Source organism: Sphaerodactylus townsendi, linkage group LG04 (assembly GCF_021028975.2).
Source record: "Sphaerodactylus townsendi isolate TG3544 linkage group LG04, MPM_Stown_v2.3, whole genome shotgun sequence".
Taxonomy (NCBI): domain Eukaryota; kingdom Metazoa; phylum Chordata; class Lepidosauria; order Squamata; family Sphaerodactylidae; genus Sphaerodactylus; species Sphaerodactylus townsendi.
Window position 1 is genome coordinate 137,114,943 of NC_059428.1, and position 288,358 is coordinate 137,403,300.

Sequence of the window (288,358 nt, forward strand, 5' to 3'; positions counted from 1 at the left end):
CACACCAACGGGGCAGGTGAGAGGGGAAACCCGCAGCATGGCCCAGCCGACCGCAGGCAGTTGGTGCGCCCGCCCTACTGCCTGCAGGGCAGGCAAGGATGGGGCCAGCGGCTCGGCTCGTGGAGCCGCAGTGCAAGGGCAGAAGAGCCGCATGCGGCTCTCGAGCCGCAGGTTCCCTACCCCTGGGCTAGTCCTTATGTTCTTATGTTCTTACCAGAATCAGACCCTAGTAGTTGAAAATCCAAATGTTTATTTCATACATTTTGACCTTCTCCTTTTCCGTGATTTTCTCTGGACACCGTTCAATGCTATTGAAAAAGAACGTGAGAAGGTCACTAAATACCATGATTTGAAAATAAAGCTTCAGCAACTATGGCCCAAATCAGCTGAGGTCGTCCCAGTGGTAATTGGCACCCTGGGTGCCATTCCAAAAACACTAGGGTGGCCCTTGAAACATCTTCAAATTAACAAAATCAACCTTTGTCATATTCAGAAAGCAGCCCTGCTGGAATCCGCGCAAATATTACGCTGATACATTGCAACTTCCTAGGCCTCTGGGTGAGGCTTGAATTGTAATGAAAGGTCAACAACCAGCTAAAGAATTGGCAGCTGTTAAATCTACCATAATAATAATTCCCCTCGTGGACACCCCCTTGTCATAGGGAAGGGCTTGCATGCTTCAATGATGTTGAGAACTTTGCTGGAAGTATACTACCAGAAGGGTGTCCCAAGCCAAACAGGTTTCAATTGAGAAACCCGACTAAGAGTGATGAAACAAATGAAAAATAATTCCATACTACATTGGTCATTAACAAGGGCTGTGTCACATGCTGAGGTCCCAGGGCATGCGCTGACAAGTGAGCTACAAGTGAACCAACCATAAAAAAGGAGCGCCGGCCTGGTGGAACACTCTCCCTCCAGCTGTCCGGGCCCTGCAGGACCTTGGGGATTTCCGCAGGGCCTGTAAGACTGAGTTGTTCCACCAGGACTTTGGAGAGACCAGCCGCTGAGGGTGCCCCTGCCCCCTCCTCTTTACCCCCATGGGCCCTAATACCATCAGGACCCATTATTTTTCATTAGGAGGGTTTTGTAAGGGTGCGGGCGATGCTCTAAGATACGACTGTTGTCGGGGATAGGGCGGTATACTAAATTTAATAAATATTATTATTATCATCATCATCATCATCATCATCATCAATAATAATAATAATAATAATAATAATATTAATAATAATAATAATAATATTAATATTAATATTAATATTAATAATAATAATAATAATAATAATAATAATAATAATAATAATAATAATAATAATAATAATAATAATAATAATAATAATGCCATCATAACCTGTTACTACAACTCAGAGCCAGAAAAAAGAGGATACTTGAAGTGAATGTACGAACTGTGGAAACAACAATACCCGGGTTAGAATATCACTGAGCAAAAACTGGCGGCTCAAAGATGATTCATCAAATAAAAGAAAGTGCTTACAGAGACAGAATGAGAAGAAATCCAGAAAATAGCGAAAAGAAATCAACTGTAACCCCAGAAGAAAGAACAGTACATACTCCAGAAACATCAGGATATATAATAGTAGAACTGCCAGATGAAAATGCCGGTCGACGAGAGGAAATAGCAGTGCAACCACCAAAGAAAGTCCCCATGGAAACTGATGAACTAAATGAAAGACAAAAAGAACTAAGGGAAAAGATAAACAAATATGCACAGTCAAATGAAGAACGACAACAGCTGCCAGCATTGAAAATGGAGCCCAAAAAAGACCTGGCACCCATAATGAGGGATGTAAACAAGGCACTGATGACAATAGAAGTCCATCAAACAAACCAATCAGCTCTTGTACTGTATGGCTATAGTGATCACACAAGAACTGGGCATTGAAATACCTAAACATAAGATAAATCAAACATCAAAACCAAAGTGGAAAATCTGACTGGAACAGAAGATCAAAAAACTAAGATCAGATGCCAGTAACCTGAAAAATATGAAGGAACAAAGATTAAAGAATGGAAAGATCATGAAAGAACTAATTAGAAAGTACTGGCTAGACCTTAGAATAATTGAACAAGTGATGGAGATCACCAAACAAATAACAGTCACAGCAAGAAAAACTGAAAGCTATGAAGCAAGAAACATCCAGTACAGAAAAAAACCGGCACTTTTGATCAGACCAAAGGCGTTTCTATCAAAGCCGCAACACAAATATCAATGTTGAAAGCAAAAAAAACAGAGAAAAATGCAACAGTTTTGGAAAGATCTATGGGAAAACAAGACAGATTACAACAAGAAGGCACAGTGGATATAAGATTTTGAGAAAGGTGTTGGCAAAACAAACAAACACAGGAACTGGAAATAACAACTGATATGATAAACGTCAAATTGAGAAAGTGAAAAACTGGACGGCACCAGGACATGATCAACTGCACAGCTCAAATATCTAACCAGTTTGCAGCTGACAATGGCCAAGCAGTTCAGTGAAACAAGGCAATATGGTGAAATCGATGAATGGCTAATAACTGGGAAGACATACTTGATTCAGAAAGATCCGGCCAAAGGGACAACACCTGGACCCTTCAGACCAATAACACATTTGCCTACAATGTTCAAACTATTGTCGAAGGCTTTCACGGCCGGAATCACTGGGGTGCTGTGTGGTTTCCGGGCTGTATGGCCGTGTTCTAGCAGCATTCTCTCCTGACGTTTCGCCTGCATCTGTGGCTGGCAGCTTCAGAGGATCTGATCCTTCAGAGGATTCAGATCCTCTGAAGATGCCAGCCACAGAACCCACACAGCACCCCACCGATGTTCAAACTGCTCACTGGCATAATAGCGGATAATATCATGCACTACTTGGAAGTGAATAACATTTTAATGTATTGTCAAATGTATTGTCACTACTGCCACTAGATCCTCTGAAGATGCCAGCCGCAGATGGAGGTGAAACGTCAGGAGAAAATACTACTGGAACATGGCCATACAACCTGAAAAACCCACAACATCCTAAAAAATTTTTAAAGTTGTACTTCAAAAAGTTTCTCGAGTGCCATGTATTTCTGATTTTTTAAATAGAAAATAAGGGATCTTTCGTGATTCTTTACAAATTGTAAGTCTCAACAGTGCTAGTGAGGGTTAGTATGTGAGATCCATTAAAAAAAATATTGAAACAGGAGGAGGTCTGCCATAACATCATGTCGGGAAAATCCATTTGTGGCTACTGGCCATAGTTACTAAAAGGAATGTCCACATTCAGAGACAGTAAGCCTCTGAAAACCAATGCTATGAGACAATACCAGGGAAAGATTCTTCTTATGTTCTGAAAACAGTGCTGGGGAAACTAAGGAGTGGCAAAAAATGGCAATAAACCAGCGCTCAAACTCCTAAAACAAATGATTTCTGAATTGCACTTGTGAACAGACGGATGTGTTTGATGACTGAACATGCCTATCCTGCTTCAAGTTTACAGTAAAACCAAAAATGGAGACGACCACATCCTAGAAGGGAGAGGGAGTCGAAGAAATCAACGTGCAGATGTTGCACCTTTGCCATCTGTCACAGACTCTTGCAGGCCTTGTGGGGGATCAGTGAAGCATTTCCTCAGTCTGGCACCTGTCCCTTTCCCTCTGCACTTTGTTCATTGTGTGCAAACTGTACCATTTGGGAGATAGTGATACTCAAATAAAAGTTTGTTGGTCAAAGATCCTTCCCCTTTCAGTAGATTTGTTTCAGTATCTGTTTTGTGTGTAACACTTGATGCCTAGAGTGGGAGAGACTTATAAACAAGTTGTCTGTAAGCTTACACTATCATATAAATTGACAGAAGAGAGGCAAGGATCAGGCATCTGGTACCACCCACAGACACACTCAAGCCAAGTGCTGGACTAGATGGTCTCTGGTCTGATCCAGCAGGCTCTTTCTTATTGATAGCGGAGCCAGAAGCAAATTTATCCCGCTTCTGGATTTTATTTTAAGTAAAGATTGCACTATGTTTCATTTCTGTGTTAGTTAGGTAGAAGCCAACTGTATTAGATAGGAAATAGGATTTATAATTTTCTCTGTATCTGTGACTGCGTGGAACCTCCTTGGCTCAAGGCGGGAGTCCACCTCAGCCCCACCTGAGCTCGTCCTTTCACGTGTAAAGGCCCCTGATGGACGCACACAAAGGAAGCTCGGGGGGGGGGGGACGCCTCGCCCTGCCAAATCCCGTCAGCAGGCAGATAAGGGGCCATCGTCATCAAGCTCCGTTTCCTGACCCCGAACACCTGGAGGACCCTTTGTGATTCTCCCGCCAGGGCATACGTCATCGCCTTGCCCTACTCTGGCGCGAAACCCAAGAAGGAGATGCCTATTGAACTCTGATTGGTTCCTGCATGTTGCAAATGCATGATTGGTTGTTTTGAATTTTGTTAATGAATGGTGGTGGGCTGTCTTGAGTTCTCCCGGGCTCCCGAGGGGAGGAAATGTATTTAAGATGTTGTAAGGCTGCTAGGCAGTGCAGAGTCCTTGTGGAACGGAGGTGCTGACACTTAGGTCAGCATCTCAATAAACCTTCCTTTTATTATACTCGTCGTGTCGGGTCTTGCTTGGGTTCCTGGGCGCTGCCGAGAGCTGGGTACCTTGGAGCCTGTAAAAGTTACCTGAGCAGCACGGTAACATTATGTTCTTATGTTCTTATTCAATGAAGAAATTTAGCATATGCTCTAAACTTAGATGTCACCAATTAAACGTCACAAAAAAGCAGAAAGATTTAGATTGGCATTGAACGCAGAGGGTTGTAAAGTCTGTGAGCAATGGATGAAGAACACCTCCCTCTTTTGTAATTCCAGCTGGATGTAATTCTGGGTCTCTTTACTTTCCACAGATGCCAGAGTGAAGAAGCAGAGAGATTCAGGCTGATGCTGCTGTTGTCTAAAATGTTCTACCAATGGAGCCTCCATGACTCTGTTGTGGATCCGGAACACATGCTCCAGGATCCTAATCTCCAGCTGTTTCCATGTTTGTCCAATATATTTTAAACCACATTGGCAGAATATATAATATACAGTGTTTTTGGTATTACGGCTGGTGAATTGTGTGATCTTTTAAAAAATAATTTATCTCTGGAAAAGGAATCACTTTACATACAGGCACTAATGAGTAAGCTGCACATCTTCCACATTAGAAATGTCCTGAAATGCTTTAAGGCACAGGTGTCATATTCGTGGCCCTCCAGATGTTATGGACTACAGCCAAGGAGCCAAGGAGGCCCGCCTTGAGCCAAGGAGGCCCTCCATAACATCTGGAGGGCCGCGAGTTTGACACCTATGCTTTAAGGTGATCTGAACTGAAGGCTTTCTGATATCTGCCTTAATCAAGATGTTTCCCAAAGTTTTTTGTCTTCTATATCCCAGCAGGGGTGGTAAATGTTGGATAAATGGCCCAAAACTTAGTAATTGTGTTCCTTATTTTCTCACTCATGCTTGAGTATTCTATGGATGTCACTATTCTGTTAGTTCCCTGTTTATTTTGGTTGACCAGAAGATCTTTTCTCCTCACTTTGTTTGCCCTATTTCTGGTTTTCTTAATAACTGACCACGGAGATCCCCTGTTTAAGAGTTTAACTTTTGTGTTTTTGCTGCTTTTTGGTGGCAGAAAATTTAAACATCTTGTGTAGTGAGTTAAGGTCCTACAATTTTACTATGTTTAGTAAATAATTTTTTAAAAGGATTTTTCCTGCTGTTCCAAAGTGAAGTAATGGTCTTGAGTGTCAGACCATTGACCTGATGGCTGACCCATTATCTTGATGGGTTTTGCCGGCTGCTGGACAATAAGCAGGTAATGACCCTTAATGGGTGTTGCAACATAAGATGGTCACAAGAAGGATGAGTCAGAGGAACTATTAACAAATATAGACAAAAGAGAACTGGTCTTGCTCAGGTGTGCTGTTGTTCATATTCAAATGCTGTTTCCTGCCAGGCATGAGGTTGGGGGGCGGGAGGAGGACATTAGGCAGTCCTGTCCAGTCCCAATGTGGAGTTTCTGAATTCAAACAGACTTCTACTTTCAGGGCACTGTTCTGCCAGGTCTGATAGGGCAGCATTCCAGGAGAAAGACTATTATCTCCCACCCTGCACTACCACAGGTCAGGTTGGCTACAAGTGGATCTTAAATCAAGCTATCCCCAAATTGGGCCAGGAAGGGATTTGCAAGTGAAGGAGCTACGAGAGACCCCATGACCAAACCTCTGATTTGTAAAAAATGTTTATTGTCGAATCTAAAAAAGCTATGATCTAAAATTAAATCCAGGAGTTCCAGTAAAAATGTGTTAGAGGATTATGAAAAGTTCTAGAGTAAAAAAAATAAAATTCAGCTGAACTTCTAGCCTCTTCGTGTGGAATGTTAGAGTGGGGCCATGTCTAAAGTAACCAGAAAAGCCTCAGTGGGATGTGGAGACCTTTCACCTTATTAATAAAATTAATAGTGTCTTTAATATGAGTTGAAATTTCCTTCACAAGGGTTGCAAAAAATAATCTAGGCAATAGGTGTTAGGAACGGGGCTGCAGTTGGAAGAGTTGGGAAGAGCTGAATGGGGATTGGTCGGAACTGTTGTTGTTATGTTGCTAGGCTACCACGTTGGAGCCTATAACAGTTAAAGCAGAAGAGCCCGATCACTGATTGGCAGTGATCGTGACAGTTAGCATATAAAGGCTGAGGGGCGGAGCTCTCAGTTCTGGCACCTTGTACCTTGGGTGCACCAACTCAATAAAGCTGTTGAGAACGAAGCAGCGTGGTTGAGTGGAATTGATCCTAACAATAGGTTTCATAGGGGAGGGTTTCTGACACCATCTATTAGCTGTTTTAATGTGTTAAAGGTTTTAATGATGCTTTTTATTGTTGTTTTAACTCTGTAATTTTGTTGTTGTTGCCACCCTGAGCCCTGTTGGGGAGGGTGAGGAATAAATAAATGAATGAATAAATGAATGAATGAATGAATAAATGAATAAATAAATGAATAAATGAATGAATGAATAAATAAATAAATAAATGAATGAATGAATGAATGAATGAATGAATGAATGAATGAATGAATGAATGAATAAATGATGGAGCCAATACTGAAAACTAAAGGCTGCCCTGGAAATGGACTCTCTGATTTATGAATTTTGGGTAAACAATAGAAAACTAGCACTTTCATTTCATCCTTGTCCCCTTAAAATAACATATGGAGTCTTTCTAAAGATCAAGAGTAAAAGTACATTCAATAGAGATTATAAAAAAGCAGCAAGAATAGTAAAAGTAAGTAGGAAAGAAGCCTATGGTGTTAGCACCCTTATGGTAATGACTTATAATGTATATATTCCCACCAATAGTAGAGCCATCAAAGACTTATTGAAGCCAGATTAATACCAGATCCTGGCTGCTTGTTAGTGGGTTTTCAGATTAGGTTAGAGCAGCTTGCTAGTGATGTGAGATGTATCTATTCACATGTATGGTGTAGGGACATGAGTTGTATCATAGCGCCATTTTAGACCTTTGCATTACCATCTAGTAAACTGTTAGATTATTCAGTCTTTGGTTTGCAAGCCAATTTTTGTGCAAATTGTGTATTGTTGATACTTCGGTTGCACAACCCCCTTTTCTCGCTTGTGTACAATATGTTCTAAATAGTTAATCAGGCACGAGAAGGAGTTGAAACCCAGACATAAAAATAAAGGGAGGATTAGAAGGGGTAGAGAGGAATGAGGGAATATCACAAAAGGAACAGAGAAAAGGAGAAAAGTACAGGCTCATTCTGCACATGTAGAATAATGCACTTTCAAACTGCTTTCAGTGCTCTTTGAAGCTGTGCGGAATAGCAAAATCCACTTGCAAACAGTTGTGAAAGTGGTTTGAAAATGCATTATTTTGCGTGTGCGGAAGGGGCCAACAAGGAAGAGAAATTAAGAAGGGAGTTTTATTTTTTTGGCAGCACAGTGACATGGGAGCTCTGGTGAGCAAATAAAAGTATGGGAGGAAAGGAATAGGGAAACAGACTACTGGAAAGAACAACCTTGTGAGGAGGCTCCAATGACTCTTGTGGCCATGAGCTGTGCTGGTTGATCTTTCCCTGCTCCAGGGTAAGCTTGGTTCATGTGCCAGCGTTTGTCTCAGGGGCATAACGAGGCAGCCCTGGGCAAACTTTAGCCCTGGGCAAAACCTGAGTTGGATGCCCCCCCCCCCCCCATGGGCGGCCACTCCACCACGACCAAATTTTTTTTGCACCAGGACATTGGTGCCTGCAGGGGGTGCATTTGTAGACATATCAGCACCAAAATTTCAGCATATTATCAGGAGACTGTCCTTATGCTACTCCCCAAGTTTGGTAAGATTTGGTTCAAGGAGTCCAAAGTTATGGACTCCCAAAGGGGGTGCCCCATCCCCCATTGTTTCCAATGGGAGCTAATAGGAGATGGGGGCTACAGTTTTGAGGGTCCATAACTTTGGCCCTCCTGAACCAAACTGCACCAAACTTGGGGGGTGCCATCATCTCCAGATGATACCCTGAAATTTTGGTGCCGATACATCCAAAAATGCACCCCCTGCGGGAACATCCTAGAAATTTGCCCAAGAATCTTTGTTCTGCATTGAGTTTTCTGCATTGCTGTTAATGGGGGTTGCAGGCTGTGGGGGGCACATTTCTGAAGGCACAGTCTTAAAACTTTCAGGGTCTCATCAGGAGACTGCCCTAATGATGCCCCCAAGTTTGGTGCAGTTTGGTTCAGGGGGACCAAAATTATGGACCCTCAAAACTGTAGCCCCCATCTCCTATTAGCTCCCATTGGAAACAATGGGGGATGGGGCACCCCCTTTGGGGGTCCATAACTTTGGACTCCCTGAACCAAACCTCACCATACTTGGGGGGTAGCATAAGGACAGTCTCCTGATGATACGCTGAAATTTTGGTGCCACTAGCCTAAAAACTGCACCCCCTGCAGGCCAAAAATGGAAAACCACTAAAAATACCCAAAAACGAACCCAGCATTTTGATGCCCCCCACAAGGTGATGCCCTGGGCAGCTGCCCACCTTGCCCAATGGGCATTACGCCAGTGGTTTGTCTATAAAGTGCTTGCCTATAAAGATAAGGATCTGATGTTGGGCTTGAGGTTTTCATTTTTGTAAACGTGATAAAAAGCGTCTGGATAATTTTGACAGCATTGTTTGGGTGGGAAGTCATATAGTTGTATTTAAGCATAAATTCTTATGTTTGCTATTTTGTCTGTATTCCTATCTGTTTTCTGATGTAGATCAGGGTGGCTGGATCATGGCTTCTTTTTCTTTTTTGTTTCCTTTGTATTAGTTTGCATAGTTGTTAGATGTAAAATTTTAATAAGAACTATTATTTAAAGAGTGCATTTATGTCACTTCTACTGCAGTTCTGTACTGCAGCCCTAGCTCTGCTTTCTGCTCACAGTGCCTTTCTGTAAAATTTACTACAAAAGACCAACACTTCCATATCTTGCTAAACCCATCAATCAAGCCAGCCCAGCAAGACCAGCAAGCTTCTACATGGCTCATGGCTTCTACACGGCCAGGCCCCAGCTGCCTGACAATTTGTTGTTTCCAGCAGCCTGTTTCTCTCTTCCTTTTCTTCCATCCAGCTCCATAGTTTTTTCTACTCAGTCAAGAACTCCCTGCTAGTATGTTGTACAAAATAAAACAACCTTTCCTTGTTTCAAAATTCCCCTTCATCCTTTCCACACTTATCTTCTCCTTCCTTTTGCCCTCTTCCTTTCATGAAGGAAGAATATTCATTCTTAATTTCAAATCCTTCTTATCCCTGGTTGGCTACTTTGAATATACTTAGCGATAATATAGCAGAAAACCTGTGTTAGTATTATGAATAGGAGCAGGGTTAATATTGATGGGCTATCAAACTAGTAAAAAGATGCTCCCACCCTTTACAGGTATGTCAATGGAGTGTCAGTCTGCCTCATCGGCTAGCCATTGGAACAAAAGTCAGAAATTCTCTGCCGCGTAAGATTTAATTATATTTTAAATAGTGTTCAGGCAATGGTTTGTTGGTGCATTGGTGGAACATCTGAGAGCCAGATGTGGTGTAGTGGTTAAGAGTGCTGGATTTTCCACTCTTCCACATGAAACCTGCTGGATGATTTTGGGCACAGTTGTCTCAGAACTCTCTCAGTTCCACCTACCTCACAAGGTGTCTGTTGTGGGGAGAGGGAGGTGAGGAGTCTGTAGGCCAACTTAAGTCTCCTTACTGGAGACAAAAGAAGGGTGTAAATCCAAAGTCGTCGTCGTCGTCGTCGTCGTCGTCGTCGTCTTCTTCTTCTTCTTCTTCTTCTTCTTCTTCTTCTTCTTCTTCTTCTTCTTCTTCTTCTTCTTCTTCTTCTTCTTCAATAAATGCTACTTTGCTAAGGTGACCAGATGGTCACCTTCAAGAATTCCAGCGGAGACACAGATGAAACCCCGTGGTAACGCTGCATCGCATTACACACGTGATACGCTGGCGAAGCTGGCTACACACTTTGCACACATTAATGGCGCGCATACTGCATACACACACGGAGCCACACACTTTCGCGCACACACACCCTCGGCGCAGCCACACACACTGGGGCTTTTTACCACACACGGAGCACACTGCCTTCTGGAGTGGCTGCTGTTTCCTTCCCTGTCACAGGGCGGAAACTGGCAGCACCCCAGAAGGCCGCGCCTCTGAGGCGGCGATGAGCATGTCGCGACGCAGGAGCGCACAGCCTTCTGGGGTGCTGCCGTTTCCCACCCTGTGACAGGGCGGGAAACAGCAGCGTCCCAGAAGGCAGTGTGCTCCTGCGGCCGCGCGGGAGGCTGCCGCACTGCGTTGCGCCCCAGAAGGCAGTGCAGCAGCCTTCCAAAAACCAGGACATTGGGGAAAACCTGCGGGACACTGGACAAGTTCTTTCAAAGCGTGAATGTCCCGCCAAAAGCGGGACGGATGGTCAGCTTATACTTTGCGAGCATAGACGTTAAGCTTCAGGTTCTATGACAAATGATAAAAATCTTTTGAGAAAGTATGCCAGCAAAATTAATCCCAATTATCTCAGTACTTCTCATCCTCACCACTATATAGTAAATATGCCTTTGCTTTTGAGCTAGGTGAAAATGTTAGGGAAATTTTAATACTGATTTACCCCCTAGATTTACTTACAGTGAGGCTGGCTGAGAAAAAGCCTTGAAATTGACCATTTTTGGACTAGGCCTTGAAGACCTTGCTTCACTCCTGCTGTGCCTGGCCAATTGGGCAGGGCCCAGGGAAGCCTAATCATGGTGGGGAAAGGGCATGCCTGGGAACAGGCATGAAAAGAACTGGTCAGCACAAATGCCCTATTACAGATTAGATTTGCATCTGGCAACATGTCTTTCATGAGTGTATGCCTTTAAAAGTAAGCAGTTTGCACATTCGGTGGAGATGCCAGCAGAAACTGCGTAGACCCACTCTCCTAATTTAATCCAATATTTTCAAAATATTCAGAACAGTTCCCACCATGCACTTTCAAACCAGGGTTTCCCTCTGCAAATCTTATCTGAATGACTTTCTGGTTCTAGTAGCAATTTTTATACCTCTTGTCTATTATAAATTATCATCTTCTACAGCTGAGTAAACACCTTAGAAGGGAACACTGCAGTTGCTGCATCAAATTTAATTATGTCTGAATGGGTCATTATGTATCTGACTTAGGAAACAAGATTTTCATATCACCCTGGACACAACAGCCATTTCAGCATGGAATATAGTGGTAAAGAGCAGGTGGACTCTAATCTGGAGAACAGGGTTTGATTCCCCACTCCTCCACATGAGGGCAGAGTCTTCTTTGGTGAAACATATTTGCTCCTCCACATAAAGCCTGCTGGGTGACCTTGGACTAATCACAGTTCTCTCAGAACTTTCTCAGCCCCACCTATCTTACCAGGTGTCTGTTGCGGGGAGAGGAAGGGAAAAGGAGCCCTTTGAGTCTCCTTACAGCCCTTTGAGTCTCCTTACAGGAGAGAAAGGGAGATAAAAATCCAAACTCAAAAATTCATCTGGGAACACCATTCAACTAATATCATCAAACAACGATTGTTGATCAAAATTTTAGTTTTTAAAAACATTTTCAACCTGTTTTTTGCTGATTGGGTCCATGATAATGTACACAAAAATATAAATAGACATACTTGCTATTCAGTTTCTTTCTGTAGGTGACTAACAGTGTAGTTGTGAGGAGTGCGCCATTCTCGGCCTGGCAGCTTGCACGTCCGCACCAAGGCTACAGATGGCCCAGCCACTATCATCGCCTGAGGCTAAGGAGGCCTCCCCCTGCTCTCATGTTACTAGTCAATAGAGCTTAAACGTTCACTCTTATCTGCCTTCCTCCGAAGCCTGTCCGTAAACAATGCCTTTGTTCCCACCATCCTTTATAATGCTGATATTGTGGGAATGCGAGGGTGAGGGGATTATGGGTTGAACCAAACTGTAACTTACAGGTATATAGAGGCAGACCATCAGGAGGCTTAGTAACATTTATATCTCAAGGAATTGCCTCAACTGAACTTGATGTGTGTAACTTACAGGTATACACCAGAAGCCAGAGAGCCAAACTTTAGTTTTGGCTATCTGAGCCTTGGGCTGACATGGTTCCAATAAAGCTCTTGAAACCTTTTTGAGTCTTATTTGATAACTGGAGTAACAGACCCTAAGAGTAGACCTGTGTACAGTTACTTCAGTCTGAGTTTAGGATACTTGGACAATCACTGGCTCAAGTTATTTCTTTCTTGTCAGTCACAGACAGAGAGCTGGGTTTTTTTTTGGCAGACTGTTAGTTGACTCCTACATGACTGCTGAATCACCAGAATCTTCCTAGTAGTGCAGTGCAATGCAATTGATTTTTTCATGCAAGCACATTCTCACCTCCCTCCCTCCCCAACTGTTACCCGATTGCTCTGCTCAGGAGGAAATGAGTTATATCAGTCACAAAAGAGTCATAAATAAATGCTGTTGTGAAGGAACAGCCCCACAAGCCCCATTCCTTTGTTGTTCTGTGATGCTAGAAAACCCCAGATTTGTGCCAAGTCTCCACTTGGCAATGCCACCCCATTTCCTTACTCCTGGGGAATGCCAAAACAATCTGCATAATACCCAAACTGAAAGTATCTCCTGCTGCATAGATTTGCAAATCCAGCACTCTAAACCTGTGTTTCCATTTAGAGAGCCCAGTGAATTGCCTTAGTCCTGCTTTGCTCCTCCAAGCTAACAAGGGGTTGAATGATCACACTTGCACAATTTCAACCAGCTGCATTCATTCTTTGCCACTTGTTAGATAGCAAGACTGAATAGGCCTTGTGAGAGTCAGTGTGGTGTCATGGTTTAGAGCAGGTGGATTCTAATCTGGAGAACTGGGTTTGATTCCCCACTCCTCCACCTGAGTGATGGAGGCTTATCTGGTGAACCGGATGTGTTTCTGCACTCCGACATCCCTGTTGGGTGACCTTGGGCTAGTCACAGTTCTCTGGAACTCTCTCAGCCCCACCTACCTCAGAAGGTGTCTGCTGTGGGGAGAGGAAGGGAAAGGAGCTTGTAAGCTCCTTACAGAAGAGAAAGGTGGGGGTATAAATTCAGAACTACTGTTCTTCTTCACAAAGATCAAATTTAGAGCATTCACTATATAAAAAGGTTCAACAAACAAAAATAAAAAGACTATATATGGCTTATTCAAGCATCAGGCTCAGCAAGGAATCAAAGAAAAGTTCAAAACACAGAACACAGCATACACTTGGCATTTATCCTAAAAATATTTAATTGGCTCATTAATTAGGATACGATTATTGAAACAGCAGCATTTAAAAGTCCATCTTTATCTAAGTTCTCAGAGCGAGGACTTCTTTCCATTGTCCCTTGCTGTGATAAGATAAAGTGCCTAGGTCAAGATTTACGCCTTCGTGGTTTGTGCCCGCCCAGGGTGAAGAGCAAGATGGAAGAGAGTTTTCTTCCCACGTCTTGGAATGTATGATCTCCTCTTGGGAGTCAGTCCCTCTGGCACAGTTGTTTGATGCTGAACTAAAAAATCCCTGAGCAACACAATCAAACAAAGTGCAGTTATTTAATTTTTCTTTAGTTTGACTGTCAAATATATTCAGCTTATATCTATGACAACTCCATTCTCACCCTATTGCTGTCCCTACCCAAGATTGCATTGTGAGGGCCAAGCCAGATGAGACAAAGCAGACCTGAATTCAAGCTCCTACTCAGTCATCATGATGTTTATTGGGTGATATTTGGATGGTCAATTGGGTTGTTTTGAGGGTGAAATGGTGGAGAGGATATAATCATCTGGGCTGATCTGATTTACTTAGAGGAAGGAAGAATGAAAGTGTGAGATCTTAAGATTTGGTCCTTAAACTGCAATTTTGGAGACTCATCAGCGCTTACCTCTAAGCCATCTCTGTGGAGTATTTTTGCTATTACCTACCAACTACTCTGATCCATATGCTATTGCTATCTTTCTGGTGGGGGCAGGGACAGATCTCCATGTTCCAAACCAAAATGCTATCTCTTTTTTTTAAAGGTTGACTTTTTTCATCAGGTGCAAAGATGCACAGTGCTGAGAAGCTAAATGTGAGACGGATGGCCGAGACCCCTCAGACTGCCCGTGCACATTTGGAGTCAATTTCCTTGACTTGTGCACAACAGATGGGAGCCTGTTCAACATTTCAGCTTCCACATTCCACACTGAACACCTGTTGAGTCTTCTGAGATCCTGAAGGTCACTTTGTCACCTTGATCTGAATGGGGAGGGGGAGGAAACACCCCAGCATGAAGTTTGCCAATCCAGTAGAATGGTAAATTGGGTTCTTATCTTTATATGAAGCCACAGTTTACTGATCTGAAATGATTAATTAAGTTAGAGAACTGATGTTTACTGAGCAAGAATTATTGTCATGACAGAGGCAACTGAACACACAAAAATTCTTGCTTCAAAGGAGCCCAGGTGGAAAATGACATCAAGACAAACTCATAGCTCTATTTCCGTGGTGGCAAACCTTTGGCACTCCAGATGTTATGGACTACAATTCCCATCAGTCCCTGTCAGCATGGCCAATTGGCTGGTGGGAATTGTAGTCCATAACATCCAAAGGTTCGCCACCACTGCTCTACCTGTAGGAAGTGCAAGAATACTGAAAAAATGAGATCTTTGTATTCACCTCAGGAGGTAATCACTGGACTAATAAGGAAGGCACAGACCCCACCATTTTAAGTGAAAGGACCTGTGTGGTTTATTAGAAGAGAGCAGAAAACAAGAAGAAGTGTATGAAGAAGTTAGCAAAGGAATAAAAATACATGGTTACATGGGAACTGGATGAACTGGATGTTTGGTTCTGATTTTACCTTCATAAACACCCTCCTGCCCATTCTAATTTGAAGCTCAGTTGCTAAATTATTCCAGGCTTACAATATCCACAGTTAACTATTAGAGGTCTCCGTAGGTCTGTGAACTTCAGGTCAGTTCCAGCAGATCTTCACCTGCTTGGCTAAACTTGTACAACCTCCTTTCTCAAGGTTTCTGTTTGTTTTTCTTGAACTGTCCCTGTGAGGACAGGTTTAGCTTACTTTTAGTAAGAGGTTTAAGGATGAGTGAGGGGAGATCCCAGCATGGACGGAGCTGTGAGGCAAGTAAGGCCATGCACAAAAGTATTTGAGGTGAGGGGAAGGTGAGGTTTTCCCCCAGGCTGGGGGATGGGGGTGGGGTGGGGACAAGAGTGGTTGACACAATTCAGAAAATATTGTATATATGCAATTCAGAAAACATATTGTTTTAATCCTGTACTCACTGGAAGGTTGGGGAGGGCATGATTATCATTTTAATCATCCTTCAGGAGGACTGTTATCATTCTGGGATGTCACATGAACACATGAAGCTGCCTTCTGCTGAATCGGCCCCTGGGACCATCGAGGGCAGTCTGGTCATCTCAGACTGGCCTTCTCAGTCTGGTCTTCTCCAGGGTCTCAGGTGGAAAAAGGTCCTCCTCCTCCTCTACCACCACCACCACCCTCCTCCTCTCATGGCCTTCAGAGAGGCCTGTTGACTGTACCCACCCTGCTTGCATCCACAAAACCATCCCATGAAAGAGAAGGACACCATGTTCTGGCAACCAACGTAGCTTTTATTATAGGGGAAGCAAAGGTAGGGGCTGGCTCCTGGACGGGAGGCTCACCAACCTTGTGGTCCTGCTGCCGTGCTATCCTGGTCCTCATCAGGGGTGGTGATGGTCCACCACGACCTATAGAAAACTGCAAGCCCGACAAGGGTTTCATGGGGGCTGGGGCAACCCTGGCCTCCACTCTGGGCTATTTGGCATGGGTCTGGGAGTTGCCTGGGAGTGCCAGCATAGTGTAGTGGTTAAGAGCAGGTTCACTCTAAATCTGGAGAACTGAATTCGATTCCCTGCTCTGCCACTTGAGCTGTGGAGCTTATCTGGTGAACCAGATTAGCTAGTGCACTCCAACACATGCCAGCTGGGTGACCTTGGGCTAGTCACAGTTCTTCAGAGTACTCTCAGCCCCATCTGCCTCACAGGGTGTTTGTTGTGGGGGGGAACGGAAAGGAGTTTGTAAGCCCCTTTGAATCTCGTTACAGGAGAGAAAGGGGGGGATATAAATCCAACTCTTCTTCTTGGCAGTGCTTTTGAGTTTCCCTCTCAGGGGACATTGGGGTTGGAGGGGGGCGTCACCTGTGCCTTGCCCCTCCCCTTTGTGGCAGGCCATGGTTCCATTCCAAGCCAGATTCCCCCTTGTGGATGGGGCTGGATGCCTCCAGTGAGTCCTCCTGACCTTCGCTCCATTGGCCCCTATGGGCTAGGTTTGATCCCCTGAGAGTGGGCATTCCCTGGCCAAAACCTTCTTTGGAATCCATTCATTGCCTTCCCCCGCCCTGGCCCTGCAGGAACCTTTGGGGCTTTTGAGAGAGGATAGTAGGAGATAGCACAAAATGGCTTCCATGGGAGGTGTAGCAAAGCACAAAATGGCTGCTACAGATCTAGGAGCCAACCACATAAACACACCCAAGGGGTCAGAACATAGTTGAGATGAAGACCCAGGAAGGATGAAGCACACAATAGAAGAAAGCTAATGGAGAATAAAATACACATAAGAAAGCCAAGTGGGGAGTAGCATGCCCAGGGAAGGGGGAATGCACACAAGAGGCATGGCATTGCCATATGTCCATATCTGTTCCCTGAGCTGGGTGGTGTAAGGTAGCCCAGTCTTGTCAGATTCCAGAAACTAAACAGGGTCAGTATTTGGATGGGAAGTACAGGGTTGTTCTGCAGAAGATTTTCCCTTGTTGCTACAGTCAGGAAAGTGGCTGTTGTTGCTATCTGAATGTGGCTCTGAGCAACTGCTTTTTAGAGACAAAAAAAGTGGCTGGGGAACTCCCAGCGGGATGTTTGATTCAGCCATAACTTACTTACCACTTGTATCCAGAAGGAGTCAATGCAAACTCTTGCGGAAAACTAAATATTCCAAGCAGTGGGGTATATTGAGATAAGGCACGGGTTTTTGGTGTTTAAAAAAATGCTGACATCCTTGTTCACTTGGCACATCCACAGGCTGACATGTACATAACCAGATCCTCCAGTGGCTGCCTGGATCCTATGAGCAAGGCCTGGCCATGCTAGAGAGTGTCTGTGCTGTGGAAAGTGCTCTGTCCCTCTTTCCAGACATGCTCTTTCAGATGTTAAAATACAGGTACTATTAGATGGATTTGTAAATGGTTGACTGACGGAACCCAAAAGGTCAGAGCTATAGCGAGGGGGAACTGCGCCACATCCCCGCCATGCCCCGCCACGCCATGCCCCGTCATGCCCCACACCAGCGCATACCTGGTGCTCCCCCATCCCCTTGGCGCTACACAACTGCAAAGGGTGCTCACCAATGACTTCTCTTCATCCTGGAGAGAAGTGACTAGTGGGGTGCCAAAGGGTCCTTTCCTGGGCCCAGTGCTATCCGACATTTTTATCAATAACTTGGATGTTGGAATAGAGTGTATGCTAATCAAATTTGCAAATGACTCCCAATTAGGAGGGGGAGCTAATACCCCAGAGGACAGAGTCAGAATTCAAGATTGGGCAGCTGGGCCAAAACTGACAAAATGAATTTCAACAGAGATAAATGTAAAATTCTACATTGAGGCAGAAAAAATGAAATGCACAAATATAAGGTGGGTGACACGTGGCTTGATAACAATGACCTCGGAGTTTGCAAGGTTGCCTGACATAGACATCAAAAATAGTCCAGAAGTAGTAATAGGTTGATTCCCCACTCGCCAGGAAATACGAGCCACAGGTTCTCCCCTAAGTTAAACCCTAGGACGGAGTGGTGGCGAACCTATTTTGGCACTCCAGATCGGCCGCCTATGGACTACGAATTCCCATCCAGTCCCTGCCAGCATGGCCGATTGACCATGCTGGCGGGGGCTGATGAATTGTGAGTCCATGCGATCGGGAATCAAGGATTCGCCACCATGTATACTAAGAACTCCTTCACATCTGCTGAGTTCAACCCGGGTCCATTCTAGCTCTGCCCCTTCTTACCGTTAAATTTCTGACTCCACCAGGGAGTTACAGTTTTTTCTGCCAACCTAGGTCGAATTCAGGTCGAAGCTGGTAAAGTGGGGAATCTTCCTCGCCGTGATTCTCCTGTTCAGCCAATCACAGATAAATGTTTTTTGAGCATGCGCAGAATGGGAGACTTACAGCGGGGAACAGCACACCGTTTTTTTAAAAAAAATTCCTTCTTGTATATGAAGCGATGGCCATACATATAAACGGCACACGTTTACACACTGCTGATAGCAATTAAGTTGCAAAATTTTTCCCGTGTAGCGACGTAACAGCCAATCAAGTACAATCCCTCCCTTCCTCCTTTCTGGTGGCATGTTAAAAACATTTGTCATTCTGAGGCATAGATGAGCAGAGCAAACAACAGCCAATCGGGAACGAAGAGAAGAGGCGCCGAGGTGATCCAGCCCTCTGAGCATGGCTCCAACAGCTGCTGTGGGGAGTGACTGTGGAATCGATCTAGGTCAGTACTTTCATGGACCCAGTCAAACCTAAGTCAATTCTGCAAGTGCGGAATCTACCATAGTCATTTTTAATGAAGTTCTATGCAAGGTGAGTAGCCATAATTCTCCACAGCCACATCTGAAGAGCTTGGAAAAGACAGGGTTAGATTTAACCAGCAGAAACATCTCCCTTCCCCTCAAGCAGAGTAACAGCATTGCATTGTTTATCATAGGCCCCTTGTGCACAGCAAATTTATAATGGGCTGCAGTCGGGATAGAGGAACTTGTTTTCCTCTTTTCATGTTCACGTGCATCTGTGAAGGCAGCGTTTGGAGCCCACAGAAACAATCCGGCTTGCTGTTGCGTCTTCGCGAGTAAAAAAATTACCACACATGCATAGCTAGGCAGGCATGCACAAATGAACCCCCCCCCCCACAGCCATGCCAGTGTCCCACAGTATGACACACTGCACCTGCGTAGCTACGCAGATGCAAGCCACAGATTTTTTTAAAAGGAAAGGGGAGGCAAATAAAGCGCCTCCTGCCCGGCCATTCACTCGTGAACCACTGAAACCCGTTTTTTTAAAAAAAGGATCTCTTGTTTAGCGATTTTCAAAAAACCTGGGTTGGGGGAAATAACACAGGACAGACTAATGCTGTGGGTAGGATTTGTGTGAAGTCTGTGCCAAAGGGGCCATAGTTAGCCCAGCTAGTTCACACAGGGAACCGTCTTTATCCCAAACTACAAAGCACTACCAGCCTGGAATGTGCGAGGGCCCCAGGAGGGAGAGGGAGGTAACAACTAGAGGGATGAGAACAAGAGGAGCCTGGGAACAGCCTGATGTCACCACACAGGCAGATCCCAGACTCTCGCTGGGAGGGCAGCAGGAGGCTTGTTGGGGGGATTTATATTTAGCAGCAGCTGCAGGACCATCGAGGACATGACAGAGTCTTAATAGATCACAAACTGAACATGAGTCAGCAATGTGATGCGGCAGCCAAGAAAGCCAATGTGATTCTGGGCTGCATCAATAGGAGTATAGTGTCAAGATTGAGGGATGTAATTGTACCTCTCTATTCTGCATTGGTCAAACCTCCCCTGGAATACTGTGTCCAGTTCTGGGTACCACAGTTCAAGAAGGATATTGACAAGCTGGAACAGGTTCAGAAGAGGGCAATCAAAATGGTAAAAGGTCTGGAATCCATGTCCCATGAGGAGAGACGTGGAGAGATGGGTGTGTTTAGTCAGGCAAAGAGAAGGTTAAGGAGTGACATCAGAGCCATGTTTAAATGTTTGAAGGGATGTCATGCTGAAGAGGGGGCAAACTTGTTTTCTGCTGCTTCAGAGACTGGGACCAGAAGTAATGGATTCAAGGTGCAGGTCCACCTAAACATTAGAAAGAACTTGCTGACAGTAAGAGCTGTTCAACAGCGGATTGTGGTGCCTCAGAGTGTGGTGGAGTCTCCTTCTTTGGAGGTTTTTCAACAGAGGTTGGACGGTCAACTGTCAGGAGTGCTTTGATTGTGTCTTCAGCAGGGGGCTGGACATGATGATCCTTGTGGTGTCTCCCAACTCCATGGCTCATTCCGCACATGCAGAATAACGCACTTTCAAACTGCTTTCAGTGCTCTTTGAAGCTGTGCGGAACAGCAAAATCCACTTGCCAACAGTTGTGAAAGTGGTTTGAGAACGCATTATTTTGCGTGTGCGGAAGGGCCTAAGATTCTAGGAAAGGCTCTTGAGTTTAGGATGTTACAGATCTCTGCAGTGTTTCTATTACCTGGGAAGTTTTCTGCCGCTCCCTGGGTCAACACATGACCAGAATGGCTGCCTCCTCCAGACCTCAGAGGAGAGCTCTGTCTCCCCTGAGAGTTCCAGTCACAAAAGAGGTTCCTCCTTGATCCAAGGAGTTTTGTTCAGTTCCTTTCTACACCCACTGACTGGATCAGCTTGGGTCAAAGAACCTTTTCCTGGAGCCTCCAGGAGTTTTCTTCGTAAAGTCCTTTTTGGCATTTTGGAACCTCCAAATCTCTGATCTCTGCTTGGACTGGCTGGGATCCCTCAAATTTTCTCTTGTTATTAGCAGTTCAAAAAAAGAAATTGCCAAGTTGAGGCTGTCAGACCATTGAGCTTTGCCCATTCCTCCTGCCCAGAGGGGAAAATGGTTAAACTGTTCCCTTCAAACCTCAACATTGAAAAGCTATTTCTTAACGGATGCCAGGCTGAGGTCTCTGCAAACAATCTTGAATTTGTCCACAGTTTCAGCAAAGATATTCTGAGCAGTTTTTTCGGAACAAACTATTCCATCTTTTGGCCACTAGGTGGCAACAAGCATTCTCAGATTGAGACACAATATGGTTCTATATCAGTGATGGCGAACCTTTTCGAGACCAAGTGCCCAAACTGCAACCCAAAACCCACTTATTTATTGCAAAGTGCCAACACGGCAATTTAACCTGAATACTGAGGTTTTAGTTTAGAAAAAATGGTTGGCTCCAAGGAGTGCGTTACTCAGGAGTAAGCTTGGTGGTAGTCGGTGACTTTGCTTTGAAGCAATCATGCAACTCTTCCAATGGGTGAATCACGACCCTAGGAGGATTTACTCAGAAGCAAGCTCCATTGCCAGTAACCGAGCTTACTCCCAGGTAAAGGACCGTGCTTTAGTTCTTCGCATGAAAATCAGTGGAGTTTAACAGCGCTTAACAGGGTTACCTACATTGCTTCCCTAAAACTAGGTCTTAGGTTTAATGCTAATAATCGAGCCCAGAGGCCCAGGCCAGCCTAGATGTGGGAGGGGGGGCACTTTGTTTGCACGTGCCCACAGAGAGGGCTCTGAGTGCCACCTCTGGCACCCGTGCCACAGGTTCGCCCCCACTGTTCTATATTATACCCACATCCTTTTCATAGGCTAGCTACACAGCTACAAATCTCACATTTGGCACTATGAAGTTCAGCTCCAACTCTCCCTCCCCCCCTCCAGCAATACCTTTTTCACTATGTATCTCCTCTTTCACTTCGCTGTGTCTTCTGTGAAGTTATTACTGGCCAACCTTTTGAAAGGTTCTGTCTTGCTCCACTGCAGACATTGTGGAGCTAGTGGTATAATTTGACATTGTGCAATTTGTTTGGACTAAGGAATGAGATTTTTAGTATTGCTGAAAAGTAGTTGTGTATCACTATGGGAAATGAATTCATGTGGCAATTAAAATAATTTGCCCCAACGGGAGCCATCTGAGGCACAGCAAAGTGTGGAAACAGTGTGCTGGCAGGGCTCTCTTAAGAAAGAGCTTGGCTTGCAGACTCCTGTCATGGAACGCTTAATGGGCAAAAGGAAATTCGTCAGATCTTGGATGCTAAGCAGGGTCAGACCTGGTTTGTATTTGGATTGGAGACCAATGTGCAAAAAGCCGGCTATGGCAAATCACCTGGGAACGTCCTTTGCCTTGAACACCCAATGGGGTTGCCATAAATCAGCTGTGACTTCATAGCACTTTCCACCAACTATTCAAGTATGTTGTTTTCCACAGAGCCAGTGTAAACTCTACACTGATTTCACAAGCATTTGTCAGACAGGAAACGGGTGTGTCGGCAGAAAACAGCACCCAGGGCAAGCACTGAAACTGCACCCCCCACACACAAAACATTGTACCCACACTGCCAAGCTTTCTGATAGGAAATTAATACCCGTGTTCCTGACAAATGGGTTGAATTGTTTGAACAATCTAGATGAAATAAAATCCTTCAACTTTGTCCCAATAATGCTTACAGACTAGCTGTAGTTAAAAGGATCCATTTCTAACTTGAATAGTCATGACTGACAATCAGCACGGTATGGTGGTTAGAATGCTGGATTAGGACACTTGGGAGACCTCGGTTCTCAACTCTGCCATGAAACTCACAGGGTGACTTTAATCCACTCACTGGATTGTATCCAAGGCGATTAGTTTAGAAACCAGGGCTTCCTCCACTCAGTGATCCCCTCCACATGTTGATGCTCTTACCTCCCTTTGCACGGTCTTTGTGGAATTTGAATGCATCAAAGGAATTAGAAGGAGCTGTATGTGTGTGTGTGTGTGTGTGTGTGTGAGAGAGAGAGAGAGAGAGAGAGAGAGAGAGAGAGAGAGAGAGAGAAAGAAAGAAAGAAAGAAAGAAAGAAAGAAAGAAAGAAAGAAAGAAAGAGAGAGAGAGAGAAAGAAAGAAAGAAAAGAAAAGAAAGAAAGAAAGAAAAGAAAAGAAAGAAGAGTCGGGCCTGGCTTGTGAAGGCAGTGTGCAGATTGCTTTCCCTGCTTTTGCAGGTGCCTAAGCTATCCTTTAACAGTCTGGCCTTAGAAGGTGTCCTTTTGCTGGAGATGAGCCTCAGATCTGCTGGGTTTCTCTTTGCTGCTTTGTTCTCATGTGTGTGTGGGGGGGAGGGGTAGTGTGAGACCTATTATCAATTGCTTGGCGCCTTTTTTAAGCCTCTTTGCTATGTCAGGTGGCACACACTTTGGGCATCCCACAACCCTACAGGGACTTGAAACGGGTCTTTGAAGAGACTGAATGTGACTCGCTGCCTCCCCATTGGAAAACGGACCATAAAACTTAACTGATTCCAGGGGCTAGGCTTCCTAAATGGTGGCTAGGCCCCGTGAGTCCCACAGAGGATGTGACTTTGTGGGAGTTTCTGGACAAAAACTTAACCCGCAAGTTCATCTGCTCTACCACCAGTATAATTGTTGTTTGTGAGAAAGAAAGGTGGCTCCCTGTGGCTTTGTACTGATTATCATGGACTTAACACTGTTTCCACCTGCAACAAAAATCCCCTTCCCCTCATAAAGGACTTGCTGGCCAGTTTGGGGAAGGGGTGGATTTTTACTAAATTGGACCTATGGGAGGCTTATTACCGTGTTTGTTTTGAAGCAGGATTCAAACACTTGACAGGTTTTAACACCCGTTATGGACAATTTGAATACTAGGTCATGCCATTTGGGCTCAGTGGGGCTCCTGAGGTCTTCATGAGCTTTATTAACGAGGTCCTCCAAGACTTACTATTCAAGGGAGTGGTGGTATATTTGGATGATGTACTCATTTACTCCCAGGATGAGACCTCCCATGTGCAGTTGGTTCAGAAAGTGCAAAAACAGCTGTTAGACAATTCCCTGTTTGTTAAGCTGTCCAAGTGTGCCTTCCATCAGACAAAACTGGACTTTCTGGGTTACCATATTTCTGAGGAAGGCTTGGCAATGGATCCTGCCAAGGTTCAGAATGTGCTAGCCTGGCAGCCCCCAGCCACCCAAAAGCAGCCCCAACCCTTTCTGGGGTTTGCAAATTTCTACTGTGATTTCATTTAAAATTTTGCAGAGCTGGCGCTTTGCAACGAACTTGCTTCGCATTAAAGATAAGGGACCAGCAGCTGCTCAGTCGGGGGCTCCACTTTGGTGGACTCCTGCCTGTCAAAATGCCTTTGAGGCATTAAAGCGTGCTTTTACCTCAGAGCCAGTCTTGAAACATGCAGATCCCGCTCAGCCATTTGTTGTGCATGTGGATGCCTCGGATAAAGCCCTAGGGCCATGGTGGCAAACTTATGGCACTCCAGATGTTCATGGACTACAATTCCCATCAGCCCTGCCAGCATGGCCAATTGGCAGGGGCTGATGGGAATTGTAGTCTATGAACATCTGGAGTGCCGTAAGTTTGCCACCACGGCCCTAGGAACTGCACTGCTCCAGAAGGGGCTTGATGGAAAATTGCACCCTTGTGCTTACCTCTCTAAGAAGTTCACTGGCATGGGCTGGAGGGGGCCTAACTTCCCTTTGAAGTTTGGACAGATCATAAAAACCTGGTCGTTCTCCATATGTCCGGGAAATTGAATGCAAAGCAGCTCTGCTGGGCGGATTTTTTCTCTAGGCTCAATTTTACAATTCACTTTTCCCCAGGTAAATTTAACCATCTAGCCAACGCTCTGTCCCACCTTCCAGTGCCAGGGGAGGAGGTGTCAGCTCCATCCCAAACCATACATTCCTCCTCCCAGCTGGGCCAGTTGTCACCATCCGGGCATAGGCCTGCCTTCAGACCACTTCGCCTTCGCAACGTCTAATTACCCCCCCCCCAAGAGTTTGCTCTCCTCCTTTTTTGAAAGTGGGTGAAGAGGCCGTGCCTTCGGAGGAGGGTTGTTCTCTGCTTCAATTACGTGATGGGCTGTGGTGGAGGGGAAGCCTCCTGTATGGTCCACCCACTTTGTGCCAAGCGGTTATCCAGCAGGGGCACGATTCCAAGTCGGCTGGCCATTTTGGCTTTGTCAAAACACTTCACCTTCTCCAATGCCAGTTTTGGTGGCCCACATTGTGTAAGGACATAAAAGGCTTATGTGAAGGGATGCCCTGTTTATGCCATGGTGAAAGGTGTCCCAGGCAAACAGCAGGGACTCCTGCAGTCAGTACCTGCATCTGCTGCTCCTTGGCAAGTGATTTCTATGGATTTTATTACGGCCCTACCAAGCAGCTAAGGCAAAACAGTGATTTGGATTGTGGTGGATTTATTCTCTAAACAAGTGCATTTTATACCCTGCTCCTCTCTGCCAACTGCTCCTAAGCTGGCCAGAATTTTCATAGAACATATATATAGACCCCATTCCGCCCCAGATAAGATAGGGGTAGCCAATTTGTCTCACAGTACTGGAGAGCCTTCCTGAAGTTACTGGAGGTGGAGCAAGCGTTATCTTCTGCTTATCACGCTGAATCTGACGGCCAGTCGGAATGCACCAACCAGTCATGGGAACAATACCTACAGTACTATATAAAACATTACCAGGATAATTGGGTGGAGCTATTGCCCTTTGTGGAATATGCCTACAACAGTGCCATTCATAATAGCACAGGGAAAAAACCCTTTGAAGCAGTCTTGGGCCAATCAGGAAAGCCTCTCCCCTTTCTGGGGCAGCCTGCTGTCGATCCTCCTGAACTGCAGAGTAGATTCAACAGATTGTGCATGGGTGGGATCCAATCCTTCATGCCCTCCAAAAAGCCAAAGACAGTCATAAAAAACAGGTCGACAAACACAGGCGTCCAGTTAAACTGGCTGTGGGGGATATGGTGTATCTCTCCACTAAAAACTTATGTGGAATGCAGGGATGTAAGAAACTGGGACAGAAATATGTAGGGTCCTTTCCAGGTGGTCCACCAGATCAATGAGGTTACTGTGCAGTTGGACCTGCCAAAGAACTTATGAAAAATGTTTTCCATTGCAGTCTGCTCAAGAAGGACTCTCCTCAGGGTTCCTGGCACCCGACTATCTCGACACCTTTCCCAACTCTGATTGATGCCGAACCACATTATGAAATTCGGGAAGTGCTGGGCTCTCGCATCTATCACAAACGCTTGCAATATTTGGTTGCCTGGACTCGTTTCCCCACTGGTCAGAATGAATGGGTTAATGCCGATCATGTTACCCCCAGGATTAATTAAAGCATTCCACAGGGCCTACCCCGACCGTCTGGGGGAGGATCTTAAAGAGGAGCCGGAAATGTCGAGCCTGTGAAAACTTGTGAGTGGGGAAGTAATATTGAGTTGTTTTTTTGCTTTTGCAGGTGCCTGGCTAATGGTCTGGCCTTGAGTGTCTACTGCTGGGATGGGCCTTAAGTCTGGGTAGAGATTTTTTTTTTTTTTTTTTCCTAAACGGGGAGGTAATTAATGAGACCTTATTACATCAATTTGCTTGAAGCCTTTTTGCCAGAATCTTCTTCTTCCTTGTTCTCTGAAGTCTGCCAATAAAATCCTAGAACAAATTGAGTGTTTACTGAGTCCTGATCCAGGGAATTGACAGAAAGACAGACAGACTTCCATGCGAGTCTGGAGAAAGTTTTCAGTGAATCCTTTCTTTTCAAACCAGGCCTTTCTCAATATTTGGCTCTGTAAAGCAGTTCTATTAGCAAGTGGCTCAACGTTCAACATGCTCCTTGCAGTTTGTCAAAGGAAGCAAGCATGAAGGATGGGGGTGGGGGACAACTCTGAACTGGATTACCACACCACAATCTTCTATCCACCCCCACGCAATAATCAGTCCTTTTTCGATTGCATGGGCCTAACACTAATTTAATCTTACATCTCCTGTCTATCAGAGAACCATCTTTATTATGTCAGTCCAGGCTCACCCTGACTTGGAATGCCCCAGCATTAATTTCATCAATGCAAGCCCGATCTCATCAGGAATTGGGTGCTCCCTGGTTTTTACCTAATCATCCCCCCTTTTATTTATTTATTAATTTATTATTATTATTAATTAGATTTAATATATCGCCCTATCCCCGAAGGGCTTTTTTCCATAGTATTATACTGCCTGGGAATGGAACTTTGCTTTTTTCCCCTGGCAAGTAGCCCCTCTTATTTCCTATAACTAGACCTTGTAAATGAGGGTCTCTCACCTTTGGATCTGGTGCTGCCTTTGGATTTAGCTCCATTCATTTTGCCTGAGCTTCTTCTTCTGGAAAATAGTGCTGAATTTCACTTCCTTGAACCTTCTTCTAGATTGGTAAATATTTCCCTCTTCACCCTCTCCTATTCCCAATCTATCCTTCATCTCTCTCTCTATGTATCCTGGGCTCCTTGAAACTCTGCATGTGGGTGTGTGTTGCTGAATCATGTCAGTATTTTTATTATTTTTGACTCAAATTATAAAACCTTCTCCCAAATTCCTGTTTGCATGGATTTCTCAGTGGTGGGATTCAAATAATTTAACAACTGATTGTTTACAAGCACCATTTTAACAACTGGTTCTGCTGAAGTGGTGCGAACCTGCTGAATCCCATCACTGGACACAGCGGCTGGGACACTGGTTTAAAAATAAAAGATCAAATTTACAACTATAGAGAATAGGGAACCAGTAGTCAGCAACCTGAAGGAGTGGGACTTCCATTTCCATGTAAACTTCGTATCTATGAGAAGCCTCCCTATGCATGGGGGCCATCACCCCCTCACAGGTGATTAGTGCATGGGCCAGTGGATATGAAGAAGTTGGAGAGACAGCTAGAGCATCATTAGCATAATACTCATGTAGAAACAGACAAAACATATTGTCAAGCACATTTGAGGGCCTATGGGCTAGTGCCATTGGGGGCAAGCATCCACAAAATTGTTTAAGGTGGTTTGAGGGCTAAGGTCATCTGGGTCTAATATTTCTGATGATTTTGCGGGATTTTTTGCTGATAGAGGCCAATTATGCACAATGTGTCTGCTGAGTGATGGGGCGAACGTCTGTACGGGTGTATTTTCTAGAGCCCCACTTTCACTTTCCATTCCCTCCGCAGCCAGCAAAACCACTTCTAGCACAACTTTAATTTTCCTTGCCATGAGCACGGGGCAGATTTGCCAGTGAGTACAGCTTTGCCCTGGACATCTTCCCTCTGCTCCCAGCCAGCCTACCTAGCTTCACCATGCTGTCTATGATTTCCCCGTCACACACCCCTTTCATGTTGCTGGCTCCTTCCTGCTCCTCCGAATGGGGTGTGGGGAGCGTTGTCGTCAGGGGTGGTGGCAGGCCCCCCAGGAAACATTGGCAAATAACCAAGAGCCCCCACTCAGAATACATCCGAGTGTGCCTCTGCCAAAGAACCATCCAAGTTTCCCCTGTCTAGAGGATAGAGAATTCCCCGTTTGGGAGTGAGGCGTTGCCAATGAGAACATGGCGGTGCCAGCAGCCCTCTGCTAGGCAAGAACATGGCGGCAGCAGTGGCAGCCTCTTGTAAGAACATTGGAACTAATGACTGCAGAGTGTATATGGGATTTTGTAATTTTAGGTCGTCCTGGATTATAGTATTTATGGGAAGTCGCCATCTAAATTTGATGCTTTTATCAGGTTAACTAATTTATGAGGTTTGGCTTAGTTGTAATGGTTATGATTTCATGTCTTAGGTTAATGCTGTTGTAGGTGTCAGGATGTTGTGACACTTGGTGTCATGCTATTATGTTACACAATGTATTATGTTGTTATGCTATTACAAATTGTTATGAAGTGTTATGTTGGTTATGTTATCAATTGTTAACCTGTGATAGGAATATTAAGTATTATTGTGTATTAAGCATTATTGAGCTGATGTTGGACCATGTTAGGGTTTATTGTAAACGATGTTGTTATTATGCCTAGTCCTACTGTTCTCATATATTGTTGTTCATTCATTATGGTTTATGCCTAGTTCTACTGTATTAATGTACTGTTGTACACCGCCCTGAATGAGGGCAGTATATAAATTAAATTTCAAATCAAATCAAAATTCAAAAAATCTAAATGCTTATATCAAGATGTCGATATCACAATATAATAAAAACAGAGAGGGCTTTTCCAAGGAATAGTACAACCCTAAATTTAGCAAAGGCTCATGGGTATGTTGTTGAAATGTCTTGAAAACACAGTCCAAGGCACTGAGCTTGGAAATCAGGAATGAGGCCCCATCTCCCTGCTTTTAGCAGACCCAGTTCTGCCCTGGACTACCTTTTCAAGTTATTGTTGAAATGCTCACCGTAACTTGAAATTATAATTCAAGGCAGGACTAGGCCTACTAAAAGTAATGAGGTAAGGCTATGTTCTGGATCTCCAGATTGGCCAGGGGGTGGGGCTGAGGGAGGGCCAACTCTGCACATTGCACACTGTGTAGGTGGGTGGGGCTGAGATGCTCTGCCCTGCCCTGTGGAGTGGGGAGGGGCAAAGCTCTCGGGGGCACCAGGAGGCTTGAAAATGTAATTCTACGCCTATGACAAAAGTTGCTTTGTTCTGTGCTTCCATGGGGAGGATGACTCTCTGGTCACATGGGGGGCTGATTTTGCACCCCCCCCACGTGACCAGATGGTGTGCGCCCAGGGACACTGGGTACCCCTTGTCCCCATAGATGGTACATCACTGGTAACAGGCCTAATGTGCCGCCTGGAAGAGGGCAGGGGGTGAAGCAGGAGGGCTTTTGTGGAGGTTTGGGAGAGTGGAAATGATTTGTCTGGGAGAGGCGGTGGGGGGGGGGTGACCTGCCAGCATGGAGGTCAGCGTGCTGCCATTGCCCCGGTGGCTGCCTTAGCCGGCTTATGTTCGGATGGAGGTGGGAGAAGCAGGCGGGCTTTTGCCGGCCCAGCATGGAGGGCATCCTGCTTCCATTGTGCTGGCGGTGGCTGCGGCTAGCTCACTTGTGGGTGGGGGGGAGGCGAGAGCGGGCTTGGCTGGTGAAATGAACCCACAACCCATGGGTGAGCGGACAATCCTGTTGGCATATTGGCTGAGAGTTGTTTGTCACGATAATTTACATGTTGCCAAAGGGTAAGATGTGATGAGGGTACTGAAAAGGGCAGGACGGTACCAGATGGGTGGTGTCTGCCATCAAGGTCTGTTACAGAGCGGCAAGAAAGGCCTCGACAGTGGGTGTGAAGGTCCAGTCCACAGGACGGGGTCCTCGGACATGCATTATTGGCATGTCCTACTCTCAGAGATCTGTACAGCTGCAACGTGAGGCAGCCGGAGAACACACTACGCCCTCAACAGACTGCCGGGGAAGAGCGACTTGGCATATGCTGATCCTGTGAGAGCTCCATTCCACCTCCAAGTATGTCAGCTTGCTAAAATCCCAAGGTGGGGATGCCTCAGAAGACCAAAGGTGAAGACAGAGTTGCCCTTACCTGTAGCTGCTGTTCACTGAGGTCCTCTGTGCAGAAACACAGACTCTTCCCCCTATCTCGTAGTGAGCTCTCTCAGTGTCAATCCTCTGGGAGCTTGTGGTGGCAAGTAGGAAGCGAGGTTGGAGGGGGAGCCCCCCCATCCAATCCATGGGATTTTGGGTGGGAAAAGACCTGTTTCCTGACTGGGTGGGAGGGGCATCCCCTCTGCAGCTACATAGTTAGAAACAGATCTGCGGACGAGCAGGCACAGTGGGTCTGCAGAGTGCGTCTGCAGAGAAGAGCTCGATGAACAACGGTGACAGGTACATGCAACTCCGTGTTCTGCATATTGTTGAAGGTTTTCATGGTAGAACTCAACTGGTTGTGGTGGGTTTTCAGGGCTGCGTGGCCGTGGTCTGGTGGATCTTGTTCCTAACGTTTTGCCTGCATCTGTGGCTGGCATCTTCAGAGGTGTATCACAGAGAGAAGTCTGTTACCCACTGTGTGAGAAGGGACTCAACTAAACATTAAACTAAATTAAATATTCCCTTCTCACACAGTGCGTAACAGACTTTTCTCTGTGATACACCTCTGAAGATGCCAGCCACAGATGCAGGCAAAAGAAGATCCACCAGACCACAGCCACACAGCCCACAATAATCGAAGAAGAGAAGAACTCCATTCTCCCGTGCGTGTTTGTGCTTCAGGTCCAGCACCAGGACCGCCTGAAGAGGCGTGCAGCGCTACACATCGCCCCCACCCCCAGGCTCCTGCTGCTGCTGCTGACGGCGGGCACCGGCCAAGCAAGCGCCCTTGGACCGGGGCGGGGCCACCGGCTGCTGCTGGGGTCGGTTGGACGGGGGGGGGGGGCAGGTGTTCCCAAAGGAGCGGGCGGGCAGCGCTCAGAGGGGGCGTCGCAGCAATGGCGGAGGGGGGGCGTCGAGCCGACTGGCGGCGAGTCTGGCGACCTCTCGACTGGCAGAGGGGGGCGCTCCGCCAGCGCCGCACAGTCTTCCTCGAAGCCAGTCTCCATTAACCGTCCCGACCCACCCCGGGCAGCGCCTGGAAACCAACGCCGGGGGCACAAAGCGGCCTCCCGATGGCGTCTCCAGCCGCTGCAGCCTGGGCTATGCGACGGGGTGCTCGACAGGTGAGCGGGGCGGGGCCTCTGGCTGCGATGCCCCGCCCCTGCCGAGTCCGGCCGCGCCAGAGACGGCAGAGCCCAGCCCAGCCCCCCATCTCCCCGCGCCCCCACCGCAGCTCCTCCCGGCTCCCGCCTTCCTCCTGGGCGAGGGGCGGGCCGAGAGGCACGCGGGGGGGAGGGGCGAGGCGGGGCTCTGGGCGCCAGCGAAGGGTTAAAGGGGCGGGGCAGGGGCAGGCGCGGATTGGCGCAAAGTTCGGGGCGGGGCGGGGCCTGCGCGGCCGCCTCGGGCGCTCCCCAGAAGTGGGCAGCCCGGCGGGGGGCGGGGAGGAGTCGCCCTTCGGCGCCCCAGGCAGCAGCCCCGCACCCAGCGCGCCGCCCGCCCGCCCGCCCCCCACGGCGCCCACGAGACCCTCCTCCCCCGCGGGCTGCCCAGCTTCCCCCCCCCTCCGGCGCCTCCGCCGGCCGCCCGCGCCGCTTCTCTTCTGCGTCCCGCCGGCGGAGAGATGGTGGCGGAGGAGCCCCGTCGGGAATGAAGGAGAAGCGGGACGCCCCCGTCGCGCCCGCCCGCCCGCGCACCAGCCGTCGCCACAGCATCCGCGCCAGGTACCGCCGGCCGCCTCGCCCGCCCGCCCGCTCCTCTGCCCGCTCGCCGCCGCCGCCGAGTGGGCTGGGCTGGATCGGGGCCGCCGGGCTCCAGGTGGGGCTTCGCCGCCCCCCCCCCCCGCTCGCCCGCAGCTCCCCCGAGTCGGGCAGTCGCCCTCAGCCCTGCGGCTCGCCCGGCGGGGACTTAGCCGCCGCTCGGCTCCGCAGCGTCCCGTGGGAAGAGGGACTCTTGGCTGGGGGAGGCGGCCGAGGCCAAGCAAGGAGGCGGCGCTGAAGGGTTCCCTCCCGGCGTGGTGGGTCGCCGGCTGGGGCGTGGGGGTAGCTGCGTGGCCCCCGGGCAGGGAGAGGCTGAGCCCCGGGCCGCCGGCAGGCAGGCAGGTCCTCGCCGCGGACGGCCACCAGAGCCGCTACCCAGGCCGCCCGCCCGCCGGTGCGATGCGATGCCGGCGAGGAGCGGCGCGCGGAAGTTGTGGGCACTGGGAAGCGCCTGGCGCCCCGCTCGCCCCCCACCCCCGACCCGTTGGGCCGTCAGTGCCTGGCAGGAGGATGAGGCTCCGCAGGCGAGTTCCCCTGGAATGGCGCCCCCCGCCCGCCCCCGGGAGCTGATGGTTGCGGTCCTGCTCCTGGTTAATGTGCCTTCCCTCGACTGCTTTGTGCTTTGACTCTCTCTCTCTCTCGCTTCTCTCCCCTCCCCCCCCTCGCGCCGCCTCCCGCAGCGCCGAAGGACCGGTGAGCTGCGCCCCCAGGAGAGACCTCCCCCCCTTTCAACATGGAAGTCCGGCTCGTGCTGCTCTTGGCGGGGATCGTGGCGCTGGTGGACTCAGCCAGAGGTGAGAAGAGCCGGCTTCCAGCCGCCTGCAAACTGTTTGCCTTCGATCTTGTTACTCTCCTTGGACGCCTGTTTCACGCACATGTTGCTGCCTTTGTGCGCCGTCCCAGGAACCATCCTCCGTGTGCACAAAACGGGTAGCTTGTTCCTTGCCACTGAAGCAACACTTTTTTGCTTGTGGTGCTTATTTCCTGCCCTGCAGGTGTGTGTTCTGGGGCTTTCCGTGGCGGTTGTTATTCCTTAGGTGTGAGAATGCACAGTTGCCTTCCAGATTTCAGTCTGGGACGAAAGAAAAACAGTTGCATTCCTGCTTGGATCTGGGGAGAGTCTCTCCCCCCTCCCTTCCCTGTAATCTCTCAGCCCAGCTCCCTCCCTGAATTCCCAAGAGCACCAACTAAACAAACAAATCCATTAACTTTCCTCCAGTGACAGGCAAATGACAGTTCTCAACAGTTAGCACATATATGAGGGGGGGGGGGGGGGGGGCTCCAGCACATGACCAGATTCCCCTGAGCAGGTTGCCTTACTAAAAAGGAGTGACTCCAGGGAAGCAATAACAAAGCTGTGTGGGGGGCTGGGGAGAGATGAGAGAAGTTCTCTTCCCTGTGATGTTCCTGGAGCAGCCCTTTCTCAGAGGGTGCTGCGTTAGCATCCAGAGCGTTTCTCACAGAGGCGTCTTGTTTGTGCTGGAAAAGGCCCTGTAAATATCAGCATTAGTGTACTCTTTGTCTTCTCTTTTTGCAAGTAATAAAGAATCCAGCCTACTTTTCAGTGAACTCTGAGATATTAATGATTCTGAATGAGACGTGTGGATCGCAGAAGTCCCCGTAACAGAATTGGATCTCAGGTTCTTTACGTTTGAGCAGAGCTGTGTTTGCTGCCACATACGTCAGGCCCAGTATAAGAGGGAACAGAGTCCCGGGCTTGCTGTGGAAACAATGGCCGCCTCGACTGTGCTCAGGCGTTAGCAAATATTTTATAGAGGCAGTAGCCGTGTAAAATGATCCTCCTACAGTGTTGGATGGAAGGCAAACAGCCATGTTTTTTAAGACTCCCAGCCTGAATGGAGACAATCTTCAGACGGATGCCATAGATTAGAGAGTGCTGAATGAATGGAGTCCATTGCGTATTAGGTCATGCAAATATATCCCAGTTTAATAGATGCTGTGGAACTCTGGGAAAGATCCAGAGTCTGAATAGAGAAGTGACTTCTTAAGAAAACCAGATTTCAAGGAGAGATATTCTTGTTTGTCTGCAATTGTTAGGACTAAGATCAAAGGAAAAGGTGGTTCTTTTGTACTTTGTAACTTCTGCATGGGAAAATAGGAATTCAAGAAGGGTGTTTCTAGAGTTTGCTTTGCAGTTGGCTTCATGAGTTGTGCAAAATAGTTATGTCCTGTGAAGAAGGAAAAATACCTGTTGTTTGGCTGCATATCTAGGATTTCAGCAGAGGGAAGATCATGTGGTGATATATGTGAATCTGAAAAGTACACGTGGTCCACTGATGTGTTTAGAGGCCAGGCCGTCTTCTGAATGATGGAAATATTGCCAGAGTCAAAGCTTCAAAATAAATAGACTTGTAAAATGTAACTTGCTAGAAATGCAACAGGGTAAAGTTTAAGTGCTGTTTTCTAAAATATGCCTATGTGTCCCCCCCCCCCCCCCCGGTAGATCAGTTCAAGTAGACTGTGGCAGTTGTTTCCAGTTTCAGACGGGTAATGAAGTCCCAAGATCCCACGTGAAGGGTTAGATGACTTAAGGCATAGCGGTCTATGGGCCAGACTGGGGCCCTGAAGCAGTATTAACTGTTTATTAGCGGTGCTGCCACGTTTTAGTGAAGGCCTTGTAAAATTCGCCCTTGCTCAATGCAGAAGGAAAAGAAGCACTTGAAAAATGCTCCCCCCAAAGTTCTACACAGAAAATTATATTGAACATGACTGTAATTTCCATGCAAATGTAATGTGACCTCCGCTCTTTTTGCTTTTTGTTTTTTTTTGATGGTATACCTGGAGTCCTGCTTTTGAGTAAAATCGGCAGCAAAAAGAGAGAGAGTGTGGATGTTACAGATTTCTTCCTCTGTGTGTCGTATCCTGACCGCTTCATGATTACAGATCTACATTTAGCCTACTTTAACAAATGACCAGCTGCCATGATAATATGCACCAGTTAAATTCCTGCTACCAGGAACAATTCCAGGAGACCAAGGACTGGATGGTGGCAGTGCTAGTTAGGCCAATCCAATCTATTCAGACCTCAGAAGCTATGCAGGATTGGCCCCGGTTAGCACTTGGATGGGAGACCCCCTAGGGCAGTGGTGGCGAACCTTTGACACTCCAGATGTTATGGACTACAATTCCCATCAGCCCCTTCCATCATGGTCAATTGGCCATGCTGGAAGGGGCTGATGGGAATTGTAGTCCATAACATCTGGAGTGCCAAAGGTTCGCCACCACTGCCCTAGGAAGCCGAAGGTCGCTAGGCAGAGGCAGGCGGTGGATGAAGCCACTTCTGAACATCTCTAGCCTTGAAAACCTATGTGGCCACCATAAATTGGCTGAGACTTGGCACTTTCCACAACCACCAGTTAGTCATAGAAAGGGTATTATGGGCTGTGGGAAGTGGAAAGGGTTAGAAGAAAATAGATACTTGGGAATCAAAATGTGTAGAGACACTTCAGTGAGATATACAGAGTACATGAGATTATAGGGATTTTGTTTTGCTTTATTGTAACCCGCCTGGAGGCCTCGGGATAAATATGTTCTTACTATTTATGTGCATAAAGTCGGGAAAGGAGTGACATCGAACCTGATTCTTTCAGCACACTTTCTGGCTTTGTAGACCAGCCAATGTTTTCTGAACTTGGGGTCATTTTACCTGGCAAATAGAGTTAATTGGTTCCATATGAAGCAGGCATGTATTTATACTGAATGAGAGAGGGGAAAAAATTAGGAATTCTATTTTTTAAAAAATTGAAACAGGATTAAAATGTTGTCAAAATATTATTTTATGACAAAAGCATATTTCTGACAGCTAATTCTGATCTGGGCCACAGAGTTTGGATCTGTAGTTCTGCAAAATGGAGGTGGGACGGAAAATGGATTCTCTATGAACTTGAAGGAAGTCTCATTTTTACCTGGCCCAGCCTGGTGGTCCCTGTGCAGCTTGGTCAGATTTTTCTTGGGGAGAAGCTGCCAGGGAGAGGGAAGGAGTAAAAGCTGAAGTCTGATTGGCTGGTGGGTGGGAAAGAAGAAAAAAGGAAGCAGGAGACAGAGTTGTGGGGGTTGCCAAGAAAGGAATGGACAACTGGTTTATTCAACTGGGACTCAGTCTCAGCCATAGATCTGGAATGATCAGTCCTTCTCATTGAAAAAGAGGAAGAGTTTGGATTTATAGCTCACTTTTCTCAACCATAAGGAGTCTCAAAGTGGCTAATGCTTACTAACTCAAGTGACTAAAAGGAACTCGTTTAGAGGAAGTAAACCAGTGCCAGGAGGCAGCCTTGTCGTCTGTTGATCTTACAGGGCAACTGGTTGGGTACTGTGTGAAACAGGGTGCCAGGTTAGATGGGGTGTGATTTTGTTGGGAGGTTCCTGTGTTCCAGATCTGTGAAGTTGGCATCCTGTTGGCTTTGATATTACAGCAAGAAGTTCCGAAGCTTCAGAGAAGAAATGCCCACTTTAGACTATAAACTGATATTTCTCCTGAAGTCGACGAGCTTTAGTTGTTGTTTTCACTTTCATTTATATCTCTTTGATCTACTACTTGGACCTTTTAATGTAACTAAAATCTCCCCCAAAGTAATTCTATGGTCATTAAGCTAATCTCAAATGGTTGTCAGTGACATTATTACCATCATGTAGCATAGAATGGATTTGCTCTTATAATTGATGACAACTTGGCTTGTGGTTGAAACAACAGCGTTTTTTTTCAGTAATATTTTCAGTAATATTGAAGTAGTCACCATTGGCTATCAGTATGTAGAGAATATACGAGATGCAGAAGTTGACTTTTAGGTTTTTCTTCAGTTGTATCTGCAACATAAAACCCCAGTTTCTTTGTAACAAAGAGGTATGGTTACCACCAGTCCCAAAATCCCCTGAAACCACTTCATTTGGGATGGGAATTATGGAGAGTTTGGCCCTGAGGGAGAAGTTCCACATGATGCTCCTGTTTATATTGAAATCTGACTTGTTCCTCAGTCCTGTTGCTGGCGTCTTTGAAAATTCAGTGTCAAACTTAAGCAAGAAGGGATTTCTCTAAATTTTCTGAGGGTTTCTTTTCTGTTTCTCTCTGTGTATTTTAAATCACTTGAAAACTAGATGAGTGTCATCTGTGCAGATGTAAGTGAGGTGACTGATAAGAGGTTAGACTTTTGAAGGCTTGCATTTTGTGCTTAAAAGCTAGATAACTCTATCTTCAAACTGATTTTTTTCTAAATTATTATTAATGTTAGGAACATGTAGTGCCGTTTGCTAATGAGCCCAGGAAGACTGCTGTGCATTTTAGAAATGGAGTCCCTAAGAACGGAGCTCTGTTCAGTTGCATCAGCTCTCCTTGGGTGCCGGGATGCTTTTCTGACTCAACTTTCTAAGCACAGTTTTACTGCACAACACAAGTTACCAGCATTTATTCATTTCAGACATTTGGTGTAACTTCAGATAACTTTGGTTGGCTGAAACATTCACTGGTCTATTACTCAGTTGCACAACAAACAGTAGTGGATGCTGGGTTGTTTTTTGTTTTTACATAGCTACATGAGGATGATTCCAGATGGATGGTCATATGTGTCTGTACCAGTGAAATACGACAGGAGGCCAGTGGCGCCATGACCATTTATTCCAGCATAAGAGTTCCTTAGTCAGAGCTCACTTCTTCATTAATGCTGGAGTATTCTCACACAAGGGATCTTCAACATAGTGTTTCTGAATTCAGATCTATTATGGAGTCTGAGCAGGGACCAGAGTTCCTCCCTCTCTGCAGGAGCGATTGTCTTGTATAATACTTTGTTGTATCTGCTTACCTTGTGTTATGATAGATGCCTGTCTAACAGGAGTTGGTAGTGGCCCACATTCACGCTGAATTAACTGATTGCTCCTTTGATTAGTTTTTGTTATGCACTTTCCTCTCTTGATAATGTTCTCTGCCTTCTGTTATGACTTAATGAATGATCTGATATGCATCTCATGATGAACTCTGACTCAGGAAAGGTCATGTTTGAATCAATTTTTTTGGTCTTCAGGGGGTGTCCCTGGACTCATGTTCTATTATAAATACCTAGGCTCATTCTGCACATGCAGAATAATGCACTTTCAAACTGCTTTCAGTGCTCTTTGAAGCTGTGCGGAATAGCAAAATCTACTTGCAAACAGTTGTGAAAGTGGTTTGAAAACACATTATTTTGCGTGTGCGGAAGGGGCCCTAGTCAGAGTCACACGAAGGCTTCTAGTAGACACTGAAATGATTCTGAAGTCCTTCATTCAGGCATCAGGGCAGCCCCCTTTTCCCCCCACAGAAGTGAAACACTTGGCTTATGTCTGTGGTGGCTTGTGAAGCCATTTTTATTTTATGATTTTACATTTTATGTTTTTATTACTATTGATTGTTTCCTGATTGCTTACTAGACCTATATGACAATCATTAAGTGCTGTACCTTATGATTCTTGACAAATGTATTTTCTTTTATGTACACTGAGAGCATATGCACCGGAGACAAATTCCTTGTGTGTCCAATCACACTTGGCCAATAAAGATTCTATTCTATTCTATTCTATTCTATTCTATTCTATTCTATTCTATTCTATTCTATTCTATTCTATTCTATTCAAGTTGTTTGTGTTCAGATTAATCCTATATTGCAGTACTTAAGAGCAGCACTTGTTCTGGGTTTCATCAAAAACAATAACTCTTTCTTTTTTAAAATTCCTTTTGGTTTCATTTTGCAATAGATAGTGTGCCCTGAAGTACACTTTCATTTAATCTATAGTGGATTTTCGATATAGATTTTCTATAATCTATAGTATTTCTTTGTTTATGTTAGGTGTCTGGCTTAAAGTAGAAGGTAGTCTTTTTTTCTTTTTAAGTAGAAGATGATTCTTCATGGAATGTTTAATATGGGATCCAAAGGGTGTTGCCTATATAGTGTAAATACTAATTTGTAGAGATTATTATGCTCATTTTATGTTCCCAGATGTTACAAGAAATGATAGGTCCCAAACACAGTCCCATTTGAGTGATATATATTCATTTTTGTATAGAGGTGGACAGAGGTGTAACTGCCCAAAACAGAGCCCAGGGCGGACTCTGAGTTTTCCGTGCCCCCCATGGGCCCCTTGCCACGTCCCCTTACCTCCTGGGTGCAGGGTGCCTCCTTCCCTCTTCCTGTGCCTGGCAACAGCCCAGCCAGACTCCCAGGTGGGGGAAAGCCCCTCCCTGCCTCCCTCCTTGGCCCAGGGACTGGCTGGGGAGCTGCTGTGGGCAGGGGTGCAGCCCAGCCAGACTCCGGGGCCGGGGAAGACCCCTCTCTGCCTCCCTCCCTCGGCACATTTTTTTAGCCAAGGCCTTTCTTGGCTTAAAAAAAAAGCACCAAGGCTGCAGGCTGGAGCGCCCCTCCCTCTCTGAGAGGGAGGGGTGCTCCAGCCTTGGCTTGGAGTGGGAAGCAGCGCAGCCGTGGCTGGAGTGCCCCAGCCACACCCCTGCTGCTTCCTGTTCCCCAGCTCAGTGGCGTAGTCATGGGGGGGGGGGCATTTTGCGCCACCACGTGACTAATCAGCATGCGTCTGCGGCACATGTCCCCACTTGTCCCCGTGGCAGCTATGCCACTGGAGGTGGAATCTGTAGTATGGTTAAAACTTCTGAAACCAGCTCCTCAGTTCTTCACACAGAATGTGCTACCAAAAATTGTACCACTGGAGTTTAGATGGAATCAGCCATGCTTGGATGTAATCAAAATAGATTATTCTATTACTTTATTGTAGAGTTTTATTGTAGAGATACTTTATGACCAATGGTACTATTATCCCAGATGAGAAGGGTGGGTAAAAATTTGATTTGCCTGAGAAACATTGATATTTATGCCTTATTTTTATCTATGGAATGTAGGGTGATGCAACTAGCCATTAAAATAATATGTTTAGCAACTTTATAACACGAAAAAACAGACATCTCTTTTCTTGGAGATTTAAGCTGTGTGAAAACTGTTCTTTTTCCTGTTATCCAATAAAGTTAAGATGAGTGTTTGCTAAGATCTCAGAATGATTCTGTTTGTAGACCTTTGCCAAGAATTCGCCTTCTAATTAGGGGAAAGAGTTATTCGTGGGACATTAATTTTGACAAGTGAAATTCTGCCTGTCTGTAAGGCAGTAATTCTCCCAGAGGTTGACATTTCTTTTTAATTGTTACTTTGACTTTGGTGTGAACTAGATAACCATATATATTACATCCTGGATCAGTGCAGACTGAACCCGTACAGACCTTGACACATTATCTTTCTCTTCCTTTTAGGATTGTTTTACACTATGCTTCTGTAATATTTGTGTACTTTTTCAAGCTTTCAGCGTAGTGCAGTGGTTAAGAGCGGTAGACTCTAATAGGGGGAATTGGGTTTGTTTCTTCACTCCTGCACACTATCAGTGGACTGTTATCTGGTGAACTGGATTTTTTCTCCACTCCCCCACATGAAGCCTGCTGGGTGACCTTGGATAGTTGCAGTTCTCTCAGAATTTTCTTCAGCCCACCTAACTTACAAGGTGTCTGTTGTGGGGAGAGGAAGGGAAAGAGTTTGTAAGTGGGGTATAAATCCAAACTCTTCTTTCTGTCAAAGTAGCTGAAGAGATTTCCACATTTAATTGTAGTCCAAAGCTGAAACTGTTGGGCTGCTTTGCAGAAGCATTTGGGAATTGCATCCACAGTCGTTATCAGTTTGAGAAGAGCTACTGGGACTAGTGGGCCACTGAAATAGGAAAGGGGTAAGGATTCTCAAAAAGTATTTCAGGAAATCCTCAGGCTTTCCCCCCAGGTATAAGCAAAGCAAAATGGGATAGTGCATCAGACAAGACAACCTGTGGCTTTCGGCTTGCCCCTCTACTGCAGAAGAGATTTTACAAGTCTAACATGAATCTAGTTCCTGGGGTAGGGAGGCAAGGACACCTTCCTAAGCTAACAAAGAGAGTGGAGGGGGGGACCTTTCCCTCTCCATGTATACATTGGACCAGTCTCTAAGCTTCCCAACAATTTTTTTGAGAGGATAAAATGTATGAACTCATGCACTCGTTGTGGGATGGGTATGGTACAGATGTGACTGACTCCAACCATTTTAATGTAGCATTCTGATCCTCAGTCCAGTCAATGAGAGCTTGTGGATCTCCTCGGGTGTCTGGATTCTTACCTAAATTATCTCGTACTGTAATGTTCCTCTTGTTAGACAAGAGACTCTGAATGGAGACAGGTAACTCTAACACACTCTCTGTCCATCTTCTGTAGGTTTAAATGTGTTAAACTGGTTTCAGCCTCGTCAAGTGGACCAAAATCTTGGCTTGCAATTGTTTGAACAGGATCCCTGTCATTCTTGTTTCCCCTGGTGTTGTGGTTCTGTGATATTTGGCAATGTTTTGCATACTATACACAACCAAAACTGTGTTTACCATTGTATGTACCATCAGCTGGGAAGTGTAGCCAGCCCTGACTCCCTGATGGGTATTCCTGTGTTTGCCAACATGAGGGCTGGTTTAAGCATCATGGTGGAAGAGACCAAACCCTCTGCTCTGCCCAGGTGGCTTCAGCCAGGCCATCCTGTTGGAGCCCTGTCCTCCATTTATGCTCTGGAGATGGCAGTACAACGCCTGCCTTACAGAGCATTGAGGATGACCAGGTAAGGTGAAACATATGAACCCTACCTTCAAAGTGCCATATGAATGCCAAGTTATTGTTTTTCATGTTGAAGTTTAACGTTCTTAGCTTTGTGTGTTAAAAATCTGAAGGGAACATCCCAGAATGCATGTGTCTGTGCGGGGCCTTGAGAAAATAATGTGTGGTTCCGCTGACAGAACCTTGGAATTCAGAGAGAAGCGTCTGTAATTGTCCGTTGACAGCTGAATATTGCAAATATCGTTTCTGCCTTTCCGCCGTGCGCCTGCAGAGGCTTCACATCACCCCTGTGGCGAAGTGGCCCCTAGCCCTGGCCTGACCCCCGAGGCTGAGGCACAGCCGGCCTGGAGGATGTCTCTCCCCCACTGGTCAGCCCGAGGCCTGGCTGAGGTTTCCCCTCTAGGCCTACATTTCCCAGGCAGCTTCTGAGCCTTGTGATTGGACTGGGTGGAATTGGTGGGAAGGGGATAACCAATCACTGCCAAGGAGGTGGGGCCAGGAGAGAAATAATATAAGCCCCTCCCCCCACATGCTGAATTGAGGAGCAGAGAGGTGGTGCAGCTGCCAGCATGGAGGGAGGGTGGGGTGGCCCCTGGAGCCGGGTCCTGCACTTCCGGGATGAGTCCTGCAGCTGCGTTGGGTGTCTGGTTTTTTTTTGGCCAGCTCCTTTTCGCATTTATTTCCCCCTGCTGGCTGAAAATATATCCCCTGCTAAAGGTGTTGCTTCCAGGTGTTTCTCTCTTGCCTGTTTGTTGGGTGATTATGCAGCTTGTTCAATAAAACAGTTTGCTTTAACCTGCCTGGGTCCTCATGCCCCAGGGGTGCCCATTTAGCTGGTGGAGGGGGTGCTGTTTGGAAGGGTGAAGGGAGGTGGGTGCTCTGGACCCTCCCTGCTTTGGCCCCCAGACAACTAGAGTGGTGGCAGCTAGAGAAGGCCTTGGCCTGCTCCAGGGCTGGAAGGGGCAGAAGGGAGAGGGTGTGTGGGTGGGTTGTTAGAGCGCTCCCAAAAGAGGAGGGACACCCACAACAGGCTACAAAAGCCTTTTTGTGTCAGCGTTTCTGAAGTGCATGTCTATGACATAGGGTTGGTTAAAAAATTCAGTTTCACGTTAAGGTAAGCCATCTCTTCTAACTCCCTCTGAAATCCAAGCCTCTCTCTGGATTATGTTCTTTCCAAATCTGATAAACACTGGCTGCATTGAATTTGGTCAGTTGATTATTGTGTTTATATAGAAACATGGCATCCAATAGTTTTATTTCTTCAAACACACATCCAATTTTCAAGAACTCCAGCCAGTGTCTGCAGGCTGTTTCTTCCATTAAGTGTTCAAACGTAGTTTTGAGCATGCATAAGAGGGGGAAAATATAAATGGGAACAGCGATCTCGTTGGAGAATTTTATCTGCCCTCTTTTCTTATAAGTTACTGAAGCAAAGCTTGATTCCTGGTTCATTTATTTCATGAAACTCTTACAATTTCATAGTGTAAATGGCTCTCGGCTTCTGTTGTGACTTAATGGTATCTTTGGAACTGTTGGTATTACACACAAATGTTATAAAGCTCAGAGAATGCTTTAGTAAACTTTTTCATTTGTTTAAATGTCCTACCCCTCTCCTTTTGGGGTGGCGTTCAACAATTTTAAACCAATTAAAACAGTTTATGACACATTAATAAGTACAACATCAAGTAGTGACACCATCTCAGTTTTAAGCCTATATACTGGGGCACTAATAAGTAACAACCTAGACAATTTCATTGTCAGGGCTGGTTGATGGGGGAGACCTCCAGATGTTAGCTGTAGCTGCCTCAGCCATAAGCCTGGTCTTACAGGCCCAAGATCCCCTCATTCCTTCTGCCACAGTGGCTTTCTGCCACAGTGGCTTTGTGACAGACAAAGGTTGGGGTTTTTTTTTACTGTTGAGTCATCTCACCTATTATTCTCTTCTCTTGAGGGAAAAACAGATTAGATACTGGAGGTCTTGTGAATGGAGCTTCCAGTGTATTTTTCTGTGTCAATCGGGTGTCTGAGACCTGATTCAAATGGCTGAAGGTGCAACATGAGGGAGTTGGTGGAGGCCCCCAAGCCCACTGGGGACTCTGTTCACACAAGTCCCAGCTGCTGATACATCTGAGCCCTGGCTGGCAGCAGGTAGTATTTCCATGACTTTACATCTTGAAGTTTAATTGGTGAGAATAGAGATAGGGCTGGGCCTTCTGAATGACCTCCACAACATGGAACTTATTCTCAAACTATATAAGGACCAGTTTGTACCTTAAATGTCTGAATTTTTTTTAAATTTTTAAATTAAAAAACAAACCGGATATAAGTAAGAAGCTAAAATGCCAATTACTGAATACAGAACTGCTGTTAGCTTCAAATTATGCAATTATTATTTCTTATTCTGGACAGAAGAACATTTAGTTTTTCAATGTGATGTGGCGGCCAAGAAAGCCAATGCGATTCTGGGTTGTATCAATAGGAGTATAGTGTCAAGATCGAGGGATGTAATTGTACCTCTCTATTCTGCGTTGGTTAGACCTCACCTGGAATATTGTGTACAGTTCTGGGCACCGCTGTTCAGGAGGGATATTGACCAGCTGGAGCGGGTCCAGAGGAGGGCAACCAAAATGGTAAAGGGTCTGGAGTCCATGCCCTATGAAGAGAGGCTTAGGGAGCTGGGGATGTTTAGTCTGGAGAAGTGTTGGTTAAGGAGTGATGTGATAACCATGTTTAAATATTTGAAGAGATGTCATGTCAAAGAGGGAACAAGCTTGTTTTCTGCTGCCTCAGAGACTAGGACACGGTGTAATGGATTCAAGGTGAAGGAAAAGAGATCCCACCTAAACATTAGGAAGAACTTCCTGACCGTCAGGGCTGTTCGACAGTGGAATTCACTGCCTTGGAGAGTGGTGGAGTCTCCTTTTTTGGAGGTTTTTAAACAAAGGCTGGATGAACATATGTCGGGAGTGCTTTGATTGTGTGATCCTGCATTGCAGGGGGTTGGACTTGATGGCCCTTGTGGTCTCTTCCAACTCTGTGATTCTATGAAAATCATATCACAACCAGTTTTTATGAAAAGTTCAAATATCTAAAAATAGACCTATTTTGTATACTATCAGCAAAGCCCCTTGATGAGGAGATGCAATGGGCCCCCTGCAATGGGCTTTACTGGGGCTGTGGGGGCCCCCTGGCTCCCAGTGCAATGCTTGCCATTTACCTGGTTCTGGGTCTGTGGCTTGGGGGTGGGAGAGATTGGAGAGGTGATGGGGAGGGTGGAGAGGAGCGGCTTGGGGTGGGGGGGAGGTCAGAAAGGTGAGGATTCTGGTGGGGGAGTTTGGAAGGTGTGGGTTAGGGTGGGAGTGGAATTTGAATGGTTGGGGGGGGAGGCAGGGAGGGTTTGCTGGCTGTGGAGCAGGTTGGTTTGGGAGGAGGTGGGCAGGGCTTGGGTAAATGAGCACGCAGGGTTTGGGTGTGTGTGTGTCCTGTATGGCAATTGGCTAAGGGTTCGTCGTCGGACTTCCCTTTTGCAGACTATTAAACTTTTAATTTCTACAACAGAGAGGCATCAAGTGCTAATTAGGCAATACAAAAATGAAAATAACTCACTAGCAGTTGGTGATAAGGCAGAGGTTATCTGAAGAGAAGAGAAGTGCATCAGCTTCGCTGCCAGTTAGTTCTTTCCACAAGCAATGATTTCAGCATTTATCTGTGAGCTTATGCGAACCAAATATAAACAACCCACTGCTGTAAGACTCACAAGGTCATTAGCTGTGAATGAAAGACTGAGGAAATCATTAAAGTTCTGAGTTCAGTAAATAACACACTCTCCAGGCCAGCATATAGCTCCAAACGTTCTTTCCCAGCAGCTGCCATTTTCCTCCTCCCAAACTCGTAGCCAATTATTTATGGTAAGGTTTGAATACCATGCATTTGTTAAGTCGGAATTTGTTATTGTATGGTTGGCCATTGTTAGTATTGGGATGGGGGACCACCAAGGAAGTCCAGGGTCACTATGCAGAGGCAGGCAATGGCAACCACCTCTGGACCGCCCGCCCCCCGCCTTGAAATCCTTATGGAGTTGCTCAGTCAGCTGTGACTTGACAGCAAAACCTCTCAACTTCCTTGGTGGTCTCCCAGCCAAGTACTCACCTGGGCCAACTCTGTTTAGCTTCCTAAATATGGTGAGATCAAGCCACCCTGGTCAGAGCAAGCACATTGTGCTGATATGCCACAGCGACCGACCCCTTGTTGTGGTGTGTGCTGAGTGTGTTTTCTATGGTTCCTTGCAACAGTCTAGTGAATAATCTTGCTGAGCTTCAGGCAAAGCACATCTCTTTCGGAAGGAAAGCAATAATCTCTGAGTTTTGTAGCATTCTGCACTGTTCCTTTATAATGCTGGGATGTTTGGTGCTACCACTGTAGTAACTGGGTAGGATTTAATACACTGCTTACTACTGACTGTAGTTCAGATGAATAGAAACTAGTATTAATGTACCTTTAAGAAAATGGGGGGTGGGACACTTGCACTTAGTTCTGTGAGCATTAAGAACAATTCAAATCTAATGCTTATTGATGGCTAAATTCATTTGAAGGACTATGTAGCCCCAGCCGCTGCAGACTCTGTAGCCTAGATATAGCTAGAGGAGCTTTTTCTGTTTTGAAAAGAATATAGGCTAACAGTGGAATTTGAGGCTTATTTTTCCTTTATCCCCCTAAAGCCATCGCATTCTTCTAGTGCAGTCAGTCATCCCAACCGTTCTTTGCCATGCCATTTATAAAGTAAAGCTTCTAGCCAGTTAATTCCCAGGGCCGTGAGTTGCCCTTTCTCCCATCCATGCTAATTGGGGTTCTGGGAGTTCAACATTGGAAACTCCCTGAGGAAATTTCTGATGGAAAATGGGCAACCCACTTGAAGTCTTCAGGTTGGCTCTAGTCACCCTTGCCCCTTGAATAGTCCGTGGAAGAAAGCTGCTAGGATGAAGGACAAGCCTTGTGGATCATGCAGTAAGATTTTTCTAGCTCTTAAGAACTCGCAAGCTGCTCATCGGCTTAAAATGTTGGCCCCGTGGTTCCTTGTCGCTTTCCCCGTGGTGCTTATTAGCAGGCTGCAAGGGCCACTTGTGGACAATGAAACCCACTCCCTTTTGCAGAGAGGCATTTGGCCACCTTGTTCAATTACTTCCCCCTTCCTCCCTGCCTTGTAATTGACTCCTGTTTACTTTTCCCTCTCCCCTTTCCAAGTTTATTACCACTGTTTGGCCAGAGGAAATGAATTAACATAATTTACTGTTTTAAAAACAAGACACACACCCTTCCTTGGCACTGTGCTGAGAAGCATGTTTGTGAAGTCTGGGTCCATTTAGAGAGAACAATGCCCTGATTATGGAATGCAGGCTTCTATTCATACAGTCTATCGCTGTTTTAAAAGTAGCTACTGCCCTTTTGCAAGGTACATGTAGCACGAGCTGTAAAAACCTCAACTGCTGTTGACGCTGAAGTGAAGACCTTGTTCTCTGTGGGGAGCTGAACTGGGAAAGGGGGAGGGGGCCGAGCAGAAGGGAAGGGACAAGCTGGAAAGCTACAGCCAGGTGAAGAAGGCCTCCAAAGCAGCTTCCAAATGGAAGCAGGAGTTGCTAGATTGGGGGAGGGCCGGGGAAAGGGAGTGAGCTCATGCGGCCAAGGGGCTGATATTGATGGCGCAGGAAGGAAGAAACGACAACAGCCCTGGCATTTGAGGTGTGGCTGCTCTGCTGCTCCATTGGCTGTTTCAGATAGCTGCACCAGCCAATCAGTGATTCACACATAATGAATACCGGTAATTTCAATTCTGTATCATGGGAAAGATCTCTTTGCCCCCCCCCCCCCCCCAATATTCTTGAGCCTTCTGACTCCTATAGAGCTGAACAATGTCCTTAAATGGATTATGGCAAAAGATGTTTCTTGGAACCCAGTCAGGTGTGAGGAGGGCTGATATGATTATTTGTGTACTTACATCTAAAGGTGTGGGTTAGAATCCTAGACTGTTAGTGTTGGGTGAAATTAAAAGCTTTTTGCATGTAAGAAAGGCCACAGCTCCTCAGTGGCTGCCATTTGTAAAATAGAGATGTAAATTTTCTGATTTGAAAAGTTTGGAGCACTGTTTGGATATTTGTTTGGACATTTGGAGGAGCCATGAAAAAAATCCCTGTGAAATGTTTTCTCTTTTAAGAATGAGTGTAATACTTTTTAAGGCAAGGTTTTCCATTCTCAAAATGTATGAAGTCTAGCAATGGGAACTCTTTGAGAACTCCTAAAGAACAGGAGAAGTCCCAGTGGACTGGAGGAGCGTAGTGTTATCCCCATATTCAAAAAGGGGGAAAAAGGAGGACCCTAATAATTACCGTCCAGTCAGCCTGACATCAATGCCAGGGAAGATTCTGGAGCAGATCATTAGACAGATAGTCTGCCAGCACTTAGAAGGGAATACTGTAATCACAAAAAGTGATTACATAGGTTTCTGAAAGAAACCATAGGTTTCTGAAAAACAAGTCATGCCAGACTAATCTTATCTCTTTTTTTGAAAGAGTGACTAACTTGGTAGATGAAGGGAATGCTGCAGATGTAGCATACCTTGATTTTAGTAAAGCTTTTGACAAGGTCCCCCATAATATTTTTGCAAGTAAGCTAGTGAAACGTGGACTAGACAATGCTACCATTAGATGGATTTCTAATTGGTTGTCTGATAAAACTCAAAGGATGCTCATCAATGGCTCATCTTCATCCTGGAAAGAAGTGACTAGTGAGGTGCCACAGGGTTCTGTCCTGGGTCCAGTGCTATTCAATATTTTTTTTATCAATTACTTGGATGATTGAATAGAGGGCATGTGTAACCAAATTTGCAGGTGACACCAAATTAGGAGGGGTAGCTAATACCCCAGAGGACAGAGTCAGAATTCAAAATGACCTGGATGGGGGGGGGGGGGGCGGGGGGGGGGGGGGGGGGGGGGGGGGGGGGGAGGGGGGGGGGGGGGGGGAGGGGGGGCGCGGGGGGGGGGGGGGGGGGGCGGGCGGGGGGGGGGGGGGGGGGGGGGGGGGGCGGGGGGGGGGGGGGGGGGCCGGGGGGGGGGGGGCGGGGGGGGGGGGGGGTGGGGGGGGGGGGGGTTGGGGGGGGGGGGGGGGGGGGGGGGGGGTGGGGGAAGGGGGGGGGGGGTGGGGGGGGGGGGGGGTGGGATGGGGGGGGGGTGGGGGGGGGGGGGGGTGGGGGGGGGGGGGGGTGGGGGGGGGGGGGGGTGGGGGGGGGGGGGGGTGGGGGGGGGGGGGGGTGGGGGGGGGGGGGGGTGGGGGGGGGGGGGGGTGGGGGGGGGGGGGGGTGGGGGGGGGGGGGGGTGGGGGGGGGGGGGGGTGGGGGGGGGGGGGGGTGGGGGGGGGGGGGGGTGGGGGGGGGGGGGGGTGGGGGGGGGGGGGGGTGGGGGGGGGGGGGGGTGGGGGGGGGGGGGGGTGGGGGGGGGGGGGGGTGGGGGGGGGGGGGGGTGGGGGGGGGGGGGGGTGGGGGGGGGGGGGGGTGGGGGGGGGGGGGGGTGGGGGGGGGGGGGGGTGGGGGGGGGGGGGGGTGGGGGGGGGGGGGGGTGGGGGGGGGGGGGGGTGGGGGGGGGGGGGGGTGGGGGGGGGGGGGGGTGGGGGGGGGGGGGGGTGGGGGGGGGGGGGGGTGGGGGGGGGGGGGGGTGGGGGGGGGGGGGGGTGGGGGGGGGGGGGGGTGGGGGGGGGGGGGGGTGGGGGGGGGGGGGGGTGGGGGGGGGGGGGGGTGGGGGGGGGGGGGGGTGGGGGGGGGGGGGGGTGGGGGGGGGGGGGGGTGGGGGGGGGGGGGGGTGGGGGGGGGGGGGGGTGGGGGGGGGGGGGGGTGGGGGGGGGGGGGGGTGGGGGGGGGGGGGGGTGGGGGGGGGGGGGGGTGGGGGGGGGGGGGGGTGGGGGGGGGGGGGGGTGGGGGGGGGGGGGGGTGGGGGGGGGGGGGGGTGGGGGGGGGGGGGGGTGGGGGGGGGGGGGGGTGGGGGGGGGGGGGGGTGGGGGGGGGGGGGGGTGGGGGGGGGGGGGGGTGGGGGGGGGGGGGGGTGGGGGGGGGGGGGGGTGGGGGGGGGGGGGGGTGGGGGGGGGGGGGGGTGGGGGGGGGGGGGGGTGGGGGGGGGGGGGGGTGGGGGGGGGGGGGGGTGGGGGGGGGGGGGGGTGGGGGGGGGGGGGGGTGGGGGGGGGGGGGGGTGGGGGGGGGGGGGGGTGGGGGGGGGGGGGGGTGGGGGGGGGGGGGGGTGGGGGGGGGGGGGGGTGGGGGGGGGGGGGGGTGGGGGGGGGGGGGGGTGGGGGGGGGGGGGGGTGGGGGGGGGGGGGGGTGGGGGGGGGGGGGGGTGGGGGGGGGGGGGGGTGGGGGGGGGGGGGGGTGGGGGGGGGGGGGGGTGGGGGGGGGGGGGGGTGGGGGGGGGGGGGGGTGGGGGGGGGGGGGGGTGGGGGGGGGGGGGGGTGGGGGGGGGGGGGGGTGGGGGGGGGGGGGGGTGGGGGGGGGGGGGGGTGGGGGGGGGGGGGGGTGGGGGGGGGGGGGGGTGGGGGGGGGGGGGGGTGGGGGGGGGGGGGGGTGGGGGGGGGGGGGGGTGGGGGGGGGGGGGGGTGGGGGGGGGGGGGGGTGGGGGGGGGGGGGGGTGGGGGGGGGGGGGGGTGGGGGGGGGGGGGGGTGGGGGGGGGGGGGGGTGGGGGGGGGGGGGGGTGGGGGGGGGGGGGGGTGGGGGGGGGGGGGGGTGGGGGGGGGGGGGGGTGGGGGGGGGGGGGGGTGGGGGGGGGGGGGGGTGGGGGGGGGGGGGGGTGGGGGGGGGGGGGGGTGGGGGGGGGGGGGGGTGGGGGGGGGGGGGGGTGGGGGGGGGGGGGGGTGGGGGGGGGGGGGGGTGGGGGGGGGGGGGGGTGGGGGGGGGGGGGGGTGGGGGGGGGGGGGGGTGGGGGGGGGGGGGGGTGGGGGGGGGGGGGGGTGGGGGGGGGGGGGGGTGGGGGGGGGGGGGGGTGGGGGGGGGGGGGGGTGGGGGGGGGGGGGGGTGGGGGGGGGGGGGGGTGGGGGGGGGGGGGGGTGGGGGGGGGGGGGGGTGGGGGGGGGGGGGGGTGGGGGGGGGGGGGGGTGGGGGGGGGGGGGGGTGGGGGGGGGGGGGGGTGGGGGGGGGGGGGGGTGGGGGGGGGGGGGGGTGGGGGGGGGGGGGGGTGGGGGGGGGGGGGGGTGGGGGGGGGGGGGGGTGGGGGGGGGGGGGGGTGGGGGGGGGGGGGGGTGGGGGGGGGGGGGGGTGGGGGGGGGGGGGGGTGGGGGGGGGGGGGGGTGGGGGGGGGGGGGGGTGGGGGGGGGGGGGGGTGGGGGGGGGGGGGGGTGGGGGGGGGGGGGGGTGGGGGGGGGGGGGGGTGGGGGGGGGGGGGGGTGGGGGGGGGGGGGGGTGGGGGGGGGGGGGGGTGGGGGGGGGGGGGGGTGGGGGGGGGGGGGGGTGGGGGGGGGGGGGGGTGGGGGGGGGGGGGGGTGGGGGGGGGGGGGGGTGGGGGGGGGGGGGGGTGGGGGGGGGGGGGGGTGGGGGGGGGGGGGGGTGGGGGGGGGGGGGGGTGGGGGGGGGGGGGGGTGGGGGGGGGGGGGGGTGGGGGGGGGGGGGGGTGGGGGGGGGGGGGGGTGGGGGGGGGGGGGGGTGGGGGGGGGGGGGGGTGGGGGGGGGGGGGGGTGGGGGGGGGGGGGGGTGGGGGGGGGGGGGGGTGGGGGGGGGGGGGGGTGGGGGGGGGGGGGGGTGGGGGGGGGGGGGGGTGGGGGGGGGGGGGGGTGGGGGGGGGGGGGGGTGGGGGGGGGGGGGGGTGGGGGGGGGGGGGGGTGGGGGGGGGGGGGGGTGGGGGGGGGGGGGGGTGGGGGGGGGGGGGGGTGGGGGGGGGGGGGGGTGGGGGGGGGGGGGGGTGGGGGGGGGGGGGGGTGGGGGGGGGGGGGGGTGGGGGGGGGGGGGGGTGGGGGGGGGGGGGGGTGGGGGGGGGGGGGGGTGGGGGGGGGGGGGGGTGGGGGGGGGGGGGGGTGGGGGGGGGGGGGGGTGGGGGGGGGGGGGGGTGGGGGGGGGGGGGGGTGGGGGGGGGGGGGGGTGGGGGGGGGGGGGGGTGGGGGGGGGGGGGGGTGGGGGGGGGGGGGGGTGGGGGGGGGGGGGGGTGGGGGGGGGGGGGGGTGGGGGGGGGGGGGGGTGGGGGGGGGGGGGGGTGGGGGGGGGGGGGGGTGGGGGGGGGGGGGGGTGGGGGGGGGGGGGGGTGGGGGGGGGGGGGGGTGGGGGGGGGGGGGGGTGGGGGGGGGGGGGGGTGGGGGGGGGGGGGGGTGGGGGGGGGGGGGGGTGGGGGGGGGGGGGGGTGGGGGGGGGGGGGGGTGGGGGGGGGGGGGGGTGGGGGGGGGGGGGGGTGGGGGGGGGGGGGGGTGGGGGGGGGGGGGGGTGGGGGGGGGGGGGGGTGGGGGGGGGGGGGGGTGGGGGGGGGGGGGGGTGGGGGGGGGGGGGGGTGGGGGGGGGGGGGGGTGGGGGGGGGGGGGGGTGGGGGGGGGGGGGGGTGGGGGGGGGGGGGGGTGGGGGGGGGGGGGGGTGGGGGGGGGGGGGGGTGGGGGGGGGGGGGGGTGGGGGGGGGGGGGGGTGGGGGGGGGGGGGGGTGGGGGGGGGGGGGGGTGGGGGGGGGGGGGGGTGGGGGGGGGGGGGGGTGGGGGGGGGGGGGGGTGGGGGGGGGGGGGGGTGGGGGGGGGGGGGGGTGGGGGGGGGGGGGGGTGGGGGGGGGGGGGGGTGGGGGGGGGGGGGGGTGGGGGGGGGGGGGGGTGGGGGGGGGGGGGGGTGGGGGGGGGGGGGGGTGGGGGGGGGGGGGGGTGGGGGGGGGGGGGGGTGGGGGGGGGGGGGGGTGGGGGGGGGGGGGGGTGGGGGGGGGGGGGGGTGGGGGGGGGGGGGGGTGGGGGGGGGGGGGGGTGGGGGGGGGGGGGGGTGGGGGGGGGGGGGGGTGGGGGGGGGGGGGGGTGGGGGGGGGGGGGGGTGGGGGGGGGGGGGGGTGGGGGGGGGGGGGGGTGGGGGGGGGGGGGGGTGGGGGGGGGGGGGGGTGGGGGGGGGGGGGGGTGGGGGGGGGGGGGGGTGGGGGGGGGGGGGGGTGGGGGGGGGGGGGGGTGGGGGGGGGGGGGGGTGGGGGGGGGGGGGGGTGGGGGGGGGGGGGGGTGGGGGGGGGGGGGGGTGGGGGGGGGGGGGGGTGGGGGGGGGGGGGGGTGGGGGGGGGGGGGGGTGGGGGGGGGGGGGGGTGGGGGGGGGGGGGGGTGGGGGGGGGGGGGGGTGGGGGGGGGGGGGGGTGGGGGGGGGGGGGGGTGGGGGGGGGGGGGGGTGGGGGGGGGGGGGGGTGGGGGGGGGGGGGGGTGGGGGGGGGGGGGGGTGGGGGGGGGGGGGGGTGGGGGGGGGGGGGGGTGGGGGGGGGGGGGGGTGGGGGGGGGGGGGGGTGGGGGGGGGGGGGGGTGGGGGGGGGGGGGGGTGGGGGGGGGGGGGGGTGGGGGGGGGGGGGGGTGGGGGGGGGGGGGGGTGGGGGGGGGGGGGGGTGGGGGGGGGGGGGGGTGGGGGGGGGGGGGGGTGGGGGGGGGGGGGGGTGGGGGGGGGGGGGGGTGGGGGGGGGGGGGGGTGGGGGGGGGGGGGGGTGGGGGGGGGGGGGGGTGGGGGGGGGGGGGGGTGGGGGGGGGGGGGGGTGGGGGGGGGGGGGGGTGGGGGGGGGGGGGGGTGGGGGGGGGGGGGGGTGGGGGGGGGGGGGGGTGGGGGGGGGGGGGGGTGGGGGGGGGGGGGGGTGGGGGGGGGGGGGGGTGGGGGGGGGGGGGGGTGGGGGGGGGGGGGGGTGGGGGGGGGGGGGGGTGGGGGGGGGGGGGGGTGGGGGGGGGGGGGGGTGGGGGGGGGGGGGGGTGGGGGGGGGGGGGGGTGGGGGGGGGGGGGGGTGGGGGGGGGGGGGGGTGGGGGGGGGGGGGGGTGGGGGGGGGGGGGGGTGGGGGGGGGGGGGGGTGGGGGGGGGGGGGGGTGGGGGGGGGGGGGGGTGGGGGGGGGGGGGGGTGGGGGGGGGGGGGGGTGGGGGGGGGGGGGGGTGGGGGGGGGGGGGGGTGGGGGGGGGGGGGGGTGGGGGGGGGGGGGGGTGGGGGGGGGGGGGGGTGGGGGGGGGGGGGGGTGGGGGGGGGGGGGGGTGGGGGGGGGGGGGGGTGGGGGGGGGGGGGGGTGGGGGGGGGGGGGGGTGGGGGGGGGGGGGGGTGGGGGGGGGGGGGGGTGGGGGGGGGGGGGGGTGGGGGGGGGGGGGGGTGGGGGGGGGGGGGGGTGGGGGGGGGGGGGGGTGGGGGGGGGGGGGGGTGGGGGGGGGGGGGGGTGGGGGGGGGGGGGGGTGGGGGGGGGGGGGGGTGGGGGGGGGGGGGGGTGGGGGGGGGGGGGGGTGGGGGGGGGGGGGGGTGGGGGGGGGGGGGGGTGGGGGGGGGGGGGGGTGGGGGGGGGGGGGGGTGGGGGGGGGGGGGGGTGGGGGGGGGGGGGGGTGGGGGGGGGGGGGGGTGGGGGGGGGGGGGGGTGGGGGGGGGGGGGGGTGGGGGGGGGGGGGGGTGGGGGGGGGGGGGGGTGGGGGGGGGGGGGGGTGGGGGGGGGGGGGGGTGGGGGGGGGGGGGGGTGGGGGGGGGGGGGGGTGGGGGGGGGGGGGGGTGGGGGGGGGGGGGGGTGGGGGGGGGGGGGGGTGGGGGGGGGGGGGGGTGGGGGGGGGGGGGGGTGGGGGGGGGGGGGGGTGGGGGGGGGGGGGGGTGGGGGGGGGGGGGGGTGGGGGGGGGGGGGGGTGGGGGGGGGGGGGGGTGGGGGGGGGGGGGGGTGGGGGGGGGGGGGGGTGGGGGGGGGGGGGGGTGGGGGGGGGGGGGGGTGGGGGGGGGGGGGGGTGGGGGGGGGGGGGGGTGGGGGGGGGGGGGGGTGGGGGGGGGGGGGGGTGGGGGGGGGGGGGGGTGGGGGGGGGGGGGGGTGGGGGGGGGGGGGGGTGGGGGGGGGGGGGGGTGGGGGGGGGGGGGGGTGGGGGGGGGGGGGGGTGGGGGGGGGGGGGGGTGGGGGGGGGGGGGGGTGGGGGGGGGGGGGGGTGGGGGGGGGGGGGGGTGGGGGGGGGGGGGGGTGGGGGGGGGGGGGGGTGGGGGGGGGGGGGGGTGGGGGGGGGGGGGGGTGGGGGGGGGGGGGGGTGGGGGGGGGGGGGGGTGGGGGGGGGGGGGGGTGGGGGGGGGGGGGGGTGGGGGGGGGGGGGGGTGGGGGGGGGGGGGGGTGGGGGGGGGGGGGGGTGGGGGGGGGGGGGGGTGGGGGGGGGGGGGGGTGGGGGGGGGGGGGGGTGGGGGGGGGGGGGGGTGGGGGGGGGGGGGGGTGGGGGGGGGGGGGGGTGGGGGGGGGGGGGGGTGGGGGGGGGGGGGGGTGGGGGGGGGGGGGGGTGGGGGGGGGGGGGGGTGGGGGGGGGGGGGGGTGGGGGGGGGGGGGGGTGGGGGGGGGGGGGGGTGGGGGGGGGGGGGGGTGGGGGGGGGGGGGGGTGGGGGGGGGGGGGGGTGGGGGGGGGGGGGGGTGGGGGGGGGGGGGGGTGGGGGGGGGGGGGGGTGGGGGGGGGGGGGGGTGGGGGGGGGGGGGGGTGGGGGGGGGGGGGGGTGGGGGGGGGGGGGGGTGGGGGGGGGGGGGGGTGGGGGGGGGGGGGGGTGGGGGGGGGGGGGGGTGGGGGGGGGGGGGGGTGGGGGGGGGGGGGGGTGGGGGGGGGGGGGGGTGGGGGGGGGGGGGGGTGGGGGGGGGGGGGGGTGGGGGGGGGGGGGGGTGGGGGGGGGGGGGGGTGGGGGGGGGGGGGGGTGGGGGGGGGGGGGGGTGGGGGGGGGGGGGGGTGGGGGGGGGGGGGGGTGGGGGGGGGGGGGGGTGGGGGGGGGGGGGGGTGGGGGGGGGGGGGGGTGGGGGGGGGGGGGGGTGGGGGGGGGGGGGGGTGGGGGGGGGGGGGGGTGGGGGGGGGGGGGGGTGGGGGGGGGGGGGGGTGGGGGGGGGGGGGGGTGGGGGGGGGGGGGGGTGGGGGGGGGGGGGGGTGGGGGGGGGGGGGGGTGGGGGGGGGGGGGGGTGGGGGGGGGGGGGGGTGGGGGGGGGGGGGGGTGGGGGGGGGGGGGGGTGGGGGGGGGGGGGGGTGGGGGGGGGGGGGGGTGGGGGGGGGGGGGGGTGGGGGGGGGGGGGGGTGGGGGGGGGGGGGGGTGGGGGGGGGGGGGGGTGGGGGGGGGGGGGGGTGGGGGGGGGGGGGGGTGGGGGGGGGGGGGGGTGGGGGGGGGGGGGGGTGGGGGGGGGGGGGGGTGGGGGGGGGGGGGGGTGGGGGGGGGGGGGGGTGGGGGGGGGGGGGGGTGGGGGGGGGGGGGGGTGGGGGGGGGGGGGGGTGGGGGGGGGGGGGGGTGGGGGGGGGGGGGGGTGGGGGGGGGGGGGGGTGGGGGGGGGGGGGGGTGGGGGGGGGGGGGGGTGGGGGGGGGGGGGGGTGGGGGGGGGGGGGGGTGGGGGGGGGGGGGGGTGGGGGGGGGGGGGGGTGGGGGGGGGGGGGGGTGGGGGGGGGGGGGGGTGGGGGGGGGGGGGGGTGGGGGGGGGGGGGGGTGGGGGGGGGGGGGGGTGGGGGGGGGGGGGGGTGGGGGGGGGGGGGGGTGGGGGGGGGGGGGGGTGGGGGGGGGGGGGGGTGGGGGGGGGGGGGGGTGGGGGGGGGGGGGGGTGGGGGGGGGGGGGGGTGGGGGGGGGGGGGGGTGGGGGGGGGGGGGGGTGGGGGGGGGGGGGGGTGGGGGGGGGGGGGGGTGGGGGGGGGGGGGGGTGGGGGGGGGGGGGGGTGGGGGGGGGGGGGGGTGGGGGGGGGGGGGGGTGGGGGGGGGGGGGGGTGGGGGGGGGGGGGGGTGGGGGGGGGGGGGGGTGGGGGGGGGGGGGGGTGGGGGGGGGGGGGGGTGGGGGGGGGGGGGGGTGGGGGGGGGGGGGGGTGGGGGGGGGGGGGGGTGGGGGGGGGGGGGGGTGGGGGGGGGGGGGGGTGGGGGGGGGGGGGGGTGGGGGGGGGGGGGGGTGGGGGGGGGGGGGGGTGGGGGGGGGGGGGGGTGGGGGGGGGGGGGGGTGGGGGGGGGGGGGGGTGGGGGGGGGGGGGGGTGGGGGGGGGGGGGGGTGGGGGGGGGGGGGGGTGGGGGGGGGGGGGGGTGGGGGGGGGGGGGGGTGGGGGGGGGGGGGGGTGGGGGGGGGGGGGGGTGGGGGGGGGGGGGGGTGGGGGGGGGGGGGGGTGGGGGGGGGGGGGGGTGGGGGGGGGGGGGGGTGGGGGGGGGGGGGGGTGGGGGGGGGGGGGGGTGGGGGGGGGGGGGGGTGGGGGGGGGGGGGGGTGGGGGGGGGGGGGGGTGGGGGGGGGGGGGGGTGGGGGGGGGGGGGGGTGGGGGGGGGGGGGGGTGGGGGGGGGGGGGGGTGGGGGGGGGGGGGGGTGGGGGGGGGGGGGGGTGGGGGGGGGGGGGGGTGGGGGGGGGGGGGGGTGGGGGGGGGGGGGGGTGGGGGGGGGGGGGGGTGGGGGGGGGGGGGGGTGGGGGGGGGGGGGGGTGGGGGGGGGGGGGGGTGGGGGGGGGGGGGGGTGGGGGGGGGGGGGGGTGGGGGGGGGGGGGGGTGGGGGGGGGGGGGGGTGGGGGGGGGGGGGGGTGGGGGGGGGGGGGGGTGGGGGGGGGGGGGGGTGGGGGGGGGGGGGGGTGGGGGGGGGGGGGGGTGGGGGGGGGGGGGGGTGGGGGGGGGGGGGGGTGGGGGGGGGGGGGGGTGGGGGGGGGGGGGGGTGGGGGGGGGGGGGGGTGGGGGGGGGGGGGGGTGGGGGGGGGGGGGGGTGGGGGGGGGGGGGGGTGGGGGGGGGGGGGGGTGGGGGGGGGGGGGGGTGGGGGGGGGGGGGGGTGGGGGGGGGGGGGGGTGGGGGGGGGGGGGGGTGGGGGGGGGGGGGGGTGGGGGGGGGGGGGGGTGGGGGGGGGGGGGGGTGGGGGGGGGGGGGGGTGGGGGGGGGGGGGGGTGGGGGGGGGGGGGGGTGGGGGGGGGGGGGGGTGGGGGGGGGGGGGGGTGGGGGGGGGGGGGGGTGGGGGGGGGGGGGGGTGGGGGGGGGGGGGGGTGGGGGGGGGGGGGGGTGGGGGGGGGGGGGGGTGGGGGGGGGGGGGGGTGGGGGGGGGGGGGGGTGGGGGGGGGGGGGGGTGGGGGGGGGGGGGGGTGGGGGGGGGGGGGGGTGGGGGGGGGGGGGGGTGGGGGGGGGGGGGGGTGGGGGGGGGGGGGGGTGGGGGGGGGGGGGGGTGGGGGGGGGGGGGGGTGGGGGGGGGGGGGGGTGGGGGGGGGGGGGGGTGGGGGGGGGGGGGGGTGGGGGGGGGGGGGGGTGGGGGGGGGGGGGGGTGGGGGGGGGGGGGGGTGGGGGGGGGGGGGGGTGGGGGGGGGGGGGGGTGGGGGGGGGGGGGGGTGGGGGGGGGGGGGGGTGGGGGGGGGGGGGGGTGGGGGGGGGGGGGGGTGGGGGGGGGGGGGGGTGGGGGGGGGGGGGGGTGGGGGGGGGGGGGGGTGGGGGGGGGGGGGGGTGGGGGGGGGGGGGGGTGGGGGGGGGGGGGGGTGGGGGGGGGGGGGGGTGGGGGGGGGGGGGGGTGGGGGGGGGGGGGGGTGGGGGGGGGGGGGGGTGGGGGGGGGGGGGGGTGGGGGGGGGGGGGGGTGGGGGGGGGGGGGGGTGGGGGGGGGGGGGGGTGGGGGGGGGGGGGGGTGGGGGGGGGGGGGGGTGGGGGGGGGGGGGGGTGGGGGGGGGGGGGGGTGGGGGGGGGGGGGGGTGGGGGGGGGGGGGGGTGGGGGGGGGGGGGGGTGGGGGGGGGGGGGGGTGGGGGGGGGGGGGGGTGGGGGGGGGGGGGGGTGGGGGGGGGGGGGGGTGGGGGGGGGGGGGGGTGGGGGGGGGGGGGGGTGGGGGGGGGGGGGGGTGGGGGGGGGGGGGGGTGGGGGGGGGGGGGGGTGGGGGGGGGGGGGGGTGGGGGGGGGGGGGGGTGGGGGGGGGGGGGGGTGGGGGGGGGGGGGGGTGGGGGGGGGGGGGGGTGGGGGGGGGGGGGGGTGGGGGGGGGGGGGGGTGGGGGGGGGGGGGGGTGGGGGGGGGGGGGGGTGGGGGGGGGGGGGGGTGGGGGGGGGGGGGGGTGGGGGGGGGGGGGGGTGGGGGGGGGGGGGGGTGGGGGGGGGGGGGGGTGGGGGGGGGGGGGGGTGGGGGGGGGGGGGGGTGGGGGGGGGGGGGGGTGGGGGGGGGGGGGGGTGGGGGGGGGGGGGGGTGGGGGGGGGGGGGGGTGGGGGGGGGGGGGGGTGGGGGGGGGGGGGGGTGGGGGGGGGGGGGGGTGGGGGGGGGGGGGGGTGGGGGGGGGGGGGGGTGGGGGGGGGGGGGGGTGGGGGGGGGGGGGGGTGGGGGGGGGGGGGGGTGGGGGGGGGGGGGGGTGGGGGGGGGGGGGGGTGGGGGGGGGGGGGGGTGGGGGGGGGGGGGGGTGGGGGGGGGGGGGGGTGGGGGGGGGGGGGGGTGGGGGGGGGGGGGGGTGGGGGGGGGGGGGGGTGGGGGGGGGGGGGGGTGGGGGGGGGGGGGGGTGGGGGGGGGGGGGGGTGGGGGGGGGGGGGGGTGGGGGGGGGGGGGGGTGGGGGGGGGGGGGGGTGGGGGGGGGGGGGGGTGGGGGGGGGGGGGGGTGGGGGGGGGGGGGGGTGGGGGGGGGGGGGGGTGGGGGGGGGGGGGGGTGGGGGGGGGGGGGGGTGGGGGGGGGGGGGGGTGGGGGGGGGGGGGGGTGGGGGGGGGGGGGGGTGGGGGGGGGGGGGGGTGGGGGGGGGGGGGGGTGGGGGGGGGGGGGGGTGGGGGGGGGGGGGGGTGGGGGGGGGGGGGGGTGGGGGGGGGGGGGGGTGGGGGGGGGGGGGGGTGGGGGGGGGGGGGGGTGGGGGGGGGGGGGGGTGGGGGGGGGGGGGGGTGGGGGGGGGGGGGGGTGGGGGGGGGGGGGGGTGGGGGGGGGGGGGGGTGGGGGGGGGGGGGGGTGGGGGGGGGGGGGGGTGGGGGGGGGGGGGGGTGGGGGGGGGGGGGGGTGGGGGGGGGGGGGGGTGGGGGGGGGGGGGGGTGGGGGGGGGGGGGGGTGGGGGGGGGGGGGGGTGGGGGGGGGGGGGGGTGGGGGGGGGGGGGGGTGGGGGGGGGGGGGGGTGGGGGGGGGGGGGGGTGGGGGGGGGGGGGGGTGGGGGGGGGGGGGGGTGGGGGGGGGGGGGGGTGGGGGGGGGGGGGGGTGGGGGGGGGGGGGGGTGGGGGGGGGGGGGGGTGGGGGGGGGGGGGGGTGGGGGGGGGGGGGGGTGGGGGGGGGGGGGGGTGGGGGGGGGGGGGGGTGGGGGGGGGGGGGGGTGGGGGGGGGGGGGGGTGGGGGGGGGGGGGGGTGGGGGGGGGGGGGGGTGGGGGGGGGGGGGGGTGGGGGGGGGGGGGGGTGGGGGGGGGGGGGGGTGGGGGGGGGGGGGGGTGGGGGGGGGGGGGGGTGGGGGGGGGGGGGGGTGGGGGGGGGGGGGGGTGGGGGGGGGGGGGGGTGGGGGGGGGGGGGGGTGGGGGGGGGGGGGGGTGGGGGGGGGGGGGGGTGGGGGGGGGGGGGGGTGGGGGGGGGGGGGGGTGGGGGGGGGGGGGGGTGGGGGGGGGGGGGGGTGGGGGGGGGGGGGGGTGGGGGGGGGGGGGGGTGGGGGGGGGGGGGGGTGGGGGGGGGGGGGGGTGGGGGGGGGGGGGGGTGGGGGGGGGGGGGGGTGGGGGGGGGGGGGGGTGGGGGGGGGGGGGGGTGGGGGGGGGGGGGGGTGGGGGGGGGGGGGGGTGGGGGGGGGGGGGGGTGGGGGGGGGGGGGGGTGGGGGGGGGGGGGGGTGGGGGGGGGGGGGGGTGGGGGGGGGGGGGGGTGGGGGGGGGGGGGGGTGGGGGGGGGGGGGGGTGGGGGGGGGGGGGGGTGGGGGGGGGGGGGGGTGGGGGGGGGGGGGGGTGGGGGGGGGGGGGGGTGGGGGGGGGGGGGGGTGGGGGGGGGGGGGGGTGGGGGGGGGGGGGGGTGGGGGGGGGGGGGGGTGGGGGGGGGGGGGGGTGGGGGGGGGGGGGGGTGGGGGGGGGGGGGGGTGGGGGGGGGGGGGGGTGGGGGGGGGGGGGGGTGGGGGGGGGGGGGGGTGGGGGGGGGGGGGGGTGGGGGGGGGGGGGGGTGGGGGGGGGGGGGGGTGGGGGGGGGGGGGGGTGGGGGGGGGGGGGGGTGGGGGGGGGGGGGGGTGGGGGGGGGGGGGGGTGGGGGGGGGGGGGGGTGGGGGGGGGGGGGGGTGGGGGGGGGGGGGGGTGGGGGGGGGGGGGGGTGGGGGGGGGGGGGGGTGGGGGGGGGGGGGGGTGGGGGGGGGGGGGGGTGGGGGGGGGGGGGGGTGGGGGGGGGGGGGGGTGGGGGGGGGGGGGGGTGGGGGGGGGGGGGGGTGGGGGGGGGGGGGGGTGGGGGGGGGGGGGGGTGGGGGGGGGGGGGGGTGGGGGGGGGGGGGGGTGGGGGGGGGGGGGGGTGGGGGGGGGGGGGGGTGGGGGGGGGGGGGGGTGGGGGGGGGGGGGGGTGGGGGGGGGGGGGGGTGGGGGGGGGGGGGGGTGGGGGGGGGGGGGGGTGGGGGGGGGGGGGGGTGGGGGGGGGGGGGGGTGGGGGGGGGGGGGGGTGGGGGGGGGGGGGGGTGGGGGGGGGGGGGGGTGGGGGGGGGGGGGGGTGGGGGGGGGGGGGGGTGGGGGGGGGGGGGGGTGGGGGGGGGGGGGGGTGGGGGGGGGGGGGGGTGGGGGGGGGGGGGGGTGGGGGGGGGGGGGGGTGGGGGGGGGGGGGGGTGGGGGGGGGGGGGGGTGGGGGGGGGGGGGGGTGGGGGGGGGGGGGGGTGGGGGGGGGGGGGGGTGGGGGGGGGGGGGGGTGGGGGGGGGGGGGGGTGGGGGGGGGGGGGGGTGGGGGGGGGGGGGGGTGGGGGGGGGGGGGGGTGGGGGGGGGGGGGGGTGGGGGGGGGGGGGGGTGGGGGGGGGGGGGGGTGGGGGGGGGGGGGGGTGGGGGGGGGGGGGGGTGGGGGGGGGGGGGGGTGGGGGGGGGGGGGGGTGGGGGGGGGGGGGGGTGGGGGGGGGGGGGGGTGGGGGGGGGGGGGGGTGGGGGGGGGGGGGGGTGGGGGGGGGGGGGGGTGGGGGGGGGGGGGGGTGGGGGGGGGGGGGGGTGGGGGGGGGGGGGGGTGGGGGGGGGGGGGGGTGGGGGGGGGGGGGGGTGGGGGGGGGGGGGGGTGGGGGGGGGGGGGGGTGGGGGGGGGGGGGGGTGGGGGGGGGGGGGGGTGGGGGGGGGGGGGGGTGGGGGGGGGGGGGGGTGGGGGGGGGGGGGGGTGGGGGGGGGGGGGGGTGGGGGGGGGGGGGGGTGGGGGGGGGGGGGGGTGGGGGGGGGGGGGGGTGGGGGGGGGGGGGGGTGGGGGGGGGGGGGGGTGGGGGGGGGGGGGGGTGGGGGGGGGGGGGGGTGGGGGGGGGGGGGGGTGGGGGGGGGGGGGGGTGGGGGGGGGGGGGGGTGGGGGGGGGGGGGGGTGGGGGGGGGGGGGGGTGGGGGGGGGGGGGGGTGGGGGGGGGGGGGGGTGGGGGGGGGGGGGGGTGGGGGGGGGGGGGGGTGGGGGGGGGGGGGGGTGGGGGGGGGGGGGGGTGGGGGGGGGGGGGGGTGGGGGGGGGGGGGGGTGGGGGGGGGGGGGGGTGGGGGGGGGGGGGGGTGGGGGGGGGGGGGGGTGGGGGGGGGGGGGGGTGGGGGGGGGGGGGGGTGGGGGGGGGGGGGGGTGGGGGGGGGGGGGGGTGGGGGGGGGGGGGGGTGGGGGGGGGGGGGGGTGGGGGGGGGGGGGGGTGGGGGGGGGGGGGGGTGGGGGGGGGGGGGGGTGGGGGGGGGGGGGGGTGGGGGGGGGGGGGGGTGGGGGGGGGGGGGGGTGGGGGGGGGGGGGGGTGGGGGGGGGGGGGGGTGGGGGGGGGGGGGGGTGGGGGGGGGGGGGGGTGGGGGGGGGGGGGGGTGGGGGGGGGGGGGGGTGGGGGGGGGGGGGGGTGGGGGGGGGGGGGGGTGGGGGGGGGGGGGGGTGGGGGGGGGGGGGGGTGGGGGGGGGGGGGGGTGGGGGGGGGGGGGGGTGGGGGGGGGGGGGGGTGGGGGGGGGGGGGGGTGGGGGGGGGGGGGGGTGGGGGGGGGGGGGGGTGGGGGGGGGGGGGGGTGGGGGGGGGGGGGGGTGGGGGGGGGGGGGGGTGGGGGGGGGGGGGGGTGGGGGGGGGGGGGGGTGGGGGGGGGGGGGGGTGGGGGGGGGGGGGGGTGGGGGGGGGGGGGGGTGGGGGGGGGGGGGGGTGGGGGGGGGGGGGGGTGGGGGGGGGGGGGGGTGGGGGGGGGGGGGGGTGGGGGGGGGGGGGGGTGGGGGGGGGGGGGGGTGGGGGGGGGGGGGGGTGGGGGGGGGGGGGGGTGGGGGGGGGGGGGGGTGGGGGGGGGGGGGGGTGGGGGGGGGGGGGGGTGGGGGGGGGGGGGGGTGGGGGGGGGGGGGGGTGGGGGGGGGGGGGGGTGGGGGGGGGGGGGGGTGGGGGGGGGGGGGGGTGGGGGGGGGGGGGGGTGGGGGGGGGGGGGGGTGGGGGGGGGGGGGGGTGGGGGGGGGGGGGGGTGGGGGGGGGGGGGGGTGGGGGGGGGGGGGGGTGGGGGGGGGGGGGGGTGGGGGGGGGGGGGGGTGGGGGGGGGGGGGGGTGGGGGGGGGGGGGGGTGGGGGGGGGGGGGGGTGGGGGGGGGGGGGGGTGGGGGGGGGGGGGGGTGGGGGGGGGGGGGGGTGGGGGGGGGGGGGGGTGGGGGGGGGGGGGGGTGGGGGGGGGGGGGGGTGGGGGGGGGGGGGGGTGGGGGGGGGGGGGGGTGGGGGGGGGGGGGGGTGGGGGGGGGGGGGGGTGGGGGGGGGGGGGGGTGGGGGGGGGGGGGGGTGGGGGGGGGGGGGGGTGGGGGGGGGGCTGATGGGAATTGTAGTTCCTGAACATCTGGAGAGCCGCAGGTTCCCTACCCCTGCTCTAGACTCTGATCCTTCTCCTCTGTCGAGCCCTATCAACTCACATGTAGGACAGGTGAAGTCTATCTTGTCCTCAGGGACGAAAACAAACATGGCACACACCCTGCAAGTGATTGGAAAGACATGAGTATTCATCATCCCTTTCACATGGGTTCCTTCACCCTACGTGTGTGGATCTAACCTGAAACTTATAGATCTGACTAAATGTCTACCTGAGACACCAAAGGTATGACATGCAACTCTATAAATGCTTTCTTAGCTCTTTATGGGGTCCCTGGGGCCAATCCCCAGACTAAGAGCCACTGAGCAAGAGCCCTTTACAGTTCAGAGGCTCATAGGCAGCCCCTACCACTCAACAGCCACAGCAAGAGGGCAAGGCCAGCAATCATCCCCTGGCAAAGAGGACCTCCTCAGTCAGCAACGAAATAGGCAAAAGAAGACACAGAACCAATCAGAAACCGCTCTTCAGCAGGCTCCCAGCACTCACTTACACTCACGCCCTGTCTTCTCACACCAGCAACTTCAGTGAATGTTCCCTGACCATTCGGGAAGAGCAAAACTAATACTCACCTCCCCACCACTTCTGTCCCTGCTCTTTCTCCCAGGCCAGCTGACTCAGGGGGAGCCTCTGACAAGGAGGAGCCTTCTAGTAACTAATATGCCACTAATATGTTACCGCTGTAGTGAAAAATTCTGAATTTGTCTGGTTTGCAGCATAACATTTGGCCTCAAATTTTTTGGGGTAGTGAGGTCATGTTTGGGTCCTAGTGGTAGTTGAAATGGAGCCACCATTTTTAGAGTTCCTGCCTTTCTTATTGACGATTTGCTTTCTTTTGTGCCGTGTTCTTATGCCACTTCCATGTAACTCGGGCTGCTATAAATCCATTTTGAGTTGGTAAATGCAATGCTTATCCGTAGGTCTCTAATGAGGTTGTGGTGTGCACCCCTTCCCTTTCTGTTTTTCTTCAGGCAAGTAAACCTCACTGGCCAGGCTAGCCAGATTTTCTTGCCTTTTTCCCTTAAGGGACTGAGCTGCTTCAGAAATGATAGCGTTTGGTGATGAGAAGCACCTGTTCACACCCCAGAAGACAAGGGATGCCCGTTGACTTTTCATGTCTCTTTTCTACTGGCACTATCAGAGTGGGGACCATGGGGGATGGGAGGCTGCTGGGTTCCTGGTGTGCTTCGCTGTTTCTGCTGTTGCGTCTCACAGGTGCCTTATCTTACTTGGCCTGCCTATGTAACCTTGGCAGCGAGTTACAGAGAATGTTTTGCTTTGGAATTTCACACGTATGGGGGGAATTACATTGGAGTATATTGTGTGCTGTTCTGAGGCTGACCCTCAGAACAGACTTTTGCCTTCTTTCTGCTTGTAGCAATAAAACCGTTTGAACTGTCAATTGTTTTGTTGTCTGTGCAAGAGGAGTTCTGACATTAAGTCTGTTCTCCAAAGTGTCCAACTTCATGCTCCCATCACCAGCTGGAGTTGCACATGGTTTATCAGCGATTTTAGCTTTTATCCAAGGACTAATTGGAGGCCCACTGCCCGTGGTGCCTAACGCCGTGATGGAGCAGAGACTCTCTGTATTCCTAGACGAGGAGAACGATACTTTGAAGTCTGATACAGCTTTGGTGGCTCCTCCGGTGGAGCAGACCGTACCCGCCGTACCACGTATGGATTCGGCGTGGGCCTGTCTACCCAGTCCTCCCCTTATCGTCGGATGAGTGGTCAGGGAAACCTTTACCCACTGGATTACAAATCAGTGCAGTGGACTATTCCAGGAGAGGAAGTTCCAGTTGATTGGTGGATTGCAAATTGGACCCCCGAGGGGGTGCCTTCCTGAAACGTCCTTGGGAATGGATGAACTGGGACGGAGGGCGGCAGGAGCCCTTTGTTGGCGGATTACAATCACACTGGTTGGGGCAAGTCGGAACTGAGAAGGATCGGGCCCAAAAAGAGCGACGCAGGGCTCAGCATTGGACCATCCCGGCTGCCAACACTGTGACTGAGGAGCGGGAAGAGGAACCCGATAAAGAGTTCAACTCGGATACCAGTACGGCAGAGGCTTGGACCCAAGAAAAGTTGGAACTGGAGCAAAGGTGTTTGGAAATGCGGCGTGAAATGGAACACCTCCAGACAAGAGTTCAAACGGCAGAAGTGCAACTGACCCAATTCATTAACAACCCGCCCGGAGGGGCCCCAAGGCTTGGAATTGGATCTGGTGGTGCGGTGCCAGTGGGCAACGTGCAGACCAGAGCTGGGAACCAAGGACAGCCAATACAGGTGATTCCACAAATCCAGATTATACCCATTCCTATTCTTGCTCCTGCTCCAGCAAGGCATCAGATGACAGCCTGTTTTAATGGTTCACCTGAGTTTCTACCCTATGTCCTTGTGCAAGTGGTCACCCACATGCAGATTTATGGACGGCAATACCAAAGTGAATTTCACACATATAGGGGGAATTACACTGGAGTATATTGTGTGCTGTTCTGAGGCTGACCCTCAGAACAGACTTTTGCTTTCTTTCTGCTTGTAACAATAACACTCTTTGAACTGTCAATTGTTTTGTTGTCTATGCAAGAGGAGTTCTGACAGGCACTCCCCTCACTAGGCACACTAAAATAAATATATTGAGGCAGAAGTAAATTTAAACAGTAACTGAGATTCATTTAATAGGCGGAGGAGGTAGTAAAGGGAGGAATATTATCTGGGATATGGATGGGTGAGGCAAATAAGGCATCAGGCAAAATAAATATATATACACTATAGACAAGAGAGCTTGGCATAGAGTTTTACAGTTTTTGGTTTCATTTCTTCAGCTCAACACTTAAGATTGCTTAGTTCAGTTTAGCTTAGAAGTTCGTTTCATAGATGGCTCACAGTTCATACAGTTCCTTTGCTTAGATGTTCTAGCTGTTCACACACAGCTGTTCACATACAGGGTCCTAACAGTGGCATGGTACTTTTTCACCGTACTCTTACACAGCCCTCACAGTTAGGTAAAACCCTCAAAAACAAAAAAATAAATTCTCTACTGAGGTAAACTTGAGGAAAATGCCTATACCCCGGATCCACTGGTACACTAGAACGCTCTACTCTTTAGAAACAGTTCTTATCCTGATGTATATAGCCTTCAGCTTGGCTCTGCAAGAAACCCTTCCCACCAGTGTATTTGGTCTGTGTATGATTGCTCTCACAAAGCACTCATGCTGCTAACCAGTAGAATCAGTCACTCTCTTTGACTGATCTACTCCCCTCAGTTTAATTTCCACTCAGTTGACAGTTCTTAACAGCAAGGCTGATTCCGACCAAAAGTCTCTCAGAACTTACCGAGGAGCTTAACCTCCTTTCTCTATGCATCATGCAGTTACTTGCCCAATCAGCATGCAGGATGTCACAGCCAATCAGGTGACTTTTCCTGTTCTAGGCCTTTCTATGCCTCACTTTGGAGGTAAACAATATTATATTTTGACAAAACTGCACTTTAAAAATGCACATTTCACTGCAGCCCATCACAGGTCTAGGAGTGAATTTTGCTATAGGGCAAGTAGCATGATGATTGATTACATTTTAAAAATTTATTTAAGTAATTTCCTCTGCCTGGTAATAACCCAAACGGCTTACAAACTACCATTTAAATAAACAGAATGTTAAAAAAGGAATATTCCCAATCTTGGCTGGGTCTGGCATGCCCAGGAGAAATACCTACTAGTAGAGAAGAAATAAACTCTCCCCAGATCTTATCCAGCTACGGTTAGCAAGATGTTCCCTGCTTTCCATGCTGTGATGTGCTGGGACCTGTAGGCTGGTTAGCAAGTATATGAGCTGCTTTTGTGATTTTCGTTTACTTTTTCTTAATTGGGCTGCCAGGCCCCTTTTTAGGGTGTTGAATACCAGTAGGTAGGCTGCAGACCACCTGACAGTGGTTAATTGCAGTAGATGTACAACTAAATGTTGGAGGTGTCAAACTGCAGTGGGATTCCTGGGAGGGTTCTGTGGGATTGTGAGTCTCTGCTTTTTTGTACGATATTTGCCTTTGCATTTTACAACAATATATGAGAAGGGAGAATAGGGCTAGCAGGAATAGTGGTATGTGTGTGAGAAGAATAGGGAAGGAACCGGCATACCAAAAAGGAGTTTCTAGGTTGAGAAAAGTTCTGAAACACCTGATAATTTTAGAAGTACTATAAAGTCTGAGAAACTCTCTGTTAAGAAAATAGCATAAAACCAGTGCTTTAGTTTCATTTCCTACATTAAATTTTATTTATTTGCTTATGTTTTCCTCCCCATTGGGTACCCAAAGTGGCTTACATCATTCCCTCCTCTATTTTATCCTCCAGACAACCCTCTGAGGTAGGTTAAAGCTAAGAGGGAGTTACTAGCTCAAGGTTTCCCAGCCAGCTTCCATGACAGACTGGAATTTGAACTCAGTCAGTCAGTCAGTCAGTCAGTCAGTCAGTCAGTCAGTCAGTCAGTCAGTCAGTCAGTCAGTCAGTCGGGGTCTCCCAGATCTGAGTCCATCTGCTACACTACACCACTCTCTCTCTCTCTCTTGAGGTCAGCACCTGAGAGACTTCTCACCATTTATTTTTCCAGGTGTTCCCTTAAAGCCACAAGCATGTGTTTCCTACAGTATGTTCGGGGGGCGGGGGCGTGTTTTATGTGTAAGTCCTAGTGATTATTTCACATTGTAACTATTGATAAAGGGTCAAAGAACTGGCCTGCTTCACAGCATGAAATATTATCTGCAAGCCATATAAATGCAAACCATATGAAGGAACCCTTTGCTTATTACATCTCTGGGAAATGCTCCTGCAGCCAAAGTGAAAATGGGATTTTGAATGTTTGACGGGGTTTTGTGTTTGAATGTTATAGTTGGGCACTCTTCTTTCCAATAACCCCTGTACAAGGAGAAATCTAGTACTTCTGCCCCCTTGAGGATCTAATTTGTGGCTTATGTAGGCGTCAAGGATCCATTCAAGTTGTATTTTTAAATGTCTATTTTTGCTAGAATTGTGTGCCAATAAAAATTGGCAGGATGTGTCATAGCAACTACAATAAAGAGTTTCCTCCTCTTAATCCAAGTGATTTATCTCCAAGTGAGGAACTTCACATTTTGAAGTAGGTTTGGACCACCAGTGAAGTGAATGGACAAAAAGAGAAGAGGATTTTTGCTAGTTAATCTTTTCTGTCCTGTTTTGACGGTTATACGACTGTAACAATTTGGTGGGTCGGCAATGCCAAGGGATACACAAAATATAGACACCTTGAATAACCCATGTGTAGCGAAATGTTAGGAATATGCTGGCTGGAGTGATTCTGTTTTCGCTACTTCGGGGCAGCCATGTGAATGATGAACAGCTAAGATGCTGCAGCAAGAGTTCACTTCTGGGACCTGATTGCACATCTTTTTAGGACAGTCAGTTCACAGGGGTTGTGAATGACCAAGTATTGTCATCCCCCCACCATTTTGATGGGCTCTGCAGGGTGGTAAAGTCTCCTTCTTTGGAGGTTTTTAAACAGAGGTTGCTTTGATTGTGTGTTCTGGCAGGAGGTTGGACTTCCTGGCCCTTGTGGTCTCTTCCAACTTTATGATTCTGCCTTGCCTGTACTTTCCTGGTTCCCTCTTGACTCTTTTTCAAAAATTGGTGTAACGTTTGGTGCTTTCTAGTCCTCTAGTTCCGTGATTGATTTTAGTGATGTTCAGGTTAGTAGATCAACACTTTCACATTTGGGTTCTTCTGCGGTATATGCTATTAAATTCCTTAATAGTCATACAACTTAATCTCTTGCAGCCTAAGTTTGACTCAGTTCTCCTTCAGTGGATCATCATCATCCAAGCTTGTTAATTCACGCCTTCAACTTTTCAGACTAGGCTATGCAATTTTTTTTGCTGCTCCCCTGTTTTGGCCTTGATTGAATTTGTTCTAATGGCTTGCACTCGAGTGACTAAAATCAGGGATTCAGTTTCCTTTTTCAGAGTTCCAGTTGCACAGACATTTCGATGGAGTTTGACCTAGAAAAGTGCACCACTGTGGCAATAAAGAGGGACAAGATCACTGAGAGTGATGGCACAGAAATGCCTGATAGCCAACTCATCAAATGCAACCAAGAGGCAGCTTATAAATACCTGGACATTTTGTAGCTGGATAACATCAAACATGGGCAAGTGAAGACTATTGTCAGCAGAGAGTACACCCAGAGGGTCAGAACATTTTTAAAATCCAAATTAAATGGCAGGAATATCATCAAGGCTATCAACACCTGGGCCATTCCCGTCATCAGGTACACTACAGAAATCATCAACTGGACACAGGCTGAGTTGGATGCATTGGATAGAAAAACTCAGAAGCATATGACAGTGCACCATGCCTTACACCCACGCAGTGATACTCATAGACTATACCTTCTCCGGAGATCTAGTGGCAGAGGCTTACCTCAAGTACAGCAAATAGTGGAAGCGGAGAAACATGTGCTGGCAGATTATGAGAATGAAAGTCAAGAACAGGCATTGATTGACATGAAGAACAGACATTTGTTGAAGACCCAGAAAACCAAACAAGAATACCAAAAAAAATGTGATTAATAAATGAGGACTGAAAGCTGGCACAACAAAGCACTGCATGGCCAATTTCTGGAGAAGATCAAGGACATGGTGCACAACGAAAGTACCTGGCTGTGGTTACTACTGGAACCCTGATTTTAGCTGCTCAAGAGCAAGCCATTAGAACAAATTCGGTCAAGGCCAGAATTGAAGTCAGTTTCAGATAAATAAAGGACGTTATTCAGTATATACAGGAACATCATGTACCACAGTTTCTCCAATAGAAGTCTTATCTCACTAACTTTTGGGGGGAGTTTTGAGAATGTTACTCATGTTGATGAGGATGATCTGGTTCACATCAGGTTCTATCCTTTCCAAAAGTATACATTTATTTAGCAGCCTAACCAGTCATTAGATCTGATGGCAAGTTTTCAAAGAAACTTGTACAGGAAGCAATGGACCGTTCTTACAAGGGTCCCCTTGAGTGTTTTGAGGCATTGCTGATCTGGAGTTGTTGTGGCCTTCCACAACTGTTAGCCTGATTAATCTTGTGCATGGAGAGGCTGACATAGGTGTGCTTTTGTTTTTATTTATTTAGACTTTTATATTTTGCCTTTTCCTATGGATTAAACACTCCCGATAAACTGTACAGATCACATTTAAGTGCATGAACTGACAGGTGCCATCAGCCACATATTGTAGGTTAGTGTAGAAACGGGTGTGCATGAACTTCTCTTCCCTTCCCCCCCTCCCCCCAGTATTGAGTAGTGAGAATCCAACTTTTCTCCTTTTTTCTTTCTGTTCTGCCTCCCACATGTAGCCCCAAGGATCAGCTAAATAGTAGTTTGCAAGAAATCAAATGTTAGATGTCATCTCTACTATTGGTCCCCCCACTCCATCCCTCGCAAGATTTTAAACTATTATTTGTAGCTTTCCTCAGGGTTTAGTTTCTTTTATTATCAGTAAAAGCTTGATGGAGAGTGGTGAGGGCAGCAGAGGTAATGATGCCTGTCTGGACTCAGGCTGCAGGTTTCTCTCCATCTTTCATTGTCAAAAACCTTCCATTATCTCCCATTGAGAACAGCTGATGTCAAGAAGCCCTTTGGGGATGTGCATGTCCTGTGATCTCGGAATCTTTTAACATGGAGGCAATATTTTTTTCTGCAAAAACACTTGGTCTTTTCCTTGAGTTATAAAACAGGTCTAGTTTTACTGCGGCTTCAGGCACAGAAACAGGTTGGGTGGTTTTTTTGTTGGATGGCAGTTTTAGGGGGGGGTGCGGAGTAGCCAGTAATAGTGATAAAATACAAAGCGGGGATTCAGTTCCTGTATTTTAATCAGTGTTGTGTGTAAGGTTACAGAAGATTTGCCCTCTAAAATTCTCTCTGCTATTTTGCATCAGTCTTTTCCTCCTCTCCTCTCCTCCTCTTCCCTTCCCTCCCTTGCATGCCACCCCTCCCTCCCTCCCCTTTCCTTGCATGCTACCCCTCCCTCCGCTAGGGTGGGTGGACCATGTCCAGATGCCAGGCCCCCTCCCCCTCCCTTCCTTTCCTTGCATGCCACCCCTCCTTGCCTCCTCTCTCCCTCCGCTAGGGTGGGTGGGCCATGTCTAGATACTGGGCTCCCTCCCCTCCCCTCCCCTCCCCTCCCTTGCATGCCACCCCATGCCATCTCATCGATTCTTCTGGCAACAATTGAGTTATTCAAAGAAATTGCCTGAATTGTTTCTTTGGTACTTGAATTCATGATCTCAGGTATTATTATCAACACTGAAGGCAGGAAAAGGGACTCACCAATGTTGTGAACATTTCTGATTTTAGCGAGCAGTTTACTAATTCTGTATGATGCAGCAAGACCCATTTCTAATTTCTGTGATGTTTGAGTAACATTATTAGCCTCTCAAATGATCTAAAAGTTGTTTTTTTTTAATCCAATGGTTTATCTTTCTTCTCTGGATGAGAGATATCCATTTTCCCCCGATTTGCTGAGTCTCATGCTTTCATTTGAAAATGTAGTCTTGCATTCAAACACATGGGCAAAGATGGGTTTTGCAGAGGTGCAATGAAACCATATGATAAATATTCCACCGAAGACTGCTGATACTTTTTTTTGCCAAGGAACTCATCGGTAAAATTTATTTATTTATTTTATTTATTGTTGTATTTATAAACCACCCTCCCCCGAGGGGCTCAGAATTATTTCTGAAAATAATAAAAATAATCATGAGGTACTTCTTACAAGGAAAATAATGATGGACAGAATGAACAATAGAGAAATCCTTGGCAAATTCTGATGAATTTTAAAAACCTTACCAAATATAAACACAATACGAAAGAAGTATAGGCCAAATCAGGACTGTAGAAGTTGCTTAACGAACCTTATAAGGTGGTGTATGAAGCTGGGAATAAGCTTGCACTAGGCTGGCCACTTAATGCAGTGAGTTAAGAGTGAGTTAAAAGTGAGCTAACTGTACTTGACCCAAGGTCAAGTATAGTCCCCGTTAAGAATGGCTGCTCTAATGCACAGATGGCATTGTCCAAAGTTGCGTCAAAAACATTCCTTCTGAATCAAAATTGCTTTACCAGAAATTGTAGGGCGAGATTCCTCAGGCTCATACTTCTCATCATAAAATCATTTCCATTTCATTCCTTTCTTCTCAGGCAATTGTGCTAAAATTCCCATGCCTTCTGCTAAAATATATGCTTCCTGTAAAATTTTGGGCCTTTGATCTCTATGTTGTTTTATTTTTTCAACAGTGCCAACAGTGAGAACTACCTCTGGTTCAAGAGAGATTCCTCTGGCTTGTAAGATCTTGTCTGTCCTATATACTTGAATTTTTTTAAATATCAGGTGGCTATCAAAAGGCATAAAAATAAGCTGAAGTGTCTTTTTGGTGATTCTACTTATGATTGCACACTTGCGGGGCCCGGCTACGCGTTGCTGTGGCAATTGTCCTTCTCATCACAGTCCGCAACCCACACAGATGTCCATGCAGGTCCAATGATCCGCAGCATAGCCTTTTGGAGTGGTCAAATGGAATCCCTCTTTCCCTTTTTAATTCACATTGTTATATGGTGGTGGGGTTTTTTTAGTATAAGGTAACCCTTCCCATTCCACAATGGAACTGTCCAGAGTGCGAATCCCGCTGTCCCTGAGGCTGGTTGACACGCACAGTCCTGGCTTGGGTAAGGCAGAACTGGGGCAAGGAGGCTATCCCAGTCAGGCAGCAGAGGCAGGGTGGTGAGGCGCTCAGATCGAGGCCAGCTCCCTGGGTTCTTAAAGGGCCACGTGCAAAAGAAGCTGAGCCAGTAGTGTTGTTTCACTTCCACTCGTATTACCTAACAGTATTACCTATTTACTGTTTTCAATGCTCATCTCTGGCCATCTGCGCGAACATTGTAAGGGCATACCAACCCCTCAGGCCACAGACATGCTGCACGAACATTCTAAGGGTGACAGTTAAACACAGCCAGCTTCATGGCCTGGTGCGCCAGGAAAAAGACGTTTTACCTGCCTCAGGTATGGACTTCCGATGATTTGAAAGTCCGATTACCTGCCCGCAACAGGGAGGGACGTCATGTGAAAATTTGGGGGCGATCCGTCCAGCCGTTTCGGCGTTAGAGCATGACTAACGAAGTCACTGTTTGCTTTTTATATATATAGATTATGTGTCAAATTTAGCTCTAGAGCAAGTTCCAGTGCTTCGGAAATGCCCTAGAAGATACTTTGCTACTGAACAGGCAGCATCCAGATGTGCACCCCAGCATATATTTGGCAGAAAGCTGGGTGAACACAGCCCCAAAATGTTAATGTTTCAGAACAGGCTGAAACAGCACAAATCCCCACAAGTCTGAGTGAATCAGAACTGCAAGCGACGTACACAGGATGTCCATTCTGGTATGTAGCACAGACCTGAACGTCTTTTGTTTTCCCTAATATGTCAGAGCCATTGTCAAATCCTTGATCTCTATAGTCATCCAAAGGAACAATGTGATGCTTCAAGCTGCCAGTTAGCATTTCAGCGATCTGTTCTTCTTTTTAAAGTTCAAATTTAGGAAATCTTTCTGTAACGTTTACTGCAGCTAATGCAGTAAACTCCCTTGATGGAAAATGAGTCTGTCCTTCCATTGTTCGGCCCTCCCATTTGCTTCAGTTTGACTTCAGTTAATAATCACAAATGACGTTGTTGCCGTAAAAGCTATAGAAATCACCAAAAACCAAGAAGGTGTGGTGGAGATGAGAAGATAGAATCCAAAAGCCTACCACTCCATGACTACCACAGAAATAGAAGCTCACAAGAAATATATTGTGCGAGAGTCCAGAAGACAAATTACATGTGCAAACATAAAAACATAATACAAGAGCAATTGCAAGGTAACATGTAAACATAAAGTCAAAGATAAAAGTGTCCAGTGTGCCCTGTGCAAGAAGAAAGAAGAACTGTGCTGGAGGTTTAGTTAAACCCTTGCGCAACGAAGCTTCAAAATCAGATAAATATAATAGTCCTCCAGAAGAGAAGTGATTGAATTCTTCTATATAAATATGAGACAGGACTGTCTGGGCCTTCCTCCGTTTCGCAGTGCTGGACTGCTTCTCCAGTGACATGTGTTTACTTATAGCCTGCCCATAGTGGGAATATTATTTTCTAGGTGAAATTATTTTAAAGGCTATGATATGATCCCAATTGTATCAGGGTCTATGCATTCGAAGCATCATCTTGTCAATTTATTGTTGAAGGCTTTCATGGCTGGAATCGCTGGGGTGTTGTGGGTTTTCCGGGTTGTATGGCCGTGTTCCAGTAGCATTTTCTCCTGATGTTTCGCCTGCATCTGTGGCTGGCATCTTCAGAGGATCATCTTGTCAATAGCTCTAGGCTGCTGGACTAGATGGATCCTCACTGGCCAGATCCAGCAGGACTCTCTTCTGTTCCAGTTTCCATGAAAGATCCTGGACACAGCTGTCAGTCAGTGTAGACAATGCTGGCCTTGATAGATTAGTGGTCTGATTCAGTAGAAGGCGGGTTCACATGTTCTGTACTTTTGCCGGTATTCCTGGTGCTGCTGTCGTTTGTTCGCCCAAGGAGAGAGACTGCAGAGTGTCCATTTCCCCTCGCCTGGTCTATTTCATGTGCTCTCGCTGTGGTTGGTGATATGGCTGTTTTATAACATGTTCTGAGCTTGAGTGATGGGACGGGCTAGCAATTTGATGAACCGTTTGATGAACATTTGCCCTTTGTGGGGGGGGGGGTGGTGGAGAGAAAAAAGGGGACAAACATATGCCTGCATTTCTTGACACGTGGAGTTTTTTCTTATAGCTTAGGTAGATGCCTTCCCAGATGTAGATCCCAGGTTCAGTTGCTGGTATCTTCCGTGGAAGGACATCAGGAAGTCGGGCTAAGAGCTGCTTCTACTCAGAGTAGGTGATGCTCAGACGGGTGAATGATCTGATTTGTCACGAGGGAGCTTTGTGTAAACAATATGAACCAACCATATTCCAAGGGCGCCCGGAGGTTACAGAATGTCCTTATCTTACATTATCACAAAAACTCTAATGAAGGTCACGCTGAGAGAGAGAGTGACCTACACTGTTAGGCATTTGGTTGTTCCCTGAGTATTTGTACCCTCCAAATAGAAGGACTTACCTTATTGGACAACTAAACATATGCAGACTGTTGAGTTAGGAACTTGTAGCCATAATTACTAAAGAGCACTCTTGGTCATCATAAGAACTGTATGTGGGTTAGTTAATTCTCAGCTGTTTGGTGTGTGTCGTTTGAACTTCTGCAGGTCTCACAGATTTTTCTGAGCTCTCTGGGGCACAGAACAAACTTCAAGCATCCTTCCCCCTACCCTGCCCAGACTTGGCACAATGTATGTACTTGTTCTCTTGACTTGTAGAAAAACAAAAATTTGTTCCTGCATAAACTTTTATGGACTGGAGTCCACTTTGTCAGAGGCACTGAGTGACTCCACACTTATCAATCAGTTTATGTAGGAGATAGGAAAAACAACAGGGTCAAGGGATTTTGGACTTCTGAGGGACAGCAAAGTTCAAAAGAGGGAAAATCAGATTCTGTAGGCTCAAGAGCTTGCACACACAGAAACACTTATGGGGATCCAAACTAATATATTAGGTCACTGAAACTTAAACACAGCTTCTGCTTTGCACAACTAAGGAAAGTGCCAAATGGTGAGGATTGTCAGGAACCCCTCAGAACCAGAGTGACTGAGAGGGAAGGGCAGGTGGGAGGACTGGAGGTGAGTATGGAGCAGTGGATATGAGAATGAGAGAAAAAGAGAATGAGAGAAAAAAAGATGAGGTGGGCTGAGGCAGAGACCAGGCCTCACGAGGAAAGGCTGAGGGACTTGGAAATATTCAGTCTGGAGAACAGGAGGTTGAGGGGGGACGTGATTGCTCTCTTTAAGTACTTGAAGGGCTGTCACTTAGAGAAGGAGAGGGAGCCGTTCCTTTTGGCAGCTTAAGGTAGGACTCGCAATAATGGGTATAAATTATGAGTGGAAAAATACTGGCTGGACAACAGGAAAAAATGTTTACAGTGAGAGTAGTTCAACTGAAGCTGAAGTGAAATTGGCCACCTAGGGAGGTGGTGAGCTCCGCCTCTAGAAATCTTCAAGGAGCGGCTGCATGAACACTTGACAGGGATGCTCTAGAGCAGGGGTGTCCAACTCTGGCGCCCCAGATGTTCACGGACTACAATTCCCATCAGCCTCTGACAGCATGAAGGGACTTCAGCATTTTAGGTTGTATGCCATTTATTTGTTTGTTTGTTTGTTTGTTTATTATACTTGTATATCGCCCTCCCCCGGAGGGCTCAGGACTATCCCTCCACTATTCAAGCATCATTACACTTGGAAACTCCCACTCTCCAGGACCGCGACACTTGGCAAAGTTGGAAGGGGCCATACAGATCATTTCCTGCTCCAGCCCCTCCTCAATTCAGGACCCACCTAGAGCAGGTGTGTCCAACTCTGGCGCCTATGTCATGGATCATAGGGAATAGATCCAGTCGTGGCTTAGCATGGTGCTGCGATTAAGAGTGGCAGATTCTAATCTGGCGAACCAGGTCTGTTTTCCCCGCTCCTGCTCAAGAAGCCTGCTGGGTGTCTAGTCTTGGGTTAGTCACAGTTCTCTCAAAACTCCCTCAGCCCAACCTATCTCCCAAGGTGTCATGGGGGGTGGGGGGTGGGGGTGGATAGGAAGGAAAGGTGATTGTAAGCTGCTTTGAGAATTCTTTCCGTAGAGAGAAAGGGTATAAAAACCAACTCTTCTTATTCTTCTACATGGCTTCCTGTTTGTTTTGGGCACAAATCACTGGTCTTGACCTTCAGAGCGCCTATGGTTTGGGACCAGTGTACCTAAGCAATCACCCAATCCCTTAGGAACCCACCAGACCGTTATTGTCATCTTTGGAGACCTTGCCTCGAGTGCCTCCACCTTCTGAGAGTAGGTTGGGCCACAACCCGGGAAAAGGGCCTTCTTGGTCATGGCTCCGAAGCTCTGGAACTCTCTTTTCAAATAGATTGGTTTTGGTACCCTTTTGTTGTTGTCTTCCATTTTTGTTTCACGTATTCCTTCCTTCCTAATGCTTTGTATGTTGTTTAATCGTTTCATATGTATTTGACTCTCTTAAAAACTTTTTTGAAAGTTGTTTTAAAGAAGTATGTTTGGGGGAGGAGTTTATTTTAATGGTTTTAATGGTGTATTTTAGCCTGCTGTGTTTTAAATTGTTAACCACCTTGGTGGGCCTTGAGAAAGCAGAAAGTGGGATATGCATTTGGTAAATTAAATAAGCAAACTAACAAATAAACAAGAGCAGTAACTTTAAGCAAGAAGGACCTATTGCCAGGCAGTGTTCACTCAGCCTGTCTGGCTTTACTAGAAAGCTGGACGTGTTAAACAGAGACTTGAGTTGAAATGTGAATGGGGCCTGTGTTGGAAAGATCAATCTTGGAGGCTGTAAAAATGTTAAATCAACACAAGGGTCACCTGACTAATGAGAAAAGAATCTAAGCATGTGGGATGTTGCTTCCATTACCACATTATAATGGAGCACAGCTGGGGAAACGTTTTTTCAGTGCAACTCTATTAGCTAGGATGGGATTAGAGGAATGAAATAGGTAGAAACAGCGTCTCTTTTCAAGCACTCTGTGGACTGGTTCAGACATGCATAATGTTTACTGAATATCCCTAATTCTTGTGCAGAAATAATGTGTCCTCCAAGCCAATCATGGACACTGGGTGTGTTAGGAAACAACCACTGTGATTATGGCAGCTGGAAAGAAATGCCACCATGCACCTAAGATGTGTGCAACAACAATTGATAGTTGAGAATTCATCCTTGTGAAATGTTGTGTGTGGAGATTTAGAATGTCTGACTAGGCATCCCAAAATAAAGCTTCTATATATAGTTCTATATATATATATAGAACTTCTTCCTGCTTGTTGCCAGACATTTTGCCAAATACTGATTATTAATAAATTAGTGGTTCTGTTGCTACAGTGTCCTGGCAACATTGTATGATGGTTTAATCACTACATGCAAGGCAGGAAAGACTCCTGAAGGGAAAGTTAATCCAGTTCCTGAACTGCATGAAGCTCATCAGAAATTGCTGATGATGTCAGAAGCCATGGCATCCTATAGACCGAGAGGTCTATAGACATAATGAATTCCCCCCAGGAGAAGGACTTTTGAGATGTATCTCAGGGTCTCCATGTGGAAATGGCGGCGCTTTATAAATTTGTTGACTAATTTGAGATCCAATATTGCTTGCCAGTCCCCATTGCGTTTTGGCATGGTAAAGAAAATGGAGTAAATTCCATGCACAATTTCATGATGGGGAACCAAGTCAGTTGCCTAAATGACCCTGAGATGTTCTATGGCCAGGAAGGTTCTATTCTGCTCCTCCTGATTGCAAGTCAGTGGGGAAGACAGGAACCTCTTGCTGTGGAGTGCCTCTTCGGTGTGGAGTGCCAAAACTTGATGGAATAGCCTCTGGAGACCACCTCTGTGGCCCAGATGTCTGTCTTGGAATGTCTCTACTGGTCCTGGAATAAGAGGAGTCTTCCCCCCCCCCCCCCGCCGGAGATGGCAAGCAGTCATGCTTTGCATGATTTGCTGTCCCCTTCAGGTCTATCTCCCTTGTGGGGGAACTTGCGGTGGAAGGGGTTCTTCTTGAATGAGGAACACTGAGATGACAAGTTGGTTCTCTTAGAGTCTTGCCTGGTTGTATGCAAGGCATATTGGGAATGAAAGGAATGACCATAGGAAGAATTCCCATCATTCCAATAACGAGTACGCAGCATGCCCTTGGTCTTGTCCTTGGTCTTGCCCAGGATGCTATCTGAGGACCAAAGAGTTTCCCCCACCCATGAATGGGTAGGAAGAGACCAACATCTTGGAGTGAAAATCCACTGGTCCAAAATCCACTCTGAGCCACAAAAGTCTTCTGGTCACTGCAGCCGAAGCAATGACTCTGGTGGAAAAGGAGATGGCATCTAGGGTGGCATCCGCTACAAACAAGGCTGCCTTCAAGATTCTGGAGGCCCCTTCATGGAGGTGTTTGCTGTCCTCAGGGAGTAGCTCAATGAGTTTCCTTGCCCAGACAATGATGGCCCTGTGGAGGAAGCCTTGATTGATATGGCCATGGCTTCATGGATCCTTTCCCATCCCCAGAGATTAATCTGCTGGACTGAAGTACTGCAATGGGTGCTTAAATGAGTGCGACCTGCATGAAGTGATGGATGTACGTAGGGGTGTGTGTGTGTGTGTGTGTGTACAACTTTTAAAGAAAAGGCACCTGTTTGTTAGTGGGCTTAGCCCACTCTGCCTTAACCTGACTCTCAAAGAACTTGGGGAATGGAAAGACCTTTTCCTTGGGGGTAGTTTGAGGAAAGAATTCCTGGTCTCCTATGTGGGTAGGCCTAATGTCTGCATCATTGACTACCTCCCCTTCCCCAGAGGAATCTGAGAGATTTTTCTGTGACCTGCATCTTCTCCTCAGCTTTCTCCTGGGAGAAGAATTTGCCCTCCTGCCTAGAATCCACCTCACTACCCTGTTTCCCCTAATATAAGACATCCCCGAAAAATAAGACATAGTAGAGGTTTTGCTGAAGTGCAAAATATAAGGCATCCCCCGAAAGTAAGACATAGCAAAGTTTTTGTTTGGAAGCATGCCCGACGAACAGAACACAGAAAAATAAGACATCCCCTGAAAATAAGACATAGCGCATCTTGGGGAGCAAAAATTAATATAAGACACTGTCTTATATTCGGAGAAACACGGTATCAGAGGAAGAGGAGATATTCCAAATGGGGCTGACCCTACCCCTCTTTTTTGCAGTCTTGGTTGGCCAAGGAGCAGAATCTTTACCCCTACACCTCCCTCCCCCCAGTTGGAGATGGCAAGGGTTGACAGTTAGAAGGGCCTGCCATAGGACCCAGGCCCCTTTCCTGGGTCCTCCCATCTCCTCCCATATGGTGACTCTAAAAGCCTCAAACAAAGGCATCAGGCTGGGGTCCGTTCCCAGTTCGTGGGGGAGACCGTGAGCCCCGAGAGTGCATGCAGGATTTTCCTCAGGAGACTGGATGCACTGCGGAGTCCCTGCTTCTGCTAGAGGAGGATCCGGAGTGGCAGCGGCTATTGTAGCTTGCCGCACCTTTTTGACCTTCGTTTTTGCAGTGTGAGATGCTGCCAATGGTCCCCTGCCTCCCAGGACAGCCCACTCTGAGGACATGCTGTCCTGGCCCATTGCTTGCCGCACTGCCACTGTAAGGGTGCATCATCCTCGTCCCCAAGAGGAATCTCTCGTCTGACTTGCTTTCACCCATTGTGAGGCAGAGCACCTCGAAACAATGTGCTCCTTGGCTGGGACCAAGATAGAGCTAGGGCTAGGGCCGCTTAAGCTGAGAAGTCGAAAGCAGGTACAGAAAGCTGGGTGAGGGAGGGGGAGACGGTTGCCTTCAGTGATCTCACCCCGGCTGGTTTCTCGTTTGTTTAGCAACCTCAGACTCAGGGCAAGGTCACTTTCATGGGGCGAGCGGGTCTATATGTTGATTCATGTTTGTATGGTTGTATATGAAGGATTCATTGTTGTGCTGATACATACTCTCATAATACTGTATGGTTTCCAAACCATTTGTAAATAATATAAGGCCAGAGAGTCCATGTTAAAACATTCACTTTATGTTTTGAGTTGCACAGCTTTCGCGCTGCTAGCCCTTTCTGTGTAATTACATTTAGTGTATACAGTCCTGGTACACTGACTGTATACCTGGTATCCCAATGGATTGCTGTTATGGTAGCTTTCAAGCTCCGGCTAGTCTGAACTATTTCTCCTTCTGAGCATGCGTAAAACTTGTCAGGTGCTGACCAAGTGTCAAAGTAGATGAGCAAAATCTACATGACAGTTATGTCCAGCTTTGAACATGTGCCGTGTACAAAATAGGGCCGTTGTAGCTATTTGTGCCATGGGCAAACTGAGATAAGACACCTGCACCTGATAGGTGAATGTTTTGTATAATAGTAGCAAAGAGAAATCAAAGCAGTGTACCTTGAAACACCTGTTGCCCGGCGAAGCGCTTTGTTAGTCGGTATTGCAATAATAAAGGAACGTCTGTGCTGTTGACTGTGTGTCTGGATGCTGTTCCTGCATTGCATACTCCTGGGTGATCTACTCGTGTGTAACACAACTGTTGGAAAAATTGTCTACACACCCTGCGGTCTTAACAAAACTATAAGAGGGGTTTAATGTATTGTCGAAGGCTTTCACGGCCGGAATCACTGGGGTGCTGTGTGGTTTCCAGGCTGTATGGCCGTGTTCTATAAGAGGGGGTTTTTTTTGTAATTGACCAGCAAGTTTTTAACTCTACATTTATTTGTTTATATATATTGCCGTCAAGTCACTGCTGACTTATGGTGACCTCAAAAGGTTTCCAAGGCAAGAGACTTATGAGGGTGGTTGCCATTGTCTGGCTCTGCATCATACCCTGCTATTCCTTGGAGGTCTCCCACCCAAATGCCAGCCAGTGCCACTGAGACCCAAGGTCCCCCACAAGGTCACTTCCATGGGGCAAGCAGGGATTTGACCCTGGGTTTCCCAGATCCTAGTCACCACGCTGACTCTCTTTTTCTATATAGGAAGATCCAGTTGGTATTAACAGTTAATTGATACTACTTTCCCTCGAACATTTTGAAATAGAATGTTCAGTGTATTTTTTTAATAAACGTATCCTTTTCTCAAAGCTGCAGACCTAGCATGTGAAATATTTACCTTGTTTTCACTGTCCCTTTTTGATGTGAGCTGGTAGTTAAAGGCCCATTTTCTGTATCATTTAATTTTTTAAAAAAAATTCTTCAAAAATTATCTATCTATATATAAATCTAACAGCGTGTTTGTCCCTGATGGTCTCCCTCAGAAGCTGCTGGATGGATCGCCCCCAAATTTTCACAGGACGTCCCTCCCTGTTGTTGGCAGGTACTCGGACTTTCAAACCACTGAAAGTCCATACCTGAGCCAGGTAGAATGTCTTTTTCCTGGCGCACCAGGCCATGAAGCTGCCTCTGTTTAACTGTCACCCTTAGAATGTTCGTGTAGCCTGTCTGTCTGTGGCCTGAGGGCTTAGAATGTTCGTGCAGATGGGCAGAGAGGAGCAGTGGAAAAACTAAATAGGTAATACTGTTAGGTAATACGAGTGGAAGTGAAACACATACACACTTTGCCGTGTGCGACGTCAGGTGGGGTCCCCCCCCTCACACACAGGTAGCTTTCACTCTCTGTGCCTCACCCACTGCTACCACACAATACACATCCAGCTCATCCTCACACACCTCACTCTGCCCTCCCTCACATCCAACCACCACTTACCCACTTCCTCACCCACAGCTCTCTTTTACTAAAAGTTTAGCTGGAGTTTGCCTTTTCTTCTAAGAAATCCAGCTGGGTGGGGGCGAACCAGCACTACCTGCTCCAATTCTTTTGCACATGGCCCTTAAAGAACCCAGGGAGCTGGCCTCGATCTGAGCGCCTCACCACCCTGCCTCTGCTGCCTGACTGGGATAGCCTCCTTGCCCCAGTCCTGCCTTACCCAAGCCAGGACTGTGCGTGTCAACCAGCCTCATGGACATCAGGATTCGCACTCTGGACAGTTCTGTTGTGGAATGGGAAGGGTTACCTTATACTAAAAAAACAAGACACCACCATATAACGATGTGCATTGAAAAGGGAAAGAGGGATTCCATTTGATCACCCCAAAAGGCTATGCTGGGGATCATTGGATCTGCATGGACATCTGTGTGGGTTGCGGACTGTGATGAGAAGGACAATTGCCACAGCAACGCGTGGCTGGGCCTGCTAGTATTTGAATAAAATTCTTCATGTAAACACCTCAGATTTACTTTGAATAGTTCTATTTGGAGTAATTTTGGATTTCTGTTCAGCGTAATTTTATTCCGGTTTTGCAGAGTGTGGGGGCCACTGATACCACACCCCCAAAGGATGTGATTCAGCCAGCTCTGGAGCTTCTGTCGCTGCACCATGGCCATTCGCAAAGCACATTTTGGCAGCCTTGAAGAATAGAAACTCAGGAAGCAGAACATTCTCAAGGAGCAGCACCTTTTGAGCTTTCTCTGCTCTCCAGCATCCACAGGTGGCTGCCAGGTTGAATCTGAGCCCCAACTGGAAGTGAAGGGAAGCAGAGCTACATTGTCCTGCTTTGCCCACTCGTGACGGCCACATGGACTTTCTGTTTCAAGGCAGCTGCAGTTTGACCCTGGCCAGCAGGCTGAGGGAGACAGGACTTTACCGCTCTGTTTTAATCACACTGCCTTTATGCCTCCAATAGCCACAGCTCAAGCCCCATCACATCCTGCAGCTTCCTGTGGTGGCGATCCTTTGGCACTCCAGATGTTATGGACTACAATTCCCATCAGCCCCTGCCAGCACGGCCAATTGGCCATGCTGGCAGGGGCTGATGGGAATTGTAGTCCATAACATCTGGAGTGCCAAAGGTTCGCCACCACGGGCTCTAGTGGCAGAGTATCTGAGGGGTGGCAAAAGACCATACCTAGTTTCTTTTGTGTCTTCAGATGCAGCGGTCTTTTGGTCTGTAGGAAGAAAGGAAAGTGGGGGTGCATTTGTTCACATGTGAAATGTGCACATGTGAGTGTGAGAGTGAGAGTGAGTGTGAGTGTGAGGTGGCTCTGCCCCACTCCCTTGCAGCAGTGGCGTAAGGAGGTTAAGAGCTCGTGTATCTAATCTGGAGGAACCGGGTTTGATTCCCAGCTCTGCCACTTGAGCTGTGGAGGCTTATCTGGGGAATTCAGATTAGCCTGTGCACTCCCACACACGCCAGCTGGGTGACCTTGGGCTAGTCACAGCTTCTTGGAGCTCTCTCAGCCCCACCTACCTCACAGGGTGTTTGTTGTGAGGGGGGAAGGGCAAGGAGATTGTAAGCCCCTTTGAGTCTCCTGCAGGAGAGAAAGGGGGGATATAAATCCAAATTCTTCTTCTTCTTCTTGCTATAAGATCCTGTTCAGTGCAGCTATATAAGCCGTCACTCAACTCTGGGAAAGAGCCAGTCAGATCATTTTATTTTAATGACTTATTATTTTGTTGTCACCAGCTTGGGTTTGCCCATTTTTGCTGTTGCCAGTCTTCTGTTTTTAAATTCCCCTTCATGCACATGCCTGGTGAGGGCTCACTGCTCCTCAGGGAGAGGCGAAGTTGGCACGTGGATATTGGAAGCAGACTAGAAAGTTTGCGAGCCTTCGCTTTCTACCTTATCTGTCCCACTGCACCCAAAACAGCTTTTCCTTTGGACCTGTGAACTGTCTGGTGCTTGAAGGTCCTTCATTCTTGGTTGGGATGGGTTCTGTAAATCAAGGGGGAAATGAAACTCACATTTACGTGAAACTCACATTTACACAAATCTGAACCTTATTTAATTAATTCATCTAGACCAGTGTTTCCCAACCTTTTCGAGGTCAGGGTACCCTTGACCTCACTCTTCATATCTCACGGTACCCCTGCCACCACCCTCCACCTTCCCCTCCCATTGCCCCTGCTTGCCACACCCCCCACCTTCCCCTCCCAGGGCAAAGGAAAGCACTGGGGGTGGTGGCGGCTGCTGACCTTGTGGCAGGCCCTGCCCCATGGGCCAGCTCCATGTCCTTGCTGGCGCCGGTGGGAGACACCACAAAAATGAGGGGGGGCGGTAGTGTTGCCGCGGTACTCTGGGACATGCTCACGACACCCCAGGGTACCACGGAACCCTGGTTGAGAATGGCTGATCTAGACCTCACGTTTCTCCCCAATGGGGACCCAAAGCAGTGGACATCATTTTCCTTGCCTCCATTTTATCCTCTCAACAACCCTGTGAGGTAAGTTAGTCCAAAAGTGTGTGACTGGCCCAAGGTCACCCAGTGAGCTTCCATAGAACCTGGGACTAGTCCAGTGGTGGTGAACTTTTGACACTCCAGATGTTATGGACTACAATTCCCATCAGCCCCTGCCAGCATGGCCAGTTGGGGCTGATGGGAATTGTAGTCCATAACATCTGGAGTGCCAAAGGTTCACCACCACTGGACTAGTCTGACACTCCTGACCGCCGTATTGTCTTCCCCTCAGACCATTAAAGCCAGTCATGTCTACTTGGGCTGGCAATGGTGCTCCAGGGTCTCGGACAGAAAAGGGTCTTTCCCATCACCTGCTACCAGATCCTTTAACAGGATGTGCCAGAGATTGAACCCGGGACCCTCTTCATTCTAAGTAGAGGCTCCCCGGTGGTAGTAGAGAATGCTTCATGAAAACAGGGGGTTTTTTTGTCTGAAGGCAGCCATATTGTGCAGAGAAAGTAATTCCAGATAACTTCTCAGTTGCTGGCTTAAATTTACCTCAGAATCTTTTCCTCTGAGCCCTTCAGGGGAGGGCGGTATACAAATCTAATAAATAAATAAATCTTTGATGATGGCTTTATTCAAGAAGTATTCCAGATGTGTCACTAAGATGGCTCAGAACAATAAGCACGAAGAATGCTTCTTCTGTCTTGGTGAGACTTGTGTCTCTGAGATGTGCCGGTCTCGCTGCCTTTTCACTCTGGGAGCCAGACATGAATGGGGTTTGAGGCTTAAGGCCGCTCTGTGGAAAAAGCCTTTCTACTGGAGGGGGAGGACATCTGGATGGGTGTTTCCCAGCTCGTTCTCAGGGAGACAGGATGTAGTTTTTTGTCACTTCCTGGGAACCGGCTGGGCGCCCATCTTGTTCCAGTTTAAATCCTGTCTCTGCAGGGAGAACTGTGTCTGTTTGCAGCTTAGGTGGATGTGTCCCTCTAATATGTCTTCAAGAGGACCTGTACATCTTCGGCCTCTTCAGATCCAGCAATTCCATTTGGGCTGCCTTCTTCTGATGCTGCTTTGGAGCCTCTGTTAAGAAGGCAGAAAGAAGGGTAAAAATTTGCTGCTATGAGAAAAGTTTGATATATGTGAAATGGTATCCCCTTTTATTTAGTTGTCTTTCGGCTACAGAAGTGTTGCTATGGAGATTTGTATATAAACAGTAGAAAAAAGTTACAGTGCAGTAGATTTTTTGGGATGCGAGAGGGATTGAGACAAAAGAGTCTGGTATAATTTGGACTTTCTGAAATACCTGGAAATTTTATGATTGTTGCCTACTAGAAAAAAATCGATAGAATTAACACCTGGGAAACCAATTACGGTGGCCGTCTATCCTTATTCCAGTCTAATACAGCATTCAGATCTTCAATTAATATTAATTCATCCTCTTAAAAGTCTATAATGGATTGAAAAAGTTTTTCAAAGAAGTTTTCTCTTGAATTGTTTGGGTCATATATTTTTATTAATGCACATACTTTATCATCGGGAAGATTAAGTTTTAATAACATAATAAAATGAACCTTCCATCTGGATACAGTAATCTGCTGGTGTTTGATATGTGTAACAACTCTTTTCTTGGTATGAGTTGAGGCTTTATAGGCTTTGCCGAATTTCTCATAATTTAGTATATGTGTATGTTGGGCTTTAATGTGAGTTTTTGGGATGCAAATAATGTGAGCATTTTGTTTCTGTAATCAGTTAAAAATTTTGTTATTTCAGAAGAAGTAGCTTGTTAACATTGATTGAAATCATCTTCATGCTTATTTTTTTGGAACAAGAACTGCTGTCCACTAAGTTTGTTCTCCTCTCTTTCCAAAAATTATTTGGATTTCTCCTCTGCTGTACGTTTAGATGATTTGTCTTTTAAATCTGTTTGATTTTTTTTAAGGATCAGCTGTAGAGTTTTTGAATGGGTTCTCTCCTGTGAGATGGATTACTAGTTGTCTGGCTTAGTTTATTATTTTGATAATTCTTTTCCTCATATGTAAGATAACTTCCAGCGCAAATGGTATTCTCCAGTAATATTTTATTTCTCCTTTTATTATAACTTGTCTTGAAAGATAGATCTGTCCCATCCTGTCTCCTCCTTCCAATTACTCTCGCTTCCCCTCCCTTTTCCCTTTTTCCTTCCCCCCATCCCCCAGTTATTTTCTTGCTTGTTGGCTTTATTGATAAGACACCACTTGGAATTTTAATATGAATGTTAGATTTTAAATGTTGACAGTGTAACTTTTTACTTGTATTGTGTCTTGGTTGTTAGCTGCCAGACTTGAGCCAGACTTTGGTTGGGAAAAGGTAGCCATTAATTAAATAAATAAACATTTGGAGCTGTGTAGCTCCTCCCCTCTCTAGCATCAGAAGAGACAACAACATGTCAATCAGGGCAGCAGAGTGTCAGGGAGATTGTATCTAGGTGTTTGAGATGCATTCCTAGCTCAATGTAATTGCTACAAAATATATGTAACCAGCCTGCTGTACGTTACCACTGCCATTCTGGGGCATTATTTCTTGGATCTTTACTTTATGGCTTCACACACTGAGTAGATAACTAGGCTTTCCCCTGACACTTTCGTCTCATGAGAACCGAGATTGTTTCCATTCTCTCGTGGAGGCAGGATGAGAGGTGGCTCTCTATATCTGCCAATGACCTTGGGGCACCTCAGCTACAAACTAACTCTCACATTTCTTGGGAAAATAGGAGGGGGGACTAGCATCAGAACAAAGGGAGTAGCAAAAGCCAGGTTTGCCAGAACTGGCTTTGTCAAGCTGGGTGCTTCGATTGATTTATTGCTTCAAGGTTCAAGACCTAACACAGAGACATCCAAGGACTGTGGAGAGCAGAGCCAGAGCTCCCCCAACTCCAGTAGGATGGGCTGGTTTGAATCCTTACAGTTGCTTTTTGGTGCTTGGCAGAAGTTTTTCATCTTGAACCACAGGTGGGATCCAGCAGGTTCTCACCAGTTCCTGAGAGTGGGTTACTAATTATTTGTGTATACCGAGAGGGGGTTACTAATTGGGTCTGCTTTTCCGTTAGAAATTCCATTAGGTCCAAAAATCATAAAGTCCTGTTGTTTCCTATGTGGCTGGTTAGCGAAGGTAGAAAACGGGATAATTCTCTCTATTGGGCTGTTTTAAAAACATGTTTTAGAAATATGGTAAAGTTCCTTGTTTAAGGAAAGTATCCTTCTTTTGATTTCTAGAAACAAAATTAAGTATTGGAAAATATTAAGTATTTGACAGGCAGTCAATTAGAGGAGAAGTAGTTGTTTCTGTTGGCAGTAGACGATAGGACTTGCTATAATGAGTTTAAATTATGGACAGAAAGATACCAGCTGGAAATTAGGAACTTTTTTTTTACATTAAGAGTTTTTTACAGTAACAGAGAAATTATTAATGCCCCGCCCCCGGAATGCCTGGCCACGCCCCCGTCGTGCCCCACCCAATCCCATTGGTGCTACGCCACTGTTTGAATCCCACCACCATGGGAACCTGTTACTAAAATTTTTGGATCCCACCACAGTCTTGAACCTTGGATTGGATCTGTGTTCTTGAAGTCATATGCACCTGCACTGTCCATATCTGATTCCAGAGAAGGATTTCCAGAAGACTCCTGGTTCTTATTGAGAAGTGATATCTTGCACCCTACTGGGGTGCTGTAGTCTGCTGCAGGCTGATGGCACTTCACACTTTCACATGCACAAACACAGACCTCGCACTGGGAACCACATACAAGCCCTTAGGGATATAACAAAGTGTCCACTGGTATTGTTTATCTCAGCCTACGCAGAATACAGCTGCCTGATTGCGACATTAAAAATAACCCCACCTGCTTCAAGTCACCTTATGATAATGAAAAGCAAAAATATACTTTTTCAAGTAATCTTTTGACCTTCATTAGTGCTATAGTTTTGTATCCTTCTTTGTCCCAGATAATAACACCTACTTCTTTATCATGCCATATAAACATTTATTTGTTTTATTGTGCCTGACCTTCAGTATTCTGTGACTAGGATAAAAGAAATATTCTCAGAATGGAGCTTGGGAGTTACGGGGCTACTGGCAAAACCTTTCTGTAACACTTTTTAAAATGATCTGTTGAGTGAAAAGTTCCAGAGAAATGAAATATGAATTTGAAAGATGGCTTTCTGAAGAACATCTGAATCCTCTTTCTGTCAATGGTCTCAGCCAATTTCGGGGAAGGGGGGTTGCTAGTGTGTTCAGAGTGTTAAACTTTATAACCTGTTGTATTATTGAACGCTAGATTTCCAACAACCTTTTATTTTAAAGCATGGAAAACAGTCTGCTCACCAACAGGTACAGATTTGTTTTAGCATTGAAGACAGCAGGAATTTGTGCAAAGACCCCTTTCTTGTTTTGTCCACTTTTAGCTGTCCTTCTTTTTAATGTGTGACTGTCCAGTTGTTGCATTCTTGCTGTGGTGAAGCTGCCTTTCCCCAGTGATCTGCGCTGAGTAGCCAGACTCATGCCCAGTATCTCCTTAGAGAGCAAAACTATGAGCTTCCGAGAGTCACAGCTCCACTCATCCAGTGCCGTATTTTCCTTTCCATCCAGTTCAGGAAATATTAGGTAGCCAGCAAGATACTGTGTTCAATTACAAATGGTCAAAATCCAGGTCAGTTTTCTGAAGAGGCATGATAGTGTCCATGATTAGATTAAGAATCCTACTTACCGTGTTTCCCCGAAAATAAGACAGTGTCTTATATTAATTTTTGCCCCCCAAGATGCGCTATGTCTTATTTTCAGGGGATGTCTTATTTTTCCGCTCCACAGCTGCATGCTCTGGTGTTCTGTTCGACGGGCATGCTTCCAAACAAAAACTTTGCTACGTCTTACTTTCAGGGGATGCTTTATATTTAGCACTTCAGCAAAACCTCTACCACGTCTTATTTTCAGGGGATGTCTTATTTTCGGGGAAACAGGGTAGTATTAAATTACCTCCTCCCTTCAGTTGCCACAAAGAATCTTCTTGAGTCTTTCCCAAGTTTGTATCTTTAATGCATAATTAAAAGGGAGTTTTAAAGTTGTTTGCATCAAATAATAGCCGTGCAGAGTTAGCCTTGTGAACACTTTTGGCCCCTCAGCTAACCAGTTAAGGGTCCTGGTACAAATGAAGTATGTGCAGTCCTTGAATGACACAAGGTTGAGACAATTCATAAAATTTCATAGTTTAGATCTGTGGGGGACTAAGCTGCTTGGATCAAGTTGTACAGGTTCACTTTTCTACAGTAACCACCAAGAAAGCCAGCTGTCATGATCCGCCCAGTTCTGGCCCAATCCTGCCATGTCTCCTGAGCGGGATGTGGGATCCTCCCTCCCTCCCTCCCTCCCTCCCTCTCTGGGACTGCTAACTATTCTTTGCCTCTCAGTTTGTTTTCCAGGCGAGGCTTAATCTGCTCAGTAGGCACCTGCTGGCCTTTGCACTTTGAAGCACTGGGAGGGTGGATTGTTTTGACCTAAGTCAGTGGTGGCGAACCTATGGCATGGGTGCCAGAGATGGCACTCAGAGCCCGCTCTGTGGGCATGCACAAACAGAGTGCCCCCCCACCCACATCTAGGCTGACCTGGGCCACTGGGCTCGATTATTAGCATTAAACCTAAGACCTAGTTTTGGGGAAGCAGTGTAGGCAACCCTGTTAAGCGTTGTTAAGCAACCTTTACCTGGGAGTAAGCTTGGTTGCTGGCAACCTTTACCTGGGAGTAAGCTTGGTTGCTGGCAATGGGGCTTGCTTCTGAGTAAACCCTCCTAGGGTCGTGATTCACCCATTGGAAGAGTTGCACGGTTGCTTCAAAGCAAAGCCACCGACTAGCACCAAGCTTACTCCCGAGTAATGCACGCCTCTGAGCCAACCGTTTTTTCTAAACTAAAACCTCAGTATTCAAATTAAATTGCTGTGTTGGCACTTTGCAATCAATAAGTGGGTTTTGGGTTGTGATTTGGGCACTCGGTCTCGAAAAGGTTAGCCGTCACTGACCTAAGTGAAGGCTGTGCTGTCTCCTTCCTCTGAGGCTGGAGGGGTGCCACCCCCCCCCCTCTTGGGAACTGGTACTGAGGGGGTGGTGTTATGTGACGTGGAGGGGCATGAAGTGGGATATAATGGAAGATGTTTTGGCACTCAGTTCTGGCAATAGAAGTCTAAATGCCTTTTCCTGATGCTGTTTTCAATAAAAGACATTGTCTGGATATGAATATTGAACAGTCCAGGGATCTGACACCAGCATCACAATAAAATTAAATCCTTTCTTTCCCCTTCTCCAGATACATATGTTTGCTACTCTGAATTTCCAGGCGGAACTAGGAAAAAAGCAAGTAATAAGTTCAGCCATAAAAACAAGTCATAAGATAGCCAGCATCACAATAACATTAAATTTACTCCCCCCCCCCCCCCCGCCTCCTCTCCATATATGTTTGTCATTCTGAATTTCCAGCTGGGACTTGGGGAAAAAAGAAGTCATAAGTCCAGTAATTTTGGCAATTGGTCTGATTTCTCTCTCTTAGATTGGTAGGGCTGCCAACAAATGAAATTGCCGCCCCCCCCCAAAAAAAGTACATGGTTGTAACCCCCAAGTGGATCTCTAAAGGGTAAAAGTAGACAGCTGACCTGTAGAACTTACTGTTCTGTCTTTAAAGTCACTTTTAGTTGTTTGAGAAAGTCTGCTCCACACACACACACATACAGAGGATTTTTCCCGTTTCCATACCCATTGTTTTAATTTACATGGGGTAATCTTTTGGGTTAATTTAATAGGTATCAGGGCTGGTCTCATCACTCAGTGGCCAGGCTGTTAAGGTTCAGCGGCTCATCTAATTCTTCTTCCTTTAATGTTTGGCCCCTTCCGCACACGCAAAATAATGCGTTTTCAAACCACTTTCACAACTGTTTGCAAGTGGATTTTGCTATTCCGCACAGCTTCAAAGAGCACTGAAAGCAGTTTGAAAGTGCATTATTCTGCATGTGCGGAATGAGCCTTTGGCCTGCATCTGGTCTCTTTGTCCCAAGCTGCTCCCCAATAGCAAGTTGTTGGTACAGACAGGATTGCAGTGTTGACTTCTGTTGTGTGATTGCACATAGTTTCAATTGTCCTGAACAGGGCCTGTGGATTTCATGAAGTGTTCAGCAGTGGTCCTCCTTTTAGACACAGTGTTGGAGTTCATGCTTGCTCGGCACTTTAGAGGATGAAAGGCGTGCAATAAAACTACCTAACAAATGACTAGATTGGTTTGAATACACTGCTCCGATGTGGGGGTGGGAGGAGGCAGACAGGTGATGAACTGAATCCTGCAGATTCTTGGCACAGTGTAGTAGGGATTGCTAACTTAAAAATGTTTGTTTATTTATTAAATCTAATGTGCCGCTCCTCATTTCTCTGCTTCCAGGCAGCCTGGTGAATCTGAAGACGCTTCAAGTTTTGCAGAGTTTATAAACCATTTTTCCATGCCCCTACTGAAGAACTATATATCCAAGGAAATTAATCTTGGATAATGCAAAATGAGCTGATGTTTATGGCCATCAGCAGCAAAAGTTCAGACAGAGAATGCTTAGTTCTTGTGCACAGATGCATCTGCTGCCAGAATTGTTCCCATGGCTGGGAAATGGGTCAGAGCTAGTGATGTTTTCTGTGTGCCATAATGAAGTAGAAAGTGGCTGCTTATTATTTTACAGATTTCTTTGTCACTATTATTCCCAGTTAACAGACCGGGCACTAAAAGCAGAGGGATTTTTTTCCCCTGAAGCCACAAAAGAACCTCCATTCACACACAGTTAGCAGGGCACTTTGCATTTAGTGAGGCTCTGACGATGCAGTAACCAGGAAACGAAAGACAGGCAGAGAATGAATAAAACAGTCTGTAGTGAAGGCTGAGTGGGTCTTACTGAACTGAACAGAAATGCGCAACCTTGATGTGAACTGAAGAAACTCAACCTGTCTTTCCTTGTTTTCTGGCCTTTGAAGGCAGGGCATTTGGTATTCTCAGCCGTTGCCATTTGAATCCAATAAAAACCCGGCAGCATCTTGATAAGAGCCCAGGTACACTTTACCAGACCTCCATCCCATCAGGTAACTGGAGCAGCTACTTTTGTAATGACCATTGTGGCAGCCCAAAAAGACTGTTTCTCTTGTTCGAGCACAGGATCCATATCTTGGCCGAGCATTAATGTCACTTGATAGGACTTGCATCCAGCTCCCTTCCGAGTGAATTAGGTTTTATAATAATAAGCAACAGAAATAAAGGTCTTTTTGTTCCACTGATAGGTCCATCCTGTGAAACTGATCAGGGCCCAGGCAACTGAAGGACTAATAATCTGTGGAATCTGTGTGTAAGAATCCTTTCATACTTGGTTTGGGGCTTTTTGAAATAGAGCAACCACAGCAGCCTGGAGGTTAAAATAAAATGGCTAACAAAAGAGGCACCAATTCTATCATTTCAACATCTCAAAAGCCACAACAAAAATGGGCACAGTCTTCTCTGGGTCATCCCCCCCCCCCCCCAACAGTTTGTAATAGAAATCATTAATACATTCATCCTTAGTAGCTGCAAATTTCATTTGGGTCCCTAAAGTAAAGGTAAAAAAGCCCAGTATCAGGTAGCATTCAGCAGCGGGGGGGGGGGGGGAACCGTGTGGCCCTGTCAATATTAACGAACCTGCCTTTGTAACCACCTTCGTTATTTCCATCAGACCTTAGCTAAAATCGGACTTTCCTCAGTAGTTCAGATATTGCCCGAACTATTAAAAGAAGTTTTCAGTGAAGTTATTGCTGATGATGCATTTATTTATTTTGAAATACTATCAAACTATTTTTGGAAGGAAGGGCAGACATAACTGTATCTGGGACGGATCTTTATAACTCGTCTGTGCCAAAACAGTTGCTGTAAAAGGTTCTTTATTATCTATTGTCAGAATAGTACATGTTTTCTACAACTTGGAATCTGAGCGCAAGATTAAATGCTAGCAATATTTTTGCTTGTCTGTTATAGTAATGCCTCCCCATATTTTTTTTTCTTAGGGGGACTTTTCTATTTTTTAAGAATAGAATTCTTATAGGGGTGTTGTGCAGTTTCCGGGCTGTATGGCTGTGTTCTAGTATTCTTTATATTTTATGAACAAACTGTTTTTGAAGGTTTTTTCACATTTGTAACTTTTCTAATGTATTGCTTTCTCTCAGCCTCTTCATGTTAGATTACTTGTGTTCTGATTTTTGCCTGTTTGGGCATAATTGACATTAATAATATTAGTATTTGCATATGTTTTCAAAACTGCCAAAACCTAATTTACACACTATGATAGCTCAGTTGTGAAAAGTAGGGTGGACCCAGGCGCTTTTGTAGCCTGCATGGAAAACCTAGATAAGACAACTCATCTATTGGCTTTTGGAGCGCAACTCAATGAAGAAAGTTATTCTTTTGCTCTCAATATGTATACTTGAGTATACCATGTCATATATAGCCAGTTATCCGGCAATGTGCTTCCTTTTATAAGTCCCCAGACTTGCTATTTGATACTTTTAGCTGTGGTAGAGAGGACTCATCTCTCTGCTCTTGTGGCAAAATGCTCTCTGGGTTAAGCAGGCAAAATGGATGCAAATGTGTTGACTAATATATTTTAAGAATTTTTAAAAAATAAAGTTTGCATTCAAGCTGATTTTTAAAAAGTTAAAAGGAGAGGTGTTTTTACAGCTGTAATGTACAAAACAGGATTTAAAAATTAAGTGCATTCCTTGAAGGACTAAAAGCCAAGTGTCAGAGAATGAGAGCTTGTGAATTCCTTTCATTCCTAGTAGGAATCTCTAGCAGAAAAGCAAGTGGTTCTTTGAGACTCAACATCCAGAAAATAAAATGGGAAGATAAAGGTGTGATCCATAAAGGGAGCTCATCATATTCTTTAGATGTGCTTTGATTATACCTGAACTGTTAGATGTGCCAACTGATTGGCGTGTGGGTAAAGCTGCCCTGCCTGTCATGTTCATCTTCCGCCACCTCTTGCTTCCTGGCCCTTCCTTCCCTTGGTCGCAGTGTGTGAGCCCCCTCTGGGACTTGCTCTGTGTGTGGCCTCTTCTGGGAATTCACCGGAGGTTACTTTCCTTTTCTAATTTGTAGGAAGTGGCTCATAACATCTGTTTGGGCCCCTAGGCTACCTCTGAAAGTCTTTAGCTGTTTCTAGGCTTGTGTTCTTCCCCCTTTCTTTCAAAGTGTGTGTGTGTGGGGGGGGGGAGTACAAACATGTATTAAAAACTGACAGGCATGAGTGATAGCTTGGGCGGGGCGGGGGGGGGAACTACTTTTCAGGTTATACATAAAGTACTAAAGATGCAGAGACCAAAACCTTTTATTGTAATTTAACAGAACTGAAATGTTTATGTGCACCTGAAAAGCCTGGTAGTTTTGTATACCTGGATTTTGGGAAGGATGTAAATTACTGATATTTGGGGATATGTGTGTCGCCCAGTAGCGCTTTGGAATTGAGGTTTGGGTTTTTTGGGGGGATTCCAGATTTGAATTCCTATGTTCCCAATCACATAAATGTCATCCAAATGATACCAAAATTGGTGGAGACCAGGTGCCCCCCCCCCTCCAGTGTTTGCTATGGGAGAAACTATTGGTGTGCGCGCTCGGGCGGGGGGGGGGGTGGTATTAGAAGAAGCCAGTAGCCAAACGCACAAGAGCAGCTCCTGGTCAGAAGCCTCCAAGGCAAACACAGCCCAAGAGAACCAGCCTAAAATCAGAGAATCAAAGCCAGCCTGACCTTGTGTTTTTGTTAAAAACCCAAATGTGTCATCGGCCTTTGTGGAGGGATGTGCGAATCATCATGATGATCATATTGCCTGGGACAGCTGCCTCCCTCCCTCTGATAGCAGAGTCAGAAGTGATTTTATTCCATTTCTGATCTTGCTTTTAAATAAAGATGGAACTATGTTTTATTTCTGTGTAAGTTAGGCAGGAACACACTGTATTAGGTAGAAGATAGGAATTATAGCATGGAACCTCCTTTGCTCAAGGCAGGAATCCACCCCTGCTCCACCTGGGCATGTCCCTTTCATTTGCTAAAACCATGGATGGACATTGACAAAAGGGACCAGCGGAAGAAGCGCCTCAATCTGCCTAATCCCACCAGCAGGCAGATAAGGGTGTCATTCGTCCTTAAGTTTCATTTCCTGACCCCAAGCACCCAAAGGACTCTTTTGTGTTTTTCCCACCTGTGCTTATGTCATCGCCTCGCCCGGCTTCGGCCACGAAATTCAAGAAGGGACAGCCCTCTGGACTCTAATTGTTTTCCATGTATCTGTAAATGAATGGTTGTAGGCTGTCCTGTATTCCCCCGGACTCTCGGGCGGGAGAAAGTGTATTTAAGTTGTTGTAAAGCTGCTAGGCAGTTGCAGTTGCCGTGGTGTGGAGGTGCTGACACGTAGGTCAGCATCTCAATAAACTCATTTTTATTTCTTAGTATTCTCGCTGTGTTGGGTCCTGTTTCTGTTCCCCTGCGCTGCCAAGAGCTGGTTGGTCTGGAGCTATTAAAAGTTACCAGGCATCGTGGTAACACCTCCTCCTTTGCTCCTGTTGTCAGGGAACCCGGAGATAGTCCTGGGAATCTTGGCATGGTGGTCCAGGATATTCACAGGTATTTCCAGGGCGATATTTGGGATTCTGGAATCCCAAATACTGTTTTGACTGTCCAGAACATATTTTAGGACCAGAAATATCCATGTGCATACTCCTAGTAGAATGTATCTGTTGCTTAAGAAACTTTGTGCGCAGTAAATTCATAGAATTGCTACTGGAAATTGAGATGAGTAACCTGTAAGTTTCAACAGTACTTTCTAGTCATTTTGGTCACAATTCTCTCATTCCTCTTACACAGAGGCATAGCTTCAAGGGGGCGGGGGGATGGGGGAGAAACGACGCACCAGGCGCATGCACCTGTGGGGGTGTGGTGAGGGCATTCCGGGGGTGTGGCGAGGGCATTCCGGGGGGCGGACGGGTGTGTGGCAGCATCCGTCCCTACTCTGACAGCATTGTTGGAAGAATGGAAGCTGTGCAAAATATTGTCTCTCTTTCAAATCACCAGAATTATAAAACTCTAGGTTTTAAAACTGACTCTTTTCAAGGAAAGTTTGGTCAGTTACTTACTGCTCAACTGGGAATGAGCCACATCTGGTACCTGTTTACTTTACCCCTCCCTCCTCTCCCTTGCATGCCACCCCTCCCCTCCCTCCCCTCCCCCTTCCTCCGCTAGGGTGGGTTGGCCATGTCCAAATGCCAGGCCCACTCCCCCTCCCTCCCCTCCCTTGCATGCTACCCCTCAATCCCTCCTCCCCTCCCTCCTCATCCCTTGCATGCCACCCCTCCATCCCTCCTCCACTCCCTCCTCATCCCTTGCATGCCACCCCTCCCTCCCCTCCCCTCCCCTCCCCTCCCCTTCCTCCGCTAGGATGGGTGGGCCATGTCCAGATGCCGGGCCCCCTCCCTCTCCCTCCCCTCCCTTGCATGCTACCCCTCAATCCCTCCCTCCCTCCTCGTCCCTTGCATTCCACCCCTCCCTCCCCTCCCCCTTCCTCCGCTAGGGTTGGTGGGCCATGTCCAGATGCCGGGCCTCCACCCTCCCCTCCCTTGCATGCCCCCCTTTATCCTCCCCCTTACATACCTCTAGTGCTGGCTGTGTGTGTGTGTGTGTGTGTGTGTGTGTGTGTGTGTGTGTGTGTGTGAGTGAGAGAGAGAGAGAGAGAGAGAGAGAGAGAGAGAGAGAGAGAGAGAGACTGTACAATCCAAAGGAGGGGGTGAAACTGTTGTGAAGGCGCATGGGGCAAATGTGCCAGCGGGGGGTGGAGAGCACACTGTCGGTGGGGTACCACACAGTTCTGCAGAGCCCAAACCAGGAAGCTGCCACTGTGCTATTGCTCTTCTCCCTCCTGCACCCCCGGCCACAGAACCTCATGCGGACAGAGGTGTATGGGGGGAATTGGCCCCCACCCCCGAGCCCCACCCCCAGGCCTTGCCCCCTGGCTCCCTGCCAGCAGTACTTTCTGCCCTCCCCTTTGGGGAGAGCAGAAGCAACTGCAAGACTCCATCCTCATCTCCTTTGCTTTGCAGAGCCTCGCCCCCAGGTCCCGCCCCCACAGGGGAGGGCAGAAGGGACCGCTGGCTGCTGGCTGGGAGACGGGAGGGGGGCAAGGCTTGGGGGGTGTCCTCGGGCTTCCTTGGCCCCACCCACATTGATGATGACATGGGCGGGACCGCGGGTGCCCAAAGATGACAAGGCAGCAGGACTTCCTGTTCATGTGGGGTGCCAAATTTGCACCCCCACGTGAACAGATTAGTGGCGCCTGGGGGCAGAGGGTACCCCCCCTTCCCTGGCAGATACACCACTGCTTGCGGATACTGGTGGAGGTTGTCCGGGACAGGTCCTGGGGGCAGGGCCAACTGTAGTCAGCTTCCAGGCTGGGAATGTCCCCGGTGCCAGGTAACAGCTTCTGTTACGAGAAAGTGTGATGCAGCCCATGGGGTTTTTTGAGCGATGGGGGATTTCTGTGTGGTTGTGTTTTTTCCTGCTTGCCACACCGCCCCAAACCCATTTGGAGACAGTGCGACTGTGCCACGGCAGTGTCATTCCTGGCCTCCACCCTCCCCACCCGTGGGTGGACTGCGCTGCTTGGCTCCACTGTCAGGCTATTCTGTCTGCCTGTCTCAGCTCCTTCAGTTTGGGGTGGGGGCACATGGATGGTGGGCCGCCTGCGGAGGACATGAGGCTCAGGCTGGGGATCCTGCTGTGGAGCCTGTGGGTGGGAGAATCATATAATCAACGCCAGTCTCCTTCTGCCTGTCCAGAATGCTTTGCTGTCTAAACTGTTTGCAGAAGTTGACCCACTATTTGTTTGTTTGGTTATTTGGTGTGCATGTATTTTTAGCCTGCCCTATTGCAATTACATGGGGATTGGGTGGGAAAGGGATTTGGGTGTGAACTTCTGTGCTCTTGGCTGTGTCTGGGCAAGGCCTGGTCTCCCCGGAGTCAGTTCACGGTTAGAGGAATTGCAAATGGGATCTGTCAGAAGTGGCTGTGAAGGAGCCACTATTAATCAGGCATCAGTTTAGAGGCAACTAAACTTTGTGTGAGAGAGAAGCCTCCAGAGGAGCTTCTCCAGCAGACGGATTGGTAGCTGCTCCCTTCTTTTACTTGCTGTTGCTTGGCTTCCACATCCCAGGCCAGTGGGCTCCCCTCATCATGGATGCCATTTGGTGTTTGGTGTGTTTGCAGTGTCACGATGGGAGCAGCTGCCCTGGCGAGGGCGTTCCCGTCTGCTGCACAAGTGCCGGCAGCCGCAGAGGTGTTCTGTCTGGGTCAGGAGCAGGCTTTGTTCTCGGGTGGCAGTGCATAGGGTAATAGTAGTGCGACATCCTGTGCTAGAAGGGAGGTCATTATTGTTGTCCTCTTTGTTGCCAAAGGTATGAGGGGTGGGCCCAGACCTTGATGGCCCAAGCTAGCCTGATCTCATCAGATCTTGGAGACTAAGCCGGGTTGGTCCTGGTTAGCATTTAGATGGGTTATTACTCAGTGGCAGGCAATTGCAAACTGCCTCAGAATGTCTCTTGCTGCGAAAACTCCATGGGGTTACCGTAAGTTGGCTGCGACTTGATGACACTTTCCTCCACCACCACTACTGTGAGAGATGGAGAATGATAGAAGCCCTCATGAATTTCTGGCTAAACTGAACTTTTGAACTGGGGATTTTCCAACTCCTACTACCGTGTTTCCCCGGAAATAAGATAGTGTCCTATATTAATTTTTGCTCCCCAAGATGCGCTATGTCTTATTTTCAGGGGATGTCTTATTTTTCTGTGTTCTGTTCGTCGGGCATGCTTCCAAACAAAAACTTTGCTACGTCTTACTTTCGGGGGATGCCTTATATTTCGCACTTCAGCAAAACCTCTACTACGTCTTATTTTTTGGAGATGTCTTATATTGGGGGAAACAGGGTAGTAGCTGCCCTGTTGGGCTATCTTTGTTGATGCTATTCCGCATGTTTGTTTCCTCACTTCTGTACCTGAAGCCTGCTGGGTGACCTTGGACTAGCCACAGTTCTCTGAGAACTCTCTCAGCCCCACCTACCATTTGCAGGAAGAGGAAGGGAAGGTCACTTTGAGACTCCTTAAAGGTAGAGAAAAGTTGGGTATAAAAACAGAACTCTTCTTGTATCGGAACTAGGAGACTTATTACAAAGCTATGCTTATAAATGAAACAGCAAAAAAGGGACAGAGCTAGACAAAATGGGGGCTCCCTATACGCAGCAATGTGAAGGCGGTGGTGGTGAGCAACGTGGAGAAAAATGCCGTGCTTTTTTGCTGGGAATTTCAGATATTTAAGGAGAGCAATCAGGTTCCCCCTCAATCTCCTCTTTCCCAGACTTAAACATTCCAGAGTCCCTTTCTTCATAGGACTTGGCCTCCTGGCCCCTGATCCTCCTCGTCCCTCTCCTCTGCACCTGCTCCATTCTGTACACATCCTTTTTGAAATGAGACCTCCAGAGCTGTACACAATATTCCAATGCAATATACAGTGGAACTATGACATCTTGCACCCTAAGATCGCATTAGCCTCTTTTTTGTCACTGCATTGCACTGGCTGCTCATATTTAAGTTATTGTCCACCAGTTCCTCAAGATCTTGTTCACACACACTGCTACTCATTAGTGTATCCCCATCCAGTATGTCTATTCCTCATTTTTGTTATCCATACGTAGAACACGACACTTACCCAAACTCTTCATCTCTTACCTGGATAACGCTTTTTCTGGACATGGGACATGGGATAATTCTTATTCTGGACATGGGACGCTATGAACAGATTTGGGTAGAGCCAGACCCAATTGTCCACGAGGTACAGAAAGTGGAAAGAGAGAACCTTTTTCTCCCTATCCTATAATATTGGAATTCAAGGGCACCCAGCAAAGTTGATGGTTATTAGATGCAGGACAGCCGAAGGGAAGAGCTTTCTTAACATTCAGAAGCAGCAAACCTCCAAATACCAGTGTGAGGAAGCAGCACTAGGCCTCTGTGCCCCGTTTGTTAGCCCTCCAGTGCGCCCAGTTCACCCCTACAAGATCCTGGTTGCTGAGCAAGATCGAGGCTGATCCGCTGGTCTGATCCAGGAGGGTTCTTTCTGGATCGAATGTTCTTCATTTGTGGTGCAAGTCTGATAATGTGGGAGTAAGAAGTTGCTGCCAACTCTACAAATCCAGAGGCCAACAGTGCACTTTTTAACTGCACTTCATTGTGTGAATTGTTAGATTACTATGTGTCCCACCAAGCAACATTTTTCACTTACAGCATGGGGTAGTGGTTAAGAGCAGCCGGACTCTTATCCAGTGACCTGTATTTGTTTCCCCGCTCGTCCACATGAAGGTGACCTTGGGCTGGTCACAGTTCTCTCAGAACTCTCTCAGCCCCACCTACATCACAAGGCGTCTGCTGTGGGGAGAGGAAGAGAAAGGAGTTTGTAAACCCCTTTAAGTCTCCTTACAGTTGTGAAAAGCAGGATATACATCCAAACTCGCTTTTTCTGGAGATGGGATAATTCTTATTCTGGACATGGGACGCTATGAACAGAGACATGGGACGCTATGAACAGAGCCAGACCCAAAATGGTAGGCCAGGGAGGTGGGCTATTTGTTGTGTTCCCCTGGTCTGCCCAATAACGAGACTTTGGCGAACAGAAAATCCTTTATTGAATGACAGCCATCAGGATAGGAAGCATGATTAATTAATCATAGGCAAGTCTAACATTTGGCCTGCAAACCCCCGCATAAAGAGTCCTTGCTCTGCCTACTCCCACCGTGCTCGGCAGCCCCTGCAATCCACAAGCATTGCTAGGCTCCCAGGCTCAGTGGCCTTGGCTCTGTCTCTCCACCTGGGGCCTCCATTCAATGAAAGCCTGCAAGCAAGTAACACAACCTCTAAAGAGTGGAAATCACAGTATGCATCACAAGAGGTCTTGGAGACATGGCAAGAGCTGGCTAAAAGGGCCAGGGCTTGATCTACTCTTGCTTTCTCCCATACCCTTCCAGGAGATCTGGGTTAACCGCTTATTTTTCTATATTTTATTCCCTCCCTCCTGCAAACATGGAGAGATTTCTCTGGTGATACAGGCACTTAAAATTAAGTGACACACGCAGCCCTGGAATTAGCCAAGGCTATTTTCCCACTTGCGGTTTTTAAAAGAGCAGCACATTGTTGGCATTCTTGAGCACAGAGTCCCATTTTAAAACTGTAAAATGCAGACCTTGCCCATGAATCAGGCAAATCACTATGCAGAGTGAGCATAGTGGCGTAGGAGGTTAAGCAGTGGCGTAGGAGCAGTGGCGTAGGAGGAGTGAGCAGCAGTGGCGTAGGAGGTTAAGAGCTCATGTATCTAATCTGGAGGAACCGGGTTTGATTCCCAGCTCTGCCGCCTGAGCTGTGGAGGCTGATCTGAGGAATTCAGATTAGCCTGTACACTCCCACACATGCCAGCTGGGTGACCTTGGGCTAGTCACAGCTTCTCAGAGCTCTCTCAGCCCCCACCTACCTCACAGGGTGTTTATTGTGAGGGGGGAAGGGCAAGGAGATTGTAAGCCCCTTTGAGTCTCCTACAGGAGAGAAAGGGGGGATATAAATCCAAACTCCTCCTCCTCCTCCTCCTTCTTCTTCTTCCTCTTCCTCTTCTTCTTCTTCGGATGACCACTTAAGTAGGAGTACCTCCTTCAGCCCTGACACTTTAGTAAGAAGGCGAGGTTGAATGATTCTAGACTGCTATTTCCTTCCATATTCATTGTTAGCAGGGGGTGTCCTTTCCTTCCATTGGGCTGACCCCCATGAATCTGTGTACCTTGGAGCCCTAGAACTGAAATGAGCAAAAGCAGTGTCTGTCAGGCTTTCTGCCAAGGATGATTGCTACCATTGTCAAACTTGATGGTGTACAAATACTTGATTCCAAGGGGAGATTTGAGAGTCTGTGGCAAACCTTTATTCTTTGACTAGTGGCAAAGATTAACCAAATTAATTTTAATCAAAAGCACAATAACGCCACCAGTGGAGCAGCCCAGATGGTGACGCATGAGCGGTAAGAAGGAAGCAGCAGTGGAAAGGGTCTTGCAATTCTGAGGGCCAGAAGGCAGAGCACCTTTGGGAGGCCATGGGGGTGGAGTGCAGAAATCCCACAAAAAACAAAGATGACCCCCAACCTCCCTCCCCCAAAGTTCTAAAGGATACCATGTTAGCCAAGGAAATCAGAAATCAAGCTTCACGTTTAAGACTAATCATGTTTATTCCAGCATAATAAGCTTTCATGAATCAGAACGTCTTCCGATTGTGACCAGGAGTTTTACTTTAGTTTCCAGAGAGGGGCTTCAAATGATGCACTCCAAACAAAACAACCATTGAAATAACCTTTTATTAGAAGTTTAAGCTGAGAAGTTCTTTGATAAGAAGTCTTTTTAGAAAAACAAAGCCAGCAGAAACACTTGTCAAAGGTTCAAAGATTCATTTTTTAGCCAAAGAAGAACCCTGCAGAAAATAAAGATGGCTTCACTTACGCTGACTTCAAATTCACTCCTGGATGCATAAGTGAGGAAGACTAACTCATGAATTCTTATGCTGGAATAAACTTGGTTAGCCTGAAAGTACTGCTTGATTTCTGTTTTACTTTAATGAGAAAAAGGCTGGGCATTTGCAGCCTCTGTTAGACCACGAAGAGACTGTCTGGGCCTTGCACATGAATGGGAAAAGAAAGTCACACTTGAATAGAGAGAATGAAAGGCCCTTTCCGCACAGGCCAAATACAGCATCCCAGGGATGGTAAAAACGCCAACCCTGGGAGACCGTTCGCACAGGACATGTTGCTGCTATGCAGCAGCGCTGTCCTGGCTTTCCCCGGGTGGTGTGAAGCCGCCCCTGAAAACCTCGGTCAATGAGTGAGGTTTTTGAAAAACAGCACGTTCCTGCCGGCGCAGTGCGAACCGCACCACCGGGAAGACGCTGCTTTCCCCTTTGGCTCCACTCACCTTCTCGTGCAGCGTCCCTCTGGAGGGATGCAGAGACCCGCCCATGCTGCCCTCTGGCCTCTGGAGGTCGCAGGGCAGCGTGGGCGGGTCCCTGCAGTCCTCCAGAGGGACGCTGCACAAGAAGGTGAGTGGAGGGGGACCACCGAGAGGTGGCTCCGCGCTGCAGGGGAAGTCAGGGCCGCTTGTACGCTAGTGTGCGAATGTTCCCCGAGCCTCCACCGGCATAAATTATGCCGGCGTTCATGAGTTAGTCTTCCTCACTTATGCATCCAGGAGGCTCGATTCCACGCATGTGCGGAAAGGGCCAAACCTTCTTTTAATACTGCAAAGCAGCTGAATGACCTGGTAGATCAATCCACATTTTGCCTACCCCTTGTGGGGCATCATTTGTGTGTTTGTGGGGGGGGGGGCGCGGTCTGTTGCTAGGATAAAAGACGTTATTGCCACTGGCATGTTGCGGAGTGCTTTTGTAGGAGGCTAGTGGCAGAGGCTACACGTGGCAGATACTGAGGCAAAGATTTTTCTCAGAAGACAGTGGGAAGGGGGAGAGATGGAGAGGGAGGCAGAGATATCCAAATCCATTTTTAAAACAACACATAAATGTTATTTAAAAATTTCGGTGCATATTCCTAATAGCAGGTGCAAGTTATGTTTCTTTGCTTTACTGTTATCTGTTCAAGTAAAAATGCCTCCGTGTCATTGCAGCACGTCAGGCCTTCTCGTTATTCACACCAAAGACCCAACAAGAGAAAGCCGTGCCCCTCAAGGGTGCTTTATATGAGAAATTCATTTGCTCAGTGGTGTGGGACAAGTTTGACGGTCATTGTAAGAGTTCCAGATGCATTTTTAAAAAGCTTTTTGTTACAGCCTTGCTATACCCGCTCAAGAAACAGCTCCAGGGATTTTGCATTGCTAGACTGTGAGGTAACAAAGCTATATTAAATGATATTCCAGTTCATTGTCATGGTTTCTGTGTAGTCCCATTGGGAATGAGCAAGGCAAAGGCCACTTCTAAGCTTCTACATTAGGGGTGCCCAACTCTGGCACTCCAGATGTTCATGGACTATGATTCCCATCAGTCAATTGGCCATGCTGGCAGGGGCTGATGGGAATAGTAGTCCATGAACATCTGGGGCGCCAGAGTTGGACGCCTGTTCTACATGTTTACAGATGAGTGATCCCCCCTCCCCTTGGTCACACACTGAGCCACAGCTACTCTCACCCAATTGGACACATGACGTAGGAGCAGAGAGCCCTCTCCCTCTAGTTTTCCCTTCATTGCCAGCCAGGGCGATAGGAATGTTTTTGAGAGCTTTGCAAAGAGATCTAGTACAAAATATTCATATGAGATTGTTAAAGAGCACTATGGCCCTCTTTAACAAATGATGAGCAGTCCATTTTCCTAATTTGTGTTGGCAAGGACCATATCGTTGCCACATGTGGGGCCTGCTTGTTAGTCACACTGGAGGCCCATCAAGAGACAGCCACGTGCCTCAAGGTTGCCTTCCGTGAGAATCCCAGGGCTGGTTCTAGATCCGCTCTCCCGGCTCTCCCAGGTGCACAGGCTGTCAGTCATGACCCAATAACCAGGCAGTGTTTTGTTTTGTTTTTGTTTTTTTTAAAAAAATTATTGTATAGTATAGTTATATAACAGATAATGCTATGCTTTTAATCATTTTCCCCTTTTCTCCCTCCCTCCCTCCCTCCCTCCCTCCCTCCCTCCCTCCCTCCCTCCCTCTTTTTCTTTTTGTTCAAGCAAGCAGCAGAAAGTTCATTCTTCTTATCCGTTGTTCCCATTTTTCTTGGTTAAATCCGGCTTCTCTCATCCATTTCTCAAAAATCAACCAAATCTTCATAATGTCTCTTAGTTTTTCTTGCCATATTTTTTGACATCATCTCAAAAATGTCTAACTGTATTTGTTCCCAAACATATTCCAACCATTTTGAGATTGTCCATTTCTTTTTATCTCTCCATCCTAATGCGATCACCGCATGTGCAGCTCTAATCATAATTGTATACACTGGTCCATAACTTCTATTCGCCCTTTTACCTTCAATTAGACCTACCATTAATAAATCATTGTTTAAATCAATTTTAATTTTTACTGATTTTTCTATATACTTCAAAATATTTCCCCAAAACTTTTTTACCTCCTTACATTCAATCCACAGGTGGATGTAGTATGCTCCCAGTTCACCACAATGCCAACATCTTGGGCATAAACCCTTAATCATATAGGCTAGCTGCATTGGGGTTCTATACCATTTGAAAATTATCTTTCTCTCCAGTTCTGCATATTTTTCTATCTTTATCTTATTCATGCTATCTATAATTCTTTCTATTTTTTCGTTATCGAAAAGTTCTTCCTTCTCCCATTTTTGTTTCAACGTTCTCATCATAAATCCCTTATCTTTCATCATATAGTTATATACTGATCCCAATATCTTTCCTTGTGATTTTTCTTGACCTTTCAGCCATTGTGTCATAATACATTCACCTTTTATTCTGCCTGGCAGTGTTTTGGATAGCTGTAATAGACGAGGGAGCAGAGGTTCTGCCCAGATCTCACTCAAATAGCGGAGATGACCCCAACACCGCCCCCACCTACAAACTTCCCCTGTGGACTCTGAATTTGGGCTTAAAAGCTCTAAGCAAACCACAATTTGATCCACCTTTTATGTGCTTATTCAAAACATTTGCAAGCCTCAGGTCACTACTGACCCATGGGATGATATTACATTTACTAGGCAGCCTGTGTTTGTTTACAGGGTGCTTTGGCATTGCTTCCCTAGTATCTGCACTACACCCCCAGCAAGCTGGTTACTCATTTTAATAGCAAGCTGGTTACTCATTTTAATACTCATTTTAATAGAAGGATAGGAGGCTGAGTCAGTCTTGAGCTGGCTACTTTAAACCGACATCCATCGAAAGAAAAACTTTGTTCAGTAACATTTTATTTCCTACATCTGGAGTCAGCATTTCTCAATAATAACTGCCACGACTATAGCAAGTGCAGGCAGGAGGGAAGGAAGGAAGGATCAGGGATCTTCTCTGTTGCACATACCTTTGTGTTGCCTCCTGGGATCCATTGAGGCCACCTGGCCAATCTTCTTATTCTTGGAATCATAGGCTCATTCCGCACATGCAGAATAATGCACTTTCAAACTGCTTTCAGTGCTCTTTGAAGCTGTGCGGAATAGCAAAATCCACTTGCAAACTGTTGTGAAAGTGGTTTGAAAATGCATTATTTTGCGTGTGCGGAAGGGGCCATAGAGTTGGAAGAGGCCACAAGGGCCATAAAGTTCAACCCTGTGCCATTCAGGAATACACAATTAAAGCACTCCTTACAGTTGGCCATCCAGCTTTTGTTTAAAAACCTTCAAAGAAGGAGACTCCACCACACTCCAAGGGAGCGTATCCCACTGTCGAACAGTCCTTACTGTCAGGTTCTTCCTAATGTTTATGTGGAATCTGTTTTCCTGTACTTTGAGTCCATTAGTCCTTATTGTAGTCTCTGGAGCAGCAGGAAACAAGGTTGCTCCCTCATCAACATCACATCCCTCCAAATAGTTAAACATGGCTCTCATATCACCCCTTAAACATACCCAGATTAAACATACCCAGCTCCCTAAACTGCTCCTCATAGGGCTTGAAATCTAGATCCTTTACCATTTTGGTTGCCCTCCTCTGCACCTATTCCAGCTGGCAATATCCTTCTTGCATTGTGATGCCCAGATCTGGAAACAGTATTCCACCTGAGGTGTGACCAATACAGAATAGAGTGGTACTCTTACGTCCCTTAGCAGACACTTTACTCCTGTTCATTGCATTGGCTTTCTTAGCTGCCACATCACACTGCTGCCACATGTTCAGCTTGTGTCTGCTAAGACTCCAGGATCCTTTTCTCGTGTACTGTTTGTCAAGCCAGGTTTCATCCCTCCTATATCTGTGCATTTCATTTTTTCTGCCTAAGTGTAAGTACCTTATTTAGTTTTGGCCCAGTTCTCTAATCTGTCCAGATTATTTTGAACTCAGGCTCTGTCCTCTGTGGTATTAGCTATCTCTCCTAATTTGGTGTCATCTGCAGATTTGATTAGCATGCTCTCTATTCCATCATCCAAGTCATTGATTGTAATATAAAATTTATTTATTTTATTCATTCATTCATTCGTTTGTTTGTTTGTTTGTTTGTTTATTATGAGATTTATAAATGACACTGGGCCTGAGACAGAACCCTGTGGCACCCCACTAGTCACTTCTCTCCAGGATGAAGATGAGCCATTGGGGAGCACTGTGGGTTCGGTCAGTAAACCAAGAAGAAGAAGAGGAAGAAGAGGAGGAGGAGTAGTTTGGATTTATATCCCCCCTTTCTCTCCTGTAGGAGACTCAAAGGGGCTTACAATCTCATTTCCCTTCCCCCCTCACAACAAACACCCTGTGAGGTGGGTGGGGCTGAGAGAGCTCCGAAAAGCTGTGACTTGCCCAAGGTCACCCAGCTGGCGTGTGTGGGAGTGCACAGGCTAATCTGAATTCCCCAGATAAGCCTCCACAACTCAAGCGGCAGAGCTGGGAATCAAACCCGGTTCCTCCAGATCAGAGTGCACCTGCTCTTACCCACTACTCCACTGCTGAATTACAAGTTCATCTAAAAGTAGCTTTGCTAACCCACATTTTTCTAGCTTACTTGCAAGAATATTATGGCAGACTTTGTCAAAGGGCTTACTGAAATCAAGCCATGCTGCATCCACAGCATTCCCTTCATCTACCGCACAGGTGGCAAACTCGCAGCCCTCCAGATGTTATGGACTACAGTTCCCATCATCCCCTGCCAGCATAATGCTGACAGGGGATGATGGGAACTGTAGTTCATAACATCTGGAGGGCCGCGAGTTTGACACCTATGATCTACCGACTTTGTCACTCTATCAAAAAAAAGATAAGATTAGTCTGGCATGACTTGTTTTTGAGAAAACCATGTTGACTTTCTCTGATCACTGACTTCTAAGACTGTCTGTTTAATGTTTTGCTGTAGAATCTTTCGTGGTATTGAAGTTAGGCTGACTGAGAGGTAATTGTTTGGGTCTTCTTTTCCCCTCCTTTTTGAAGATGGGGACAGCATTTGCCCTCCTCCAGCCCGCTGGGACTTCTGTTCTCCAGGAATTCTCAATGATTATTGCAAGTGTTTCTGAGATTACTTTATCCAGTTGTTTTAATACTCTGGGATGTTGTTCATCAGACCCTGGAGATTTGATTTAATTTAAAGTAGCCAGGTATTCCTGAACTACCTCTTTATTTATTCTGTGCTGAATTTCCCTTACTTTATCCTTTGTCCCATTGAGCACTGTTTTTATTTTGGGGAAAGACCAAGGCAAAGAAGATGTTGAGTAGTTTTGTCATTTATCCGTTCCCTGTTGGCATTTTGCCATCTTCACGCAGTGACCCTATCATATCCTTTTTCTTCCTTTTGCTATGGACATAACTAAAAAAACTTCAAAAATTATTTTTAACCTCTGGCAAGGCTGAGCTCATTCTGAGCTGTAGTTTATCTGACTTTCTCCCTACACATGCTGGCTATTTGAATTCCTCTTTGCTGATTTCCTGTTTCCATTTCCTATACATGTCCCTTTTAAATCTCAGCTCAGTTGAAAGTTCTTTAGACATCCATCCTGGTTTTCTCAGATACCTCCTGCTTTTTCTCCTCATTGAAACTGTTTGAAATTGTGCTAGCAAGATCTCACTTTTAAGAAACTCCCATCCATCATCCACTCCCTTCTCTTCTTGTATTCTTAACCATGGGATCCTGGCTAGCAGTTTCCTGAAATCAGCTTTCTTAAAGTCCAGAATGAATGTCTGACTACACTTGGCATCCCCTTTCTACTGCCTAACAAACTCCAGGAGAACATGGTCACTCCCACCCAAATCCTACCACTTTCACCTCATTAGCCATTGTTGTTGGTTAGGGGCAGATCTAAAATAGCCAAACTCTTTGTTGCCTCTTCCATCCACTGGGCTATGAAACTGACATGTCTTTAGTGGATCACGAAATTATCTTTTTCCTTTACTTGCCAATTTGCCTCAGCTGTACATCCTTTCCTTGCCAATTTGCCTCAGCTGTACATCTTGCTTAACTCTCAAATTATGTACCAAAGAACTGCTTATAAAATGTCCTAGGCTTCAGGTATGCAAATAAATAATCTTGCTCAAGGTTTCTGCATGTGCATGGAGTTAGGCAAACTACAATTCATAATCCGAATTCAAATTCCTTTTTATTGTTGATTGAGTTGCCACCCTCCAGGTGGTAGCTGGAGATCTCGTGGTCCATTTCCCTGAAGGAAGCGGCAGCTTCGGAGGGTGGGCTTCATGGAATCATATTCCTGTTGAGCTCCCTACCCTCCTTAAATTCCACCTTCCCTACTCTCCTTGGTGGTTTTCTAACTACTTGTGAGACAGTATGAATCAGAATATCCCTAATGCATAGGTGTCAAACTCGCGGCCCTCCAGATGTTGTGGACTACAGTTCCCATCATCCCTTGCCAGCATCATGCTGGTAGGGGATGGTGGAAACTGTAGTCCATAACATCTGGAGGGCCGCGAGTTTGACACCTGTGCCCTAATGGATCTAGATCTCCTGTAGCCTATCTTGGGAAATACTTCACCTCCAGGAACCTTTTGTACAATATGCCAGTGTGGATGTATAATCCTAAATTTTTTATGGCTAAAGGTAGCAATTCCACAATGAAACATGATTTATAGATTTTGTGTGTGAAGTCAAAAAGTTTTGTCATGCTCTGGAATTTGCTCTGTTTTGTGCATCCTTAATGAGAGTCTGTGGATAGTTCCTAATTATTCTGCTTGGATGGATTATGTTTAATACAAAGGAACTGACTATATGGTGCATTTTGTCTCAGATGCCTAGGATGGTAACTGTGATAACGTAATAATATATTTCTGTTTGTAAGTTTAGGGAAAAAATAGAGTAACTAACCACCTGTTCTGTATAAATACTTCTGTATCAAGAAAGGCTATCCTCTCATGTTGCATAGTCACAGAGAAGTGAATGATAGGATATAAATCATTTAACCATTCCAGAAATTGTGAAGACTCCTCAAAGTCCTTAAAAATTCACAACTTATGTTAGCCTTTATTGGCATAATAATCAAAAAGTTATCATCAGTGTATCTTTAATATACTGGAATCCTATTCAAATAGAGATTAGAAGTATGAAAAATATTGGTATCCTCAGGATATGCCATAAACAAATTAACTATTCATTGCCACAATTTGTGTCTGGAAATAAAACTGATGTTGTACATAAAAATAATTTTTCTCCAGGATAATCTTATTTTACAATACATAATTGGCTAAGGATTCGAACGACCAATGATGAACCCTTAGCCAATTGTTGTGCAGGATGCACAGGGACCCAAGCCCTGTGTGTCCTGCATGCCCATTGGCCATGGCCAGGCTGCTCCACGGGCCCAGCAAAGCTATCAAATCTCTACCCACCCCCAAACATCCAGAGGCCGCACAAGGCATCCCTGCCTCCCCTCCAGCAGCCACCCCGACCCATGGATTAGCTGATCCGCAAGCTGTGCAAAGTCTCCCACCCACCCCCAACACACCGAGCACCTACCCCACAAGCCCGGTAGCAGGATGGGGCGTGCTTTTTCCCCACCTCCCTTACCAAGGCTTGCAAGGGAGCTGGGGGTCTCGATCCTGCTTGCTGGACTCAGTGCGCTAACTCCAGCAAGCAGGATTGGGGGCCCCATGCCTCCCCCACCCCGACCATCTCCATTCAACCCCGCCCCACCCAAGCCACGCCATCCAACCCTTCCCCACTTAACCCTTTCCATTCAACTATCCCTCCCACCCCAATCATCACCTTTGTCATTTCACCCTCCACCTCAAGCCACACTTTCCACCCCACCCTTCCAACTCTCCCTTACCCCAAGCCTCACATTTCCACCCTCCCCACACCCCAGTGGTCATCTTCCATTCTTCTACCCCCCCCCCCTTCACCTTCCCTCCTACCCCAAGCCACACTTCTACAACCTCTCCCATCTCCAAGCCAGAGACTCACAACCAGGTAAGTGCTAAGCATCTTGCCAGGAGCGGGGGAGGGTGGAGGCACTACAGCCTCAGTGTTACCGCCAGGAAAATATGAAAAATATTTTCCTAAGCCTATCGTCTGACTGCACTGGCTAAAGGCCAGAGCAAAGAGACCAGTGTTAACCAAAAGTCTCCATAGGGCCCGGAAAGGACGTGTATATGTGGTTGTGCCAATGTTTTACATGGTTTTCTTCCTGCTTTTATTTCTGTTAAGACTTAGTGTAAGCCCCTCAGTGTTGGATTTATTGTTTGCTCAATGTGTATGCTTATGTCTTAGCTAGGTTTTTCCAGTCGATTTAAGGTTTATTAATGTTAGTTTAGGATATTCTTGTTTGTGCTCTTTTAATATATTGTAAGTTCTGTAGGATTGCATCTAATGTTTAAATTAGAAATGTTATTTTAGATATTTGTATCTGTTAGTAAAAGCAATAGCTTGTAGCAGCTGATATTAAGACTCAAGGAAGTTAGTCTTGGAATTCAGTGTGGGCCAACACCTGGTAAATCTCTTTACCAAAGACAAAGACCCTTTTGGAATTACAAATTGAATCTGATGACGGCACCCCAGAGGTCCCAGCCATTGAAGAACGCGCCAAGATCACCATTGGACCATTTGAACTTTCTTTTGTTGCGGGACTGAGGCGCGGGAGCCTCAGGACGTAACTCAAGGAAGCAGCCCATCTGATAACCAGATACCTGGGTGCGTTAACAGCCTCACCCAGTTTTATGAATGAACTCTCCGCTCCCTGCTCCTGGGCTCTTGTAAAGTCTCGTGGGAAGACGTCTGACAGCGAGATCTCATGGTTCCATTCACAAAGTTGTAATTGTACCTCTGGAGGATTACAAATTCAATTGGTTATTGCCAAAAATTAATGTATAAGATAGAATATAGGAAAAAAAGATCTTTAGATTTCTCGTTGAGCGTTAAACTGTGAGAGGGGTGTTCATCTCAAAGACAGATTACCGAATTGGAAGAGGACTTTTCATTTCTGTGAGGCCAGCAATATATACATGTTTTGTTATTGATCAACTTGCAGATTGGTGTTAACTTGTTCAAATAAATTAAGGTGATTCAATTAGTTTTTTGTCCCACAACAGGCAGACCTTGGTGCTTGTCTGTTTTGAAAATATGAACCAGTTGGTAGGTGCAAAGAAAAGCAAGAAATACAGAACAGGGTCCCTTTTTAGAATCATGGAGCTGGAAGAGGCCATGACAGACCCCTGTTCAATGCATGATCAGCTGAGACTAGGGCTTGCCAGGTGCTGCTTGAAGATTGCCAGACAGCTCGGCACCCTGGGCAACCAATTCCACCTCTGAACACCTTTCAGTGTAAAAACTTTGTGACCGAAGCTATTCTACTAGTTTTATGTTATTCTTTTTATTGGATGAACAAGCCCATCTGTATGTATGAACATTAGAGCATTTCCTCTCAGTTTTAGCTGCCAGCGTTGCTACTGAATTTGGTTTCAAGATTTCTTTATTTGTTTGTTTGTTTCTAACAGTGGATAATCTTGTGCCAGGAATCTTCTGCCATCCTGCTGCAGGAATAAGAACAGCTCCTAGCACAAAGCAGTCGGAAGGAGTATTGGCAGGGGTGGGGAGATAGGTGTTGTGAATTATTAACCTGGTGTAAACCGTTTCAAGCAATGTGGGAAAAGTACAGAAAATCTATCTGCATATATAAAAAGCTAACAGTGACTTTGTTAGTCATGCCCTAACGCCGAAACGGCTGGATGGATCGCCCCCCAAATTTTCACATGACGTCCCTCCCTGTTGCGGGCAGGTAATCGGACTTTCAAATCATCGGAAGTCCATACCTACACGAGCAGATGATAAAAGCGCGATCTTTTTTTCCTGGCGCACCAGCCCATGAAGCTGGCTGTGTTTACCTGTCACCCTTAGAATGTTCGTGCAGCATGTCTGTGGCCTGAGGGGTTGGTATTCCCTTAGAATGTTCGTGCAGATGGCCAGAGATGAGCATTGAAAACAGTAAATAGAGTAATACTGAGGTGGGAAGTTAAACACCTACACCCTTTGCCGTGTGGGCCGTCTGGTGGGGTTCCCCTCACACGCGAGGTAACTTTCCCTCTCTGTGCCTCACCCACTGCTACCACACAACACACATACTCTCATACACATCCAGCTCTACTCCTCATACATGCATCTGTAGCTCACACACCTCACTCCTGACCTCCCTTCACATCCAACCACCACTCTACTCCACTTCCTCACCCATATTCGCCCACAGCCTCTCTTTTACTAAAAGCTGAAAGGCTGGAGTTTGCCTTTTTCTTCTAAGAAAATCCATGGGGTGGGGGCGAACCAACACTACCAGCTCTGCTTCTTTTGCACATGGCCCTTTAAGAACCCAGGGAGCTGTGGCCCTCTCGATCTGAGTCACTCTCCACCACCCCTGCCTCTGCTGCTCCTGATCGACTGGGATAGCCCCTTGCTGCTTTGCCCCTAGTTCTTGCCCTTACCAAGCCAAGGACTGTCGCGTGTCAACCAGCCTCATGGACAGCGGGATTCGCACTCTGGACAGTTCTGTTGTGGAATGGAAAGGGTTACCTTATACTAAAAAAAACAACACACCACCATATATCAATGTGAATTGAAAAGGGAAAGAGGGATTCCATTTGACCACCCCAAAAGGCTATGCTGCGGATCATTGGACCTGCATGGACATCTGTGTGGGTTGTGGACTGTGATGAGAAGGACAGTTGCCACAGCAACGTGTGGCCGCGCCCCGCTAGTAGTAAATAAAGGGAGGAAGGCCATGATGTTCCATGGCGACCCTGGCATGGGGCTTCCAAGGCAAGTGATTAGGCAGAGGTGGTTTGTCATTGCCTTCTTCTGCAAAGTCTTCCTTTGGCGGTCTGCTTAGCTTCCAGGATCTGATGATATTTCAGGCTATGCTGTGCTGCCCCCCCCCCCCCATTTGAGTCATTAGTTTACCTCCCACTGGTGACTGGGTTCCGTTGGTGCCTGTGCAGCTACACCATACTTTGGTTTAAGAAAGCTAGAAATGTTGAGAATGTCAAGGGCGGCTTGGGGTTGTGATCAGCCGTAACAAAACTGCAGTGAGAAGAAAACTGCGTAGTATCACTCCAGCTAGCCTGGCCACTGTTTGATGCTGTCTGTCCATAAACTTGATACTATCTGTCTTGATACTATCTGTCCATATGGGATGCTGTTTTCCGCTGTTTATGATGGGAACTCTTAAGGCCAAAGTCCACACATTCTGTTCTCCCTCGATAGGCAGCCAGTGCGGCCCAAATGCTGTTGCCGCTTAAAGCCCTGAAGTCTCTGATGGTGAGCTGTTGGGATTTATGTTTACATAATAATGAAATGGTTCATTCACTAATTGGTAGTACTTAAACTTCTGTCAGTGAAACTAACAATGCCAACTTCCATATTTCTTCTGTTTTCTAGGCCCACCCAGAATTGCTGATAAAGTGATTCACCGTCAATCTGTGAGATTAGGAAGAACTATCAAGCTCCTTTGTCCAGTGGAGGGTGATCCCCCTCCTCTTACTATGTGGATGAAAGACGGACGGACAATTCACAGTGGATGGACGAGGTTCCGGGTGCTCCAGCAAGGGCTGAAAATCAAGGAAGTAGAAAGCGAAGACGCAGGGATGTATATCTGCAAGGCCACCAATGGATTTGGCAGCATGAGTGTGAACTATACTCTCATTGTGATTGGTGAGTACAGGAAGAGTTCACCCTGTTCTTTCAGAGGTTTACTTTGCTTCTGACAATGGTTGCAAATCCACTCTGTAAATAATCTACTGGACTCTAGAAAAACAAGTCTGTCCCAACATTTGAGGATGGCCCAGGCTAGTTTCCACGGCTGTACAATGTAAGATAAGCTTAGCCGAAGGTTACATGTAAACAGGAATGATGCAATAATTGCAGAGGCACAGATCGTGGTGAGCTTACACAGGAAAGGTTGGGTGATAAGGAGGACCAGTCATGCTGCTCTCTGTGCTCTCTGTTGGAATGAGGCTGTTGATACAGCAACCCATTCTGTAAGCCTTCATTTCAGCTTCCATGGCGAGGGCTCTGGAATGCTGTTGTCCTCATAAGGAATCAAATCAATGGTAGTGCTGAAATTATTCACCAAAGTATCATTAGATCAGAAAGCTTTCCTGCTCTCATGGAGGCTTTTAAAAGAAAGTACTCTGCCTTCGCTTGTTCACACAAGATCCTGAATGTAAAAGCTGAATCTTTTTTGACTGGAAAAGAGTACCGTATATACTCGTGTATAAGTCTACTTTTTCAGCACATTTTTTGTGCTGAAAAAAGCCCCCCTCGACTTATATGTGACCAAGGTGAACGGCCATTGAGACTTACCGATGACCTGCAAAAAGACTTGCTTTGGGGCAGCGGTTGCCATCACCACGCAAGCATCTTCATTGTGTAATGATAAGCTATCCGTGTTGAAGGAGAACCTGTAGGGACTTTTTAAAAGGGGGATCTTGTTGAGCATCTTCCCTATGAAACTCTAAAGAGATACTGTCTGTGAGAGTTATATATTCCACTTCAGAACTTTTAAAGTTATTGTTGATACCATACTGTTTTTCTTTGAAATAAATATTCAAAAACATTTTTATTGGTATCTATTTTTATTTTTGAAATTTACCAGTAGCTGCTGCATTTCCCACCCTCAACTTATACTTGAGTCAATAAGTTTTCCCAGTTTTTTAATGGTAAAATTAGGTGCTTCGACTTATATTCGGGTCGACTTATAGGCGAGCATATACAGTATACAGCCCTTTGTATTGTGTTGAGATTGAAAGTGACTGCCAGCGATGCCTGTCGGCTTCTTTTGAAGAGTCAGACGTTTTATGTTGGCTTCAGAATTTAAATACGTGTGTCAGAAGCTGAGATATGAGCAGACTTTTTTTTTAATATTGAGAAATATTGTGAAAACCATGTTTACCTGTGAAAATGTGCCCACAGATAAGTGATGGGGTGATATGTACTTGGCAGGACACGTGGAAGGAGGCAACCCCAGCAGCCATGCCAGGGCTTCAGGCATTGATTTGAATGTCTAGATCAGCCATTCTCAACCAGGGTTCCCTGGTACCCTGGGGTGCCGTGAGCATGTCCCAGGGGTACCGCAGCAACACTACCGCCCCCCCTCATTTTTGTGGTGTCTCCCACCGGCGCCAGCAAGGACATGGAGCTGGCCCTGCCACAAGGTCAGCAGCCACCACCACCCCCAGTGCTACCCTTCACCCTGGGAGGGGAAGGTGGGGTGTGTGGCAAGCAGGGGCAATGGGAGGGGAAGGTGGAGGGTGGCGGAAGGGGTACCATGAGATATGAAGAGTGAGGTCAAGGGTACCCTGACCTCGAAAAGGTTGGGAAGCACTGGTCTAGATGGAGGACTCGCCCTGTGTGCTGAGCAAAATAGTTTGTGTGCAGCTGTCTAGTGTTCATGCTGGAGGGTTGCCCGCTCCTTGGAGAGCCATACAATTAAGAGGTGGCGTGCGCATGGTGTGGAACGTTCCCCCGCTCTTTGGTTTCAGAAATCCAGATTCTGTGGAATAGGAGATAAATGAATGCAATTCGTATTTTGTCTCCAGGATCCTTTCTTCTTGCTATCTTCTTTATTCACCACTGCAAAACAGCCCAGTCTCATCCACGTTCCTCCAAGCTGTTTATCTCCCCTTGAAACAGAAAACACAATTCACTTTTGCACCTGAGCTTGATAGGCTTCTGTGGGTTACCATTAATTTTGTGATATGAACCGAAGTGGAGAAGCTGTATTCAGCTTCAATCAGAATTTGCACCATGAGTAAATAACTAGCCAGAGTTTGGGAAAATAACTGGCCTTTTGTTTTATTCTACAGCTTGTTTGTCAAAATGATACCACAGAGTCATTTTCTTTGGCGTTATTGAATGATATTTTCATGTTTATTTTTCTTCTACCTAGCTGGACTCTCCTGGGCTGGCAATGGTTCAGCATCTTTTTACATTCGGGAGATATTTTGTAAAAACAAAACAAAGTAGTAATTGGTAACTCCACCTCTCTCTTCTTTGCTTAGAACAGACTATTAACTTTGCCAGCAGAAGGCTATGGCGGATAAAAAAGACCTCTGTTTCCTCTGAGCTTGGGAGAAAGGATCCATTGGGTTGCTTAAGTCCATAAGTGTTGCTTGAGTCCATAGATGTGTTCTGTGCTGCTTTATTTCTGGTCCCGTTGCCTCCAGGTGCACGGACAGTATCGCATCTCTCATGTTTTGCCAGCAATAGTGACCTCTGTAGGTGGGTTCTACTGCCACATTGCTGGAACCAGGGAGGACCAGTGCTGCCAAGCAAATTATATGTACATAGGTGTCTTCTCACCACAATTCCTTAACAATCCTCCCCAGCAACATGAGCTGCACACAGCAGCCATCCTCCTTGAAGGTCCTGGGAAGCAGACATGGCCACACACAGGGCCCTCCTCCTCTGTGATCCTGTGAAACGTGCTGTCAGTAGGCTGTGGGTGTTCTCCGCTGTCTTTCATTCATTCACATCGACTGATTTTGTCCTGACTCAAAAACTTCCTTCTGCCTGCAGTGCACGCCCAGCCTCTTTTTTACTGGAGAGCCAGAGTGGTCTAGTGGTTAGGAGTGGTGAACCGGGTTCAGTTCACTCCACGAGAGTGGCACACTCTTATCTGGTGAATTGGATTTGTTTCCCCATTCTTACACATGAAGGCTGACTTAGAGGACTCACAGTTCCCTCTGAACTCTCTCTGCCCTCTTACTTTACAAGGTGTCTGTTGTGGGGAGCGGAAGGGAAAGGAGTTTGTAAGCCCCCTTGAGACTCCTTATAGGAGAGAAAGGTAGAGTTTAACTCCAAATTCTTCTTCTGCTACTCTTCTGGATAACAGTCATTCCAAATACTCTTCTGGCTTTCATTTCTCATCACTGTTTATGAGGCTGATGTGGCCACCTCCATAGAATCGTAGAGTTGGAAGAGATCACAAGGGCTACTAGGTCCAACCCTTGTAACTTTGGAGAAACTATTATAAAGGATAGAATTATCAAGTACACGAAGGATCAAAGCCTACAGGGAGAAAATCAGCATGGCTTCTACAAAGGAAAGTCTTGCCTCACTAACTTAACAAACATGTAGATAACGATGACTCGGTAGAAGTTGTATTCTTAGATATTCAAAAGACTTTTGACAAGCAACCTCACCAAGGACACCTGTGTAAACTTAGCAGTCACTGCGTAAGAGGAAGGCCCTTTTATACACTAAAAATCAGCTAAACAAAAGGAAAATGAGAGTAGGAATAAATCAGTAGTTTTCTCAGTAGTGGGAAGTACACAGCAGAATCCGTATTGAGTCAATATTGAGCCTAGTGGTATTTAAATTTGTTTGTAAATGATTTGGAATCTAAGGTGAGTAGGGTGGAGTTGCAGTGCAGCATTTGCTAACGATATCGAATTATTCAGGATGGCGAAATTCAAATGTGAACAGCTCTAGGATGATCTCCACAAATTGGGTGAGTGAGCGAGCAACAATGCAGCAGATAAAGTCTAACGCAGGGAAGCATAATGTGGTGCATTCTGGAACAAAAACTCCCAGCTTTCAGTATATGTTAACAGAACCTGGATTACTTACTCCATGTATATTCTGCCTTGTGTGAGACCGCAGTCCCAAAATAAAGCGACCTGTAATTTTTCTTCAAAAAATATAAGACTTTATTGAGAACTGAAGCAGGCGAGAGATAGATGATTTCTGAGGAATATAGAAAGAACCAAACCTTAAATCCTTGCTGTCCTTGGCCCACCCCCTTGCCGGGCCCAAGAGCCACAGTTACAAGGGAAGAATACCAACATTCAAATACAGAGTTAACATTACAAAAGACATGGGTTTGGCCACACCTTGGAGAGCTGTGGCTGCATTTTAGTTTTCGCTTCCTGGAAGGCTGGAAGGGGGAGGGGGGATGAGCCAAGGGGCCCATCCTGACACCTTGTTCCCCGACGGGGACCCAACGTCGCATTTAGTGTTCTGCTCTCCTCCATTTTATCCTCATCACATCCCAATAGTTTAGACTGAGCGTGTGTGACTAGCCCAGAGTCACCCAGGAAGCTTCCATAGCGCAGTTGGGATTCAGAGTCTGAACATGCTGAGGCCGAGAAAGACTGACCCTGAGATTATAGTGAACAATGTCAACCTATGATGTGCACAGCAGGAGTTGAAAAGGCACACTCCGTGCTGGAGATTATTAGGAAACAGCCGGCATTGTCATGTCCCTGCGTAAATCTGTGGGGCAACCTTACTACCTGGAATACGGCCGGCAGTTCTGATTGGATCATCTTAAATATGAGGAAAGGCTAAAGAATCTTGGATTTTTCAGTTTAAAAAAAAGATATGATATGAGAAATATGTATAAAATTATGCACGGCCTAGAGAGTGACAGAGAGAACTTTTTCTCCCTCTCCCAAAGTATTAGAATGAGGGGGAGGAGCTTCAATGAAGCTGATGTGTAGTAGATTCCTGATGGACAAAAGGAAATACTTTTAATAAAGGAGTGATTAAAATGTGGAATTTGTTGCCAGTCGGTGTAGTGGTAGCCACAGGTTCAGATGACTTTAAAAGGGGGATTCTTGTGGATCAGTCTATCAGTGGCCACTAGTCATGGTGACTAAAGGGAGCCTCCAAATTCAGAGGCAGTTTCCCTGTGAGTACCAGTGTCGGGAGGTAACGCCAAGAAAAAAAGGCTTTGTCCTTCATGCCTCTTTATTAGCCCTAGAGCTCAGGTGTCAAACTTGCGACCCTCCAGATGTTGTGGACTACAGTTCCCATCACCCCCTGCCAGCATCATGCTGGCAGGGGATGATGGGAACTGTAGTCCATAACATCTGGAGGGCCGCGAGTTTGACACCTATGCCCTAGAGGGATTGATTGGCCACTGCGTGAGACTGAATCCTGGACCAGAAGTACCACATATCTGATTTTGCAAGGTTCCTCTGATATTCTTAAAGCCCGAAACAGTCTTGGGCCCTCCTATCTGTGAGGCCACCTCTATCAGTATGTTTCCCAAATTGCTGTACATTCAGCAAGTGACAACTTGCTGGTGGTCCCTGGTTAAAAATCTGTCGAGCATCAGAGCCTTTTTGGTCTGTTGAGGGGAACCCAGGCTTTGTGGGACTTAGTACATTTTTGCAGGGTGTGTAATAAAGAGCTGTTTTGCCAGGCTTATGGTCGAGGACCGCGATGCGTATCCATTCTGCTTGGCCTCCCTGCCCCTGTCCTTCCCACCTTTTTTCCATTTCCCCCTAATACATGTATGAATTTGCAGCTGATAGTCGAATTTATGGTGCCAGGATTTAGACAACATGTTCTTGATTGACATATTGTCATTCATTGATCTGTAGGCTGCTGTGAGCCCATATAGGGACGGGTGGCCTAGAAAATCAATCAAGATATTCTGTAATTTTTTTTTTTGGTATTAAGCAGCAGTTTGGATCCATCACTATTTAAAATGCAGCCTCTCTCTTTTGCTGTCTTTTAGTTCAGATCCGAATCTTCTGAACTTCACCATCTTATCCATGCACTTAAACCCCATTACCTCTGGCTTTCTGCGTAGAGCTCGCATTTCTGAAAATACTACCTTGAAAGACCTGAATTGTAACTCTGGTCTGGCAACCGACCATTCCTTCAGAATCACACAACTGTACTTATTTGTTTGACTTTGATCCTGCTCTTTCCCAACAAAAGTCAGGCTCAGAGCAGGTCTGCAACAGTGCTAAGACAGCTTCTCTCTCTGCGCCTGACCCAGCAAGGTAGTAACTTACTCAAAAAGAAAGATAAGGTTAGTCTGACATCCCCCCCTTTTTTTTTTGAGAAACCCATGAGTTGAGAACCTCTTAGTAATCACAGTCATCCTTTCTACATGCACTAGGTCAGTGATGGCAAACCTTTTTGAGACCGAGTGCCCAAATTGCAACCCAAACCCCACTTATTTATCGCAAAGTGCCAACCCGGCAATTTAACCTGAATGCTGAGGTTTTAGTTTAGAAAAAACTGGTTGGCTTCCTCTACCACACCCGCTCGAGCAGGGGCCAGCCTGCTCTAGCCTCCAGCAAGTCCCACGTGCACCACTCTGTGCCCCTCTAGCATCTCTGCCTCCTCTGCACCCCCCGCCTCCTCGAGCAGCAGCCACCCGGAGCACAGGCCTAGGCCCACCAGCCGAGTCCTCCCTGCTCACTGAGGTGCGCGCACATCATGCTCAGTGGCCCAGGCCAGCCTAGATGTGTGTGTGTATGTGGGCGGTGATTTTCCACCCCACACATGATGAACTCTGTGTGCACGTGCCCACAGAGAGGGCTCCGAGTGCCGCCTCTGGCACCCATGCCATAGGTTCGCCATCACTGCACTAGGTCTTAAAGTGTTTGATGATTTATTCTAAAAGGTATAGAGGGAACTCGTGATGAAGTGTCATGCTAGATGTCAAGGTGTTACCTTGATCCATTTTTCCCTTCTTGATGTCGAAGACAACATTGGCCCACCTCTAGTCTTCTAGCACCTCACCTGTAGTCCAAGAATTCTCAAAAAATAGTGGACAGAGGTTCAGAAATTACATCTGTGAGTTCTTTTAGCACCCTTAGATGCAGTTCATCTGGCCCTGGAGACTTGGTTTTGTTTAGGTGTTTATGTCAATCCTAGTGTCGGGGTGGCCTTTGTGCTGGGGGATGGGGCCTGTGTGAATATGCTGTGTGAAACTATTCTTCTGCTATTTCCTGACTGCTTATCTCTCCTCTGCTCAGCTAGTGAAGGCCAAATAGTTTGGTCTGTAGTACAGCTGTGTGATTGTATGGGGGTGGGGGAAGAAATTGGGCTGGTTAGTTACTTTCAAATAGATACATTCTGGCTGGGACAAACCAGAAGCATCTTTGTACCCTGTACTGTTCTGAATTATTCTGACCTGCAATAAAGGAACCATTGTTCATCAACAACTGTTTCAATTGACTGGTTTTGGGATGTTCTGACACCTAGGTTGTAACTTCCTTCCTTCAACATGTTTTCTCTTTTTGCCAGGCTGAGCACCATTTTCCTCACAAGAGAAGACCGAGGAAAATTAGGAATTGAGCAGTTCTACCCTCTGTTCATCACCTGTTACAATTCCATTTTTCTGTCCTTATGGTGGACCTACCGTGTCCGTGTTTCTTTTTCTTACTTTGGACATAACAAAAAACCCCTCCCTTGTAGTTTCCAGCATTTCTCACTAGCCTGAGCTCATCCTGAGCTTCAGTTTTTCTAACACTCTAGCTGCAAGCACTGGTTATTTGCTTATATCCATCCTTGATTATAAGGTCCTCCTTCCATTTCCATCAGTTATGATGCTTTTTTTTATTTCTCCAACCTTTGGAAAGCTGTTTATGGAGTCACCTTGGCTTCTTTAGGGTCCTCCCATTTTTCCTTCTCATAGGAATTTTTTGGGTTTATGCCTTTAGTGTTACACTTATAAATAAGAAACTCCTGCCCCTTTTGAATTCGCTGCTCCTTATGTTTTTCTGACCATGGGATTCTGCCCTGCATAATTTTGTTCTGATTAGCTTTCCAAAACCCAATCTATATGTCTGACAACACACAGCTTCTCCCGTCCCCAAGGTCTTAAATTCCAAAATTACATGGTCACTACTACCACTACTTTCATCATGTTGACCAGATTTTCCCTGTTGGTGAGAATCAAGTCCAAGATGGCTGACACCCACCTCACCCCTTGCTGGTTCCCTGTCCACTTTCTGGAAAATGAAATTGTTAGCAAGACAAGTCAGGAATCTATTTGAGATTTTCTTTTGGCAGAGTTGGACTTCCAACAGATTTCCAGGTAACTGAAATATCCCATGACCTCTGTATCCCATGACCTCTCTTCAAAAACTTGGTAATCTGATCTAGGAGTGTCTTATCCAAGTCATCTGCCTGGCTTGCTTGTCTGTAACAGACCCCCATCATAATACCACTATTATTTCTTACCCCTTTTATTTTTACCCGAAGACTGTCAAGTAAGCTTCCATGCTCAGATTCATGTATTTTCTCACAAACATACACCTCCTTGAATAGAATAGAATAGAATAGAATAGAATAGAAGAATAGAATAGAATAGAATAGAATAGAATCTTTATTGGCCAAGTGTGATTGGACACACAAGGAATTTGTCTCCGGTGCATATGCTCTCAGTGTACATAAAAGAAAAATACATTTGTCAAGAATCATAAGGTACAGCACTTAATGATTGTCATATAGGTCTAGAAAGCAATCAGGAAACAATCAGTAGTAATGAAAACATAAAATGTAAAATCATAAAATAAAATAAAATAAAATGTCAGCACAGGCTATAGTCATACAGTCATAGAAGTGGGGAGGAGATGAATTATGGGAATGATGAAAAAAAGTAGTGCAATAATTATATAATAAGTATATAATAAATAGTTTAACATTATCGAGGGAATTATTTGTTTAACAGAGTGATGGCATTCGGGAAAAAACTGTTCTTATGTCTAGTTGTCTTGGTGTGCAGTACTCTGTAGCGACGTTTAGAGGGTAAGAGTTGAAACAGTTTATGTCCAGGATGCGAGGGGTCAGTAAATATTTACTGACCTTTTTTTGACCCGTGCAGTATACAGGTCCTCAATGGAAGGCAGGTTAGCAGCAATTGTTTTTTCTGCAGTTCTGATTATTCTCTGAAGTCTGTGTCGATCTTGTTGGGTTGCAGAACCAAACCACACAGTTTGGTCACTTGATATATAATGCTACTCCTCCCCTTCTCCTTATTTGTCTTTCTCTTTTAAAAAAAGTTGCACCTCTCAGTCCTAATATTCTGATCGTTGAGTCTCATCCCACCAAGTTTCAATCATACTCATTGGGTCCTAGTCCTCTTCCTGTATTAAGACTTCAAACACCTTCTTGTTTCCCATATTCTTCACATTAGTGCAGTGACGTCAGAACCCATGATGGTTTATGTGCCTGGACTGTTTTTGTTTCTGTACTTACCTATAAGCTAACATTCCCTTGTATATATGCCACTCCCTACACATCTTTAGAGTTCCTATTGGCATCTTACTGAGCATTACACAACTTATTGGCATCATATTGACTTTGAATTTTTGTCTTGCTCCCCCACAGGATTTAGTTTAAGGCCCTCCTGTCAAGTGTGCAAAGGTGTTACCAAACACCTTTTTTCCTGCCCTTGTGGAGTGCAAACCATCTCCCAGTAGAAGAGCTTCATCTCTCTAGCGCAGTGATGGCGAACCTTTTCGAGACCAAGTGCCCAAATTGCAACCCAAAACCCATTAATTTATCGCAAAGTGCCAACATGGCAATTTAACCTGAATACTGAGGTTTTAGTTTAGAAAAAATGGTTGGCTCCAAGGCGTGCGTTACTCGGGAGTAAGCTTGGTGGTAGTTGGTGGCTTTGCTTTGATGCAACCGTGCAACTCTTCCAACGGGTGAATCACGACCCTAGGAGGGTTTACTCAGAAGCAAGCCCCATTGCCAGCAACCGAGCTTACTCCCAGGCAAAGGATCGCGCTTTACTTCTTTGCATGAAAATCAGTGGGGTTTAACAGCGCTTAACAGGGTTACCCACACTGCTTCCCCAAAACTAGGTCTAAGGTTTAATGCTAATAATCAAGCCCAGTGGCCCAGGCCAGCCAAGATATGGGGGCGGGGGGGGGGGGGAGCACTCTGCGAGTGCCCACAAAGAGGACTCTGAGTGCAACCTCTGGCACCCGTGCCATAGGTTTGCCACCACTGCTCTAGCGGAAGCCATGGCCCAAATCTTTCCTGACAACACCATCTATGCAGCTAGTCATTTATTGGCAGTGTTCTTCTTCCTCTTCCTAAGCCACTGCCTTTGACAGGAATAACTTGTCATGATCAACCCAGTTCTGGTTTGGTCCTGCCATGTCTCCCAGGCAGGATGTGGGATCCTCTGTCTCTCTTTCCCTCCCTCCTGTCGACTTTGTTTTAGTTTCCGTTCCCAGGCAAAGCCTTTTCTGCTTTGCTAGCTAGCTGTTGCTCTCCATAGTACTTTGCTAGCTTTGCTTAGCTACTGCTTTGCTAGCTAGCTGTTGCTCTCCACAGTACTTGGGAATGTAGATTGTTTTGACCAAAATTGAGAATGTACTGTCTCTGAGTCATGGGATTGGAGGGGGCCAAAACCCTCTTGGTTTCTGATTCTCAGGGGTGGAGGTATGTGATGTGGAGGGGCATGACGTGTGGTATAATGGAAGGTGTTTTGGCCCTTAACTGTTAGTTCTGGCACTAGAAGTCTAAATGCCTTTTCCTGATGCTATTTCACAATAAAGAACTCATCTGAACACAGAGTCTTGTTATTGAACAGTTCGGGGCCACGACAGAATTGACAAAAACGCAACCTGGGCTCCCAGATCCTTTACCTGTTTACCCAGGGCCATGTAGTCTATTTTAATACATTCTGGGCTGTTTTTCACATGGATGAGCAAGAAAGGATAATAATCTGTGGGTTTGACGAGTCTTTCTAGCCTTTCTGTCATATCCTGGATTCATGCATCAGGAGACATTCTGAGGCTCTGTCGCTTAGCACTCTTCACCTTCCCTTGTAAAATGGAGTGTGGACAAGCATGCCTGTATCTTCTCCTGCAGCAGGGCTACCCGTGTACACTTACTGCAACTGTCAGGGCTGTTTCCCTCAGGTAAGAATACAAACCTGCCACAGACTTTGCCTGTCCAGTGCCTTTATCAGCCTTGCTGCTGCGATCTGTGCAGGAGTGGTCCAGTTTTTCTTGCACTCTCTGACAACCCCCCTGCCAAACAGCCTGGCAGAAGCAAAAAGCTTCTGCAAGTAGGTTCCTTCAGCACTCATGCAGCCCTCTTTCCTGCTCTTCCACCAAGCCCAGCTGACTGCATGTGATTAAACATGGGAAGCTGAGAGAGCTGGCACTTAATCACTCACTTTTCTTTCTTGGGGTTCAGAGGTGTTGTCAAAAGCTATCCCATACATGCATCCCCTACTTCCATGGGTAGTCATCCCCCTTTATTGACTTGTTCATTTCCTTTAAACACTTTACCCTTTTTGTTTTGTTGATTCCATTTGATTTTCCTAACACATTTAACTGTGTCATTTATCAGCACATCGTAAGCCAACTTAGTTTCAAATGGACTTTCCTCCTCCTTTCCTATCCCAAGTTGTAACAATAGGAACCATAGATAGTAACACCTTCTGTTCATAATTTAAAAGAAATGGGGAGTTTTGTCCCATGGCTATAAGCATAACATTCATATGTATGTATATTCTATAATCTTTGAGAACTCCTGGAGAACAGGAGAAGTCCCAGTGGACTGGAGGAGGGCTAATGTTATCCCCATCTTCAAAGAGGGAAAAAAGGAGGACCCTAATAATTACCGCCCAGTCAGCCTGACATCAATAACAGAGAAGATTCTGGAGCAGATCATTAGACAGACGGTCTGCTAGCACTTAGAAGGGAATACTGTGATCTAAAAAGGGAATACTGTGATCTAAAAAACAAATCATGCCAGACTAACATTATCTCTTTTTTTGATAAGAGTGGCAAGCTTGGTAGATGAAGAGAATGCTGTGAACATAGCATACCTTGAATTTAGTAAAGCCTTTGACAGATGCCCCATAATATTCCTGCAAGTAAGCTAGTGAAATGTGGACTAGACAGTGTTACTATTAGATAGATTTCTAATTGGTTGACTGACTGAACTCAATGGCTCATCTTCACCCTGGAAAGAAGTGACTAGTGGGGTGCCACAGGGTCACCAAATTAGGAGGGGTAGCTAATACCCCAGAGGACAGAGTCAGAATTCAAAATGACCTAGACAGATTAGAGAGCTGGGCCAAAACAAACAAAAAGAATTTCAACAGAGATAAATGTAGGATACTACACTTAGGCAGAAAAAAATGAAATGCACAGATTTAGGATGGGTGACACCTGTTAGGGTCTGTTACTCCAGTTATAAACAAGACTCAGGAAGGTTTGAGAGCTTTATTGGAACTGTGTCATCCCAAGTTCAGGTAGCCGAAACTGAGGGGTTTGGCTCCCTGACCCCTGGCATATACTTTACAGTTTAGTTCAACCCCTGGTGTCCCCCCCCCCAACCCTCGCATTCCCATCATATCAGCGTGTGAAAGGACAGTGAGAATAACAGCATTGTTTGGTACAGACAGTTTCCTCCTCCAAGAATGCAGATAAGGAGAAATGGTTAAGCTCTATTGAACTCTTTTACAGCAAGCAAAAGAGGGAGGCCCTCGTACCCTTGAGTGATGATAATGGCCGAGCCATCTGCAGCTGGGCTGTGGACGTGCAAACTGCCAGGCCTGGAAAGTCGCAGGCCTGACATTCTGCTCCCCCGAGGCCCCCTCCCCGCTGGGCTGTCGTGGTGCGCTTTGTGGAATGCCATTATTAAACGCGGGGTGTCCACATGGGAGTGGTGGACCCATTCGTTGAAACTGGGGGGTAAGTTCCTTCAAGATTTATGGAGATCCTTCTCCTGGTTGGTACGACGACTTATGGAGATCTTTAGTCCACAATTGTGTGTGGATGCTTTTGTGTATGCAGCTGCTTCCTCCATCCATTCAAATCCCAGGCTGGTGGATCTGTTTGAGGTGGTGGTAGTGGTGTGAAGGAAGAAAATATAAACGATCAACTAGTCAGATACTCAAAATATCTTTTCCCCCTCTGGCTACTTTATGATTTTCTTTTCATTAGAATGTCCACTTGCATTTTATGAGAGCTCCATCAGTTTCTGTCAGCAACAGATGTATGTGTTGCTTGGCACTGAGCAATGTTTGCATTTCCAGCTGAAGACTGAGCAGTTGAATGGAAAAGTAGAGTCCAAAGGACTTGTTTGTATCCCAAAGTGAGGCATGTCCTGGCGACTGTTTCTTTATTGGAATCTGGGTTTGAGAATGAGGCAGGAATGGATTTCATTCTGGTTTCATGGGGAGTGAAGGTTGCATAGGAGGACCCAAGTGACAAGCAGGCAGTGTTGTGCTTGTGCCTTGGGGTTACCAGGTAATCCATTTTGGATAGTATTTTTGGTCTTCTTATGGCAGGTTTTTTAAAGAAAGTTTACATGGTACTTTTTGATAATAAAGTAGAAATAGAGAACAAAGGTCTGTCAGGCTGAAAGTATCCAGAATCTTAAAACATTCACCACTAAATGTCTTAAGTTCTTCACAAGCCTTCATCAACTGCTGAAAATGTATAGAAGACAATTTACTATATGTAGAACCATAGGGGCTTTCCCTACTACAGAAGGGAGCTAAGGTCGACTCGGTTCCCTGCAGTGGAGGGCGATTCCAGGCTGTCCCCACAGCAACTGAGTTGGCCCTCTGGAACCGAGCTAAGTGGGCGGGATCATCTTGGTGCCTGTTTCACTCCTCGATTGTGATTGGCGCTTGTGTTACGGCGGGAAACGGGAGCGTTCTTTTTTTTTTTTTTTACAGTTTTTACAGTTTACAGTTTACAGCTACATGTGCTTTCTGCCTGCCACGACTCTCCCGTTCTGCGCATTCCACAAAAGTGGCTCGTGATTGGTTGAATGGATGAGGTGTCGTTTCAATGCTTCCCCACTTCGAAGCGGTATCGACCTTGTTTCGGCAGAAAAGTGTAGTTCATAACTGCGACAAGGATGTCGCAGTTCTGAGGGGGGGAACTGAGACAAAACAATGTTGAGCTCGGTGGCAGTGGGGATTCACTGAGGCGAACCTAGGTAGAAACCAGTTCAACTCTGTCAGTGGGGAAAGCCCCATAGAGTTGGAAGAGACTCCAAGGGCCATCAAGTCCAACTCCCTGCCATGCAGGAACAGATACGTGTTCTGTGAACTCTGACCACCCCTTTAATCTGTTAATGGCGACAGTTGTTTGTACCCTGTACTTTGACTGTTCTGTAGTATTTAGCCTCTTCCAAGCTTGGTGGGACTGAGCATGGCTTTGTTTCTGTTGTCAGTCTCCTTGCATCCACTGCTGTTCTGCCTCGAATGGTGCATCTGTATTATGATAAAGTTGAGACATCAAAATGATAAAAGTCTGGGACATCACCATTCACAGAACAGAATCCTCTTCTGTCTTTTCTGTCTGAAGCCAAGTGGAAGAAATGGACAACCCACTCCACGCAGGGCTGGGGGAGCGCGGCAACTGAGGAAGTCACAGCTGCATCACAGCCAGGCCTCCTCCTATCATATTCCCTGGCTGCAAGGGCAGAAGGAAAACCGTGAAATACAGCTGCCCCCTGAGAAACTCCATAGGGGAAAGGAACTACGGTTGATTCCACACGGTACAAATGTACCAGGTTGACGAAGGGAAGTATTCTGGTTTGGGCAAGAACTTTGCATGGGTCCCATCCCTAAAGCAGGATTGTCCTGCAATATTTCCCTCATCCCAGTCTGATCCTTTAGAGCAGCCATTCTCAACCAGGGTTCCCTGGTACCCTGGGGTGCCGTGAGCATGTCCCAGGGGTACCGCAGCAACACTACCCCCTCCCTCATTTTTGTGGTGTCTCCCACCGGCGCCAGCAAGGACATGGAGCTGGCCCATGGGGCAGGGCCAGCCACAAGGTCAGCAGCCACCACCACCACCCCCAGTGCTACCCTTCACCCTGGGAGGGGAAAGTGGGGGGTGTGGCAAGCAGGGGCAATGGGAGGGGAAGGTGGAGGGTGGCGGCAGGGGTACCGTGAGATTATGAAGAGTGAGGCCAAGGGTTCCCTGACCTCGAAAAGGTTGGGAAACACTGCTTTAGAGGATGACGTGGACCTGGCCTTCCTGCAATGCTCCGGTCTCAGTCCTCACCTAGATGCTTCGGCAGTGGAATACGGTAGGACGGCATACGAAGAGCAATGCAATTGACTGATTGAACACTAATTCAAGTGTCCCAAGTGACACTGTTGCAGTACAAAGGGCAACCACTTTAATTTCAGCTGGGATAACTTCATTCTACTCATTTTTGTGGAAAATCTGGGTTACCACCTCATCTTTAAGTTAACATGAGAGAGACAGAGGGAGAGAGCATTCTTTTCTCTCTTTTTTTGACTGGCAGGTAAATAGAGAAGGGCCAAAGCTGCGCAGTGTGGAAATCCCTGACCTGCCTGCTGCTCTCTCCAGAGAAATCCTAGGAATCTCCCAGAGAAGAAAAACGGCGCCTCATCAATCCCGGCACAGTCCACTGTTTGTGCTGTTTGTTTGCAGTGTCTCCTGACAACTGCAAGCCCACTTTTACCTCTTCTGGGGAGCTGGGATACATTTTGATGGAAAACAACAGCCAGTGGGAAAAAAACTTGACTTGGTGTGGGAATTTCTAGTGTCCACTTTGCTGGATGGAGAGGATGGATTCAAATCTTTCTTCGATGGGTGGGGAACGTGAGGCTGCCATGGAGAGAAAGTGGCCACCAAGACTAGGAGTTTTTCAAAGGGTCTTGGTTGTCTTGAATGCAGGGATAAAATGCTCCAGCCTTTTTTCCGCCCTGAGTAACTTAAACTGTGGGTTGGGAGGGGACTGTTTTGCAGGGAAGGAGAGCAAAAATAAATACTGTGGCCTGCATTTGTGATGAAATTAGCATATTCTTATTGGAGTTTGCAAAAATAGCTCTGGTTTTGCTATTACGAGACTGGGCAGGACCTAAGCAGACCACTGGATCCCCTTATTGGCTGCTGCTCCCTATGGAAGGGATCCCTACCCTGGGCACAGGCGTTCTGGGTTGACAGGTGCTGCTCCCCAGATGTCTAGGATTCCCAAAACACAGTAGCTGTGGGGGGTTTTTTCTCCTGCCACCACTTAGTAGTGTTAATATTTCAAATCAATCTCAATCTGTGGATTCTCTCCTAGATATCAGAACGTCTGTGTGTGGTGGGGCTAGTGATGCCCCTTCCCTTTGTGTCAGGGCTTGAAAAGTACAATGTGTTCAAGCAGCAGATGTGTGAGCAGGGCAGACGCCCACTGGGCACACTGTTCCAGCGACTGTCTGCAAGATCAGGCACCAAGTTTACAGTTTTTATTAATAAGCATACACACAAAACACAGATATTTGGGGTCAATCTGGAAACAGGTGGCAGATGACCTGGAACACTGGGAAACATGGTTGTTAATCTAGCTGCATCAAAAGAAGCATCTTTTCCCCTTTGAGAAGTGGATCTCATCCTCCCACCCAGCACAACCTCCAGGCATGGCAGAAGTGAGACAAAGGCCCATTATGCATCTAATGCTTATCTTGGGGCTCTTTGTTGCACTGTGGGGTTGTAGTGGGGGTCTTCCTTTCCTGGTTCTCTTAACTCCACCCATCAACTCACTGTTAAAGGCACACAGTCACAACATGGTTGGCTCTGTTGAAACCCTTTAAATTACTGTTATATATTGCTTAAATGCCATTAAAGGTTTCAATTCAATTCAATCAATATTGCTGTTATTGCTGTTATATTGATATTGTAGCCCCTTTCCAAAAATAACCTCCCCAAAAAGAGGCAAAGCAGTTTCCTGGACCACACTCTGCTGAAGAAGGGGACCATGTTCTAGAACTGATAATCTCCCACACACATACTTCCTGCTGCAGCTACTGCAGCTGTGGTAGGAGAGAGAGGCTTGTTATTTAGATATTCCTTGGTATTTCAGTATTTCTGTATTAAATCTAATAAGGTACAAATGCTTGACGCGGAAGCCCTCAAGAAGGGCAAAAGTAGAACTGGGGAGGCAGGGTAGAACAAAAAAGCCCAAAGCAAAGAATAACACAGGGTCATTTATTCCATCTTACGTGTGAAGCAGGGGGAAAGGTCCCTCTTTGCCCACTCTCACAAACAACGGAGATTATGGATCTGCCCCACAGTGAGTGTGTGTGTGTGTGTGGGGGGGGGGAGGCGCAACAAACTCTGCCCCAAAAGAATCTCTCTTCAGTGCGGGGTGGAACACCAGTGTATAATCAGCCAAAGACTTTCACCCTTAGGATCTCCTGCTTCAGGTTTTCATTCAGATTGAGGAATTCGTTCCCTTTTTGGTCTGATCAGTATTTCCACTGAGAAAACTTTAACCCATAAATTTCCACCCTGTGATCAAAGACTTTCTGCCAGGGGCATAGCTGCCATGGGGACATGTGGGGACAAATGTCCCAGGCACCCATCATTTGATCATGTGGGGGGGGGGGTGCGGAAAAATTTGGGTGTATTTGTATTTTTTATATTTTTAGTGTATTTTATGTTTTCAGCCAGCAGGGGGCGCAATTCTTAGACTAGCGGCACCAAAATTTCAGGAAATCCTCAGGAGACACTCTTGCTGATACCACCCAGGTTTGGTGAAGTTTGGTTCAGGGGGTCCAAAGTTATGGACCCCCAAAAGGGGTGCCCCATCCCCCATTGTTTCCAATTGTTTCCAATGGGAGCTAGTAGTACATTGGACTACCCTTTTGAGGATCCATAACTTTGGACCCCTGAACCAAACTTCACCAAACCTGGATGGTATTGTCAGGATAGTCTCCTGCTGATTCCACCCAGATTTGGTGAAGTTTGGTTCAGGGAGACCAAAGCTATGGACCCCCAAAAGGGGTGGCCCCATCTCCCATTGTTTCCAATGGGAACTAATAGTAGATCTGACTACTGTTTTGAGGATCCACAACTTTGGACTCCCTGAACCAAACTTCACCAAACCTGGGTGGTATCATCAAGAGAGACTCCTGAAGATAGCCTGAAATTTTGGTACTGCTAGCTTTAACTTTGCTCCCCTGACAGGCACCCCCAAAACAGCATCATTTTCAATGTTGTTTAAACTAGGGAGCCCAGATTCTCCCTTTAAGTGAATTTAAAAGGAGACTCTGGGCTCCCTAGTTTAAACAACATTGAAAGTGATGTTGTTTGGGGGGTGGGGTGGGGGAATCCACCCCAAAACTGCTGTTTAAACTAGGGAACCCAGATTCTCCCTTTAAGGTAGATTTAAAAAGAGAATTTGGGCTCTCTAAACAATGTTGAAAGTGATGCTGTTTCAGGGTGGATTCTCTCTTTAAGGGAGATTTAAAAGGAGAATCTGGGCTCCCTAGTCTAAACAACATTAAAAGTGATGCTGTTTCAGAGGGGATTACTCCACTCCACCACGAAACATCATCACTTTCAATATTGTTTAATCTAGGGGGCTGAGATTCTCCCTTTAAGGTAGATTTAAAAGGAGAATCTGGGCTCCCTAGTTTAAACAACATTGAAAGTGATGCTGTTTTGGGGTGGATTCCCCCCCACCCAAAACAGCATCACTTTCAATGTTGTTTAAACTAGGGAGCCCTGGATGTGTTCAGATTTGTGAGCTGGGGCATGTTCTATAATGTGATGTGATTTTGAGATGACCTAGTGCAAAAAATAATTCTTTAGTGGTGGGAGGGGAGTGGCCGCCCATATGGGCAGGGGGAGGGGCGGAAAACTCAGATTTTGCCCCAGTCTCCATTTTCCCTAGCTACACCTCTGCTTTCTGCCCAAAAGAGCACTCTGTGTGCAGGAGGAGGGATGAGACACATGTCAGGTGGTTGAAATGCATGCAAAATCCCTCGCACACACAAACACAAGCCAAAGTGAGAGGGGGATCTGGCAGATGGCATCTCTGTGTTGATTTTGTGTTTCTGCCCCCACCTGGCAGTTGCCAACTCATGAAATGGAGTTTGGGGTTTTATTCCCCCTTTTAAACAAGGTATACTTGTTTAGTTATACACTCCTCACACATCCATTTATGAGACCCCCAAACTCTGAAGATTCTCACTGACTGCCCCTTGGACAGAGGCAGTTGCCTAAAAGGTTAAAGTAAAGTGGTTTCACAGTGTCCAGAGGTTCCTTGGGACGGCAGCCAAAATGCAATGCGTCTGAAGTGCAAAGAAAACAGCAGAGCCATCCTTAAGAGGACCTCAGGGTGGCCAGGCTCACGGCTCAGATTTTCGAACCTGCCAGCAAGGACAGCCACACCTTCAAAGCTCTCCACTGAGGCCTGGACTTTTCTCTTTGTTTTGTGTTACAAGAGAGGGATGGGTTCCCATTTCCCTCAGACTTTGCAGTGCCCCATAGATTGTGTCAGCATATGGTGGACTTCCACTTTTTGTCAGTGGGAAGGGGACTGTCTCCTGTGAGTAGTACTGCTGTTTTTTTCCCATCTATGTGATGAGCCCACCTTAACTCTGCTTGATTTACTGATAATTTTGCACTTCAAATGACTTGTAAAACTTAAACAACCCTGCCGGGGTGGGCTGAGGAGAGGGGTCTTAAGACTTCAATTGTATCCTGTAAGACCTTTCAACTGGATTGTTTAAAGTGATTTTTCTACTTTCCCTGGAACACTGCAGAGACATTTTCTTCCATTGTTGCTTGATTCATCGGCATTTTGTACCTCTGGCTTGAGTGGCTGCACCTTCCCCTTCCTGTAGATCCCCAACATCTTCTCCTCAGTGTGGCCAGAATGTAGAGTTCAGCCATAAAAAGGATTAGCAGCATATCTGAATGGCAGGTTAGGCCCTGACCTTTTTAGTAGTGTGTGATCTTCATACAGAGTATTAATTGCAGAATATTAATTGTGGACACAATTAGTCACATTGAACAATGTATTCTTGAAAATATCTTACATCTGTCTACAGGCTTTATCCTTTTCTAATGCTGTAGCTCATCTTGGGGGGGGGGAATCTTCATACTGCACATTTTGTGTAAAAAATTGTTTTACAAAGCATTTCACTAATTTTGAGAGAATATTTCAAGTGCCCCAGAATTTCCATTTCTCATTCAGAAAAACTGAAGAAAAGCCATTGCCAGGAAAAGGCAAAATGGTGTGCATTCTTCCATTTTTCTGTTTGTTTATTGTCCCTTCACAACTCTGGGGGAAAGTCCACAAAGAAACCTTGACTTGTGTTACTCTAATTAGAAAGATTTTAATTCCGATGATTTCTTTGTAAAGGAGAGCCAGTTGTGGCAGACCTACATTTTAAATGCCACCCACCCCCTAAGTTTCATATCACGGGGCTGCTAAGGGGCGCCTGTGTTGGACTGCTCTTGCAGCATTCAGAAACTTCTGGTGGGGCAGCCACTGCAGTCAGGATGTTGCCTGGTGTGGGTCGTGGGGACCATATCCGGTGTGGTGTTGCGGTTATAGTGTTGGGCACTAGGATCTGGGAACCCCGGTTCAACCCCCCCCTCCCCCCCGCTGCCATGGAAGCTAGCTGGGTAATGTTGAGTCTGTCACACACTCTCAGGCTATCCTGCCTCACAGGGCTGGGCTGTTGAGGGGATAAAATGGAGACAAGGAAAGTACTGTAAGCCTCTTTGGGTTTCTGTTAGGGAGGAAGGCAAGATATAAATGGGAGTAATTAATCAGTATCACTCCAGCCTTGGCCCAACCCTACTGGCCACCAGTTTGTTTGCAGGCACAATTGAAAGTGCTGGTGTGGATATTTGAAGCCCTGCACACTTTGGGGGCAACGTATTTGGGGGCCCTGCTTTTGGTGCCCCCACCTTCTGAGGTCAGGCAGGCTGAAACCTGGGAGAGGGCCTTCGCGGTCATGGCACCAGAGCTCTGGAACTCTGTCTGCAGAGAAATGCATCCTTTCCCTTCTTCTTCCAACAGGTCAAGAAATTTTTTGTTTTATTTGGCATTCCCTCAGTGATTCCCCCTTCCAGACCAATAGTTTGTTTGCTATCTTTACGTCTTTTTACCTATTTTAACTCAATTTTTAAGAAGAAGAAGAAGAAGAGTTTGGATTTATATCCCCCCTTTCTCTCCTACAGGAGATTCAAAGGGGCTTACAATCTCCTTGCCCTTCCCCCCTCACAACAAACACCCTGTGAGGTGGGGCTGAGAGAGCTCCGAGAAGCTGTGACTAGCCCAAGGTCACCCAGCTGGCGTGTGTGGGAGTGCACAGGCTAATCTGAATTCCCCAGATAAGCCTCCACAGCTCAACTGGCAGAGCTGGGAATCAAACCCGGTTCCTCCAGATTAGATACACGAGCTCTTAACCTCCTACGCCACTGCTGCTCCTTCTTGTTTTAATAATGTCTGGTGAGTGGGATTGATTTAAATGGCTTCAGTGTTGTCACCCGTGTGTTCGCTGACCTTTTACTTTGCATGTGAATGGGGTAGACCCATGATTACGAAAATGAGACAGGTACCATCATGCCTATTTTGGGCATAAGAGGAAGCACAAGTTTTCTGACTCATGTGCTTCATCCTCTGTGTATCACTTCAGGGTTCCTGGAGATGACCCTCAACATAATCTCTCTGAGCCTGCCTTCCTATCATAATTCTAATGGGACGTTTCTTTTCACTTTTCACAGCTTGTCATGTGGTCTGTACATGGAATGTGTAATACTGAGCTATATCAAGTACATATGGATTTGGAGTGGCTCAACTCCTTCTGGCTCAACTCCTTTTTGCATTCCCTTCCTTTTCCTTGACTACAATTTCTACAGACTTCATAGTGTGTTCAGCAAGCCCTAAAGCTGTTCTTTGTTCCTAGAGGGTGTAATTTATAATCTGCCAAGAAGATTTTAGATTAGAAGTCAAGATCCTTTTCCTGCTGTGCTTTCCTTGTTCAGCAAATGGTCAGGAGCTGTGCTGTGTCACTCAGTTCATGTCTAGCATGAGCTACAGCGTGACAGGTTTTGGATTTGTTTTGATTTGGAAGCTCAAATCATATATAGTTTTCAAACACCAGAAAGAGAAAGAATTGAATTCCTCGTATTTTTAGAGCATCTTTTTTTCTTGCAATAGTTGGCAAAATGCAAGATTTAATGTGCGTCTGGCAGATTATTTTACAAAGCACCCTTACAGATTCATGCTGCTTCAGCATTGCAGAATGTGACAGTGAGAGCCCACATCTGGAATTCATTGGTGGAACAGATCCTAAGTAAACATTAAATCAATGTTGATTTCCTCTTCACTTCGTTTCCTCTGGCTACCACAACTTCACCAGTGTTGTCCTGTCAGATCGAAGCAAAATATCAAAATACCAATCCAGGCTCTATCTTCTTTTTACTGTCTCTATCTTCATTTTTTTTTGTCATGTAAAACACCCAGCCTTATTCAATAAATCACTAATCTCACATCATATTTGTTGGACTGAATAAAAGGGCTATTCATATCCTATTGGACTAGTGTGTTCCTGCATAGCAAGGGGTTGGACTTGATGGCCCTTATGGTCTCTTCCAACTCTATGATTCTGTGAGTACTATAGCAAATTCTGCTTCTTTGCAGCCAGGTTTCACCCTCCTCTCAATGTCTGAGCAACGAAACTGTGTGTTCAGCCTTACTGCCTCCCAGGCCAGTGAGGTCTGAGCACTTCCTGTCTGATCCTTCTTCCCCTCTGACATTGTTCACACGTGCCTAAGATGTTGTGGGCTCTGGCTGTGGGGAAGTTGCTGCTCATCCACCCGAGTAATGCATTCCATGATGTCTGAGATGTTGTTCACGTGTTCTCATGAAGGAATGCAGTACAGTACAGTAAACCTTTATTAGGCATAAAATATAAATCTCTGCAAACAATAAAATCCTAAACGCAGAGACAAAAATAAAGAAATCCAATATCTAAGTCATAATAAAACATTGTGTATCTAGATCCTCGGATACATGACAAAATTTTTAGAATCAAACAATTAAGATCAGATTAAGTTTGATAACGGCACACATTTGTCACTATACTAAGTCACGTATGGACCCGTACATTTGGAAACTTTGATATCGTCTTTCATTTATCACTTCTGCTAAACAGGTAGCAACCTTGAGAGTTGTTACAGAGGATAGATCATTTAATAAATAAGTTACTACATATGGCGAGGGAAGGCTGGGCTAAATTTTGATTTAAGAAGCAGAGTGATATAGGTACTACGTAAATTAGAATGAATCTGACAGTTTAAGAGAACATGCTGGATTGAATCCATCTTATTTGCAGGGCATGAACAACGTCTCTCTAGACTTGGTATGCCTTGGTATCTTCCTTCCGTCACTTTAGAGGGGAAGGCGTTTAACCTCGCCAGCATACATGTGTCAGGGCTGAGCCTGTCTGTGCCAAATGGTCTTCCCCTCAGCCCCCCAGGGTATCCCGGACACAGTTCTTGTCAAAGGAAGGTGTGAACTGTTCCCAGGCTCGCAATGCTTTGTAGTGAATGCTTTGTCATTTGTATGGTGGAGCTGAAGCTGTTTGGCTTGGTGGGAGGGGGCAACGGGATATAGGTAAGGGGTTTGCGTGGGAATCGCCAGATTCCTCTTTTATGATGTTACCTACGCTCTGAATGAAAGGCTTTAGAACAAATCTACAGTTTCCGTGATTTCCAGGTCCGAGGCCTGACACATGAAGGAATGCAAGGTGGGAATCCTCCCCTACCTGATTGGAAGCCAAGGTTAATATTTGAATGGGGGGCAACCAAGAAATGTTAGGGCTGCTACGTAGAGGCAGGCAAACCACCTATGAACATCTCTTGCCTTGAAATTCCTATGCCTTGAAATTCCTATGGCAACTTGACAAGGAAAGGTTCCAGGGACCTGCATGCTAAAACCTCATTTCATGCTGTGAGAGAAGAGGAGAGCCCCCACTCTGCACAGTCGTCCTCCATAGCTGCAACTGTCTTCGAAAAGTAAGAACCTCTCATTTGCAGATGATCTTCCCCCACACCACAGCAGTGACTCCTCCTCCTCCTCCTCAGTTCTCTTCACCGACTGCGGGGGAGGGTGTGTGTCATGTCCTGCCATTTGTTCTGGTTGCCCATTCCCTTCTCTTCATCAGAGGAGGACTCCTGTCCATGCTCCTTCATAGGGACAGCCTATAGCAATAATGGTTCTGATGTCCCAGTTTCAAGTTGGTTGGGTCTCTGCTAAGATTGCCTTGCTCTGGTTTGCCCAGGATGTCCTGATCCTGTTTGAACTTGGGAGCTAGGTGTTAGGTCCTGGACCTTCAGTCAATAAACAGACTTTTGTTGATCAGAAGTGTTCATTGGAAGACAGCAAGGGACTCAGCTTCAGAAAGTCAGTTCTGCCAGACCTGGCTTTCGTTAACACATTTATTCCCGAAAATTCCCCCCTCCCGTTTCCCATAGATAGTGGGAAAAGAGTTGTTTGGGTGCTAGGTGCCCCAAGGGCACAAAAGAGAGAGATGCAGCCACCTTATTTTGACACTATACTCCTATTGATACAACCCAGAATCGCATTGGCTTTCTTGGCTGCCGCATCACACTGCTGACTCATATTTAGTTTATGGTCTACTAAGACTCCCAGATCTCTTTCGCATGTAGTGTTGTCAAGCCAGGTGTCACCCATCTTATATCTGTGCATTTCATTTTTTTCTGCCTAAGTGTAATATCCTACATTTATCTCTGTTGAAATTCATTTTGTTTGTTTTGGCCCAGCTGTCTAATCTAGGTCTAGGTCGTTTTGAATTCTGACTGTCTTCTGGGGTATTAGCTACCCCTCCTATTCATTGGAAGAAGATCAGAACTCTTGTGTGAAGTGATAGAATTGGCAGTTCAGTGCCCTGAAATTTTATACAGTCTTGTGACAGTTTCTTTCCACTTGAATTGTTCACTTCGCGATAGTCCTATTATGGGGAGTCAGCAGGCTTTCTGGAAGGAGAGGCGACAGCCAAGCAGAGCAGACTCTTCACTCTCCAACATTGTAAGAAAGAAATTTGTGTTCTTTAGTGATGTTCATGAAAGTCCCATAGAAGCAGTAAACAGATGCTACTTCAAGCATTTCTGCTCCACAAAGGCAATGTAAACATCACTGGATCTAAAGAAGTGCTCAGGGGGATGGAGTATATCAGGAGCTATGCCAAAGAACCACTAAATACAGGGGAATAATGAACATTTAAGGACATGCCTGGGATTTGCAGTGTCCTGGCTTGGCCCTTCAGAAACATCTGAAGGAAAAGCACACCCTGCCAAAATTCTGTAATAACGAGGCTCTTTCCCCTCTGTAGACTGTCCCAGTCTTGCCCATTGTGGGATTTGTTGTCTGAGTAGCAAGAAATCCATGTGAAGATGTTTGAATCTGAGACTGGTCCCGCTCTCCCACTTAGAACTCCTTTGGAGAAAAAAGATGGCACACAGGAAGTAGCAGTTGTTCATGCATCCTATTCTCTGTAGTGCTTAGCATAATGTATGGTAGGATTTTTACAACTGGCAAATTCCAGATCTGTGTTCATATATAGTTTGTGCAGTATGTGAGATAGTAACAGATTTCTAGAATCTCTCGTCTAGTTGCTTAATGCAGGGGGTTGAGCTTGATGGTCCTTGGGGTCTCTTAATGCATTGCAGGGGGTTGAGCTTGATGGTCCTTGGAGTCTCTTCCAACTCTATGATTCTACAATTTAGCACGGGAAATGTGGGAATGTCCCCAGGGGCAGACTCCATACAGCACCCGACCATTAGTGGCACTGTGAAATTGAAAGTGAGTTTTCTACTCAGAAAGAAGGGAGAACAGGAATCAGGCCAACTTCTGTTCAGTGCCCCTTTAAAAAAAACATTTGAAGTGGTGAAAGCACCTCTGCTTCTTTCTCCTGTAGGGGAAAAAACCAACAGTGTGAGCCGAACAAGTTGCCTTATGGGTTATTTAGTTTTCTGAGCTCCTTTTCTTTCCATTTCATGCACAACCACAGCTCAGGAAAAGAACCACACCATTGTGCAAGCCCAAAAGCAACTCTGGTTAAGAAATGGGAGGAATTTTTAGGCCATTATATGTTTGGACTAGGGAGCAAGGGACTTTCAGGAATGCAGGCTCCGGTTCCAAAAATATTCCTTACGATACTGCTCTTGGTCAGTAAGTGTTATTTTTATTGGCCTGCCGACCCCCTTAAGTGGCACTGATGTCATTCTTTCTCTTGGTAAAGAGGGAAGGACAAAGAAGGTTCTGTATTTTTCCAGAAGAGGGGGAGAGGGCAACTCAGCCAGATGACTTAGGTTATCTTCAAATTAATTTTTTAAAAATTCTCCAGAATGGTTTTTCTGTTTCAGTCTATTTACCTGCTGTGCAGCCCTTAGTCTCCATTTCTCTAGTGATCGACTGATGATCCATTTCAGGTGATGTCTGACAGGTTTGCCGCAGTTTCTAGAAAAGTGGATAGTTATTCAGAGCATCTTGGGGGAAAAAAACTTTATTTAAAGAATAAGTCACAACAGAATCACGATTCCCCCTGACTAACATTGGGGGTCAAAAGTGAGTAACAGAAGAAGGCAAACTAGATTCTTTTCACCAAGGCAAATTGGTCTTGTGGGGATGCCTAGGCCAAAATCCTGGATTCTGTTGTCACTCACGGGAAGATTTTGGTTCGTAGGCTTCTGATGCATCCATCGCTTGGGATGTCAATGCAATAACCCCTCCCCCCCAAGAATATTCCAGGACTTTGATTTTTTTAAAAGAAGAATTTTTAAAAGGCAGGCAGGCTGAAACATTTGATTCCTCTTGGGCTTCATGATAGTGTTGGGACCTAGGCCCCACATCAGGAAAATATTAACATGCCCATATGAATTCAGCCATCTGGGTGCAGCAGGCTTGCAAACTAAAGGTTGTGGAAAGGAAAGGATAACAATCAAAGGCATCCATATCTTTTGGGGAGGCTGGGCTTGTGAAGGCCACTTTCTCTTTCGGCTCAGCTTCAGGATGCACAGATAGACTACCAGGATGAGGAAGGACTTCAAACAACTTTCTTATGAGCAGCAACTGAAAGATCTTGTGCAGCGGCCTCTGAGTCTTGCTCCAGATCAGACTAAGGTCATGTGATCTGAGGACAAGTTCTCATATTACCAGTTCCTTCCCATTGCAAAAGGTAAGGGAGTGTTGTAAATTCTTTCACTATATTTTTCTCTTTTTGTAAACTCCAGGCCTTGCTGACTGGCCTTGCTTGGCAGGGAATTCTGAGAGGCTACCCTCCTCCCGGCAAGGACAGATGTTCTCAACTGGAATTCCAGCTAATCTCCAGAATAAAAGTATCAGTCCCCCTGGAGGGAAATGCATCTTCAAGAGCGGCTTCTAGGCTGGCAAATCCCTCATCTCTGGTATGGAGTAAGATAAAAAGAGCCATGGTCAGGCCTTCTTGCCATGACAGTATATTCCCATGGTGGCGAACCTTTGGCACTTCAGATGTTATGGACTACAATCCCCATCAGCCCCCGGGAATTGGCCATGCTGGCAGGGGCTGATGGGAATTGTAGTCCATAACATCTGGAGTGCCAAAGGTTCGCCACCACTGGTATATTCTGTGAGTTCAGTTATTAATTGACTTAGATACTTACACCCCATTTTCCTACTCGAAGTAGCTTGCAATGTTGGGAACCCGAAGTAGCTTGCAATGTTGCTTCCCTGTTCTTCGTTCTGTCCTTCGGCCCTGTGGAATAGGTCAAGCTGGGAAAGAATGTCTGGCCGAGCTTTACCCGGTGAACTGCCACAGCACACTGGTGTTTGAACCTGGGTCTCCTGGATCATCAGAAGCCCTGCTGGGCTAAAGTCCCATCTGCCCTTAATCGTTTTCTAAAGACAGTTGGTAGTCACCTGCAAAGATGTTGCTGGCACTGTGCCGCCCACAGACATCATGTTGGGGCACCCCGGAAGATTCACCCTTGCAAGAATCCCAGTAACTAGTTGGTGCATTGAGACTAGTTGGTCAACATTGTCTACATCTGATTTCTAGAATATTCCTAGAGTTGTCCCATCCCATTTCTTCCCCTTTCCTTTTTAAAGGAATGCGAGACTAGCTGGAAGGCCTGTGCCCCTGCCCCCTCTGGGAATGTGAAGAGTGCCTGTTTGTTGTTGAGCATCATCCTGACATCCAGTGGCAGATCATCATTTGACCTTCTCTGAGGACTGGTTGGCAGCTACCTGGTTGCAAATTTTCACCTGAGATTTCCAACCCGCCTTGGGGATTTTAATCTTTATTAAAAAAAACCTTTTGGCCAAACCAGCTGAAATTGTCTGAAGAATTAAAGACTACACCAGGGCTTGTTCTGCAGTTTTTTTTCTATCTCAAAGCTACAGATTTGTGAATGGGGGATAAAAGGACGCCTCTTGAGACTTTAGTGCTAGCTGCTCTAAGGGCTGTGAGAAACGCTGCTGTGAAATGCGTGAAGGGTTGCTGGCGAGCAGGGTCCCAGCCTTCAGCTGAAATGCTGGTGAATCATAGGGGAGCGGCAGAAAAGTCATCTGCCCTTCCATTCACTAGTACATGACCCGAATGGAGAGACGCGTGGTTGTGAAAGGGCTGCAGAATCCTAAGTCTGTCGGTCTCTCAAGGTCTCTTTCCTGTTCTGCTGTTTGTGGGCTTGAGTTTGGTTTAAGTACATTTCTCAACAACCAAAGAAAAAGGTCGCCTCTGAGGACTGGGGGAATTTGGAGCAGAAAGCTGTACAAAATCAGCTCCCGGCTTCCACCTGGCTGTCTGCAGCATTTTGCCAGTCAAGGAAGAATTTCTTGGTTTGTGACTTTTGCAAAGACGAGAACTGCTCAGTCGGGCATTTGTATGTAGTGCCAGGAAAAGATGATGTTGTTTTTTTACTGTGCAGATGGAAAAACAAACCGTGAGCTATATAACGGAAAAGAGTATTTTATCCACAGACCGTTTTGCGTTAATCCCCTTCTTACTGAGAAAGTGATTCCTTCTTTCACTCTGTCCCATCAACATTTAGCAGGGAAACTGTTAAATGCACCTTGTTGGATCCTCGTCCATGTACGTCTCTTCAACTGGGTAGAGTCAGCTTTTGAAGCAGAAAAATATGCCCTGATGCTCATACTGTGGCAGAAGGTGAGATATACGGCTCTGCAAAGCAGGCCTGCTGAATCTCCAGCAATCCCTTTTTGCCAGAACTGCCCCATTTTGTTTCTACTCCCATTCCCTGACAAGCATCCTTATTTGATTGTTAATGCTTTTGCAAGGAGATACGCAGAGCCCTGTGCTAAGAAGCAGTGGGTCTACACTAAAAAAAGGTGTGCTTGAACAAGATGGCCGCTCCAGAGGGCAGGAAAGAAATGGGTTTTGTGGAACATCCGGACACTATTTCAAAAGGGGTCTTGCCAGTGCTACTGTGAACTGCATTGTTATAGGTGTATTCAGCAAATGGTAGCAATTCTACCCAATTGCTCTGCTAATTGTTAACATAGCACCAGAAAATATTGATCCAAAGTCTGATTAGATCGCTCCGACTCTCCATTTGATTGAGGATGATAAGGAGAGGAGAGGGTTTGATCAATATTCAATAGATGCAAAAATGCCTTCCAGAACTTGGAAATGAACTGGCTCCCCCTATCGGAGATTATTTTATCCGGTGTGGAGTGCAAACGGTAGATATGTTGAATTAACAGCTTAGCCAGTTTCTGAGCTGTGGGGATGGAAGTACAGGGAATGAAATGCGCCTGCTTGGAGAATAAGTCCACAACCATCCAACAGTTTTGCCATTACTGAGCGGCAGATCAGTGATAAAGTCCATTGAAATCATTTTCCAAGGACCATCCGGGGTCTCTAAAAGCTGTAACAAACCAGGGGTTTTACCCAGGACCCTTTTTGCCATGGCACAGACAGGACATCCTTTGATATAAAGTTCAATGTCCCGGTGCATACAGCGCCACCAAAATTTCCGGCGAATGAGATGCAGGGTTTTCACAAATCCAAAATGACCAGCTGACTTACAATCATGACTCAACTGAATGATCTCCGTACGTAAGGAGGGCGGGATGTAGAGCAGGTCAGCCTTGCACCACAGACCATCTCGTAAGAGCAAAGACCCACCCCCTTCCTCATCCAACACAGCGGATGTGCCCGCCTCTAAAAACACAGAGAGAAGGGAGGAGGGAGACTGTGGAGCATTTGGCAACTGAGAGCGTGTTTGGGAACGAGTCACTACCCTGCCCAAGTGGGCGAGGGATAAGACCATGTGAGGAACTAGCACAGAAACAGCAGAGTCCACCCCCTCTGGCATCTTCAGCCTGTGCTATGCCACCCACATGACCCAAGGGAATGGCCACGGGGATCCTTGGAGGCAGAAGGATGAGCTTTCCAAGGCTCTCACCAGAGCATGGAGGGTTCTGCTGTATACAATTATTTTGTTTCCCTGAAAAGGGGAAGGGACTTCAGTGACTTCAGAGCTAGGAGTTTCCACCTTCTATGCGACTCTTCTCCAGGACGTGGATTTGTTTCTGCTGCCAAGGACATCTCAGAGCCAGAGTGTTTTCTCGAATGTCCAGGCAACTCTAGGTGTAGAGAAGAATCCACACATCTGTACGGATGGCTGGTCCCTCCATGTGCCCCTATTTCACAGTTGGGGGGGGGGTCCTAGCTCTGAGAGCATCTGGTCTGGGGTAACTAGGAGCCAACTGGAACCAGGCAGACCATGTGTTTATATGTTGTTTATCAGCTTTCTTTCACTCCAACCCTTCATTTGCATACCCAAATGAGGCCAAGGGTGCTGGGAGAACCATGCCCAAAGAGTAGTTGTCATTTCATCTGATTGGGGGGAGGTGTGTCCATTGGGGTGCCACAAGGTTGCCCATTTTGAAATAGCTACATTGACTTCCTGTCTGTTCTGAGTTCCATTCAGAGTGCTTGTGATGACCAGTGAAGTCTTACACCAGTGGTGGCGAGCCAATTGGCCATGCTGGCAGGGGCTGATGGGAACTGTAGTCCATAACATCTGGAGTGCCAAAGGTTCGCCACCACGGTCTTACACCAAGGGTATCCAATTCTGGTGCCCCAGATGTTCGTGGACTACAATTCCCATCAGTCCAATTGGCCATGCTGGCAGGGGCTGATGGGAATCATAGTCCATGAACATCTGGGGTGCCAGAGTTGGACTCCCCTGCCTTACACAGTCTGAGACCCACCTGTTTGAAGGACTGCCTCTGCCTGCATATCCCTGTGAGACTGAGGGCAACTTCCTATTGGCTGTTCCATCAGTTAGGCTGGCCTGTCTGGAATCGGCTATATCTCAGGCCTTTTTTTTTTAATCATGGCTCTGGGAAAGGGGCTTTCTGAAGGAGTGAGGAGGATCTTGGAGATCTTTGGGAGGTCCTGCCAGGCCTGCTTGTTTGCCAGAGCTTTTCAGGGGGGTTGAATTATTAAGGATCTTTTGTGATGAGGGAGGGGAACACTATTAAATTCATTTTAAGTTTTTCAGTGGTTTATATATTTATGCTGAGTTTAGTTAACAGCTTTTAAATGTTTTGCTTATATTACGCTGTATTTTGTAAGTGTTTTACTGGTTCCATAGAGAGGCAGCCTTTTTTAAAAAAAAGCCTAAATCAATCAATCAATCATAGCTAGATTTTATTGTAGTTCTTAGATGTGAAATTATCTGGCCAAGGGATGCAGCTAGCTGAGGGATCTTCCAGAAAATACCCCACAAAGAAGAAGAGTGTGGAGCGACTCTTAGCAGAGTTGTTCTTTTAAGTAGGGCATACAGTGTGTGTTTGTTCATATTTTTCCAGCCATTTTTTTTAAACATTTCACAGGGTTTACTTTCAGAGCTTGAGCATTTGTAATATGAGATTGGATTTCACTTTATGGGGCTCAGTCAAATCAGGGCAGATTGCTATTTTTCCACATTAACGCTTTGCAGCTGGATTTGGAGGGAGATCTCTTTCCTATCTGTTCCATCTCTTCACTGTCACTGTGCCCCATGGCTCTCTGCGGAGCCTGCAAAGATGTCAGCTGGCAGGCCTTGCTGATCAAAGGAGCCCAGAGCTTTCACAGCTGCCTTCTCCTGACTTTCTCTTATAAGGGTTCTCCCCAAACATGAGCTCTGCTTCCAGAGTTTTGGTAGGGCAAATGACATCATAGGACAGTGATGGCGAACCTTTTCAAGACCGAGTGCCCAAATTGCAACCCAAAACCCACTTATTTATCGCAAAGTGCCAACACAGCAATTTAACCTGAATACTGAGGTTTTAGTTTAGAAAAAATGGTTGGCTCCAAGGTGTGTGTTACTCGGGAGTAAGTTTGGTGGTAGTCAGTGGCTTTGCTTTGAAGCAACCGTGCAACTCTTCCAACGGGTGAATCACGACCCTAGGAGGGTTTACTCAGAAGCAAGCCCCATTGCCAGCAACTGAGCTTACTGTCAGGTAAAGGATCGCGCTTTAGTTCTTCGCATGAAAATCAGTGGGGTTTAACAGCGCTTAACAGGGTTAGCTACACTGCTTCCCCAAAACTAGGTCTTAGATTTAATGCTAATAATCGAGCACAGCGGCCCAGGCCAGCCTAGATGTGTGTCTGTGGGAGGGGACTCTGTTTACGCGTGCCCACAGAGAGGGCTCTGAGTGCCACCTCTGGCACCCATGCCATAGGTCGCCACCACTGTCATAGGATGACCAGTGAAAACAGTTCTCACCAACCTACTTACTGTTGTTGTTGTTGTTATTGTTGTTGTTGTTGTTGTTAAATGGCAAGAAAGTTCAATTTTAGCTTTTCAGCCCAGGGCTCTGAAGAGGCCAGAAATCCCTGTAACGTAGGTAAGCCTTGGCTGATGGTTGCTTTCCCGGTTAAATAAATACATGAGCCATGGACCCACTCACCTTCTCAACTTACTGAGGCAGGATAACTACTATCTGACCAGACTTGTCAGATTTTCTTTCTCTTTCAGGGACTGAGCTGCTTTAGATACGGTAGCATGTGGTGGATTTTAAAAGCTCAGCCCTGTAACTGACCCAGAAAGTAAAAAGAGCCTGGTCTTATTTTCTGACAAACCCCTTCTCAAAACACACAAAATATAATACTGAGGCAGATTTCAAACAAAACAGAATCAAAGAATTATTTAACAGAGGAGATTAGAATAGGAGATAAATAACTTGGATGTAAGGAAAAGATAAAGCAGGAGAAATATTTACAAGAGCTTCGGTTTAAAAGTCAGTTTTTGTTTTTTAGGCACAGAAACAGGCTTATTAAACTTCAGTTTCACTTTGCTTAGCTGTTATTAATACGTTGTTTAGATGGTACAGTTTCTTAGGGTTGTGTTGGTTTATGAATTACCCTCAGGATTATAACACAGGCTGGTACATATACTCAAGTACCCTTACTAATTCTCCTGGAGGCGGAGGACATCTTGTGGGTGATTCTTGCCCATAGCCAGGGAGGCAGGAAAAATAATCTGTCACTTCCTGTTGAGGCTAAGACTCCATTTTGTTCGGTATTTTTCTTGCCTTGATAGAGAGAGCCCGGATTCTTTGACTCCTAAGCTTGACTTCTTCTGACTCCTTCTGTTGTGTCTGGTAGTGTTGCTTCAGCCTTCTTTGTCTCCCCCTCTCTTTCTTTCCCAGGGGGGTGGTTGCACAGGTCGGGAGCTTCCCTCCAGTGAGGTCCCTTTTAGCAAGTTTTATTTTTTCCACCTAAACTTCACCGAGACAAAATGGCGAACCGCAAATTCCCCCCCAGACCACAGTTCCCCCCCCCTTTTCCAAATCTGCTGCCGAGGCTACCAGAGTGGCCAGCGGAATGGTAGTTCTCCCTCCATCAGTAGATGGTTTAGTGGACCCTGGGGAGGAGTCTTCCACTTGCCCCTGCGATCGGACAATTGTGCAGAGGCCAGGGCAACCGGTCCCACAGTGGCCTGAGCAATCGCATACGAAATTAGCGGCCATAACAAAAAAAGAAAAGCAAGCGTGCACATAACTCCACAGGCAGCATTCCTAAAAAGGGGAAACTTGCGGTTATCAAGCCTCCTCCCACTCTAGACTCTGCTCTTACTGGGAGACCGGTGGTTAACGAGGTTACTCCCAATGAAATGACGGATCCCCCCCCCCCCCACCGTCTCCAGGGGAGTGGGACTCCAGGAACAGGAGGGAAATACCCATTTTTCCTCCAGCGTTCCATTTGACTGGCAGTCCATCTCTCCAGGGGATTTTGTTGATTTTTTAAAACATACAATGATTGAGTAGATTGAACTTGACCATCAGGGAAGGGAGACCAGGGCTACTGGCCTAACCTCTCCCAGAGCGCATTCCAATGATCAAGAGGAGGCAGCCAGGGCTACTGGTCACCTTCCTCACAGAGCGTGTCTCATTGATCAAGAGGGGCAGCCAGGGTTACTGGTCCACCCCTTCCCACAGCACTGCCTCCCACTGCTTTGGATGGCTATAGGGCCGTGGTGGCGAACCTTTGGCACTCCAGATGTTATGGACTACAATTCCCATCAGCCCCTGCCAGCATGGCCAATTGGGACTGATGGGGATTGTAGTCCATAACATCTGGAGTGCCAAAGGTTCGCCACCACTGCTATAGGGGCTATCCTAGATCCCTCCCAGCTTTCCCTCACCTTCCCACCAGAGGAAGAAATGTGCAGGGAGGAGGGGGACGAGTCAGAATAGCAATTCTCTGAGGAAATTCAACAGCCCCCATCAGACCTTTTGTTCAGGTGATTCAAGCAGGAGGACCTTCACTTCCTGATCAGTACAATAATCTCTGTGCTGGATCTCCATGATATGGATGATGCACAAGCCCAAAAGGCCGCTCCGCGTCCCTTTGACAAACCTATTAAGGGCTGCCCAAAAGGCAGCAGGGATTATTTTCCTCAGGAGGAAACACCTCAAAATTTGTTTCCCTTTCCTAAATATTTTGTAAGAAATTTTTTTTAAAAAGTAGTGGGACAACCCGGCTGTACATAAAAGCCTCTTCTCAGTAGCAAAGAAGCTCTACATGGTACCTGAATTAATTGACAACCTGTTGGCAGGTACCTTTAGCGGATGCTCCCATAGTGGCCATCCAGTCAGGTAACCTAGTCTCCAAGGATGGGGAAGGCAGCATGAACGACCCTCTAGACCAGAGGTCAGCTTAACCATCCTGAAAAATCTGCAGTTGCAGAACATGTCTTAAATAAAACTGGACATAACATTTTATTTGAGAACACTGAAATTCTGGACAATTCAGAAGGTTACTATGTCAGACTGCACAGGGAGGCCATTGAAATTCACAAACATCAAGACAACTTCAATAAGAAAGAAGAGACTCTAAAAATTTGCAAAGCTTGGCTCCCAGTACTTAAAAAATGGACTGATAACCCCACCCGCAATACAGTGCACTCAACCACACCTTTGTAGCAAGTTCCACCCAAACACTTAATGATTGGTTCCCCACCTTGGGACATGGACGGTATACCACATTAAACTTTCCCTTCTCACTAGGCACAGTGAGAAACAGACTTTTCTCTGTGATGCACCTCTGAAGATGCCAGCCACAGATGCAGGCGAAACGTTAGGAACAAGATCCACCAGACAACAGCCACACAGCCCTGAAAACTCACCAGAACCACTTACTGATTGGTTCCCCACCCCAGGACATGGACAATATATGCCCCACAAAAACACTCCCTTCTCACTGGACACAGTGTGTAACAGACTTCCCTCTGTGATACACCTCTGAAGATGCCAGCCACAGACTTTAGGAACAAGATCTACCAGACCACGACCACACAACCCGGAAAACCCACCACAACCAGTTGAATCCAGCCATGAAAGCCTTCAACAATACACAACATATTTTAACAGTAATGTTCTAGGTGGGAATTTAGGGTTGGAGAAAACATCTACAGAGGCTATGAAAGAGGCACTCATGCAGGGTTCTTATGACCCAAAGATGAAAAAAAAAGCCACCTTCTGGATCCCTTGCCAATCTAACCTAGAGGAAAATTTCTTCCTGACTCCAAAGTGACAATTGGCATTACCTTGAGCATGTAAGAAAGGACCACAGGGAGCAAGCACTAACCACAGGAACCTGCCCTCCCCCTCACAATCTGTCTAAATTCACACGACCAGTCCATCTAGTCTCTGCTTCAAAACCACCAAAAAAAGAGAGCCCTCCACCTCCCTAGAAACCACGTTCTACAGAGGAACCGCTCTAACTGGAAGAAGTCCTTCCTAATGTTTAGCTGAAAACACTTTGGATTTAGTTCTTGTCTGACATTGTTTCATTTTCCATTCTTAGTATTTGAAAATGATTGAGCCACAGACTAGTTCCTGCTTATCTTGCACAAGTATTATGTGGAGGCCAAGCCAGATTTACCCTTGGGCTTTGCAGGCTGCATTCATGCTCCCAAGGAACCTGCTGCAGTGTCGGCCATGTGTCGTCATCTTGGTTAAACTGTATTGCTTTGCATTTTGAACATCTCTGTGCTGTTGTTGCTGGGTGCTTTCTCCTGTATTTTGTTTTGCCTTTTCTCACTTCTTTTTGTGTCCAACCACCCCTTTTTTCTCTCCCCCGCCCCACAGTACAAACCTTTTTGTAAAGACTTTGGAAAAGGGGGGCTTCACTTAATATTTCTTTAAGATGTTTCTTTTAATCTCTTTCCCTTAAAATATATGGGTGCTATCAGGTTGGTTATATGGTGTTTTCTACGGTTTCCATCCTGTCACTTCCTTGCACTGGAATACTACCTTCTCAGTGGGTCAGTCTAGACCAGGGCTGTCCAACTCTGGTGCTTCAGATGTTCATGGATTACAATTCTGGTTACCAGGGTACATTCTGGCATTGTTAACTCCAACTCCTGGATATTTGGGGTCTAGGAATGGCAGAGTTTGGGGAGTCACATCACATCTCAGAGCATCTATTTCTCTGTCATCTGTAGATCAGTTGTAATTATGGGACATCTTCAGGCCCCACCTGGAGGTTGGCAACCCTAATAGCAGAGCCTTCCAATGATCCACCTCCCTTCCTAATGTCACAGCTCACCATAAGAGAGTCTTTTGAGTCCTGAGTCACAGTTTGAGTTCCCCTGATCTAAAGCAGGGGTGTTCAACTCTGGCGTCTCAGATGTTCATGGACCACGATTCCCATCAGCCCCTGCCAATTGGCCCCATGGCCAATTGGCCATGCTGGCAGGGACTGATGGAAATTGTAATCCATGAACATCTGGGGCGCCAGAGTTGGACACCCACGATCTAAAGGGATTAAGTTCTCCATGTTGTGCTTTTGATAAAATCCGGTGTTGTTTGGCTGGGTCCGTTTTCTGGGCATTAAGCAGGAACCCTTGGGGGGGAGGGGGGAGGCAGGAAATGCCCGGGACATGACTCTGAAAATATACCCACCCCCCCCCCCCCCCCGCCATATTAAACTGCATCAGTCTAGCATTTTTGCCATTGTGGATTTGAACAGAGTATCTCAGGTTTATCTTTCGTTCGATGAGATTAAGTTGGAGATTCCTGCTGTTGAATGTGGCCTCTCCAGAAGTAGATAAGGCAGGCGGATTGCAAGTAAGATTTCAGCGAGAAGAGAGGAGAATGCGCTTGAGAGGGCAAGCACGCACATTTGTTCACCATCAAAGAGATAGGGTTGCTTTCGTTGCCGGGATTCCTCTCCTCCCTCTGCCCCCCCCCCCTTGCCACACTCTTGCTATTTATTGGTGATTTACTTGCTTCCTTGACCCCTGACCTAGACCGAGAGTGTTCTGCTGCAAGTCTTCCAAGCAGAGCCGGCATTGCAGCAGAGAATTCTGACCTAGTCAAGCAGGTGTGAGATCAAAAAACTTTGAATGGCAGGGAGATCTATTGTGCCGGCTGCGAACCTGATTCCCTGACTTGGTCCCAAGCTATTGAATTCTGTGTTTCAGTGAAGTCCGGAGCAGGTGCTGTGGTTGCTGAGGCTTGCATTTTTAAAAGCCTGCCTTAAGCACGATTAGAAAGCATCTTGGTTGTTAATTATTTGCCTTGCTCAAAATCTCATGCTGTGAGGCCGTTCAAGAATCAATGAAAATTGTGGCTGAGCAGAGATGTCTTTTGGTCTTCAAAAGTCGAAGCATTCTCCTCTCTGTGCCACTGACTTGCTGTAGCCTTTGCAGTCATGGGAAAGTTTGTGGTTGAAAGTAGACTTGCTGTAGACTGGGAAGATGCCAAAAGACTATGGAAAGAATCAGAAAGAAACTAGTGGCAAGAAACATGGCTGGCCCTTTTCTGCCTCTTTCAGCCCCCCAGGAAGCATCCCCAAACTCAGGGACAAGTTGGTAATGTTCCGCAGGGAGATCTGCACCACATCTGCACTGGGTTTCACCAGCCAAGCCTAAAAAACAAGGACTGTATATATCGGGAGACAAGGCAATGAGGTATAAGCAATTAGTTTGAGTGTAATTTCAACAGATACTTCATAAACCGTTCATAAAGATGATTCATCAAGATATATTGTGGTTATTTAACTGGATAGAAAGGTAATAAACACACATATAATGAGAGCATGTCATAAACATTGTCCATGAGGCATGAAACCTGCAATAGTCATATTGCGTTCCAGTCAGTAGAAAGAGTCAGTATCTCCAAAATTCAATGAATCAAAAATATTAAGATGATTCACTGAATGTAGAAGCTGTATGCTGCTTTACTTAGCTAAAAACACACAAATAAGAGAATTCAATCTCTATTTCTAATAGAATTACCTGAACGCACTGAAGAAATTTCTGTTGAAAACGTGGACTAGCGCGCAACGCGTTCTGCGAATGTGGCTGCTGTCGCCGTAGTTTCTTCATCACTTGCTGGAGCTGTTGCTGTCAACTACCACAACTCATCTTAATATTTTTGATTCATTGAATTTTGGAGATACTGACTCTTTCTACTGACTGGACTCATATCTTTCTACTGACTGGACTCATATCTTTCAGTATTGGTTTGACTGTATATATTTGCTGATCTGTTTCACCAGCCAAGGCAAGTGTGTATCTAGGGGGCAGGCAGTGGCGTAGTGTCAGCAGGGGCGCAATGTCCAGTGTGCCGTGGTGGCAGCAGTGTGGCCAGGTCGGGGAGGAACAGGGGCGGGTGCCGCTGCGACAGGGGCACAGGGCGCGCACATGCCTCAGGTGCAGTTTTTCCTTGCTCCACCCCTGGGGGCAGGTAGTAGTCTTCACGGTTGCCCTGGTTCTCTCAACATTGTCCTGGGAGAGGTGGCTGAATTGGTCCAAAATTAAACAAAGGTGGATAAAGCGCTTTCGCAGAGGTGTAGTGAGGCAAAATGGTGCCTCCCGTTCCCCATGCTAGTTACGCCTCCTGCACCCATTTACCTGAGCCGGCGCCGCACAGCCCAGGCTCCAGCCAATGTACAGCCCAGGCTCCAGCCGGGGTGCGGGGCCTGGCTGGCTGGCTGGCTGCTCCGCCTCCTCCTTAGGCAGCCAGCCCACAGCGGTGCAGGCCAGGCCCAGACCTGGCCGGCAGGCCTCAGAAGCTGGAGCCTGGGCTGCGCAGAGCAGCCAGAAGTGTGATGGGTGGGTCAGAAGTGTGAGGGGCACCCCCATGTGACTCACCGGGGGACGCCCGGGGCGTTTGTCCCCAGATGTCCCCATTAAAGCAACTGGGACTCGACTAACTGCATCCAAGTTGGTAGGCAAGTCTTGGCCGATTGATAAGACTTTACCTACAAAATAAAGCTCACAAATGTGTCATAACTAAGTTTTGAATTTCTGATAATTTATAGCCTCTCTGATAGGGCTGTCAAGGACTGAATCACCCTATACAGTCGAGTCAGGCAAAAGCTAGTGGATGCGATGCTGGCCATTTCATGGTCTCTTTTGCAGTCTTCACGGCCATCTCGTAGGCTTTCAAAACTGTCCTATAAGATTCCTCATACAGACTGGAACTGCAATTGGAACTGAAATAGATTGAAACCGAAGTAAAAAGACAAAACAGAATTGGAACTGAAGCAGAAATAAAGATGAAACCCGTTCCTAGATTAAGCTACTCGCCTGGAATGCGTGGCTAACTATCAGGGTGAGTCAACAAGCTGCAAGCTAACTGCAGAGTTTTGCTGGTGGGAACCATCTCAGCACTTGTTCAGACATTTGTGGGGGGTTTTTAGTTGAGAATGGTTAGAATGCTGGCCCGGGCAGCTTTTATCAGTGGCCCCTCCCCCTTCTTTCCATCAGAACACTTCCGGGCTGAGAGGAGGGATTTCTGTCACTCAGACTCAGTGGCATAGCTAAAATGGGGACATCCGGGGACAAACACATGGGTTGAGTCATGTGGGAGAGCGGAAAATCGCCCTCCCCCCATACTTCTGGTCTGCCTGTGCTTGAGCGTGACGTTTGCGTGCCGCCCGGTCAGGCTCTGTTGCTGCCCAAGGGGCAGGCTGAGCCAGAGAGGGCAGTGCAGTATGTGCAGGCGCGCCCCTCTTCCTTCGCCCCGCCAGGCCCAGCAGAGGTTGCTGCTTGCGCCCCTGCCTGGCCCCACCCCACCAGGCCCCATTGCGAAGGTAAGTGGGGGGCGGTGGCAAAGCATGGGGGTGCGGGGGCCCGTATGGGGTGGAAAACTCATAGTCTGCCCCGGGCTCCATTTCCCCTAAGCCCCTAGGGGATGATGGGAATTGTAGTCCATAAAACTGCAAACTCCCCTGAGGGGCTCCCCAGTGGCAGGTGGCCCTCCTGCATCAGGCACCTGAGGATGGTACGTTGGTTGCCAGAACAAATCCAGAGGCTCCTCTAGCCCACAAGGCTTGTACAATATAGCTGCCTGGTGAGGTGGGGGTTTCTTTCAATCCCCCTCCCTTCACAATATTTCCCTGTACATTTTGAAATCAAAATTGATTTTAAGATAGCAAGTTGAACAGTTAGCATACAAAGCAAACAAGGACAGTTATTCAGGTTTTCACACTGCTTTGCTGAGATAAAATTACACGAGGGGAACAAGGTCGTTCAGATTGCCAGCGCAACAGGTGAAGGAAGCCTCGCCCTTTCTGCAGCATAGAGGGCAAACATTTAAACTGGATTTGCGAAGAAGTTGTTTGCTTTTCTTTATTGTGAATGAAACAAAACAACTTAGCGGGTCTCTTTTGATGTTTTTCAGAACCCATTGTGACTGGAGTTTTAATTTACCTGTTGTCCCCTCCACCCAGCCTTCTGGGCAAATGAATTGTGCTGCAATTAAAAAGAGTCAGCCATTGCCAGATGGTATGATGGGTTTTTACCATCGACCTGGGATTAGCCAAGGCAGGACAGCCAAGAAGGGGGCTGGGGTGGCCACTTCAGCATCGTCCCAAAGGGGCTGAACCTGGCTGAGACTTGCCTGTGACCACAGGGCAGTTTCCAAATGCGGGGAGAATTGCAGAAGCACCTGGCCCTGCCCCACCTGCTTCTCCCCATCAGCAGCAAAATGTTTCTCAGCAGAGAGGTTCTGGGCCTTGCTTCCATTGGAACAGTTTGCCCTATAAACCTGACATAGATAGCTAGAGGGCAGAGCAGTGGTTTGGCTAAGAGTGGCTGTTCTGGGGGCAGAAATATAGGGGTAGGGATGGCATTGTAAGGGTCTGGTACTCCAGTCAATGATAAGACTCAGGAAAGGTTCAAGAGCTTTAATCAGAACTGTGTCAGCCCAACGGCCTGATGCGGCCTGACAGGCATTGATTCTTTAAAGGGCCATAAACCTTCTCCTAAGCAGGTTAAAGCAGCTTTAGCTGGAGGCAAGTTCAAGGTCGGAGCTTCAGGAGAAGCATTTTTTGGTTAATGTTTAACCATCAAACTCCTGGCACAACTTCTAGAAATACTTTAAAAACCAATAATATTGGGTCAAAAGTTTTACCTGTTACAAAAGAACTTCAAGTGTGTGTCCTGATAGGAGTGCCTAAAAGGCTGAGTATATTTGAGAACAGCAAGAGAATGACGTTTTGTGAGTGGCGGGCAGAGTTTGAACGCATGTCCTTTGTCCAAAAGGTGTACACAGGATTCATGTCTGGGGGGATTTTACCGTTAAGCTGTGTGCCTCCATGTTATCTGCCAGCAAAAAGCCACCTCAGGCTGCAATCTCTGTCATGACTGGCATGGCTTTTAATACCTGGAGAAGAACCACATTTGCACAAAATGAATATCTGAACTTAGCAGGTCTTTAAATATTTTATTTATTTATTTTTCCTATTTTTAGCCTGCACTATCCCAGAGGGCCCTAGTTGTTTCCCATCCCTCCAGTCTAGTAATCTGGCCGAGTCTCTTCTTCACTGCTTCTTCACTGTGGATTTTCTGTTGATTTTCTTGTGGCTAGTTTGGTCTGGGTTCTTCTCATCTAGTGATGATCTTTGGATAGACACGTGAAGACCCAGGAAATAAAAGAAACAAGACAGCAGCATTCAAGGATGAAAGGGTATTTTTCGGAGGGGAGGGGTTGTTGTTCTAATTTTTGAAGATTTTTTCAATTTTCCAATAGGAAATTCTAGTGGAAATTTGAGCACTTAAAAAACTCACGATTTTTTTAAAATGTAATGCTTTTTAAGTTAAGGTTTTAGGGTTTTGGTATTAGGGGAAAACTAGGGCATTTATATGTTCAAATTCCATAAATTTGCCAATGAGTGGAATATTGCATGCTAGCTAAGCTATAAATGATGCATTTTAAGTTGTTAACGCAGTGAAACAGGTTAAAGCAGTAAAATATTCTCAAAAAATCAGTATTGCATATATTTCAATTCCCCCTTCAGGACTTCCCTAGTTGCCAGTTCTTTCCCCTCCCCCCGCCAGCTCTGTACAAACAAAATATGTTTGTGTCTTTATATGGTGTTCAGGTTGAGGCAATCCCAAAAACCTGTGTATGAAGGTGCCCCCTGTTGCACTGGCTTTTCTGGAGCTACTTTTTTGCATGCGGGGATTTTCCCCTTGGGCTTCCCTGGCATTTTGGGGGGGAAAATCTTTGCAGGTATTTGCTTAGCTCTGTCGGAGCTGTAGTTGATGGCCACAACTTGGGCACAGAGTGACATTTTGCATTATGGCTCCCCTCTGAGCCTTCAGTGGGGATGCCAGGAGTTTGCACCCCATTTACAGTGTGTTCACCGAGTTCACACATCAGAGGACTAGCATGACTGTGTTGCCCTCCCTGGCACTTTGAAAGAGGGCACTTGCAACAAATACCTTGGGTGCGTGATTTCTGTTTTCCTTGTGGCTCAAACTGAAGACTAGGCATTACCCCATTGTCTGGTTGGTGAATTGCTAGACAAAGATATTCAGTTTCAAGTAACATATTATTCACTTCGGGGAAAATGAATGTAATTATGTGAAATTCCACACCAAAGGCTCATGTGTCACTTTTTCATTGCTTCGTCTTCAAACAGGAAATAACTAGAATTCCTTTTATTTTGTGTTTTCCCATATAATTACTAAATCCTCTATAAAGTTAGAATCCAGCCTTCAATATGTGACATATATTATCCTCTCGTATATTTAAAGGTTAGGGGTTTGCACCACTGATGTATATTATTAAATTATTCCTATTGTGTGCTGTGAAATTCAGAAGAGGTTGTGAGGCTAGTAGGTATTCCCGTTTAGAAACTCCTCTCTCATTGCCTGTTTTCCAGAATCAGTTCTTGGCTTCTCAGTACACTGCAGGTGAGGCTTTCTTGAGCCCAGGGGTAAGACAGTTTCTCTCACTATCCTGGAACGAAACGGTTTTTCTTTCTTCTCTTCAGCTCATCCTGATTAGTTTTCCTGCAGGAGTGACCATTGCATTCTTTTGAAGTCCTGCAACAGGAATGGAAACACTGGGAAAGACTAACTGTGATGTAGTGGTTAAGAGCAGGTGTACTCTAATATGAACAACGGGGTTGGATTCCCCGCTCTGCCACTTGAGCTATGGAGGCTTATCTGGGGAATTCAGATTAGCCTGTGCACTCCCACACATGCCAGCTGGGTGACCCTGGGCTAGTCACAGTTCTTCTGAGCTCTCTCAGCCCCACCCACCTCACAGGGTGTTTGTTGTGAGGGGGGAAGGGAAAGGAGTTTGTAAGCCCCTTTGACTCTCCTTGCAGGAAAGAAAGGGGGGGTATGAATCCAAACTGTTCTTCTTACCTCCACAGTCAGCTTTGCAGAACTTTCCAGATTATGGGACAAGATTGCTGAACCTTAGCGGGGTCAGTGCCTTAGAAGGAGCTTACTGCCAGGCCTTGTTTTCCTCCTTTCTGTGCTGTCTTCCACTTCAGTCCTGGGGTCCCAGCGAAGCCTTCCGGACTGGAGCTTCTTCCTTCCTCTTCACTCTCAACAGTGTGTGACTAACTGGAGGAACCGGGTTTGTGTATCTAATCTGGAGGAACCGGGTTTGATTCCCAGCTCTGCCACCTGAGCTGTGGAGGCTTATCTGGGGAATTCAGATTAGCCTGTACACTCCCACACATGCCAGCTGGGTGACCTTGGCTCCAGCTTCTCGGAGCTCTCTCAGCCCCACCTACCTCACAGGGTGTTTGTTGTGAGGGGGGAAGGGCAAGGAGATTGTAAACCCCTTTGAGTCTCCTGCAGGAGAGAAAGGGGGGATATAAATCCAAACTCCTCCTCCTCCTCCTCTTCTCCTCCTCCTCCTCCTCCTCCTCCTCCTCCTTCTTCTTCTTCTTGTTAACCCTCTAGAATGGGCATGGAATCACCAGGAGGCTCCTGAAAGCAGTCCCAGAGAATTAAATACTGTGACAGTCCAGGAATATCCAGCATTGGACAAACAACGCCTGAGCAGCTTTTGCCAGAATTAAGATGCCTCCATCCCAATAGAGGAGGTAGGCTGAGGTCTGCTGGTAAATATAGCCTGGTGGTATTATCAGAAAATTAGCCGCAGCAAGGAGATTTTTGAAGATCTCAGTTTAAGGGCTCCTTGTGGTGAATTTTCTATTACAGAATTTTCTTTCCTGAGGCCCTGACCCCTTTCACTCTCATTTTACAGCTCCAGTTCTAGCACCATCGTTTTACTCTGTTTCAACTATTCCACTGTGGAATTGTGTGAATTACAGATGATCTCCCAGGTTGCTTAAATGCCTGTGAAATTTTGCCCCAGTGTATAGATCTACGGTCATCACATGCAACTGCTTCATTTGTGAAAAAATAAAAAGCTGTCTAAGACTCAGAAAGAAAATGCAAAACACAGCGAGAGGCTGAATTTCCACAATTGCGGGAGCTCAGCCGCCAACCTACCGGTATTGTGCCAGCCTTTCTGGCCTCTGTCTTGAAAGACTGTGATGGTCATTCCTGCAGGACAACCGTCAGGATGGCTGATCGGCCTTATGGCCGACAAAGTGTTTGAAAACTGTACACTAGAGGCTGGGCAAAACTTAATCTTTCTCTGTCAGATTGCGTTCCTGATGTGAATCACTCTGAAAAGTTGTCATTTACGGTGAGATTTGTTGCTGAAACACATTCAGGCAAGACTGCTGACACAGAACGAACAAATGTCATTGGTGGCTGTAACTCTGTCAGGCCAGTGGCTTCAGATGCAGCATCACGACCAAAGGGGTCTATTTCTCTTTTTAGTGTGCTTTTTTGTGCTCCTCTGCCTTCTACCTTCCCAGTCTTCAGGAGGAGCAGCAGTGGCGTAGGAGGTTAAGAGCTCGTGTATCTAATCTGGAGGGACTGGGTTTGATTCCCAGCTCTGCCGCCTGAGCTGTGGAGGCTTATCTGGGGAATTCAGATTAGCCTGTACACTCCCACACATGTCAGCTGGGTGACCCTGGGCTAGTCACAGCTTCCCGGAGCTCTCTCAGCCCCACCTACCTCACAGGGTGTTTGTTGTGAGGGGGGGAAGGGGAAGGAGATTGTAAGCCCCTTTGAGTCTACTGCAGGAGAGAAAGGGGGGATAGAAATCCAAACAACAACTCCTCCTCCTCCTCCTCCTCCTCCTCCTCCTCTTCTTCTTCTTCTTCTTCTTCTTCTTCTTCTTCTTCATTTGGGATGAGGCTCCACTGCTTTTGCAAGAGGGGTGGGGGTAGGGGTGGGGGGCAAGAGACAGCCCATTGACTGACCAAGCACCTGCAGCTCACCTAAAGACTATATTTTTCTGCAGTCATATCGTGTGCAGAGGGTTAAGAAGAAGACGAGAAGAAGAGTTGGATTTATATCCCCCTTTCTCTCCTGTAAGGAGACTCAAAAGGGCTTACAATCTCATTTCCCTTCCCCCCTCACAACAAACACCCTGTGAGATGGGTGGGGCTGAGGGAGCTCAGAAGAATTGTGACTAGCCCAAGGTCACCCAGCTGGCATGTGTGATGGAGTGTACAGGCTACTCTGAATTCCCCTGATAAGCCTCCACAGCTCAAGCGGGAGAGTAGGGAATCAAACCCAGTTCCTCCAGATTAGAGTGCACCTGCTCTTAACCACTACGCCTGTTCATTGTGCCTCTTCATCTCTTTAAACCTAACACCCAATTTTGGGATTTGTAAATGCTCCTTCAGTTAAAATAATTCCGAGCATATTATTGTCTTGGACCATTTGGAAGGAAGTTATGCAAACATGTTTGAGATGCCAGTTTGCTGAATTGTGTGTGTGTGTGGGGGGGGAGGGGTTACCTAGGAAAAAACATTACTTAACTGCATTCTGAAGTAGAACAGGCCAGCTTTTACCACTTTATTTTGCATAATTTATGCACCTTTCTTATTTTTTTTGACTTCTGCTGATTATAGAGTTCGTGCAGTGTAGTGAACAAAAAATGTCCATATGTCTGAGACAACTAATTGGAAGAGGTTTTCCAGTTGCCTGCGTTTAGCTGTGTGCAAAGTCTTTCATACCACAAAGACCACAGTGCAGACCTCCTCAGCCGCAGAAGGCCATTGCTTTCACAACTTGCATGTGAGCTCCCAAAGGCACCTGGTGGGCCACTGCGAGTAGCAGAGAGCTGGACTAGATGGACTCTGGTCTGATCCAGCTGGCTTGTTCTTATGTTCTTAAGACCGTGCTGTGACCTTGCTGTGCCAGCTCCAGGTTGAGAAATTCCTAGGATCTGATGCAGGGCAGAATATGCCATAGAGTCCATTCTCCAAAGCAGCTGCTTCCTCCTGGGTGATTGATTTCCATGGTCTGGAGATGGTTGTCTTTCTGGGTGGTATTCAGATTGCACCAAGAGGTTGGGGACCCTACTTGGGACTCTTGTTTCTGGCCACAGTTGTAGTGTACAGTATTGGCCTTCAGTTGGTGTAGCAGAATGGGCTTGCTTTGCCTGGCAGGCCCAATTCCGCTCCCTAGCCTCTCCCAGGGGTTGCCAACTTTTCCTGGGGAGGGCTAGCTTTCTCTCTGGGTAAACCGCTGCCACCACCTGACCATTTGAGGAGCTGCCCACTGGGAAAGGTCAAGACTCCCCAACTTCCTTTCCAACTGTGAGGCCTAGCCTCAGTTCCCCCCTCTCCTGAGTTCCACAGGGCAGATTGGAGGTCTCGGAGGAAAAACTGTTTGCCAGCTGCCAGCCTTCCTCCCCTCTCCTATTTAGTGCATCCAAGATGGTGGGGCATTCGTGGTACAGAAAACTGTTCCCCACATCTAAGGTTTAAAAAGTATTTATTAAAAATAAAATGGTCACAAGTATATTTTATCACTGCACCAGATTGAGCAAGGGTTTCCAAAACAAAGGCGATGTAAACGCAAATCCTCTGTCCCTTTCTCTCAACACACCCTAGCAATTGTTGAAAATAGGGTAGGCCCTTAAAGCTTAGGTTGCAATTCTCAATGAGTTCCCATTACGTGGCAGGCTGAGTGAGCTCCCTGGATGAGCACATGGTTCAAAAATGGCTGCTGTCTGCACAGCCCCGGCAAGAGTTCTGTTCCCTTCAGTGACCCAGCAGAAAGAGAAGAGACCTCACCCCTATCTTCCCAGCAATTGATCAGTTCCCAGACCCCACCCTCTTTTGACCTGGTCAGGCTGGGTCAAGATATCTTTTCCCCTTAGGTCAGGTAGCTCTTCCTGATGTCCCTCTGGCCTCTTTTAAGTCCAAATCTATGATACCTGATTGGAGAAGGGGAGGAGAAAAAAGGGGGAAGGAGCCATTTCTCCACAGTTGGCAAGACCCAAGTTAACATTCCTGCTAAGCCATGAAGTTCACCTAACTCTGACCAGTTACTCCTTCTTAGCCTAATTACCTCACAGAATGGCCTGATGAAAGGGGGGCAGGGGAAGGCGACACCTATGAATTCCACCTTATGTTGTCTGGATAATTGGTGAATAGTAATAGTAAAAATAAATGGTATTACAGATAGAATGTTTGGGCAAAAAGCAGGACCAATTTCTTCTGGTCTTGAAAAACTTGGAAGCTTTTTGCTGTTTAGAATTCATGCCAGCCAGTGTTTGCCCTCATAAATTTAGAATGGACCAGGCTGGAAGCAGATAATGCCCAACCCAAATGAGACTGGTGTCTTTATCCACCAATTTAAGGAGATAATGGAACAGGAGATTAATGTGATTCTGGATGTAGCAGTGAAGACAGTGCTGTTGATGCAGTGATGTGAATTTTCCAGAAAAAAATTGAACTGGAACATTTCCTGGATTTTTTCTGATTTAAATAAATAATTTAAACAGTATTTGTAAAAGATCATAATTAGCAAAAGAAAGCAAATTCATCATGTTCAAGACATAGACCACCCGCAAGCACTGGGACTTGTGCATGCTTCATATCCTACTTTTAGTCCATGCAACAAGACTGATTTGTACCACAGCAATTTAGACAGCTAGAGGGAACATGCAATGTTAACATTCATGGTACAGAAAATTTTCGGTGGAAAAAGACAACTTTTGAGCATTTTCTGCCACATCACTGCTGATGAACCCGTCAACATACGTCCCAAATCGGTCTCTGCACTTAGCAGAGGCCAACCTACTGGTGATCCCTGGCCCCTCAATGATGCGGCTAGCCTCCACCTGGGCCAGAGCCTTTACAGCTCTGGCCCCGGCCTGGTGGAACGCTCTCCCTCCAGTTGTCAGGGCCCTGCGGGATCTTAATGAGTTCCGCAGGGCCTGCAAGACTGAGCTGTTCCGCCGGGCCTTTGGGGAGGCTGGCCGCTGATGGCCCCCCCTTATAACATCAGTGGATCCTGCCGTCCCCCCCTCTCTTGTTTTTTAGGGGAATTGATAGTAGGTGCCATCTATTATGTTGATTTTAGTATGCTGCGTTTTAATGGGATAGGGTTATTTTATATAGAGCCAAACATTAACTAATATTTAACGGATTTTAGTCTTTGGTCTATGTGCTCTATTTCTGTTTTGTTGTTCACCACCCTGAGCCCTCCGGGGGAGGGCAGTATATAAATATAACCAATAAATAAATAAATAAATAGACAGACAGACAGACAGACAGACATGCCCTCCAAGAGCTGGTGCCTGTGATGGAGCTCTATGGGTAGCCTCTATGGCCAAAGCCCTTCCTCGAACCCTGATCACTTAGCATCACCAGGAAAGGAACTGCAATGTTCACACATCATTTCCAGAAAGGAAAGACCCTTTTGTCTAAGAGAAGAGAAAGCTTGTTGTTTGTTAAGTGGCACCAGCTTAGTCTTGCTGAGGACTCTGCTCAAAGAAGGTCCTTGAGATATGGGGGGGGGGGATTTTCTACTCGCACTGCAAAAGCTTTCTTCCTATTCTGTTTGGTGTGTTTTAACGGTTTCCCTGTGGTGGGGCATGTCATAAGTATAAGATTCTTTTCTTACTCATAGGCTCAGCTCCCCTCCCCTCCCCCCCCCACCTCTTCACATTGGCTTTTTTTGGGGTCTACATTCTAGCTCATTATGGGATACAACGCAGGCTTAGAGTTTAAGTCTAAGCTGAAAAAGAAAAAGGGCCTGTGGAAGGGAAATTTCTTAACCAATTAATTGGAAAGTATTGTGCCCTGAGAATGTTGCCCTCTTGAAAAGAAACGCGCCAAGGAAAATTAGGAGAGAGAAATTATAACCCCTTTGTCACACTGCCCCGGATTGCTGCAAGTGCTACACTTTTGCAATTCTAATTTTGCTTTCCTTGAGACTTTTTTTTCCTCCTTAGGAGGTCTTAGGAATGATGTCAGCTGCCTAAAGAGTGCAAAGGGTGGACGGAGCGATTGTAAATCAGTTTAAATCAAATCACTATTGAAATCACCAAGGGAATTTACTATTTAATCAGGCTTTCCATTAATATTTTAACATTGCTAGTGTACAAATTTTATGTTTAAAACATTTTAATCTAACCCAGGGGTAGGGAACCTGCGGCTCTCCAGATGTTCAGGAACTACAATTCCCATCAGCCTCTGTCAGCATGGCCAATTGGCCATGCTGGTAGGGGCTGATGGGAATTGTAGTTCCTGAACATCTGGAGAGCCGCAGGTTCCCTACCCCTGATCTAACCAAAGCATTGCACCATTTAGGAGACTGGATTTTACATAACAATTGATAACTGGAGTTTTCTGATTTTAGAAAATACTACATAGACTTCTATCTATCACTATCTATCACTACATATACTGCTATCTATCACTATCTATCAAAACTTGGACAAAGAAGCTTAGGCTCATTCCGCACATGCAGAATAATGCACTTTCAAACTGTTGCAGAATAATGCACTTTCAAACTGTTTTCAGTGCTCTTTGAAGCTGTGCGGAATGGCAAAATCCACTTGCAAACAGTTGTGAAAGTGGTTTGAAAACGCATTATTTTGCCTGTGCGGAAAGGGCCTTAGAGACAGCTTCTACTCTAGAGCTGTGGCTATGCTAAACTCCGCGGCTTCGTGTTGATATGTTTGGGGCTGTGTAGGGATGGGTGGAGGAAGGGGAAAGTGAGGATGGGGTATGAGTCTGAAATTGTGTGCATCGAGGAATGCTACTGTAAATTTCGTTGTGCATGCACAATGACAATAAAATGCTTATGCTTATGCTTATTGATGCACAACCTGTACTCTGGATAGGAGGTTACTGTTAGGACAGAACACGGAGAAATAGAATGGTTTCCTGTTGGCAAAGATGTTAGACAAGAATGTATTTGATTTCGTCTCTTACATCTGTATGCAGAACATATCATAAGGAAAGCTGGATTAGAACATAAGAACATAAGAACATAAGAACAAGCCAGCTGGATCAGACCAAAGTCCATCTAGTCCAGCTCTCTGCTACTCGCAGTGGCCCACCAGGTGCCTTTGGGAGCTCAGGTGCCTTTGGGAGCACCAGGTCCCTTTGGGAGCTCAGGTGCCTTTGGGAGAAGTAGATGAAGGTGGAACAAAAATTGGGGGAGGAACATTCACAATTTGAGATATGTTGAAGATACTGCCTTACTGGCAGAAAACACCGAAGACTTGAAACAACAGCTGCTGAGAGTTAAAGAAGAAAGTGTGAAAACAGGACTACAGCTGGACATTAAGAAGACAAAAGTAATGATTCCTGGAGAATTACTCAGATTTAGGGTGGACAGGGAGGAAACTCGGATTGTTGAAGACTTTCTCTTCCTTGGCCAGAAGGGAGACCGCAACCAAGAAATCAGAAGGAGATTGAGACTGGGAAGGGCAGCCAGAAGGAGGAGGAGGAGGAGGAGGAGGAGGAGGAGGAGGAGGAGTTTGGATTTATATCCCCCCTTTCTCTCCAGTAGGAGACTCAAAGGGGCTGACAATCTCCTTGCCCTTCCCCCCTCACAACAAACACCCTGTGAGGTGGGTGGGGCTGAGAGAGCTCCGTAGAGCTGTGACTAGCCCAGGGTCACCCAGCTGGCTTGTGTGGGAGTGTACAGGCTAATCTGAATTCCCCAGATAAGCCTCCACAACTCAAGTGGCAGAGCTGGGAATCAAACCCGGTTCCTCCAGATTAGATACACGAGCTCTTAACCTCCTATGCCACTGCTGCTCCCCTTGCTTGAGGAGATTTAAAAAGATTCTTAAATGTAAGGATATGTCACTGAAAACCAAGATCAAGTTAATTCATGCCGCAGTATTCCCTATTATTGTATATGGGTGTGAAACCTGGACAGTAAAGAAACCCAGCAGGAAGAAAGTAGATTCCTGTGGTGTTGGAAGAGAGTGTTAGGATTCCAGGGACCACCAGAAAAACACACTAATAAGTGAACTCTAGATCAGATTAAACTTGAACTGTCCTTAGAAAATGACAGAACTGAGGCTATCATACTTTGGTCACATAGGCCCCTTCCGCACATGCAAAATAATGCATTTTCAAACCACTTTTACAACTGTTTGCAAGTGGATTTTGCCATTCCGCACAGCTTCAAAGAGCACTGAAAGCAGTTTGAAAGTGCATTATTCTGCATGTGCGGAATGAGCCATAGTGAGAAGACAAGCACTACAGCAAAGAAAGGCACCATGTTGTAGGCCACCCCATCCATGGCCAACAGCTGGTTCCTTTGGCAGTGTGTCGGCTCCAGTAGTTGCCCTTGCTGTGGAACTGTGTAGCAAGGGGAGGAAAGGACGCCGTGACAGTCTGCTGTTGTGCTCCAGAAGACCTTAAGAGTGATCTTGGTAGTGTACTTCAAGCCTCTGAATCACGGGAAACTGGTTTGCCAACACTTCTGCAGCCCTTCACCACAGGAATATTGGGCATAGTATCAAAGTCGGTGTGGCCAAAACACCGTATTCTGATTCTTTACACTCTCCAAATATCAATTGTCTGCAGGCATGAGTAATGCAAAGCCCATTCCTCCGCACACAAATAAAAATGTGAATAGAAATACTCAGACTTCTGAGTTTAAAATACCAGCTATGACAGGGAACCATGGAATGTGTTTGCACCTTCTGTTTGCAGAAATTGATCCTTTCAAGCAGATATTTTCCTAGGAAAGACTGTAGGCCGGTGCAAAGCTGCTGCTTCCATTATGTCTTCTGTCAAATTACCTTCTATCACTTAAGTGTTCTTTTGTCTTGGGGCACCAGACAACATTTCTGTTTTCCGGGTGGGGGTGGGGGGTATGTATTTACTTTCCTTCCTAGTTTGGAAGGATACTGAATCTATATTTTAAAAGCTCTACCATGTAAATAAGTAGGGGAGAAATCTTTAAAAAAAGGTTTTGTTGTTTCAGGTAGACAGACAGAGCTTTGGTAAAAAAAAAAATCAAATCGAAGTCCAGTGGCGCCTTCAAGAATAACAACTTTTCTTCCAGCACATGCTTTTGTGAATCAGAGCTCACTTCGTCAGATGCTGCAAAGAGGACATTCTCTGCCACAGTAAGGAAAACGACCGAAGGGTGGAGTGGAGAGCAGCTTGGGGTGGATCTTGTCATCAATTCAGAAATGTGTTAAATTTAACAGCTTTGCGAAACCAGGACACTTTGAAGCTTCTGTTACCTTCCTTGCCGAGGCTGAAATGAAAAAGAAATGGCTAATATTTCTGAAAAAATGAGGGCACGAGGAAAACTTTGCTGCTGGTTTTAAATTGTTGATCACATTTCCAGATTTTTAGTTTTATTATTTTGAACAAAATGCTAGTGGATGTAATGCTGATTCCATATTCAGAGTCTTCCTGTTATGAACCAGAGGGGAAATCCAGGCAGCATTTCTCAAACACGATATAAAGAAAGTCGGAGCAGATGTCTTTTCGGACAACGACTGCTGCAGATACATAAACATGCAAGTGTGCCCCCCCCCCCTCCATATTCTAGGGCCCAGATTCCCTCTACTGATTTCACAATAGAAGTGGAATGGGTGACTTCTGGGGTTCAAATCCCACTTTTTCTAGCGACCTTTGAAGAAACAGGACAATGCTCCTTTTACTCATGATTAAGAAATCAGGGATGGACTCAAGGGTATTGCCTGTTCCCTCCCTTCTGAGCCACCTTAAGCTCAGTTATACTTTGTATTGGCCCTGCACTTCATTGTGGCAAATTGTTCTATTAACCCTGACTTTAAACCAGTTGCGAAAGGCAGACTGCTGGGTGAGGCATGCTGGGAGTGATGTGGAACCAGAGAGGTCAGAGACAGGAAATGCCTCCTTTCTGTCCCTGGGCCTTGCAAGTGGCTTGGAGGGACCTGGTGCAGAAGAAGCCTAGGGGTGCAGGGAAAGCATGAGCTGAGGGCCAAGTGTCTTGTCAGGCTGGGTCTTGGGCAGGGGGCCCACTAGCCTGAGCAGCAGCCCAACTGGCTCTTGGCAATGGAGCCTGGTTCCCCTCCTCTTTGGTCGCTCGCGTCTTTTCTGCTTCCTTTCCCCACTCAAGCGGATGGCTGAATATGGAATGGAATGTGCTTATTTATCTTGGGCTGATCCTGTTTAATCTGGCAGTATTAAAATGGGGTAAATGATGCAGCCCACCCTTAAATTCCTTGATGGTCACCAGTACACATAGAGAAGACCTGCCAAACAAGGCAAAGGCTCTATGTCAGCTTCAGGCCATAGCTCTGAATCCTGGTTAGCACCAACCACAATTAATCGGAGGGGGGCGGGGGGAGGGTAGAGAGGGAAATTTTCTGTTGAAAGGAGCAGGAATAGTTATCAGAGTTCACCGGGGAACCTTCTCAGCTCCCCTCCAGGGAGACAGTGCTGAGGGGCAGGCCGTCTTCTTGGTCCATGCACTGAAAAAATGGCATTGCAGAAGATGATGTGTGAAAACAAACGGGGTGGGGGTGGGGAGGCTTGAACCTGGCCAGGTGCACTGCACTTGTTGACCAGACGTTTTGTTTAGCCTGGCCCTATTCCCCTACATCCCTACATCCCTTGACCACAGAGGCAGCTTCACCTCAGGGAGGCAGGATGGATCAGTTTCTTCCACTCAGGTGGGAGTGCTGTCTGTACAGCCAGTCTCCCTCTGCATCTGCTTCCTGGCTGAGACCACCAAGCAACAATGCCCCAGCTTTTGACTGGAGGCATATGAAGGAAGTGGGTGCAGAACACATACTGGCTGATGAGCTCCTTGCTCCAAAATCCATACCGAGGTGATGCACTGTCTGATTCTGGCTCATCTACATCCCTACTATAATGGTGAGGCAGAGGTGTCCATGCTGAGCAAAATTGGTCTACCATGATCTCCTTAGGCACAAATGATTTATATTACCATATACTTGCAATATATCTACCCCACGGTGCAATTGGCTATGCTGGCAGGGGCTGATGGGAATTGTAGTCCATAACATCTGGAGTGCCAAAGGTTTGCCACCACTGCACTAGGATGACAAGATGATTAGCTGTGGTAGAGAGAAGCGCTGACACTGAGCGACCGATCGTGTGTCACGGTCACTTTTGAAAGCTGGGAAGAGAAGGGCTGTAGAAGAATGCCTGCTTATCCCGAACCCTCGTTCAGGGAGACCACAGAGAGTGAACAACAATGTGCTTCCCTTCTGAGCTTTTTCAGGACAGGGGAATGGGAAGACCGCTGCAGCCTCCATCCAGTGAAATCCCAGATGGATCTTGGTTTCAAAGAGAATGATGACTCGCCAGTATGTTAAACATTTTAATTCTGCAAAGCCCCCTGTTCTCCTTTATGTTTGCTAAAGTTACGTCCAGCAGCTGTAGGCGAGAATGCTCACAAGAAACGGAGGGATACCGCGTGTCCTTCCTTTGGCTGCTAAACCAATAAATCTCCCTTTGAGGGGGAAAGTTGTGCCAGTTAGTGGCCAGCGCCACTGCAGGCATAGCCCAGAATGGTACAGGAAGCTCCGTGCTTCGCCTTAGAGTCTAATGGTAACATGGTGACCTTTCCGAAGACACTTCTCTTAAGAGGGCCATAGGATGTTTTATGGCATATTCCCTACATTGCTTTACCCAGGGCTTTCTGTAAGTCAGAGGAATGTGCTGCATATCGCCCTACAGGGAATACATTACTGTTCATTCCTTGGTGTAGACTGGCCAGCTGCTGCATGCATAGTTTTGGGGTGGACTTGAAATTTAGGAAAGTCTCACACCTTTCTCATCCTTCGGAATTTATAAAACAGAAAGAATAGCTGTGTTGTATAATGAATAGCCGTGTGGTATTCTTATTGTCATAGCTCAGGGTTGAAATGTGCTATTTTCCCCCGCTGCATGGGAAGCTATTTTCATTCCTTGAGATAAAAAAAAACATTTGCCAAGTGCTGAGTTTCATTGAAGTTACTTTTGTTACCTTAATAACATAGACACCAGTTTATCCACTTCCCTCATTCTGTACTGCTACACTGGACCCCAAAGTAGAGTTCCTCCATAGAGACTGAGGAACAGCTCCCCACATGAAGGGCCTCTGGTGTTGCCCAGAAGGAAGTTGGGGAGATTTGCAGAAAACTGCAGGGCCTTTCGTTCGGGATGGTGCCCAGATGGACCAAGGGCCTGTGAGGCCTCTCCCTAGTCAGCGCCAGGCAGGCATCGCTCCCCCACAGGCATGGGGAGGTCCCAGCAGCAGAGGGACAGTGCATCAAGCTCCCTGCTCAGTTAAAGGCATATGTTTGTTTGAGCATCTATAAGGAATTTAGAAGTAAAAAATGACAATGGATACTAACACCTTAATGTTACTTGCTATCAACGTTCACTTGTGGCTCAGTGCTTGTGTAAAGTGACCAGTGATGCCCTTAATCTATTGCTTCCCTATAGCTGTGAGCTTCAAAAAAATCAATAACAGCATTAGCTTTATTATTGGAAGAAAAAGCAATAATGTGTAAACTGGTTCAAGACAAAGGAGGAAAGGCTGAGTGAGAAATTCAGAAAATCATTCATGAATTTCAAGGTACATTTGAAAATACCTTAAATAAAAAAGACCAGTTCAAATGGTCAACTACGTTCTCTGCGTCTACAAAAAAATGAAGGCAGCTTGCTTTTTCCAATTTTTATCCAGATATTTCAAAAAGTTCTAACATTGTCCTTCAACTGTTTTTAGGTAAAAAACCCCACACTGATCTTCATGAATAACCTCTTGTAACACTGGCCGTTTCTTCACTCTGGTTGTTTCCCCTTTGCTGCGCGTTACTCTCAGCGCGCGTCATTTCTGGAGCAGGCCTGGGCTGGGGGGGGGGGGTGCCTGCTGTCAGGGGTGCAATTGTTAAGCTAGCAGTACCAAACTTTCAGGGTATCTTTAGGAGATTCTCCTGATGATACCACCCAGGTTTGGTGAAGTTTGGTTCAGGGGGTCCAAAGTTATGGACCCTCAAAGTTGTAGCCCCCATCCCCTATTAGCTCCCATTGGAAACAACGGGAAATGGGCCATCCCCTTCGGGAGTCCATAACTTTCATTAGGAGAGTGTCAGAACATCCTGAAACCAATCAATTGAAACAGTTGTTGATGAACAATGGTTTCTTTATTGCAGGTCAGAATAATTCAGAACAGTACAGAGTACAAAGACGCTTCTGGCTTGCCCCAGCCAGAACGTATCTATTTGAAAGTAACTAACCAGCCCAATTCCTCCCCCTGCCCCCATACAATCACACAGCTGTACTACAGACCAAACTATTTGGCCTTCAGTAGCTGAGCAGAGGAGAGATAAGCAGTCAGGGAATAGCAGAAGAATATTCACACAGGCCCCATCCCCCAGCACTCAGGCCACCCTGACAGAGAGTCTCCCAAAAATCCCTGAAATTTTGGTGCTGCTAGCCTAAAAACTGCATCCCCTGCTGGCCAAAAACTGGAAAAAAATACAAAATACAAAACTCCACAAACAAACCCGAATTTTTTGGGGGGACCCCCCCCATGTGACCAAATGGGGGGCGCCCAGGGACATTTGACTCCCTATGTCCCTATGGCAGATACGCCCCTGCCTGAACTCATTGTGAGCTTTAGCTTTTCTGACTTCCTCCCTACACTTCCTGGCTATTTGTTTGAATTCCTCTTTGATGATTTCCCCCTTTTTTCCATTTTTTGTACATGCCCCTTTTAAATCTCTGCTCAGTTGAAAGTTCTTTAGACATCCATCCTGGTTTCCTTAGACACCTCCCATTTCCTCTTCTCTTTGGAACTGTTTGAAATTGTGCCCTCAAGATCTCACTTTTAGGAAACTCCCATCCATCATCTACTCCCTTCTCCTTTAGTATTCTTAACTACGGGATCACGCCTAGTAGATTCCTAAGTTTACTGAAATCAGCTTTCTTAAAGTCTAGAACCGTGGTGGCGAACCTTTGGCACTCCAGATGTTATGGATTACAATTCCCATCAGCCCCTGCCAGCATGGCCAATTGGCCATGCTGGAAGGGGCTGATGGGAATTGTAGTCCATAACATCAGGAGTGCCAAAGGTTCGCCACCACTGGCTAGAATGTGTGTCTGACTGTGCTTGTCATCCCCTTTGCTCTCTTTCTGAGGTTGGCCCCTTGCTTTTGGGGCCTTATTCTTCTCTTTGGAATGTGCTACCTGAAGAGACTTCATTTCAGTTGGGCAGTTTAAACTGTACCCTTTTAACAGGAATGTTAGTGATGTCTATGTGTACTGAACCCTGAATATTCATGTTTTGTATATATGGGCTGTCTTGTATGCATGTTTACATTGCGTTTGAGTTTTAATTGGAAGCAGTGTTATTCTGCGTTGCTTGCCACGTGAGGTTTTTTTAGGAGGAGAAGCAGTAGAGCAAACCATAACTGAATTACAGACAAGCCCCCTGCCCAGATGGAGAGATACTTAGGGGCCAGTAATAAGCCCGACGAAGAGGAGTGGTGGCCAAGACAGCCATTTTTTTTATGAGATTATGTGAAAGATTTTTGTAGCCAGATATTCATGCGGCTCCGTTCACAACAGTAGTTTTCTGAACAAAATTAAAATCTAGTAACCGAACGTCTAGTTTAGTAAGACATCAGAAACAAACACCGCTCCGGTGCTCGGACTTTTGGGTGCTTTTGCTCCTTCGAATGGCCTTTGGGAAAGGGTGTCAACATCCCTCCTTCTCCAACCTCATCCTTCCTCGGTTTTGGCACTCCTGAAAGTTTCAAAAGAAAACACTTCTCGGGTGTCTCGTTAATCAGACTGGTATGAGCCTACGACTTGCAAACGGCTGTTTTTGGATACAGTTGCCTTCTCTCTGTTAAACAACTTCAGCGCTGGAAATGTAATAATAGACTGTAGTAGCTGATGCTTCTTAGAAACGGAGCAAAAAAAAAAATCCCATTCCTACTAGAAGGAGGAAATTTAATATTCTTAGTAAGGAGGCATTGTTTTGACTGTTTTCATTGTTTGCCTATATCTATATAAATAGTTTAAAACAATTAATCAGTGTATATCTGTGTATGCGTGTTCACTGCTATAATGTTCTGACTGGTTGCCACCTCTGAGACCCTAAGTTTATTTATTTACATTATTTATAGTCTGTCTTTCTCATTGCGTTTTAATTTTTTTGGTGTTTTTTCACGTTTCGGCCTGCAGGGGGCGCATTTTTAAACATATCGGCACCAAAATTTCAGGGTATCATCAGGAGACTGTCCTGGTGATACACCCCAGGTTTGGTGCAGTTTGGTTTAGGGGGGGCCAAAGTTATGGACCCCCCAAAGGGGTGCCCCTATCCCCCATTCTTTCCAATGGGAGCTAAGGAGATGAGGGCAGAAAACTGTGTGCAGTTCTGGGGGCCTCACTGCAAAAAGGACGTAGACAGAATGGAGCTGGCAAAGAGGAGAGCCATGAGGGTGATCAGTGGCCTGGGGACCAAGTTCTATGAGGAAAGGCTGAGGGGCTTGGGAATGTTTCGTTTGGAAAAGAGGAGGTTGAGAGGGGAATATGATTGCTCTCTTGAAGTATTTAAAGGGCTGTCACTGGCAGCAGAGGAGAGGACTCACACTCATGGAATCATAGAATTGGAAGAGGCCACGAGGGCCATCCAGTCAAACACCTTGCCATGAAGGAATACATAAAGCACTTTTGACAGATGGCCATTGGGTCTCTGTTTAAAAACCTTCAAAGAAGGAGACTCCACCACACACCGAGGCAGTGAATTGCTCTGTTGAACAGCCCTGACAGGAAGTTCTTCGGAATGTTTAGGTGGAATCTCTTTTCTTGCACTCTGAATCTGTTACTCCTTGTTCTGATCTCTGGAGCAGCAGAAAACAAGCTTGCTCCCTCTTCAACATAACATCCCTTCAAATATTTAAACATGTCTATCATGTCACACTTTAACCTTCTCTTCTCCAGACAAAATATACCCAGCTCCCTAAGTCTCTCCTCGTAGGGCATGGATTCCAGACCTTTTACCATTTTGGTCACCCTCCTCTGGACCCATTCCAGTTTGTCAATATCTTTCTTGCATTGTGGTGCCCAGAACTGGACACAGTATTCCAGGTGAGTATTCCCAATGCAGAATAGGGTGGTACTCTCACCTTCCTCAGTGTAGACACTATACTCCTGTTAATGAAGCCCAGAATCACATTGGCTTTCATGGTTGCCACATCACACTGCTAATTCATGTTCAATTTGTGGTCTACTAAGATTCCCAGATCCTTTTCACGTGTACTGTTTGCCAAGACAGGTTTCATCCCTCCTATATCTGTGCAGTTCATTTTTTCTGCCTAAGTGTAGTATCTTACATTTTTTATTTTTTTTATATTTATACACTGCTCTACCTCCAAAGGGCTCTGCTTACAAATGGCATAAAGCCTAAAATAATACATCAACATACATTTATAGTCCACTCTTCCCAAGCCAAAGACCGGGCTCAGGGAGGCCTACATTTAGTCAACATATAACATATACAATCAATACATAATATGATAATAATACAATCTATAACTAATACAGTCTATAAATAGTACAATAAGCAATGTAAATAATTTAAATCAGAACGATAAATGGTTACAATTTACAAAATATTCGAACTTAAGCATCTGTTCATTTTCCATTTCAATCTTCTCAACAGTGGATAAATTTACCCAAACAAATCTATAAATAAATAGGAAATAATAAAATAAGAGTTCCCATTAATAAAATAAGAGTTCTAGTAAGACCTGCCCACCCACCTCCCTTCTCCAAATGTATCAAGTCAGACCAAAAATGAAAAGGAGGTAACCCACCCTTCTCCCAAACAGTCCCCAAATGAGCAGTCTATTGAAATTCATTTTGTTCGTTTTGGTCCAGTTCTATCCTCCCAGGTCCTTTTGAATTGTGGCTCTCTCCTCTGGGGTATTAGCTACCCCTCCTAATTTGGTGTCATATACAAATTCGATTAGCATGCCCTCTATTTCATTATCCAAATCATTGATAAAAAATATTGAATGGCACTGGGCCCAAAACAGAACCATGTGGCACCCCACAAGTCACTTCTCTCCAGGATGATGATGAGCCATTTGGTGAGCACACTGTGGGTACGGTCAGTAAACCAATTACAAATTCATCTAAAAGTAGCTTTGCTAGCCCACATTTTTCTAGCTTACTTGCAAGAATATTATGGGAGACTTTGTCAAAGGGCTTACTGAAATCAAGGTATGCTGCATCCACAGCATTCCCTTCATCTACCGACTTTGTCACTCTATCAAAAAAAGAGATAAGATTAGTCTAGCATGACCTATTTTCGAGAAACCCATGTTGACTTTTAGTGACCATGGCATTCCTTTCTAAGTGCTTAGAGACTGTTTAATAATCTGCTCCGGAATCGTTCCTGGTATTGATGTCAGGCTGACTGGGTGGTAATTGTCTGGGTCCTCTTCCCTCCCCCCCTTTTTTGAAGATGGGACAACATTAGCCCTCCTCCAGTCTGCTGGGACTTCTCTTGTTTTCCAAAGTAAATATCTCAATATCTCAAAGTAAATGGTTTTGAGATTACTTCTGCCAGTTCTTTTAATACCATGGACTTAAATTACAGGCCAAAAAGTTCTGAATGGATATTAGGGGGAAAAATTTACAGTAAGAGTTGTAGAAAGATGAAATCAATTGCCTAACGTGGAAGTAAGCTCCTCCTCAGAGGCAGTCTTTAAGAAGCAACTGGACAAACACTTGATCCTTCATTGAGCAGAGAGTTGAACTAGATGGCCTGTTTGGCCCCTTCCAACTCTATGGCCCCTTCCGCACATGCAGAATAATGCACTTTCAATCCACTTTCACAATTGTTTCCAAGGCCCTTTCTGCACATGCAGAATAACGCACTTTCAATCCACTTTCACAATTGTTTGCAAGTAGATTTTGCTATTCCGCATAGTTGCAAAGTTCATTGAAAGTGCACTATTCTGCATGTGCGGAAGGGGCCCAAGTGGAGTTTGCTATTCTGCACAGTAAAATCCAGCTGCAAAGTGCATTGAAAGTGAATTGGAAGTGCATTATTCTGCATGTGTGGAACAGGCCTATGATTCTAATGTGATTTTGTCTGTCATTTACAGCTAAGCTGTTTAAAAGACTTTGTGTGTATCCTTTTTCTCAGCCTAACATACTTATTTTGCTCAATGTATTTTGTAACTGGAACTTACAATAATGGAGACTGAAATTAACAGGATTTAGTCTTGTTTTCTAGATGTTGTGTTGATAAGATGTCTTTCTCACAACTATTCACTTCGGTTGTGTAGTCGCAAGCACTTTTGTTGGTGTCTTAAAAACTGATCAGGTTAAAAAGGGAGTCCACTCTTTTCATAATGAAGATGATCTATTTTTCTATTTATTCATTTGGAAAATGTCGACGCCATCTCTCCAGGTCACCTGCTCAAGGCACCTTTCAAAAAAAACATCATAAAACTTATTCAAAATGTATTCAAAAACACAGCTGGAACTTAAACAACAGAAAATACAGAACAGCTCAACATAGGTCAGAATTTCTTAGGCTAAAAACAGGTTGTAAAATAAAAATAAACCCCTTGATTAAAAGCCTGGGAATAGAGCCTGACATCTAAAAGAAGGTGCCGCTACTGAAAGAGCCCCGTCCCTGATTGCCTCTGAAGGTGAGGCCTCATGAAGAAGAAGAAGAAGAAGAAGAAGAAGAAGAAGAAGAAGAAGAAGGAGGAGGAGGAGGAGGAGGAGGAGGAGGAGGAGGAGGAGTTTGGATTTATATCCCCCCTTTCTCTCCTGTAGGAGACTCAAAGGGGCTTACAATCTCCTTGCCCTTCCCCCCTCACAACAAACACCCTGTGAGGTGGGTGGGGCTGAGAGAGCTCCAAAAAGCTGTGACTAGCCCAAGGTCACCCAGCTGGCATTTGTGGGAGTGTACAGGCTAATCTGAATTCCCCAGATAAGCCTCCACAGCTCAAGCGGCAGAGCTGGGAATCAAACCTGGTTCCTCCAGATCAGAGTGCACCTGCTCTTAGGCAGGTATCAGCTGACACACTGGATGGGATGGGAAGAGGTGGCCCTCTAAGCATGCTGGTCCCAAACCATTTAGTTCCAGCTGTGTTTTTGAATACATTTTGGTAAGAATCTTTGAGTTATGCCCAGAATCAGATTGGCAGGAAATGCAGATCATCCAACAGCGAAGTGATATTGCTCCATATCCCACCACAGACTGAAGCCCTGCCGCTGCTGCCGCTGCTGCCGCTGCTGCCGCTGCCGCTGCCGCCTTTTGAACCAACAAAAAGCTTCCCGTTTTCAAAGACAGTTCACATGAAGTGCATTATAATAATCAGACCTGGTTGTAATCAGACCGCTGTGGTCAGAGCACATGTTTCAGGGAATGGCCATAGCCAGCAGATCCACCGAGGTTGATAAAAGACACTTTGTGTCCCAGAGAGGACCTGGCCTCCCGGCTAAAGCAAGGATTCAGCAGCACCCCAGGCTACGAACCTGTTGCTTCAGACTGAGCACCACCCCCTCCGGTACAGGCTCATTTTACAGTCCACAAGAACATTCTCCACTGACTGACAGTACTTCAGTGCTGTATGGATTACATTTATTATTCCCATCACCTTTTTCCAGGCTCCTGTTCAGGACTTCCACAGAAGAAGAGTTGGTTTTTATGCCTGTTTTTTCTCTATCTTTAAGGAGTTTCAAAGCGGCATACAATCACCTTTCCTCCCCCTCCCTTGTGATGTAGGTGGGGCTGAGAGAGTTCTGAGAGAACTGTGACTAGCCCAGGGTCTCCCAGCAGGCTTCACGTGGAGAAGTGGAAAATCCAACCTATTCTCCCCAGAGCAGGAGGACATCTCCTTATTGTGGGTGTTTCCTGCCAGCTTGCTGGAGAGACAGGAAGTGAACTTCCGCCTCCTGATTCCCTTGGGAGACAGCCCAGCTAGACACCAACAGCCCCAAAGGGCAAAGCTTGAACCTAGATGTGGTGGTCTTCATGCTTCTAAATACCTTGTCCATTTCCTCTCGCCTCACCAACTGCTGAATCCAAGTGATGGCAGGTGAGAGCAATTTTGTCTGCAAAATGCTTTGTTAAGAGGATCACAGTGAGCCAGCATGTTTTCTGGGTCTATAACCTCATGGACCAAGATAGCAGCCCTCTTACAACCAAGCCCTCTCACCACTACACCAGACAGCATTGCAGGCTGGCTGAGAATTGAGCTCTTTTTGCTGCTATCGGTGGGAGAAATAATGTATTTTCACCTGTATCCAGTCACATTCCCTTTTTGAGTGTCCCTCCACTTCTGCTTCATTGCCCTAAACTTCTTTAGGGCAATGAAGAGAGCCAGAGTGGTGTAGTGGTTAAAGCAGGTGCACTCTAATCTGGAGAACCAGGTTTGATTCCCCACTCTGCCACTTGAGCTGTGGAAGCTTATCTGGTGAACTAGATTAGTCTGTGCACTCCCAACATATGCTAACTGGGTGACCTTGGGCTAGTCACAGTTCTTCGGAGCTCTCTCAGCCCCACCCACCTCAGGGTGTTTGTTTTGGGAGGGGGGAAGGGAAAGGAGATTGTCAGCCCCTTTGAGTCTCCTTACAGGAGAAAAGGGGAGGTATACATTCAAACTCCTTCTTCATCTTCTTCTTCGTGAACCAGGGAGCATTCCGGGCTCTGCAGGGGGGAACAAGCACTCAGGTGTCATTGTGCCCACAGTCTTCCTTGTGGTTGATGGTGGAGCCAAGATAGACCACAGGAACCGTCCAGTATTGTTGACATACGCAAGTCTTCTGAAAGACTGGGATCTTCTTGTTTGGCCTGTGGTTTCTTTCTTACCCTTACAATAAATTGCAGCATGTTTTTCAGTTAACCATACCTGTTAGAGAGGGTGATATTACCTTTTGAAAAAAAAATCCCAGTGCTGTGGCACAGCTTTTCCTGTGAAAATCTGAGAGCAGGGCTTCTCCCAAAACAGCTGTGTGAGCAGTAGGGCCCAGCCTGACCATGTTGTGTCATGCCTTGTATATTTCTCCTTCCTTTCACTGTACTGGCTGCATTTTCCAGACCACTGCTTCTAACACGTACATTAATGCTAGTGTCTTTTACCTCTTCAAGTTGTAGCTAAGCACCATGTCTGGCTAGTGAAAAGAAACTGTCTCATCAGGAACACGGTTGTCTCTTTATTCTTCAGAACGGCTTTGCAAGAAGCTGAGCATGAGGAACCAGCAGTCCAATTAGATTGTGGTCAGGAGCTTTGGTAGTTAAGCGATTCTCTCCAGCTGTTTCTCTTTCTGTGGCTCTTGCTGTGGTTCGACCAAGACATGGTGCCTCCTTTCCCACAAAGGAGAAGCATTCCAAGAATATGGTCGTGCTCTCTGTCATAATGATGAGTGATTTCTCTTGTTAATGTTAATAATAAAATAATAGCCTACACTTAGGAATTTTTTTTAATGGTTGAAGGCCTTCACGGCCAGAACTAACTGGCTATTGTGGGTTTTCTGCTCCGTGATCACGGCCACACAGCCCAGAAAACCCACAACAGCCCACTTTTTCTGTCATTTTTATAAGAGCAGCAAAGAGAAAAATATGGTAAACTCAGATTCTCAGTTAATACAGTTACTTATCTCTCCATCGGTTTCTCGTAGGGTTGCCAAACATCAGCAGAACATAGAGATTTCCCAGAAGTACAAAGATCAGTCCCTGTGTAGAAAATGGCTGCTGTTAGGGTCTGCTACTCCGGTCATCAAACGAGACTCAAGAAGGTTTCAAGAGCTTTATTGGAACCGTGTCAGCCCAAGGCTCAGATAGCCGAAACTGAAGTTTGGCTCTCTGGCCTCTGGTATATACCTGTAAGTTACAGTTTGATTCAACCCATAATCCGCCCCCACCTTCGCATTCCCATAATATCAGCATTATAAAGGATGGTGGGAACAGAGGCATTTGTATTGTCGAAGGCTTTCACGGCCGGAATCACTGGGGTGCTGTGTGGTTTCCGGGCTGTATGGCCTTGCTATCTTCATTGTTACTTCCAGGCTACAGACTTCTTTGTGACTCACATACCAGGCTACTCTATTCAGAGGGCCTTACCTTTTGACCTCACAGTATATATACTCCACTTGCTTTCCATTCCTACTATCAGATCCTCTGAAAATGCCAGCCACAGATGCAGGCGAAACGTCAGGAGAGAATGCTGCTACAACACGGCCATACAGCCCAGAAACCACACAGCACCCCAACAGAGGCATTGTTTACGGGCAGGTGGTTCACTCCTTTGGAGGAAGGCAGATAGTTAAGCTCTATTGACTACTAGTTACATGCGAGAGCGGGGAGGCCTCCTTTGCCCTGGGTGATGATAACGGCTGGGCCATCTGTGGCCTTGGTGCGGACGTGCAAGCTGCCAGGCCGAGAATGGCGCAGGCCTGACAGCTGCTTTGAAAGATCTATCTGTGGCATCACACCCTACTGACTCCCTCTGCCCCAACCACTGTCTACCCAACCTCTACTCCTAAATGTCCAGGAACTCCTCAACCCAGAGTTTGCAGCCCTAATCTTTGTGCCCATGTGATACCCTAATCACGTGGTGGTGAACCTTTGGCACTCCAGATGTTATGGACTGCAATTCCCATCAGCCCCTGCCAGCATGGTGCTGGCAGGGGCTGATGGGAATTGTAGTCCATAACATCTGGAGTGCGAAAGGTTTGTCACCACTCCCCTAATCCCACGGGCACTATGGGTAATGCCTGGTGTCTAGAATGTGTGCAGAACGCTTTTTCTCTGTCCTCTTCCAAAATATTAGACTTTAGGGACATCTAATGAAACTAATGGAGAGTTACAAACTTACAACAACTTTTATTTGGCATTTAAAAATAGGTTCTAGAGCGTTGCCAGACATTTTTGAAATACAAATCAAGAGTACATTCAAAATGCAGACAGGAAGACTGTATATAGCAGTATACTTTACTTAGAAAGTTCTGTCACTTGTAAAAGAAATTTTGCTACTTTTTACAAGAGCATGACATCTGTGTTGTTTAACAGAAGCTCCACAACAGAACAGTCAGAGTCACTTTCAGATTTGTCTAGGGCCAGCCTGGGAGAGAAATTCCTAATGCCCACATATCTCGGACAGTCAAGAATAATGTGAGCAAGAGTCTCCACTTGATTTTTACAGTGTGGACAAACCCGATCCTGGAGAGGGATGGATAAGTAATGACCCTTTGTAATGGCCGATGGGAAGGTATTGCATCTGGCCCTTGAGATAATCCATCTCTGTTGGGGTTCAGGTAATAATTCAAGATATTTGGCTATGTGCCCCTGTTCCGGTATTATTCCGACAGAGAAGGGTGAGCATGATTTATTTAATGGAGAGTTTATCTAATGGAGAGTTGATACAGAATAGCTGGAAAAAAGTACTTCATAACAAATAAACTAAGATGTAGCAATGGCCACTAAGCTTAGTAGCGGCCACTAAGCATAGATTATTTTAATGAGGGAACTGAGACAAATCTAAAGGCCTGGCAGTGGCTGTCATAATGGTAAAAGGGGCATCCATGTTTGGAGGCAGTTAACTTTCTCAGTCCCAATGCTAGAGGGGCGCAAAGGGGTGAGCCTTGCTCTCCAGTGCCTGCTTGTAGGGCTCATAAGGATGCAGAAACTGTTGAGACCGGATACTGGGCAGGATGGACCACATGTCTGATGCAGGGTTGCCCTTCTGTTCTTAGGAGCAATTCGCAAGGTTTCTGCAGCCCTGCTCTTCTTTTGCCCTCAGAGAACTGAAAATCACGTCCTAAGTGAAATCTTGCCCTGAATTGCATTGAACTGCCGAGAAGCAAGTAAATTCACGGTTGTCATGGAGGCAGGAGTGGCTTCTTTGAAGTTTGCAGCAGATTTTTCCAAGTGGAGTGTTGTGATCTTGAAACAGATCTTTAAAATGGAGTTGAGATTAATCTTTTTCGTGCATTGTTGATGGGAAATCTAATAAATGAATCTTGGAGGGTGACCTGATTACCTCACTTTCCCCTCCTTACACTGCCTGCCTGCCTGCCACCCCCACCCCGTTTCTTCCAGAGAGTGGTGCTTTCAGCCAGCAGCTGCCTTAAGAACACACAAGGAGTCCTGCTCTGTCTTTGAAGTGTGCTCAGATCTCAAGCTGTAGTTCAAAGGTCGCTTTGTCTGTTTGCACAAAGCTGGTTCATCTGTGAAATGGGGTTTTCAAGGCCCCTGCCGTCCAGTGCACCAAGCCAGTCAGTGCGTGGACTCGTCTGTGCCCGGTAGACTGAAGAAACAGGGTTGTTGTGTGCGAACTCTTGACTGGAATCTGTGGCTGGCTCAGCACAAGTCCTTTGCCACGGACTGAAGCAAAGCAGCCTCCAAATGAATACGGACCGTGGCTCGGCAACAGCTGGTCAAAATGTTCACTCAGATTCACTCAGCGTTTCTGGGACTTGTTTTCCTGTTTAGAATAATGAAACAAATGCATTTCATGATGACAGATTATATTGTGTTTGTGAGTGGTTTGTTGGAAATGTTGCACTGGGAGGCATGAACATTTATTTTTGTGTGGTCTGTAGCCTCATTGCAACTGCAGAGGTCTGTGGCCTCATTGCAGCTGAAGTGAAGTACTAAGAAAACACACGGTGCTCTTTTGCACAGGGGGAAATCTGCCTTAACATCGTCAAGGCATCTGGAAGGAGGGAAGGAAAAGCCTCTACTTAGAAATCTCTGTGAAATGATTTCAAAATGAAATGGTTTCTGTTTGCAAAACACACCTGCTATCAACAATCCTGCTTTAACAAATTTAACTTATTTTCACTCTGCAACTTGAAGCACCAATCTAGAATAAAAATCAGGAAGCTTTGTTATGAACAAATATAATAGGTAACCAAGGTGGGCACTGAAGAATCGCTAACTGGAGAGAACCAATGAAAAGAAATGCATCCCGGCTAGAAACCTTCTACACTGAATGTATTTTTTTTTCTGATTGGTGCTACCTCGTTATGTCAGATTATCTCCCAAGTTCCCTTTCTGTCCATGTAGAAGAGATTGAGTGGGGTGCCCAGTTTTGCACCAGCTGCACCTTTATCCTTGGTGCACAACAAGATTGGTTGGGGGGGGGAGCCAATTGTGCTAAGTCAGGAATAAAGTTCCAGTAGAAGTTGGCAAAGCCCAAGAAAGATTGCAGCTGTTTGCGGGTTTGGGGTTCCTGCCTTTGCAGGACATCTTGCACCTTTCGCAGACTGCGCAGCTTCTCCAAGATCAGCGCCCAATGAGGAACCAGGTGCTGCCTGGCTCAGAGGAAAGTAACCATTACTCTAAACAGCGAGCAAAGCCCAAGGCAAAGCAAAGCAAACATCAGGCGTTACATTCTCCCTGCCTCCCCTGGACACAGTGACGTATCGACAGAAAGCAGAGCCTGGGGCAAGAACTAAGTTTTCTGCCCCCCATGAGCAGCCGCCATCCCCCACCTTCTCACATTCCCCCTTTTATCCTCCCCATCCTCCCTCTGTGCGCATGCCACCCCCTCCAGCCAATTAGTGCCCTGCACCCTTCTTATTCTGTGGGCCCAGCCCAACTCCATGCCGACCCGCTTCTACGGCCACACCCAAAGCCTCCCTGTCAGGTGTGGGGCTGTCCTCGAGCCTGCTGGCTCACCTGGGGCTGCCGGGCTCTTGCAGCTCATGCCTGAGCCTCCCACCAAGGGGCTGCTTGCCGCTAAGCTGACTGCCGCAGCTGCAGGCCTCCTGCCCTCCCGGTCTCGCTTGCTGCTTCCACTCCTGGCTCACCCTCTGGCTTGGGGTAGGTTGTTGGGTAGCTGGTGCCGGGCGGCTGGGCGAGTCCAAGGTGGGGGTTAACTCTGGACTCCAACTTGGTGGGGAAGGAGAAGGGGTATGGGGGCGATTTCCTGCCCCCCCATGTGACTAAATGGCCGCCACCAGGGGACATTTGACCCCATATGTCCCTCTGTGCGGTACACCCCTGCCTGGACATGATTGTCTGGCAAGGCCCCAGGCGGAGTCTTGGCACAGTTTCGCTTAGCTTCTGAGATTTGACGAGACCAGGCTATACCAGACTACCTTCCCTCCTGAGAAAGGCAGTAACAGTAGCAAACATTTAATTTTCACCTCTGAGGACATGTTTGTCCACAGTGGGCCGTATTTTTGCTCCAGGATCAGACACTTTCTCTGCTTGAACAGTTAGATTTGAGTCCAGAAGCCTCTTCAGGACGTTTCCAGGAGGAACCTGGTGCTTGTCAAACCTCCGTTGGTCAGATGACCCTCAAAAGTGCCCTAAGGGCTACTGGGCTCCACTCTCCCTGCTCTACTGCAGGCCCTTCAAAACTGTTTTCAGTCAATGTATTGTCGAAGGCTTTCATGGCCGGAATCAGTTGGGTGCTGTGTGGTTTCCGGGCTGTATGGCCGTGTTCTAGCAGCATTCTCTCCTGACGTTTCGCCTGCATCTGTGGCTGGCATCTTCAGAGGAGATCCTCTGAAGATGCCAGCCACAAATGTGCTCAGGCATGCTTCTTCGTACACTCCTTACAGCCCGGAAGCCTAACACCTGCCTGATTTTCAGTCAGTTATTTATCTTGAGATAAGGATGAGGAGCATGAAATTCCAGTCTCCTATATGTAGTTTGTAAGTGATTGCTTGGCGATTGTGGAGTTAAAAGGGGGGGGCACACTATTTCCCCGCTATTTCAGTAGCCATATTCCCCCTGTAATAGGCATATAGACTTTTCTCCTTTGAAGATGTTTTTTCCCCTTATATTTGGGTCCACAGTTTGAGGATTTGGCTGGATAATGAGGAGAGATGCATCCTCAAAGGATTCAGCATATTCACAGAAGTTTGATTCACATGAAAGACTTGGCAGGTTGCTGAGAATGCCAATTAGTTGGTGTGCCTGACTGGAGGCAGGGGCGGAGGGGAGGGGAGGGGAGGCGGGGAGGGCGAGGGACAAAGGCCGGGTTGCAGGTCTACTCCAGGCAGGGATCAGTGCTCTCTGGCTAAGACTGCGGCCGAACTTCCTTGGTTAAATGCTCAGAGCTCAGTTTGAGATTTTCAAAGATTTAATCTCTGGTATTATTCTGATGTGCGATTTTGCAACCAGGAATTAGCACTATGTGTGTCCAGAATTATTTCTCATGAATCTGTTTTGTTTTATCTATGACAGGGGTCTGCAACCTGCGGCTCTCCAGATGTTCATGAACTACAATTCCCATCAGCCCCTGCCAGCATGGCCAACTGGGGCTGATGGGAATTGTAGTTCATGAACATCTGGAGAGCCGCAGGTTGCAGACCCCTGATCTATGAGAAGCAGTAAATTGCAGTGGTTATGCAGAGAACTCGCATTCTGAAGGAGCACACTGGAAATACTCTTGCTGCCATGCACTGGAAGCATCAAAACAACTCACCCTTCTAAATTGGATGGCGTCGTATCTTTTGAGAGTGGCTGTTCCTTTCAACAGCTTCTCATTTGGGTGACAACATCCAGTTCTTCCAAAGAGTTTCACAATCCTGGCACACAGGTTCTGAGCACTGCTTGCAATGTTTCTTTTCCCTCTCGAGGGATGGCAGCATGCGCTTCTGGTAAACTGTACCATGGCAGCAATCACAGACAACACAAACCGAGTTTATGCGGACTGAACACATGCAGATTTATGTTCCAGACTGAAATTAGTTCTGCTTGAAGTCCATGCCTGTCAGCTCTAGCAGAATGTGACTGAAGGTACCTTTTGTTTTCCAAGGCAGTCTATTGCTGCTCTTCCTCTCTACTCTGTTGGCTAGATTTGCAAAATGTGGGGCCGCACTTCAAGCCATTCATTTTGTGCTGGTGATTTGACTCCCACTTTAATTCATTCTTTATTTTTGCCTCGCTGGGGGCTCTGTATACAAGGGGCGTCCTCCTTTCATGACACTCAGGACTCCACTCAGTTGGAACACAGCTGTGCTGGTGGGGGGCGGGGGTGGGCACTTCTCGGAGATGTTCCTGTGATGCCTGGAAGATTATTTTGGCATCAACTTTTTTGAGTCAGGCTGCACTGCTCAAAAATCTGACCCAGTGCCTAGAAAGGCTTGCCCCAATAATTGTGCTGGTCTTTAAGGGGCCAGAATGCTGTCTATGGTTTTGGTTGTTACAGACTAGCTGGACTGTTCCCTGGACTGTTCAATAACAAGACTCCATATTCAGATGATTTTTTAAAAATTATGACCCAGCACCAGGAAAAAGCATTTAGACTTCTATTGCCAGAACACCTTCCATTATACTCCACATCATATCTGATGTCACACATGACACCACCCCTGGACACCAGTTCCCAAGAGGGGGTTCGCCCACTCCCAGTCCCACAGTCCACAGACAGTGCAGCCTTCACCTAGATCAGCCATTCTCAACCAGGGTTCCCTGGTACCCTGGGGTGCCGTGAGCATGTCCCAGGGGTACCGTGGCAACACTACCACCACCCCCCTCATTTTTGTGGTGTCTCCCACCGGCGCCAGCAAGGACATGGAGCTGGCCCATGGGGCAGGGCCTGCCACAAGGTCAGCAGCCACCACCACCCCCAGTGCTACCCTTCACCCTGAGAGGGGAAGGTGGGGGTGTGGCAAGCAGGAGCAATGGGAGGGGAAGGTGGAGGGTGGCGGCAGGGGTACCATGAGATATGAAGAGTGAGGTCAAGGGTACCCTGACCTCGAAAAGTTTGGGAAACACTGACCTAGATCAAAACAACCCACAGTCCCCAATGTTGTGGAGAACAACAAGTAGGTGTTTAATAAGCAGATTTGGCTTTGCCTGGGAAACAAAAGTGAAGTAAAAGCAGGCAGGGGGAAGGAGGGAAAGAGGATCCCACATTCCACCCAGGACACATGTCAGGATCGAACCAGAACTGGCAGGATCGAACCAGATTATGACTCTACCATGGCTACGTTCTTTGAATTTCTGAAGTGAAAGAAATTGTACATTCATGTACTTGGAAGGTAACTAGTTTCCACTATGAGCAGCAGTGGCATAGTGGTTAAGAGCAGGTGTACTCTAATCTGGAGGAACCGGGTTTGATTCCCTGCTCTATTGCTTGAGCTGTGGAGGGTTTAGTGGGGAATTCAGATTAGCCTGTGCACTCCCACACATGCCAGCTGGGTGACCTTGGGCTAGTCACAGTTCTTCTGAGCTCTCTCAGCCCCACCTACCTCACAGGGTGGTGGTTGTGAGGGGGGAAGGGAAAGGAGATTGTCAGCCCCTTTGAGTCTCCTAACAGGAGAGAAAGGGGGATATAAATCCAACTCTTCTTCTTCTTATGCAAGACCAGATTTGTGGCTTCCAATGGAAATCGGAGCCTTGTTCAGGTGCATGAAAAAGAACCTCTCCGAATGGTCATGTTCTGTGTTGGAGGGCTGGGAACGTTGTAAGGACAGACCAGACCCTCTTCCATATTCACCTTTGATGAATGCCTGAGTCCCTGGATTTGGCTGAGCACCAGATAGTTCTCACTATGATGATTGCGTCAATGGAGACACTGGCGCAGAACTTCAAAAATCTCTGCACAGATGAGCAATATTAGGATGACAAAGAAGATAACAATGATGATGAAGATTCACTATATCTAGTGCCTTTGTTAAGTTGAATATTTTTGAAACCTCCTTTCAATGTGTTGCCATCAAATAAAATACATTCAGTGTTTCGGATCTTTCTAGATCAGGGGTGGGAACCTGCGGCTCTCCAGATGTTCAGAAACTACAATTCCCATCAGCCCCTGTCAGCATGGCCAATTGGCCATGCTGGCGAAGCTGATGAAATTATGGACCTGGTATCTGGAGAAGCCTGAGTTCTACTAGGCCTCTTCTAGATGCACAGTGGTGTGTTGTGTCTCCCAAGCCTGATCCCTAGAAATCTTTTGTTGTCTTCTCAACTACAATTTTGATTTATGCCATTATTTGCAAGGAGCGTGTAACAGATCCATATCTTCCTTAGGAATGCCACCCGTAACCATTAAAAAAAGGTCTTTGATTCTCTATTAATGGAATTTCCTGTAGTGTCAGTAGCCAACTGAAAGGCTCAAGAATAGCAAAGAAATTATACAGGCCCTGCAGTATTCAGTGGGACAGGCCATTCCAAAGTCAACACAGCCACAATTTGCATTGAGGCCTAAACCCTGCCACATGTTTTAACTCCTCTCCCCTTCTTTCTTTCAGATGATGCCGGCACCGGAAGGGAGAGTTTAGTACCTGAAGGCCCCAACTCTGATGCTGAGGATCATTCTGGAAAGCTGTGGGGTGAGCAAAGTTTTACACACTGGAGGCCTTTCTTCTCTCTGATTTTTCTAACAGTATTTGAAAAAATATTTAAAATAATCCCAAACGAAATCTTCTTCAAACTAAGTCTTCTAGTCCTTGGAGTTTCTTTGCACTCTGCGCTCTCCACCTGCGCTTTCCTCATGAACCATGTTCTGAGTTGTGATAGATGGGTCGTTCCTGAGGCTGGGCATTTCAAAGGAGGGAGCACTTGTTTGAATGCCTGCGGAGCAGCCAACCCCGCTTCAGGCTTCCCCCTGAACTGACCCAAAACAACTAATTTCAGGTTTAATTTTGACTTGGGTGTGGCTAAATGCAGACCTAGTTATTTCTGTTGTTGTTTGGTTTAATAAAGGGAAAACCCAGCAGTATTCCAAAACCAGCATAGTCCTCTTCTTTGTCTAATTACATTTAAAGAGCCAGCATGGCAGAGCGGTTAAGAACAGCAGACAAGTCTGGAGAACTGAATTTGATGACAGGTCTGTCATGAGCCATTATTGTTTACACTCAGAGTGAGGCATAGAGGCCTGGGAACAGGGAAGCCACCTGATTGGCTGGGGCAGTTCTGCACTCTGATTGGGTGAAGTGTATTAATGTCACCAGGAAGTAGTAGGATGTCTCTTAATGTAAAACTATCTGAGATACTTTTAGTCTTTAGCGTTCCTGCTGTTAAGAGCTGTCTGCCTTAACTGTGTTTAAAATCATAACAACTCTGAGGGGAGTAGTTGAGTCCAAGTGTGTGATTTCTGCTGACAACAGCCTGCAAGCTGTGGTAAAAGCAAACATACACAAACTGAAAGGACTGATGAAGGGGCTTATTAAGGGGCCAAGCTGAAGGGCCATATAAATCAGTGAGGAATATTCCAGAGTGGGAAGGATTCCTAAATATCAGTTGGTCTGGGGTTCTGCTTTGGTTTAGCTCAGTAGTTTGTTTAATGTTTTGTTGAGGGTTTTCTAACAGCAAAGGCTGCGTGAGGTACTGAGTAAATGTTCATAACCTGTTAGAACCCTGTGTAAGTGAACAACATAACTGTACCATCTGTGAAACATCTGAAAATATATAACATTGAACCTGAACTGAAACGTAATAATCTCATTATGTGCTGTGCCAAAAACTCTAAATATCTGTGCCAAATTCTGTGTACATGTATTTCTACTTTATCCATTCCTTTCTCCAAGTTATTCATCTCCCATTCCCACCTCTTCTCTTGTTAAATAAATCTTTTAATCTGGTCCAGCCCCCCCCCCCCCAACGCTTGGGAAGAAGTCATGGAGAGGGGGGAGGGACCCATCATCTGGTCGTCTCCACCCCCTGGGGGAGGGAGGGGGAAAGTTTTACATCTCTGCCTCAATCTTATTATTTTAGTGTACCTTATAAAGCTTTCTCCAAGTTATTCATCTCCCATACCCATCTTTTCTATTGTTAAATAAATCTTTTAATCTGGTCAAGGCCCCCCACCCTGGGGGGATGGGGTTGGGAGGGGGGAGGAGCCCATCATCTGATCGTGGCCCTCCCACCCTGGGGGGAGGAGAAGGTAGGGAGGGAGGGGGAAGTTTTACATCTCTGCCTCAGTCTTATTATTTTGGTGTACCTTATAAAAGGGGTTTGCTAAGGATTTTTTTAAAAAAATAATGGGCTTTCTTCACCTTCTGGGAGTATAAGAGGGCTGAGGGAAAGTGCTTCTTATCACCACATGCTACCATATTAGAAGCAGCTCAGTCCTTCAGAGGAAAAAGGCAGGAAAATGTGACAAGCCTGATCAGTGAGCGGTTTCCCTGCTTTGGTGTTTTTGGAAGGTGCATGGGTCCGTCACATCCAGTCTTCTATATAAAGTCTTCTGGGTGGGTGACCTTGAATTCCTTCAGCCTACGCAGAGGCAGGCAGTGGCAAACCACACTCAAATGCCTCTCTCCTTGAAAACCCTACAGGGTCACCACAAATCAGCTGTAACTTGATGGTGTTCACACAGACACTGTTGCATTTAGTTCTTCAACTAACTCCTTTCTCTTGTGAAAACCTATACAGCCTACCTATCCTTTTGCTCTTTTGAAGCAAGATATTTGTCCTCATTGGATTTCCTCCTTTGCCCCCCCTCCCCTCTTTGGCTATCTTTTCACTGGTCCAAGTTATGGGATGTCTTCTCAACTGAGTAGTTTTATGCCGGGTTTGATTCCCAGCTCTGCCGCCTGAGCTGTGGAGGCTTATCTGGGGAATTCAGATTAGCCTGTACACTCCCACGCACGCCAGCTGGGTGACCTTGGGCTAGTCACAGCTTCTTGGAGCTCTCTCAGCCCCCACCTACCTCACAGGGTGTGAGGGGGGAAGGGCAAGGAGATTGTAAGCCCCTTTGAGTCTCCTGCAGGAGAGAAAGGGGGGATATAAATCCAAACTACTCCTCCTCCTCCTCCTCCTCCTCTTCTTCTTCTTCTTCTTCTTCTTCTTCTTCTTCTTCTTCTTCTTCTTCTTCTTCTTCTTCTTCTTCTTCTTCTTCTTCTTCTTCTTCTTCTTCTTCTTCTTCTTCTTCTTCTTAGTTTGTACACTTGATTGCAAATAACTGTCACCATTCCCTGTTTTCTACACCTGCATACTTGATTCGTTTGTCTCTGTAGTGGTTTTCTCTCCACTTGGATGAGAACTGAATTGTTCCCAAAAGGCAGGTAAGTAGAACTTCTGCAATACAGCATGATTTTAAAAGCCCATCTGCCAAGATTAAAGGGATTCTTGCGTGACCGTAGCTTCAGCGGGGCCAAGTGAACCAGCAGGTAGTTCGAGCAGTCTTCACTAATAAGCAGTAGGAAGGCCCACAGGGAAAATGAGTGCCGTGTCTTCGGGGCAGAGGGTGGCCTGTTCCCAAGGGCTTGGGCTTCCAAAATATAACAAAAGCCACCAGTGGGTTTTGATCCAGCGTCAGTGGGCGCAGGCTCCCTCTGCTGTCATACATTTTCCCAAGCCTTGACACATGGCCAACTTTATATTATATAAATATGGTGTCTGTGTTTGCAAAGCAAACTGTGTGGATGTGTAATGGAACACTTGAGCAAAGAGCTGGGAATACAGAGGGGCTTTGTCCGAAAGTCCCGGGCTCCGTCAGTGGAATGAGCTGAGTTTCGACAGATGAGCTTCAGCCATGGAAGTGAGCATTTGCCAAAGGGAGAATCCCCAGCCTGCACGTGCTTCTCTCTCTCTCGCACCTTCTTCTCTCTCTTTCTCCTTCCACCTTGGTTCATGTGTCTCTATGATCCCAGTCCAGGAGTTTTCTCTGCACTGTCACAGACCCACATTTTCCCCGCTCTGAGGGAGGCATTTCACAACTGTTTAAGTGGGGGTCTGGTTTCAGTTCATCACAGAGAGGACTGAAGGCCAGCTTTGGAAATCACTTAACCTGCTGAAAAGAGAGAGCATAGCAGGAAGGTATGAAGTGTTTCTTTGCCTTCTGATGCTCGTGTCTCAGATGGAAGGATACCCGACTGCACTTTGTGGCTGGCAGGCATCGGAGAAGGGGAATGAGGGGCAGGAAGAGGCAAAGAATCTGAGCATGAAAAGAGAGAGAGCAGCCAAAAAAAACAGTAAAGGTCAACTACTCTTGGCCGACACTTTCCCTCATGTTTCTCTTTCTCTGGGTGAAGATGGCCTGGGGGTTGTTTCATTACATTCACTTATCAGCCTGGAGAGGCTGAGAAATTGTATGAGCTTTCCTTTTTCCTGCCATGCCTACTCAAGGGTTTAGACCGGGCCTCAGTAGCCCAGGTCCAGCATTGTCCCCCTGGTCCTGGCTTCCTTCCGGCATCAGTTCCTGGAGGAGGAGGGGCCTGGAAGGCAGCAGGGGAGGGGGGTGCGCCTCCCTTTCTCAGGGTTGTGTTGCAGGTGTAGAAAGTCCCGCCTCCTGCTGTCATGAAAAATTGGGTCCTCAGACTTAATTACTATGCACTGAATGAGTGCAGCCATATTTAAAAAACATTTCATGTTTCAAAGAAAAAACTGTCCTTATTTGAAGTAATCCCTCAAATTTCCCAGTTTTTCCATTGGAAGGTTTGGGTTTCTTTGGGAAAAAAATAGGGGAAATATTTTTTTTCAAATTGTTCCTTTTTTCCTGAGGTTTCTCCTCCCTGCACCTTGCATGTCCAACAGTCTTCAGAAGTCCCAGTTTTTGCATGTTCAGGGGGGTGGAAACCCCAGTCCCAGTTGGGCAGCCATTGAGGTTAAGGATGAACAACTGCAAAGGTTCAAGACCTGCGTGTGATCCTCACCCATCTGCCTCATTAGCAGCAGTGGCGTAGTGGCTAAGAGCAGTGGCTAAGAGCAGGTGAACTCTGATCTGGAGGAACCGGGTTCGATTCCCAGCTCTGCCACTTGAGTTGTGGAGACTTATCTGGGGAATTCAGATTAGCCTGTACACTCCCACACATTCCAGCTGGGTGACCTTGGGCTAGTCACAGCTTCTCGGAGCTCTCTCAGCCCCACCCACCTCACAGGGTGTTTGTTGTGAGGGGGGAAGGGCAAGGAGATTGTAAGCCCCTTTGAGTCTCCTGCAGGAGAGAAAGGGGGGATATAAATCCAAACTCCTCCTCCTCCTCCTCCTCCTCCTCCTTCTTCTTCTTCTTCTTCTTCTTCTTCTTCTTCTTCTTCTTCTTCATTATTAGCCTGGCAGTGCTTGGCAGGAACGTCACAGAAACTATTAAAGGCCATGTCTGCGGTGGCTGGTGTGTGGACCCTGTGGAAATCCGTGTTCAAATTCCTGCTCGGTGATGAAGCTCCTTGGCTGGTGCTGACCAGGCCATCTCTCTGCACAGGGGCTGTGGAGGTGGGGTATCTTGCAGGAGTCACTCCTGGCCTCTGGAACCCACTGGATTTGGACCAAGATCATGGAACCTGCCCTGCCTATTTCATGACTTGCTGGGCAGCAATTGTAGTTCCTCTGATTTGGGCCTGTTCTGTGGTCTTATATACGTCCAGTCACCCGGGACCAGGGGAGTGGACAAACATTCTTCCTATCAGAAGTTGCAGATTGAAGAGAAGCAAGCTTGAAGGTTGACAAATGGTACCGAAGGCTGAAAAGTAGTCTGAATTAAAGGCAGCCATCTCATCTCATCCCACCCCCACCCCCACCCCACACATACACAGTCCAGTCTTCAGCCAACTATGAACCCTTTCTTGTCCATCTATTTGATGTCGCCAGGATTTTTGCTTTCCACACCCAGTGGGTTTCTCGGTATTCACACATCTAATCAGGGTGCAAGCCAAGTTGCTGTTGTTTGAAGGGCTGATGGTTTGCAACAAGGCTCCGTGGAGAGTGCTTGTTTTCCCTGCATGGGATGCCTCTCTTTCAAGGGGAGGATCTGGGGAATACCGAGACATTTACACAGCAGTCCCTCCAGAGTGAGCTCGGATATCACACTTGTCACTCCAGCTGTCTCTGCTGGGTCGTTGGATGCCGAGTCACTCCCATTCATTAGGTTACACATGAAAGCCCTTGAGCAGAGAGCAAAGCATTTCTGCGCTGCAGAAGAAAGGGACAGAAATCAAATCTCTTGCTGTTGCTGAGGCCCAGAATGTGTGTGTGGGGGGGGGGGAAGGGGGGTCGAGAGAGCGAGAACGGGCACTGGCTGCTCAGGCTAAAGACATTCTAAAAGAACCAGGTCCACGAGGGAAGATGATTTCCCCATCAAATGTATTTGAAATATGAGGCCAGGGTGTGAGAATAGACTGAGATGCCGCGAGGAGGGAATGGGATAAGCCAAGGAGGAATCTGCTCCCATCGTGGCAGCGACCTGGATCCTTTTCCACTTCCTTGTCTTTCGTGGGGAAGGAGCAGCAGCAGCCGGCAGCTGTGTGTTGTTTCCCAGAAGGATTTGGCAAGCAAGCAGGCTGGGAACATGGGAGGGAAGTACAGGCCCCATTGAGGAACAAAATCCTGCCATCAAGGGCATTTGCCCACCCTCTTGTTAATTAATGCACACATTAATGGAAAGTGGTGAATCCAAAGTACAGCATTTAAATCTGGATGGCTCTTTCAGAAAGGAGGCCTGTCATTCAAGGCAGCCCCGTGGCTGATGCCATTCTGCAGGTGAGGACCTGACTCCACGTAGAAAGGCAGGAAACTTTTCCGGACACCCTGTCCCCTTTGGTCATGAGATACGCACAGAGGGTCGGGATAGTGTGAAAAAAATGAGGACTTATTTCCAAGGCTGATACAGGAGTCACCGCTAAGAAAGTTATTTGCAAAACTTTACATGGTGAATGGATTACACTTCACTTAATGCAGACCTTGGGTGGAAATTTAGTGGGTGTGGAGCCCAGGTGTTCCTTCAGGTAGGTAGGACTTAAACAGGCACCTTCGACTGTACTGTGAAGCAAGGTTTCAGAAAACTTCACCAAAAAGCATTCCCCTTCACCTTGTTCAAAATACTGTTGTTGTTGTTTTTTCTGAATCAGACCATTCTTTTGATCTTCTTGGAGGTGACCATGAACAGAAATGCAGCCTGCTTTGCAGGTGCACCATTCTGCATTTTGCATGAGCAGCTCTTGTACCTTTGCACCTGGCAGCCTCCCTTCACCTTCCCCTTCTCCTCCTTTAACCTTCACAGCCATGTGTGACGAAGGGGAGACTGCCCCAATTACATCCCACCTGCCTCTTTAATGTGCTCAGCAGGCAGGCCAGGGTCAAGCACGCCATCAGCCAGGAGGTCAGACAACCTTTGACTCATCTGCCTTTCACTGTAAACCAACAAATAATCCCTCCCGAAAAAGGGGAGGGGCTCCCTGCCTTTAAACCAGGCCCAGCCACACCAGTGCAGTGCAGGACAAGTTCACTGGGCAGAGGCATCCATCCTCTGAGCCCCCTGCAAGTCCTTCATTGTCAGTGCACCCTTAAGCAGCCTGTTGGCACGCTTTCCCGCCCTTTCGGCAAGACAGGCGTAGGGCAGCGTAGCCATTCCCTCGGTTCTCCGTCCACCGCCTCACGAGAGCTTGCTCTTCGTGAAATTCCATTAATGAGACTTTCTGTGAAGGAACTGAGGGGAAAAAACTGTTGGTATTGTCGAATATGCCTTGTGTTCACCTATACCTTTTAAAGGAAGGTTATTTTCTCCAGGCTGTATGGCTCTTTTTTTTAATGAGCCAATTGTAAAGTGGATGTCTGCTCCTTATGTTTAATGTGTGACATTTGTGACATTTCTAGATGCCCCGTGGGTTATCAACCCACCCCCAGAGCCCAGCTTAACAGGGTGCTGTGCCCTTTCCAGTTCAGTCTGTCTGTCTGTCTGTCTGTCTGTCTTCATTCATTCATTCATTCATTCATTCATTCATTCATTCATTCATTCATTCATTCATTCATTCATTCATTCATTCTATTTGATAAACCACCCTACCCCCGAAGGGCTCAGGGCAGTGTACAACAACAAATAACAAGACAATAAAACAAATCGAATAGCCCCAATTAAAACAATACAAAACCTTAAAACTATTAAAACTATAGCAGCAGTAACCAACAAAAATGAATGATAATAAGAGGTGTCTGGGATCAAACCCCAGTGGACAAGCCCTGTGCGGGAGGGGGTCGGCAGATGGTCAGATATGTAGCCAGTGCGCGGGCAACAAAAGAGGGGCAGACTGGTCCACTCGCACTCAGGTGACAAGCCACATCTGCATGGCCTCCATCATCACCCAAGTTCTCTGTTCCGATACCAGCTTTGTCTGCCACAAAGGAGCCAGACTGCTCTTTCCTCAAAACTTTCATCCAAAAAAGCGAAGCATAATTGAAAGCATAAAGTGAGGGGCATTTCTATCATTTCTTGATCTAAGCGTTGGAAACAGTTGTCATCTTCTCAGAGCCAACCCACAGAGGCTTTGGAAATGGTTCCCGGATTGGTTAAGGATGTGAAGACACCTTCTCTCCACTTATAGTCACCACATTCCATTTGCTCAGAGCTGCCAATATCAGAAAGGGAATTCAAAAATTATGATGAGCATGCTTTTCAATCACACAGTTTGTAGCTTTGGGGTGGGTGGTCCTCAAAATCCTAATGATACTCAGCTCTATATCATTAACCAGATCTCCTGGTGGTGCAGGAGAGGCCCTGGATTGGTGCTTGGCTGCGGTGGGTAACCGGCTAAATGTGAACCAACTGAAAAGTCAGAGGAAATGCTGGTTAGGAAGGGGGAGATCTTAAATGACACTGTGTCCCCCACTTTTGATGGAGTTCAGCCAACTCGGTTAAAAGCCTTGGTTGTGAGACTCTCCTCTCACCCTTGTACCCCACCACAGTAACCTCACTTATCAGTTACCGTTTTTTGCAGGTATCAGGCTGCCAGAGGCAGGGGGGATGGCTCCTGGGGAAACGCCTGTTCTGGGCAATGCCCCCCCCCCCGCACCCCACTTACCTTAGCCGGTGAGAGTCTGCCATGGGGCGCCCGGTGGCAGCCCAGCCAGGCTGCTCCTTCGCCCGGCAGAAGCTCTGCCAGCTGGCGGGGCCAGGCTGACGGGAGGAGTGTTGGGACGATTCTCCACCCCACCCACCCCGCCCCGTGACCAGCTGGCGTGAACCCAGGGACATGAGCCCCCATTTGTCCCCATGAGCGCTCCGCCTCTGCAGCTTGCAAAAGGGCAAAATCAGCAACTGCTCATACAGGTGCTTTCTCTATTGTGCCCCCCACCTTGTGAAATGGCCTGCCCAAGGGGAGGTCATGAAAGCTCCCACTCTTCTGATCTTCCTGAAACAGAACTATTTAAGAGGGCTTTTCTGTTCAGGTGCAAATGGTTCTGTTGCACTGTACATACGGTATTAAAAAACTGCTTGGGTAGCTGATTAAGGACTGTGCACTCTGCTGTTGTGGTTGCCTTATTATAAGTAAGATCGTATTTATACAATTTCTTTACTGCTTAATGTGTCGTGCGATTGCTTATGCTATGCTTCATTTCTTTCTAGTGGTTCTGAATGTCTCATTTTTTGTGTGTAATGGTACTATGTGTAATCACCTTTGAGTCCCTGTGAGAAAGGCAAACTAAAAATAACAAATAAATATCAGATATTTACCCCAGTCATTTTTGCAACTTAATAAGGGCGATCTTTCCAAGAAAGGTTGTAACAGACATTATACCCATACATTTAAAATGTGCTACTTGTTCGGTTTTTCCCCTCGTAATCTCTGCATGATACAAGAGTTTTTTGAGATCATAACTTCAGATTTTTTTTATAGTTCACACCCAGTAATTGATAAATGTGTTCAGTAATTCACGTAATCCAGCTTCTGATGTGGTTAATAACACAGTATCATCTGTGTAAAGCAAAATGCAGACCTCATGGTTGGCCAGTCAGAAGCATCTAATATTGGTTTTTGCAAATGAAAAATTACATCATTCAGCAGGGGTAGGGAACCTGCGGCTCTCCAGATGTTCAGGAACTACAATTCCCATCAGCCCCTACCAGCATGGCCAATTGGCCATGCTGATAGGGGCTGATGGGAATTGTAGTTCCTGAACATCTGGAGAGCCGCAGGTTCCCTACCCCTGATGTAGAGATTGAACAGTAGAGGGCCCAACAGACATCTGTATCAGAAATCCTTATTTAACACCTTGCACAAGGGAGATATGACTGGAAAGCTGCAGGCTGTTTAAATAAAGAGAATGTGGCAATCCCATTCTTTGGAGGGATCCGATTATCATCTGTAAATATTATGACTTGTCTTGTCCATCTTTGGGCCTTCAATGACAAGACATATTTGGAGCACTGTCCCTGGGGTTGCACTTCCAATTATCTTCCATTCAGATTCCTTACCCCCACTTCAGCATTTAGACAGTGGCAGATCAAGCCACCAGTGGTTCCACAGCAGGGATCCTTTTTGAGTCTGTGGGCACCACTGAAATTCTCACACAAAATGCCTGCCATGGAGGCAGAGCCATGCCAAATGCACACATCCACACAGAGGATTCCTAAGCAGTGGGCACTAGCGGAATAATTAAAGGGGGAGAAAGGAGCAAGAGAGTAAAACCGACACTGAGAGGTCAGGTGCCATCAAACAATATAATTTTAAGGGTCTGGTGCCCAAGTCAGCAAGCAAAGACTCGGGAACGTTTTAAGATCTTTATTGGAACTGTGTCAGTCCAAGGTTCAGATGGCCAAAACTGAAGTTTGGCTCTCTGACACCTGGTATATACCTGTAAGTTACAACATAAGAACATAAGAACAAGCCAGCTGGATCAGACCAGAGTCCATCTAGTCCAGCTCTCTGCTACTCGCAGTGGCCCACCAGGTGCCATTGGGAGCTCACATGCAGGATGTGAAAGCAATGGCCTTCTGCGGCTGTTGCTCCCGAGCACCTGGACTGTTAAGGCATTTGCAATCTCAGATCAAAGAGGATCAAAATTGGTAGCCATAAATCGACTTCTCCTCCATAAATCTGTTCAAACCTCTTTTAAAGCTATCCAGGTTAGTGGCCATCACCACCTCCTGTGGCAGCATATTCCAAACACCGATCACGAGTTGTGTGAAGAAGTGTTTCCTTTTATTAGTCCGAATTCTTTTCCCCAGCATTTTCAATGTATGCCCCCTGGTTCTAGTATTGTAAAAAAGAGAGAAAAATTTCTCTCTGTCAACATTTTCTACCCCTTGCATACTTTTATAGACTTCAATCATATCCCCCCTCAGACATCTCCTCTCCAAACTAAAGAGTCCCAAACGCTGCAGCCTCTCCTCATAAGGAAGGTGCTCCAGTCCGTCAATCATCCTCGTTGCCCTTCTCTGCACTTTTTCTATCTCTTCAATATCCTTTTTGAGGTGTGGCGACCAGAACTGAACACAGTACTCCAAGTGTGGTCGCACCACTGCTTTATATAAGGGCATGACAATCTTTGCAGTTTTATTCTCAATTCCTTTCCTAATTATCCCCAGCATAGAGTTTGCCTTTTTCACACCTGCCATGCATTGAGTTGACATTCCCATGGAACTATCAACTAAGACGCCTAAATCCCTTTCCTGGTCTGTGACTGATAGCACTGACCCCTGTAGCGTGTATGTGAAGTTTGGATTTTTTGCCCCTATGTGCATCACTTTACATTTTGCTACATTGAACTGCATTTGCCATTTCTTAGCCCACTCACCTAATTTATCAAGGTCCGCTTGGAGCTCTTCGCAATCCTTTGCGGTTCTCACCACACTGCATAATTTGGTATCATCTGCAAACTTGGCCACCACGCTACCCACCCCTACTTCCAGGTCATTTATGAATAGGTTAAAGAGCACTGGTCCCAAAACGGATCCTTGGGGGACACCACTCCTTACATCTCTCCATTGTGAGAATTTCCCATTTACATCTTTCCATTGTGAGAATTTCCCATTAACATAGCTTAACCCATAGTCCCCCAACCCTCGCATTCCCATAATATCAGCATAATAAAGAATGGTGTGAACAGAAGCATTGCTTTGGGGCAGGCGGTTCCCTCATTGGAGGAAAGCAGATAAGAGAGAACGGTTAAGCTCTATTGCACTGGTGGCGAACCTATGGCATAGGTGGCGAACCTATGGCACGTGCAGAGTGCCTCCCCCACACATCTAGGCTGGCCTGGGCCACTGGACTCGATTATTAGCATTAAACCTAAGACCTAGTTTTGGGGAAGCAGTGTAGGTAACCCTGTTAAGCGCTGTTAAACCCCACTGATTTTCATGCGCTGAACTAAAGTGCGATCCTTTATCTGGGAGTAAGTTCAGTTGCTGACAATGGGGTTTGCTTCTGAGTAAACCCTCCTAGGGTCGTGATTCACCCGTTGGAAGAGTTGCATGGTTGCTTCAAAGCAAAGCCACCGACTACCACCAAGCTTACTCCTGAGTAATGCACGCCTCGGAGCCAACCATTTTTTCTAAACTAAAACCTCAGTATTCAGGTTAAATTTCCGTGTTGGCACTTTGCGATAAATAAGTGGGTTTTGGGTTGCAGTTTGGGCACTTGGTCTCAAAAAGGTTCACCATCACTGCTCTATTGACTAGTTACATTGCAAGCAAGGGAGGCCTCCTTGGCCTCAAGAGATGATAATGGCTTGACCAGCTGTGGCCTTGATGGAGACATGTGAGATGGCAGGCCGAAAATGGCGCAGCCTGACAGCCAGCCAATCAGATTTCCAAAGGCCAACTGGAAGCACTGCTAAGCAGCTGCCCACCTGGCCACACCTACTTTCTAAAACATGTGGTGGGTGCCTATAAAGGTACTGGCAGGTGCCATGATGCCCCTGCTCTAGAGTCAGATCCAGAGTCTGAGAGAGCAGTCGCTCCAGACCTTTTGGCTGTAGTGGAAAAAGCTCCTACACATGGACTGGAATCACTTGTTTGGTACCTCCAGTGACAGATCCCATCTTTAGGACTATTCATTCTGGATCTTCAGGGCTGGCGCCCTTTCCCATGTAGGAGGGGCTGCTGAAAGTCCCCATAGGTTAAAGCCAGCCTCAATCCCTACCATTTGCAAAGAAATTGATAATCTCTGTAAAATGATGGACGAGGGCTGTCCTTTCCCTTTCGTCCTTGTGATATCAAATCGTTCGGTGGCTGAGGCTCTTCAAGGGCTCCCAGCATTCAGTGCACATTGTCAGAGCAGGATATATGTTAGCCAGGGTTGGCAGAAAAGTCTGCAGTTCTTCAGCCCTGGGTTTCAGGGTAGCAAACTATCAAACATTATGTAAGATCTTTCCACACCTGGATCTCCCAGAGGAAAATTGCAGACCGATTGTTGACATGGAAGTTTCTGAGATGTTGTAGCAGCAAATTAACTCAATAAAGCATGTAGCAGGTTGCTGTTCTCACTGTCGAGATGCTGCACTTTCTTTAAGGAGACATGCCTGGTGTCAGACAAGAGTGGAAGTTCCACCATTTGATGGTGTTGATTTGTTTATTTTTTCAGACGTACAAGGAAGGCCCTAAAGAAATAACATAAGAATAGGTTATATGGTCCCAGCTAGAGGCTCCAACTAGGAGCCTAGCAGCTGCATGTTGTAAAAGCTTCAGTTTCCAAATCAATGTCAAAGGTAGGCCAGCATAAAGCAGTTACAGTAGTCTAGCCTATAGGTGACCATCACGTGGATTACTGTGGCCAGATCACTCCGAGAGAGGTAAGGGGCAAGTTGCCGTACCTATCGTAGATGGAAAAAAGCTATCTGGGCTATTTTTGTGACTTGGTCCTCCAATATAAGAGTGGAGTCCAAGGTCACACCCAAGCTCCTTACTGACGAGGCAAGATGAAGGGCCTCACTGTGCAGGACAGGCTGGAAATTCCCTGATCGATCTCCCCTGCCAAGCCACAAAACCTCCATCATCGATGGATATTAATTTTAATCAGTGTGTTAGCTGCTTCTCTGTGCAGTAAGCTCCCCCATTTTTGTTATGGGTGCCAGGACTTAATTGCACTGATTAAAAGAAAAAGGAAACTTTTGACCTAGGTTCAGATAGCCAAGGAACAAAGACAAAGGTACAGAGATGACCTGTGGGGAGAAGTGTGAAGTTTACATGGAAATGCTAACAGATGCAAATTTCTCAACATGGAGATTGCACATGAAAATGATACTACAACAGGAAAATGTATGGAGTTTTCTCTTGATACTGAAACCAAGCCAACCAGATGAAAACTGGAACAAACAGAACTCCAAAGCCAGAAGTGGTATTATTACAACTTTGTCAGATCAATTATTAACCTAGGTCCTAGACAGACACTTTTGAAACAGCAGCCGAGCTTTGGGAGGAATTAGAAAAACGTTTGGGCAGGAAATCTCAAACAACAGTGATGTTTCTGCATTATCAACTACCAGTTAAAAGTCTGCCAGAAGGAAGTGATTTAAATCAGCATATCAATAAAATGCTGAAGCTAATGATCAGCTGAAGTAAGTCCTTCAGTTCTGACAGGTTTAATAAGTGGCTTTCTAGAGTGTGTTTTTGTTCCTAATATCTTTATATTAAGCACATCAGTATGCTTGGGAGATAGAAGTGATGAAAACAGCAGTTCCCTAAGCAAAAATAAAAAGATCTTCTGCATTAAAGGGAAAAAGTCAGTGTGTGTATTGTTTGTTGACGTTTCTTCCCAAATCTCATTTGTTATTGTTGGCATAAATAATATACTCCCAGCATCCTCAGCAACAGTTGATATTGATATTCAATCTGTTAGCATTACCTTGTGTAAGATTCTGGTATCAGTGATCACAATTTTGTTTGTTTGTTTGTTTTAACATGTTTTCGTGCTTGTATTTGTTAATACTTTTGTATAAATTATAAAATCCTATATTATAAGTATTATATAAACAATATATGTCTAACAGTCATTCCCCCAATGGAAGCAGAGCTCCTTCCAGTTTGCCTCATTGAGATTGGAGTGATGTGATCCCTGTGGCCCACTTTAGTCAGCATCTTAGCTGCCTTGTTCTGCCTCATTCGAAGTTTCCAAACACTGCTGGGGGCAACCCCATGTGGACTGCATTGCATCTAATCTAGATGTAACCACCATAACGGCCAGACCTTTTCTGCCCGGGAAAGGCCACATCTGGCTAACCAGTTGAAGCTGGTAAAAGGCACTCCTTGCCACCTGCTTATCCAGTGGTAAGCCTGGGTCCAAGAATACCCCTGGACTATGGACCAGTTCCTTCAAGGTGTCCTTTTACCGCTGTGCTATAGAGAGTGTCTTAACCTACTCCATCTGTGTATGGTTCTCCAGTTGCACAGTGGCAGATAGGAAGGCGCTCCAAAGGGTGATCTCTACTGCCCAGAGGATTATCGGCTGCCCTCTCTCCTCCTTGGAAGAACTCTATAATTCCCGAAGCCTAAAGAAAACCTAAAATATTCTGAGAGATCCGTCTCATCCAGCACACTCTCTTTTTGAACTGTTACCATCTGGCAGACGATACAGGTCTATCAAAACTAGGGCAAAGAGGCTTAGAGACAACTTCTACTCTAGAGCTGTGGCTATGCTGAACTCCATGGCTTCGTGTTGATGTGTTTGGGGCTGTGTAGGGATGGGTGGAGGAAGGGGAAAGTGAGGATGGGGTATGAGTCTGAAAATGTGTGCATCGAGGAATGCTGCTGTAAATTTCGTTGTGCGTGCACAATGACAATGAAATGCTTATGCTTAAATGCCACCCCATCCAAAATGGATAGTATTTTAGATCTTGCTGGTATTCATAGGTTTACTTCCTATGTATCATCAGTGCTCATCAATTATATTATCTTGTTGGGTAAATCTTGTTCTTCCAGTGTTTGTGTACCCTGCCCAGTCTTCATAATGATTCCCCTTGCAGTCATTTCATCTGGTTATTGTGTACTCTGTTGTACAGCTGAGGATCAAAGCAGTGCAGTGCTTTCAGCAGACAGAGCTTGCTAATGCCTCAGTAGGTAGCTGAGACATCGTGACCATTTAAGAGTTCTCACTTGAGAGCTGTTGATGCCGAACTTGGTTGTAGGACAGGTCATTTTAGCACATTCAGATCATACTTCATGAGTTGACATCTGATCATGTATTTCTATTCTGCTCTCTAGTTTACTGTCAGACTCTCAGTTCACAGAACAACTCGCTTGAAAGATTCAAGGATTTTATTCATGACAGCAAAGCAACAGGAAAAGACAGTTCCGGCCCATTGGCAATGTTCAGGCAATCCCACCCCCCATCCCCCATGTGAACCAGCAGATACAGAAAAGTCCAGCCTGTTCTCACCACACAGCCTCAAAGACAAGGATCTGATAAACACCTGCAAAGCCAAAAGCAAAACAAAGCACAAGTACAGTCCACTCCCTCCCCCCTTAGGAATGGCATCCTGACATTTACTCCCTGAACATCCACCTTTTGGGAGGACAGACAAGGCTATGGTTGTGAACCGCAGGAATCGTGTCCATGTGGCTAAGTAAGAAGAAGAAGAGGAGGAGGAGGAGTTTGGATTTATATCCCCCCCCCTTCTCTCCTGCAGGAGACTCAAAGGGGCTGACAATCTCCTTGCCCTTCCCCCCTCACAACAAACACCCTGTGAGGTAGGTGGGGCTGAGATAGATCCGAGAAACTGTGACTAGCCCAAGGTCACCCAGCTGGCGTGTGTGGGAGTGGACAGGCTAATCTGAATTCCCCAGATCAGCCTCCACAGCTCAGGCGGCAGAGCTGGGAATCAAACCCGGTTCCTCCAGATTAGATACACGAGCTCTTAACCTCCTACGCCACTGCTGCTCCTAAGTAAGCCATACATGAGCCTTTATTTAATGAAAACATTTATCTTCATCTTCTCCAGGAATAGTAACTTACTGTACAATCAATAAAAGAATGTTGACAACCCCTAAAATTATGGATCCGCATCTACTAGTGGTAAAATCTAATCGGATCTGGTACATGAAATTAGGCCCAAGCACGGGGGGCGGGGGGAGGGGCCGACCTGGATGGCCCAAAGTGGCCTGATCTCCTCTGACCTCAGGAGTGAAATAGGGCCGGCCCTGCTTAGTACTGGGATGCAAGACCACCGAGGAGGTTGCTACGTACAAGCAGGCGGTGGCGAAACAGCTGGTTGGTGTCTTATCCTGAAACCCCGTGGGGTCACCATAACTTGGCTGTGACTGGACAGCACCTTTCATCAGCATTATGGGAGTAGGGAGAACTGATGCGCTTCACTGGCATTCGGAGATCCCGGAGCCCCCAGCTCGGATTGCAGCCCCATTGATATAGTATAGCCTGTTTATGTAGTATGTAAAATAGAAGTTTGTTTTGTAAACCATAGAAGGATTTGGTGGAGCAGGAGTTTCCCTGCCCTTGCTCAAGTGGTCGATTTGCTCCCACGAGACCGTAGCTGTGAGATGGGATTGTGTTGTTCATATATTCTGTTCTGAGAAAGTTTAAGCCACCTTTCCAGGTTATTAAGCATAAGCATAAGCATTTTATTGTCATTGTGCACGCACAACGAAATTTACAGCAGCATTCCTCGATGCACACAATTTCAGACTCATACCCCATCCTCACTTTCCCCTTCCTCCACCCATCCCTACACAGCCCCAAACACATCAATACGAAGCCACGGAGTTCAGCATAGCCGCAGCTCTAGAGTAGAAGCTGTCTCTAAGCCTATTTGTCCTAGTTTTGATAGACCTGTATCATCTGCCGGATGGTAACAGTTCAAAAAGAGAGTGTGCTGGATGAGACGGGTCTCTCAGAATATTATGGGCTTTCTTTAGGATTTATTAACCAAAATCTAGTATTAAAAGCCCAGCCACAGCATAAAAACACTGAACAGCTAAAATAAATTTTCAGGTGAACCCCTCTATTTAACGGTATTTAAAAATTAACTTCTTGATTAAGAGTCTCAGCAAGCAGAAACATTTTAGCCTGGGGCCTACAAGATAGGAGAATAGGTACCAGGCAGCCTCAAGGAGAAAGAAGGGCATTTCATAGGTGCCAATACACACACACACCACGCACACACACAAAAGGGCCTGCCTCTGGTTGCTGTCTGCCTCACCTCTGAAAGGAGTGGCCGCCAAGAATAGGGCTTGTGAGACATGATATGTTGGAGGCTGCCTTTCAAATGCCCCAAAGCCATTCCAGGCACTAAAGGTAAGAACCAGCACTTTGATTTGTGCCCCAAAACATCACCCAGTGCAAGAGTGATGCGACGTGTGTGGTGAGTGCATGTTACACATTTGTACTGGACCCAGAGACATGCTGCTTTGATGTAACACAGAAATAGTTATCCCTTCTATTCCGTCAACATAGTCTTCATTATACCAATTTAATACTGTAGTTTTGTGCCTTTTTATTCTTTGGCACTGGCAAATCAAGTTTCCTTTCACAGACCGCTCCCTTTATCTTTGTAGCTCGGCCTAGGTTCACTCAGCCAGCCAAGATGAGACGAAGGGTGATCGCCCGGCCTGTGGGAAGCTCCGTGCGCCTGAAATGTGTAGCGAGTGGAAATCCTCGGCCTGATATCAACTGGTTAAAAGACAGCAAGCCTCTCACCCAACAGGAGATGGGTGAGAACAAAAGAAAGAAATGGACGCTGAACTTGAAGAACCTGAAGCCTGAAGACAGCGGGAAATACACCTGCCGAGTCTTCAACAGAATTGGGGAGATCAATGCCACCTACAAAGTTGAAGTGATCCGTAAGTACTGAATCCAAACCGGAGATGGAAGTGGCAGTTTTTCTAGTTAAACTGGCTGATGCGCTGGTCCTTATGAGACCCGGGGAGGGGGTGGTGGTGGAGGACGGACTGAGCACCAGAATACAAACCATGATTTTTTACAAAGCTTCACAACTCTGTCACGTAAGTAGTACAGTGGACCAAGCAAGATGTTCCACAAACCAATACAAATAGGCAGGTTTATTGACTAACTCCAAGTTTATAATTGTTATTGGTTTCAAAATATCTGACTTGCACCTTTGATTTTAGTTCTACATTCCACAGGCTCTAATTGACTCTGTAGGAAAAAATGGGAATGAAAAGCACATCTGGAGGAATTCTGTGCTGAATAGAGTGTACAAACCTGTTGGACATCTGGGGCTGATAAAGACGCAGCTGTGTGGAGCCGTAGAAACATGTGTTTACACTAATACCAGGAGCAGAGACAGGGAAATGAATCAAGTCTCATCTCAATGTCAGATGCGGCATTTCCACTTCACTGAAATCAGGGAGAACTTGCTACAAGTTCTTTTCAGTCCCCGTTTATGTTGCTGTTTCTTTTTATCAAGCTCACCATTGTTTTCATTAGCTTTTGTGGGCTAAAACTTGAATGCTTACCAGATAAAGGCAGATAAAATGGTTACTGTTTGAACAGCAGACTGGTTTGGTTATGTGCTTATCCCATTTCCTCTATTAAATCTTCCCCCTGAGCTCCTGCTTATTGGTTGCCTTTCCTGATATAGCTCCAAAGAGTGTTATACCCTGCTGGTAATAATCTGCTAGTGATCCCTGGCCCTAGAACTATCCAGCTATCCTCAGCCAAAGCCAGAGCTTTTTCGGCCTTGGCCCCTAGCTTGATGGAACGCCCCGCCCAATGAGAGCCAGGCCTTCAGGACTTGGCTGTGCTGCAGGCAAGCATCAGCTATGGCTTGTCAGACAGTCTAAGGTCAGAGCAGGTGGCAGCCACAAGCATGGTCCGGCAGTCCAAGGGCAGGTTGTCCAGGAGGGCGGGCAGGCAGGCAGGCAGGCAGGCAGGCAGGCAGGCAGGCAGGCAGGCAGGCAGGCAGGCAGGCAGGCAGGCAGGCAGGCAGAGTAGGAATAGAGGTTCAAGGTGTGGAGCAGAGAAGCAGGTGCGTGGAACTTCTGAAGGGTGTTGTTTTAAATATTCCTGCCAATGACAAAAGTGCTGCCACTGTATCCAGTAGTGAAGGACTGTGCAGACAGAGTTACACATTTGAGGATCCATAACTTTGGACCCCCTGAACCAAACTTCACCAAACCTGGGTGGCATCATCTGGAGAGTCTCCTAGAGATACTCTGAAATTTTGGTGCTGCTAGCTTAATAATTGCACCCCTGACAGCAGGCACTCCCCAAAATCCATCCCCTTCAGCATGGATTTAAAGGGAGAATCTGAGGTCCCCAGTTTAAACATTGAAAGTGATGCTGTTTCAGGGTGGGGGAGAATCCACCCCAAAACAGCATCACTTTCCATGTTGTTTTAACTGGGGACTCCAGATTCTCCCTTTAAGGTGGATTTAAAAGAAGAACTTGGGCTCCCTAGTTTAAACACCATTGAAAGTGATGCTGTTTGGGGGTGGATTCCACTGGAGGTGTTTTGTGAGAGATGATGCTGACATTTGCTTGGTAAATGTTTTGCTGGGGGTGATTTGTGAGAGATTTACATGTTTAATACCCACTTGCACTGGCTTGGAGCTGTTTGTCAGGCTAACAACCTACCCATAGGGTTGGTGTGAGGACAAAATTGGGAAAGAGAGTTGGTGGGGAGAGAGCCATGTATGTTTTGCTGGGGGTGGGAGGTGTTTTGTGAGCTGGTGCAAAAAATCATTCTTTGGTCGTGGTGGGGAGGGTGGCCGCCCATACCTGTGGGCGGGGCACCAAACTCAGGTTTTGTCCCCGGGCTCCAGTTTGCCTAGATACACCTCTGCTCTGAACCATCAGGATTAGTCCATTACTTACTTACTTACTTACTTTCTTACTTTCTTTCTTTCTTACTTACTTACTTACTTACTCTGCCATTGGCTGCCTCTCCCACCCAAAAGACTGATGGGGGCAACTCTGCTTAACTTCTGAGATTTGCAGAAATCAAGCTAAGCCTACAGAATTAGAATTTCTGAAAGCCTTTTTTTTTTAAAAAAAGGGTTACTGCTCTTTTCCAGAAAGAACAAGATCCAAACCCATTCTTACAGGGACGCACCCTGTGAACACAACAGTGGACTATGGAGGGTCAACCTCATTCCAGTGCAAAGTGAGAAGTGACGTGAAGCCCGTCATCCAGTGGCTGAAGCGGGTGGAATATGGGACCGAGAACAAGTATAATTCGACCATCGATGTCGGAGGACAGAAGTTTGTGGTGCTGCCTACAGGCGAGGTTTGGTCCCGTCCAGATGGTTCCTACCTGAACAAACTCATGATCACGCGAGCCAAGGAGGAGGATGCTGGAATGTACATCTGCCTTGGTGCAAACACCATGGGATACAGCTTCCGAAGTGCTTTCCTGACGGTGCTGCCAGGTGAGACGGAAAAGCTCTTGCTCATTGACTGGATTAGTAAACTTTCCCTTTGTTCTGTCTTGAAACTAACTGGGCAAAGCAGAACTTTTTTCACAAGTTTCTACGCAAGATCCCTTCATCGCGCTTGTGTGGGAAGGAAGGGGGGTAGAGGGAGGAATAAGCCCAAGTCCAAACAACAGGCCTGATTCCTGTTCCACTTCCTCTTAATGCTGTTCAAGGTGACATTCTTTGTAAGAGTACTTTGTCCATCTCTTTCTGTCTCTTGCTCCCAAGTTTAAGAAGCTAAAATTGTAATCTTTGCTGAGTTCTACTTACTGATAGGAGTGTCTATACAGCGCAGAGGTTTTTAGCCAAATGATATCCAAGTACCAAATGTAAAAGACCAAAACAATTATAATATTACCAAGTATGTTAAATGTCTACAGCACAATAAAATTTAATTCAGCCTTAAAAGGCCCAAGACGGCCACAAAAGAAGATCCTAACTGAAGGATAGCAAAATTGGAAACAATAGATGTTACAGAAAGTATACATACTTTATCATTAGGGACAGTCACAAACCAAGATGAGAAATATGTTTTGAAGGTTGGTTAGTTAAGAACACCTAGCACCCGACAGCCCGCTCCCCCTCCCCCCTGTTGCCCACCCAGGGACTGTGGGGCACTCACAACCAGCATCCCTGTCCTTGGATTTACCAGCAAGAGCAGCAACCTCCAGGAGAAACTGCAGAGAACTGGCAGGAGGGCCTGAGCAGCAGGGACCGGATTCAGCAGTTCTGTGGAGAAGGGCGGAGCTGGCACAGCCCCAACCAACCTGCAATCATCAGTCTCCTGCAGACCAATCCCAGCCTGGGAGGGTTTGACAGGCAGCCCACCAGTCACTAGTAGGCTGGAACACTGAGGTCCCAGTGGGGGGGTGGGGTGGGGGGGGGTGAAAGGGCAGCAGGGGAAAATTTCAGGTTTGGTTGGTGTGCAGGCAGAGAAAGGATGAGAAGGATGTGACATGTAGATCATGGGCTTGATATAGCAGCAGTGATGTTAACCACCTGACTTAGAAGTAAAGAGCTTCTAAACAGAAGCCAGAATCATGTCTTCTTTGATCCCGAAGATAGCCAAGCTCCTACGAGGCTATGGGGGCCTACCCCACAGGGGTGGCAGACAATGGGACATTCATAAATATGGCATCCGTGCCAAAGTGAACTGAGTCATCCAACCTCACCCCTGATATCCCCACTTGATGCACACTGTGAAAGAAGCATAAGAAGAATCATTGATCTTATCACTTATGAGAATATGATCGATAAGGAAAAATAAACAAACTGGCAAAAATCAAAGGGAAGAATATTCAATGGCTGTTGTATCATTGAATGGTGATAGAACTGCAGAGAGAAGAGGCCAAGTAAGCGAGGGCGGGGGGGGGGGGGTTAACAATCAATAGCCCAATATATTTACCTGGAAAAAAATAGCAAAATTCTGTTATAGTATGATACTGAAACAGACCAGATAAAAGACTGTATGATAAAATGTACACAAAATTTTGCAGGAAACATTCATATGAAACAATGAGAGGATTTATGGGCTAAAGAAATCAAATTCACAGAATGTCAGACATAAGAGAGTATTGTTCTACAAATTGTTCTACAAATTGCTATATCTAAAGATATAGCAAAAAATAATAATAACTGTAGAGGAAATCTGTTGGAAATTTCAAAACATGAATGGATCCTTCTATCATATATCCGTGGTGGCGAACCTTTGGCACTCCAGATGTTATGGACTACAATTCCCATCAGCCCCTGCCAGCATGGTCAATTGGCCCTGCTATGGGGAGATGAAAGTCCATAAGTCCTCTGATGGGTCCTATCGTCATATATGTTAATAGTTAAATACCAGTGTGGTATAGCATTTTAGAGCAACGGACTCTGATTTGGAGAACTGGGTTTGATTTTCACTCCTCCACATGAGCGATGGACTGATGAATTGGATTTGTTTCCCAGCTCCTCCGCATGAAGCCTGCTGGGTGACCTTGGGCTAGTCACAATTCTCTCAGAACTCTTTCAACCCCACTTCCCTGACAAGGTAGCTGTTGTGGGGAGAGGAAGGGAAAGGAGTTTGTACACTGCTTTGAGACTCCTTACAGTAGAAATGGCGGGGTATAAATCCAAACTCTTCTCAGCTGTGTGGTGGTCATGCAAGACATCAACAAAATATTGGATCCTTGATGACATGCAAAAAGATTTTAAAAATTGAGTTTATGATGGATGCTAAAATTATGTTATTAAACATACTATCAAGTTATATACCAAAAATACATAATGAGCTATTAAAAGATATGGTGACAGCGGCAAAAACAGTATTTGCAGAAAAGTGGAAAGCAGATAAATGCCCAAGTCTAAAAGAATGGAAAAACAAATTAGCTGAATATTCTGTCATGGCAAATCTAATATATTAAATGCATAACAGACCAAGATCAGAATTTCAGGAAAAACTGAATGTTTTTATGCATACGTGGCTGGGAATTTAGATGAGAATTAAAATAAAAGGGGAAAGATTGAAGAGAGATGTTTTGTAAGATACTTTTCTGATAAACAAATGTAGATGAAAAGAATAAGATATATTGCACAAGCTTATAAGATCAGTGATCCTTCCTGTGCTTCTTTCACAATTGCATAAGCACTATAATGTAACAGGCAGCCCAATACAAGAAGGGGCGGTAGGGCAGCAGTCAGGGATGGGGCAATGGAAGAGGCAATCTGCAGCAAGGGCACCAAAGGAGGAGGAGAAAGTCCTCTTCTCTCTCCATAGACAACCTATTGCCGGGAACATCTTACACCAAAGTCTGTGCTGCAAAAAGGGTTCTGGACCAAAACTGCATTCCATCCCCAGGAATGCCCCCTCTCCATGCTGGTGCAGGCCCCAGCAATACAGAAGCACAGGCATTGGGGCAAATTTCTGGATATGCACACCGCAGAGTCGCACAACCAAGGTAAGTGACTCTGTGCCAGCATCTGCCACTTTGCAGGGCAGTGGTGCCAGTGCAGGGGCCACACCACTTCTAGTTTGACTTCATCCTCTCCCCTTTGGATTGCAGTTGGCACAGAAATGAATGATTAGAAATGTAACTAATGTATAAGTTACACTGTTACCTGTATGTTGTAATATTAGTAAAGTTATTTATGGAAAAAGAAGACACTCCTAGATGCTTAACCAGCTAAGAGTTCAAATTCAAAATTCAAAATATCATATATACTTGTGTATAAGTCAAGTTTTTCAGCCCATTTTTTGTGCTGAAAACCCCCCCGCGACTATCAGCTGTATTTTAAAAAATATTTTAGGGTTTTTACTTTGTCGGCCTCCAGGGGGCGCAGTTTTTAGGCTAGCGCAGGGGTAGGGAACCTGCGGCTCTCCAGATGTTCAGGAACTACAATTCCCATCAGCCCCTACCAGCATGGCCAATTGGCCATCCTGACAGAGGCTGATGGGGTGTAGTTCCCTAATGGGCATCTGAACAGGTTCCCTACCCCTTGGGCTTGACAAAACTTTGTAGGGATATTGTCAGGTGACACTCCTGATGATACCAGCCAAGTTTGGTAAAGTTTGGTTCAAGGGGTCCATAACAAAGGGGGTGCCCCCATCCCCCATTATTTCCAATGGGATTTAATAGTAGATGGGGCTACATTTTGAGGGTCCATAACTTTGGACCTCCTGAACCAAACTTCACCAAACCTGGGCGGTATCATCAGGAGGGTCTCTTAAAGATACTCTGAAATGTTGGTACTGCTAACATAAACATTCCTCCCCTGACAGGTTGTGTGAATATCCCTTCTAAAATGACACTTGCCATATGCAATTTTATAAATATGTACACTAAAAATAATGAACTATTCTTTTAAAAAGTAGGGTAGTTTTGAGTCCAGTGAACAGGCATGTTCATTCCAGTTTTATTGTAAGATCCATTGTTTAAAACCCTTCCTTACAAAAAAGCTAAGATTTTTGTACTTTTAAAGTTATTGTTGATACCATATTGTTCTTGTTGACTCTCTTTTCCACTTACGGAGCTAGTTTATTTTTTTTCTTTGAAATAAATATTCAAAAACATTTAACCTACTGATACCTGACAGAAGATTAAAACTTGGTAGTCATAAAAATGGTTTGGTACTTTAGAAGAGGAATCATATACGAATGCAAATGTGAGGGAGGACAGATTTGAGAACTGTAGGAGTCAAAGGGTCAAGAGACAACCAAATTTTTTTCCAGGCAACTTGGAAGGGGAGGAAAAAAGTAGTGAATCTATCCTCACGAGAACTCAGCTCACAAGAAATTAGAGTTCTCAGGGTTGGGTATACCTACACCTCAATATAACCAGTTTCAAACCAAAATAGATATTTTTAAGCTGTTAAGACAAATAAAGCTTAAAGAATGCTTTGCACACCCTCCACTGTTAAAAAGAGCAGACAATAAACTTAGACTCAGGTTGACTTTTACTCCCACAACTTCCAACCCCCAGATAATCACATTTGAAAGGATGGTTGTGCAGGATATAGAAAAGCTAGAGAAAAGAGGGTTTAGAACATTTGCAAACCTTTCTTCATCAGGCAGAATTTGCTTAGAAAAATTGGCAAAAGATCCTCAAATTATTATAAAGGAAGCCGATAAGGGAGGAGCGATTGTTATAATGAATACAGAAGACTATATATCAGAAGTAAAGAGACAATTAAATGATAACAACTCTTACTGCAAATTAGCACAAGATCCATAATTAGGATAGTGGTACAGGAAGGCATTAGCTTTGGTTTTATTACGGATAATGTTGCCAAATTTCTTGTTCCAGAATTCCCTAAAATGCCTGTTTTTTTTATATTTTGCCCAAGATTTACAAAAACATCTTCCTGCCTCCTGGTCATCTCATTGTCTTTGGATCTGCTCCTGTCTTTGAACCCCTTTCAAAGTATCTTGATACTTTCTTACATCCCTTTGTCTGTGCTTTACCTTCCTACATAAAGGACACACAAGATTAAATATCTAAATTAGAAGGATTCAAATGGCAAGAGGATTATTTATTATGTGCTTAAATGTAGCTATGCATTGTCTGATAGAATAACAGAGTTGGGAGAGACCACAAGGGCCATCAAGTCCAACCCCCTACTATGCAGGAACACACAATCAAAGCACTCCCGACATATGTTCATCCTGCCTCTGTTTAAAAACCTGCAAAGAAGGAGACTCCACTGCTCTCCAAGGCAGTGAATTCCACTGTCGAACAGCCCTGACAGAAGGTTTTTCCTAATGTTTAGGTGGAACCTCTGTTCCTCCACCTTGAATCCATTACTCCATGTCCTAGTCTCTGAGGCAGCAGAAAACAAGCTTGCTCCCTCTTCGACGTGGCATCCCTTCAAATATTTCAACATAGCTTCTCCAGATGAAACATTCCCAGCTACCTAAGTCTCTCTTCATAGGGCATGGATTCCATTTACCATTTTGGTTGCCCTCCTCTGGGCATGTTCCAGCTTGTCAATATGCTTCTTAAATTGCGGTGGCCAGAACTGAACATAGTACTCTACGTGAAGTCTGACCAATGTAGAGTAGAGTGGTACAATTACTCCCCATGTAATCTTTTTGCAAAGTGATGAGGACTAGAAGAATTTACTGATCTACTTGGAATGCTAATGTTTTTTTAAAAAATAAGATAGGTAACTAAAGGAAGAAAGTTTATGCTAATATGCAAATGCTAGGAGGTAGTCCTTCCTATATGTATATGTTTTTTCGTTTGTTTCTTTGTTTTGTTTTTTATCTTTTGTCATTTATATGTAGATTACCTAAAGAAAACAGAATCTTTTTCCCTTTTGTTATAAATGTTGCATACTGTACGGTTTTGTTTTGCAAATTAACAAAAATTAAATTAAAAAAAACACAATTACTTCCCTTGATCTAGACACTATACTGTTATTGATGCATTGCTTTCTTGGCTGCCATATCACACTGCTGATTCATGTTCAGTTTGTGGTCTACTAAGACTCCCAGATCCCTTTCGCATGTAGTGTTGTCAAGCCAGGTGTATCGCATATAGTATTGTCAATCCAGCTATATCTGTGCATTTCATTTTTTCTGCCTAAGTGTAGTGTCTTACATTTATCTCTGTTGAAATTCATTTTGTTAGTTTTGGCCCAGCTCTCTAATCTGTCCAGATCATTATGAATCCTGCCCCTGTCCTCTTCCTCCTCTTTCTTTCTCTCCTTGTCGCTCTCTCCTTCTCTCCTTCCTACCATCTCCTCTTCTCTCTTTCGAGCCTCCCCACATTCAGCCATCCACCTCCCTCACTCCTCTCCCTTCGCGGCCCCACCTTTTCTTCCTCCGCGCTTTTTATCCCCTCCCGACTCTGCTCCGCAAATAAAGATCCCTCCCCTGCTCTGTCCCGCCTCACCCCCGACCTCCTCGCCCGTCCAGCCAGCCTCGGCAGTCCTGGAACCTCGCCTCCCACTTCGTCACAGGCCTGCCCTCGCAAGGACGCAGGCTTGTGTGCTCGCTCGGGCGGTGCCCACCCTACCTTGTCAGCGGCGCCTGGCTCTATCCTCTCAGGCCCGCCGGTTCCTGGCCTGGGAGAACGGGAAGGCTGTCTGTCTGCCACCTCCCCTCCACATCCCTGTGCCAGCCTGGACCTGCCACGACAGGGTCCCGCTGGCAAGTCTGCCGAGTCCGGCCAGTCTTGGGAGGGGTTGGTCCCCTCCAGTCAGTCCAAGGTGGGGAACCCCTCCTGCGATCCCAGGAAAGGGTGGGTCTCTGCCGGTGACTCCAAGGAGGAGAGGTTCCCCGCTCCCAGACAGCCGCATACGGTGGGGATATGGCTGCATCCGTTTTTTAGCTTTCCCCACCATATGCGGCAACCGCAGATTCTGCAGTCCGGCTCAGAAGTTTCAGCACCCGCCCTATAAGACGACACCCATATAAGACGACCCCTGACTTTTGAGAAGATTTTCCTGGGTTAAAAAGTAGTCTTATACGCCAGAAAATACAGTATTTGATTTCTAAATTGGCCATTAGGTGATGTCCACATATGCAATTGTCTGTATATATTCCCAATGAAAAAACTATTGTCCTCACAGAATTCTATGAGTCACCCATTTGCTTCATTGCTTCTTGTTGTGCTACTAGCCCACATCTTCCAGGAGTATTTGATTCTGCTTTGTTTCCTACTTTTGCTTTCCAGTTACCTATGATTATCACTTAGGTGTGTGATCAATTTCTTCCTGGACACTTGCATAAAAGCTATCAATTTCTTCCTCATTAACATCCGAATGACGGTTATGTGGATAGGCTTTCCATGAAGTCTGATGTTGCTCAGTGTATGTATGGAAACATCTCCAAATAGCAGCCAGATTAATTTTAGTCCTTGTCGCGATCCGTGTGGGTCATCTGAGTCACAGGGCTGTGGATGTCCTGCTGTGGGAGCTGAGTCTGCTGAAAGAACTGTCCGGAGGTGGGAAACCTGCCCCCATTCAAGCTGCTTGTTTGAAGTTTCTCTCCACCGATAATTTTCATGAATTAAAAAAGTGGATTGCTTCCCTCTTCATGCCTCGTTTGATTTTAAGTTAGTATTTGCTGAGTGGACAGAGCGAGTGGACTGTTCTGAAGGTGAATTTATCCTACATTATCTCAGGTCACAGAACTAGAGCATTACAGTATCTCTTAGCTTCAGGAATGAACACTAAAACCAGTGGCCCTAAAAACACCTATTTTCCCCTTTAGTGGCTTGCAAAATAACTCCCGTACAGCAAAATTTCAAGCAGAGGAGTGTGAGTGGTTAGAGGGCTTGGAAATGGGGGGGGGGGGCACATCACTCTTTCTCTGTTGGCTACTCATATTCCTCCCCCTCTCAGTACCAAAGCAAAAGAGCACTTCCATATTCCTCCCATAGCATCTTCAGGAAGTCTCAGATGAGCATGATGTCAGGCATCATGTCAGCATCATGTTTTCTACAGAGAGCATCATGTCAGGCAGTCTTGCCCAGGGGTGTAACTAAGGTTGGGCAACTCAGAGCACTACATGACTGGGGGCACCTTGGCCACCCCTTTGCAAGGCAGGAAGTCCTCCACCAGTGCTGCAACATCCCATGGACCCTGCTAGCTGAACTGGTGCAGCCCCACTGGGAGAAGCCCACAGAGCCACATGGCCAGCACCAGCAGGTTCCTGTGAGTCTGTCGGGAAGAGGGAAGAGAACCTCTGCTACTTCCCTCCGTAGGATGCATATGGTGAGGGCAGCAGTGGCATCTGGGTGACGTGGTGATACTCATTTATGGGGTGCTGCAGTGCCCAGCAGCCACTGCCACTCCATCTGGACATCCATGCACCTCCGAGCGGAAGTTATCTCAGCATCAGCCACTTGAGCTCCCTTCCAGGTCTCTTGCTGCTGCCTGCCTTTTCCTCTCCACGCCTGCAGAGGTCAGGTATGATGTACATCAGTGATTTTCAACCAGGGTTCCGTGGTACCCTGGGGTACCATGAGCATGTCCCAGGGGTACCGTGGCAATGCTAACCCCCCCCCCCTCACTTTTGTGGTGTCTCCTGCTGGCGCCAGCAAGGACATGGAGCTGGCTCGGGGCAGGGCCTGCCACAAGGTCAGCAGCCACTTCCTGCCCCCCCCTCAGTTCTTCCCTTCACCCTGGGAGGGGAAGGTGGGGGGTGGTGCAAGCAGGGACACTGGGAGGGGAAGGTGGGGGGATGGCAAGGGTACCGTGAGATATGAAGAGTGAGGTCAAGGGTACCGTGACATCGAAAAGGTTGGTAAACACTGATGTACATGATTGTCTGACATGCTTCATTTTTTCTTCACCATCGCCTGGGGAGTATACGGCCCAGGAGTCGCTGGGGCAGGACTGCATTGCTTGCCCTGGGCATCATTTTCTGGAGCTATGTCCCTGGTCTTGCCTGCAGTGTTCTGGACTGGACAAAGCCATCTTGACCAAGCCATGTCCTTCAAGTTCAGTTTTCTTGGTTGACATAAGGAAGGCATGGCTGGCAGGTGCCTCAGTTTTGCTTCTGCTCTGGCTTGCCATATTGCTGCCCTTTGTCCTGTAAAAAATATCACCCCCACCTCCTCAAGGCGAAGGACAGTGGTCTGTCCATCATGCTTCAAAGGGGAAACCAGCAACAAAGATTGCTTATTATTAGTGCTGCTTAACTTTCACCCCAAACTCCAAGTTGCTCGTTGATGAATAGTGTATGTCGAAATCCAGTGTTCTGTCTGGTGACTGGTAAGAATCTCCCATGCCTGATTCCTGCTAACCTTTTTGCTGTGTTTCTTCCCGACTGTCCAGATCCCAAGCCACCCAGCCCTCCTGTGGCTCCTTCCTCCACCAGCAGTCTTCCGTGGCCCGTCATCATTGGGATTCCTGCTGGAGCAGCCTTCATCTTTGGAACCATCCTCCTGTGGCTGTGCCAAACCAAGAAGAAGCCCTGCTCTCCTCCAGCGGCAACCCCCGTCCACCGATCGCACCCCCGGGAGCGGGTCTGCATAGCCCAGGCCCCTGACAAAGACTGCCTGTCCTCCGTTAACTACGAGGAGTACATTGTGCAGCAGCAGCAGCAGCAGCATTTGCTGTCCCAAGGACCTGCCCTGGCCTCAGCCATGGTTTCCAAAATGTACCCAAAGACCTACACGGACATCCACAGTCACACTCACTCCCACGTGGAAGGCAAAGTTCACCAGCACCAACACATTCATTACCAATGTTAAAGAGCAGCCTCTGCCCATCTTTTGCCTTCTGCTGCGGTAGGCAGACAGCTGTGAGTCAGCAGGCACTGCTAAGGTAGGGAACGAAACCAAAATGAAACCAAACCAAAAACAAAAGCGTTTGGGAGACAGATGCGGAATGTGGGTATTTGGCTGTTTTATTACTGTGACAAGGGATTATGAAGGAATTCCCAAAGGGCAAAGGCGACCTCTTGCACCCCTTGAGAAAGAAACCTCCGGCATGAAAGTGAGAGAAGCCCACCGCTGCTTCTCTTTTGTGGTCAGCTCCTGGAAGTGCAAATCCCAACGAACCTTTCTCTTTGGAGCCCCCCCACCTCCCAGGGAATGAAAGCAAGGAGACACCAGAGGCCGAGCGCCCAAACATCAGAGCCTTCCAATGGCCTTCCAAAGAAGAACACTACCACATTTGTTTGTTTCTAAGGGGGATGGGATATTTTTATTTAAAGTTGTGAAATTTTACAGTGTTGCCTGATAATTAGGAATAACTAAACTAGTGATGACTTTTCACCAGAGGGGCTCTCCTGAAAAGGAGTCAGCTCTCTCGTCTCGACTGCCAAAAATACAAAGAACGTTATTCAGCTTGCTTTTATATTTATATTTAATTATTATAATGATAATAATAAACTGCTAGATTTTTATGGATACCATGCTGCCCTTCCCATAGGTAAATCCCTGTTCGTGGTTAATGGGGGCAAATATGTGGGCTGCGGAGTAGGCGCCCCAAGCAGGTTAAAGCCAGTTGGGAAAGAGAATTAAAAATGCATCTCCAGAGAAACATAAATTTGCTGAATGTGCACTTGTGGGGGGGGAGGGGTCAATCTATTTTGTCAATTCATGCAGTTTCTTTTCAACCTAGTTTCAAAGGAGAAAGGAACAACGTAGGACCATATGAAATACCCAACTGAACTCAAAGCTATTTTAGTCAAAGATCTAAAATCTTTTTTTAATTCTATACAGAGTTTAAACAGAAGACGTGTATATTAATTTATTTTGTTAAAACAAAAAAAGAGAAAAATGTATAATTTCATCAAGAAAGGCATTTCTATTCCTATTTTTGATCAAAAATAAAGATTTTGTTCAATTTGAATAAATCCCACAAATACAAGAGAGCTCATTTTCCCGTTCTGTGCTTATCATGCGGTATATCATAGACCACATTATTTCATCAGCGATCCTGTCACCCTTCCTTTTTGACTTCTGCTGTGTTCATTTGTCCTTACAAAAGTTTGCCCTGCAAACACTATTCATGTACTAGTTTCAAGCGGAAAGGAACAAAATGATAAGATGATAAGATTTTCTTGTAGTACTGCTGTTGGCTGTGTGAAGTTGTTAAAAGAAGGGCCCGTAAAAGCAGAACTATCACTGTTGGATGACCTCAAGCGGAAAGACATATTTGGAGAATGTTGTGCTTAATGCTTTTATTCCAAAAAAGGAGCTTATTGCTGTGAAGATGTCCTTTGAAACTTAAGATTTCTCATGATGCACAAGAGAGGATCCATAAATCAGAATGGAACTCAGCATCATTGGCTTACATTAGAAGACACTTTGGCCCTTTCCGCACACACACGGAAACGGACCTTCACCGGCATAAATTATGCCGGTGGAGGCTCGGGGGCTGTTCGCACTGTAGCATGCGAGCAGCCCCAATTTCCTCCCCACCAGGAAAGGCGGCTCTGCACGGAGCCGTCTCTCCTTCGGTCCCCTCCACTCACCTCTTCTGGCAGCATCGCTCTGGAGCGCTGGAGGGACACGCCCATGCTACCCTCTGATTTCCAGGGATCAGAGGGTAGCGCGGGCATGTCCCTCCAGAGCAACGCTGCCAGAAGAGGTGAGTGGAGGGGACGGGGAAAACAGCGTCTTCCCACCGGTGCTGTTCGCGCCGCGCCAGCGGGAAGACGCTGCTGTTCAAAAGCCTTGCTCCTTGAGTGAGGTTTGAAAGCAGCACCTTCACACTGCTTGGGGGGATGCGAGGGTGTTCCTGTGTGAACAGCATCCTAGGGACGTCATTTTTTCCATCCCTAGGACACTGTTATTTGGCCTTGCGGTAACAGCCTCAGTTAAATACAATGATAGCACCATTCTGTGCAGTGAGGATAGCACTGGGCTGTTAGGTACTGCAACAGAGCCATCTGATCATATTTCCGGTTCTTCTGTTGGGCTGAGATTTCAATTTTGCAGCATTGAAACAATGCCTTGATGCTGAGGAAATAATTTTCTCCACAATTGAAATGCATTTGTGAGTGTTTAGATAGGATTTGAACAGGATAGTTGACATCACTAGTCATAAGTAATGCATCACCTCTGCCAGCCCCCTGGCCAATACCTCTTTGTGACATTTCTATTTTATAGGGATAGAATCATAGAGTTGGGAAGAGACCACAAGTTTCTCTGTGAACCCTGAAATCTTCCAGGATAATGAGCATCCAGGTGCAGAGATTTAGGGAGCTGGGTATGTTTAGTCAGGAGAAGAAAAGGTTAAAGGGTGTCACGCTTAAATATTTGAAGGGATGTCAGGTTGAAGCGGGAGCAAACTTGTTTTCTGCTGATCCAGAGACTCGGACACAGAATAATGGATTCAGATTATGGGAAAAGTGATTTCGCCTAAACATTAGGAAGAATGGTAAGTGCTGTTTGACAGTGGAGTGCACTGCCTCAGAGAGGGGTGGAGTCCAGAACCTCCAAGGGACCATTGTCAGAAATTCTACAGGTGTTGTTACCCAAATTGGTCTGATCTGTTCCCGTCAATAATTGGGGGGAATTAGCTGGAAACAGACTTGCAATGCAAGAAGCAGGTAATGAGATATACACCAGTTCATACAGATGTCACGCCTCTAAGAAATCCATTCAAAACCAGGATTGAAAGAAAGGGTTACAATTTGATTAAGGGATTTAAAATAATTTAAAACGCATTTACAAGCTGGCCAACACACCCACAGAATTTAAAGGATTCTTAGAAAATACAGAGATGAGTGATAGCTGGATTAGGAAAGGGTTTTGGGAGGGTGATATTTGCTATTCCAAGGAGCGCTGGAGGGACACGCCCATGCTACCCTCTCATTTCCTGGGGTCGGAGGGTAGCGTGGGCATGTCCCTCCAGAGCAACGCTGCCAGAAGAGGTGAGTGGAGGGGACGGGGAAAACAGCGTCTTCCCGCCGGTGCTATTCCATAACTGAAAAGGTCCGAAGAGAGCAAGGAAAGCAACCAGCACTTCTCATAGGCGCAAGGAGGAAATCCCAGTGCAATTTTGCCATGGATGTTGGGGATTGAGTTATAGGGAAAAAAATGGACCCTCTGGCCATGATAAGAAGGGCAAAATTCCTAGAACAAAACATAGTTCCATTCCCAGGCACAGACAATGCTGTGGAAAATGATTTGATTGGACTAAGATCTGGGATCACTAAAGACTTGATGAGTTTTGGGCTGTGCTAATGAAATTTAAATAGGGACATTCCAAATGTTGATGAGCTTGGACCAGGGGTAGGGAACCTGCGGCTCTCCAGAGGTTCAGGAACTACAATTCCCATCAGCCCCTGCCAGCATGGCCAATTGGCCATGCTGACAGAGGCTGATTGTAGAACACACTGGTTCACAACTGGACTGTTTAAAACAAAGAAATTCTGGAAGGTTGATGACCCTTAATAGTTGGACAGTAGGTTCAAAAATTAAGATACCGTTTGGGAGGAAAGGTGCAGGGTGATTTAGCTGGTTCATTGATGAAAGTGGGATGTGGACATTTGCAAATTCATTGTGAAGCCAGAGCCAGGTGCACAATCCCAAGGCTGGGCTGCTGTGAACCAGATTCAAGTAGCTGTGCTCTCAGTAGGGGCATTGACTGAAGCTCTGCAGACTTAATTCGGGGTGTGTGTGTGTGTGTGTGTGTGTGTGTGTGTGTGTGTGTGTGTGTGTGTGTGTGTGTGTGTGTGTGTGTGTGTGTGTGTGTGTGTGTGTGTGTGTGTGTGTGTGTGAGTAATGTCGTGTGTCAGGCAGACCCTCGTGACATCAAATCTTTGAATTAAGACTGGCATCCATCTTACCCTCGCTCTTCTTCATGAGATTGGGCTATACAGCTGGCTGGCCTCCCTTCCTCTTACTGCTCCCTTTTTCCATCTTTAAACTGGAGAATGGGGATGATATTAGCCTACCCTTGATTCACTTTTAGTGCTATCTTTATATGACATTGTAACTTGTATGTTATTTTATAAATTGTATTTTATTTCTATAGTTAGCTGCTACGAGCCCACTCTGGTGGGAAGAGTACAATAATGCAATGCAAGACCACCTGGAAGGAAAGAACTTGCTGCCCCCAGAACAAAAAGGAAACAAACGAAACAGGGGAACAAAAGACCAATTGCTCATAGATAAAATGATCCTTGAGAATTGCAAAAGAAGGAAAACCAACTTGCATGTAGCTTGGATTGATTACAGGAAAGCATTCGACTCACTGCCACACAGTTGGATACTTCATTGCCTGGAGATGATTGGAGTCAGTGAAAACATCAAGAAATGGGTCAAGAATGCAATGCACACTTGGAAAACAGAATGAATAGTCAATGGAGCAGGAATAGGGGAAGTCAACATCCGAAGGGGAATATTCCAAGGAGACTCCCCTACTCTTCATCATTGCTATGATTCCGCTCTCTATAATTCTGAAGAAAACAGGTCAAGGATATCAGACAGCAAGAAACTCACCAAAAATTTCACACCTTCTATACATGGATGACCTAAAGCTCTATGGAAAATCAAAAGCAGAAATTGAGTCACTACTGAACACAGTGAGAGTCTTTAGCACTGACGTTGCAATGGATTTTGGACTCGACAAGTGTGCAACTTTGGAACTCAGTAAAGGTAAACTTGCAACATGCAAAGGTGTGAATATGCCAAATGCCATAGATATAAAGAGCTTACCAGTGAATGAAAGCTACAAATACTTGGGGATACTGCAAGCAGAGAACATCAAGCATGCAGAAGTCAAAGGCGCAATTAGGAAGGAATATCTTAGAAGGGTAAGAATTTTTTTGAAATCAAAGCTAAATGGAGGAAATACAATAAAGGCAATTAATACTTGGGCGGTGCCTGTAGTACGCTACACTGCTGGCATAATTAACTGGACACAAGCCGAATTGGACATCCTGGACAGAAAAACAAGAAAAATTATGACCATAAATCGAGCACTGCTCGACAAGTGATGTAGACAGACTCTACCTAGCAAGGTCAGAAGGAGGAAGAGGACTGCTCCACGTCAAGCAATCAGTAGAGGAAGAGAAAAGAGGCCTGAAGGAATACATCCAAGAAAGTCAAGAGCCAGCATTGAAAGAAGTCCACAAGGCTGAGATGCTGAAAGCCAAAGAATCAAAAGAAGAGTATAAAGTCCAACAGTTTACAACACGAAAGGAGCAGTGGCTAAACAAGCCACTCCATGGGCAGTACTTTAAGAACACTGAAGGGACGGTCGACAGCAACAAAACATGGGAGTGGCTCAGAAGGGGAACTCTAAAGAAGGAAACTGAAGGCCTGACTTTTGCTGCCCAGGAGCAAGCATTACGGACAAATGCAATAAAGACACGAATTGAAAAGTCCTACAATGACCCAAAGTGCCATCTCTGCAAAGAGGGTGATGAAACCGTGGAGCACATCATCTGCTGTTGTAAGAAAATAGCCCAAACTGACTATCTCGAACGTCACAATAGGCTAGCAGCAATGGTGCACTGGAACCTTTGCAAAAAGTATGGCCTGCCCTGTAGCAAGACCAGGTACGAGCATAAGCCAGAGAAGACCACAGAAAATGAAGAAGCAAAAATACTCTGGGATTTTAGAATAGACAAGCAAACACCTGGCACATAACACCCCAGACATATCAGTGGTAGAGAAAAAACATGTTTGGATCATAGATGTTGCTGTGTCAGTTGACAGCAGGGTAGAGGACAAAGAGCTGGAAAAGATCACAAAATACAAGGACCTACAAATTGAAGTTGAACGACTGTGGCAAAAAAGAACAACAGTAATCTTACTAGTAGTCGGTGCTCTAGGAGGAATTCCAAGAAATCGAAAAACATCTGGAAAGCCTAAACTTGGACAGAACATCAGTCCACATGCTGCAGAAAGCAGCACTTCTAGGAACTGCACACATTCTACGCAAATACCTCTAATATCCTAGGTCTTTGGGAAGGACTCGATATTCACAGATGAATTCCAGAAACTTGTGCTGTGTTATGTGTATAATAATAATAATAATAATAATAATAATAATAATAATAATAATAATAATAATAATAATAATAATAATAAACTTCCCTGGGCCTCTGGGTGAGGCTCGAATTGTAATGAAGGCCAACAACCAGCTAAAGATCTGGCAGCTGTGAAATCTACAATAATAATAATAATAATAATAATAATAATAATAATAATAATAATAATAATAATAAACTTCCTAGGCCTCTGGGTGAGGCTCGAATTGTAATGAAGGCCAACAACCAGCTAAAGATCTGGCAGCTGTGAAATCTACAATAATAATAATAATAATAATAATAATAATAATAATAATAATAATAATAATAATAATAATAGAACCTGGGCCTGGGGCTCAAGAATTGTAATGAAGGCCAACAACCAGCTAAAGATCTGGCAGCTGTGAAATCTACAATAATAATAATAATAATAATAATAATAATAATAATAATAATAATAATAATAATAATAATAATAATAATAATAATAATAATAAAGCAGTGAACAAGGGGAACTTAAAGAAGTGAACAATAGAAAACTGCTGAAAGTTGACATCACGAAGAGAGAGTATTGTCAGAAAGTGTTGGAAGAAAGGACAGAAAGTTGGCAAAACAAGGCACTGCATGGCCAATTTTTGGAAAAGATCAAAGGAAAAGTGGCTGATACCAAAAATGGGGATGGTTAACATCAGGGACGCTAAAGAAAGAGACGGAAAGCCTAATTCTCGCCGCTCAAGAACAGGTGATAAGAACAAATGCAATCAAAGCAAAAATTGACAAAACTTCAACTGATCCCAAATGCAGACTCTGCCAGGAAGCAGATGAAACTGTGGACCATATACTCAGCTCCTGCAAAAAGATTGTGCAGACTGACTACAAACTCCGCCACAACAGTGTGGCCAAAATGGTCTACTGGAACATTTGCAAAAATTATGACTTGCCCACCTCTAACAACTGGTGGGAACATCAAACTGAAAAAGTCCTCAAAAATCAGCAAGCCAAGATACTGTGGGACTTTCGTATACAAACAAAGTCCTGCAGCATAACACACTCGAAACAGAAAAAGTGTGGTTCATTGATATCGTGATACCCAATGACAGTAGGGTCAATGAAAAACAACATGAAAAGATCATGAAATACCTGGATCTAAAGATCGAGATCCAACGTCTTTGGCACAAACCAGCAGCAGTGGTGCCAGTGGTCATCGGCGCACTGGGTGCTGTCCCAAAAGACCTGGGGCAGCACTTGAAACAAATTAACATCGACAAAATCAACATCTGTCAACTTCAAAAAGCCGCGCTGCTGGGCTCCGCAAACATCCTTCGCCGATACGTCACAACATCCTAGGCCCCTGGCTGGGGCTCGATGGTGACATAGACCAACACCGACAGTGATACCTGGCTGCCGTGCATTTTGTATAATAATAGTAATAATAGTAATAATAGTAATACATAGCAGTACCTGGTGACAGCAGGATCATTAAAAAAGAACATGAGAAGGTCACTAGATACCACAATTTGAAAATCGAGCACTTGAAACATCTTCGAACTGACAAAATTAACATCTGTCAAATTCAGAAGGCAGCCCTGCTGGGATCCGCACGAATACTACGCCGATACATCACAACTTCCTGGGTCTCTGGGTGAGGCTCGAATTGTAATGAAAGGCCAACAACCAGCTAAAGATCTGGCAGCTGTGAACTCTACCATCATCATCATCATCATCATCATCATCATCATCATCATCATCATCATCATCATAACCCTTCCACGGGTGCAGCATTGTCATGGTGGAGGGGCTTGTGTGCTCCCATGAAGCTGTGGGCTTAGCTGGCGGTAGTGTATGCTACCAGAAGCGTCACCCATGCCAGAAAGACCACATCAGAGAAGCCAGACAAAGTGCACCCATCAACCTATTACGATGGTGAAACAAAAGAAACAGAATCCTATACCGGCTCGGTCGTCACCTGGGTTAACAAGGACCGCAGCGGGTGTTGGTGACCCTGGACATCCATCGACAAATGGGTTACAGGTACCAGGAACTATGAATGAAGAACGGGGGCTTAGTCCTGCAGGGTGCCCCACAAATACTCAATCAAAGAAACATCAGAAATATACTGTGCCTGAAAATCATGCCATAATGGCTTGCTATTACAATTCTGAACCATCTAAGAGAGGCTATTTAAAATTAATGTTTAATTTCTGGAAGGAAAAATATCCAGAATCCACAATATCAGAACAAAGATTGAATGACCAAAGACAATTTATTATTCGGAATAAAGTGTTCACTGATATTGAATTAAGAGAATACTGACAGTGTAACAACAGAAATGTCTGCAAACATAACTCAATCGACTGATGAAACAATAGAATTGGACACTGCTAATAACATCGAGCAAGCAGATGAAATGGTTCTAGAGCAAGAAAAGGAACAGGTCAGCTCTGATAATAACATCAACCTGACACTGAGACAAGAAGAACTGAAATGAAAAATCACAAATCATGCACAATCTGCATTTGAAAGACGACGACTGCCAGCATTAAAAATGGTGCCAAACAAAGAACTAACACCAATTGTGAAGGATGTAAATGCAGTACTTGCCAAAATGCAAATAACATCATTAGAAGAATGCAATCAGCTGATATACAGTACAGCAGTTGTGGTTACAACAGAACTGGGTATAGAAATAAAACACAAGAAAAAACAAATTGTAAAACCAAAATGGAAAATGTGACTGGAATTGAAAATTAAACAGTTGTATGCAGATGCCAATAACTTGAAAAATATGAAAGAAGAAAAACTGAAGAACAAAAAGATTATTTGTCATTGCAATGATCCCACTGTCATTGATTCTGAAGAAAACAAATATGGGGCATCAAACTGCGAAAAACAGTGCAAAAATTTCACACCTTTTGTACATGGATGATCTAAAACTATATGGAAAAACTGAAAATGAAATACAATCACTGACCAATACAGTTTGAATTTTCAGTACAGATATATCAATGGAAATAATACTGGCTTAACACTAGAAAAGTTGATGAAGCACTAGAAATTGTTAAATAACAAATAACAGCAACTGCAAAAAAAAATGGAAGATGATATGAGGCAAGAATCATCCAGTACAAACAAAATCAGCTGTTTCAATCAGACCAACGAAAATTCTACCAAACTATTAACAACAAAGAAAGTAAAATTGAGAAACCTAAAAAAAAAGAAACAACTCAATTTTGGAAGGAACTGTGGGAACATGGAAAGGACTATAATCATAATGCAGACTGGATAAAAGAACTTACCAAAAGACCCAGCAAAGGGCACATGTCCAGCAAATTATAGGCCTATAACATGTTTGCCCACAATGTTCAAACTGCTGACTGGAATTATAGCAGATGGCATCATGGATTTGTTGGAAGCAAATGACATTATTCCAGTGGAGCAAAAAGGAAATAGAAGGAAAAGCAGAGGCACAAAGGACCAACTCTTGATCGATAAAATGGTCTTAGAGAATTTTTTTTTCAATTTTATTTTATTAAAGATTAGAATCAAATTTATACAATGAAGATAAGATTTACAATTGTCTCACTAAATTTCTTACAAAGAAATTACCAGGACTTTATATTCAAAAAGTCTAGATGTACATGTCCAAAACGTTTCATCAATTACATAATGTTATCTTTTATATAATTAGTAAATAACCCGTCAGATTTGTGAGACAAAAAAGAAAAGAAAATTCCCCCCTCCGCATATGCGAGACTATAGGAGGAAGATTGAGCATAAGAGGGTAGAGAGGAGGAAAAAAGAGAAAGCGTGGACTAGCAAGGGAAATCAGAAGGTAGTAGAATAGAGAAGAAAGAGACAATAAAGAAGAAAGAAGATAGAAGAGAAGAGAAAAAGAATTTGGACTTCCTCTTAGCTTTAATTATACATATATCAACCATATCTTCTTAATTACAGTTCAATCTATTTGTGAATTTATCAACATTGCAGGTATAAAGATAGTTTATTATATTATATTATATTATAGTTTATTATATTATATTATATTCATCATGTTTGATGTTATCTAGTTTATTATATTCTTAGAGAATTGGTCTTAGAGAATTGCAAAACCAACCTGCACATGGTCTGGATTGATTATAAAAAGGCATTCGACTCACTACCCCATAACTGGATCATCAAATGTTTGCAAACCATTGGAGTTGATAAAAATAACATTCACAGAAAATGCAATTAAAAAATGTAAGACTGACTTAATGGTTGGAAATGAACATTTTGGACGGGTCAACATCAAGAGAGGAATCTTCCAAGGCGATTCATTGTCACCCTTACTATTTGTCATTGCAATGATCCCACTGTCATTGATTCTGAAGAAAACAAAAAGGGGTATCAAACTGCGAAAAACAGTGCAAAAATTTCACACCTTTTGTACATGGATGATCTAAAACTATATGGAAAAACTGAAAATGAAATACAATCACTGACCAATACAGTTTGAATTTTCAGTACAGATATATCAATGGAATTTGTACCTGAAAAATGCACCTCAGTAATAATAAAGGAAAAATCAAAAACAGTGAAGGAATTCAAATGCCCAATGGCCAAATGATCAAAAACATGGACAAAGCCTACAAATACCTGGGTGTTCTAGAACTAGATAACATCAAACATGATCAAGTTAAAACTGTAGTCAGTAAAGAATATACACAAAGAGTTAGAAAAATATTGAAGACAAAATTAAATGGTGGAAACTCTATCAAAGCCATAAACACCTGGGCTATATCTATAATTCGTTACACTGCTGACATCATTGACTGGACTCAAGCTGATTTAGACATTTTGGACAGAAAAACCAGAAAATTTATGCTTTACATCCTTGTAGTGACACTGATCCATTATATCTGCCCCGCAAAATTGGTGGCAGAGGATTTCTGCAAGTAAAACAAACTGTAGAAGAAGAAAAGCATGCTTTGGCAGATTACATCAAGGGCAGTCAACAACCAGCCCTGAAAGAAGTACAAAATCTGGACTTGTTGAAGGTATCAGCTACAAAAAAAGAATACTGAAGTAGAACTTTAAAAGAAAGAACAGAAAACTGGCATAATAAAGCATTACATGGTCAATATGTAGCTAAAATCAGTGGAAAAGTGGATATTGCCAAAACATGGCAATGGTTAACATCTGGAACACTAAAAAAGAAACAGAAGGATTAATTCTCGCTGCTCAAGAACAATGGCTGCATTAGAACAAATGCAATAAAAACAAAAAACTGCGATAAAGCATCTAATAAATGCCAAATGCAGGATTGTGTACTTGGAATTGGATGAAACTGTGGATCACGTTACATCAGCTCATGCAAGAGAAGATTCGCGCCAGGACTGGATTATAAATTGCGGCATAATTCAGTTGCCAAAATGATTCATTGGAATTTGTGTAAAAATTATGGTTTTCCCACACCCAAGAACTGGTGGGAACATAACACCCCAAAAGTGATCGAAAATCAGCAAGCCAAAATATTATGGGACTTTAGAATTCAAACAGATAAAGTACTGGAGCATAACACACCAGATATTACCATCATCGAGAACAATAAAGTGTGGGTTATTGACATTGCAATACCCAATGACATCCGGGTCGAAGAAAAACAACAAGAAAAAATTACAAAATGTCAAGATTTTAAAATTGAACTGCAGCGTCTGGCACAAACCAGCAGCAGTGATCCCAGTGGTGATTGGCGCACTTGGTGCTGTCCCCAAGTCCCTGGGACAGCACTTGCAACAACTTAACATCAATAAAATCACTGCCTGCCAAATGCAGAAAGCTGCTCTACTCGGCTCTGCAAACATTTTTACGCCGATACAGCACGTCTTCCTAAGTCCCAAGGCGGAACTCGAAGCGGATAGAAGGCCAACACCAACCAGTGATCTGGCGATTGTGCTACAATGTGTTTGTTATTTTTGTCAATAATATTATTATTGTTTTGTTTTGTTTTGTTTTGACTGCAACTTTTATCATTGATTGATCCAAGTCCTCTGGGAGGGAATTTTTAATTGGAACTCTAAGTTCCGATTGGCTCAATACAGGAATTCCCCAACATGAGGGAAACTTGTGAACATGAGGCCCAGACCCATGAGCTCTGGCCCAGTTTTTATCCTGTGTTCCCTGTGCCTGGATGCCGAAAGAAAGATGGGGAAGGCATCTCCGATGTGTGAGTTGTGATGGGGTGGTGGGGTATTCTCTACTATTCTGTGTTAGTCTACCTGGCTATAGATGTTTCCCAAATAGTTATTTTTAGAATGTATGCTTAATAAATAAAAAATTACCATCTGATGCCTGGTATGAAAGAGAATTCCTGGAGAAATTTATATGCTGGCTTCACAGTCTACTCATACCTGCGGGACCGCCTTACCCCATATGTCCCGAGTCGACCTCTCTGTTCGGCAGAGGCAAATTTACTGGTGGTCCCTTGTCCCTCCATGATGCGGCTGGCCTCTACCCGCCCTGCCTGGTGGAACGCTCTTCCTCCAGCTGTCAGAGCCCTGCGGGACCTCGGGGAGTTGCGCAGGGCCTGTAAAACCAAGTTGTTCCACCAGGCCTTTGGTGAGGCTGGCCGCTGAGTCCGCCCTTCTTCGTTGCTCCTTACAGCTTTGTCATCTGCAGACTGAATATCGACCAGCCGGACATCATCTACTTATTTTAATTGTGGAAGATCACTGCTTCTAGTGTTTTAATGTTTAATTTATTTATTGTTTTAACTGAAACTATTTGTTGTATTCAAATGTTGATTGGTTTGTGAACTGCCCTGAGCCCTTCGGGGGTAGGGCGGTCTATTAAATTTAATAATAATAATAATAATAATAATAATAATAATAATAATAATAATAATAATAATAATAATAATAATAAATGTCCTGAAATGACAGGAAGCCTCATTCTTCACATGACTGATGTATATTTAAGTTGGGAATATACAGACTGAGCTGGGAAGTCTGTCCAATATTGAGACCAGTCCAACAACAAAGTCTGTCTAAAAGTGAGACTTGTCTCATACTGGTATGAAACATAATTCATATCCTATCCTAGTGGTGGCAATGAGACATGCCATAGTTCATAGGTCTAGGCTTGGACTTCTCATACAGATAGCTACTCTGCACAGCATGCAGTGTGAATGCGTCGCTCTTTGGCCACCAAGACTGAATATAGCTTTGTTTCCCCTCCTGTGCTGCTAAAACATCCAGTGAGAAGGGCATACGGGATGCCAGAGCAAAATGGGCACTGGAACAGAGAAACAGGGGAAAGGAGGGTCGTGTGCTCACGGCTGCTGTGTCCCACTGCCCCAAAACTCTCTCAGTTGCTGTCAGTCTCTTCACTAACCCCCTCTGTTTATTTTAAGAGGGCATGCAGGGTGCTTTATTTCTTCAAAGCTCAGTAAATGTAGTCCTATATTACCTAGCTGGTCTTTGAATCAGGTCTTCAATGGTTGAAAGAGATTCCTCCCACAGGTGCCTCTTCCTTTAAAGGTATACTAATGCTCCCCGCTGCCTTTTATCTCAACCTAGATAATCTATGTTCATCTTTCCACTATGCAGAAGAGCCTGTGAGATGTAGGCCTTTTGCCTCTTCTTGAGACGCCTCTACGAGCGGTATCTTGAGTGTCAGCTGCATTTACTCCTTTGAAATTTGATTTGTCTTGGTGGCCCCAGTGCCTGGTTATGGGTGGGTATATTAATGCTACTATCCCAATTGGTAATCATGTGCATCTCAAGAATGCAGTGTAACGGAACCTGTCCGATGGTTGACAGCCATAAGTTTCCATGGATTCCAGAGCTTCTATTGTTCGTCTCTTCTTATAGCAGGGCATGCATTGTAAACAGGTGTGAGTGAAGTGCAGGGTGGCATATTGTTATACCCGAACTCGCCAGAGGCTTCTTCAAGGAGAGGCTTCTTGCCACGTGACCCATTATGGATTGCTTTGTGCATTACCCAAGGGCAAAGGACTGACCAGCGGCAAAGCGGGCACGGTGCCATCGTAACAGATGGGTGTCCATGGGCTGGCCAAGATGCCATGGATGTACATCAAGTGTATTTTCGAGCCGGATTCCCAGCCAGGAACAGCTGTCCACCCTGAGTTTAGTGGGGGATCTGCCACTGCTAATCCAACTTCAGAGCAGGTTTAAACTTTCAAAAATGTATAAATAGCTTTCCTGCCACAGAAGTGGAGTATTTAACCCACTTTAAGTTAAAAGGGTGAGTGCGTAGATGAAGGAGAGTGGGTTTAGGAGAACCTTTCCGTCTCCCCAGGCATCCATCTTTCAGCGGGGGGCTGATGGGCCAGCTAAGTGATGGAAACTTTTCCTCTAAGTGGAACCAAGTGGATCGGAGGCAAGCACCTAGTTGAATGCCAGACTTGAGCTTCAACTGAGGAGGAGAGCATACAAACACCAGGCAGCTTCCAGAGGGTGGCTTTGCAAGAATTCGTAAGTACACTTAAATGTGCACTTGGTGTTGAAACAGAAGCAGAGGCAACAAACTGCTGAGACTGCAAAGCCCACTCTCAGCCCAGCAGCTGCTCTCAGGCCTACAGATCCCTTCAGAAAGTTCTGCAGCATCAGCTAACGTGACTAAAGGGACTAGTCCGGTGGTGGCGAACCTATGGCACGGGTGCCAGAAGTGGCACTCAGAGCCCTCTCTGTGGGCACATGCGAACAGAGTCGCCCCCACACACACACATCTAGGCTGGCCTGGGCCGCTGGGCTCGATTATTAGCATTAAACCTAAGACCTAGTTTTGGGGAAGCAGTGTAGGTAACCCTGTTAAGCACAGTTAAACCCCACTGATTTTCATGCGAAGAAGTAAAGCGCGATCCTTTGCCTGGCAGTAAGTTCGGTTGCTGGCAATGGGGCTTGCTTCTGAGTAAACGCTCCTAGGGTCGTGATTCACCCATTGGAAGAGTTGCATGGTTGCTTCAAAGCAAAGCCACCGACTACCACCAAGCTTACTCCCGAGTAACGCACGCCTCGGAACCAACTGTTTTTTCAAAACTAAAACCTCAGTATTCAGGTTAAATTGCCGTATTGGCACTTTGCGATAAATGAGTGGGTTTTGGGTTGCAATTTGGGCACTCGGTCTCGAAAAGGTTTGTCGTCACTGGACTAGTCAGATGTGGTCAGTATGAAAGACACCCTCCTGCACAGGAGGAGAGGCTCAAGACCCCAAATACTGGAGCAAAGGAGCTCTTCTACAAAAACTTTTTAGGATGTGGAATGGAATATAATGAACCAGAAAGCAGCTATTTCCATATGCCCAGTGATACTTTTCTTCCATTTCCCTACAAGTTTACAGAGAAGCAACAAATAATTTAAGGTTTGTAGGCTGTAGTGATGCTGAACACCCTGCCCAAGAGCTGAATTTTCCACATTGTGCAAAATGTTACTATTTCTGGCAGTCACACAGCCTGGAAATTATTAGTTGCATTTCCAAAATGGCTGCATAACAAAAGAGAAAAGTTTCATAAATGGCTTGACTTCCGGTAAAATAAAAATAGGCCCCGAGTTACTGGAGAGAGTCTGGTAAATTGACCAGCTGGGGAAAGTTAGGATGGTACCAAAATGACGCCTCTCTGGGGACTCATGGGTAGCAGTGGCGTAGCAGGAAGGATGAAGGTTCAATACTTTAATAAATAAGTGCTTTAATGGGTACCTAACAAAAAGAGCCATTTGGGCAAAAAGAACTGCATAAAGTACTTCAGTCACTTCCCGGGAGCTCCAGCCATCGAAAACGAAACAAAAAAAAGTGCATTCTAACTTTCACTCTGGCCCCTTCCGCACACGCAAAATGATGCGTTTTCAAACCACTTTCACAACTGTTTGCAAGTGGATTTTGCTATTCCGCACAGCTTCAAAGAGCACTGAAAGCAGTTTGAAAGTGCATTATTCTGCATGTGCGGAATGAGCCTCTCTGAGCGCTCCAGATCTTACCATTTCATGCCAAATGTGTTGCTTTCCAGATGAAGCAGAATACCTGGGCACAAATTACATCACCCAAACGAATGGTGGTGAAGCACAATTCCCATTCCTGTAGCGGAAAGTCAGATAAATGTTCATGTATATTTTTGGGTCTCCTAAAATGGTGTACCACAACAGATGAAAAAAAAACACACCACCCCACCAGTGTGCAGTGACCTGCCACCCAGTCAATGGCACTAAGAGTACCTCGAGATTTTGTCATGGTGATAGTGGCTGAAGCAGAAGTCCAATGAAATGTTAGTTGGACTAGGAAGAAGAAGACACAGTTGGGCCTTCTGGAAAGGTCGGCTAATCTTTCTCTCTTGGAATAAGGTGTTTAGGTGATAACCATGTCAGAAAGTATTGTCGAAGGCTTTCACGGCCGGAATCACTGGGGTGCTGTGTGGTTTCCGGGCTGTATGGCCGTGTTCTAGCAGCATTCTCTCCTGACATTTCGCCTGCATCTGATCCTCTGAATCCTCTGAAGATCCTCTGAAGATGCCAGCCACAGATGCAGGCGAAACGTCAGGGGAGAATGCTGCTAGAACATAGCCATACAGCCCGGAAACCACACAGCACCCCATATCAGAAAGGTCTGTGGCATCACAGAGGAATTTTAAAAAATGAAAATAGAGAAAGATTGCAAGGATTTCAGTAATGGTCACAGCAAACAGCTGTCTTTAGTGCTATGAATGGCCATAAAATAAATTTTAAACTGTAATATAAAAAAAATCCAGTGATTTGAACAAATTTGAATAATCTGAATTTTTAGACTAAAGGCACTAAGGCAGATCTTGAATTTTTTAGAGAAAAAAAATACTGATTTATGTATACACATACATATACATCTTCAACGTGTCTTCTGACTTGTATTATATTTAGCATAGGGTGATAATAAGTATTAGAACAGCGTCTGCTTCAGAAGAATCTTAGATCTAATTATATCCTTAACAGGACTCTCTAGGTTTTCACTGTTTGGGATAAAAATAGTTACCCTGTTTTATGGAACTTAAAATAAACCAATGACACTCTTTGTTACCAGCAATAGCTGAGGGTAATTTGGAACATTTTATTTTCCTGCCATTTGGGGATGGGTGTATTTCCTGTTCCATACCTTTAATAATCCTCCCTCCCCTCTCCATATTGTTCTGTGTCATGTTAAATACCGAAATCACAACAGAAAAGCTGCACAGAGCTGAAAAAAATCTAACATCAGAGAGAAATTCCTCATATTGTAGCCACTGTAAGAAGTTTTTTCTCACTTGCCAGACACACAGCTTTTATTTATCCAGAGTAGCAAAAGCAAAGATCAGATCATGTTTCAAAGTACCTAAATTTTCAACTGCGTGGGAGCCAGTGCTGTGTAAGGATTGGGATCTGGGAAACCAGGGGCGTAATGCCCATTGGGCAAGGTGGGCAGCTGCCCAGGGCACCACCTTGTGGGGGGCATCAAAATGCAGGGTTTGTTTGGGGGTATTTTAGTGGTTTTCCATTTTTGGCCTGCAGGGGGCGCAGTGTTTAGGCTAGCGGCACCAAACTTTCAGGGTCTCATCAGGAGACTGTCCTTATGCTATTCCCAAGGTTTGGTGTAGTTTGGTTCAGGGAGTCAAAAGTTATGGACTCCCAAAGGGGATGCCCTCATCCCCCATTGTCTCCAATGGGAGCTAATAGGAGATGGGGGCTACAGATTTCAGGGTTCATAACTTTGGCCCCCCTGAACCAAACTACACCAAACCTGGGAGGTAGCATAAGGACAGTCTCCTGATGAGACCCTGAAAGTTTTGAGACGGTGCCTTCAGAAATGTGCCCCCCAGCCTGCAACCCCCATTGACAGCAATTCAGAAAACTCAATGCAGAACAAAGATTCTTGGGCAAATTTCTGGGATGTTCCTGCAGGGGGTGCATTTTTAATGTATCGGCACCAAAATTTCAGTGTATCATCTGGAGACTGTCCTGATGGCACCCCCCAAGTTTGGTGCAGTTTGGTTCAGGGGGTCCAAAGTTATGGACCCTCAAAACTGTAGCCCCCATCTCCTTTGCAAAGAATAGCAGTTTCTGGGGGTGTGGATTCAAAATAATCCCATTTCATTTCACCTAGGAATAAACAAACTGAACACGGCACTCCTGAATACTTTTTAAAAAGTTTGCTATCATGTTACAACTGACTTATGACAATCCTGGAGGGTTTCAAGGCAAGGGACATTCAGAGGTGTATTGCAGTGGCCTGCTTTTGCATAGCACCCATGGATTTTTTTGGTGGTCTCACTTCCAAGTATTAATGAGGCTGACCTTGCTTGGCTTCTGATGAGATTGGGCTAACCTAGGCCATCCAGATCAGGGTAGGTGGTGGGTAGTGCTGTCTCCTTCATAGGGTTTTCAAGGCAATAGGCAGAGGTGGTTTGCCATTGCCCGCCTCTGCTTAGCAACTCTAACGTCCTTGGTGATCTCCTATCCAAATATGAACCAGGGTCAACTCTGTTTACCTTCCAACATCTAGCAAGATCAAGTGCTAGCCCAAAGTATCAATAGTTTGGAGTTCCAAACTATTCAGGGTAGCCCGAGCTACCCTGAATAGTTTGGGATGCCAAAATTAATTCCAGAAAATTTTGGAGTTTGGGGAATATGGACAGAGGTGGGATCCAGCAGGTTCTCACAGGTTCCCGAGAGCAGGTTACTCATTATTTGTGTGTGCCGAGAGGGGGGGAATAATTGGTGAGTTTGCCACATGATTTTCGCCTTCGTTATGCCCCTCCTCTCAGCAGTAGTGCGCAGAACTTGAAGCAGTCTAGTAGGAGGTGCACCAGCGTGCGTGGCAGCCTGCGCCTGCGTGCATTCGTTTCCTGCCCAAGGACCGGCACAGCAGCTGCGTCCTTGCCACAGCCCTGCCCAGGAATGCCCCGCCCCAGGAATGCCCCGCCACGCCCCCGTCGTGCCCAGCCCAGCCCCATTGGCACTACGCCACAGTTTGAATCCCCTCACCATGGGAACCTGTTACTAAAATTTTTGGATCCCACCACTGAATATGGACCTTTGCTGCACTGGCTTGTCCCCACCCCCGTGCCCCCTCTTTCTGTTCCTGAGAAATAAAGGGGAGGACGAAAGTGAGAAAGGTCTCCTACCAATCTGATCAGGAAAGCTGGGACAGGCAATTTGTTCTCCTGGCCTCAGAAGAGGGATCAAAGCTCCAGGAGGGAACTATAAAGTGCTTACCCCTGTACACTGGTCAGTTATTTCCCAGAACGTGTCCTGCTTCCTTGGAGAGCGGAGATCAGCTGGGAAAGGCATCTCGCTGCAGACTCTAACTCAGGGGTCCCCAAACTACGGCCCGGGGGCCAAATGTGGCCCCCTGAAGGCATTTATCCGGCCCGCCAGGCATGGCGGCGATGGCTCCATTCATGTGCAGTGGGGGCTCGAGGGAGAGAGAACCGCCCCAACGGCTAAGTTGATTGTAGTTACATGAGGGTGCACCCCCCAAATTTCCATGCATTTTCTGACCCAGGAGTTGGAACCTTCCATGTGGCAACGCCTGCCCGCCCTTCCTCCTCAGCTACCCATGTGTTGCTCTCTAGGCTTGTCTCACCACTCCCATTGGTATCAGCCAGGTTGGCGACCGCTCGCTGGCTGCTAGGAGGAAAGAAACCCAGGAAGATGATCCCAAGTTGGGATGGAATGCTTCATTGGGAAAGTTCTGGGGCTTTTTTTACAGGGGAAGGTATTCTACAGCCTCCTAACAATATTTGGAGCCCACCCTGTACTTGACATACTTTGGTCACTGTTCTAAAAATAGACCATGACAGAAAGGCTGAAAGGTGAAATCAAACATTTTACAATCATTTGTGCATAGGAATTTGTACATAGTTTTTTTTAGTCCGGCCCTCCAACAGCCTGAGGGACAGTGAACTGGCCCCCTGTTTAAAAAGTTTGGGGACCCCTGCTCTAACTGATTCTTTGATTCATTTTGATTGTCATTATTAGCGGCGGTTTAGTCAGGATTGGGACACATTTGTGTTCTCTGGAGCTGGGGGGTGGGAGAAAGTCATTTTGTTCTGGTGTTTATTTACTGTAGCCTGACCTGCTGTCTGTTGTTGGGGGGGGGGGGGAGTTGGATTCTTTATTCCCCCCCAAGTTCTTTTACTGCATGTTATTTGGCTGGGGGAGGGCATTGATTGTTTTATTTTTCCTTCTGGGATTATGGGAGGTCTTAAGTCTTTTGATATATTTGGTGCCTTTTTTTCAAAAAATGGGTCACTATATGTGTTTTTCTTTAATCTGGGGGTAACGCTTTCATTTTAGGATGTATTTGGGGTTGTTTTGTGTGTTGGGGGTTGCCTATGAAGAGAAGTGCAACAAGTTTTGCTTTGTTAGGTTAAGAATGGCTTTAAGTATAAGTAGCCAGGGGCGGGGGGGAGGGAGGCAAAGGGAAGAGGAGGCAGGGTTGGGGGGGAAAGGCAGCTGCACAGGCGGCAACAAGGCAAGAGCAGTTGGAGCCCAGCAGGACCCTAGGAGCCCCCCTCTGGGCTAGCGAAAAATCAGCCTTATCAGTGGCGTAGGAGATTAAGAGCTCGTGTACCAGGTTTGATTCCCAGCTCTGCCGCCTGAGCTGTGGAGGCTTCTCTGGGGAATTCAGATTAGCCTGTGCACTCCCACACACGCCAGCTGGGTGACCTTGGGCTAGTCTCAGCTTCTCCGAGCTCTCTCAGCCCCACCTACCTCACAGGGTGTTTGTTGTGAGGGGGGAAGGGCAAGGAGATTGTCAGCCCCTTTGAGTCTCCTGCAGGAGAAAAAGGGGGGATATAAACCCAAACTCTTCTTCTTCTTCTCATATACCAGAGTCAGTTCTGGTCAGGCTGGAGGTTTGCGTCTCTCTCTCTCTCTCTCTCTCTCTCTCTCTCTCTCTCTCTCTGCTGGCCCTTGCCCAAATTAAGGGTGCATTGAAATGTTGATGTAAACATTTTTTTAAGGATGGTGCTATAAATCTCCTTCTTGGAAGAACAGGAACACAGGCTCTTGTGTTCTCTTCATCAGCCCATGTAGGGTTGCCAGTTCCAGGTTGGAAATCCAGTCTGGGAGGGGTGGGGGGAGCAGCTCAGCCAGGTATCATACCATAGAGTGCACCCTCCAAAACAGCCGTTGTCTCTGGGGGAACTGATCGCTTTTGGCTGGAGATCAGTTGTAATTCTGGGAGGTGTCCAGGCCCCACTGGATAACCCTCAGCTGAAGGCTTGTGACTAAAAAGCCTTCAGAAGGGAGCTAGGAAGGAAGAGGTTTCGAGGCCCTGAAAGAGAAGGCTGCGAGGTCATGGCCCATGAACATCTTTATCTGCGGGGCGGGAATTAATAATAAACATCTAGTCTGATAAAGAGTTCAGGAGAACTCAAATGCTTGCCCTGTTCTGCTAGGGGTGTCTTGTGGCGGGGTGCTTGCCCCCTTTGTTTGTCAGGCATTTGGGAAATGGGGGCACTTCAGGGCTGGGGGTTGCTCCTTTGAATCCCTACACATGAGCTGCTTCACACCAGGTGCTTCAGAAAAGTACACTGAAAGCAGCTTCTGGATTGGTCCACGAGGTTTCAGACCAGACCTGGGCATTACACGGCCCGCGGGCCACATCCGGCCCACCAGATGACCCTGACTGGCCCCCCTGCCGTGCTGGGGAGCGAGGCGCTTTTGAAAGCCCCGCAGAAGCCGGTTGCCTTGGCTGCCGGCTCCTGCGGGGCTTTCAAAAGTGCCTTGCCCCCCCTGCCTTTTGGCCCGGCCCTCCACAATATTTTCTGTTTCTTATGCGGGCCCATCGAAAAAATAATTGCCCACCCCTGTTTTAGACCAATCCAGACCAGTGTGACCCCCAGAAGCTACTTGGTTTAGTCCCAGACAGGCAGAGCCAGGGACTGGATGATAACTGCTCAGGGAGGCTGTTTGTTGCGGGTTGGAGAAACTTTCTTGGCCTCCCGTGACTTTGCATAACATGGGTCATCATCATGTATGTGCAAAGTTAATTGTTAAAGCAGGGTTATATTTCGTTTGACTGCTATCGTTATTATTGGGATCAGATCAAGTTATTGCAGGGCTTTGTTTTTCAAGTTGAAGATTTTTTTCCTGGTTTCTTTGGTAGCCACTCTGTTACTTTTTGTGCCAAGGGTGCATGGGAAGAATTGGGCCTTTTGAAACCCTCTGGGAGAAGTTGGGCATGGCTTACCACAAAGTCCTTGGCAGCAAAGAGGGGGTTGCTTGGCTTTTTATATTGTTCGATATGTTGCACAAGGGCGTAGTAAGGGGAAATGGAGCCCGGGAGAGACTCTGAGTTTTCTGCCCCCACTATGGGCCCCTGCACCGCCCCCGGGCCCCTGCCCCCCATGCTTAACTTACCTTAGTTGGTGGTGGAGCCAGGCAGGGGCATGTGCATCAGCCTCCACTGGGCTTGGCAGGACCAGGCAGGGGTGCGCACAGCAGCTGCTGCCGGGCCTGGTGGGGCAGGGCTAGGGGGAAAGGAGGAGGGATGTGGGGGTGATTTTCTGCCCCCCCCACATGACCCCAAAGGCATCCACCTGGGGCACTTGTCCCCACCCCGCCCTATGGTTAGCGACACCACTGGAGGTGGAGGTTGGGTTAAAAACCTTGTATGTAACTTATATTGCTTGGCAAATTATCCAGATGGTGCAACCAGAGAGCAGAAGACAGCAAAGAGCAAAGAATAACAACATAGGTACTGGATTACAGAATTAGGGGACAACACAAATAGACTATCTGACCGGTAAACTATTATGGATTCGGAAAGTGGTAGGACAATTCAGTAAGAGCGATTCAGCAAGGTAGGGCGATTCAGCAAGAGCAGTTGATACATATAATAATCATTGTAAGGGACTATTCCTTTTAAATGTGGATTCTGGGGATATAAAAAAAAATACTGTAGAACTGTTTGGTGCAATTTCTAAAATGTAAAGAAAAAGGGCCAATACAAAAAAAACGTTGCTAAGTGAATTCCAGCTTCCTGTGTTTGAGGAATAGGGACACAGAGGTGGCATGCAAAATGGGAGCAGATTCCTGTTGATGCAGAAGTCGTCTTTATGGTCCTCTTTCTTTTCCCCAGCAAGGCCGAGAGAACTACACGTGTGTGTGTGGGCGCATTTGTGACTCTGATTTACCAGTGCAGTGTCCGGAAATTGATTAACCTTCTAACGTGTCCTGAATACGGTTGTTGCAAGCATTGCTCCTGCTTTGGGTTGTGTTCTCCATGTACACAACATCAGTTTTAATGCAAAATGTTCTTTACCCTGGTGAACATGACCTCATCCTGCTGACTACTAGAGGATGGCACAAAGCAGTACATAGAACCCTGATCTCATGTGCGACAACACAGCCTTCCATTTCCACCCATGTTAGTGTCAGGCCTGCACCATACTTGGCCTGGCAGTTCGCACGTAGGCAGCCTGGATGCAGATGGGACAAACTATTATCATCGCCCAAGGCCATGGGGCCTCTTTCTTTTGCTCGCAAGTAGCTAGCTGTAGTGTTTAAACTGTTTCTCCTTATCTGCCTTCGTGAGGGAGTAACTGCCTGTCCCCAAAACAATGTTGCTTTCTCACTGTCCTTTCACATGCTAATACTATGGGAATGCGAGGGTAAGGGGGATACTGGGTTGAGTCAAACTGTAACCTTCAGGTATATACCATTGGCCAGAGAGCCAAACCCCAGTTTCGGCTATCTGGCCATTGGGCTGACACAGTTCTAATAAAGCTCTTGAAACCTTCTTGACTGGAGTAACAGACTCTTACAGTTAGGCACATCAAAATGCTTATGATGATGCTAATCATAACCATTTTGTATTTTGTTTCGGTGTGCATGAAGCCAAAATAAGTCAAGCACAGTGTCCTGCTATGAAAGTGACTGGCAGAGTGGCCCAAGGCCACCGTATCACTTTTTTCTCTCACTGCCACACGATCTTGATTACAGTCCTGTAAGGCTAGGTAGAGTGCAGTGCTCCTCGGAGTTCTCTTCCTCTTTCACATCAAATGAATTGCTATATATATAAGAACATAAGAACATCACAACGAGCCTGCTGGATCAGACCAGAGTCCATCTAGTCCAGCTCTCTGCTACTCGCAGTGGCCCACCAGGTGCCATTGGGAGCTCACGTGCAGGATGTGAACACAATGGCCTTCTGCGGCTGTTGCTCCCGAGCACCTGGTCTGTTAAGGCATTTGCAATCTCAGATCAAAGAAGATCAAGATTGGTAGCCATAAATCGACTTCTCCTCCATAAATCTGTCCAAGCCCCTTTTAAAGCTATCCAGGTTAGTGGCCATCACCACCTCCTGTGGCAGCATATTCCAAACACCAATCACATGTTGCGTGAAGAAGTGTTTCCTTTTATTAGTCCTCATTCTTCCCCCCAGCATTTTCCATGTATGCCCCCTTGGTTTAGTATTGTGAGAAAGAGAGAAAAACTTCTCTCTGTCAACATTTTCTACCCCATGCATAATTTTATAGACTTCAATCATATCCCCCCTCAGACGTCTCCTCTCCAAACTAAAGAGTCCCAAACGCTGCAGCCTCTCCTCATAGGGAAGGTGCTCCAGTCCCTCAATCATCCTTGTTGCCCTTCTCTGCACTTTTTCTATCTCCTCAATATCCTTTTTGAGATGCGGCGACCAGAACTGGACACAGTACTCCAAGTGCGGTCGCACCACTGCTTTATATAAGGGCATGACAATCTTTGCAGTGTTATTCTCAATTCCTTTCCTAATTATCCCCAGCATAGAGTTTGCCTTTTTCACAGCTGCCATGCATTGAGTTGACATTCCCATGGAACTATCAACTAAGACGCCCAAATCCCTTTCCTGGTCTGTGACTGATAGCACTGACCCTTGTGTATATATATAAATATATACACGCAGGATACCCGTGCTTCGCTACGCATACTTCATCACAGCCTCTCTATGAATTTCGGCATGACATTCAGCATACTTCTTTACAGCCTATTTGTGAACTTTGGGGTGACATGCAACATATTTCCTCATAACCTGTCTGTGACTGACGGGTTGGTTATCGCATATTTTGCAGCAGCTTCCTGTAGTTGTCTTTTTCTAATGCAATGTGTAAATCACTTTCTGCATTTAATTCCTCTTTTCCCTTTAGCAGTTTCAGCAGAAGGGACAGGTTTGTATGCGTTGAGGAGGGCGATGTTAGAATGCAGTTGGTGCACCATTGGATCAATCATGCTTGTTGTTTGGTGGCCATTAGCAGAACTTGTCAATGTGACAAATGGAGTTAGAGCTTCAAAGTGCCCTTCATTGAAATGTCCTGCGAAACGAAGCTGTACATATAAACGTGAAATGCCACTGACTGACTGACTGACTGACTCATCAAAAGAACTCAAAAACCAATGAAAATACCATGTTGAAGGACATGAAACTCGTGGTTTTTAACTGTCACCCTTAGAATGTTCGTGCAGATGGCCAGAGTTGAACAGTAAATATCTAATAAGTCAAGTGGAAGTGAATATTTTGGAAAATCCTTTCTTAGCAAGCACCTGAAGCACAAATTTCAACTTTGTAGTTTCGGTGGTTTTTGAATTCTTTTGATGAGTCAGTCAGTCAGTCAGTGGTATTTTGCATTTATATATATAGATATATAAGTAATCACTAGGGCAAACAGCTGAAAAAAAAACCCCAAGCCATGTTTATTTGATTTTAGAAACTGATCAGCTTGAGATATTTTTCATTAAAAACATTAGTCTCATTTGTGAAACTAATTATACCTACACTGTTATTTCTGCTCTCATCGCATATTATACTGTATATACTGTATACTGTATATCACATATCCAAAATGTAATTTGGTGAAAACTTATTTTTAAGCCCACACTTATAAAGAATACATTTTTATAGCCCCAATTGTTCAAAGAGAATAATTTAAAGAATGTAAGATGTTAATTCTGTTTTACATTCACACCCATTCATGGTGCACCTTGGATCAAGTTTCCCTAAGATCGTTTGTCAGCGTAAAATGTTTTCTGGACTACTGATGATAGACTTTGAATGCAAATGCATTCCCCAGCACTTATGATAACAGTAACAGCTTTATTTATAGTTAATAGGGGCTGTCATTGCCTTTAGAACTCAAATATAGCAAAAGCTGATTGAGGTCTCTTTGGATTAGAGGCCTTCCACTTGTCTTTGAGGGTAATTTTGAAGGCAAAAAGTTGAACAGTTGGAGATGCATCAGACAGGATGGTTGGAATAGTTGAGTCATGGAACTGTGAGGACAATAAAAGAATTTCAGGGGCTGTGTCTCTCCATGACCTTGGTAAGTAAAAAAATAATAATTAATTCATTCCACAAACAAAAAAAAAGAAATATCATCAAGCATCTGACATTGACAGCCTGAGGACAAATTCCCATGACCAAGTTATTGTGGTGATAGTGTGGGATTTGGGTATAGTTCTTAATGGGATTGGAAGATTGTTTGTGGGTTCATCAGTGGATTTCTTCCTTTGTTCATCCTGATTCCTTCCTGTGTTTTTACCATATGTGTGGCCCCAAGAGGCTTAAGATGGGATTGGAATGTCCTATTTCACCACAATTCAGAGTGTCTTTGGGCTGGTGTTCAGGGGAAGTGGAATTTTCCTGGAAATTTATATGCTATTGATTTTATATTTTGTTTTAAATGATTTTTATTGTGCCATATTTTATTATATTGTGTTGTATTGTTAACAGCCTTGGGGAATATAAGATTTATATATTCGTGTGTGTGTGTGTGTGTGTGTGTGTGTGTGTGTGTGTATTATATACAAGGGGGAATCTCACAATTACTTGGTACAGGGTCACTTCATTTCCCTCTTATTCTCTTCCTAACACTATTTCTTCCTCTTCTTTTGACACCTCTATATCTTCTCTTTCCCAGCTTCCTACTCACCAACCAATCTTTCTTCTGTCTTCAGCTTTATTTACTATTTATTTGCTTCATCTGGACACCATTTTTCTTTCCAATGGAAATCCAAAGCAGCTTACAACATTTTCCTAGAATCACAGATTTGTAGAGGTGGAAGAGACCACAAGGGCCATCTACACAATCAAAGCACTCCTGACAGATGGCCATCCAGCCTCGTTTTAAAAACCTCCAAAGAAGGAGACTCCACCACCCTCTGAGGCAGTGAATTCCACTGTCTAACATCCTTTACCATCAGGAAGTTCTTCCTAATGTTTAGGATTCGATACAACTTCATCCTCCTCATTCAGTTTGGAAGAACCTCTCCAAGTCCTGGAGCTTCTTGTCCCCAACATCAGGAATAAACGTAGTGGTGCCCCTGCCTGCGTTGGGGTCACTGGCCATGGCTGTCACCCAGATCTTGGGCTGGGCAGCTTTCCATGGCTTGGCACCCTGCTGTCACCTTCTGGCCACCAGCATCCTTTGCAGTTGCATGCTCCTTCCAGATGCCGCTTGGTGGAGGTCAGCTGGAATCAGACTGACCTTGCCAAGGGAGTCATATCGATCAGCTGCCGTGGATCAAGACCTCCGTGGCTTGGAGGTGGAAGACAAAGCCGTGAGAAGGGAAGTGGGCAAGGGGCTTTGGAGAGATGCTTTAGAGAGATAACCGGGCAGCTAGAGGTGCTTTGAATCTCCCTCCTGGTACCTGGCCCTGGCGGTAGGGGAGGGGGCAACCACCAGTGTTGCCAGTTCCTGGCCCTCTTCTGAGATGGCCAGGACTCACTCCTGTGCAGCCTGCTCCTATGTTGTTGTGGGACCAGTGAGGCCCAGATGGGCCCCCTCTGCAGTGTGGGGGCAGAGAGTTGCCGGTGACCAGGGGCGTAATGCCCATTGGGCAAGGTGGGCAGCTGCCCAGGGCATCACCTGGTGGGGGGCATCAAAATGCAGGGTTCATTTTTGAGTATTTTTAGTGGTTTTCCATTTTTGGGCATGGTGGAGTGGCCGCCCATGGGGGGGGGGCATGCAACTCAGGTTTTGCCCAGGGCTACAGTTTGCCTCATTACGCCCCTGCCGGCGACCTTCAATGGAACTGCCGAGAAGTTGCTCCATTTCATCATCCTGCATGATTGGCGCAGCCTCTTTTGCAACCAAGAAGAGTCAGGTGCACTATGTGGGTGTGGTGTGAAAGGGAGGCAGCAGACTCCTTCGTGGGACTGTTCAAGGCGGGTGCACCCAAACTGGGGGGTCTTGACCAGTTTATGCTTGCCCTGTATGACTGGTTTGCAGATATGCTCCAGGCGGGGAAAGCCTGCATGCAGCTGCAACACCTGAAGCAAGGGACCCGATCCATCATTGAGTATGCCTCTGAGTTTCAGTGCCTTGCCAGATGTTTTCAAGGATGGGCTGGATGCAGAGCTGCTGCAGTGGTTCTTGGTGCACGGCAACCTTGGGACAATCATGGGATGGACCCAGCTGGAAGGTGGCTTACAAACAGTGAGGCGATCCAAACAGTGCCAAGAAGCCCCTGGCAGCCCTAGCCGAGCTGGGATTCTGACAGCAGGAGGCACATGGTACCCAACTTCCCTTTGGATAACTTCACCCCTTCACCAATTCAATCCCATCGTCCAGAGGGGGGGATCCAGCAGGTTCTCACAGGTTCCCGAGAGTGGGTTACTAATTATTTGTGTGTGCTGAGAGGGGGCTACTAATTGGTGATTTTGCCACGTGATTTTTGCCTTAGTTACGCCCCTCCTCTCAGCAGTAGCGCGCAGAACTTGAAGCAGTCTAGCAGGAGGTGCACCGGCTTGCGTGGCAGCTCTGTAGCCTGCGTTACATTTGTTTCTCCGCCCAAGGACCGGTATGGCAGCAGCTGTGTGCCTTGCACACAGCCCTCGGCCCAGGAGATGCCCTCACTGCCCAGAATGCACTGCATCACGCCCATGCTACCCGCCATAGTGCCCCATTGGTGCTACGCCACAGTTTGAATCCCACCCCCATGAGGACCTGTTACTAAAATTTTTGGATCCCACCACTGCCATCGTCCAATTTACAGTAGGGAGGGAGAGTATCACTCTCATTCTCCTCAAAAACACTTTGCAGATGGCAGTACTGTCGAGGTATAGTTTCAGTCTCCTCTGCAGTTGACCCCATCAGCACTGACACTGGGGTTAGAGACTGTTCCCTCCCTACTAAAGTCTTCCACCAACAGGTTTCACACAAAGGGGAATTAAAAGCAATTGTCCTCTGGCTCCACTGAATGTCTGAATCATGTCTCCCCAAACGAGTCAGTCTCAGAACCAAGGAGTACTTCAGCAATGACGCCACAGTGAACTGGATTCATTCCCTGTGGGAGTCTATCCCAGTGGTGGGATCCAAAAATTTTAGTAACAGGTTCCCATGGTGGTGGGATTCAACCAGGAAGTGAAGCGCCAGTGGGCTGGGCGGGGTGCATGTGGAGGGGTGTGTGTGGCTAGGCATTCTGGGCGGGCTGTGGTGCAAGGGACACAGCCGCTGTGCCAGGAAACAAATGCACACAGGCGCAGGCTGCCACCCACGCCGGTGCACCTCCTGCTAGACTGCTTCAAGTTCTGCGCGCTACTGCTGAGAGGAGGGGCGTAACTAAGGCAAAAATCACATGGCAAAATCACCAATTAGTAGCCCCCTCTCAGCACACACAAATAATTAGTAACCTACTCTTGGGAACCTGTGAGAACCTGCTGGATCCTACCTCTGGTCTATCCCTGCTAGTACAGATTCAGTGACTTGAGATGCAGGCGGCCAAGCCACTGCCTGCCCATTCATCTGTTCAAAGATGGATGGGCATCAAATTCAGAAGCCACATCCCCAGTCCAGTAGCTACTGACAAGTTAATCAGACAACACCCACACCCAGGCTCTATTATGGCATGCAAAGTTACACAGATCTCTTTTTGTATAATCCGTACGTTTAACTTGAGCAATAAGGGCCCACTCCAGTGGTGGGATTCAGCAGGCTCGCACCTCTTTGGCAGAACTGGTTGTTAAAATGGTGCTTGTAAACAAACAGTTGTTAATGTATTGTTGAAGGCAAACGCACCACCAGAAACGGTTGTTAAATTATTTGACTCCCACCACTGGGCCACTCACTCGTGGCATGGCACCATGTTTTCTCACTTGACCTCTGATGCCATCTAGGTTAGGTTCATAACATTTCCCTGTAACTGCAGGGTGGTGGCCTCTTCATCTGTCAGAATCTTGGCTGAGGTCTCACTCTCCAGTGCAGAGTCAGGTGCATTGGTTCCCAGACCTGGCTGAGATTCAGGTAAAGGCTTTGTCCATCATCTTCCAGTCCAACACTCACAAGGTAAGACTGAGGGACATGGGAATGTTTAGTCTGGAGAAGAGGCGATGGGAGGGCATGAGGGCCTCCTCACCTCCCTGGAGTTCGACTCCTGCTCTCCCCAGGGCCTGAGAAGGACAGAAGCCGGCTTGTCATCTTCAGGCTCCCTTGACCCCGCCCAAGTTGTCACTCCCACAATGTGGGCGGGGCAGTGGTGTACCTAGGCAAACTGGAGCCCTGGGCAAAACCTGAGTTTGATGCCCCCCCATGGGCGGCCACCCTCCCCCACCGTGACCAAACAATGATTTTTTTTCACCAGGTCATTTCAAAGTCACCATCACATTATAGAACATGCCCCAACTCACAAGTCTGAACACAGCAATGGGCCATGCCACACAGCAGAAATATTTTTTAAAAAAACATTTTCAAAATGCTTTCAAAATGTTTTATTACTGCTATGAAAACATTTTATGGTCTTGTATCCAGTCCCCACAGTTGAGGGAAACAGCATCACTTTCAATGTTATTTGAACTGGGGACCCCAGAGTCTCTCTTTAAGGTGAATTTAAAAGGAGAATCTGGGCTCCCTAGTTTAAACAAGTGATGCTGGAATCCACCCCCCAACAGCATCATTTTCAATGGTGTTTAAACTAGGGAGCCCAGATTCTCATTTTAAATCCACCTTAAAGGGAGAATCTGGGATCCCCAGTTTAAACAACATTGAAAGTGATGCTATCTCAGCCAGAATTAGTTATACCCTGAAACAGCATCACTTTCAATGTTTAAACTGGGGACCTCAGATTCTCCCTTTAAATCCATGCTGAAGGGGGTGGATTTAACAACAACAACAAACAACAACAACATTTATTAGGCATTGAGAGAATAAAAGAAAGAAAGAAAACAAGCATTGGTAGGAAGGGATTTAAAAGGAGAATCTGGGTGAATTGGGGGGGGGGGGCTGCTGTCAGGTGTGCAATTATTAAGCTAGCAGCACCAAAATTTCAGAGTATCTTCATGAGACCCTACTGATGATACCACCCAGGTTTGGTGAAGTTTGGTTTAGGGGGTCCATAACCTTGGACCCCCTAAACCAAACTTCACCAAACCTGGGTGTAGCCGCCATCTCCTATTAGCTCCCATTGGAAAATGGGGGCACTCCCTTTGGGAGTCCATAACTTTGGACTCCCTAAACCAAACCTCACCAAACCTGGGCGATATCATCAGGAGAATCTCCTGAAAAATCCCTGACATTTTGGAGCTGCTAGCCTAAAAACTGCACCCCTGCAGGCCAAAAATGAAAAACACTGGAAATACAAAAAAATCCCACAAACGCACCTGCATTTTTGACGCCCGCCACAAGGGGGCATCCTGGGCAACTGCCCACTTTGCTCAATGGGAGGAATGCCACTGGGGCGGGGCCAAGGGAGCCCAAAGGTTACATCATGTTCAGACTTCCTCAGCCCTGGCCACATCAATGATGATGGGTGGGGCCGAGGGAGTCCAAAGACGATGAGTCGTCTTCCCAAAGGGCCAATTTTGCACCCCCCACGTTACCAGATTAGTTGTGCCTGGGAACAGGGGCTACCCCAATCCCCGGGCAGATACACCACTGATGGGTATAAATCACGGGGAGAAAGGTTCCAACTGGATATTAGGAAAAAATTACAGTAAGAATTGTGCTCCAGTGGAATCAGCTGCCTATGAAGGTGCAATGGTATATCTAGGAGGCAGAGGGGACAGACAACCCAGGTGCCACTTTCAAGAATCAAGTGGGGGACAGTGGCATATCTGCCCGGGGACAAGGCACAAAATTGGCCCCACATATTACCAGATGCCTTCTGGAGAATGACAAGGCAGCAGGAAGTCCTGCTGCCTCGTCATCTTCAGGTTCCCGCAGCCCTGCTCACATCATCATCACTATGGGTGGGGCCATGGATGCCTGAACATGACATCGTCTTCGGGCTACCTTGGCACCGCCCACATCATGGGAGTGACAGCTTGGGTGGGGCCGAGGAGCCCAAAGATGCCAAGCCGGCTTCTGCCCTTCCCAGGCCCTGGGGAGAGCAGGAGTCGAATTCCAGGGAGGTGAGGAGGCCTCAACCCTCTCGCCCCCCTCTGGGCCCCCTGCAGCCTGGCCTCTTCCCTCCCCAGAGCCTGGGAAGAGCAGAAGCCACTGCCAGCCTCCAGAGATGTGCTTTTAAAAGCACAGAGGCTGCGGGCAGGGCTAGGGATGCGGCCCCACATACAAGAAGCTGGGTGCGTGGCCCCACCCCAAGCCCCAGTGCTTTTAAAAGTACATCTCCAGAGGCTGGCAGTGGCTTCTACTCTCCTCAGGTTCTGGGGAAGATAGAAGCCGATGAGTGGGGAGAGGCTGGGGAGGGGTGTGATCCTGCCTCTGGGAGGGAGGGGCCCCATCCCCAAGCCCCACCCCCAGCCTTTGTGCTTTTAAAAGCATGTCTCTGGGGAGGGCAGAAGATGGGAAGCAGGGAGGGAAGGCGGGGTTCGGACCCCGTCCCTCAGCCCCACTCTCCGGGCACATGGGGGGGGGGCTGGAAAAGGCTTGTCTCCAGGTGCCATTTTCCCTCCATAAGCCTTTGTGGGCTGGCAACTGCTCTCCCCAGGCTGCAGGGAGCCAAGTGGGAGGCAGCACTTGAGTGAGGCTTGGTGGCAGGGCCCCGCCCACGAGCTCTGCCTTAAGTTTCATTCCCGCCCATTGCAGGTGTCTGGAGAAGTGGCTTTCTTGAGATGGCTGCAATGGAAAACAGGATGAATTTTATGCAAAGCCTTAGACAGATCAAGTTGAGCAAAATTGGGGATAAAGTCACGGTAAAAGTTAGCAAAGCCCCAAAACAATTGCAGATGCTTGCAGTTAGTGGGTGGTGGCCACCGTAACACATCCCGGATCTTGGAGGAGTCTATTTCCAATCCCTCTGGAGAGATTCTATATCCCAGAAAATCTAGTTTCCCCTGATGGAATGCTCATTCAGACAATTTAACAGAGTGGTCCAAAAGCCTTTTCAACACTTCCCGCACCAAATGCACATGAGATTCCTCATCCTGGGAGTAGACAAGTACATCATTCAAGTACACCACCACTCCTTTGAACAATAAGTTGTGAATAACATAATTGATAAGGCTCATAAATACCCCAGGTGCTCCGCTTAACCCGAAAGGCATCACCTGGTACTCAAACTGACCATAGCGAGTATTAGAAGCCATCAAATGTTCGAAGCCTTCCACTATTCTAACCCGGTAGTACATTTCCCATAAGTCCAGTTTAGTAAACAAGCGCCCCTTTCCCAAACTGGCCAACAAGACTTTGATTAGTGGAAGGGGGTATTTATTGCAGGTAGAGATGGTGTTGAGACCTCAATAGTCTGTGCATAAATGGAGAGATCCATCCTTCTGCTTAACAAAAAGCACTGGAGGGGCATAGCTGCTAGTGGCCATCTGAAAAAATTTCCGAGCTAAGTTTTTATCCAAAAATTCCCAAAGCACAGCATCCTCTGCTGGACTCATGGGATAGAGACGCCCATTGGGCAGTTTTGCACCTGGAACCAATTCAATTTTACAGTCATTTTTATTGGTGTGGGGCCAACGAATCACATTCCTTTTCTTCGAACACCCGACTCAAATCCCAGTAAGGCATCGGGATGCTGGTAGCTGTTTCAGATGGACCCTCCAATGAGGCGGCCACCCCCTTAGTTGGATCATGTTCCTCCAGTCAGGGCATTCCCAGGATCACAGGGTATTTGGCTACATTGGCAATGATAAAACTGCAGCGTTCCCAATGTTGGGCGCACTGAACTAACACCTTTTTGGTTTTGTAGGCTGCCGGTGGCCCCTCCGTCGGGCGGACATCCATCTGGGTAAATTGGATGGGTCTGCAAAGGGGTGTTCTGGTGAGACCTAACCCTTCGACTACACTGGGTTGCATGAGGCAATGCGAACATCCTGAGTCCACCAGTGCTTGAACCATCATCCTGGTACCTTTTGTGGAGTTGGTGATAATCATGGGCAGTATCAGGGGTTCCCTATCGGCACTCACCTTTTTGGTAACGTCAGGAGGCAGGTCTGGGTTGCGAGCGTCAGTCACAAATCCAACTCCTGTCACCTCACCATCAGAATCGAGGGGGGATGGATTCGGTCCTAATGCTACCTTTGTGATCCCCTTCTTAGGTTTGCTTGGTTTGGAAGTTGTAGGCTTAGGTTGATCATATTTGGAGCAGGCCTTTAGCTGCTGGTTTGGCCAGACAGGTGGTGGCTAAATGACCGCTGTCTCCACAATAAAAGAAGAGACTCAGCTGGCAATGGCTGGTGTACAGGGTCTCTTCAGGTTTGGAGGATTGGCAACCGATGTCTCTACAAGGCTCCACCGGGGCCACCTGCCCTGGATGGCCGCTGAGAAAGGACTTGGTATCATAACTCCAAGCATCTATCATTTTTGTTTCAGCTTCACCGGCCAGCACTATTCACTCCATAAGGGTATCTGGGTTACCACTCATCAATGACCAATGATGAAGTTCAGGGTGTAGAGCCTCCTTGAAGGCGTACACAAACACCTATTCTGGCCAATTGGGCATTTTACTAGGTAAAGCCCTCGGAAAATTCCATAAACGATTTACTTCCTTGGCGCATTCGTAAAATGTCTCGCTGAGCTTGCTCTCTCAAGAAAGGGTTTTCAAAGGCCATCATAAATTGCTGGTGTGAGCAGAGTTTGGGGGCCTGTCAATGAAATAATCCCACATACCAGTCCACCGCTGGCCCCTCCAGTAAAGTTCCAACATCATGAACCCGTTCAACTTCACTGGCATACTGTCTACCATAGTCTTGCATATGGGCATCCACTTGCACCAGGAAGTAAGGAAGGCAGTCAGGGGTGCCACTGAATTACACTTTCAGTTGTCTACGAGGCACCGGGGCTGGTGCTGCCAGTACCGGAGCGGGTGGCACTGGCTGTCCTGGTTGGAATAGGGGGCACTGCCCCAAGGGTGGAGGGGGCACAATCTCTCCAGTCTGGGTACCTGCCAGAACGCCAGTCTGGGTGCTGGTCTGGGTGCCAAGCTGAGCAGCAGCAGATCCAATCTGGTTACCATCTGTGTTCAGGGCACAAGCTGCTCCCACCAGATGTGCTCGGATCTGGAGCAGCTTCATTTCACAGTGCAGCTTGTGAATCTCGGCCTGGTATTCACTTCTCTCTTGGTCCTACTTCTCAGTGTGTCTCACGGTGTCACTTAAGAGTTCAGAGTCTGAACCAGAGTCCTAAGCAGTTTGCACCGGTTGGGTAAGCCATGCCACGCTTTTCCGGCGCTCCGTGCACGTCTCCACGAACCGTCGGGGTTGTGTTCTCCCACCACGATCAGTCCAATTCATGGCTATATAATCCAATACTTCCCGACCAGGATTGTGAGATTCATCCAAACGAGAGACCAAAGCCCCCCCCCCTTCCAGTGCCGACAGTCCGTCGTAGATCGAGTAATTGTTGTTCAGTGGGGGCTGCCTCAGCAATTTTAGACTTCAAGGCCTCTACATCCAGGTCTTCTGATACAAATTTTGCAACATAGTCCGCAATAGTAGGGATCCCAGCACCCCACAAAGGAGTGCCTGAGATTCCCTGGAAAAAAGCCATAATCGCTGATAAAATGTGTGCAACTTAAGCCGGCGATGGGAGCATGAAGTTGGCAACATTAACAATGGAGAACTGTCTTAATGTCAATCCCCCGCTCAAGGCAACAAAACACTTGGCGAAAGTGCGCCAGAACAGAGCCCTTAGGGGATGGGGCGGTATATAAATACGATAATAATAAATAAATAAATAATATGGATAGCACAATTCCCACTCCCACATGGGAACAGCAGAGTTAGTAGAGTCCAGCCTGGAGACTCTTCCCATCCGCAAACCTCAAGGACAGAACCAGGAGATAATCAGGCACCTGCAAAAGCGAAAGCGCTCCCAGAGAATTCCCCCCTCCCAAACATGGCAATTTGACAGGGAGGGACCTTAGAAAGGTAAAATGCCATAGAATTCACCCTCCAAAGCAGCCATTGCCTCCAGGGGAACTGGTGTTGTCAATCTCCAGGTGACATCTGGACATCACCTGGATTTACAACAGAGATCATTTTCCCTGAATAAAATGGCTGCTTTGGAGGGCATGGCATTATACCCTCACCTCTCCACACCTTGCCTACCTTTGGCTGTACCCTCAAATATTCAGGTATTTCCCAACCTGGAGCTGGTAACCCTAAGGAGAACTGATCTCTGTAATTGGGAGTTGTCAATGGTGGGATCCCAAAATTTTAGTAACAGGTTCCCATGGTGGTGGGATTCAAACTGTGGCGTAGCGCCAATGGGGCTGGGCAGGAGGTTGCGACGGGGGCGTGGCCGGGCATTCCGGGGGCGGGGCATTCCTGGGCGGGGCTGTGGCAAGGACACAGCTGCTGCGCCAGACCTTGGGCTGAGGAAAGCAGATGCATGCAGAGGCGCCAGGCTGCCACACATGCTGGTGCACCTCCTGCTAGACTGCTTCAAGTTCTGCGCGCTACTGCTGAGAGGAGGGGCATAACAAAGGCAAAATCACGTGGCAAAACCACCAATTAGTAACCCCCTCTCGGCACACACAAATAATTAGTGACCTACTCTCGGGAACCTGTGAGAACCTGCTGGATCCCACCTCTGGGAGTTGTGTTGTGATAGCAGAAGAGCCGTTGCCCCTGCTGCTGCTGTAGGGGAGGGGGAAGCAGCGGAAGGATGGGGGCAGAAAGTCAGAGTGTTGGGATGCAAGGGGCAGAGAGAGAAAGGATGTATGTGCGTGCACAGAGGCAGAGCGCTCAACAGGACAGGTGGGGTCACATGTCCCCAGGCACATGCCAGCTGGTCACATGGGGAGAATAGCCCCCGCCCCTCCCCTCCCCTCAGCCCCACCCCACCAGGCTGCTCTTTCGGAGCAGGCTTCGCCAGCCAAAGGAGCAGCCTGGCGGGATGGGGCGGGGCGGGGCCAAGTGGCACCTGGTGGCGTCCCAGCCAGGCTAAGGTAAGTGGGGCAGGCAGGGGGCATGGTGGCGAGGGGAGCAGCCAGAGCAGGTGTTGCCCCAGGCACCATTTCCCCCCGTGCCTCTGTGTGTGTGCGTGTGTGTGTGTGTGTGTAGTCCTTTGGGGATAGGGCGGTATACTTAATTAATTAATTAATTAATAAATAATAATAATAATAATAATAATAATAATAATAATAATAATAATAATAATAATAATAATAATAAGAATAAGAATATGCTGTGCCTCTCTTGATATAATGGGTTCCATAGGTTGGCAGTGGATCAACCTGAAACGAAGGTTGTTTTGAAATGAAGATGAGTTTTGCCCGGGGTCACTTATAAAAGATCTGTTAGCAGGAATAGTAGAAGGATAAAAAAAAATGGTAGAGGACGTTTCCAGGATACTATCTTGGACGTGTCTGCCTCCATGCGGATCATTCAAAAAGTAGTTCAATATAAGCAAACACTACACAGTCACTGTCTTTTGCCACTGTGGTAAACTCCTTCTTTGGTCTTCAAGCAGGGCTTATACAAACCACGGCACGTTTACCAATTGTGGCCTCATTTTGTCAGTCATCCAGGAAATGGATTTGACTACTGGCACCTACTCCATTAAGCCACCAAACAATTACTTCTGCCGTCACCACTGGGCTTAATATAGTGTCACTGAAAACTGTATTCCCTCCCCAAATACTAAGGATGATAGTGGCAGCAGGAGCACTTTCCGAATGTTAATGTTTCCTTTTGCAAGGAGGCGCTTTGTTATCAGATAGTTTCCATTAAAGTCATTTAGCAGAGCTCACTGGCTGGCGTCGTTCCTTAGACTTCAAAGGAGAGGCTCCAAGCAGATATCTAGCCCAGGGAAGCTGGCCTCCCATTTATTGCTTGCATGTTTTCAGATGCCACTGCCAAGGGTTAAAATGTTTACATACCCCATGAATTTAAATGGCCCGTTACTTGTCAAATGCCAATGGGAGAGACAGCTGGAGTATCTAAACTGAGTGCTTTGATCTTACTATCTGTACAAAGAGGTCATTTGGTTTCCCCAAGAACCACAGACATTTAGCTGACCCATGTGCGGCTCAAGCAAGTATATTGTTGACTACATTTTTATTTGTGCTTAGATGTAACACTTAATAAGCTTTAAGTTAACGTATTTGCATACTAATCTATTGTATGGCCACGCAAGTACTTACTGTACTTATGCTTACTGTGAATAATCCTTCGGAGAGGAATAGAGCAGCGTGGATGGACTGAACATTTTGTTAAAAGCAGCCCTTGGTCATTTGTAGTGTGATATTGTGATGTGAGTTTGGACAGTAATATCAGGAAGCTGAAATTCTTAAAAATACAGGTTATAATTCTGCATGCTATTAGGTTGCCATTAAGTGCAGTGAGGTTTTTGCCGTTGGACTGTGAGTAGGATTCATTGCAGCTGGTGGTTTTGTTTTGTTTTTGTTTTTGTTTTTGGGGGGTTGCAGCACAAACAAGTCTAGAAATGACAAAGAATGGGGAAATTCTGTAATCCCACGATAGTGCCCAGGGAGCGATTTTGGTCTTTGGCAGGGTATGCTGCCCCCTGAAAGCTGTTAGAACCGGCAATAGCTGTGCATAACCTGTCTGCATTTAGATAGCCCTCCGGACTAAATATCTCATTTTGTCGTGTCACCAGGAGTAAATAAGATTTGCAATCAGAAACAATATAAATTATATTAAAAGGCAGTTTTACAGAAGCTTTGGGACAACCAATTCAAAACAACAGCCCTGACATAGAGAATCAATGGCATTTGTTCTTTTAACAAAATCCACGAAGCCCACAACTTCAGGACAGCATGTCGTTGTAGCTCCTGAGTATTTTACAGTGAAGTATATATGATTTGCAGCCAGAAATTTGGGTGAACATTTCTGTGTGGTTCTAATCTAGTATTTGGTCTTTGTGTGTGTGTGTGTGTGTGTGTGTGTGTGTGTGTGTGTGTGTGTGTGTGTGTGTGTGGAACTTTAGTAGGAGCATAATATTCAAATGACAGTGACAAGTAAATCAGGGTCGTAAAAGCATTCATTCATTTAGTCTTACTACACAGGGAAGGTCCGGCAGACCAAATGCCAAGGACAGGCTCATATCCTTGAAACTGCAAAATGGCCTTCAGCAACACAGCTCAAGACAGCCACGCTGCTCCTGTGGCACTTACCCATCCTTCCTCTCACAGGGGACTGCTAGAAATGTTTCCATGCCCATAGCCTGACTGCACAAAAAAAATCATGTTCTTTCTGTGCTCAGGAATACATCCTTCTTTCCTTAGCAGAAAACCAGTGATACAGACCGGGTCTTGCTGGGGAGGAAAGCAGTGTGAAATGGCTCAATAAAACAAGTCCTGTTCAAGGAAAGAGAAAACCCTGCTCTAGATCTTAGCAGCAAGAAAGAACTGTAGGAAAAAGAACAGGAACACACACACACACCCTACAAAGTTTAGTGTCACTGTCAGCTTTCATGCAGTCAGCAGTGACTCAGGGCTGCCAGATTCTGGGCTGGGTCTAGAGATCTCCTGAAATTGCAGCTAATTTCCACACTACGGAGATCCATTCCCTGGAGAAAATGGGAGGGAGGCATTCTCCCTGGCCCTGCTGCTGACGGGGTTGCCAGTTCTGGGTTGGAAAAGCCTGGAGATTTTCAGGTAGAGGCTGAGGAGGGCAGGGCTTGCGGAGGGACTTTATAGAGTCCACGTTAAAAGGCAACCATTTTTTTCCCCAGGGGAACTGATCAGTTGTAGTAGTAGTGGGAGATCTCCACCCACCACCCAGAGGTTGCCAACCCTGCCTGCTGAGGATCCTCCCTGAACTCCACCCTCCCCAAGACTCCGCTTCACAATCTCCAGGAATTTCCCAGCTCAGTTGGCCACCCTGTCTAAGGGCCTTTTCCCACTTACCTTAAGCCCCGCGCTACTTGAGGAAATTGCTTGCGGGGTCCCAGAAGGCTTACTCCCACGACAGGGGGGGCGGCGACAAGCATGGCAGCCTTGACGATTGCGGTGGTATTGTGGCAGCCCCCTCAGCCGCGCTGACATCCCTGGTGCTCTTAATGGCGGCATGCACTTTTGAGTGACTCCAGGCGCTGTCGCGTGCATTAGAGAGGGATGCCGAGGCTGGCGTGCCAGGGATGCACTGTCGCGCTGAGAGAGCAGCCGCGGCATAGGGAGGATCCCGGGGAGTGAGTGGGAGGCAGCCCTGGTTTGTTATAGCTCCAGGGGGGATGGGGGGAGATCTCCCAGAATTCCAACCGTTGTCCAGGTAACAAAGATCAATTCCACTGGAGAAAATGGCTACTTTGGAGGGTGGACCATACTGAGTTCCTCCCCCTCACCCAAACCCTGCCTTCCCCAGACTCCCAAATCACCACCAATTTCCCAACCTGGAGTTGGCAACCCATTCTGAGGGTCTAAGCCTTGGCCCCTCCTATTGATGGTTTGGGTTTTCAGGCCTGTGGAAAACCTGGGGAGAAAGGAGTTTACTCTGGCAGAGTAAATTACCAGTGCAATGTCTCAGCTGAACCAACATGGGGAACTCAGTATTCTAATTATGATTAGGCTTGATTTCACAGCTGCCAGTTCTTTAGCTGGTTGTTGGCCTTTCATTACAATTTGAGCCTCACCCAGAGACCTAAGTAAGTTGTAAAGTATTGGTGTAGCATTTGTGCTGCCTTATGGCTTGTGCCATAGTCGCTGAAGCTCGATTTTCAAATCGTGGTATTTTGTGACCTTCTCATGTACTTTTTCAATGACCCTGCAGTCACCAGGTACCACTATGTCGACAATGGTCACTTTCTTGTCCTCAATCACTGTAATGTCTGGTGTATTATGTGTCAACACTTCGTCTGTTTGGATTTGAAGGTCCCACAGGATCTTGACCTTCTCTGGACAATGTTCCCACCAGTTTTTAGCCATTCTTATGTTGTAATTCTGGCATAAATTCCAGTGGATCATCTTGGCCACTGAGTTGTGCCTCTATTTGTACTCAGTCTGGGTGATCTTTTTGCAGCAGCTAAATGATCTCCAGTTTCGTCGGTGTCCTTGCCCAATTTGATTGTGTTTGATATCACAGCTGCTAGTTCTTTAGGGCATATTATTATTTTGTTTGGTATCACAGCTGCCAGTTCTTTAGCTGGTTGTTGGCCTTTCATTACAATTCGAATTTCACCCAGAGGCCCAGGAAGTTGTAATGTACCAGCGTTGTATTTGTGTGGATCCCAGCAGGGCTACCTTCTGAATCTCAGATGTTGATTTTTTTTCCAATTCGAAGATGTTCTAAGTGCTGCCCCGGTGTTTTTGGAATGACGCCCAGGGTGCCGATTACCACTGGAATGAACTCAGCTGGTTTGTCCCAAACTGAAGCTCGATTTCAAATCATGGTTTTTGTGACCTTCTCATGCTCCTTTTCAATTACCCTGTTGTCACCAGGTACCGTTGTGTTGATAATGGTCACTTTCTTGTCCTCGATCACTGTGCTGTCTGGTGTATTATGTACCAATACTTTGTCTGTTTGGATTTGAAAGTCCCACAGGATCTTGGCCTTCTCATTTTCCATTACTTTCTCTGGAAAATATTCCCACCAGTTCTTAGTCATTCTTATGCTGAAATTGTTGCATAAATTCCAGTGGATCATCTTGGCCACTGAGTTGGGCCTCTGTTGTACTCAGTCTGGGTGATCTTTTTGCAGCAGCTGAGTACATGATCTACAGTTTTGTCAGCTTCCTTGCGCAATCTTCCCTTTGCAGCATCTGAGGATTTTTTTATTCTGGCCTTGGTCATATTTGTCCTAATCACCTGCTCTTGAGTGGCTAAAATCAGTTATTTGGTTTCCTTTTTCAGAGTTCCAGTTGCCAACCACAGCCAACTGTGGCACCTACACCTAAGCCATGTCCCCCCACCCATAATCAAACAAGACCAGTCAACCTACAGAATACTGAATAAGGGGATGACAGGCAAGAAGAGTCTTTGGTTTTGTCAGGATGCCATACCTACGGGGGGAGGGAAGTTGTGGGGATGTGCTTTGCTTACGTTTTGCCTCTGCTTTGCAGGTGCTTATCATGAAAGCTGCCCTTGAGCTTCTGTGGTTGAATTCATCTCTCCGTATTGTTACTTTGGTTCACATGGGAGGTGGGGGGTGGGGATTGCTGTATGATATTATCAAGAGTTTTGGCGCCATCTTGCCGGAGCTCTCTTTGCCTGTTGCTCTGCTGTCATGAAAAAAATCCTTGAACCCATCAAGTTGTTCCATGAACTGGGAGTTTTACAGGTTTTTTCTTCAAAAACAAAATAAAGATCCTATAGTGTGGGCTTCAAAATGGCAGAATACCTCCTTCAGTCCTTACCTGCTCTTAGGGAGAGGAAAGGGCAAGAAAAGAAACCCCCTAATGTTGGGGGAAAGAGGAGTTTCATCTCCTCCCCTCTGCATTCCTCTGGAGGGAGATGTCCTATAACACCCCCACCCACCCACCCCCCCGGGTTCTTCTGATTGCTCTCCAGGTCTCAGACAAGAGGAGATGAGGGCAGCAGAGTGAGGCTGATGGGTAGGCACAACAGGGCCTTTTTGATGGTGGCACTAAATTCCTTGCCCCAAGAAGTGCATCCCTGGGTTAGACCTTTTCTTTCAGGAGGATTGTAGGCTCCTTTGTCCTGGTTTGCTGGTTCGCTAATGTTGTATTGCTGGAAGCTGAATTTATTTTTCTATGTCAATTAACAACTATTAATTTGTAAGTCTTTAACTATCAATCTAGTTTTTGTGGCTGGGCAGTGATATCTTATTTACATCTTGAGTCTGTGTTAGCCACTTTTTAAAACTTTTGTTTTAGGCTGTTGAGATTATTTAGACTTCTATTTTAGATTGGTATCTAGCCTGATTTTCAGTATTTAAGAATTGCATGATGGAATCTTGGGATAAACAAACTCAAACTAGAGCTCTTTAGGGATGAGGCAGCCTATCAAATGAATGAATGAATAGAATAGAATAGAATAGAATAGAATAGAATAGAATAGAATTAAAAAACCTTTATTGGCATAAGTACACAAAATAGAGCAGATATTCAGGATAAGTTTAGGCAAAATACAAAAACTCATAAAAATTACTCACGAGAACTAAAAGCCTTAAATAAGAACCGAGCTACCATCTCTGTGATATGTGGATGTTGGTCACTGAGCAAGTAAGCTACTGTTTCGTGGTCACTTCTCTCAGGTCTCTTCTTCAACCTGGGATAAACCTAAAGAACCTGTTGTGTGTGGAGAGACCAGGTCATGGGTCTCAGTTTGTGTTTATTACATTTAAATAATTACATTCTTAGTCACAAGGGCTAAAATTTGGAGTTTTTGCAGCAGCAAGGAAGAAAACTCCCTTGAAATACCTTAAAATAGCCTCAAAGTCGAAGTGGATTATATATATTTTTATTGCAATTTGTTTTTATCACCTATTTGGTGTTGGAGTGGCATTGTTTTAATATTTGTATTGATATTTATACTTTGTAAGGTCTTAATGATTGTATAATAATTTTTATGTTGTGACCCGCCCTGAGCCCTGCAGAGATAAGGCGGAATATAAATAAAAACAAATAAATGCATTTAATCAGGAGAGGTAACCAGATCCTCAAGGCAGCTGGAGGTTCTGACCCAGCCACACCTGGAGCGTGATCACCATAAATGGCTCAACTGATTACTGTATCCAGCATGAGTTTCTGAAGGGCGAACAGAAAAATCCATCAACAGTCTTAGTTCTGTCCATCCAAGGCATCCGCAGGAAGATTTCTTGGGTACCTGAACGTTCTAAACTCACTTCTGAATTTCTCTTTCCTGCTGTTTCAGCCAGAAACCCTGTTTTGGTTTTGCTTCTCTCTTGGCTAAAAGGAATCACCGAGTCTTTGTTTTCCCAGGGGATAAATTCATCCCTGACTGTTGTGGTCCTGCAGCGAAGCTGTTGGGCCATTCCCAAACATGGCATGAGAGATGACTGGCAGAGTGGGGATGAGTCCTGGCCAATAGGAAGGCATGTGAGTGGCCTCTGCCTTGCTTTCCAGGCATTTGGGGCTCTACCTTGCTTTCCTCATGGTGCTAACCCATCCCCCCCCACCACCACACACACACAGCAGCCTAGGATTAGCTGCCCATCCTTTGGGGCCAAGCAGGGATTTTTTAAAAATTCTCCTCAAACTACCTCATGTGAGCCATATTCTTTCACCTGTTCCATGTTGTTGCTGGGGTGTGTTTATGTAATAATTAGGCCTGGTCTCTTGACTGGCTATAGGGCAGAGGTGGGATCCATCAGGTTCTCACAGGTTCCCAAGAGTAGGTTACTAATTATTTGTGTGTGCTGAGAGGGGGTTACTAATTGGCGATTTTGCCGCGTGATTTTTGCCTTAGTTACGCCCCTCCTCTCAGCAGTAGCGCGCAGAACTTGAAGCAGTCTAGCAGGAGGTACACTGGCGTGTGTGGCAGCCTGCGCCTGCGTGCATTCGTTTCCTGCTCAAGGACCGGCGCAGCAGCTGTGTCCTTGCCACAGCCCTGCCCAGGAATGCCCCGCCCCGGAATGCCCGGCCACGCCCCCATTGTGCCCCGCCCAGCCCCATTGGCGCTACGCCACAGTTTGAATCCCACCACCATGGGAACCTGTTACTGAAATTTTTGGATCCCACCACTGCCATAGGGTTGGGAGGATTATTGTTAAAAGAGGGACAGGGATTTATAGCAAGCTCTGTGAGGCATATCAGGATGAAGGACCATTCCTAACACAGCCTGTCAATCAATGGAGTGGTGGGCTGGGCTGGGCAGGGGGTATCAGCCAAGTGGCACATTGCCAGAGGGGGATGAGGCTTGGCCCCTTTCAGCAGGCCCAGAGCAATGGCACTGGGGACAGGGCTGGTCAAGTCTGGAGCCAAAGTGCAGCGACGCACACGATGGCGGTTGCAGCTTGACCTTGAAAGTATGAGCGAGTGTTGAAATGTTGGAAACTGCCTGCTGGAGAGGACAAAATGAGCCCAATGCCACAGAGGAGCAGAGCACAAGGAGGGAGGGAAGACAGTGGCCGGAGTGGAAGAGACCCTGGAATAAGTGGACCCCAGCGCCCTGAAGGAAGAAAATATGGCTACTGTAGCAACAGTACCCCTCCCACATGCCAGGCAAGGATGGGGCAGACACAGGGCAACTACAAGACAAAACCCAATTGGACCTCCTTTGAAGCTTTTCCTGTGGGAGAGCTGCTTGCAAAGAGGTCAAACAGACACAAGGGTAGTAGCAAGTAAAGTGCCCCAGGAGCAGCAAACAGCAAATGCAGTGCTCTCTGGGGTCCCCAACCCACCTCCCCTGTGGGTCCTCCCATATGATGGAATTCACCTTTTGGGAGACCGACCGACATAAGAACATAAGAACAAGCCAGCTGGATCAGACCAGAGTCCATCTAGTCCAGCTCTCTGCTACTCGCAGTGGCCCACCAGGTGCCTTTGGGAGCTCACATGCAGGATGTGAAAGCAATGGCCTTCTGCGGCTGTTGCTCCCGATCATCTGGTCTGTTAAGGCATTTGCAAGCTCAGATCAAAGAGGATCAAGATTGGTAGCCGACCAACTGACCGTGGCCCCTGAACCATCATTTGCCTATTTATTGAAGGGCACTGCACTGCAACTGTGTCCACAGTGCATGCCAGGGCTGCTCCGTGGGTCTTGATCCTGCAGGGCAATAGGCCCCCTCAGTGGTTGGCCATGTTCAGAGCGGGTGACTCAATGTCGGCAGTTGTGCTTCTTGCAGGGGAGTTATGCCAGCATGGTAACAGGTGGGGCCTGGATGATGATATCATTTAACTGAAGTTAGCTACCTGCACAATCTCGGGAGGAAAAGCGTCATTTTTTTCTTCAACATGTAGATTTGAAAATAATGTCCACAGAGCCTCACTCTTGGTTGCATAGGCAGCTGTCTGTTGTGGAAGAACAAGAAAGCTTAAGAAGTCAGGATGCAATAGCAATCAAAGGCCAATTATGCACAAGCTGTCTGGTGCCTATAGGGGTGAATGTCCGTTGTGGCAAGAGTTCTTATATAGACATATTTCTTCAAGCCTTGCTTTCACTTTCCATTCTCTCTGTAGCAAGAGAGACCACTTCTAGCATGACTTTTAATTTTCTTTGTCACCATCACAGGCAGATTTGCCAGTGAGCACAGCTTTGCCCAAATGTGTTCCCTCTGCCAGTAGCCAGCCTTCCTAGCTCCATTCTTCCCACTCCCTCACACTGCTGTCCACATCTTCCCGCTCTCCCCACCTTCCATGTTGCCAGCTCCTTCCTGCTTCTCTAAATGCTCATATCGAGATGCCGATATCTTGATATAATAATAACAGAGGTGACTTTTCCAAGGAATAGTACAAGCAGGTATTGTCGAAGGCTTTCATGGCTGGACTCAACTGGTTGTTGTGGGTTTTCCGGGCTGCGTGGTTGTGGTCTGGAAGATCTTAACGTTTTGTCTGCATCTGTGGCTGGCATCTTCAGAGGTGTATCACACCAAGAAGTCTGTTACACACTGTGTCCAGTGAGAAGGGAATGTTGGTGGGGTATATATTCTCCATGTCCCAGGGTGGGGAACCAATCAGTAAGTGTTTGGGTGGCACTTGCTATGCAAAGGTGTGGTTGACTGCATTGTATTGTGGGTGGGGTTATCAGTTCATTTACATTTGTATTCACATTTGCATTCCCTGCAGCAGCAGCAGCAGCAGCAGTATTAGTGAATGCAAACCCTACGTCTGGGTAGAGTCCATTGTCCATGAACCTAGCATGCCCTTGGCCTTCTGTTCTGGTGTTTTTAAGTACTGCCCTGGGGCAGCCAGCCGTGCCGCTTGCGCTGGCTGCCCCAGGGCAGCTCGAAGACATGGAGATGGGGGCTGCTGGACGGCCGCTTGTCCCAACTGCCCTGCACTCCAGCCAGAGGCACTGGGCGAGAACTTGAGTTTGTTCAGCCAGGGTGGCCCCTCAGTGGGTTGCTGCTTGCAGTCTGGACACTAGCTGCCTCTGCTGCCTCTACATGAGACATGAGGAGATATATCACGTGATTCTGTGGAGGTCATCCTGCTCCTGGCGCCAAAGGCTAGAGTCTCAGCGGGGGGCTCTCGGGGGATTCAAGGTTTTCTCCACCTCCTCCGAGTTGGAATAGCGCTGGGTCACCGGCCAGGTGAGCCATGCTGAACTCTTCCTCTGCTTGGCCTTGGCTCTACTTAAAGCCGAGCATGCGCTCCCAACTCGAGGAAGGGGGTTTCTCTTGTTTCAGTTCGTTTTACCCGAAGATCATAGCTCCACTCCACTTGGTCAAACCCACATCTGACTCTCAGCTGTCAGGTTGTCCCTCTGGTTCACTGATGTGGAGGTTCTCCAGGTTCAATGTGGCTGCCTCCAGGCTGGGCCTCCCCTGACTGGTAGAATAATGCCCCGGGGGTAGAGGCCGTCTCCTGCAAAGTGCCTCCAGAGACCTGCAGACCCCCCAGAGGTGATATCCTGGACCTCAACCGTTGGCCAAGGCATGAGGTCAGAATGAATGCAGAATTGTCTTAATGTCAAATCCCTTGGATCAGGACCCAATAAACTTTTGAATGGTTCAAGGATTTTATTGGCAGACTTCAGAGAACGAAGATGATTGTGGCAAAAAGGTGCCAAACAATTAATAATATGACCCACACTTCACCACCCCCACATGAGAACAGAACAGCATAGAGAAACCCAGACATTAGGCCCATCTCAGCAGTAGACACTCAAGGCCAGGCTGTTAGATAGCCAAGCACCTGCAAAAGTAACTCCACACACCTCCCCCACCCAAGCCAGGCCTGACAGGTATATGCTAAGAGTTATACCATTCAGAACAGAAACATACAATCATAGCATTTCTATGGGATTCATATTTGCAATTAACTTGAAATTAAGAAATGGGGTGAAGAGAGATAGATTGGTGAAGAGAGATAGATTCAGTGTATCATTTGAACAAAATGCACAGAGTATCGTCACAAGAAAGGTACCGTATATATTTGTGTATATATATTGTGTATATACGACCCGAATATAAGTTGAGGCACCTAATTTTACCACAAAAAACTGGGAAAACGTATTGACTCGAGCATAAATCTAGGGTGGGAAATACAGCAGCTACTGGTAAATTTCAAAAATAAAAATAGATACCAATAAAATCACATTAATTGAGGCATCAGTAGGTTAAATGTTTTTGAATATTTATTTCAAAGAAAAACAGTAAACTAGCTCTGTAAGTGGAAAAGAGGGTCAACAAAAACAATATGGTCTCAACAATAACTTTAAAAGTACAAAAACCTTAGCTCAACCAGCAACCAAGCTAAAACACAAGAGTTAAAATCCTTCAAAACTGGATTCCTCCTCATCATCTGTATGTCCAAATGTAACCCAACTTAGATTTTAAGAGGGATATTATCAGAAATGGAAAAGGAGTTCAAGTCTTTGCCAGTGTGATCCCACCTTATGACTCTTAACATTCACCAGACTTACAACAAAAGAAACTTTAAATCTGTTTTCTGTTTCATAAACAATAGTGTGCAGTATAACAATGAAATATGGCAAACCAATACAGAAACAATAATCAACATATAATAGTTCTGGCCTGCTATGCAAAACAGACAGCAGGGGCTCAGTCCTTTATCGTTCTCTCTAGCTGTGTCCTGTGGCACTATTGATGGACTTGCAGCTTTGCTATTCTTTGCTGAGCCCTCTCTCCTTATTGTCAAGCCTTCAAGGGTAGCCCTGAACTATGCAAAAACAGTTCATAACAATTGAACTCTGTAAAGTTGACTGGCTACAGACCTCTTAACAATTCTGAGGAAAATAATATTTATATAGCACCCATTATAACATTTTATAACAGGAAATCAAAATACAAACTAATAGTCACTAATACTATACTAATACACAATATCCCCTTCTCAACAATTAATACAAACATTCTCATATCTGAAATATGCAAATACAGTTGATAACAACTGAACTCTGAGGAACTGAATTCTGAAGAAATTGAGACTTTTCTTCCTTATATGGAAAAGTTGAGCTCTTTAGCTCCCTCTAATGGACCCTGGGCTACACAAACAGAGCTTCAGCTATAGCATGTACAGTTGTATATAAATACCGTATATACTTGAGTATAAGACCTGAATGTGCTGAAAAAGTCAACTTATTCACGAGTATATATGGTAATAGTCACTCAATACTTTTGATTGCCCATCTCAATTTGGAGCATGTATACATCACTCAGCAATAAGACCGAATAAAGGAATTATCTCTCACAAACCTTTAATATAGGTTTATATGGAGAACAGTATCCTAGAGAGTTGTGAATAACAAGTTACGGTGGACACATGAGTATAACCTTGAGGACAAAGCCTCAAGACTTGATAAGTAAACATCAAGAGATTAACCTGATGAAAATGCATCTCTTCTCTTTGTTTTCATAGCACAGTAAATTTAAGTCTTTGAGATGCCACAGGTTTCTTTACCAAATGTAGCAGTGGTTCCATACCTTGTTTTATATTGTCACTATTTTAATATGCTTGAAACATGAACAAGGCACAAAGAATTTTCATTGCTTTTCCAGGTTAATTTGATCCAAGGAAGTGTCAGATATGTTAGTAGAATTTGAAGCCAAAATTCGGACCAGACTTTGGCATATTTTTTACAGCTAACAATTGTATTATTATAATAATGACTTCGTGTGGGAAGTGCAATATGTTCTCTGCAATGGAGACAATGGAGACAGTTGCCGTAATGGGAGAAAAGATCCCTCATATGTCAACATCAGGGCTACCTGGTTTAGAAAGTGTGTTTGCTTTATAGTTACAACTCCATTTGAATCTCTTCCTAGGAGTAAGAACTGTAGAGGGTTAATTGGAAAACTTATTTCTTGAAGCACGGACATTTTAAAAAGCTGGAATGAGGCTTGATAATATACAGTACTGAGAAGAGGGACTGGATTTTGATAAGCATATCTTCTAAATTAATAATTCCAGTGTAAATGTCTTTAATATTCCATTTCCAAGGTATTTTACCCCTTATAGGTTACAGTGCAGACAAGAGACCTCTAGATCCATGCTGGAGATGTCAGGGTAAGCATACAGATCTCATTCATGGGCATTCAGATACAGATATTGGGGTTTGGAGTAAACAAAGAAATGACCACATATTGAATATCAAAGACAATTCAGTTATGCTATCTGAAAGATATTTCTAATAATATAGGCTTGTAGCAGCTGAACTGTGAGCTATTGCTTTCTGGGGGAAAAGCTGAAATGGCATCAATTTCTGATAGAATATGAAAAAATAGAAGGTGAAAAAAATCACACTTAATTTTGACAGAACATATTATACTACCAATCACTTTGGCTACCTGCACATAAACGTATTGAGAAATAGCTCATGTCTGTGAAGTTTTGTAACAGCAAATATCAAGACATATCTAGTTCATCCATGTGTAGTTGTTCCTATGAAATAATTTTTAAGTTATCGAAACTGCATGGGTTTCTTTCTTTCTTTCTTTCTTTCTTTCTTTCTTTCTTTCTTTCTTTCTTTCTTTCTTTCTTTCTTTCTTTCTTTCTTTCTTTCTTTCTTTCTTTCTTTCTTTCTTTCTTTCTTTCTGAGCCAGTTATTTCCTATTGGTGCTGTTGTTGATCTTTTTACCAGGACTGGAGAGGATTTTGGCTCCCTGTAGTGAAACTAACTGGACTGCTAACTTAATATCAGCCTTATGCAAGCATTTCTAGTTTTCAGGCTTTCCTAGTCTTGTGCCAAATTACACTAATAATTCTGTGAGGATCAGGGGACAGTCTCCAGGCTCTGCAAAGAACTCTGTGCTTTCCTCCTTTGATGCTTCTGGTTTTGCGTGTGGCTTTAAATGGTGCTTCAAACTCTGTTCTGCAGCTGCACACGCTATCCCTGCTCCTTTCTGGTTCAATATTCCAGTATGTCAGAATTCAGTTATAGTCATTTTGAGCAACTCTCCAAACTCCTGGCATTGCTATGTATGTAGGAAAAAAATAATGAAATATGATTTAAATATAACCAAGGAAATTGCTTGGGTTTCATGGCTATTTGTTTGGCCTTTTGCATTTTAGGCCAGGTAACAATTTCTAGGAAAGTTTATTATCCCCCACCCCACCCCCTGGGCACACAAATAATGATCTCACACATGCACATGCTCACCATCCAGATATCATTTTGAGGGTGTTTTGACACAAACTTGGCAGAGAAGATCATTTATAAGCCGACCCATCTAAGGTCATTGTTTCTATAAACTGGCACATTTATAATATCCAGCCATTTCTCTGCTGCTGTTAAAATTCTCGGCCTCATTATTGTGCTACTGAAGACCTGGGAGAAATCCTATTAAGAAAATTAAAATACTTGCCAAAGAGTTCAAGAATATTTATATCGCAGAACCACTGCAGTGCTTTAGTAAAACATGAATTGTGGAACATTTATATTTAACGAGAGTGAACACATAGCCGTTATTCATACTGTTAGCTCTAAGAAGCTCTGGCTGAAAGGCCTTTATAACGGAAGATTTTTTCAAGGTATTGTCTTTTTCCTAATTTTTTATGCCACCACCTTTGACACAGAATGGCCTTCAAAGGCAAAATCAGCAGTGACTCAGTCTTCCTTGGTTAATTTTTTTAGACAATTTAGACCTCTTCTTTATTATTTAGCATTTTCCATTTCATTTCTAAATACTTGTTGTACAGTAAGCTGGTTTAGAATTTCTCTGTATAACAATAGGTATAACCGGGAAGTTGTAAGACAACGTTATTTAAAATACGACCAAATATTGTTATCGTCTTGACAGCTCATGTAACTAGATATTTGAGAATTTATAACAAAATAGGTTCTGAAAACACAATTTCCCTGGTCTCTAAAAATGTGCTCTAAACATGTTTTAAACAAATTGTAGCTGCTCCTTTCTTCTTCTGTTTTGATCGTATGTAAGTTTCAATAATAAATTTGAATAATAATCTAATTATTTGAGTTATATAAATATATCCCTTAATTTGATGCGATTAAGATGGGACATTACAGTGAAGAAAATCTATCCACACAGCTTGATATTCCTCTCCCCCTTCATCGTTTATCTTTACAGATAATTATGTTATTTTATATAATAATTATAATCCTAAATTAGTTCATTTAACTATTAAGGGGTGGTCACCATTGTACAAGGCAAGACGTTGGGCTTGTTTGGAGCTGCTGTTTAACACATTACTATTATTATTATTATTTATTTATTTGATTTAATATACCGCCCTATCCTCGAAGGGCTCAGGGACTTCTCTCAGAAACTTGTACTATTTTAATAGGAATCTCACAGACAGATAAATCTAAAAAGATCTGCAAACTGAAATTTCAGAAGCACATTATAAACATGTTTGTAAAATAAGGTCATGTACACATTCAATGGAATTATAATTAAACAGGGTGATTTTGTTTTGTTTTTACAAAATTTCTGTCCCATGGCATAATTTTGTCTTAATGATCTTAAAATCATTGAGTCTCACAACAGAGTGATGCTTGAGGTGCCAAGCAAACAAGCCAGCTTTATCCTTCCTGTTTGGTGAAATAGCAGGAGTAGCAGCATATTGGAACAAGATAATAAAGATTATTATTAGAAACAAAATGTTCAGCCACCAAACCATTTTGCTGAATTTTACAGAAAGGTTTTAGGGACTTGTGGGGGAAATTGAGAAAAAGCCCTCTGGGGGACAACAAGATAGAAAAAGCCAACAAATATGCCAGGGTTGGGTTTTTTAAATCTGGCAACTTAATATTGGGAAAATAGCAAGTATTGCCTCTTGCAGCTGAACCATAAGAAGCTGAACCCATGATAAATCAAATCCTATATTGGATCAGATTGCGTGAGAGTTTGATTGAAGTTCATTGGGTTTTTTAAAAAAATAAGAGACATTACCTTTCCAGCCCCTGACTTGTTTTATTTTAAAACTTTTGTCCCCTTTGTCAGTTGCTAAAATGGATAAAACAATTGCACATTCCTTCTTTATGTTTCAAAAGGACACATCATGACAGAATCTTCCTCTTAAAAAAATACCCCTAATTTCATCACCTAATTTCATCACCAAGTTCTAGAATAAAAGACTCCTTTCTGCCTGCTGTGATCTTGGTTCACGCCAAGCCTTTTTATCACTTCTTCTGCCACCATGCTCCACCTTTCTCAAATTGATTCGCTTAACAACATTCACAGGTGGATTCTTATTGGGAAGTTTGCAGCAATCAGTTTGTTGTCATGTTGGCCCTTCCTATCACATTTCTGAGCATTCATTCACCTTCTTGTTAAAGAAGCAACGGGTTTGGCGTCTGCAGAAAGCCATATCGTTTGTCTGTTTGCTCTGATTTTAAAAAGTGATCCCCTTTCTTCCCTTATGCTATCTATTGTCTCTGTGTTTGTTATATATTTTATGTTCAGATTGAATCCGTGCAAGCTATATTTATTGACAGACATAAAATGTTGAAATGAAGTAGCATAAGTAGCATTTGACTTTTTGTTCTGTTTTGTTTACGTTATTGAAAGTCCCCCTTTCTCTGAGAAACTCAAGGTGGATTGTATATAGTGAACACTACAGTCACAAAAATGGGGCATTCAATAATCAAAACATTCGAATGTTAGAAGTCTGGAATCACCAGAAAGAACTGCAGCACAGCAAAAGCAATCACATGACACATTAAGCAACACAGGAATTCCATAAATAGGGTCCTACTTACAATAAGCTATAGCAGCAGTGCAGTAAACCTTTGTTAGGCATAAATAATTCTGCATACAGTATGTTTTTATGATAAACAACAATACAATGAGGAATCCAGTACACTAAGTTAGGATGAATCATACATAAACTTTCTGGAGACCTATCGTGACATCCATATGCCAATTAAAACCGCAGTGTAGACTCCTCTCCTTAATCATTTCTCCAAACAAGTCTGTAGAACCATTTTGCTGTACCGGGCAACCCTATTACTTGTGCAAAAAAGCCCTTTTAAATAATTCCATTGTGCATAGTTTATGGAAGGCCAGGAGAGCTGGGCTTTTCCCAACCTCTTAGGACAGGCCATTTCAGAAGGTGAGGGGGCCACAATGGAAAAAGCATGCGGACAGGCAGCGGGAGATTTTGCCTGTTTTTGTGACTTACTTGCCAATAACTTTGTATGATTTTGTGCTTGATGGGATTGCACCAGTACTCTAATTCCTATTGCGTTGCCTCCTTTTCTCCTCCCACCCCACACAGCCAGTGAGAAGATGCAGGTTTCAATGAGCCTGTCCAGGTAGGACTCAGAATGTAGCAGAAGCCCCTGTGTAGAAAGGCCCTTGAACCCTCTGGTGCAGGTGAAGTCCTGCTCCCTTTTGCTAGCAGGAAGCCAGTCGCAGGGCACACAAAGTCCCCCACCTCACTACAGACCAGTTGCTAACACCTGGCCGCACTCCAAGCACCAGTATTTTGAATGCAGAAAAATGGTCAGTCGTGTAGAAGTAAATAGCATACTTTAAAAAAAACCCTTACCAGTTGGTGTTCCTCTGAGTCTGTTTGACGCACATCCCTGCCCAGGGCTGTCAATCTGCCTCTTAACAGTGCCAGCCGAGCAGAGCTACACCAAATCAGGTCCACCGAAGTCCAGGGGTTTTGAACGGGGGTCACTCTTTTTGGGATGGCCCTGCAAGTCCCCTGAACTGGAATTCAGGCTTTTTGAGAACTCATATATCATTGCCCTTTTAAAAAGAAAGCACATCAAACAATCCTAATGAATTTTAATTAACAGGGGAAAAACACTCCATTTTATTCTGCCTCGGGAAGCCTTTTTATAATCTCCGAGATTTTTATACATTGTACAAATGCCAGTTCAGAAGCAGCAAGAACCAGGTTCAGATGCCAACTTGGTCGTGACACTTGCGAAGGGATCACTTTCTCTCACCGTAACACACACTACAAGCTTGCTGTAAAGATAAAATAGAAGATGATAAAACTATCTGTGCCGCTTCAAATTCTTGAGACAAGGGCAGGCTGAGGCTGTAATAGAGGGCTTTTTAATTTAATTTTTTTAATTGTATAGAATGTTTATATAACCGTTACATACCATACATTTTTCTAACTATACATTTCCCCCCCCCCTTTCCCCCTCCTTTCTTCCCCCTCTTCTTTTTCTCTGTTGTTCAAGCAAGCAGCAGAAGATCCATTCTTCTTATTCTCTTCTTCCAAAATTCTTCGTTCAATCTGGCTTCTCTCATCCAGGTCACAAACACTGTCCATATCTTCGTAATATCTCTTAATTTCTCTTGCCACGGCATATTTTTTGCCATCATCTCAAAAATGTCTAACTGTATTTGTTCCCATACATATTCCAACCATTCTGAGATTGTCCATTTCTTATTATCTTTCCAGCCCAGTGCTATCACTGCATGTGCGGCTCTAATCATAATTTTGTACATTGGTCCCAGAGTTCTATTTACCTTTTTATCTTCTGTTATTCCTACCATTAATAAATCATTATTTATATCGATTTTCACTTTTACTAATTGTTCTATATACTTCAAAAAAAATTTCCCAAAACTTTTTTACCTCTTTACATTCTATCCACATATGGATGTAGTATGCTCCCTGTTCACCACAATGCCAACATCTTGGGCTCAATCCCTTAATCATATAAGCTAGCTGTATTGGGGTTCTATACCATTTAAGTATTACCTTTCTTTCCAGTTCCACATATTTTTCAATCTTTATCTTATACTATCCATGATTCTTTCCATTTTTTCAGCATCAGTTTTTCTTTCTCCTACTTTTGCTTCAACATTCTCAGCATAAAATCCTTATCTTCCAACATATATTTACAAACTAATCCCAATATTTTTCCTTTTAGCATTTCATGGCTCTTCAGCCATTGAATTATTATACAATCACCTTTTATTCTAAATTTCTTTAATCTTTCCCAAATCCCTCTTAATACCAGCCAATTCTCTTTCCCTCCAATTTCTATTAGATTTTGTAATGATATAACCTCTCCTTCGTGGACTAGATCTGCCACTTTTTGTATTCCTTTTTCCTTCAAGTTTTTTATAGTTTTCCATCCTTCTTTTCCAATCACACTTGCCACTGGAGCACTGTCTAGGATGCCAGGCATCCATTTGCTTCTCCATTTTTCCCATATTTCCATAATTACTTTTCTTGGGCCTATAACTCTTTGTTTTACGTTTTTATAATCATTTGTATAAATACCATATTTGCCTATTCCTTCGTTTACTTCATTTTCAAACTTTATCCATTTTTCTATATTATCTTCTTTTATGTCCATAAAACTTTTGATCTGGAACGCCTCAAAATATTCCTGTGTCTTCGGTATTCCCCATCCTAAAAGTTTATTTGGCATATATACTACTTTGTTCATTACTCTTGCATTTTTCTTATCAAACACCCATGCTTTCAGATTCCCATCCCATTCCTCAAATTGTTTTTAGCAATCTTCATAGGTAATGTTCTAAATTGTAACAGATGGCTTTGTTCAGTTTATATTTTTATGTACAATATTTTTAACCAATGAACATTCAACAATGTTGCATTTTGTGGAATATGTGCGATGTCCATAAAAGATTAGCAGAATTTAAAAGATGTCTATCAGTCTTGGCAGAAAATTACAGGGAAATTTTAATTTAAACCATGGAAAATTGTTATAATTGTTTAGAAGAAATTTTCTTTTAAGTTTATTTCTCAATAATTTATATTTTACAGGAGAAAATAAAAGATATACAAAACATCTAAATAATACCAAAAACTCAAAGCATCGTATTTAAGGAACTTGTGTCATTGGAAAGATAATTTATATGTGAACAATATAAGTTATAGCACCACGTTATATTCTTAAACATATCTGTCCTGTTTTCAGCTGCATTCAACCTCTGTTGCATTGACTAAAGTTTGTTTACCTTGGTTAGGAAGCTCTGTGTGGACACAGCATTGGAATGGGGGGGGGGGGCAGTAAATAATTTGCTTCTACAATTACAACCTGCTTTCCTGCTGCCTGTCAGCTTGGCAAAGTACAGCTTAGAAGGTGCAGTTATCACCTGCACAGGTAAACCAAGATAGCAGCAGGGCTGATTTGTGGAAAAGAACGGTCATACTAACAATAGGGCATTTGAAGAATCATGCTTTGTGGTTACTTGATGAGCAAATTATTGACTGTGGTTGTAGTTTTAAGTATCTTGGTTTGGGTTTGTTTGTTTTTAAGTTTTTAAGTTTTCAAGAAAGAGGCAATTGAAATTCTCACCAGCTGATACCAAACTGAAATCTCTGTAATCCCTGCAAATTAGCTGTTCTGCTTTGGCAAGAAATAAAGGAGAAATTAGACTATGTACAAAGAAAGCCCTCTCCAATGGTCAAATGGCATTGATGAAGGTGGAACAGAAATTGTTTGAAGACTTGGCCAGTCCAGATGATTTAACTACAATAGTCTAATTTCCTGTGAAATACATATATTATATAGAGCATTGCAAAATTTATTGCTGTTCCCTAAATGGCAAATGGAATTTGTTGAAATGGAGTAGATTGTAAAAATCCCTTAACACGGTAATATTCTGGTGGGCTTTTATGTAGAAAAATGTATTGGATTTTATTTCATTCTGCGTTTTACTAATATGTATATGCCTTCTGTAAATGTACCTTCTGAAGTGGTATAAATCTGTTGAGTCACACTTACTTCTGAGTAGACACGCTTAGAATTATTCAGGCCAATCTGTATTTTAACAGGCAGTTGCCAAGACTAAAAGTTGAATATGTTCTTTGACTTAGAACTATAACTGAATTCTCCCTCCTCACTGCAATTTTCCTGGGACCAGGTCTGTGAAGACTGTGCATGAGATAAAAACCATCTTATTTTCCCAGAGATCTGTGAACTGATTTGGAAGACGATTGGTTTCCTTGTATTGGTTGTTCAATCTTACTTGTTTTACCACTTTGATAGCCCTGTCTTATGAGCACAACTTGATTGCTCCTGCTTTTTAAAAACCATGCATTTATGCTGTACTTTTTACATTTCATGATTTCATGCTTTTGGTTTGGTATCACTGGTTTGATTTTTTTTAAGTTTCTGTAAAATGCATTATCAGTTTTAACTGTAAGCATAGGATTAAAATGTTCTCAATAAATTAATAATGTACTGTAATCTTCATAAGCATAAGCATATGCATTTTATTGTCATTGTGCACGCACAACGAAATTTACAGAACTTCATTCTGAAGTTCTACAAGGATTTGAAGGAAAACTGACCAAAAAGGTAGTAAGCGTGCCGTTTAAATGATCAAGATGCAAAGGTGAATGAACAAATTATTTGATTTATTATTTTAGAAGTCATTTTCAATCCCTTCTGATGACATCTTGAAAAATGAAAATGACTGGCGTTTCTGACTTTAAATTAATGGTATATATAATAATTTCCCATCCTTACAAGCCACTACTTATATAAACCCACACTTCCCCTGCCCCCCAATTTTCAACCACATCTCAATCTGTATTTCAGGGATCTTTGCTAAATAAAGGTACAATTTTCTTATAATTGGTTGTGATTAATTTACTCTGTACTCCAAACTCCCCATTTGCATTCCCCACCCTTTAAATGGGTTCCTGTATTTCTGGCTCATTTTTGTAGCTCAATTTGATGAATCCAAGTTTGGGGCTGGATTGGCCAAAGGTGAAGATTGAAACAGACATATTGAAGGGCAAAAGTGTGAGGTAGTGACATGTCTGCAGAACAAGAAATAAGGCTCTACAACAGCTGTGTGGTATCAACTTTGCTTGATGCTGCAAAGACCTGGAGCATTACGCAAGCAGACAAGAAAAGATTTGATGCATTTGCTGGCAGGTGTTTAGGGAGGATGTATAATGTCAAACAGCACACTATGCTGGGGACATCGAGTTTCAAAAGATAAAAGGAAATGGAATTATATACTTCCTAACAAGACTGAAACTATGGAGGGATATGATATCTAGTGCTGAGAGTGGACTTTGAGCAACAACCTTTAATGGCTAAAAGTGTGGCTCACAACTGAATGATCAGTTGTGCTTTAACATCTGGCAAATCTAGTTTGGCCATGTAGAAAGCAGGAACCATCAGGGCAGAAGAGGAACCTTAGCAAAAGTCCATCCAGGCCAGCCGTTCTGTTTCCAGATAGATGCTGGGATGCTTTCGAGAGGGGAATGATGGAGCGGCTCTCCCCTGTTGTTTGCTCCCAGGGATTGGACGCTCAGACTCCCTTTCTGGAGTCTGCCTCACTCCAACTCTCCCCAGAGGAAAAAAATAAAGCCCCCGACAAAACAAATGGAGGGAAACTCTGTGAGAGAGTTTTGGCTTTTACTCAGATAGACACCACCCTTTGTAGGCACACAGGAAAATAGACTGGAACCTTTTGGTAACGTGAAACAGAATTTGTAAAGTTTATTTGGCTAGAAATGCAGGCTTCTCAGTTGACTTGAGAGGTTTTAAACGCTTGTTGGTTACAGAAAGTGAAACTTCTTTCTTGAGAGGTTATTCAGTCAGTTACACTAAAGTTTTCTGTTTGGTCACACTCAGGTGGCCACTATACTCCTTCTCTTAAAGAGGCTCTGGTTCTTAAGCTTTATCATACACACAGGTTCTGATTTACTTCAGCTTTCTCTCGCAGAGGTTTCAGCTTTTAGTTGTTACACACACAGACACTAGATTCTCTCTGATCCACACCCTTTTTAGTTCACACAACCACCCAAGTCTTAAGACTGGAAGGACTCTGGCTTAACACTCGCCACCTTCCCTTTGGCTCATTCCGCACATGCAGAATAATGCACTTTCAAACTGCTTTCAATGCTCTTTGAAGCTGTGCGGAATGGCAAAATCCACTTGCAAACAGTTGTGAAAGTGGTTTGAAAACGCATTATTTTGCGTGTGCGGAAGGGGCCTTTCAGTCCCCTGTTAAGGCCTAACTGCCCCCTTTATGGACTGGTCTTCTCCTGACTGGGTTTTGAACTGAGGTTGGACAGACACTAGTCTGGACAGCCAAGCTGCCAAGCACCTGAGTGGCGGATTCACCTTCCACCAAGCCCAGGGCTTTCCCTCACACTCTATCAAGCCTCCTCAGCCTGACTAGTCAGTCTGACTTCTGGTCAGAACACACAAGCAGCGACAGATCTCCCTTCCTGATCTGCTCTCTCTGCTTTGGGTCTTGGTCCAAGCACGAACCAAGGAAAAAGAACCCTCAACACCCCTGCTGCCTCCTTTTCTTCTCCCTGGCAATTTCCTCCAGCCAATCAGGACTGGGCAGGACTTAACTCTTTCACGGCAGTCTCTCCCTGGAAACCACTTCCCAAATATGGGCATTTGTCACAGGTACATAGATTTGTGGGCGGTACTTCATTAACAAGATGTCACCTTGTCAGATACATGGAAAACAGCAATGCTTTTACTCCAAAGAGTTAATCCAAAGAGAAAAGTAATGGGCATGAATATGATACAAAACATCAAACATGCAGACATGCATTTTTCTAGTTCTCAGAAAATACTCAATGCAAAGATATTTTCCATTAAATTCAAGGAGTATTTCTATCTTGAATGAAAAGGGGAAGGGGGAACGTAAGTGTATATTTGGCTCTGTATTGCCCCCATTACAGGGATGCCAGTTAGGTTTACTTTGAAAAGGCAAAATTCTGTGTGATGAGCCTAGAATTAATGGGTGCAGGAAGGAAAAATTATGCCTTTCCTCGCTGGGGAAGTCCTTTTGACCAAGAGTTCCCTGGAAATTGCCCTAGTAATTCAATGCCACCACTCAGGACCTCCTGAGAGCCTCTAGACTGACCATGGAGGCTGGGTTCCAGCTCAGTACTAGAACAATAACAAAATAACGTACAACCAACCTGGCACCTCCCATGCAGTTTAAGAGATGGGGAAGAGAGTGAGAGGAATATCCCAGAGAAATTGATTCCTCTAAGTTAAGTAAATACGGCTTTATAAAAAGGTTTATTGTGAAAAGAGAAAAGGGGAAAATATTGGTTGGGTTTAAAAGGGTGCAAAAAAGACTAAACAAGAACAAGGAAAACACACATCAAGAAGTTGAGGGAGTCCTTAACCCCTACCCGAATTCTTGTGGACACAGTTTTCACGGAAGACTGTAAACCAGACAGACCTATTATCAAATGCTGGGATCAGCTACAATTCACTGCCAAGTATAACCTTGATATCCTATGAAGCCCAACCTGAGAAAAAAGGGACGCCCACCTGAAAGTGAGAGGATCTGCCTGACACATGATCTCCTTCTCCCCCCTCGGAGCTTCATACAGTGCCCCTCCTGAGGTCATACACATTCACATCTGGTTAACAACAGCCCAGCCCTGAGAAAGCACACCTGGCTCCTTTCCGACAATGAACTTGTGAAGGTTCACGCCTTAAACTCATCAGCAAATCTGCCCCACCCTGCAGCCTCTTTCTATAAGGACAAGGAACATTAACCTTCTCCTAGAAACCTCCTGTCCAACAATTAAAGGTTGTCAAGCTTCCTGGGTTCCTTTGTTTCAAACTCATCAGTTCTGCCCCAAACTCATCAAGCCTTGCATACTCACAGGTTCGGTCTCATTGCACCCTTTCCAGTGGCATTGTCCGTGGCTGGGAAAGGAAGTTTGTATTGTCCCCAAAATTGCCCATCTCATCATTTTTCCTCTAAAGAGAGCCCGCAAAGCCCTTTAAGTCCTTTGCTCTTGGCCTGCCTCCTTGTGCCTGACGTGGCACTCTCTCAGACATCTCTATTTCTGGAACAGTAATTATGCCCCACTCCCCAAATACCCCTTTTATTCCTTAGGCCTCTTAAAATCTGTGTGTTTTTATTTTGATCTTTCAATAAAATTGTAATTCATTTTGTCGTTATCTTTTTATTTTTTAATAATTTTATTGAATTTTCATAAACATACACCTTGTTATCTTGATTTTGAGTGATTTTCTTGGGGAACCAATCTTGGTATACAAAAGTGTATGATGTCTTACCCATCTCTCACATAGCTGGTCTGCCTCTAGCTAAGTTCCCCCCCCCCCACTGTTGCAAGAGGTAGACCCAACCCATGTGAGTCACAGAGTCAAGGGGAAATCCCAAATGTACAGATGTTTATCCTAAATGGAGTTAGATCTAAGCCAGCCTCCTTTTTAAGAGTGACAGGCGAATTTTCCCAGTCCCACACATATCCCCCATGTCTGATGTCAGAGGCTACTTTTACCAATCAGGGCCATATCTGTTGAGTTCTCTAGATTTCCCAATAAAGCAGACTCAATTGCAAACAAATTCCATGTATTGACAGAAAATCAGAAGAGTTGCACTCTGGACTCCTGGATTCATTATCCATTCTGAAAATAGATATGAAAACCCCAGCAAAAACTACTTCAGCCCCTCCTCCAAGTCCCAGTTATCCAGCAGTGGTTCTTCTCAGGTTTCATACAGCTGTGCATCCCTCACAGGTCTCAGATAACTGCTCTGAAGTTCTCATGATAAGGTCATTCCTTAACAAGCACAACATGGCCAAAGCAGCCCAGGTAAGAAAGCAAAAGTCAGCATACTAAGTACAGACGGACCATTTCACAAATGCTACCTCTCCTGCTCCCAGCTGGAAACTCATGCCAGGACCAAACAATCAGGTCTTGACAGCATCCCATCTAGTCCCACCTCCATCAAGCACCTGGTAATGGCTCTGAACTTCCACAACAAATCGAGGATCTGGTCTAAACCAAATCATTTTCTGTTCAAAAGGGATTAAGTCTGCCAGGATGGTCCAATGTGGAATGGAACAGAATACAGTGAAGATAATCTAAGGTCCTAGATGCAGAGGTGGGATCCAGCAGGTTCTCACCAGTTCCCAAGAGTGGGTTATTAATTATTTGTGTGTGCCGAGAGGGGGTTACTAATTGGGTCTGCTTTTCTGTTAGAAATTCCATTAGGTCCAAAAATCATGAAGTCCTGTTGTTTCCTATGTGGCTGGTTAGTGAAGGTAGAAAACGGGATAATTCTCCCTGTTGGGCTGTTTTAAAAACATGTTTTAGAAATATGGTAAAGTTCCTTGTTTGAGGAAAGTATCCTTCTTTTGATTTCTAGAAACAAAATTAAGTATTTGAAAGTATTAAGTATTTGACAGGCAGTCAATTGAAGGAGAAGTAGTTATTTCTGTTGGCAGTAGACGATAGGACATGCTATAATGAGTTTAAATTATGGACAGAAAGATACCAGCTGGAAATTAGGAACTTTTTTTTACAGTAAGAGTTTTTTACAGTAACAGAGAAATTATTAATGCCCCGACCCTGGAATGCCCAGCCACGCCCCGTCGTGCCCTGCCCAGCCCCATTGGCGCTACGCCACTGTTTGAATCCCACCACCATGGGAACCTGTTACTAAATTTTTTGGATCCCACCACTGCCTAGATGCTCCAGGTGGCACTCCTGAGCCGTACCAAGTTTCCATATACAATGCTGGGGCAGCCGGGGTCTGGTTTGCAGCAAGTTAACTGCAGAAGTAGCTGCCTCAGGCCAGTGGTTTATTACTGTCGTTTGCCTAGTCGATCAGTTCTGTAATCCTGTCCTGCTTCATTGTTTATTGGATGTTTTATGCCATCCGGTTGAATTTTCTTTTATATTTTGTAATCTACCTTGAGTCTTGGTGAGCTGTAGATAAAGAAACAAATAACAAATAAATTGAATAATATATTAAGAGACTGCAGATCGACATGCTGGTCTAAAGGAAAGCCCTAACACAAAAGCCATGTCATCCTTAGGCCCAAGCAAAACAGCAGAAAGTATTGTGCAAATTTTGCATTTTCCAGAATGTCTTATCAAGGTGGATTGCAAAGAAATGGGGGGGGGGGGGCAACAACAAGAAGGTAGCAAAGTCACATAGATGTGCATCTTGTCTTCAGTCCCAGACTTTCAGACCTTCCACACACGCAAAATAATGTGTTTTCAAACCACGTTCACAACTGTTTGCAAGTGGATTTTGCTATTCCGCACAGCTTCAAAGAGCACTGAAAGCAGTTTGAAAGTGCATTATTCTGCATGCGCGGAATGAGCCTTTGACTTGATTGCATGGTGCAAGGTGGGGATGTAACTGAAGGAGGCCTTCAACCTCCTGGAAAGACAGAGGGGAAAAACTTGCCAGTTCACCTGTGACTGAACTCCTTGAATGAAAATATGATGTCCGTGCAAAAATTACAAACAAAGCCTCCTCTGTCTCCCTCATTTTTGGACACTTCTTCTGCATTTATCACAACTGCTGCAAGCTCTTAAATGGCAAAGAAAAGAAGGCAGTGTTTCACCATCTGGGATGCTCTCTGTGTTCCTTACAGCAGCATCCCGGGGGATTTGTTAATGGCTTCAGTGTTGCCTGGATTCAATAAATGTGTGCATGCTGCACATTCTTGTATTGCCTACCCCAAAGGTCACTTATAGAAGGCATCTGACTGCTCAGGCACACTGACTGGCAAGTAGTTCCAGCTGGATTAGTCACTGGAATGACCTGACCATGACCCTTATGTGACAGGGCGGGAAACGGGAGCGCCCCAGAAGGCAGTGCAGCAGCGCGGGAGGCTGCCGCACTGCCTTCTGGGGCGCTTCCCTGTTTCCTGCCCTGTCACAGGGAGAGCCCCAGAAGGCAAAATCCTGCCCTGTCACAGGGAGCGCCCCAGAAGGCAAAATCGGGACAATTAAAAAACCCTGCGGGACGTGGGACAGATCGGTTTAAGGCGGGACTGTCCCACCAAAAGCGGGACGTCTGGTCACCTTACCTTATGCCCAGTGATGGGATTCAGCAGGTTCGCACTACTTCGGCAGAACCCGTTGTTAAAATGGTGCTTGTAAACAACCAGTTGTTAAATTAGTTGAATCCCACCACTGGAACCGGTTGTTAAATTAGTTGAATCCCACCACTGCTTATGCTGCCTTTTGCATCACAAGATGCAGTAAACAGCTTACATATTTATTTTATTTCCCAAGGCACCACTGGTCCATGACCCTGTCGCCCAAGTGGCTACTGCACGGGTTCACATCTGCTGGGCACAGCATTCAAGCTGAACTTTGTGCATAAACAGGGAAGCAGCCCAGAGAAAGGCTTGACTCCCGTGTAAACGAGAAGCACAAAAACAGCAGTCATGTTTACAAGCAAGTTCTCAGCTTCCCTGCTATCATGGGGCAAAGTCCCAGCATCTTGGGAGACTGGCAGGCCAAGCACAAGGCTGTGTCTGTTCCACGTGAGTTTGCGAAGGTTTTCAAGAGTTTTGACAAGGGCTCGCCTTTTACTTAGAGGTATTTTTCATGGCTTGGCAGATGGAGCCAAGTGCCCACAGAAAGCTGACATGGAGCTCAGAAGCAGTTGTAGAACCTTTCAAAAATAACCCCTTTGTGTATATGAAACACCAAAACTTTGATGTAAATGGGAGTGATGCTTCAGTTGGAGTTCAGCGACAAGAAAACAAGAAAAAAAGTTGAAGAAGGCAGAATAGGAGGGAACATATACAATATTCAATGTATTGGGACAACAATCTGCTGCAGGAAGGCACGTTTTTGCTAATTCCAGATTTAAAAATAGGCTAATCTGGATTGCACTCAAGGAGAATATGGTTGTCAGTTGTCCCATCTGTGTGGACAAACTCCCATCCCTACAGCCCTTTTTTTTCTGCAGAAGCGCAGTGGGTGGAAGGCAGGGCACGACGAGGTCTCTCCTGCTTCCATGTGCTTGGGACCCCAATTTCCCCATAACCACCACCGTTTTGAAGGTAAGAGGCAGTCCCACATTAATGTCTCATCAAATCAGACTATTAGGAAGTGCATGGCTTGATGATGGCAGGGAGGGGGATCTTTTATTACCTGGAGAGGTGTGGAGTAGGGGACTGATCAGAATTTTCTGCCCTCCAAGACTTCTGGATGTGCTCTGAGTCCTGGCATCTCTGTTGGATGTCCAGCTGACAGAGATGGCTCTCCTGTCAAAGCTCTGCTTGATCTGTGGAATGCAGAGATGAGGCAAACAGTGGGTCCAACAATGGCTCCTGAGCAGTGGTGGGATCCAAAAATTTTAGTAACAGGTTCCCATTGTGGTGGGATTCAAACTGTGGCGTAGCACCAATGGGGCTGGGCGGGGCATGATGGGAACATGGCCGGGCATTCCGGGGGCAGGGCATTCCTGGGCGGGGCTGTGGCAAGGACGCAGCCGCTGCGCCAGTCCTTGGGCGGGAAACGAATTCACGCAGGTGCAGGCTGCCAT

At 47.9% G+C, this 288,358-nt stretch overlaps 1 protein-coding gene across 2 annotated transcripts; it reads left to right on the plus strand.

Moving 5' to 3' along the window:
• Positions 1-32,137: 32,137 nt before the first annotated feature.
• FGFRL1 (fibroblast growth factor receptor like 1) lies at positions 32,138-222,668 on the plus strand. Of its 2 annotated transcripts, none has more exons than XM_048494981.1 (7): positions 32,138-32,431; positions 33,148-33,261; positions 116,673-116,945; positions 191,077-191,157; positions 208,981-209,265; positions 211,462-211,815; positions 221,125-222,668. In XM_048494981.1, exons 2-7 carry the CDS (start codon positions 33,201-33,203, stop codon positions 221,541-221,543), a joined length of 1,473 nt encoding a protein of 490 aa, XP_048350938.1. In that variant the 5' UTR covers positions 32,138-32,431; positions 33,148-33,200; the 3' UTR covers positions 221,544-222,668. The 2 variants fall into 2 exon arrangements, with proteins under 2 accessions (XP_048350938.1, XP_048350939.1); XM_048494982.1 differs by lacking the exon at positions 32,138-32,431 and adding an exon at positions 32,457-32,525.
• Positions 222,669-288,358: the final 65,690 nt, after the last annotated feature.

Excerpts from the sequence above, each read along its gene's own strand:
- FGFRL1 (XM_048494981.1), top strand. The coding sequence starts at position 33,201 with ATGGAAGTCCGGCTCGTGCTGCTCTTGGCGGGGATCGTGGCGCTGGTG. Across the intron at positions 116,946-191,076 it reads CTATACTCTCATTGTGATTG|ATGATGCCGGCACCGGAAGG; the intron begins GTGAGTACAGGA and ends TCTTTCTTTCAG. Across the intron at positions 211,816-221,124 it reads TTTCCTGACGGTGCTGCCAG|ATCCCAAGCCACCCAGCCCT; the intron begins GTGAGACGGAAA and ends CCGACTGTCCAG.